Source organism: Lepus europaeus, chromosome 14 (assembly GCF_033115175.1).
Source record: "Lepus europaeus isolate LE1 chromosome 14, mLepTim1.pri, whole genome shotgun sequence".
Classification (NCBI taxonomy): Eukaryota; Metazoa; Chordata; class Mammalia; order Lagomorpha; family Leporidae; genus Lepus; species Lepus europaeus.
The window spans coordinates 22054471-22295451 of NC_084840.1; the positions used below are offsets into that span (position 1 = coordinate 22054471).

The window sequence follows — 240981 nt, forward strand, 5'->3', positions numbered from 1 at the left end:
TGTGGCGACTTAGCCACCGTTTACCTAGAAGTTCGAAATTAGCCTGTGTGTGAGAGGGGTCTAAGGAAAACAAAGCACCTGTGGAGCGGAATGCAGCGGCCTCCAGCAGCTTACCCCACAAGGCCTCCTCACACCCCAGCAGCTTCAGAGGTGGTCCCAGCCTCCCCCCAAGGGAGGGGAATCTTCTGTCTGGTAACACTGGGCAAGAAAACCTTGCAAGGAACTTTACCCATTTCACACTCAGCAAGCCCTTTGTCCAGAAGAAGGAGGAGGGGAAGGAGAAACAGTGGGAAGAAGCAGGCCTTAATAGACCCCAGTTTAAATGTCAAGTGGGCACCCCCTCATTCCTCCTGGGGAGGGGCCCGTCCACACTGCAGGAGGTCCCACCCCATCAAGCCCTGCCACCTTGCTTCGCACTCCTCCATCTCACAGCTGAATTCTGCCTTGCACAAGGACAAGGACATTCTGCTAACGACTGTGTGGTTCTTGGGACAAGGTTGACAACTGTGTTCTCTTGCTCTACCAAAACCACAGACCCATTTTTCCATTATCCTTGTTGTTTTGAATGTAACTCCATAAACGTATTGTTTTGAATCTGGAAAGCCCTGGAGAGGCTATTTTAGCCCCAAATTGTTTGATCAACATGGAACTGAGACCTTGGAGAATGCAGCGACACGGCTGAGAAAGCACACCCAGCTTTTGACAGATCAGGGCTCATACAGGCTCCGCACCGCCTCCCAGAAGAGCCCTGGGTTCCTGAATGACTTCCAACTCACTCTCCCCAACAAAGACTCTTTAGAAGCCAGCGTCGTGGTGTAGGGGTTTTGGGCGCTGGTCTGAGTCCTGGCTGTTCCAGTTCCAATCCAGCTCTCCGCTAACATGCTGGGTAAAGCAGCAGCAGATGGCCCAAGAAGCTCCTGGCTCTGGACCAGCCGACCTCCAGCCTTTGTGGCTATCTGGGGAGTGAACCAACAGATGGAAGGTCTCTGTCTCTCCCGCTCTGTAACTCTGCCTTTCAAATTAATCAATTAAAAAGAAATCTCTGCTGATTCCAATACGACAGTGTAAGAGCAGACAAGGTTTTGGAACCAAAGTAGGTTTGGATTCTGGCCTGGACCCTTATCGTCTACGCTGTTCTGGTAAGTCCGTCTGTCCGTCTGCTCCCTCACCTGTAAAACGCAGCTGTGTTGGTGAAATGGAACCTGCAGGAAGCAACTGGAACAAAACCCACAGAGGCTACCACACACGACAGGCTTTCTGAAGTCACAAATGTGCAGAGTGGACTTTTCTTAATAATGCTGATTTTCTTCCAGAGCCCTCTGCAAACTGCATAAATGCACCATTTCCGTCTGTTTCTCCCTCCCTGCTCTCAGAATGCTGTAATCCCTTGGGTGGCTGTTGAGTGCTACTTAAAAGTCCACCCAGTTATTTCTCATAAAAGTTTTGTTTGGAAAACAGAATACCGAAAACAAAGTATTTTGGAAGGTGAACGCTTACAGCACTGAGTGAAGCCAAGTTGGGTGACAGATCATTTTTTTCTGATGCTTTGCTGAGCTCATTGTTTTTCTCGGACAAAAAGCTGCAGCAGACACTGAACACGGAGCCAGGCCTGTGTTGAGGCCTCTGACAGCGCCATCACTGGCCTTGACCTTCAGCTCTGTACCCCCTTGCCTTTCACAGCCTTCCTCTGAGCCCAAGCGCCGTGGAGACCAGCTATCTAGAACCACATGGCCGAGGGGATGGTGGTGAAGGCCCTGGGAGGCGCTACTAAAGCAGTGCTGCCCTGACAACTTGTGTTTTTATATCAACTATGGTGGGGGGAGTAAGATGTTTTAATATTGAATACGAGGGTTACACCAGGTGGTCTGAAAAGTCTGCCCCCGGGCTTGCGCTGTGCTGCAGTGGGTAAAGGCTCCACCTGCCACACAGCATCCTATATGCACACCTGTCTTGAGTCCTGGCTGCTCCACTTCTGATCCAGCTGCCTGCTAATGGCCTGGGAAGGTAGCGGAAGATGGCCCAAGGGCTTAGACTGCTGTCACCCAGACGGGAGACCCAGAAGCTTCTGGCTCCTGATCCAGCTGCTGCAGTGTGGCCATTGGGGAGTGAATCAGCAGATGGAAGACCTTTCTCTCTCTCTCTCCCTGTAACTGTGTTTAAATAAAAATTTAAAAAGAAAAAAAAAAAAAAAAAAAGAAAAGCCTGCCCTTCACCATGACCTCTCATCTGGAACGTTCTAAGCCGGTGGAGGCTTTACTAAAAGCTCATGGAGTTCCTTTCCTGGAATCCGTGCGCCACTGCTTCCTGCATTGGGCAACCAGGGCTGGGCCCAGGCCACTGAGCCCGAGTCTAAGAAAACGCTGCTGCTGCAACTTACTTTTCCCCTGATACATCCTAGAGCAGCCACCGCAGGGCCCCAGGGCGCTCAGGAAAGCACACGAGGCAGGAGGGCCACAGATCCCAGCGGCACTCACAGCGCCTAAGGGCGCAGGAGACCTGCGCAGGCCGCGGCCGCCGGACCCTCAGCACCGAGGGGAGCCGCGGCCAAGGGGCTCTGTGCCCGCCCCCAGCCCCGGCGGCACCCCCGGGCCGGACCAGAACCACAGAACCACCCCAACGTGGAACCCCGGGGCCATCCTAGCGGAGGGGGAGCCGCCGGGCCGCTCGCTGCACCTGCTTTTCAGAAACCCACCCGGTGCGCGCGCGGCCTCCCCGCCGCGCCGGAGCCTCCCCGGCCCCCGGCCTCCCCGGCCCCCGGCCCCCGGCCCCCGGCCCCCGGCCCCCGGCCCCGGCCCCTGGTTTACTCGCAAAGCACATATTTACGTTTCCGGCCACGGCGGAAGGGAAGCGCCCCTCGGGCCGGCCCCAACCCAGCCGCGGGCTCCGCCCCTCCCCTCCCCGCCCCGCCCCGCGGTGACGCGGACCCCGGCCCCGCCCCGGCCCCGCCCCGCCGTGACGCGGCCCCGCCCCGCCCCGGGCGCTCCATGAACTCCCACGGCCGCGGTGCGGGGCGCTGTTGCGGCCGCGCTGCCTGTCCCGCCGGCTTGGCCTCGCTGTCCACTCGGCTGAGTCGCGGCCCCTGCGCGCCATGAGCCCCGCGCGACCGAGCGTCCCCGCGGTGCTGCGCGTCCTTGGCGGGCGGCCCCTGCTGCTGCTGCTGCTGCTGCTGAGCGCCCCGGCCGTGCAGGGTGAGTGGCGGCCTGGGCCGGGGCGGCGGGGCGGCGGCGGGACCGCGCGGAGCACCTGAGGCTCGGGGCTCCCCGGACACGGTCCCGGGCGCAGGCTGAGGGTCCCTGCTGCTGACCGGCGCTCGGGCGGCCCGCGGGGCCGGGTCCCAGCCCGCACACGGGCTGCTAGGGGGCAGGGGCGGCGTTTGAGGGCTCCAAGGGCTGGGTTTCGGGAGCAGCCAAACCTGGGGACGCCCGCCTCGAATTCTGGCCCCCTACTCGTCTCTCTGGGGACCTGGTATCCGCCCACTCCCCGCTCCGTGGGCTCTGAGCCCGGCGCGGAGCCCGCCGGCTGGGTGCACCTGCGGACGGCTTCTAAGACGCGCAAGGAGTTCCGAGCAACTTGGGGAGAGGTTTTTTTTTTTGGCTCCGGGTTTAGTGGTTGACAAGATGCGAGGCCTGGCGAGCTGGTGTTGCCGGTTCCGCCCTGGGTGGGAACGTTCGCGGCCCTGGGAGGGCGGCGGGGCCGTTTGGCTGCAGCCTGCGTTTCTCTCGCCAGGTGACTGCGGCCTGCCGCCGGAAGTGCCCAATGCCCAGCCGGTGCTGGAAGGGCTCTCGACCTTCCCCGTGCAGCACACGGTAAGGTACAAGTGTAATGAAGGTTTCGTGAAAGTTCCGGGCAAGCCAGACTCCTCCTTATGCCAGGAAAACAACCAGTGGTCAGAGGTGAAAGAATTCTGTAACCGTAAGTGCCTGCTTGCTTGTAGCGAGGTTGTGGGGAAGGCGTGCGTCTTGGCAAGGTTATTTTACACCTCTCGTTAGGCACTGCTGATTGATAGGTTTCCAGCCTTATTAAGTCCCGGGTACAGCCCCCTGGCCCTTCACGCTCCAGCTGATTGAAGGCAGCACTGCACCTGCCAGACTCCCAGAGAAGTTAAACAATGAGATCCGTTTAGGGAGTGCATTGTATATGAATATATTTGTCTATTACCTCAAGACACGTAGCCTAGGTGAGGTTTTCTTACATTTTGTTTTAAGTAAGACTTAACCAAATACAACTCTATGATGGCAATTTTTTTACTTAAAGATTTTTTTTTTTTGGACCGGCAGAGTCAGAGAGAGAGAGAAAGAGAGGGAGAGATCTTCTACCTGCTGGTTCACTCTTCAAATGGCTCCAGCGGCCAGGGCTTTTGCCAAGCCAAAACCAGGAGCCAAGAGTTTTATCGGGTCCCCCACGTGGGTGCAGGGGCCCAAGCATTTGGCTCATCTCTGCTGCCTTCCCAGGCACATTAGCAGGGAGCTGGATTGGAAGTGGAGCAGCCGGGACATGAACTGCCCATAGGGGATGCTGGCGCTGCAGGCGTTGGTCTAACCCAGGGCACCACAGCACTGGCCCCTGGCATGGCATGTTGAAAAGCTCTCTGTGTGTACTTCAGAATCTGTTAAGTGCAGAGACATGCATGCTGGGGCGATTTCATCACTGTGTGGACATCAGAGAGACAAAGCTACGTGGAGTGGGCTGTGTGCTGTGGCCCACGGCTGCCACTCTACACCAAGCCAGCATGCACCTGTTCTATGTACCCTGGGCAGTTCTAACACAGTGGGGTTTGTGTCAAACATACCTAACCCTATTTAAATACAGGAATGCAACATGAAGGATACGAAGTGCTGGCAGGGCAGGGCCCTCCCCCTGGGCCGAGGGAGGTGGTGCTGGGTGAGTCAGCTGGGGAGTGGTGACTGTGGATCTCTGTACGTCACTGACACTGCCTGTGCGCTATCAGTGCTGTCTACCCGGTGATGCTGGAGTTATTGACGGATTTTACTCAATCAGAAATGAACCTTGGCGTTTTACTTGACAAGCTTTCTAGTTATGGGCCGTTTTATTATGACACTTAGCTTAAAATGTGAACGCCTTATTGCGGCTGCCCCAACATTTCTTCTTTAGAACCTGAACTCTGGGAGCTGCTTTTCTGTTTACAAATTTTGTTATGTGTTTTCTTTTTGACTTTTATGATTGTAAAAAATGAAGACATGACTGCATATGTTAGTGTAGGCCTTCGTGGGGTCAGGAGGTCAGGGGTGCTCATGGAGCTGTCTTCTGCGGTGGACACTTCCCGAGGGACCTGCCTGAGGCCATTTCACCAATAAAGAACCAAACTCTATTCAGAACCAATAACACAGCCATCTAGCATTATCCTCAGTATTGCGCACCCGTCACGCTGGTTTCTGTGATGTGACTGGCCATATAGCTGGTTTGTTTCGACCGGCATACCGCAGACGTGTGGGTCATGGGTCATACTCCAGCCTCACAATGGCTGTGATGTCACCAGGAGACAGGAATTTCTTCTCTCCGTTATAGTCATCGGAGTCCTGGTTAGACAGCGCAGGATAAGTAAAGACAAAGATAAGAGTCAACGCTGCCTTGACACAGCTTGGATCAGTGGAAGGAACTACAGTATTCACAGGAAATGTCACACATGCTTGGTGAAATCACTTGTGAAATAGGATTTCTGTTTGTTTTATTTTTTAAGAAGGCAACAAGTGTATAGCCTATTACGTTGGCATCACGTTTCAGTTTATAATTCTTCCCCATGTGTTGTTAGCTAATCCCCCAGACAACCCTAGGAGGGGGGTAGGGGCTGTCACCCCCATTTTGCGGCTGGGCTCCCAGAAGCTAAAGGGCTTCCTGAAGATCAGAGCTGTCCTGCAGAAGTGGCAGCCTTCCGGGTACAAAGCCAGGGCCCCTGCAGTGGACCGGGGGTCCCCAGAGTCACAGCTGCCTGGCTGCTGACAGTTGGTACACACTTCGCACTCTTCGCCCAGCCCACCCTTGTCCTAATGCATTGTTACAGGGGTTGAATGAGCGGGTATGAGGAAAGTACGGAAGCATTGGGTAAATGTTAGCGATTGTTTCTGTCTTTGCCCGGGGACATTGCCCCCAGGAGTGAGCAAATATTTCTCCTCCTTTATCCCTGATCACATGGTACTGAGTAATTCCTTAGGGCAGATAAGGGAAGTATTTATGGAGTCCTGGAGCTGTGCCAGGCAGTTCCAGTGGGTTTCAGTTGTTGAATAGTGGGGATTGGAATTTCTGCCTATTAAACCTGCTTCGCAGGCCTCTGGTAACTAGGAAATGGAGGTTCATCTGGGAGTGTATTGATCACGGATCTCCATGTAGACGCTGGGTGGGTGTGAGGAGTCATGGGAAGGGAGTGACCTAAGGTCCAGATAATTAAGCACGATGCAAACGAGGTCATACTGCTCTCCTTGTTGGCTTCCTCACTGCTTCCAGGCAGCTGCAATGACCCCCCCAGACTGCTCTTTGCATCCCTTGAAAAGACTTACAGCAATCAGAACTACTTCCCAGTCAACTCCACGGTGGACTACCAGTGCCGAATGGGCTTCAGAAGGGAACGAGACCTGTCCGCAACACTCACTTGCCTTGACAATTTAGAATGGTCCAAACCTGCCGAGTTTTGTAAAAGTGAGTATGAGCCCAGCAAGCTTTCCCCTCTCTTCTGGTGTTTGGAGGAAACAGCATCTCTCCTTTCACTGGTGCAGGAACTCTGTGTTCTGTAATATTACTACTTAGTGATTCCTTGCTAAAAAAATATTTACCTATTTATATGAAAGGTGGGGTGTCAAAGAGAGGGAGGGGCTGAGAGAGATTTTCCATCTACTGGTTCACTCCCCAGATACCTGCAGCAGCTTGGGCTGGGCTAGGCAGAAGCCAGGAACCAGAAACTGCACCCTGGCCTCCCACATGGGTGGCAAGAACCCAAGCACTTGAGCTGTCCTCTGCTACCTCCCTGGATCGCATTAGCAGGAATCTGGAACAGAAGCAGAGGTGGGCCCCATCCCTGGCACTCCGATATGGGAGACAGATGGCCAAGCGTCAGCTTAGCCTGCTGTGCCACATCACTGCCCCTGGAATGATTCTTAGTAGAATCACTAGAGTCATTTTATCTGAAATCAGTCAAACCAAATATGTATGTGAGGGGAGTACTTACAAGTTTTACATTTAATTCATTTGAGGTTACCTCAAATGAAGCAAGCATGATTCTAAATATGTTGCTTTTTTGAAACATCATAAAATGAAGGTAGAATTAAAGACTTTGGGTAAGAAATGTTAACAGTTCATGAATTTACATAAACCTGATCAAAATATTTCCCAGCTTCACTGAAATATTAACAAATAAGAATTGTATATAGGAGTATTTGAAGTATGCAGCATCATGCTTTGATGTACATATACGTGGTGAAATGATTACCTTAGTCAAGCTCGGCTGCATATCTTCCACTTCACACAATGCCTTCTGTGGTGTGTGCCTGATAATTTAATGAAAAAAAAAGTAATTTGTTTTCTCTTTTAGAAAGAGCATGTCCTAATCCTGGAGAGCTGCAAAATGGCAATGTCAAGATAGAAACTGACCTGTTATTTGGTTCCTCCATCTCCTTCTCATGTAACACAGGGTAAGTGTTGTCCGGTTACAACTCCATACGATGAAGAAACAAATTAGTATTTGAGATGAGACTGTTCGATTCGTGACAGTGTTCACAAACTGGAAGCAAGCGAAACAAGCCTTATGCTCAAATTCTTAGATTTCAGCACATAAGTGACTTAAGATCATTTTTCTAAATGATTTATTTGAAGGGCAGAGTGACAGAGAGAGATTGACCACCTGCTGGTTCTCTTCCCAAATGGCCACATTAGCGGGGGGTAGGCCAAGCTGAAGCCAGGAGCCAGGAACTCCATCTGGGTCTTCCTCATGGGTAGTGGGGGCCAAGTACTTGGGCCATGATCCGCTGCCTTCCCAGATGTGTTAGCAGGAGGCTGAGCCAGAAGCAAAACAGCCAGGATTGAAGCCAGCAGTTCTCTGTGGGGTGCAGGTGTCAAAGACAGCAGCTCTGCCCGCTGCGCCACAACACCTTCCTGTCAATATGAAATTGTAAATGTGATTCGGAAAGAAAAGTTTGGACGCATTTAAAATTTTTTGCAGGAATAATAACCTTCAAAGTGTTCAATATGAAACCTGTCTTAAATTGACCTAAATAATGAATCTGCATGTGAGTTTTTCCATGTACAAACATGCTGTTAGGAAATATGGGCTAAAAACATTTATTCTTAATGTGAAAATATTCTTATCTAAGACCTTTTAAAGTTCCCTATAAAGGGAAAAGGAAGTCACTCATTGAAAACTTTGGAAAACTTTACATTTATTTTCTTATCTAATATTTGCAAGTTCAGTTATGCTTTCCTCTCATTCTCTCTCTCCCTCCCTCCCTCCTTCCCTCCCTTCCTTTCTCCTCTCTCACTTTCTCTCTCCCTCTATGTGTTACCTATTAGTTATAAAATAAAAATATCAGTATCAATTGTATCCTGTACTAAAAACAGATATTGATTGAGTCATTAATATGAAATCTGGGAAGTAGTTTGAATTCCTTATCAACATTCTATGAAGTTCATACAAACTCAGATACATAAAATACTCTGTCATCTATGTCATTTACGACTGTTTTACAACACATAACGTTTTCTAGCATCCATGCCATGCAAATGAAGCATGGGCCACACCTTACACAGTTTTACCCTTTGACTGTCACCTTTTTAAGCCTCATTGTTAAAACAAATAAATAAAAATAAAAATAAACTTCATTGTTTCTTTTCCCTCAAATTGTCACCCAGACTTTTATCACCTACTGATTGGCCTCTACCTACAGGTATAGTACATAGCTTAATGCTGCTCTGGAGAATTGGAGAAAGGTCAAAGATTTGTAAAGGTAGCTTAATTTTTTTTCTTTTCCCCTCTGGCTTTAGGTATAAATTGATTGGTGCATCTTCCATTTACTGTGTTGTTAAAGAAAATAGTGTTGGGTGGAGTGACCGGTTGCCAATGTGCCAAGGTAAGATTTCCAACAAAAAGGAAACTCTCAGGGTTGGTAGTGTCTTGGCTGACAGTAGCGATGTTACTTCAGGTATTAGCTGTGGAGACAGACCAGTAAGCTTTTCTGAGCCTCAGGATCTTTCACGACACAATGAGGATTTAAACAACGGCCAGCCCTGTGCTGTGCTTGGTCACTTATTACACCATTCCTTCTAACAGGCAGAGAAGCTGGATAGGGGTTCCCTACCCCCACCAGCACGTAAGTTTTACGGAAGGAAGTACTGGTGATCTGAGACTCCTTGTCCGGGAACAGTCGGCAGTGGAGGATGTAACCCAGGTCTCTTACTCCAAAGCCAGCATTTTCCCGAGAGCCAGGGTTGCTTACGTTTCCTCTCCTTAGGATAATAATTGTGAATGAGATAAAAATCTGAACCGTTAGCAAGTGTGATCTGTCATCATCAGAGAGCTAAGGTTATGCAATGAAGAAGAAACACAGTCTCTGGACTTAAGAGTCTTAACTTCCTCAAGGGGGACAGGGCACAGAAAAAATACCACAAATGGATGAATCCCCTCGAATGTTTGAAAGCACTTCCAGAAGTTCATGAAAAATGGAATTAAACGATCATTTTGGTGCAAAAAATTTCAAAATGCAGGGCTAGTTTCTTCGTAATGTGCCCCTCTTAAGGGTTGCCTTTATTCCTTTCATCCTTTTTCTACTTCAGCATCCTCGCGCCCCCCCCCCCTCCCCGCCCCCCGCGAGCGTCTATGACCGCACTTTCTCCCTAAGTTTTCATGGCTTCTGCCCAGGCCTCCTTTCCTACCCCTGGTATCCGCCGTGGGCTGTCGTAAATGACGCCAAAGGAAAGCTGGAAAGCAAAGGGTGGTGGAACCGTATCCGGCTCTGGCCCAGGAAATGTGCCTTTGGTTTGGAGAAGCAGCCCCCTGGTCTGAGGCCAGGGTTTGCCTAAGCAGCCAGCAGCATCCGTGTCGCACAACTGTGGACCCAGGCGTCTGTTCCAGCATAGACAAGCTTCCGCTCTGCAAACCCACTCTGGTTCATGCTCGCCCGGTCCAGGCCCTCGTCCCACTGTCGCTGTGGGGTCTCGCTCTTCCTCGTGAAGGCGCTGAGGCCCACTTTGTCCTTCTTGGCTCTTATGCTCCGCTCCAACTCAGCGGCCATCGGCTTCTGCGTCCTGCAACGAGAGCGGTCCCACTGGGAGGGGTCTCGACAAGGGGCACATGGGTGCCCAGGCCGTGCCCGCTGTGACCCTTGTCCCAGTTCCCTTGTCTTCTGGGTCAGAGGTGAGCGTTTCAGCAGTAGAGACCACCATCAAAAATATGGGCCCTGAAAGTGGTCTCGGTACAGGGAATGCTGGGTACTAGTTCTAGAGCATGTTCTAGAATGGACAGCTGCTTAGTGAGCATGTCTCTGAGCCCTGTAGATGCCCTACTGAGTAGGGAGGGGAGGGCCGGAGCACAGCCTTCAAAGGGTGCGCTTTGGGGCAGGCACCCCAGTGGACTGCGTTCAGGGTGGTAGTCCCGGCACTGGCCTCCTGCAGGCATTCCTGCACCCCCGGATGCTGCCCCTGTGTTCTACCCAGAGTGCTGGGTGTGCAACACGGATGTGTCTTGTCTCTCTGCTTCTGAAAGCTGTTGAGTATTTCCCATCCCTACCAAGGCCAAGCGCCTCAGCGTGTGTACCTGCGTCTCCACGTTGCTGTCTTGCCCTCATGCTTCGTGCTGTGTCTCTGCCAGCTGCCTTGAGTTTCCCACGTACCTCAGGCTTCCCTGTGCTCCGTGTCATTGCTGTCGTGGGCGCTGCAGCCCCTTCCCTTGACTGTTTTCTCTTCTAAGACTGGGTTCTTCTGGGCCTCGAGGCACTTCTCCCCGTCTGCTCGCCTGTCCTCCCCGCATGCCACTTGTACGCTCCGGCGATGGCCCTCCGGTTTTGTATTGAAATGAGCTCTTTGGGTCTCTTTCTCCACTGGGTTTTGAGACAGAGGACCTGGATCTTGTTTGGGGTCGCATTTCTGCCTGTAGAACAATGGTTAATGTGCTAGTTACTCAGAAAATGCCGAGACTGAACCCGGTGATGTGTGTAGACCCTAACTCAGTGCTGTCAGAATAGCCTGTTCTTGGGCCTTGCTTTGAAAGTGTCTATAAAGTTGCTGGTGTTCTGTGCAAACTTAAGTGCATTTGGTGTAATGCAATTCGATGCACAGGTGATCGCATTGCTTTCTTGCTTAAAAAAAAAAGAACAAAAAATGACAATGTCTCTAAAGGATGTAGAACCGTTGAATTTTTTTATCAGGGCAACTTCCAGAGAGAGAGAGGCCTCTGTATAACTAGAGCAACCCTGCTTGAATTTGTTTTACAAATTTAAAACCTGCTCCGGAAGGTTTATTTTGAAGCAAAGTCTCTGTGAGTCAATACGTGTGAAAAAGCTCTCGGGGTCAAAATGTGACCTTGACATCCAAGGCCTCCTGCTGCACCCCAAAAGACCCGTCCTTTCTTCTCACGCATCCCACCCGATTCCTGGCTCCTTTCATTTGGTGTCATCCTCCTGCTCCCACCCCATCCCTGGAGTGAAAGACCCTGCTTTTCTGCTCTTAGAAGGATTCGTCTGAGGTTTAAGCTCTCCATGTGCTTACTCCCTGACGTCTTCTCGTGCCGCTTCGACCTCTCAGCTCCTACAACGTGTCAGCATGTATGTTATTTTCCGGCACCAGCTTGACAAGTAACATGTGCAGGCTTTATTGTCATTTTTGTTTTACAAGCATGTTCTAAATCTTATTTCTGTAATTGGGTCTCAAGGTTAGCGTTCACATTCTACTGCCTTTGTATTCAGTGTGCCAAATATATTTTCTATTACTTATCGGACATTTGTGTTTCCTTTGTGGGTAATGCTGAGTTTAGAAAGAGGGCAGACTTTGATGTCTTTGAATAGAATCTTTAACATGTTTTAGTCGTACTTATTTGTGAAAATACTTTGCAAGTTTTATTTATTTAAAAGATGTTGCAATTTTTTTAAAGAAATTTTTTGTCCAGAACCTCCAAAGATTGAGAATGGAATGATTAAAGAAGAATTTAACGTTTATGTATATAGACAGACTGTAACATATGAATGCAACAGAGGCTTCACTCTGGTTGGACAGCATTCTATTTATTGCGACGTAGAGAATGAAGAAGGAGTGTGGAGCGGCCCAGCACCTGAGTGCAGAGGTAATCAGTTTGGATTCTCCCATTTTTGCTTGGTTCTTACCCTGTATAGGGACCGTGGACTCCCCGAGAAGTGAGTGTAAAATGCTGCATGGAGGCAGATCTGCATTTTCCCATGGGACAGTTTTTTTAGCAAATTTTCAAAGGAGTCTATGGTTTGCACATGCATATATGGGATACATATCTTACGTTTGTAGTGAATTAACTTAAATTTGCCATTCACATCATGTTCCTTTCAGTAAGTTAATACAGATATCGCTCTTTGCTTATTCAGAGAATATATAAAGTTATTTTGTCACACTGGAAGGAGACTCTTGGCTCTAAATAGTGGTCGTGCCTGGGACAGCTGGGAAGGCCTCGCCGAGCTGTTGGCTTCACAGGGTTTCTCTCATTTGTGTTCTGCATCCAGAACCTCCCTGTTACTGACTGCGCTTTCTCATCCTCCTGCACATTTCTCCTTAGTGTCTTTCGCGTCCGGACTATACGCTCACAATTCCTAGAAGACATTTTTCAAGAATTAAAAATGTGCCTTTATATTTACTGTTTTCATCTACTTGGAAGACAGAGTGACACAGAGGGAGATTCCATCCGATGTTTTATGCTGCAAATGCACACAATAACCAGGGCAGGACCACACCAAAACCGGAGGCCCAGAACTCCATCCAGGTCTCCCCCATAAGTGACAGAGGTCCAAGCACTTGGGCTATCATCCGCTGCCTCCCAAGATTTGTTAACAGCAAGCTAGATCAGAAATAGACTAGTGAGGGGCTGGTGTTTCGGTGTAGCGGGTAAAGCCACTGCCTGCCATGCCAGCATCCCATATGTGTGCTGGTTTGTGTCCCGGCTGCTTCAGTTCCAGTTCAGCTCCCTGCAAATGGTCTGGGAAAGCAACAGAAAACAACCCAAGTGTTTAGGCCCTTGCCACCCATGTGGGAGACCCGGACGAAACTCCTGGCTTTGGCCTGGCTCAGCTCTGGCTGTTGTAGCTGTCTGGGGAGTGAGCCAGAGGATGGAAGATATCTCTGTCTCTATCTCGCTTTGTGCCTCTGACTGTCAAACAAATAAATAAATATTTTTAAAAGATGAAGAGGTAGGCCGGCGCCGCGGCTCACTAGGCTAATCCTCCGCCTTGCGGAGGCCGGCACACCGGGTTCTAGTCCCGGTCGGGGTGCCGGATTCTGTCCCGGTTGCCCCTCTTCCAGGCCAGCTCTCTGCTGTGGCCAGGGAGGGCAGTGGAGGATGGCCCAAGTCCTTGGGCCCTGCACCCCATGGGAGACCAGGAGAAGCACCTGGCTCCTGCCATTGGATCAGCGCGGTGCGCCGGCCGCAGCGCGCCTACCGCGGCGGCCATTGGAGGGTGAACCAACGGCAAAAAGGAAGACCTTTCTCTCTGTCTCTCTCTCTCACTGTCCACTCTGCCTGTCAAAAATAAAAAAATTTTTAAAAATTAAAAAAAAAAAGATGAAGAGGTAGACCAGTGAGACTTTATGTATATAAGCACTACAATGTGGCGTGGCATCACCATACCTGCCCCTAAATATATTTTAAAAGAGATATTGAAGGGTGAGCATTTGACACGGCAGATAAGCGGCTGCGTAGGATGCCTGCACTCCATACTGGGGTGCCTGGGCTCAGGTCCTGCTCTGCTTCCCATTCCAGCTTCCCACTAGTATATACCCTGGGAAGCAGGGGACGGTGGATCAAGTGCTAAAGTCCCTAGCACCCCCTGAGAGATAGAGATTGAATTCTAGGCTCTTGGCTTTGGCCTGGCCCCAGCTGTTGTGTTGAGGGAGTGAGCTAGAATATGGGAGACCTCTCTGTCACTATGTGTCTCTCCCCCTGCCTTTCAAATGTAAATAAGTAAATACTTAGAGTTGTTCAAAGCCATCATAAAGCTGGGTCAAACGTTACACAGATGGCATTTGTTTAAGTTCTGATGGGTGCCAGCATGACTCCAGCACATGCTACCTTTATAGCAGTAACGGGATTCTGTGGGCACGAACTTTTACAAAGCATTGCTTATTAAAAGTAACTTTTATTACAAATATTATTCATAAGCAATGACATAATAGTGACTCCATGGAGATGAAGATGAAAAGGAAAAATCTCTCTATCCGTACTTCTTAAAGAAGTCACCATTCTTTTTTGTTGTTGTTGTTGTTAAATTCTTGTGTTTCATTCTAGATTATAAATAAACAACACATTTCTTTTATTTGTCAGATTGGTTGTATGGATGTCTCCTTTATTTATGTAACCAATCCCCTACGCAATCCCCTACTTTGTTTTCTGTAGATTGTTAAGATAAGTGATGCTACAATAAACGCTACACGTCTGTCGGTGTACCTGTGCAGGTGCGCCTGTGCCATAAATGCCTTGCAGAATAATTACTGGAGATCCACAGGCACATGCATTCACATTTTCACAGCTGTTAGCAACATTGCTTCCAAACAGTCCTCGCGAGTTTCCTCTCCCACAAGTGTTAATCTGTGTGCTGCTTCTCCACACTTCTAATGATAATGATGATTATAGGAGATGTGGCCGTTTAAATGGGGAAATTAAACTTTATTGTTTCAACTTTTTTTTTTTTTGAAAAGATTTATTTATTTGTTTGTAATTCAGAGTTACACACAGAGGAGAAACAGAGAGAGAGAGGGATAGAGAGAGAGGTCTTCCATCTGCTGGTTTATTGTCTAGTTGGCTGCAATGGCCAGAGCTGTACTGATCTGAAGCCAGGAGCCAGGAGCTTCTTCTGGGTCTCCCACGCAGGTGAAAGGGACTTGGGCCATCTTCTACTGCTTTCCCAGGCCATAGCAAAGAGCTGGATCGGATGTGGAGCAACCAGGGCTTGAACCGGCGCCCATATGGGATGCCGGCACTGCAGGCGACAGCTTTACCTGCTATGCCACAGCACCGGCCCCGTCAACTCTTTTCATTATGAGTGAAATTTGGTGGGGGCGTGATCTTCATATTTATTTTTCTATTTCAATTTCCTTTTCCTGTTTCCATTTTTCTGTTTCATTAAAGCATCAGTTATTTAGAGCTTAAAGCTATAGGGCAGTATCAAGTAGGTGATGGCAGGCCAGTCAATATTCCCGTCGCAACACCCGGGTAGATAACCAAAAAACAGCCATCGTTAAAGTCGTAGGTACAGCGAGGGAAGCAACAGGACTGGGTGAACTCAAGTTCTGTGGTTGGAGGGAAGGCAAACCCTTGGGGGTGAGCAGTTGTCTTTTTCCCTTGGGAGCATGTGCCAAGTCTGCCTGTGGGCCGAGGCCTTGTCTTGGGCCTGACGTGAGACCACCAGCAGCACAGACTCTGTGAGAGGAGCCAGGGGAGCAGATGGAGGCACAGCGCATGCGGTGGGGCTGGCAGTAGTGGTCCTGGACGCTGTCTCCTGTGGCTTCCGGGACAGACACTGAAATCCCTGACCGAAATGAGTTCCCTCAATCTTTAAGCAAGTTGCTCTGTTTTATCCTCATTTTGCAGAAAAGAAAAACCAAAGCTCAGAGGGATTAGAGAACCTGCCACAGGCCCCTCAGAATGTGGGTACTTCCTAAGGTTCATGGAAAATGGAATTAAGAGGTGTTTGTTTCGGTGTAACAATTTTGAAATCCATGTATACAGAGAGTCTTCAAAAAGCTCAAAGAAAATGTATGTGATGAAGAAATTGCATGGATTCCAGCATTTGTTTTGCACCACAATAAGCTCATCCTGTAATTCCATTGCTAGCACTCTTTCTGAAGCCCCCACGTATGTGGTGAAACCAGGCTACTGCTGAGCCCCGCCTGAGGAGGGCAGCAAACAGGCTCCCCAAACGGAAGGCATTGCTACGTGGTTAGATTCTCAGACTGCATCTGTAACAGGAGTTTCATATTGTTATCTGGCCTAAAGCCTGGAAAGGAGTGAAAATAGCATAGATAAAGCTGGTGTGCAGCACCCCAGGAGAAAGGGGACTTCTCTTTGGCCAGACTGACACATCGCTTTTAAAACAAAGTGAAACAAGACAAAGCTCCCAAGCCTCTGAAAGCTCCTGGAGAGACTGGGGAGAGCGGGTCTGCCCCGACATCTGTCGGTCCAGTGATCGCATCCCGTTGTTCTCTGGTGTTGGCATGAGCTAAGGACGGCACTTTTGGAATGAGAAGATAGGTGTGTGTCGCAGAATTAAATCACTACTGCCTTCAACACTGGTTTCCTTTTTTCACATAAAAAACATCTTAAGAACCTCCATACTATTTCAGTTGCCTGTAGATGTAATTTTTGTCAAAGCAGAAACATATAGCATTTCAGCTCCTTGGGAAATGCACATTAGGACTTGGTTTCCCAGAAGTCCTACATAGGTGTTTGTGGAGAGAAACAAGAAAATAGCCATAGAACAAGCCATGGCTAAAACATCTTAGACGGCAATATTTAGCTAATCTTTTCTTTTACATTTTTCTTCCACAGGAAGACATGTACCTCCCAAGCCTCCACCAGAAGTTCAGGAATCCACAACAGTTCCGTCGGCTCAGAAGCCTACCAAAGTAATTGTTCCAGGTACAGACGCTACACCTGCACCTCAGAAACCCACCACAGTAAATGTTCCAGCTGCAGACGCTACACCTGCCCCTCAGAAACCCACCATAGTAAATGTTCCAGCTGCAGACGCTACACCTGCACCTCAGAACTCCAGCACAGCACATGTTCCAGCTGTAGACGGTGCACCTGCCCCTCAGAACTCCACCCCAGTACCTGTTTCAGCTACAGACGCTACACCTGCACCTCAGAAACCTACCATAATAAATGTTCCAGCTCCAGACGCTACACCTGCACCTCAGAACTCCAGCACAGCACATGTTTCAGCTACAGATGCTACACCTGCACCTCAGAAACCCACCCCAGCACATGTTCCAGCTACAGACGCTACACCTGCCCCTCAGAAACCCAGCACAGTACCTGTTTCAGCTCCAGACGCTACACCTGCCCCTCAGAAACCCAGCACAGTACCTGCTTCAGCTCCAGACGCTATACCTGCCCCTCAGAAACCCAGCACAGTACCTGTTTCTGCTACACCTGCACCTCAGAACTCCAGCACAGCACATGTTCCAGCTCCAGACACTACACCTGCACCTCAGAAACCCAGCACAGTACCTGTTCCAGCTGCAGACGCTACACCTGCACCACAGAAAATCATTACAGAACCTGTTTCAGCTCCAGATGCTACACCTGCCCCTCAGAAACCCAGCACAGTACCTGTTTCTGCTACACCTGCACCTCAGAACTCCAGCACAGCACATGTTCCAGCTCCAGACACTACACTTGCACCTCAGAAACCCAGCACAGTACCTGTTCCAGCTGCAGACGCTACACCTGCACCACAGAAAATCATTACAGAACCTGTTTCAGCTCCAGACGCTACACCTGCCCCACAGAAACCCAGCTCAGTACCTGTCTCAGCTCCAAGACTCTTACCAACATCTCAGAAACCCACCATAACAAACGATTCCATCACAGAGGCCCCAGCAGCAGCTCAGACATCCCCCCGACCAGACGTTTCACCCACAAACATGCCCGCAGCTGCCCAGAGCCCCAGCATGGCTACGCCTCCTGCTTCGCGGGCCACACCAGCAGTCCAAAGGTTCACTGTCTCAAAGCCTACACAGAGTTTTTCGTCAACAAAAAAGTCCACTACTTTTCATGCCCCATTGACCAAGGGTCTCCACAGTACCCCAAGATTTACTTCTGCTCGTGTTACAGCCACACAGAGTGTACCTGTTCCCAGGGCAACCACGCGTATGTACACAACAGGCACAACTAAAGGCAAAGGAAGCTCGCCTTCAGGTCAGTTGACACCGTTCAGATTTCCTAAATGTGGGCCTTGTGTGCTGTCCACTTGGCCAAGTGTGGAAGGCTCAGCTGGTGGTTGGTAACTTATTGTAGCTAGGGCTTTGCATACAAATGCTTTGACCTTCCTCGGAGGCAGGCTTGCACTGTGCTAGGAAAAATCTGTAGAATACAAGCATGGTAATACAGAAAAAAGTGGTGTCCCCATAAAAGCAATGCTAGACTACGGCTGATGAAGAAATTCTGTTTTCTCTGCTTGTTTTTGGGAGTCATGGAGTTCTTCAAGACCCCATCAAAAAACCAGATTTGTACCGTCCTTGAGGTTGGTTCTAGGGTGTGGTTCACTGATGGAGACGCATCCCTCAACCATGCTGAAGTCTCTCCAGGCTCCCTAGAGTTGCAGATTTAGGAGAGCATTTCAGTGTCTTCTAAGTAATTGGAAATGTAGAGTTTTTTTTTTTTTTTAACAAATACTTGACTTTATTTTAAGGTTAATAAATTATGACTGTATGAAAATGGAAGACAATATCCTGTAGGCTTCAAAAATAACCGGTTGTGGCCAGCACCGCAGCTCAATAGGCTAATCCTCCACCTTGCGGTGCCGGCACACCGGGTTCTAGTCCCGGTCGGGGCACCGGATTCTGTCCCGGTTGCTCCTCTTCCAGGCCAGCTCTCTGCTGTGGCCTGGGAGTGCAGTGGAGGATGGCCCAAGTCCTTGGGCTCTGCACCCTCATGGGAGACCAGGAGAAGCACCTGGCTCCTGGCTTCGGATCAGCGTGGTGCGCCGGCCACGGTGCACCAGCCGCAGCGCCCATTGGAGGGTGAACCAACAGCAAAGGAAGACCTTTCTCTGTCTCTCTCTCTCTCTCTCTCACTGTCCACTCTGCCTGTCAAAAAAAAAAATAACCTGTTGCACAAATGAATGAAATCCTTGCTACTTAATGCTGCATCAGGCCACCAGGATGTCTCTGTGCCTCACAGCTTGCCCAGCCTATAATCATTTACATAGACACCCTTACTTTCCAATGGGGACGACGTATTTTTAAAAGTATTTTTTTGGAGGGGAAATGTCTAGGAGATAATTTTTTAAGTTTTCCCAGTTTTCCAGTTGAAGTCAACACTCACATAGAAAACTGCAGAAGAGATAGGTGTACATGGGGCAGGTGTTTAGCCCAGCAGTGGGGACGCTGATGAAGAGTTAATGTGCACCTCTTTAACTTTTCTAACGCACATATTTCTGTAACCACCACAAAAGCCAAGAAATGGATAACCAGCCTCCAGCCGCTCACTTTTCCGAGGCTCTGTGGGTCCTGGACACAGTCCTCCCACTCCTGGAGACCCAGAGACTGAGCTGGCTGCCCCCTATACCTTGTTGCTCAGGAGCGCCCCCTTGCTGCTTACCCGCGAATCTGCACCTGCTATGCAAACCTCTCCTTTAACAGGTTAAATGCAGTTACTGCTTGCTTTTGGCCACTCTCTAATGGCATCAAATAATTTTTTTAAATTACAACTTCACACATTATGATCTTATTTTCATACATTTTATAATTGTTATTTTGAGCCCTACGTATTTTACCATGACACAGGTATTTAATTTTTTTAAAGATTTGTTTATTTTGAAAGAGTGAACAGAGAGAGGGAGAGACAGAGAGAGAGAGGTCTTCCATCCACTGGTTCACTCACCAAATGGCTACTACAGCCAGGGCCGGGCCAGGCTGAAGCCAGGAGCCAGGAGTTTCTTCCAGGTCTCCCATTGTTGGTGACAGGGGCCCAAGGACTTGAGCCATCTTCCAGTGCTTTCCCAGGGCCATCAGCAGGGAGCTGGATTGGAAGTGGAACAGCTGGGACTCAAACCACAGCCCACATAAGATGCAGGTGCCGCCAAGAGGCAGCTTTAACTGCTGTGCCACAGTGCTGGCCCCAGGCCCAGATATTTTTTACAAGTTAAACGTTACAGATAATAGTGTTCTCTTGTACATTTCCTGCCCCTTTTTCTCCTTGAAGACAGTTAATTACTGCTCTTAGGGTGATGTTTCCATTCTTGTGGGACATGTATGGATCTGTAATACTGTTTTGAATGTTTTTGTAACTAACATAAACAATGTGTTGTGTATTTCATTATGCAACTTTTTCCGCTCAGCCTTGGTTTTGTGACTTAGCTTGGTTCATTTAAATTTAGTTTATTAATATTAACTCTGGTATGGGGCTTTTTACCTCCTATGATATATTTGAGTCTTGAATATTTAGATTGGATGCATCTAATTTTTAATAGGGTGAGGCAAAGAGAAATAAGTTTCTCTGTATATAAGTTGTAGAACTAGCTGTGTTGAAATATTTCTTTTAAAAATATAGTTAATTCAATGAATTTAAGCCTAATGATAATTATGATCAAATGTAAACAGTATTCAGCCTCAAACCTCTCTTTTGTGCGGTTGGCTTATCACTTCAAGGTATGATACAATATACTCACAATATACTATGCTAATGTAATGTGACATTTATAATAAGCTGTACTGTATTTAGTTCTTATTTAAAAAACCGTCTCTACCACTCACAGAAATGTGCTGCCGTGGCCTGTGCCTGCCTTGCTCCTCCTGTTGGCTGGCTCCAGTCCCTGCCACAACCTCCCAGAAGAGTTTTTAGGTTTATGTTGTAGATGAGGAATTCAAGGGTTAGAGATTCACTTGTGCATTCACATACACTGGGTAGCTCACAGGGAGGAAACTGGAATTTCAACACATTTGCTGGCTGCGCATCCTGCTTTTGCTGCCGTGTGCTGTTGCCTGTTCTAAGTGGCATTCCGAGCAGGTGTGTTCCCTTCACTTCAGAGCAGTATTTTTGCACGGAAAAAATAGGATGTTACAGTGAGGTGACTTGCCTGTGGGTGCAGTGTGCTGGAAGGACTCGGAGGTAAACTCTCAGACTGAGAGATCAGTGTTGACTCTGCTGATCAAGTATAGACACTGACATCTGTGTCTACTGATTAATAATATGTAATTGTTTTCATACATTTGTCATCCTTGTAGTTGGATCGCCTAGGAGCTCTCAGGTGTAGTTTATTGAGGTACCTACATATGTAAAATTGCTAGCAGATCAATGAACATTAAAATTGTTTAACGTCGTATTTTTTTTTTCTTCTTTTCTTTAGGTGCTGCCAATCTTATATCTGGTAAGTTTGGCTCTCAGGCAGTCAAAACCAGTTGTCATCAGTGTGGGATGTACAATCCGTATTCCTGGAAGAGAATATTGTCCTTTTACTGTCTTAGGAAAACTATCAAAATGCAGTGTGTGTGGCTGCCTGCGAGAAAGCGGGCGCGTGGGTTTTACCGGCAGGTTTTGTGGACCCCAGCAGGTGCTCGGTACACTCCCCTGTCTTCCCAGCCTTGTTCCTGCTCCAGGGTCATTTCAGGATGGCTGCAGATCCTTTGGCCAATGGCTCGAGTGTCACTGCGTGCCCACTGTCTCAGGGCTCCCCTCTAGGGCCTCAGTCATCACAGCCAGCCTCCAGTATTTCATGGGTGACCAGAAACCACTCCCTGACCATTCCAGATTTCTCTTCTAGCCCAAAGAAAACAGAGGGCTTCCATCAGCTCCACCTTGCTGTTCTCCCCTTCCTGTTAATGATTTGAAGCAAAGTTGTCTTAAAGTATTCTGTGGTGGGCAGGAGGCCCCAGACATACACACTCAGTCTGTACCTGTGCCACAGTGTCTCCCAGCGTTTGGTCCAGTCTTGATTTGTCCTAGACATCTTGTCTGATATGTGATGCCTTAACAAGATTAAGGAACTCCTTTGTTTGCCAAGGAGGACTGTGGTAGAGTTGGCTTACAGATAAGTCCAATAGAATATATACTTTTATTAAAAAGTGTTTAACATTTTGTACTTATACGTAAACTTCCTTATGCATGCTAAGGAGCACTACAACTGAAACAGATATTATATTTCTATTGTTACTACTATTATTATTTATTATGGTTTCTTTATATTTTGAATGAACCTCTCCTAAGCTAATCTTGAAAGATTCCAACAGTTGGAATCTACTTTGTTCATTCTATATTTTAAATAGAAATAAATGTATTCTAAATGAAGATCGCATGCTTTAATGGTTTAATGTGTACACAGGGGTGAGTTTCATCGATGAGCTTTCTCTCGCCCACCCGATGACTTTGAGTGGAAGTTTCGAGTGCTAGTTTTTTTCCTTAATCTCTCGAAGCATAGATTTCCCAGGAAACATTTTTTTCCCATGGTCAGTTGTAATTCCAGCGTGTACCCCAAAGGAGAGAGGAGCTCCTTCCTTCTTAAATCAGACATACAGCACACTTTGGGTAACCTTAAACTTTTAAGATATAAACCTGAAAATTATCTTTATTTCTTAAGTTTATTCTACGAATCCGGTCAGTTTGTTACTTCACAGCTAGGTAACCTCTGTTGCAATGAGATTGCTTTTGTTAATTTCACTGTAGTGCTAGTAGATGCGGCAGGTCATGCTAGAGTTTTCTAATCCTTTGACATTTTTCCTTTTGCATGCCACTGAAAAAGAGAGATTGGTTCATCCTCACGGAACTCCCAGTGTTACCTTAAAACAGTGCTGCTGTTGTGAATTTAAAGATGTTTTCCCACTGGTTCTGTATCCTTATTTCTCAATTTTCTTTTCATTCCTGCCCTCTTTCTACAGAGAACATTTTTAGGCATTTTAATCCTCACCCTTCCTCTGTGAGATTGAAATTGCACACATCCACTAGAAATCTGTTCATTTGAAGCGCGTATCTCCATCTGTGCTTTAGACATTAAAGGAGAGTGAATTTTTTCACCTTGAGGTGACATCAGCTCGGTTGGGAATACATCCTCTGAGTAATGCCTTTGTCTTTGTGTTCTAAAGGCAGCGTCATGTAGGAAGACCTGGTGCCTTGGAGTCTGTCCGAGCTCGGTTTGAATCCCAGGTTTCTCGTTGAGTAATTCTTCAACCCACGTGATCAATCTGAGCTCCGTGAGTCCCAGGGTCTCATTTGGGAGCTGGAGATCACGATCGCTGGTTCAGGTCTTGGATGCTCAGTGCGATAATGGGTCCACAAGCTCCAAGCTCAGTGCCAGAGGCTGAGTGACGAGCAGAGGTCATCACGTGCGGTCACTCTTATTTTCCCAAGAGAAGCTTCTGACCGGATGACCGTTCCCCTGGCCACCCCAGAGAGTAGGCTACAGGTGTTACTTGCATGGCTGTGTGGCAGTTGCTGTTTCCCTTTGCCTCTCACAGCGATCCTGCAGCGTAGGTTTTAGCTGTGACACCTGGAGTTCTGCCAGGTTGGTCAGTTGCCCAGGGTCCCCGAGACAGCAGTCGCTGGAGGCCGCTGCCCCGTTTCTCCAGTGTTAGATCCCTTAAAGAACAGGAGGATGCTCGTCCTAGTGACGAGGTGACAGCTGGCACAAGTGAGTTAGACTATTGAGCTGTGTGTGTGTAGACCTCAGACACCTTTTGCAACAGAATAGACTGACTTTTTGGTTGTATAATAACCAGGTTTTTATTAATTCAAAAATCCTGTAGTTAATGGCTTATTGGGCACACTCCAGATCATCTCGGATCACAATGCATCGGATGTGAGTCACACATTTGGAGAAATATTAGGCCTTGTTTTCCACAGGCTTTTTGAAATCTGCTCATAGCCCTGATTCTGTAAAAATTCTGCAGTTCTTTTCTCTCCGTTAGGGAGATCCTGTGTTGTGACAATCATAAACCCCCCACAAGGATAAAGAAGGAATAGTCAAGAAACAGAGAATTCTTAGTGTGAAGTATTTTTCCATCTACTTGAACGTGGCGCATGTGGCAGCTTCGCCCAGCTCTAAGTGTCCTTGAATCTGAAGTCAGTCTGTGAAGTGCAAAGGGGCTAGTAGAGTATTCTCTGTGTCTTAGCAAACGTGTCGCTACACGTGACAGCGATTACAGCTCCTTCCCTGATACTCAGGTAATCTAGTTCAGGATATGTTAGAGGGTCCTGTTGATCTGGAAGAGGACGTGTGTGAATCTCTTTTATTTAAAACATTTGCAAGAGTACAGAGACACAGAACATCTCAAGATAACCCCCGTCGATTAGGGGCCCCTGTGGATGTCGGGAGGAGGTGGTGTGGAATCTGCCTTTGTAAATCAGAGTGTAAAGTATACCCAAGTGCGTTCTCGTTCCATCTCCGGAAGTCTTCTTTCCAGCGTGCTGTCCCTGTGCACAGGCCTTGTCATCTGGTATGTTAAAACAGGGTTATAGGCAAGAACAGAAGCCACCCACAGCCTTCGCAGCTGTCCGTAACAGTAATCTGTAATCCTAGGCCAGTGAGACCTTTGGAAGCCTTGTCAGCCCCCATCTCCTCAGGAAGAGAGATGGGTATCACTGAATTCACGCCAGCGCTGGAAATAGGATTCTGCCTCAGTTTCTCTGGGAGTGGAGACGATACTTTTATCTGTGTATTGCCCATCTCATATAGATTTTCATATTTTTATTAAAAATCAAAGGAAGACCTTTCTCTCTGTCTCTCTCTCACTGTCCATTCTGCCTGTCCAAAAAAAAAAAAAAAAATCATGTTGTTCACATGATCTGGCTTGACGCTGGAGTTAGAAATCAGGTGTTCTCTGACAGTGACTTGTTTGACTTCCCCTTTTTGGTCTAACTTTTCTCACCTGCAGCCACAGGTATCCTTCAGTGTAATTTGCTAGTGTGTACTGCCTGCTTCCGTGGTCTGCCAGCCACCGTGCTGATGACTGAAGGTGACCAGTGAGGACAGGTCGCGATGGCTTCAGCGTTTCGTGTAGTCCTACGTGTACACAATGGGAATCTTACTAAATACTCCTTTTTGTTAAAGAAACATGCCTTCTAAACTTAACTTGATTTTCCTACCTAGAGCTCTTCAGTTGAATGACCAGGACATTTTAATCATAATTATAACTTCATCATTTCATACTTCATTGTTGCCAAGTTGTGCGAATCTTATGTTGACACTGATTCACCTTTGGATTTTTTGAGTTTTGAGCTCACAGAGTCCTGCCCATATGCCTGAAAGTCTTGTTGGTTTCTAATTTGGGAGATAATATGCACTTGTTAATTTTTATGTTGAATTTTATTTCTCATATTCCTGTGTTTTGCTTTGATTTTCTGTTAATTCATGCAGCCTCCGCAAACTTTTTCTAGAATTACAAATGTCTATTGACCGGTGTTCTTGGAATAGCCTTTTACTTGTGTCATCCGGGTTCCTGAATACTTTTGAGAGAATTGTCTGTTTCCATTTGTCATTTAAATTGAAAGTGAGATAAGTGATGAGACTAATAGGAACGAGTGAAGGGGAGAAGAGCTGTGAGTTATTTGTGGATAATCTTTCTAAGCCAATGACACAGTGCTAGGAGAGCAACTTAAAAAAATGGATTAGGTAAAATACTATAAAAATGTACCTGTTATGGAAGTAGGTTTTTTTTAAATCATGCATCCGTTTGGCATAGTCTGTAGTTTGTTGATATAATTAGCTCCAGTTGCTTCACTCATGTCAGCTGAATTTCCTTTGCAGTACAGCTCAGAAGAGTAAACTGGAATACACTGCACGTGGAGGTGGAAGTGGGGGACAGGGGCGGGAACCGAGTGGTTTAGAGAAATAAAACCATGTGGAAAACAAGTTGTAAACGTGATTGGCTGCTGGCCAGCTTACTTGGCTAATTAATTGCTGCTGTTCAGCTCAAAATAATGTTTTTAATCTTAAAAGTAAACACAGCAATGACATGTCATGAGTGATGGATTGAGCCCTGGAAGGCGCACTCTACAGGCGCGGAGAGTGTAGTTCACCCCGCAGTCTACCTCGATGGGGAAATGGCTGTGCTCTCTACTGTGAACTCAGTAGAAGGCCTTCTCACTAACCACACGGGCAGCCGGCACCTCTCTGAGACCCACTGACGCACCTACAACGTGACGTGACCTCCACAATACCTGCTAGGTCTCAGATTTCACCTGATCATCGTGTTCGAGTGATCAGGGATCAGAATGTTGAACATTGAGCATGGTTAGGCTGAGACTCTGAAATCCCCTCACATGTGTCAAAAGGTTGTGTTTGAACGTTGTGACACTTTAAACATGTTCTTTCTTTCAAAGAAAATAGGACAAGTAACATGCAGTGTTTATGGTCAAACTTGGGATGGAAGAAAGCCGTGGGCAAAATGCAGCTCACGTCTTCTCTTTCAGTTTGCTTTTCAACCAGCGTGTATCTTACTGTGAACCTGCAGTGTACATGTGTGTTATTGCTTGTATTTCTATTAACTGTGTTACCACGTTTTTCCCCTCTCAAGGACTTGTTGCTGGTACTGTAATAGTTGGTATCCTAATTCTAGTCAAAATTTTCTGGGACTATGGAAAATCAGGGTGAGCAGAAATTCTGGTGACTTTTAAAAGTTTATTCTTAGCTTTTTTCCAGTAAGACCTGATACTGGCTGTATTGCATTCTTTGATGTTCTTGCTCTTTGTTCCATCTATCTGTAATTTCCATCTTGGATGAAAAGACTTCTTCCCTCCCTCCCTCTCTCCCTCTCTCCCTCGCACAGTAGGAAGCCACTAACCACATTTCAAAGGAAAGTGATTTGAAAGCCAGAGTCTTTTGTAGTAAATCACCATTGCTCCGTAGCGTATGGTGGTATCTGTGTGTTACACAGAAGCAAAGAAATCGAGAGACAGTTTCTAACCTCATGTTAAATCGCCCGTGATTAGGCATTGTTCTGAGTTAGGTTCACCAGTAGATGCCAGTCCAGCCAGAAGCAGCCTAGGGGTGAAGAGGGCAGGCCCTGCCTGCTGGGCTGGAGTCCCGGCCTCCCATTTCCAAGCTTTGGCTCTTAGCAGCTGAACAGGTTTTCTCATCTGGAAAGTGGGGGGAATACAGCACCCACCTCATGGGAGTCTAGATCAGAAGCAAGCGAGTGGTCAGCTGACGGTAGAGCATGCTTGGCCCTAGTAAGCACTCGGACATTCAAGCAGCAGCATGAAAAAACTCATCAGTATTATTTGAAATATCTGCATGGAATCCACATATATTAAGTGCAGTGTCATGGTTGGCCCTGATGTAGACAGAGGGTGATTTGAATTGACCTGTTTTTGTAGAGTTAACTCTTCAGGAAACTGTGGAATTCATGGGAACTTTGGTTATTTCTAAGCTGCCCTAATGCCTGCCCACGTTTTCACTAATTAATATTTTTAATTTTGCTACTAAATTGCCTGTTTTACTTCTTTGCATGATCTTTGCTTTCTATTTTTCACCCACTATAACTCCTTTTCTCTTTAAAATAATAAAATCTTTAAGCCTGTTATAAATTAAACTATATTATAAGCATTCTGTAAATCACTAAGTGGTTCAATCTTTTGATAAAAGTTTTGGTAAAAAGATTTTTGATAGGTCTGGGCAGGGTGTGGAGTTAATAGTGTGGAGTTTACAGATAGTAAATTAGTTTAGATGCTATGTTAGCAACTGTAGTAAGATCCCATTTTCCGCCCAGATTTTTCAGAAAGTTTTTAAAAGATTTATTTTTTTTGAAAGAGTTACAGAGAGAGGAGAGAGAGAGACATCTATCTGCTGGCTCACTCTCCAGCTGTAATAGGGCTCAGCCAGGCCAAAGCTAGGAACCCAGAGCTGCTTCTGGCTCTCCCATGTGGCTGCAGGAGTCCAAGCACGTGGGCCATCTCTCCTTGCTTTCCCAGGCACATTATCAGGGAGCTGGATCGAAAGTGGAGCAGCCGGGACTCAGACCGGCAACCATATGGGATGCAGAGCCACAGGCAAAGGCTTAACCTGCTGCTCTGTGGCACCAGGCCCGTGTCAGTGCCCAGGCGATACAGTCAGAGTTCTGTGTCACATGGAGTGAGTGCAGTTGGATGATGCCTCAGCAAGACCGATCTGGGGGAAAAAATGATCCTGCAGTCTTGGGACCTCCCATGGCTGTTCCAGCTCTCCTACAGAGCGATACCAGGTCATCGCGTTGTAGACGATACATTTATAGCATTCTGTCCACTGGCCACAGCCAGTGCTTTGGGGTCTGTGGATCAGAAGGGAGCAGAGTGTAATGAGCTTAGCTACATGCTCTCTCGTGGTCATGGCTGAAGTAATGGATTCTGCTGTTTTAATAGGAAGAAACATGCTAGAACATAGAGGAAGTACTTGCTCTGCATGGCATTTGGGGATTTGTAGTAAATCTAACAGCTCCACTTCTGAATCAAAGGAAAATTCATGCAGATCCCTAAGAAAGAATTCGTGATTTTCATATGCACATCAAAAAAAAGTTGTTTTTTTTTCCCCCTTGCCTGATTTTGAAAGTGTGAGCCATCAAGGGAAGGAGCCAGCTCTACCCGTGCCTGGTTATTCTGACCTCACACTGACCGCACTGAAACTTGGACGTGAAATAGGACAGGGCACGTAGTGAGTGTGACCCTGGGGCCAGCTGCTTCTGACCATTCTGTTGGCTAGTCAAGGGATCTGTTCTGTTAGAAATGTGAGGTTTGTGTGAAAGTTCTTAGTGTAGGGATGGGAGTGTAGATGAATGCTTAATTTTGCTTTGTGATTGAAATTAAAATTAATATATTGAATTAGTTTTCCTTTTCTACCATCCAGCACTTATAACACAAATGAGAACAAGGCACTCAATGTTAAGTTTCATAATTTAAGTGTGACTGATGATGCCTCAGAAGTAAGACCTTCTGATAAATTATAAAAGGTATCTATAGTTTAATCACATTTCTGTATCTTACAAAGTATCCGTCAGCGCAGTCGGCTTAGGGCTTCTCTGTTATTCTAACATGATAATAGAGGCTTGGGGCTCTATTATTGCTGGAATAGCTTGCTTTCTTGAATGGGTGACTAACACATGGGGTCTCACGACCACGCCACAGGTGATCTGTTCTTGACTGCTTCGTACTATGCTCATCATCTCATCCTGTGCTTTGCACTTGGTTGATGGTAACGATTAGATGTTGAAATGCCACAGGTATTTGGAGATGGGGAAGGGATGATACATCAGGGCTTAAATAAAAATGTTTTCATTGCGACAGTTTGCATCATGAGATGATCAGCCTGTCTTGTATTTGTTTCTCCTTCTGCTTGGTAGCTTTTAGTTTCCAGTGTTTAGGAAATGTAATATGTGTTAAGATATTTTATGTCATGTTTATAGATCTTAAAAGTCATCTCTTATGTCTTTATACAAAGCCATCAGCTGAAACGACTGGATGTCAATGTATCTGTCACATTTTCCAAGTGCCGTGATCCCTGGATAACTCTTTCCTCTCTTCTACATGTGCTCAGGGGCTTTTCCATTGGTTTAATCGGAAATGATCCTCAATGATTGTAGCTTGGCTGCTGTTAATCTCAAGAAACTAAAAATCTCAACTGTGATATTTTAATTGTTGCTATCGCTACTAAACTCCCCCTGCCCGAGTTTACCCATACTTTGTCCCTTAACTAATTTTGCATTTGTTCCACACCCCAAATAACCCAGTCTTTTTTTAAAGTTGATCACATAGCAACCAAAAATTAATGGTTCTCACCAGTAAGTAAAACTATTTTGATTTTTTTTTTTTTAACTTTCAGGACACACATGGGTAACATTGACAGTTTTGCTTGTGCTGCTAATAACCGTTGGCTAGCTGCGTTAGCCAAAGAAGAGAAGGAAGAGAGTGAGCACAAGTGCACAGACTGTTTCCATTCTCTTAGAACTTTCTGGAGGAGTGAGTGTAATAAATGCAGTAGTGTGCTTCGGTCTACATGGTATCGTCTTTAAGATCTCTTAGGAGTGTGAGCAGAGCAAGGGGAAAGGACTTGGTCCCGGCAACACACCTAAAGCCTTTGAAAACATGGACAGCTGGAAGAGGTGTAGACATTTGTTCATGCCCCGAATGGAAGCATGAAGAAAAGGGAGTCTGTGACCTTTTTCGCTCGATGTGTGATGCTATTTTGACTTGCAAAGGAAACTTTAAGATTTAGAACATTCATTGGGTATCACAAAGAAAGAAAGAAAAACTGTCTCTTCCAAGCAAAGATTCCCAAGGACAGTGAGCCTCATTGTAAAATAATCCCTGGCTGTAGAGCACCTTCATCTTCCCGGATTCCACTAACATGGAGCTGGGTGGATTGGCCAAGGGTTGGGAAAGAACCAGCAGGAATGTCGAGTTTTCTTGGATTACTTGGTGGCAAGGGAGGCGTAGAGAATGAACAGCTCATTCTTCCTTTGTTGCACACACACCGATAAAGACCCAAGATTTAGCCCATTACTTGTAAGATGCGTTTGCTGAAATTCTGCCCTTAGGATAATCTGTTTTGTTTTGAGTTTTTGATGAAAGAGCCCATGAAAGGTGTCTTCTTTTGTTTAAGATCCTTAAAAGTGTCCAGAGAAATTACAGTATCAACATGAGGAAAGATTCTGTATTTCTGAAGTGAGATGTTCATAGCCAAATTGTAAATCCTAATTCTTTTGTAATATTTATTTATATTTATTTATCTCAGTGGACATACTGCTTTTACATGTGTAACAAGAAAAATCAAAAGAATATATGTAAAGAAAAAATTTATTTTCCCTAAAATAGAAATAAATAATTGATCATATTTGTTGGTCTCATGTAGTATTTGAAATTTATTTTCTTAAATGTGAATATTTCTAAGTAATAAACCCCCCTTCTACTTCCCATAAGGAGTTTAGAATCCTGTCTGTTGATTATCCTAGTATGACTCGGTTTTGGCACCTTTTAAATTATCCTGTATATTTCTTTCTCAGACTTATAATACGGTCTTCAGTGGAGCATTACTGTTATTTGTTACTGATTTACATAGAGCCAATCACAATAGGTTCTTAATATATTCTTGTCATCTTACCAATTACATTCTGAATGTCCAAAAAGATGAGAATATGCACATAACCGGAATGAAGTGACTGTCTGGTCACACTGCTGTTGAAGTATTTCAAATTCTATATGCTTCATGGCATTTTACAGTAAATACTCCGATATGCATATCTCACAAAAAGAGCACTTCTCTGTGTAAGCACAATTGTCACAACTAACAAGACTAACAATGTCTTAAGAGTTTGTAATAGTGGAAAATTCTTTGAACTCTCCTAAAAAGTCCGGGGATCATGTGTCTGCCGCCTTCATTCATTCATTCATTCATTCATTCCATGTGAGGGTCTGCCCTGTCTGGTAACAGCTGATGCTTCCTGTGGTAGCAAGGGTAAGGTCAAGTCAGTTGCTGAGAGATGATCAGAGCCTGGTATGTGCAGATTACCCAGTGCCAAGATGACTGCCGCGCCCTCAGGCTGCTGATAGCTCCCCCAGGATGGGCCGGACAGCACTCCTGAGAGATCATAGATGCCCAAGCGCTGCAGGGCACACCTCTGCAGAACACAGTGGGGGCTTTCGCTGGGTTGGCTAAGGGAATGGGTGCTGGGGAAGGAGGCATTGAAGACACGGTGCTGATGGGAGGACAGGGCAGGACAGACAGCAATCACAGAGAAGAGGCAAGCCTTGGGGTGGGGCCGGCACATCACATCACGACAGTGAGGAACTGCAGGTTTTTAGCCCACATTGTTCTAGTTAAAAGTTAGAGAATCGTAGGGGCAGGTGAGAAATACTGGACTTTGACAATAGAATCCATTGAGTTAGCCTTTCTTACCATTGAGAGGGGTGCACAGGAATTTAAACCTAGTTGCGCTTAGCCACCCAGAGGCCAGTCAGAAAGGCAGATGCCTGGGTTTAATCCAGATGGGGTGTTCCCAGGTGAGTATGATAAAGCCGCTGTGTTAAACAGAAGAACCTGGGGGCTGGCGCTGTGGCGTAGCAGGTAAAGCCGCTGTCTGGGATGCTGGCATCTCACATGGGCAGTGGTTCAAGGCCTAGCTGCTCCACCTCTGATCCAGCCCCCTGCTAATGCACCTGGGAAAGTGGCGGATGATGGCCCAAGGACCTGCACTCACATGGGAGACCTGGAGCCCAGACCTGGTTGGTGCAGTCATTTGGGGAGTGAACTAGTAGAAAGAGGACCTCCGTCCTCTCTGTCTCTAACTCTGCCTTTCAAATAAATAATATAAATCTTAATAAATAGAAGAAGAAAAGTGGAGATTTGTTCATGCCTAGAAAAAAAAAAAAAAGAGTTAACAGTTACATGGAAGAAAATAAACCCGGAGCATGTGGGGTTAATGGGGATTTCTTGGAGGATCTGTATTTACTTTGTATCCTGTTGTCCTGAGGTTGAGTTTTTGTTTTTGTTTTTGTTTTTCTCAAGGTGAGCAATGAACTTTTGCTTTCTTTGCAAATGTTGTCTTGCTATTTCTCTGGAGGCTAATGCTTACTTGTAGCTAATTATACTTGGCTGGCCGTGGAAACTTACAACATCTGGCATGCTATCACTACGGACTGAGCATCTCCAGTCTCAAAACCCAGACCCTGAAATGCTGTACAAGCCGAACCTTTTTGAACTCCAGCCGGAGAGCACAAGTGGAAAATTCCACATCTCACCCCGCGCAACGGGTCAAGTCAAAATGCAGGCACACACAAGCCCTGTACAAAGTGGCCCGTTTAGGCTATGTGAATAAGACACAAAACACAAATGAATTTCATGTTGAGACTTGGGTTCCATCCTCCAGAAACCTCATGATGTGCGTGCAAATATTTCAACATGTCAAGTCTGAAACACTTCTCTTCCAGCCATTTCGGGTGAGGGATACTCCACCTGTGTCAGAGTCCCTGGGACACTTGACCATGAATAGTTTTTGTCTTATCTCACCCTAGCTCTGCTCTCCTCGGTTAAAGGCCTGGTTTTCAGCCTCCTGCTTTGAGTGTCCCCTCTTTTTTTTTTTTTTTTTTTGCCTGATCTGGAAGCAGCCTTCCCCTGGGGCCCCTTCTTCCTGTGCACCTGGGTCAGCAGTGGCTGGCCACTTCTCCTTGTCCATCTAACTCATCGCGGGGAAGAGCTGGTGGCGAGTCTGCTTCCCATTGCCACTACTCCCATCTCAACTCCCCCACTCCACTGGTTAAAAGCAGTAGCTGGTTTTTGATTCTGGTAGAATCATGTTCCTAAAATGTCAAAGTTCTTCCTCATTCAGTTCCAAGCAGGTGGCCAGACTTTGGTCTTGCTAGCCACAGGGGAATGCCGTGACAGGGTGGAAGAACTGCTTGAAGAAACTGCCCTTGCTTTCTCTGAAATCCTACCTGGCCAAGGATCGAGCTGTGGGGGTGGGGGCGGGGTGGGGGTGGTGTCAGCAGCAGAAGCAGGAAGAGCGAAGCCTCCTTGGAGTAATCGGACAGGTGTCGGTGACAGCCGCCAAGCCTTGTGTGCGGACAGTGTCTGGGGTGAGCAGGGTCCCGGGGGAGTGGTGGGAGTGTAGCGTTTTAACTGTATTTTGAAGATGGTTGGGGCTGCAGGGTTAGGAGAGCGGTGTTAAGGAACCCAGCTGAAAAAGTAACATGAAGACTCGGATGCAACCCTAGTGTATGTATGGTGTGGAAGCCCCTGTGGCCTTGGCCAAGGCTCTGTCAGTAGAGCCGGGTGGGTCTAAGCCTCAATTGGAGAGGATTCGGCAGAGACGGGGAGGAGAGAGACGGGGGGGGGGGGGGGGGGGGGGACGACTGACCCGGGGAACATGGACAGTGTTTGAGAAATTTTGCAGGAAGGTTGGGGCAGAGAAATGGGCTGCTTAGCTGGAGACAATGTGGGGTCATGGTGTTTGAATTTAAAATACATGAGAAATTCTATCGTGTGATGTGCTGATGGACCGGACTGGGAGAGACAGGAGAGAACTGCTGGCACCCTCCAGGAGGAGGGAGGGCATTGGCTCCCTCCCGAGAAGCAGGGTTGCTGGCAAAGAGCACGGATTCTGGGATCAGCCCGCTCAAGCTCGTCGGAACTCTGCCAGTTCTCAGCCCCGTGAGTCCCAGGGCGTCCCCTGTCCGTGTGCGCGGTTGACCTTGTGATGGTAGGATGAATTTCATCCATGAAGTGGGGATCAGAGGCAGGCACTTGGCCTGGTGGTTAAGACAGCCACACCTGTGTCGAAGTGTCTGGGCTTGGTACCCACCTCTGGCACTTGACTGCAGCAGCCAGGCAGCGGGCAGACTCCAGTTCCTGTTGCCCATGTGGGAGACGTGGACTGGGTTCCCAGCTCCTGGCTCCAGCCTTGGCCCAACCCCTGCCCTCGCTCATGTTTGGAGGGGGGAACCAGTGGATTGAGAGCTCTCCCTCTTTTTGTCTCTCTGAGTCTCAAACAAACAAACCAACAAATTTTTGATGAGTGAATGAATCAATTAAAGATAAAAGGTTCATGGAAAAGTGGAATTAAAGGACAAGTTTTTTTTGATGCAAAGAAAATTTCAAAATCCATGCATATTATTTCTCATAATACATTTTTTAGAAGATTTATTTATTTTTAATATTGAGCATGTTTTCTTGTGCTTACTTGCTTTCTTTTAAAAGATTTATTTATTTATTTGAAAGTCAGAGTTTCACAGAGAGGAGAGGCAGAGAGAGAAAGAGAGAGAGGGCTTCCATCCGCTGGTTCACTCCCCAATTGGCTGTAACGGCCGGAGCTGCAGCAATCCGAAGCCAGGAGCCAGGAGCCAGGAGCCAGGAGCTTCTTCTGGGTCTCCCATGCGGGTGCAGGGGTCCAAGGACTTGGGCCATCTTCTATTGCTTTCCCAGGCCACAGCAGAGTGCTGGATCGGAAGTGGAGCAGCCAGGTCTCGAACCAGCACCCATATGGGATGCCGACACTTCAGGACAGGGCATTAACCTGCTGTGCCATAGCACCAGCCCCCATAATAGTTATTTTCATGAACTTTTTAAAATACCTGTCATATGCATAGATTTCAGACTTTTTTATGCTAAAATAACTTTTGTTAAAAAAAAAAGATTTATTTATTTATTTATTTATTTGAGAGGTAGAGTTACAGACAGAGGGTGGGAGAGCCAGAGAGAGAGGACTTCCATCCTCTGGTTCACTCCCCAAATGGCCACAACAGCCAGAGCTGGGCTGATCTGAAGCCAGAAGCCAGGAGCCTCCTCAGGGTCTCCCATATGAGTTCAGGAGCCCAAGGACTTGAGCCATCTTCATCTGCTTTCCCAGGCCATAGCAGAGAGCGGGATCGAAAGCGGAGCAGCCGGGATTTGAACTGGCACCTATATGGGATGCTGGCGTCGCAGGCAGCAGCTGTACCTGCTACACCACAGCGCTGGTGTCCTAAAATGGACCTTTAATTCCATGTTCTGCAACCCTTCTGAAGTCCCCCCGGGGCAGCGTCTCCCCTGTAGGGTTGCACTGAGGAATTAATAAGCAAATTGCCAAGAAGAGAGCCAGCCAGGCGGCGCACACGTGGAGACACGGGCCTCAGGAGCAGACGGAGCAGACGATTCATGGTGGACGGGGGAGAAGGCAGCGTGGAACGGCGCTGTGGCTGTGGTGGCCGCGCTGGGAAGTCTCCTCGGATTGCTTCAGTGACACAGAAAGCCCGGTGCTCAGGAGAATGAAGACATCGAAGCGCGTGTTTGAGGAGGGGAGGAGAGAGGCACTGCGGGAACGGTGGAAGTGGCAGATGGGCCAGGGCCCGGTGCTGGGCCACGGCTGCGCGTAGTTTAAACCACAGCCGTAACGCTTGGGTCTCAGTTTTCTGCTGTGAGGCTTAGCCGAGGTGGTCAGATGGTTGGATTTCTCAGGCCTGGCTGCCCTCCAGAGAATGTGATAAAGCGAGCGTGTCTGAGATGAGACCACAGAGCCCCGGCCGTGTGGAGAGGAAGGCAGGACATGGGCATGGCGAGGAACAGGGGAAAGAGGTGGGATCAGGTTTATAGGTCGTGGTGAGGTCAGATGGTCAAGTAGCTTCTAGTCTCGGGGTGCTGGCCAGAGCTGGTCGTCTCGGGGTGCCGGCCAGAGTGAACTCGAATGGTTGTATGTGGTGACAAGAAGTCAGGATGCCTAATGAGGGTAAAAGAGAGGACTGACTTTCTGCATTTCCTGTGTACAGTTTAAGAGCATAAAGATATCCCCACTCCCCTCCCTTCCCTTCCTCACCCCACCCTCCATGCTCCTTCCTTTCTTTTGACTTTCACAATGACATACTTCCAATTTACCTTACTATCACAAACTTAACCCTCCGCTAAATAAAGAATTCAACAAGTGGTAAATAGAAAAACACATTCCCTGGGGCCCGCACTGTGGCGTAGCGGGTAAAGCTGCCGCCTGCAGTCCGACATCCCATATGGGCGTTGGTTCGAGATCCAGCTGCTCCACTTCCAATCCAGCTCTCTGCTATGGCCTGGGAAAGCAGTAGAAGATGGTCCAAGTCCTTGGGCCCCTGCAACCACGTGGGAGACCCGGAAGAAGCTCCTGGCTCCTGGTTTCGGATCAGCACAGCTCTGGCCATTGCAGCCATTTGGGGAGTAAACCAGCGGATAGAAGACACACACACACACACTCTCTCTCTCTCTGCCTCTCCTTCTCTCTCTGTGTAACTGACTTTCAAATAAATAAATAAATAAATCTTTTTTTAAAAGAAAACATTCCCTTTATATACATTTAATAAGTGAAAAAAATTTAACAAAGTCAGCTGGAGACCTGATGCCCAGAAGGCAGAGCTGCCCACAAACCCATCTCCTCTCTTCCTCCGGGGACACAGCCAGGCCGATCTCCCAGCATGCTGGCAGCTAGGTGTGGGCGTGGGGCTGGGTTCTCAGCCGTGCAACGTGGGCCACTTGGAGGGTTGGCCGCGCTCCCGGGCCTTCTTGCCTCTTGCCCTCCACGGATTGGATGAAGTGCATCACCGCCTTAGGAGCTCACATGTTGAAGACAGAAGACCGGCAAATGGGGAAGAGTGTGGGTGAGGAAGGAATAAACCCCATCACCCCTGAGGGCTTCTGTTCCGGGCATTGCTTTGTCAGGTTATTGCAATCAACATCAGCTAAACTAATACAGAGGGCTCGTAGTGTAGGTGACGCTGGAGCTTAAGCAGAACCATGGCTGTGAGAGGCTGAAGTACAGTGATGGGCAAAGAACATACTGGGGAGAGAGGAGGCCCCAGAGCATCCCCATCCAGAGAAATCACCAAGAGTCGAGGATTTGTGCTGAAGAGATGAGGATGGAGGGCTTGGACTGCTGAAGATGATGGGGGGCCGGTGCTGTGGCACAGAGGGTAAAGCCACAGTCTGCAGTGCCAGCATCCCATATACACACTGCTTCGTGTCTTGGCTGCTCCTCTTCCAATCCAGCTCCTTGCTAATGGCCTGGTAAAGCAGTGGAGGATGGCCCAAGTGTTTGGGGCCCTGGACTCACGTGGGAGACCCAGAAGAAGCTCCTGGCTCATGGGCAGGCCTTTTTAGCCATCTGAGGAGTGAAGCAGCAGATGGAAGATCTCTCTCTCTCTTTCTGTCTCTCCCTCTGCCTCTCTGTAACTCTGCCTTTCAAATAAGTAAAAAATAAATCTTAAAAAAAAAAAGAAACTGATTCTAAAATTTATATAGAAAAGAAATTGCCTCTCTTAACCACCTCTTCACAATTTGGTAAGAGGTCAGGGAAAGTATAAATTGTATTTCTCAGACTCTGTTGAAGCTTCAAGGGTGGTGGGAAATCGAGTCTGACACATGAGCATACATGTAATATTTGGAGATCAGAATAAGGCATAGGCCACCTTCCTGCCCCCACTGCTGCTTCAGCAAGCCCAAACCAGACCCAGGTAAATGTGTGTGGTGGCTTTTCATGGCCTTTCTTTGTCTAGTCTTCAATTTCATAGGATTAACCAAAAATTATATGTGGAAGAGGTAGTAGTGGCTTAACAACTGCTACCTGAATTCAAGTCCAGGATTTCAAAAGTGTGATCTTAAGTCTGGAGTGCAGGGAGAATTCTGACTTCTGTCCTTACCGGCTCGCTCTTCCAAATAAACTGAGAGAGTCCTGCTTTCTTTCCTGAGCCGTGGCTAATCCAATTCCACAATCCCGCAAATCTTAACTATTTTTATGTTAATCAGTTTCTTTCCTCTGTGCCATGAAGTACTGCCTTGCAAAGCAGTCTCTGAAACTGTGTTTGCTACAAGAGTAATACTGAGATGGACATTTGAACCGGCTACACTGTTTATCTCCAAATGTTGAGGGTGTTGACTGTCTCTCACATTGTGATTTACAATTTTCTATAAGCACCTTTTTTTGTCTCTGTTTCACTGTTTTGTAGATTGTATTAATATTCCCCACCCTCAATCCCTTCCCTTTCATAGAATTATGCCTGGACAACTTTTTCCAGGTGGCTTTTCACTAACTTCCATTATAGTTGGTGAAATACACTTTGATGTTGAGGTAGCTTATGTGACTGGTTTTAGTCAATAGAACGTTAGCAAACAATGCAAGTAGAAGCGTCAGTTGTCTTATTTAATTTGGCTTGGACCCTTCTGATCCTATCAGTGGTCACAAGAGAAGCAGTATCAGGTTCCCGGTAGACCAACAATAAAGAATTATCAGCCCAGAACCAGAGGCCGGGAGCCAATCCCAGCCAAAGCCTAGCTAAACTCTTGTTGAACTGAGGCCTAAAAGTGCAGACAACGTTTGTCTTTGAAAGCCACGAATATTTTGGAGTTGTTAACATTATTACTGCAAAAAAAAAAAAAAGACTAAGAAATGTACACGTAGAAGCACTTCTGCTGTGAGACATCCTAAGGTGTGTGTATTTTACAGACAGCTGGAAAAAAATGGCAGCCCAGAGTGTGCAGCCTTGAGACACATGAGGCGTCACTCCCCTCTGAGATAACTTAGAAGGCCGAAGTGGATCCACTGGACTTTCGGCCCAAACACAGAGGATTCATTACCTAATGTACAAGTGGTTACTATTTCTATATGACATAAGCGCCAATTATTGCTGGCAGTGTGCACACAGAATTTAAATAGATAGCTGAAACTGCCAGGGTAGCAAAATGAAACTTCCTGGGAACTCTAAATAGCAGAAGACAAAAGGAATCCCTGGGATGACGGAGGGCTTCTAAAACACTGATGGAGGGTCGGAGCAAGGCAGCAAGTCACCTGCTCAAGAACTCAGGCAGCCAGGCAGGGAGACCCCACGTGCCTGGTTTTAGTATAACAATAAGGAAAGGGGCACTGAAAAATCAGAGAGGAAAGAGTGGCTGGATCACCCGTCTCCTGGCTCCAAGAAGCATAACAAGGACACACATACCTCCTGCTAGGGGGAGGGAGGGGCAATAAAGCCCACACCTGCTACAGTGCAATGTAGAGCTGGATGAGGCCCCCCCATGGCCTCTGCCCCAGGCCACTAACTACAGGATTGGCATTTGGACCTCCTTAGCCACACAGCCAAGGGACCTCCCCTGTGCCCCAACCTCCAGCAGACAGTGGTACAACACTCCAGCTGCTGGGGAGGAGGGTGGTGAACGGAGGCTTAGAGCTCTGTCTGGAAGCTTAGACACAGGCTTGCGGCAGTGAAATCCAATGCTGGATAAAGACCTCCGTCCTCGGGCGAACGCTGTCGGATGCAGCCTTGACCTGTGTCCCAGCATCAGGCGGAGCCCTGCATCCTCACACTCATTTTCGCCTTCATCACCATCAGCACGGCTTGGGCCCGGTCGGTGTGTACCCCGGAGGCTGCATAGGGCCCAGTAACTGTGCGATTCGGGTACAAGCCAGCTTACTGTCAGCCCAGGCAGCCAAGGAAGTGCCTCCACTACCCGCCTCCAACATTGGGCAGACAGTGAGCAGTCAAACTTCAACCACAGAGGAGTAGGGCAGGAAAGTGAGTTCTGGGCTTTGCCCTGAAGCTCAATGCCAGCTTTGCTGCAGTGAGACCCAGCGCCAGAGAGAGAACAGAAGCCCTTAACCCAGGCCAGTGCTCACAGATGGAGCCTCTGCCTGTCCTGGCATGAAGTGGAGACCCATGCCCTGGTGGGACAGGCTTGTGTTTTGGACAGCATCATTCACAGCCTTGTACATCAACAAGACAGTGCAAGGCCCAGCGACTGAGAGACTCAAGTACAACCCAGCTTAGCGTCAACCCAGGCAGCCAAGGGACTGCCTTCACCACCCCTCCCCGAGCCATGGGCACAGCAAGAAGGAAGACTCCAGCCGTCAGAGAGTTAGGGTGCCAAAGTGGGTGCAGGACTGTGTCTTGGCAACTGGTAAAACCATCACAGATAAGACTGTAATTGTCCCTGTCCCCACGCCAGAGTCTGATGACAGAGCCTTCAGTCCCAGGAGCAGACCTGTGGCCCCAGTCGGCTGGGCTTATCTCCATGCCAGCCTCGCTGTCGTTGGCTGTGGCAACCTTGGGCTGCAAGTCCACATCAGCAGCAGGCTGCCCGTAGCCAAGTGACCTTGACCCTACCCTGTACTTGATCTTGGTGGGCTATGGGCTCTACATGTGATCTAGAATTGTGGTGCAGGTGACCACATGACTGCTCACTCCATTCCTCCCTCACCTCTGGGCAACAGATCAGAGATTAATTGTCTACTTAGGGGAAGAAGGGTCTGAGGGTAACTCTGCCTTTGAAATAAATTTTTTTTAAAAAGTGATCTTTTTATGCATAACACAGGAGACAATCAACAGTGTAAAAAAACAGCCAACAGAATGGGAGAGACTATTTCAAATTATTCATCTAATAAAGGGACTACTATCCAGGATATATCAGTGGCTCAAAATAATGAGCCTGGAGACCATTGTAGTTAAGACATGGGCGGGGGGACTGTATAAACAATTCAACAGGCTGGCACCGCGGCTCACTAGGCTAATCCTCCACCTTGCGGCGCTGGCACACCGGGTTCTAGTCCCGGTCGGGGCACCGATCCTGTCCCGGTTGCCCCTCTTCCAGGCCAGCTCTCTGCTATGGCCCAGGAAGGCAGTGGAGGATGGCCCAAGTGCATGGCCCTGCACCCCATGGGAGACCAGGAGAAGCACCTGGCTCCTGCCATCGGATCAGTGCGGTGCACCGGCTGCAGCGCACCTACCGTGGCGGCCATTGGAGGGTGAACCAACGGCAAAAAAGGAAGACCTTTCTCTCTGTCTCTCTCTCACTGTCCACTCTGCCTGTCAAAAATTAAAAAAAAATAATAAAAATAAAAATAAAAATAAATAAAAAACAATTCAACAAAGAAGAAACATAAATGGCCAACAAATACTTGAAGAAATTCTCAATATCTCTAGCTACCACGGAAATGCAAACCAAAATCACAATGAATGGCTCTTATGAAAAAGACAAAGTACCACAAAGGCTCAGGAGAATCCAAAGAAAAGGAAATCCTTACACGCGGTTGGTGGGAATGCAAACCGGGGCAGCCATCGTGGACAGCAGATGGAGGCTCCTAGGAAGCTAAACGTACAGCCGCCCTATGACCCAGCTCTCCCGCCCCTGGGGATCGTGCCTTGAGTGGAATGGGGACCACAGAGGCCTGAGTCAGCTGCCACGCCAACTGCACAGGGAAGACGTCACACAGCCAGCTCCCCGGATTCAGCTCTCGGTAGCAAACTCCGTGGCCCAGGAAACATCCACAGAGGGAGTGCCTTCAGGAGAAAGCGCTACAACTTGGGGCGATCATAGAAAAAATGGTTCGCAAGCCCTTGTTTGCCTCCTTCTGCATATAGATAACATGGGAGTGCGGGGCTGTAGTGGACCCCTCTTAATCAATAACCAAGTCTGTGACGGTTGACAGCTCTGCCTTGAGTTTCAGTGTGATTGATAACCACAACATAAATCTGTCTTGTTTAACCTGACTCGGTCCACATACCCAAAGCAGAAAGCCTATAGCTAGGCATTTGCAAAGCAGCCAATTCCAACGGCTTCCAGTTTCAGCCCTCACTTTGACTTGCTGTGTGAACCCTAACTTCGGTTCTCCATCAACAGCACGCATCTGAAATTAAACCAGGCTATCAGAGAAACGCCGGCACTCCCATGTTCACTGCAGCACTGTTCCCAATAGCCAAGATAGGGAATCAACCTAGATGCCACTGATGTATGAATGGATAAAGAAGACGGGGTACTTATATACACAATGGATATTATTCAGGCATCAAAAGAATGAAATCCTGACACTCTTAGCAAATGGAGAGAACTACAAGTCACTATGTTGGGTGAAAGAAGCCAGACATGGAGAGACAAATAAGGCATGTTCTCTCTCATCTGTGGACATTAAAACAGCAACAACAAAACTTCCTAACCTTAGACCTAAAGACCAGGAAGGGCCAGGAAAAGAGGGACAGAGGGAGGTTGGGTGATGGATATCAAAACACAGTTAGTTGGAAGCAGTAGATGCTAGTGTTCCATGGCGCACTGGGACAAGTTGTATACCCTATAAACAGCTGGAAGAGAGCAGGGGCAGGCTCCAGATATGAGGAACAGATCGGGAAGTGGAAATGCTAATTGCCTGATTTGTTTATGCTGTGTACAAGTGTTGAAATGTTGCATGGTGGTCCATAAAAATGTACAAGCACTACATGAAAAAAAAACTCTAAAAGCGAAAAACGGGAAGCCATCTAAGAGAAAATTTTAAAATGTTTTGAGCTAAATACAAATGAAAACACAACCTTTCAAAAATGAGTAAAGACTGTAATAGACCCTTCACCAAAGAAGATACACAGATGGCAAGTGAGTATGTGAGAAGGTGCTCCACGCACAGTGCAACTCCAACACGAGAGCTCACCACACATCCATCAGAATGGCCCAGCGCAGAGCACTCACGACACCCCATGCTGCCAACCACGCGGAGCAACAGCAACGCCCATCCACTGCTGGCGAGACTGCAAAATTGCTCAGGCTCTTTGGAGGACACTTGGCAACTTCTTACACTGTCCTATTACGCGGCTCCGCATTCGTACTTGGGGGTTACTCAAAGGAGTTGGAAACTCATTTCCACACAGAGCTGCCCAGGGATAGTTATGACAGCTCTATTCATAATTGTCAAAGCTTGAAAGAAACTTCTTTCTCTAAGCGAATGGGTAGATAAACGTTGGAACACTTACTACACCATGGAATATTATTCAGTGCTAACAAAAAACAAACAGCATGAGGTAACAAATGAATCCAAGTATCCGAATCATAGGATTTTTGTCTCTGATAAGTAATGGACAAGAGTGCTCCTTTTCAATCATTTATATACCCATATTTATTTCTCAGTTTCGTGAAACTTGACACACAAGAAGAAGGGAGGAAGGGTAGGAGAGAGGGAGAGAGGGAAGAAGAAAGAGTTATTAAGCCATAAAGACACCGAGAAAACTTAAAGGAATATTACTAAGTGAACGAGGGGACTCTGAAAGGCTACTAAATGGTTCAAACTACATGGTAGTCTGGAAAAGGCAAACTAAAAAAAGATCAGTGGTTGCCAGGGTCTGAGCAGGGGTGGGGAACCTTTTTCTGCCAAGGGCCATTTGGATATTTACAACATCATTTGCAAACCATATAAAATCATCAACTTAGAAAGGAACCTGGGGCCAGCACTGTGGCATGGCGGGTAAAGCCGCCACCTGCAGTGCTGGCATCTCATATGGGCACCGGTTCAAGTCCTGGTTGCTCCACTTCTGATCCAGCTCTCTGCTATGGCCAGGGAAAGCAATAAAGGATGGCCCAAGTACTTGGGCCCTGCACTCATATGGGAGACCCAGAAGAAGCTATGGCTCCTGGCTTCGGATCGGTGCAGCTCCGGCCCTTGAGGCCAACTGGGAAGTGGACTAGCAGATGGAAGACCTCTCTCTCTCTCTGCCTCTCCTTCTTTCTGTGTGTAACTGTGACTTTCAAATAAATAAATCTTTTTTTTTTTTTTAAAAAAAAGAGCCTGCTATAGACTTATTGGAATTTTTAGCCCACCTGCAGTTGCCTTGGCAGGGCCAGTCGGTCCCTAACCCTGGTTCAGGAGGCAGGAAGGGACGAATAGGAGGGGAACGAGGACATTTTTAGGACAACTGAAACTATCTTATATGATGCTACGGTGGCGTGTACATTTCCTACACGTTTGCCCAAACCCATAGACTATGCAACACCAGGAATAAGCTGTAACACAGACCATGGACTTGGGGTGACAGTGAGCATCAGTGTAGGGCCATTTTGGTGGAGAATGTCGCTAGCGGGGCCATGCCTGTCAGAGGCAGGGCAGGGAGTGCATGGGAATCGTGGGCCTCTGCTCAGTCTCTGTGAACCAAAAACTGCTCTAGAAACAAAGCCAACCAAAAATGCAAATGGAAGAGCACATACACAAAACTCCACGGGTGAGAAAGCTGAAGTTTCTAATTTACAATTCTGAAAATATTCCATTTGGATATTTCACTTAAATTCAATATAGAATGCCATTCCTAATCCTTGTATTTTTCTTACAATAGCTATTCATTTTTAATATGGTGAGTTTTCCCCTCAAGCTATAAAAAGCCCCAAATACTTCCTATGTATTATAGGATGACATAGACACATCACTATTTTCTATTCGTACCCAGATGTGAAAACAATTGAAGTACTGGAAGAAAATTACATAAAGGACCCAAAGGGACATGTCAACTTATAAACTCAGAATAATTTTTAAATTTTAACATTGAGTAAAGCAAATATGATTTGGGTAGAAATGTACAGAGGCGATGAGCAAATGGTGACAAAGCAGAGGAGGATTTTCTGTACCCTTTCTTTCTTTCTTTCTTTCTTTTTTTTTCAGGCAGAGTTAGACAGTGAGAGAGAGAGAGAGACAGAGAGAAAGGTCTTCCTTCCGTTGGTTCTCCCCACAAGTGGCTGCTATGGCCGGCGCGCTGTGCCGATCCGAAGCCAGGAGCCAGGTGCTCCCTCCTGGTCTCCCATGCGGGTGCAGGTCCCAAGCACTTGGGCCATCCTCCACTGCCTTCCGGGGCCACAGCAGAGAGCTGGACTGGAAGAGGAGCACCAGGACAGAATCCGGCGCCCCAACTGGGACTAGAACCCGGGGTGTCGGCGCCACAGGTGGAGGATTAGCTTAGTGAGCTGCGGCGCCGGCCCTTGTACCATTTCTATACGATTGAAGCTCAGGTGTCCGTCATTGTGGTTCAAGTAAGTGTCTGCTTTACTAATGCTTTACATTAGTAGTTACATGGAGCTTACACTGACACCCAATTCTTTTGTGATGAAAACAATTATTCATTCATTTGCGAGGCAGAGAGAGAGAGAGAGAGAGAGAGAGAGAGAGAGAGAGCAAGCGAGCTGCCATCTACTGGTTCACTCCCTAAAGAGCCAGGCCTGGGCCAAGATGAGGGCAGGGGTGGGAACTCAGTCTAGGTCTGCTGCGAGGGTGGAAGGAACCCTGTGATTCGAGCCATCACTGCTGAATTGGCAGGAAGCTGGAGACAAGAGCCAGAGCTGGGAATTAAACCCAGTACCCCAGCGTGGGGTGCAGAAGTCTTACCTCCTATGCTAAAGGCCCAACCCTGTCCTTTTAAAATTCTTTATCCGGCTTGCTCTGATATTCTGTTCTTTGTAATTCTTTATCAAAATCCCCATGGTTTACCCTGACAATGCAGCCAGCATTTACGATCAGTCACGACCCACAGCAGGCCCCAGGGAGGCAGGCTAACTTCTGGTTCCACTTTTCCAGGTAGCTTCTCTAAGCCTATCCAAGGAACAGCTTTGTATAGAATGTGCCAGGATTTCCACCTGTGGCTTGGCGATTGCCATGAACATGGTAGCCCACCACACACCCAGAAACTGCCAGCTTTTATTAAATTTTGTGCAAGACAGAAGGGCATGGGAACTGAACAGAAATGATGCTGATTTGGGAGAGATCTGGCTTTGGATGTGTACAGAGCAGCGTCAGCACTGGAGGGCATTGGTCTTGGAGACCAGCGATGGGCCCAGGAAACAGAGCAGAGGGCAGGCCGGCCAGTGGAAGGACTCCGCCTGGGGCTTGGTGCTGCGCCGCCCTCCACCCCACCAAGCACCCGAGCCAGCAGCAGAGGCAGCACCTGCTCTCCTACACACAGGGCCAGCCTCGGGGCAGGTGAGGTCCCAGGCAAATCTTGACTTAAAAATGGATTGCAAAACCCACGGCCCCATGGGAGGCGAGGTCATTTACCAGTCAATACGTTTAAGCTGGTGGAAGCAAAGGTGCTGACATTGCACATGAAGATGCTTCATAGCGTCCAGGCACCGTATCTCCCCGGTCCTAGATTCCCCCGTGTTTTTATTGGTGAATGTGTTCAGGGTGCCTTTTCTGGGTAGTGATACATCACCTACCACCAGCGAAAGAAGATGACAATGCCATGTCTGAGAGAGAGACAGAGAGAAAGGTCTTCCTTCTATTGGTTCACCCCCCAAATGGCCGCTACAGCCGGCGCTGCGCCGATCCGAAGCCAGGAGCCAGGTGCTTCTTCCTGGTCTCTCACGCGGGTGCAGGCACCCAAGGACTTGGGCCATCCTCCACTGCCCTCCCAGGCCACAGCAGAGAGCTGGACTGGAAGAGGAGCAGCCGGGACTAGAACCATATGGGATGCCAGATGCCGGCGATTAGTCAAGTGAGCCACGGCGCCGGCCCCTGCCATGTCTCTTTAGAACCTGTTCGTAAAGCATGAAATCACATGGCTCTGTTTGCCCCTGGGGGTCCCTACTCTACTTAACCTGGTGGTCATTATTTCGTGGCTCACAAAGTTGCACCTCCACCTGCCACCCGTGGTCACTTCCAAAGACTCTCAAAGCTTGCATCTTCGATGAGAACCGCAGCTGCAAGGCCCAAATCATTGGGACTTCTAGCTGTGCGCACGGCCTCCCCGCCTTCCGCACCCGGCCAGCAGAGGGCAGGGAAGGCCATGCGAGGGATGCAAGAGCTGCCGGCCCACAGGGAAGGCCCATGACTGCCCCCGCGGCTCGAGACCCTCCAGGGCAAGCAGCCTGTGTCTCGGTGATGGAGATGAAACGGGCAGTGGGGGGTGGGGGCTCTCTGTGATGTGCAGCAACAGCCTGGAGCGCGCTGGGCACGGGCATAGGAGCGGCCACACCTGGAGAGCTGCCAGCCAGCCAGCGGGCGTGGCTGCCCAGGATGCTCCAGTGAGGTGGTCCAGCGGGGCTGGGGGTCTGTGGGCCCCTCAGATGTGGGTAGAATGTCTTCACAAGCAAGCTGTCCGCTGGGGCTGGGAAGCCTGTCTCCAGACGGGCCGGCTTCTCCCCCCACAACAGCTTCTTGTGCTGCCTGTGTGACCTTGCGGCTTTAATTCACACCTACAGGGTGGGGGCCATGTTTCACCCAGAGCTGGCAGAGGAGGGGCCTGAGCCCCTAGGGGGAGTCAGGCCGTCTCCAAGAGATCCCCCGCTATCTCCATGATCCCCACGCCAATCAACATACCGCATGTGAAACCCCCTGTCCAAGGGGCACCCCTAGAGAAGGCGTTAAAAACCTGGGCACGTCCTCAAAGCCACAGCCCTGCTCTCCTCTTGGGTTAGACGCTTTTTCTGTCGCTTGCCAATCAAGGAAAAGTGTCTACTTCTTTGCAAACTGCTTCCCGGCTTTTTATTTCTATACTGAGCTGAGGAAAAGAACCCACAAAATTCACTCTGGCAACCGCCCTCCCCTCCGCCACTGCTAACACGCCGTAGGGGCGCGTGGGAGCCAGGGCGACTGCTACAGGCCAGAGCCGTCACAGGGGCTCGCTCGGATTTGCAAGCCCCAGGGTTAGTGGTGGAAGTGGGCTGCCCAGTGCCTTGCCCTGGAAATATGTAAATAATCTCTAGTAATCTAACAAAAATGACACTCGGCTCGGTTGCCTTGGAACAGTAGAAGCAGAGTAGCTTCCTAGAAACTACACCAAAAATAATAGTGCCCCTAAAAGAAGAGATGCCAGAGAGCCCCCCACCCCACACACACACTCACATCCACCTGCCCGCCCCACCACGTGAGCCACAGAAGCAGGTGGCTGCAAGCCAGGCCATCTTGTCAGTATTTGTAGAGTGGTTAGAATATTGCCTGGCTCATAGCAAGTTCCGTGCTTATGAAATGAAATAGAAATAAAATAGAAGTCAATAGTAATAAAGCACTTTCTAAAGTCATTCCCATGTGTGTTAGGTGTCACTGCAAATAGAAGTTTAGGTCTAATACCTACCACGTTTGTTTTTCTTTTTTTGGCCTTTTTTTTTAAAATAAAGGTTTATTTTATTTATTTGAAAGTCAGAGTTACAGAGAGGCAGAGAGAGAGAGAGACAGAAAGATCTTCCATTCGCTGATTCACTCCCCAGATGGCTGCAATGGCCGGAGCTGTGCCAATCTGAAGCCAGGAGCCAGGAGCTTCCTCTGGGTCCCCCACGCGGGCGCAGGGGTCCAAGGACCTGGGCCATCTTCTACTGCTTTCCCAGGCCATAGCAGAGAGCTGGATTGGAAGTGGAGCAGCTGGGTCTCAAACCGGTGCCCATATGGGATGCTGGCACTGCAGGCGGCTTTACCCACTACTCCACAGCACCGGTCCCTGGCCTTTTCGTGACTATCAATTCCTAGATTTCTGTTCATTTGTATCTATTTTTTTTTAATCCCTCATGTAATCCAGCATGGATCCTGAGGCCTTAAGCTGTGGCTAGAGTTTCCTTTTTCTCTTCCAAATCTTCCTTGAGGATAGAAAGCATTGATACCAGGATTAAGATTTTCATTCATGGTTTGGGTTTCTTTTCCTCTACAGCTACATGTACTTATTTTCTTACTCCTTTTGTGAGAGCCTAATGTTATCTTTGGCCACTGATGCTATAACCCAGCTGCATAAATCCATATTTTTCTTCGGAAGGCAAAAATTGTGAAATGAACACTCCCAGACCTGGTCCTCTGAATATCTCCGGCAGATGTGTGTGACTGCCATTTGCCCATGGTTTCTGTTTTCATTCCCCAGCGAAGCCCTCTCGACGTCAGTAACGTTATCTTGATTTCTTAATTGTATTGGAGTCTTTGGAACTTTTCCCCCAGATCTGTGTGCGCCTTCGGTGGTCGTTTTATACTAAGACCCTGGACCCTGCGCTGCCCTGGAGGGCGCTCACTGCTTCTGTCTTTAGATGCACGCACAGGGTCGGTCAAGTTGAACTCGGTGGAAACGGGGCTTTATCCAGGTCGTCTTCACTAGCCCAACTCACTTCTCAGGAGGAAACCCAGCCGCTCCTGCGTCTTCCAGGCTGCAGCCCCCGAGGGGGCGCCAGGGGTCCTGGCAGATGCTTGGGCCAAGGGCTTGCCCGGTGGTTCTCTCCTGCGAGAGGGAGCAAGGAGCGGCAAGAGCTGGGAGCCTGGACCACGGCAGACAGGGGCCGGCCCTGGACCGGGGCTTCCTACCGGGGCCGCCAGGGGGCAACAGCGCCCTGCTCTGAGGACGGACGCCGGGGCGGGCGGGCGCGCATGCGCAGCGGCCAGGGCTCTCCCCACCACCACCCCAGGACACAACCCGCCGCTGGGGCTGGGGGCCTCGGCTCGCACGCGCCCCCGCACCCCGCCCGCTTTCAGTCAGACGAGGGTCCTCGCCCGGAAATGCAGCTGTTAGGAACGTAATCCCGCGCAGACTTCATCCAACGATAAAGGAATACAAATTCAGGAATTCGGGTCCTGAGGAGGGGTGGTCCAGCCTCAGTAACTGCCAGCTCCAGCCGTGTAGACGGGCGGTTCGGCGTGCACCTGCCGCGGCGGATTCTGCTCCCGGCACCCGGAGCGCACCAGCACAGCTGAGCCGTGCAACCCCAGCCAATCAGCAATCCAGGAGGGGAGGCCTTCTAAGCCCCGTGGGAACTTGGAATCCCACAAAGCTGCGGTCCCCTTTGTCCTTGCAACAGTGGGAAAGAAGAGAACCTCAAGACTCTCCCCTGGAGCGCAAGGTTCACAAGTGTGTGTGTGTGTTTAAAGATTCATTTATTTATTTGAAAGGCAGATTTACAGAGAGACACAGAGAGAGAAGGGGAGAGAGAGAGAGAGAGAGGTCTTCCATCTGCTGGTTCACTCCCCAAATGGCTGAAACAGCCAGAGCTGTGCCTGTCTGAAGCCAGGAGCTTCTTCCAGGTCTCCCACGTGGGTGCAAGGGCCCAAGGAGTTGGGCCATCCTCTACTACGTTCCCAGGCCACAGCAGGGAGCTGGATCGAAAGTGGAGCAGCCGGGATTCGAACATGCACCCATATGGGATGCCGGCACTGCAGGCGGTGGCTTTACCCGCTACACCACAGCACCTGCCCCCGACACAAGTATTGTTTTTCTCTTTGATGGAAACAGATAATATGAATTTAGGTATTCTATCCGGGGCAGAAGTTATTAAAACAATGAATCACAAGCCCATAGTTTCAGCAGACAGTTCAGAACGTTTGTGGAGGAAAAAAAGGAATTAAAGAAAAGTTTGTTTTGGTGCAGAAAATTTGAAATCCCTGCATCATTTTTCCTAATATGCATTTTCTGTGAACTTTTAGATGACCCCTGGTGTTAGGGACCATGGGGTGACGTTTAGGTCTTGGCAGCAGGGGTGGGTGTTCTGGGGATGGGGAGGGGGCAGACCATAACCTGGGGAGCATACAGCTCAGCAGGCGGCCCAGGCTTTCCCCTGCTAAAAGTCCCACTCGGAGAAAAATGGTCTTTTGGTCAGTTCTGATCATCTGCAATGAGACGATATGTCACACTGCTACCAAGAAAACAGAATTGTTTACTGCAGGGAAGAAAAAAAATCAAAGCCGGACAAGAGAACTATTCATTCTGGAGAGCCGATTCAAACAAAAGGCACTGTGTTGTGTTTAGGGCTCAGGAAGACTGCGAATCATCCCAGCATTGCAACTCCCAGGGCCTCCCCAAGAGCCGCACAAGAAGTCGCCCCTCCCCTGGGCCAGGTGATGCTGAGCCCCAGGGCTCTGCCGTTGCTCTCCACGTGTGTTGTTGTTTAATTTCCCTCCTGTTTGAAGTCAGGATCTATCAAACCATGAGACTCAAGTTAATCACAAAGGGTACAGGTCCGCATTTCACAACAGATAACTCCGTGCAGCACAGTATAAGGAAAAGCTAGGTGAGCCGAAACTTGAATACACATATGAAGGGCTCCAGAGAGTTCGTGGAAATACGTGTTACGAAAAAGCCACATAGATTTCACATTTTTCCATTGCAAAATAAACATCTTTTAATTACAGTTTCAGGAAATATTTAATGTACTCTCACATGTAATTTTATTCTCTCTCTCTGTGTGTATATATATATTTATATATATATATGATGAAAATTGAGAATAACAGCTGAAGAGACTTCAATAAGAGACCAAAAAAAAATCTGATTTTAAATGAAAAGATTTGATTCCATTAAAATTATGTGACAAAAGTCATTGTCAATATAAGCCAGAGAGAAAATATTTGTACCTGATGTAATAGATAAGTTAATAACTAATGTAAAATGAACTCTACACATTACAAAAAAAAAAAAGACAAGCAATTCAATTTAAAAATTGGACAAGGGACTGGTGTTGTGGCACACCATGTTAAACTGCTGCCTGCAGTGTCAGCACCCCATATCAGAGCACTGATTCTAGTCCCAGCCGTTCTGCTTCTGACCCAGCTCCCTGCTAATGCGCCTGGAAGATGGCTCAAGTGTTTGGGCCCCTGCACCCACATGGGAGGTCTGGATTGCGTTTCAGACTCCTGGCCTAACCCTGCCCATTGTGGCCATTTGGAGAGTAAACCACTGGATGGAAGATCTCTCTCTCTCTCTCTCTGTCACTCTGCCTTTCAAATAAATACATTTTTTAAAAAATTGGGCACTTAGAAACATATCTGTGAAATTCATAAGCTCTATTCTGTATACATTAATAAACAAATAAAACATGGGCAAACCATACAAATAGGCAACTACAGAGGGAACAGTTCATATTTCTAGGAAAGAAGCTCAACCTCACAGGCATTCAGAGACTTGCAAATAAAAAAATGCAGATTAATTTTCATTCACCGAATTGGCAAAATTTTACAAGCATTTAGTGTTGAAAAGAGTTGGATGAAACAAACATATACAAGAACACTGGTGATGGAGGTGTGAATTTCAATAGCAGGAAAGTACTTGGAAAATAATCTGGCAGTATCTATTAACTTTTAAGTAGATTTTAACCAAAAAATTTCACTTTTATGATATCTGTTCTATAAAAAGATGTATTATGTAAGTACATATAATATATATAAATATGTATATGCTTGAGGGCACAGTATCATAATAGAATATTTACATAATAAAGGAAATTGAAAATATTCTTTAATCTATAGTGAATAGGGTCACAGAATCTCAAACAAAATCAATTAGGCAAATACTTCATGCAGGCTTTGCTGGAAAAAAAAACCCTCAGAATTCTAAGACGGAAAGTAATGCTCCTGTATATATAAAATTTCTGTTGTTATATTTGTTAAGCTTTTTCATATTCCTTATTAGAGAGGAGACTACATCCTGACCACTCTTCTAAAAACCTTACCTATACTATTTTTATTTGGCTTTTACAACCTACCGTGTTCTGCGGCTCAGTTCCGGAGACTGGAGGTGTAAGCACTGCATCTACAGGATGCAGTATTGATCTGCATCCGGGATCTTCGTATTGACAGGATCACAGATTTCTGGAGCATTACAGCCAGCACACGAGGGGCCGGCATCCCCTATGGGCTCTGGTTTGAGTCCCGGCTACTCCACTTCTGATCCAGCTCTTTGCTATGGCCTGGGAAGGCAGTGGAAGATGACCCAAGTCCTTGGGCCCCTGCACCTGCATGGGAGACTGGAAGAAGCTCCTGGCATCTGGCTTTGGATTGGCCAGCTCTGGCCATTGTGGCCATTTGAGGCCTGAGCCAGTGGATGGAAGACTCCTCTTTCTCTCTCTCTCTCTGTTTCTCTGCCCCCTCCCTCTCTGTCTGCTTCTGCCTCTGTATAACTCTGACTTTCAAATAAACAAATAAATCTTAAAAAAATTAAAAGACAAATGACAACAACAACAAAAAAACAAAAACCAAGCACAGGACATCAAAAAATCAGACAGAAGCTGTCATTTTAGGGCAGTGGGTTAAGCCTCCAGTATCCCATACCAGAGTATTGGTTCCCATCCTGGCTGCTCCACTTCTTTTTTTTTTTTTTTTTTGACAGGCAGAGTGGACAGTGAGAGAGAGACAGAGGGAAAGGTCTTCCTTTTTTGCCGTTGGTTCACCCTCCAATGGCCGCTGTGGTAGCACGCTGCGGCCGGCGCACCGCGCTGTTCCGATGGCAGGAGCCAGGTGCTTATCCTGGTCTCCCATGGGGTGCAGAGCCCAAACACTTGGGCCATCCTCCACTGCACACCCTGGCCACAGCAGAGAGCTGGCCTGGAAGAGGGACAACCGGGACAGGATCGGTGCCCCGACCGGGACTAGAACCCGGTGTGCCGGCGCCGCAAGGCGGAGGATTAGCCTGTTGAGCCACTGCGCCGGCCTGCTCCACTTCTGATCTAGCTCCCTGCTAATGGGCCCAGGAAAGCAGTGGAAGATGGCATAAGTGTTTTGACCCCTGCTTCCCATGTGGGAGACCCTGATGGAGCTCCTGGCTCCTGGCTTCCGCCTGGTCCTGCCCTGGATTTTGTGGTCATTTGAAAAGTGAACCAGCAGGAGGAAGAGCTTCCTTTTTCTCCCTCTCTGTCACACTGCCTTTTAAATAATTAAATCTTTAAAAAATATAGCAAGGGAGGCTGGTGCTGTGGCTCACTAGGCTCACTTCGCCTGCAATGCTGGCACCCTGGGTTCTAGTCCCGGTTGGAGCGCCGGATTCTGTCCCAGTTGCTCCTCTTCCTGTCCAGCTCTCTGCTGTGGCCCGGGAATGCAGTGGAGGATGGCCCAAGCGCTTGGGTCCTGTACCCGCATGGGAGACCAGGAGAAGCACCTGGCTCCTGGCTTCGGATTGGTGCAGTGCGCCAGCCGTAGTGGCCATTTAGGGGGTGAACCAACGGAAAGGAAGACCTTTCTCTCTGTCTCTCTCTCTCTCTCACTGTCTAACTCTGCCTGTCAAATATATATATATATATATATATATATATATATATATATATATAGCAAGGGGGCCAGCACTGTGGCGTAGCAGGTAAATCTGCCTCCTGCAGTGCCAGCATCCCATGTGGGCGCCAGTTCAAGTCCTGGCTACTCCATTTCCAATCCAGGTCTCTGCTATGGCCTGGGAAAGTAGTAGAAAATGTCCCAAGTCCTTGGGCCCCTGCACCTGTGTGGCAGACCCGGATGAAGCTCCTGGTTCCTGGCTTCAGATCGGCTCAACTCTGGCCATTGCAGCCAACTGGGGAGTGAACCAGTGGCTGGAAGACCTCTCTGTCTCTCCCTCTCTCCCCCTCTCCCTCTCTCCCTCTCTCCCTCTCCTTCTCTCTCTGTGTAGCTCTGACTTTCAAGTAAATGGATAAATCTTTTAAAATATAAATATAGCAAGGATGGTTGAAATCAGGTTGTATTGTAATGACTGTATTCTTTTCCAAATATAATTATTGTAAGCCATGAATTTGCTTTCTGTTAACTAGGTCAGTGGACTTTGATCAGTTACGGTTGTGTCTCCACCTAGTGGCAGAAATGCAGTCTGCGTGTTTGTACAATTAGTAAAGCCATTACCACCCTGAAACTGTGGTTGTCACTGGGCACACAGGATCTGGGTCACCACAGCTTATCTTGTTACACAGGAAGGTGGTCACATTTCCTGCCAATGACGTTCATTTAAATTGTGTAGTCCTTCAGGCAAATTAGTCAGCATCACGTTTTTCAAGTACTCACAAGATTTTTCCTAGGTGTGGGTGCTATGATGTAGTGGGTAAAGCCCCTCAGTGCCTGTATCCCATATGGGCTCCAGTTCGAGTCCTGGCTACTCCACTCTGATCCAGCTCTCTGCTATGGCCTGGGTAAGCAGTGGAAGATGGCCCGAGTCCCTGGGCCCTGCACCCAAGTGGGAGACCCCAAAGAAGTTCCTCGCTCCTGATCACTGGCCATTTGGGGAGAGAACCAGCAGATGGAAGACTTCTCTCTCTCTCTCTTGCCTCTGCCTCTCAGTAACTCTGCCTTTCAAATAAATAAATCTTCAGAAAAAGATTCTTCCTATAAATTTAAATTCTAGTGTCTACTAAAGACACCGGTGGCCCCTGCTTGTGCACTCACTTTGGGCCTCTTCTCAGCCCCGCGGGAACTTCAGAGCTCCTCCCCTCAGCCAAGGCTATGTGCAGCATCCAGAACTCGGTAAAGAGTCCCAGCTCTGACATGTGCTCGTCCTTGGGATGACTCTCCATCTGCTCACTAAGTCAGCATCTTCGCTGCTTTCTCTGTGACAATGTCGACACACACGACAACGGACAACGCCCACTGCTCCTGCATTTACAGACATTTCTCTCCTTGCACCCTTCCCACAGGGCCATGAAGGGGAGGGGCAGGTGCTCACCACCTCTGTCTCAGGAGGGAAATGAGGGCCGAAGAGATCTTAGAACTGTTCAAACCCAAGAGACGGGTAAAGGAAGGGCTGGGATTTATTCTATATTTGTTGATTCCAAATTCAGTGCTCTTAGTATCAGATTTGCCTGTTTGTAATTATGATGAAGCCACCAATATGTGTTCAGATGCTTAAGTCCTACAGGAATGTAAGTGTAGAGCTATATAATACAAAGGAACTTCAAAACGTTCATGGAAAAGAATTAAAAGTTTATTCTGGTGCAAAAAAATGGTGAACGCCATCATAGTCTTTTCATAATATGTATTTCCATGAACTTTTTGAAGACGCCTCGTTCAGATAATAAGGTGATCTTCGAGTTGAGAATTATGTGGGAAGAAAAATGGAGAAATACTTCATGAAAAGGAAGTACATTGGGTTGAATGTAGCTGACCTTCAAGATTAAAAAACTTCAGAAGTCTGAAAGCCTTGACATGTGTACGCTCTATTCAAACGTGTGTTGTGCGGCCTTCCCTTCTCCTTTTGGTGGCTAAGTTCTTAAAAGACTACTGGGTGAATCTGTGCTAGGTCCAGGATTTCACCATGAACTAGACGAGCGTCTGTCCACAGGGGCAAGGTAAACTAAGTCCCTGCTCGTGTTGGCCGAGTACAGGAGGCAGGGTGAGCCGGGAGTGCGTGCGCTGGGGCTGGGGCTCCGCTGTGAAGAGCAAGGCCAGGGGCTTCCCGGTTTCACTCCGTTCCCTTCGAAGGGCTCCTGGCTTGTATGAGGCTGTGAGCTGAGAGGAATGGAGGAGCGCGACCAAAGCTGAGTCGCCTCCTCTTCTGCCTCTCAAGGTCCTGTGACAGCTGAACAAGCAGCCGCCCGGTCTAAGCGGAGTGGTACCCTGAGCACCATTACGTGAGAAAAGCAGATGCTGGGCATAAACCAAGCAGAGCAACTGCATCGCAACCTTTGTTTCTCTTGACTTTTGTCTCCTGACCCCCACCTAATCCACAAACTGCCTTTTGAAAAAAAATTATTTATTTATTTATTTGAATGTCAGAGAGAGAGAGGAGAGGAAAAGAGAGAGGTCTTCCATATGCTCGTTCACTCCCCAGATGGCCGCAATGGCCGGAGCTGTGCCGATCAGAAGCCAGAAGCCAGGAGCTTCTTCCGGAAGACCAAGGACTGGAGCCATCTTCTACTGCTTTCCCAAGCCATAATAGAGAGCTGGATTGGAAGTGGAGCAGTCGGGACTTGAACCAGCACTCATATGGGATGCCAGCACTGCAGGCAGTGGCTTTACCTGCTATGCCACAGCACCGGCCCTGCACGAACTGCGGTTAAAATGACGAGATGCAAAACCCCAAAGTTAATCTCATACTGTCTCCTTATCAGTCACTGCAGAAAACCGGAGGTCACGGGAATTGCCTGCGGCCTAATCCAATGAGGCATACTCAAACTAACCACAACTTTCTGTTTTAGACCAAACAGAGGGCCTGAACTTGACCTTGGAAGCTAGACTTTCCTCCCTCCCTATCCCCATACATCAGCATCGGCTGGTACACTGCTTTTCCTGTAGTGATTTCCTACCTGAGGTCAGAATTACCTCAATTGTATTCCACAGATCGGCCAATGTCAGCATATTCCCCAGCCCAGAAGAGCTTTTGGGTGGCAGCAGAAGTTACTAGGCTGACTGATCCCAGGCCCAGCTGTCACTGGCTTATGTGAGCCTGGGCTAGCTCCCCACTTCTCAGGACCCCAGTTCTCTCTTACCAACTTAATGGGGTGAAGTGGGGAGACTCAAAGGTAGAGAGCTGGGTCTATCATTTAATCAAGACCTGGAAGTGTTCGGCTGAGCTTTGCCGCTGAGTCCCTGGGACTGGAATGCAGCAGTTCTGTGAGCAGCCCTTGCAGGGGAGTCTCCCATAAGCTTGGTGCAAGCGCTTCCAAGAAAGGAGCCCTCCTCTCCTTGAGGGTTAGTCATTGTCAGCACAGTTGATTTTTTTTTTTTTTTTTTGACAGGCAGAGTGGACAGTGAGAGAGACAGAGAGACAGGTCTTCCTTTGCCTTTGGTTCACTCTCCAATGGCCGCCGTGGCCGGCGCACCGTGCTGATCCAAAGGCAGGAGCCAGGTGCTTCTCCTGGTCTCCCATGGGGTGCACAGGGCCCAAGCACTTGGGCCATCCTCCACTGCACTCCCGGGCCACAGCAGAGAGCTGGCCTGGAAGAGGGGCAACCAGGACAGAATCTGGCACCCTGACCGGGACTAGAACCCGGTGTGCCGGCATCGCAAGGCAGAGGATTAGCCTGTTGAGCCACAGCGCCGGCCCGCAGTTGATCTTTGGTTTTACAAGAGCAAAATGGCAGACACTCCACTGCGGGGTCCTGATCTGGAGAATTGCTGCTGCCATCACCAGCCTTCCTCTCTCGTTGACTTAGTAAACGCCAGGCTAGATGTCTTCATTTCATGGAAATGGCAGGTGTTTGGGCGATTTCAGCTTCTCTCCAGTGCACGGCTTGAGGTTTCCTATCAGGCGCCCTCTGGGCCCTGGGTGGGACATCGCCCTCTGTCCCCCGTGAGGCAACGACTTGCATGATGGCTTCGTGCTGAGGCCACCCAACCCCCAGAACCTACCCTCGCCCCCTACCTGCCCCGGCAGCATCCCTGGATCCTTCCGAGTGAGGCTCCCTAAGATCCCTCTAAGAGGAAATGGACCTTCAAACCAGTTCTTTGGCTGCCCCCTCTCAAGTTTCTCTAATCAGGGTCACGCTCCCCCTCCTGCAATCCTTTCTGTGCCTCCCTCCACTTACAAACATTTTCTGAAAGACTCTTCAGTCTCAGGTTTTCCAAGTGATTCATTCCTTTCCAGAAGGTCACCAGTGTCCTGGCTGCCTCAGGGAAATCGGGGGGTAACCCAGCTGCATCAATTCCCAGCTTAGTGTCCCGGGGCAGGGGGTTCTCAGATCGGGAGGGTGGGGCGTGCTTCCAGCTGCTCCTAAAGCCTCCACTCAGGACTGCGCAGCACACGCCCTCCTCCTGCCCCCCTCCGCCCCACCCCCTGCAAGCAGGTGTGAGAGGCTTCGCTCACCATGGCTCCCACCTCCTGCCCCTGCATCCCTGTTAGCGCTGACTGCAGATCCTGGCATTGCTGCCCAGCAGCCCAGCGACAGCTCCTGAGACCACCACGCACTCCTCATTGCCTCCCACCCCCATTTCTGAGACTTTAGGGCTGGATGTTTGTTGTATCATTCCCTCTACATCCTTAGGAACCTGAATTACATAACTGTAGCAAATGCAAAGGTTTGGGTCTAGTTGATCACTTTTAGCTCTGCTTAATGGAAGCATTGCTTCTTTGAGGAGATACCACTTATTGAGTTTTTTTTTTTTTTTCCTAATGCTACATTTTCTCATCTGGCTAATGGAGACAATAAAACGTCATTCCACATTAAGTGATCACTTACGTACTGAGATATTTAAAAATTACCTTGAATCAAACAAGAAAGGACAAGTGTGTCTTCAATTTCATTTTAAAGAGATTGAACTTGGTGAATACAAGTTCTTAATCAAATTTTAGAAAATATCTTTTGTTCATTTTGGCAGATACTTGTTCAACATTGTATTAGGTAGGCCATGTTCCATTAGGAGTCCTGGAGGGTACAAATTACAATGACAGGCTCTGGGAGAGGCGCTTGGTGCAGGGGTTAAGGCAACACCTGGCATGTCTGTATGCCCTGTCAGAACGCCTGAGTGTCAGTCCCACCCCGGCTTCCGTCCAGCTTACTGCTAATGCACACCCTGGAGGCAGCAGGGGCAGCTCAGATACCTGGGTCCTTGCCACCAAATGGGAGCTCTGGATCTAGTTCCTGGCTCCAGGCTTCCACCTCGCCCTGCTCTGACTGTAGTGGACATTTGGGAAGTGAACCAGTGGGTGCAAGATCTCGCTGTCTCTGTCTGCCTGCCTTTCAAATAGATAAATAGATAAAAAGATAGTCCCATGCCATTAAGAGGCTTAATAAGGAGATAATAAATATGAAATAAGGAGATAATAAAGATGCATATACTAGCAGGTAACATTTTTGGAGACCAAAGCATGAGATGAACAATCTATTCATCAAGAGTCTATCCACGACTCAGGCAGAATTAGAATTCTCAGAGGCAGAATGATGAATTTAACCGGACATATATCAGAGAAATAGGCGGACCAGGCCTACTTTTGAAGCTTGCTAATCTGCACAAAATAATTAGAAAAATCGGATACAACAACCTAAATTTTTACAGTGTGCATGGATTTCAAAAATACTTGCATTGAAGTAAACTTGTCTTTTAATTCCATAAAATTTTTATTTCTCTATTTCAAAGGCAGATAGACAGAAAGAGAGTTCCCATCCTCTGGTTCACTCTCCAAATGCCGACCACGGCCAGGCTGAGCCAAAGCTGGGAGCTGGGAATGCAATCCAGGTCTCCTTTGTAGGTGGCAGGAACCCATGTACTTGCGTCATCACCAGTGCCTCCTAGGGCCTGCAAGAGCAGGAAGCTGGAGTCAGGAGCCGGAGCCGGGAACTGAACCTGGGTGCTCCGATGTGGGATGCTAGGCTAACTGCCTGTTCCCACAAGCTTTTTGAGCTGATTGAAATTTAGAGAAGGAAATCCCCAGGAAGAAGACATTTATAGAATATTCAAAATCAATGTAATGAGCAAGAGCTAAACCCAGTGACCTATGAAGGAACCAGAATGTGGTAAATCCCCGATGGGATCCTTGGTCATGGCACGTACCAGGGTTCTGGGTTTGAATCTAAAGTCCCAGAAAAAGCTGGCATCCAGAGATCGGCCCTTTAATAAATCTGAAAGCAATTCTATGAAGAGGAAACTAGAATACTCTCTCCACCAAGGCAGTGAGGCCACGCAGGAGCAGGCCAGGGACTTGGCCGCAGGAGAAACCGAGGCAGGAAGCTCACCTGGGAACCTTGCTGTGGCTGCCGTATGAATTTGCATTAGCCTGACCGTGTGGAAAGCCCCATCTGCTACGTTCTTATATAATTTGAAACCCCTGGGGCCCTCGCAGAGCCAAACACCCTCCGGCCCCAGAGAGACATCTCCACCGCCCGCCTGCTTCATTCCGGGGGCAGCCACTCCCAGGAAAGATGAATCCCTGGTGAAAATCCACAAGAGGAGACAAAGAACTAGAAAAAAGTCAGCTGCGAGATGGGTGGACCAGAGGCACGGCAGCCAAAGACACACAGAGAACAGAAAAACACAGCAATGCCTGAAGTTAGGGGTCTTTACAATGTTCCAAGGCAAGGAAGGAGGAAACCCCAAATACAAGAAGAAAGGGATCAAACTTGTCCAGGAGAGGACCAATCAGAAATTCTAAAGCTTACAAAGTTAGTAATCACACTTCCTCCTCCAGGCAGACAGCAGAACGAGTACGAGGGTGCCCTGCTCTCTACAGTGAGTGAGCCAGATAAAATATGCAGAGCAGTGGTCTCCAGACGGCCAACCTGAGCCGGGGGGAGCACCAGGAGCCCCACACTGCTTTCTGCGCAGTGGAGAGAGGGACAGTCCGCGCAGAGTGCAGAGGGCTCCTGGACGTGAAGAGACAGAGACCAAGTGCCAGGGAGTCACAGGTGGCCAGCATTATCTAGACATAGTGCTTCGTAGAGAGAGCTACAGACAGAACGAGCTCCGGAGACCCGAGGGCCGCTGTGACGCAGGCATTGTGCAAGAGCCAGCGCAGGGCTGCGATCCTGGAGACAGGGGGAGCCTCACCATGCAACCTGCTTGCAACCTGGAGACGGTTACCAGGCAACAGCCCAGAGGCCACCGGTCTCCCTGAGCGCAGGAGACAGAGCAGGGTGGCTGGGATGTGCAGGGCCGGGTGTCAGAGAGGAAGGCTCTGCAGAGACCTACAGATAGGTGCTCTCAAATCTTTGGCTAGGTACTATCAACACACGCACAGGCAATTTCCTGAGGCCAGAGAAACGGTCACCAGAAAGACATAGGCAGAACGTTCTTGAAACTCAGCGAGGCTGGGGAGAATTTGTGTTCTCACTGGCTAGAATGAGAAGGCCTCATAATGCATGGGCAACAGGTAGAAACCCATAAGGCTATTGCCTTAGCATTGAAGTTAGCTCTAGGCTGTTCTGAATCTGCTTAACACAACTTAAGAACAGGAAAACATCTGACACAGTATTTTATGTCTTTTTTGCAGCAAAATAGGTATAACAAAAGTGTATTATTTTAATTCTCTTTAGGCATACAATTCCGTGGCATTAAGTACATTTGCTATGATGTACAACCATCATTATTATCCATTTCAAGAACTTTCTAATCTATCCATTAAGCAATAACTCCCCATTCTCCACCTTCTTCCAGCCCTTGGTCAGCTCTGTCCCACTTTTCACTCTCACTGATTTGCCTATTCAATGTCCCTCATACAAATGGAATCACACAGCATTTGCTTTTTGGTGTCTAACTTATTCCACTAAGCACGCTTCCAAAGTTCATTCACACTGTGGCGTGTAGCAGAACATCATTCATTTTCACAGCCGAATATTCCATTTTCCAGATACACCACCTTTTAAACATCCACTCTCTGTTGATGGACATTTGCTTTGTTTGGCTGTCGTGACCACTGCTGTGCTGAACGTGGGAGCACAGCTATCTGTTAAAGTTCCTACCATCAATCCTTTTGAGTCCTGTACCTAGAAGTGGAAACGCAGGGTTGTATAATAATTCTGTGTTTAACTTCAAGAAAATGCCAGACTGTCTCCCACTGTAGTCTCACCATTTTACATTACATTTACATTTTACATTTTACACCAGCAATACAGAAGGGTTCCAATTCCTCAGCACCATTTTTAATATATTAATCTTAAATGAATATATTAATTAGTGGTGGAAAATTCCACTTCCTTCCTCCTAATGTCCTCCACACTCGTGCCAAGGCTGAGGCAGAGTCTGAGGGACTTTGGTCACTAGGCCCTTTGATGTGTACAGGTCGTCAGTGAAATGTTCTTTGCCACTGTCTGACACCTTCAGGGCTGACGAGTCTCTGTGGCGTTCACACTGCACTTGAGACATGGGGCATTCTTGTAAGGCAGGGTCCCCAGAGTCTATCAGTTCTGCTCCCTAGATGTAGTGTGCGGCCATTGCCCTGTCACTCAAGTCATCACACTACCAACACGCCCACCCTGTACCCCTGTACCGCAGGCTTTCCTTACCTTTGGGTTCAGCACCCTTGGACTCAGCTAACTGTGGATCAAACAGATTCAGGAAAAAAAATTGTACAGACTTTTTTTTTTCTTTTCATTATTCCCCAACCAGTAGAGTATAACTACTATTTACATAGCATTGGCTTTGCATTAGGTATTATAAATAGCCTAGAAATGATTTAACCTGTACTGGAGCATGTGTAGGGGTTATTTCAAATACTATACATTTTATTTTATGTAAGGGACTTGAGCATCCTCTGTTTTGACAACATAAGGGTGTCCCAGAACGAATGCGTTGGGATATTGAGGATGACTGTGCTCTGAAACACACAGACTTCTCTTTTAAACACAGGGGATTGTTTTGTTCTCCAAAAGAAGTTTCACCGTCCCTCTTCTGTTTCTTCCAAACTCGTAACTTCTCTTAAACATTTCGCCAACTGTTGCATCCTCAAATAAAAGACGGGAGATCATCCAGCTTTCTGGCCAACCCTACATCTCCCATGAACAATGATGTAGGGTCAGCATCAGATCAGTTGCATAGGGGAGGAAATGGAGAAATTGCTGGAGTCAGGGAACAGGGAAGGCCGTAAATATTCAAAATATTATCCAGTCAAATCAGACTTAAAACAAATAGAAGAATAATGACTTTTAGGGGCCAGTTGTGGTGCGGCGGGTTAAGCTGTTGCTTGCGATGCCAGCATCCCATATTAGAGCTCCAGTTTGGGTCCCAGCTGCTCTGTTTCTATCTAGCTCCCTGCTAATGTGCCTGGGAAGGCAGTAGATGATCGCCCAAGTGCCTGCAACCCACGTGGGAAACCCGGATGGGATTCCTGGCTCCTGGCTTCAACCTGGCCCAACCCTGGCCATTGTGACCATTTGTGGGAGTGAAAATCTGTCTCTGTCTCCTCCTCATTTGCTGTTGTTCTGCCTTCCAAATAAATAAATAAATCTTTAAAAATAAAAATTGAAAAATGTATACACTTAGAAATTTTGAGAACTGCAGAAGGCATAAAGAAAAATAGAAATTATTTCTAATTACACCACCCAAAGTCAACATTTCAATATATAGGTATGTTCTTTCAGTCTTTTCTCTAAGACAGATATTTACAACTTGAAGTTCATACAAGCATTTCACAAAGATCATGGAAAAGTGGAATTAAAATATATATTTATTTTGGCAAAAATAACTGAAATCCATGAATAATTTTTCCATAATGGGCATTTTCTGCATGCTGTTTGAAGACCTCTCATACATGTGGGTTTCAGATTCCTTTGCAGAAAAATAAGCTTATAATTTAATTACACTTTTCATGAATTTTTATCATTACTTTCACTTAAGTCTCTTTCCTGTCAATGTTCCCATATCCCTTTCTTAGGTAACTAAATAAATTTCGTGTAATTTCCAGCATTTCAGTGCCTTCTCTGCTAGTTCTGAATTTTCTGAATGACATGGAACATGCCTATATACTTCTGATCTTTTGTTGTTTAAATTTTTCATTTATTTTATTTATCTGAGGGCAGGAGGATAGAAAGAGAGACATAAAAGAAGAAAAATCTTCCATTTTCTGGTTCACTCCCCAAATACCTGCAACAGCCCAGGCTGGGCCGAGCCAAAGACAGGAGCCAAGAGCTTAGTGTGGATTTCCCATGTGGGTGTCAGGGACCAAGTCACTTGAGCCATCACCACTGTCTCCCAGGATGCACATTAGCAGGTAATGAGAGTAAGTGGTGGAGTTGGGAATCAATCTCAGGCATTCTGATATGGGCTGTGGGCAGACCAGGTGGCATTGCCACTACTCGACCTGTCACCCACCCCATGATTATCTGTTTCTTTTTTTTTTTTTTTCCCCTGTGGATGCTCTGTGCTCTCCAATACTATAACTACTACATACATGTGGTTATTTAGATTTAAGCTGGTTAAATTTAAACAAAATTGAAAATCTAAGCCAAGTCACACTAGCCACAATTTAGATATTCAATAGGCACATGATGTTAGTGGCTGTCTTATTAGAGACTGAAGATCTGGAACATTCCATGATTGCAGAAAGTTCTACTGGCCGGTGTGCTCTACATTCCTAACACTGCACCTGCTATCATTTCTCTTATCATGTGGCTCCTACTCTTCTGTTTCCCCAAACATGAAAACCACATTGCTGTTGATTGTGGCTTCTTTTCTTCAGAAAAAGAAAATTATTTTATAAAGATCTGGCAATAGAAGAGGGATATTATTGCAAAAACAAACAAATAAACAAAAAAGTAAAGAAATTAAAAAAAGTAAAACTAAGTAAACTAGGTGAATCAATTGTATCAAAAATACAGAGCTCAAGAAATTTATGTAAGATGAGAATATCCAACATATAACAAGATAAAATTTACAATGGTTAGCACCATCAAAATTTACCAGTCATGGAAATAAGCAAGAAAATGATGTTCCTGGGGCCAGTGCTGTGGCACAGCAGTGCCGGCATCCCATATGGGCGCCGGTTTGAGTCCCGGCTGCTCCACTTCTGATCCAGTTCTCTGCTGTGCCCTGGGAAAGCAATAGAAGATGGCCCAAGTCCTTGGGCTCCTGCACCCATGTGGGAGACCCGGAAGAAGCTCCTGGCTCCTGGCTTCCGACTGGCGAGGCTCCGACCATTGCGGCCAATTAGGGAGTGAACCAGCAAATGGAAGACCTCTCTCTCTCTCTCTCTACGTGTAACTCTTTCAAATAAGTAAATAAATCTTTAAAAAAAAGAGAGAAAATGCTGTTCTTAATGAGGAGATAACATCAATCAATTGAAATCTGCCAGGAACTGACACAGATGTTGAAATGTGTAGACAAGAAGATCAAAACAAACATAGTTAGATTTCATATGTTACAAAATAAAATTATAGGCATGGGAGGAATTTTTAAAAGACCCAAGTTGAAGTTCTGGAGGTGAAAACCACAATGTCCCAAATTAAACAAATGCTAGAAAAGGCTAACAGTAGATGAGTCATTGTAGAAAAAAGATTAGTAAACATGAAGACATAGTATAGAAACTACCCAAAATTAAACAGAAAGAAAAAAAGTTGAACTATCTCTTTCCCCTCCCTTTTAAATTAATTAACAAAATAAAAATACTAATTAAAAAGAGAATCTTAAAAGCAATTAGAGGCCGATGCCGCGGCTCAATAGGCTAATCCTCCACCTGCGGCACCGGCACATCGCATTCTAGTCCCGGTTGGGGCACCGGATTCTGTCCCGGTTGCCCCTCTTCCTGTCCAGCTCTGCTGTGGCCCAGGAAGGCAGTGGAGGATGGCCCAAGTCCTTGGGCCCTGCACCCACATGGGAGACCAAGAGGAAGCACCTGGCTCCTGGCTACGGATCAGCGCGGTGCGCGCGCTGCGGCCATTGGAGGGTGAACCAACGGTAAAGGAAGACCTTTCTCTCTGTCTCTCTCTCACTGTCCACTCTGCCTGTCAAAAAAAAAAAAAAAAAAAAAGAAAGAAAAAGAAAAAGAAAAAGAAAAAAAAGCAATTAGAGATAGCCACTTATGTACAGGGGAAGAGAGATACAGATATAGTATACACACACACACACACATATGCTGTATATACCATATACGCTGCAGACTTATGTTAGAGATGATGCCAACAAGAATACAGTACAGCAACAATTAGAAAATACTAGAGGAAAAAACTGGTGATCTATAATTGCAGTGAAAATATCTTTTGTTTTGATAAACAAAAGCAAAATAAAGAATTTTTCAGGCATAGAAAAACTGCATTAATCACCAGCAGACTTACTTTATGGGAGAGTAGTAAAGGATAATTTTTAGGAGAAAGGAAAATACTAGATGGAAATAATGACCTATACAAGTGAATCGAGAGTACCATAAATGGTAACTGCATGGATAAATACATAAGTTTTTTCCTTATTATGAAAACACAAAGAGATATTGGAATTCTGAAATGGATTTTGTGCAAGCAATTCACTTGCCACTGAATTATGTCCCATGAAATCCTGAGGATACAACTTCTCCAAAACTTGAGAAATACTTTGTTTGGAAGACTTCCTGCATTCTTTAAGTCCTCTGCCTTGGGTTTTCTTTGCAAGCCAGAAGTGACACTGGGAAATTCTGCCATTGAAAAGGCCTCTTTTAATTCAGTGGGGCTGATTGGACCCTGAAGTGGTAAAGACCACGTAGTAGCATTCATTCAGCAGAGACCAGATGGATGTGGTTATTGTAATTAACACCTCAGTCAAAGCAGTAATAAGAATGGTTGGCCACAGATTTCCCTGGTATTGGCTAACTGATTGAGGTTGACTGATTCAGACGAATGATGAGTGGAGTTTGACTCAGGGCCACATCATGGTAGAAGATGTGGTCCCTGAACACATTTCACAGCTATTTTCCAATTCTGTAATGTACAGTTGGAATGTCCATATTCAACAGTTTGAAAGCTCTACATACTTTTTTCCAAGTCATTGAATTGAGGGCTGATGAACACACTAATTTTTCCCGCCTACTCAGTGTATTTCCTTGGTAGGAAAGGCCAAGTGGAAACTCTCAGCCCTGTTTCTACTTATGAAAAGAATAAATGAAAAGCAATACCACTTTCCTGGAGCAATTGCAGAGATTAGTGTAACCATCAAAAACACCTGAAACATTCAGAACTTCATTCAGCATCTTCATTCAATTACCTTACATGACCCAATCAGAAGATAAATGGTCAGAGAAATGATATTGGCTTATCATTAACTTGAAGTATAACTCCAATTGCTAGAGCCAGTCAGTACAGCTCCTCCTGCCTGCTACACAGCTAATGTTCCAAAAAAATATTTTTCTTTTTTCCTGTTCATGGAAACCACCCAAGTCAGTTGACCTTCACTTGGGAAGCCTGTCAATCCACTTTGCTTCTCTACTTAGAATCATGTCAACTCCTCAACCCTCTGTCTTAATCTAGTCTGTAAGAACCTTGATCACCTCTCTAGTTCAAAAAAGATTTAGGACAGAGAAAAACTAGGATGTTATTGATATAAAGTGAGCTAGAATGATAATCAAGGGCCAAACAATGCAAGAACTTCTTGTAATCAAGGATTTTAAAAATGTGGAGGATTTTGGTCTTTAGCTCAATAATGATAGAAAGCTTTAAGTATTTGTAAAGCTTTAGGGATTGGTGTATTATGGGGATGACATTTTCTCCATTATTTCAATAATAGGGAGAAACTTACTCTAGCCAAGAAGAACAAAGTGAGAACTGCGTTTTAAAGAGATCAGTCTTGGTGTAGTATCAAAAATGGGTTAGAATGGGGGACACAAAAATTGAAGGGGAATCTATTCAAAGACTAGTATATTATTTTAAGTTAGAGATGGCGATATCTTGGAATATGGACGTGGAAGATATGAAAAGTGTGAATGGGTAAAAAATGCATTAAAGATAAAAATAGATGGATCTTTAGAAGATGAATACAATATTAGAGTGTGAAAAGAATGATATCAAGGTTGAATCTGAAATTGGTACATTATGTAAATAGATGCATGGTAAGATCCTTTAATAAGATTAGAAATATCAGAGGGAGCAAACAAATTTTGATGGGAAGGCTAGAGTTTTGGTTATTGATGTAGTGAGATTGAAGAATCGCACTGAGATGGAAAATAATACATGAGGGGCCGACGTTGTGGTGTAGTGGATAAAGTCACCGCCTGCAGTGCTGGCATCCCATATGGGCCCTGGTTCGAGTCCTGGCTGTTCCACTTTTGATCCAGCTCTCTGCCATGGCCTGGGAAAGCAGTAGAAGATGGCCCAAGTCCTTGGGCCCCTGCATCCATGTGGGAGACCCGGATGAAGTTCCTGGCTCCTGGCTTTGGGTTGGCACAACTTTGGCCTATTGCTGCCATCTGGGGATTGAGCCAGTGGATGGAAGACCTCTCTCTCTCTCTCTCTGCCTCTCTCTAACTTTCAAGTAAACAAATAAAATCTTAAAAAAGGAAATAATACATGAAGAGTTTTAGACTTAGAAGAGAGGTGTGGATTGGATTAGAATTTTTCAAGTAACATAATTGATAACAGAAGTAATTGCCTGTAGATATATAACAGAATGTGAAGAAGAAGAAAAAAAAACAGCTCCCATGATTGAGTGTTAAGAAACTCTAACATTGAACCCATAGATTAAATGTAGAGAAGGGTAAGTCTGAAAGGGAGAGAGAGAAGAAAGAAAGGAAGGCAGGAAGGAAGGAAGGAAGAAATGGAGAGAGTGAGAATTACCTAAGGAAGAGTGGCCAGAGAGCTAGGTAGAAAACCAGTAGATGAAGCTATCCATGGAAGCCAGCAGATCAACTCTTTCAAAAAGAAATGAGTGGTTAGTGTCGAATTCTAACAAGAGCTGAAAAATGTCCATTGGGTTTGGCAATGTGGAATGATTATTATTAACCTTAGTGAGAAAAGCAGAGACCAAATCGGAGTAGGTTGAATGTTAGTAAAAGGTATATTAGTCAACTATTTGTTACTACAATGAAATGCACGAGGCAACTAGCTTTATCAAGACACAAGGTCTATTTAGCTCCCAGTTTTGGAAGTTCATGTCCAAAATTAGATGGTCCCATTGGTTCAGCGTCTAGTGAGGGCTTTCTTGCTGGTAGAGTCTTGTGGTGGTATAGGACACCTGAAAATGACAAAGGACAGAGAACACACAGTGTCTATGTGGTCTCTTACAAAGTATCCAGGATTTAGTCACGGGGGCTCTACCCTAAGGACCCAATCCAGTTTCCCAAAGGCCTCACCTCTAAAAACCATAGTTGGATTAAGTTTCTATCTTCTTAGTACCGTTAACACAAGGGACCAAGCTTTTAACTCACGGGCCTTAAGGGGACAGCTAGCCTCCAAATTCGTACCCAGATCATAGCAGTGCTGAAAAGGGAAGGCCATTTATGACTGTCTGGAGGTTAAGAAACTTGGCCCTAAAAGTAAAGAAAAAGGGTATCCGAGTAGAAAAAATTGGGCCAAAATCATTTTCAAACATTTTTAGCATTCTTAAATGTCACCAGGAACGACCCCGTGTTAGGAAGCAGTTGACTACACAGGTGAGGGAGAGGAATTTGTTTCATAATGAACTATTTCTGCAAAATCAGGAAAACAGAATCCAAGACTCTCATGTGAATGGATTAACCTTAAGTAGGAAAAGAGACGGGGCTGAAAGAGGAAAAGTAAGCGCAGATGGGGTTCACAGGATTGGCAGCAGAGACGTGGGGGGGTTATATCTCCCATGGCTTCTCAGCAAAAAATGAGGTGAGAAGGCCAGGAAAGGGGCAATAGAGTTGGAGGGGAGGGACATATAAAGAAAGTACAAAGGTATTGTTGAGAAGGGGAATTTACAAGAGGAAAGCAATAAGGTTGCCAAACAAGGTTGAGGACCTATTTGTTGTTTGTTACCCCGAACTTATATACTAGTATAACCTACTGTGTGCCTACCCATGGCAGTATTGGTCCAGGTTGAGGATTTTCTAAACACCTGTGATAAGGAAATGGAGAGGCAAGCAGCTGGTGGATTGGCAGGAGTGCTGCTGATCTTGTGGTTTAGTCTCTGGATGGAGGAAGGAGATCACTGAAGAAAGAGTGGGCAGGTGGGTTAGGAAAATGGGGACAGGGGACAGAATATCCTAATGAAGTCAAACAAGGTTGGAATCATTTGACCTTTGGATAAGTAAGCAGAATGTAGAGGAAGTTATATACAGAGAACAGGATGTTGACACTAGCGATTTTGGAAGTGGTTCAATATTACAGCCTAACAAATCTGGTGTGTTACCAAGGGAGTTTTTTGAAAGTATTTTCTTCTTTTAAAGATTTTACTTTTCTTAATGTTTATTTGTTTGAAAGGCAAAGTTACAGAGAGAGAGAGAGAGGGAGAGACAGAGGAGGATCTTCTATCTGCTGATTCACTCCCCAAATGGCTGCAACAACCAGAGCAGGGCCGATCTGAAGCCAGGAGCCAGGACCTTATTCTGGGTCTCCCACTTGGGTGCAGGGGCTGAAGCACTTGGGCCATCCTCCACTGCTTTTCCAGGCTCATTAGCAGGGAGCGGGGTTGGAAGTGGAGCAGCCAGGACTTGAATGGGTGTCCACATGGGATGCTGGTGTTGCAGGAGGCGGCCTACCCCACTACGTCACATCACTGGCCCCCAGCATCTTGAAACCATGCTAGATTTTGAACGTTATTCACTCTGCGAAGTTAATATAATTACAATTTTAACCTTCACATTGAGACTTCAACTATTTTTAAAATAAATCCAATAGGAAAATATGTGTTCCGGCTCTTAATCCATTTTCAAAGTCTTCATTTACATGGTTTTAACTGGTTGCAACTGTAAAAATTTATATTTAGGGTGGCATACTTCCTCTTGTTGGCATTCAAATTTCTCTCACCCATTTACCAGAATTTCCTGAGGCTGTGGTTCACAACCTTGGCTGATCATCAGAATCACCTGGGGGAGATTCTTAAATCCGAAATTCTCAGTCTTCCCACATCGACCCCAAGCAGTGGTTCTCACGTGGGGTGTGGGAATTTGTATAATAAAAACCAAAACCAAAAAGCTCCTCAAGTGGGTCTGACAACTGCTCGAGGATGTCACCCACTGCCCTGGGAGATGGGGAAGGCGTTCTCGGCGGTCTGCCGCTAGCCTTGCCAGTTCTGCGGCCTACATGTCCACAGTTAGACATCTCAAACCAGCCAGCTTGACTCCTGGGGGAATGGGTCAGGAACTACAAGCAAATGGAGCCCAGATTTACATTTCATGGGATGAATGTATGGATTTTGAATGATTTTAGAATTTTAGGACAATTATCTTACCTTCTTGTTATCTTTTAAAAAGGAGGCTACCTATTGGATGATTTCTCTATTATAAGAGCAATATTCAGATAATAATTTTATTGTGACATGATTATAATTGTGTAATGGACTTTACTGGAAAAGTGCTATGACTATTTGTGATATCCATTTCAACATTTTCTTAAATCCTTATATTCTCATATCTGAGTTTTAAAAATTTAGAAAAGAGGCTGGCGCCGCAGCTTAACAGGCTAATCCTCTGCCTTGCGGCACCAGCACACAGGGTTCTAGTCCCGGTTAGGGCGCCAGATTCTATCCCGGTTGCCCCTCTTCCAGGCCAGCTCTCTGCTATGGCCCGGGAGTGCAGTGGAGGATGGCCCAAGTCCTTGGGCCCTGTACCCGCATGGGAGACCAGGAGAAGCACCTGGCTCCTGGCTTCGGATCAGTGCGATGAGCCGGCCACAGCGGCCATTGGAGGGTGAACCAACGGCAAAAAGGAAGAAGACCTTTCTCTCTGTCTCTCTCTCTCACTATCCACTCTGCCTCTCAAAAAAAAAAAAAAATTTAGAAAAGAGAGCTAACATGGGGGCTATTGTAGAAGCTTGGATTAAGGATCATGGTAGCAAAAACTTCAAAAATAGAAAAAGGAATTCAAGAAGAGAAAAAATTGCAAGTGATTTATAAACTCGGATGGGAAAGAGTTGGGATTAGTTACAGTATCTTCACATTTCTACAGGAGTTCAACAACTAACTTTGTATTGTAGTAATCATCTTCACATGCCACAAAGAAGAAAGATTTTTGCATTTTGGTTTAAAGATAATATATTCATCTTATTTTAGATTGTATGTTTATTCCTAATATTAGGTTATTTTTCAACTAAAATAACAATCAGAGACTTAAAACTAAATTTTCAAAGTTGCTCTTCAACCAAGGAAGGATCGGAAAAAAGAAGAATTGAAAAGCAAGTGCAATGTACCTTGGTTCCTATTTCCTATATGATGAGAATTTAAAACAAAACCCATGGGGGAAGGGAGGAAGTGAATTTAATTATGTAACTCAGGGCAACCAGAGAATAACTAGATTAAAACAGCAAGAAGATTTTTACAGCTCCAGGTAGAAGACATTAAACCCCTTTAAAGCCCACAGGTTTAGAATACAGTTCAACTACAAAACACCACTGTGAAGCATATGATTGATTTAAGGGTTGTGCTGAAGTTCAACTCATTTTATTTTTATCTTAATCCTTAAGAAATAATTATTCCTAACAATCAATCATTCACTCCAAGTAGAGATTCTGTGACTTGTCGCAGTAACTCGGCAGACTTTTTAATGGCATGTGTATCAGATTTGTGACCGATATGGAGCAGGGATGAATCGCTGGAGGTGGTTGAAAGGACAAGGATCCAAAATGATATTGACTTTACGTCAAATCCAGCATGAAGAACTACTACAAATAACTAAAAATACTGATACGTGGCTAATTTAAAAAAATCTTCAAATGTTCAAATGCGTAAGTTCAGTATGGGAACTGACACATGTGAAAACAACTTCACCATGCAATTAGTGCAATATGAGCCAATGATGTGATGAAGCTGTCTAAGTCACTTCTGTTCTCTTGGACTGCATTAGTACACATGCAGAATTCAGGAAGTGGGAGGTGGTACTCTCGTCCCTCTTTTCACTGACGATGCTGCATGATTTGAGGTCAGCTTTGCCCTCCACATTTTAGAAGGTGCACGTGCAAGGTGGGTTGTATCCAACAGTGAATGAAGGAGATGGCACAAAAACCTGGATCATATATATATATATATATATATATATATATATATATATGTATATATATATAATATGGTTAAGGAAGTAAAATATTTGGCCTTTGTAAGAGAAAGACTTCAAAACTGGTGTCAATTATGGGAGGTAGCAGTAAATTAATTATGGTAGTTCCAACGGGCAGGACTGAGTGGTTGAAAAGAATTTGTGGGCCGGCACCGCAGCTCACTAGGCTAATCCTCCACCTGCAGCGCTGGCACCCTGGGTTCTAGTCCCAGTCGGGGTGCTGGAGTCTGTCCCAGTTGCTCCTCTTCCACTCCAGCTCTCTGCTGTGGCCCAGGAGTGCAGTGGAGGATGGCCCAAGTCCTTGGTCCCTGCACCCGCATGGAAGATCAGGTGGAAGCACCTAGCACCTGGCTCCTGGCTTCGGATCAGTGTAGTGCCGGCTGTAGTGGCCATTTGAGGGGTGAACCAACGGAAGGAAGTCCTTTCTCTCTGTCTCTCTCTCTCTCTCTCACTGTCTAACTCTGCCTGTCAAAAAAAAAAAAGAAAGAAAAGAAAAGAAAAGAATATGTGGACAGATTTTGTCTGCATGCCAAACAGGAAAGGAGAGAGTGCCTCAACAAACTTCAAGCCAAGAGAGAACTGGCAGTTATTTGCAGTACTGTTAAAAGCAAAGTGCCTTAAAGACAGAGGAATGAAATGTTAATGGCACCCCAAAATTTTTCAAATATTGATTCCAAGCTGACTACAGCAAAAGAATCACCTGGAAAATCATTAAAAACACAAATTCTAGGTATTTACCTGGAGCTTTTAAGTCATTGGGGATGGGTTCAAGGCATAGGGACCTTTATTTGAAAGGCAGAGTTACAGAGGCAGAAAGAGAGAGAAAGAGAGAGAGAGCTCTTTCACCTGCTGGTTCACTCCCAAAATGCAACTGCCAGAGCTGGGCCAATCCGAAGCCAGGAGCCTGGAGAGTCTTCCGGGTCTCCCATGTGGCAGGGGCCCAAGGACTTGGGCCATCTTCCACTGCTTTCCCAGGCCACAGTGGAGAGCTAGATTGGAAGGGGAGCAGCTGGAACTCAAATTGGTGCCCATATGGGATGCCAGCACTGCAAGCAGCAGCTTTACCCGCTACACCACAGCGTTGGCCCCGATCCTGTATTTTTTGAACATGCTCCTGGGCCATTGTGATGACTAACTACGTTCAGAAATCACAGAATCATTATTTATAAGATTCTGTTTCAAACAGAAGCCTATGGTTACAAATGCTTACAATTAGTGATGCTATTGGCCACACAGCCTTCCAAAGTATGCAGTGTGGTTAAGATTTAATTTATATTTATTAATTTAACATTGGTTAACTTATAAGAATATGCTAAAATATGATATGAAAGAAAATTGGAAGCATTTAGAAAAAGACAACTATTAGTTTGTTATTGTGTAGTTATCTCAGGAGATTAAGAACATTGATGTTTTTCAGATGTCACAGAAGTCCCAGGGTCAAATATTATATCCCTGTACTATCCTGCAGAAAGCACCGGTCTTTCTTGGTCTGATGGAGGGATTTTCCAAGAGAGAAAAGGATCTTTTGTCCAACCATCCAGCTGTACTGATAGGCACACATTTCAAAAACATATTAGAAATAAAATCACTTATTATTAAAATGTTCACAAGGCACAAATGTCCTTTAGTCGACAAGAACATACGTCAGGAGCGCTCAGGAATTGTTTCTGAGATATCTGTTATCTGCTTCTGGATTCCGGCTCCAGTGCGTGTGACTGAGCATGTGACACTGGGGCCTCAGAGGGCAGTTCGCGTTCTTAGAGCAAGAATTGCTGACCTGAGAAACAGGGACGAAGGTGGAGTTTCTGCAGGTGGGGCTGTAGACCTGTTTTCTGCAGACCCATCCTGAAAGTGCTAAGGGAGAGACTTAAAACCCATCCAACACAGGTGCTGAAATCACATTTAAGGACTTTGAGTGCAACTCCCCTCTTACAGGTGAGAAAATGAAGGTCCAGAGAAGGAATGGGAATTGATCGAAGTCCTTCCCTAGTGCGAGCCTGGGCTAGAAGCTGGGCCTGCTTTCTCAGCTGTAGAGGAAAAGGCAATCCACTCCCAGGAAGAGTAGCCCTGTTCAAGGGAGGTAGGCGGTGGTGAGGGCAGACGTGTCCAGCGGTTACGTGGCCTGTGCTGACAATGAGAACTAAGTGGTGATATGTTCCACGTGGAGAAAACAGGCATGGGGAGGAATCCAAGACTGTGGTCATTCAAGAGCAACTATAAGGAACAGGAGCCTAAATTCTGGCTATTGGGATGGAAATTGAATCTAGGACCCTTTGCGTGAGTATTTATTGAGATATCGTTTCCATCATAAATAGAACATAATAAATAGGACCAGAAACTTCATATGCAAAGAAGACAATACTGCCAAGGAAGAGATTTTAGATGCACAAAAGACATTGTAAGCTTTTGGGAGGCTGTGGGAGAAGGGCTGAAACCTAGACAAAACGCATTGCCTTCACCTCCTACCACAACTGTGCTATTCCAGTGTAGGCATTAGAATGATTTAAAGTTACAGAGATATTTTAGAATTAGGATAAAGGTTGCAGAGGCCTCAGATAACCTAATGTCAAGGAGGGACTATTATGGTACATTAATTATCTAAGAAGGAAATAGGATTTTGGTCCATCTATAAAACTGAAAAACAAAACAAACAAAAAATAAGACCATATAGAAATGCTATAAGAATATAAAATTTAACTAGTTGTCATTCAATCTTTTTGAATAAGAGTCTGAAGTTACCGGCACCGCAGCTCAACAAGCTAATCCTCCGCCTTGCGGCGCCGGCACACTGGGTTCTAGTCCCGGTCGGGGCACCGATTCTGTCCCGGTTGCCCCTCTTCCAGGCCAGTTCTCTGCTGTGGCCCAGGAAGGCAGTGGAAGATGGCCCAAGTCCTTGGGCCCTGCACCCCATGGGAGACCAGGAGAAGCACCTGGCTCCTGCCATCGGATCAGCGCGGTGCGCCGGCCGCAGCGCGCCAACCGCGGCGGCCATTGGAGGGTGAACCAATGGCAAAAGGAAGACTTTTCTCTCTGTTTCTCTCTCTCACTGTCCACTCTGCCTGTCAAAAAAAAAAAGAGTCTGAAGTTATAGTTAAGTTGGATAAATGGTTAAGTAAATTTTGGAATACGTTTAATAGGATATGATGTGAATACCAAAGTGCTACATATGGAGATTTTGGGTGTATATTAAAGAAAATTTAAAACTCAGAGTAAGTTTTCTTTTTTAAGGTATATATGGGGACTGGTATTGTGGCATAGTAGGTAAAGTCACCGCCTGCTATGCCAGCATCCTATAAGAGCAACAGTTTGAGTCCTGACTGCTCCACATCTGATCCAGCTCCCAGCTAATAGTCTGGGAAAAGCAGTAGAGGATGGCCCAAGTGATTGGGCCCCCGCTACCCACATGGGAGACACAAATGAAGCTCCTAGCTTTGGCCTGGCCCAGCCCTGGCCAAGCTCTGGCTGTGGCAGCCATCTGGGGAGTGAACCACTGGATGAAGATCTCTCTCTGTAACTCTGACTTCCAAAATAAATCAATCTTTAAAAAACAAAGATATATATGAGTTGTTGTGATATTGAAGTGTCACTTTGGCAGTAGGGACTCCATTTTAGAGCACCAGAGACTCCATCTTGAGAAAGCACCCCCTCCCCCCACCATGAGATTCTGGTCTGAAACTATGATCTAAAACTCAGACAACAACAATTCTCATACAACAACAGCACACTGCATCCCACTTGGCAGAGCATAGAAGCTCCCTAGCATGATCGCTCGAGCTTAAACCAGATAGGCTGCACCTGGATTAGTGTAAAGATTATAATTTGTGTATCATCAAGATTGTAATTGATATTAGTTTTGCATAAGTCTTAGGTCAGCTTGACCCTAGTAACCATGTATTCCCCCCAATCCTAGCAACCATATATTCCCCCTTCCGTTTTTGTGGATTTTGCCTTTGTAAACCTTGTTGCTTTGAGCTTCAGGGTCGGGGTCGAGAGTTCTTTAGGGCATGAGCCGGCGCTCCATCTCTCCACCACTGGCAATAAAGGACCGTCCAATTGTACCCATGTGAGGGGCTCCTCTATTTGCGCTCGCTCAGGCACCACATTTAGAAGCCCCAGAGAGACTCAGAGACCACCCCTGGGGGAAGATCTCGCACTGATGCTTCCCGGTCAGTGCTCTGGCCATAGGGGAGGCGCCTCCCAATGATGTCCCAGGGCCCCATGCTCTGATCCACCAACCTGGGAGGCTCGGCTCCACCTCTTCCCCGGCCAGTTGGCCTTAGGTCCTCTGGTAAGTCGACTCCTACTTCCTGGTGGCACCTTCTGGGTGTTTGGATGTCTGACACCAACACAAGTCCCCTTCCGATTGAGCATGACCGCGTTAGGAAGTGGGACTCTGGTCTGGTAAAAGAAAGGCCTTTCCTGGATATAATTTCTTTTCTGTCATTGTGCTATTTGTCGTTACTGTTATTCTTGTCTCTGTCTCCTGTTTGAAACATTAGGACAGGAGATTCTGGTCTAGTTACGAAAAGGCTTATTGCCAGCGCCGTGGCTCAACAGGCTAATCCTCTGCCTGCGGCGCCGGCACACCAGGTTCTAGTCCTGGTCAGGGTGCCGGATTCTGTCCCAGTTGCCCCTCTTCCAGGCCAGCTCTCTGCTATGGCCCGGGAGTGCAGTGGAGGATGGCCCCGGTCCTTGGGCCCTGCATCCACATGGGAGACCAGGAGAAGCACCTGGCTTCTGGCTTCAGATCAGCGTGATGCGCCAGCCGCAGCGCACCAGCCACGGCGGCCATTGGAGGGTGAACCAACGGCAAAAGGAAGACCTTTCTTTCTGTTTCTCTCTCTCTCACTGTCCACTCTGCCTGTAAGAAAAAAAAAAAAAAAAGGCTTATTAACCTTTGCTGGATATAACTGGTTTCTGTTCCTGTTTCGTGGTCACTTTCTGATGTTCTGTCTGCATCCGTAATCCCAGGAGGTGAATTCTTTTCCTTGTCCTGCCTGTCTCCTTTATCCCTTTGTCTCTGGAGTCTCTCGGTCTGTTCCATTGAACGTGGGCTCTGCTCAGTCTAAGTCAATACCTTTTCAGTGTACATTCAAGAATTTCTCTCTGTTAAATCTAGAAATCATTGCCTTTAAAAAATTGCCTTGTAACCTACCATACTTGCTTTGTGACTTGGTTTTTTATAGATTCAGATTAAAAAAAATAGCACTAGATAATCAGCTCTTGTTACAGTCCCTTAAGGTAGATTTTGCAATCTTGGGTTTATGTCACTGATTTCCAGCTAGAATTTTATAAAAAGAGTAAAATTTCATGTAAATGCAATTTTGACCTTAATGCAGATAAACGTACGGTATAATATCAGCATGTTAAGACATCCAGGTGTAAACAGTTTTTGTTTGATTGGTGACTCTGTCAGTTTTCTAGCCAGTTCCAGTAAGTTCTCTTCTCTTCCTTATTTGTAACTTCTTTAAATTGTTCCAGGTTATAAACACTCTTAAGTTCTGATTGTTTAAAAACAGCTAAGTTTTTATTAAAAGAGTTATGGTTTGTTTAAATATATACTCATTCAAAAACATTTGGTTCATCACTTTATAACAATGATCAAATCTGGCCTATATTATATTTTAAACCTTCTTGACATCTTTGACAGGCATTCAAAAATTCAAAGTTATAAACCCCAACTAATTAGGCTATTTAGATTATATATAAAAAATACTGTCAAGATGTGAAGTGGTACTAAATTTTAAGTCGTCATAATGTAAAATGCTACTGATACAAATGTCCAAAAGTTGAAAAAGCCTAATGGTTTTGTTGTGTTATCAGTCGTGATGGTTTTCTTAATAAAATAAAAAAAGCCCAGAGGACTAAAAAGGATAAAGGTTTTATACAATCTTAAGGTGTTTCTAAAATACTATGTAGAGTAAGCAAGTGCCTCTTCTCGTTGGTTAATAAGTTTTAACCATGGCTATTTAAAGTCTTTTGTCATTCAGTTTTGTATTTTGCTATAAACACTAAAAATCAGCTCATGAAAATTAAAACATTGTTGGTTCTGTCTTTAAATGTGTCCTCTTTTTCCTGACCTTTATTGTATTCAGTACCTTGGGACGGCTCTGCAACTAGATAAAGCCAAGTTTAACAGGTTCCAACTGAGAAAAAGTGTGGTTGATTCAGGTTACTAAAAGCAGGACATAATTCTAATTAATTAATTATTTTATTTAAAAAACAGTTAAAGAATTTTAAAAGCTACTACTAAAACTACTTTATTGTTCTATCCTATAATGTATGTTATATGTTATAAATGTGTACATATTTTATGTCTATATGGAAAAATTTATTAAGAACTCTGTCTTAATTGGCTTATAGGTAAGATTGGTCATAATTTTAAACTGCTAAGTTAACCCAAAATACATTTTAGGTTCACATGACCTAAGTAAATCTCTGTATCAGATATTTTAAACTTGTTGGTACAAAGAAACCAAAAATGTTTTTTTTTAAGTCATTGACATGTTTATACTTGAGTTTGCTGGTCAAACAAGTTATACTTGTGTTAAAAAATTTATGAACAACATTAGGCCTTTTGATAGATAGTTTCCTGAGTTGTTGACAGTTAAAATTGCTTTCCGTTTTCATTTAATATTAAGTTATTGACAGTAAGCAGTCTAAGAAGCCTTTATTCTCTTCAAGATGAGAAACTGATTCTATTCTAAATTCTCCATCAGGATCTACAGTTTGCTCTTTAGACCTTATAAAAAGGATGGCTAACATTTTCGGTACTAATGCTTGGCCACATATAAAAGGCCAAATAGCCTGGCCACATGCAGAAAAACAAATAACATAGCCTAAATAAAAGCATTATGATATGATTCTACAGCCAGATTTATTTTGTCATAAGCATAGTAAACACGCAAAACCTCCCTTTACAAACCAAACCAAAGTGGAGATACAAAAGTCTAATTACTTCAAAATTTATGGACACTTTGGATAATGGTCATCATGTTTGATCTTACCTAAAAAATATCATAACTTTCCTTCTCCTATCTCACAGGAAGAACAGTGTCAAAACATGCCTGTGACCACAGATTTCTAGCTCAGGTCACCAAAGTTTAGAGATGAGATTGAGCACTCCCTCGGCCGACATCCTAAAGGCCTCCTCTGTGGTCTACTTTACAAAGACCGGGAACGGAGAGCAAGCTAGACGGCAGGAGTAGTGGAAGGATAGGTGAGAGCCGATTAATAACAGCTTTAGATAGTTGTCTGCTATCACAGAGCCCCAACAAGGCCAGTCCACTCCGAATGGCATTGGTTTTTAATGTGGAAAGCCAGGGCTTCGGACAGACACAGTCATGATGGGAGGCAGCCTCTGAAGAGCCCTGACAGCTCTGCCCCCCACAGCTGTGTCAACTGCAAATGGAACTGCCCTGGAGCCAAAGGACTCCTTGGTCGGAGCTGCAGACTTTGTTGGCTCCAAGCTAAAAGTCCTTCACTCTGCCCAGCTTCCAAAGTAACCATCGCCATCAGGGGGACAGCCTAGGGTCAGTAGCATCGCAGGCAGAGCTGTAGGTCTGCTTTTGGAGATTCTGCCTAGTCTATACTGACCTCCTGTTCAGGCCAGCTCTGCCCCCAGGCCAGCTGGGAAATGGAGTCAACGGGGTGCCTGCCCTAAGGAGGGTCACACCTCCCTTATGGTGTCTCTTCCAGTACTCCATTGTAAAGAGCTAGATAGGTCTAGGCCTCACATACCTGGCCAGGCTTTAACATCAAATGATTACTATCAATCCCCTCCTGTCAGTTTCTGTTTGCCACTAAATGAAAAAACTGCTTCCTGGTTTAGACAGCACTTTTCATAGGTCCTCTAATAATAACTCTATGCTTTGTTTTAGATCCTGTACATTTAATCTGGTTGTTAGATTCATTTTTTTTTTCAGACTTATAATAAAATTCTAGATGGCAATGCACATAAAACCTTGGATGAGAGCAGTTTCTGCAAGCTGGCACTGCAGCCTCCTTGAGAGGCCACCTCCTGTTAGAGCCCTGTTCTGACTGCCATTCCCCACTTTGCACCCTATGGGGCCCCCAGGACAGTGACCCCTGTCAGCAGGAAGTAGCCAAGATGAAACCGACACCCCAGATCCCTACAGTAGTAGTCTTGTGGATTAAAGGCGGGGGAGAGCTGAGGCCATCCAGCTGGGCTAAGTGTCTGTGGGCCCCTCAGGGTTTAGCAAAATGTTTGGTGCATACAGGCTGTAAGCTGTGACAGAAAGCTTTGCTATGAGACCTGCTCCCACCTCTCCCCACTATGACATCCTGTTCAACCACATCGTCAAATCTTCCTTCCACAAGCTAGCAGCAGATGGGGCCGGGACCACCAGAGAGAAAACAAGCTCTTAGCACCTCCCATTCCAACTGACACCGAAAGCCTCCGGCCTTTATATCACTGTACAAGTCCTTCTTCAGCTCTATGCTTACAGTGGGCCTGGGGGACATCATGTAATCCCCCCTGGCCTTAACTATCACCAACATCGCACTGCCTTCCTGTTAGTTCTCATTCTAGTTGGGCTAGTGTGCAGCCACTGCTATTCTCAGCACAGCAGCCTTGGTTCAGGGTGAGCTAAGTACTTCCCATATGTAAACATCAGCCACCTCCAATCTTCTATTGGTCTGTTATATAACAAGGTAGAGTCTCTTGTAGAAGTTGTCCTACAAAATAGCCTCCTTCTCCTGGTTCACTCCTCAGATGGTCGCAACAGCTGGAGCTGCTCCGATCCGAAGCCAGGAGCCAAGAGCCCCTTCCAGATCGCCTACATGGGTGCAGGGGTCCAAGGACTTGGGCCATCTTCTACTGCTTTCCCAGGCCATAGCCAAGAGCTAGATTGAAAGTGGAGCAGCTGGGACTCAAACCGTGACTCGAACTGGCACTCATGGGATACCAGCACTTCAGGTGGCAGCTTTATGCTCTATGCTACGGCACCGGCCCCAAGAGACTCCATCTTGAGAAAGCACTCCCACCCCCATCCCATGAGATTCTGGTCTGAAACTATGATCTAAAACTTAGACAACAACAATTCTCATACAACAACAGCACACTGCATCCCACTTGGCAGAGCATAGAAGCTCCCCAGCATGATCGCTCAAGCTTAAAGCAGATAGGCTGCACCTGGATTAATGCAAAGATTGTAATTTGTCTCTTATCAAGATTGTAATTGATATTAGTTTTACATAGGTCTTTGGTTAGCTTGACCCTAGTAACCATGTATTCCCCCCAATCCTAGCAACCATATATCCCCCCCACCCCTGATCCTAGCAACCATGTATTCCCCCTCCCGTTTTTGTGGTTTTTCCTTTATAAACCCTGTTGCTTTGAGCTTCAGGGTTGGGAGTTCTTTAGGGCATGAGCCCACTCTCCACCATTGGCAATAAAGGACCATCAAATTGTACCAATGTGTGGGGCTCCTCCGTACTGGCTCAGGTACAACAATGTATAATTGGTGTGGAAGTAATTTTAAACAATAATCTGACAAAATATACAATATTACTATAACTGTAGAAAAAGTATTTTTTGCATTTTGATAAAATTAAGGCACAAAATAAATGCAGCTACTGTCCTAACGAGAATGACTTATGGGATAATTCTTTATAAAGTTGTTCAAATAATAAATATTTGTTTAAATAGTTAAATAGACTCCTTGATCAAAAGTGAGAACTGAGAAATAATGGAACTTTGGGAGAAGGGATTTAAACAATAGTTTTATAGTAGCTAGGAATCTTTAGAAGAATGACCTGATTCATGAATAGGAAACATATAAGGACACAATTGCACTGTATTATATAATGATCCTTCACTTCAAAAGTGAAGGAAATGTGGAATTTTTGTAGTGAAACATCTTTAATGTATAGAATTATAATGAGAACCAAAGAGCATTTGGCTGGGTTAATGAAGTTGACCCTCAAACTCCAAATTAGTTTGAGAAAGCTGCAAAACATGACATGCCATAGAATATGAGTTTTGTGTGAAATAAATGGCAACTTCCCAAAACAGGTGGTATTAGAAGTAGAAGGAAAACGTTTGTGAGCATTCTTGGGGCTGGCATTTGGCCTACTGATTAAGATACCAGTTCAGATGTCCATGTACCATATCAGAGTGCCTGGGTTCAAGACCAGCTCTGCCTTCTGACCCCAGCCTCCTGCTATTGCAGACCCTGGGAGGCAGTGGTGATGGCCCAAGTGACTGGGTTTTTGCTACCCACAGAGGCGATCTGGATTGTGTTCCTGAATTCTGGCTTTGACTTCAGCCTAGCCCTGGCCATTGTAGGCACTGGGAGAGTGAGGCAGTGGATGTCTGTCTCTGTGCCCTGTCTCTCAAATAAATACATTAAGTTAAATTAAGAAGTTTGCGCACATTCTCAATCTTGCCAAGCAAAGTCTTTCTTGTTTATCTTCCTGGGCTTCTCCCACAAATGCACTAAAGCAGAAGTTTTGAGTTGTCTTGATCCCACCCTGAGCGCTCTATGCAGTGCACACACGGCAAAAGACCTCCTTCCCTTTAAACCATTTCTCTAAGTCCCAGACATCCTGATGTCCCAAGTTTTTAAATTATTCTTTACATGCTTCTCTCATTAGCCCTATTTTGATTTGGGTTTCCCCTGAAGCAGATAGAAGCATAAGTAGTCTATAGAGGAGGTGATTCCAGGAAATACTTGTCAGGCATGGGGAAGTGAGACCAGAAAGGGAAGAGCGGCAATCAAGCGGGCATCATCACACAAGCACCGCTGAGGACGACTGGTACTCAACCCCACTGGGGCTCTGAGGAACAGGGGAGAACCTACCCCAAATTTATTCTTAGAGAAGGGTAGAGAAGGTGGGGTGTTTTCCACCAACTTCCTGCCTGAAATCAGTTGAGAACAGCTTATGGGAGCATGATTTTCCAGCACTGCTGACTTGCCCCGTTTGGCCCCAACACACCCCCAATGATGAGAAAAAGCCCAGAGACAGAGGGGCTCAGTGTGGGCTATCAAGAGCCTTACTTGAAATCTCAAGGTGGCACCGATAGCTACAGCATTTCTGCTACAATCTCTTTCATCTTGGACAGGGGCTTTCCACCCAAACACAGTCTCTGTGCTTCTGTTTTTCTTTTGTTTCTGTGCCGTTACCAAGAGAAGTCATCATGCTACTCACCACTTATCTTCCTGTGCTGAAAAAACTTCAGTCTATGTTTCACATTCTGTCTTCCCCACGTGCTGGTTCCACATCCCGGGCTGTTGATGGCATGAGTGCACTGGGGTATCTCATCATCAACCTTCAAAATTCCAAATTCCTGCTCATTGTTATAGAAAATGTTTATTCTTTCCACATATATTTGTTGAACTTCAACTATGATGCTAGGCATTGCCTAGGTAGTGGGGATATGCCAGTAAATAAAGCATATTTGTCTTCACAGATTTCAAAGTCTGAAGGCAAACAGAGGAATGCAGACACAGATGACTCCAGAGCGAGAAGCTCTGGGAACATGGGGGTAGTCCTGGGTGCTGTGGGAGATGAGGGAGGAGTTTACGACTTGGTTGTGAGGTGTGAGGGATGCCTCTTGGAAGAAGAAAGGCCCAGAGGGAGACCTACAAGGATCAGGAGGAATTGATTATCTTTGTCAAGGTTATTTTCTCAAGATCAGCACAGAGCCCAGAATAGAGCAAGTTCTCAATTAATGTTTGTCTACTACAAGAACGAGGGAAAAACATTGCAAACAGCAACAAAAATAGAGCAGAGACTCCAAGTTTTGAAAGGAAGTTCTTTGCATTTGGGCAAACGTAAGTGGCCTTGTATGGGTAAGTGAGAGATGGATCTCCTTTGTGGAGGAATATCGTGGATAGAGGAGAGCTGGTATAGACATAGAAATGTGACCGCAAGCTGTTAGCACCCACAGTGCACCCCCACCCCCTTCTAGCTCCAGCACCATTTAGAACAGGCCACTGGTAGAAGCACTAATCTAGACCTGGGGAGCAGAGAAAGGCCCCAAGCGAATGTTGAGTTTTTTTTTTAGACTCATTTCATTTCTTTGAAAGGCAGAAATAAATTGAGAGAGACAGAGAGAGAGAGATCTCTTCAACCTGCTGGTTCACTCCCCAGATGGCTGTAACAGCCAGGCATGGGTCAGGCCAAACCAGGAGCCAGGAGCTTCTTCCGGGTCTCCCACGTGGCTGCAGGGGCCCAAGCATTTGGGCCACCTTCTGCTGCTTTTCCAGGCTGTTAGCATTAGAGTCAGCTGGAGTCCAGGCTGTCTCCTTCCAATCCAGTGCCCATAGGAGATACCAGCACTGAAGGCAGCGTCACAGTGCCAGCCCCGAATGTGAGTTATAAGTTGACACCCGAGAGATGGAGTCGTTGTTTTAAAAGAGGGGTGGTGATAGCAGTGTGGAAAAGGAGGTGGGGAACGGCCCAGGCAAGGGAACAGGGGACAGGACAAAAGCCCAGACGTGGCCCGCTCAGTGTTTAGGAAGCAGTGCAGGCATCCAGAGGGGAGGACGAGAGCAAGAGGCTGAAGGATCCGTACTGGAAGTGTCACGGGCTGTGTCGAGATATTTGGGCTTTACTGGAGCGTACTGTGAACTCAAAGCATTTTATGTGGAACAACAGAATTAGGTAGCAGCAAAGCGTGAGGTGGTGAGAAAAGCAGGCTGGCTGGTCACTCAGTCAAGACTTCTTGGTGTCAGTGAGAGACCTCGGCTTTGACTTCACAGTTCCAGAGTCTGGCTCTCATCAGCGGAAGGACCACAGATGGTGTTCTAATAGTAGAACCCCCAAGAAACAGGATTTATAGAGGGTGTGAATTTTCCAGCGACCAGTGTGTTCCTGTCTCCTGCAGGAAGCCACTTGTTCCCGCCCTGGAGCAAGGTCTACATGGGAGAACATCAGAGGTCGCTTCTTAAAGCTGAACTTTGAGGAGAGAGCTATTTCACTCACGCCTACAGCTCTCAGCTCTGACTGCACAGAATCACGTAGGAAGCGTTATTAAAAATACTGGTACCCTTCAGAGAGCAGCTCCGGGAGTAAGCTTTAGGTGTCTGTAAATCTCTCATGCAGTTCTAATGTGCAGCCACTGATCTAGGCCCTGCCGTAACCTGATGACGGCTTCCCTGGTAAGTAGACGTCCTTGTCCCTCCAAATCCAGCATGTGCCGGCTTGGACAAGAATGGGCACACAATGGCAACTTTCTGGTTTCTGACCTCAAGATTTCTGGTTTTTGTTCTGTTGACATATACTTTCTTTTTCATTACAAGAGATTTCAAGCATACAAGAAAAATAGTGTGACTAATGAACAACAGGATGTGCCCCTAAAAGACCAAGCTTTGTCAAATCCTACTATTTTGTATATTCAGATATTTTCATAAAATTACAGGTATGCATTTAGGTCTCCTGTACAGCCCTGTCCAAATGCAATTTCTTTCTTTCTCTGCTTAGAGGTGATCTCTCTTCCTCAGGTGGAATTCACCCTTTCTATGTATGTTTTATCCTTCCACCAGAAATGGATACAGACTCTTAAGTTTTAGGGAACTGATACCAGCCTACACATATCCTATCGCTTGCCACCTTTGCTTGATTATGTTTTTGAGAATTCCCATGTTGATACATGTAGCTTTAATTCAATCACTGTCACCAGTATACACATTCCAGAAGTTCCTATAAAAGCAACTTCCACTTGTTTCTCTTGGGTGCACTATATACCTGAAAGTGGAATGGTTGGGTCAATTACACATACAATTTTAAAGTGAAAACTCTATCTTTAAAAGACTTTAACAGATATGGCCCACATTGCTTTCCAGAGTAGTTCCAAGTTACTCTCCCACCAGCCAGATGTGAAAATTCCCTGTGAGTGACAACTTCTTCAACACTTGGTACTGTCAGACTTTAACCTTTGGCCAGCACGTAGGCATGAAATAACGCTGGTTCTAAGTTGCAATTCCTCAGTTACTGGTGAGGTTGAGCATTTTCTCATACATTCATTGGCTATGCTATCTTCCTTTTCTGGGAAGCAGGGATCATGAAATTTTTTAGCCTGAGCACGATTATTTAGCATAGAATAAGTTTTAAAAATATTCTTCAGAAGCGAATATTTCAAAAATGTGCTTGTCAATGGAAATGTAGAATCAGATACCTACTTGATCATGAATTATTACAAATTACAAAGAATTCTCAGAGGACACTATTAAAGTATCTTGGTACATAAAAGCCGAAAGTGAAAAAATGTAGGCAATTTAATGCTTTGGGAAAGAAGAGGATTGGGATGAAACAATGGACAGCACTGAAAGAAAAGCACTCCTCTGTCTTAACCAACAGCAGAGGAGAAGGGTTTTCATCATTTTTATGGACCTCACATTTTACCTACCAGAAAATTCCATTCCATGATGGTCAGACAGAGAAGGGGACTCACAACATCACCTTCCACAACAAAAGATGCTTCCTGGAAAGAGGATGAGGCTTCACCGACACTGAAACCTTTTGGGAACTAGAACATGTGCACAATCATTTTGTTATTCACAGAAGTTTGTGACCTGCAGTTAACCTTTGGGATCACCTAATTACACTAGGATGAAGTGTTTGTCTGTTTTGTACAGCAATTAGAATAGTACCTGGCCCACCCCATGTGTTCAAGTAAGCATTTGTTGAATGCGTCAATAAATGAGAAAACTAATTAATACTAACACATAAAAATATCATTTTGTTTGCTTATGATTTTTTAAAAAACAAAACCTATTTCAGTGTTAGAACCCATGGGAGCAAGGCTCTTACATGGAACAGAAGTGAACAGCAGCTCATTTGCCAGTTCCCTTGGAGTCTCAGCTTTCAAAACCCGGAGGAGTCCCTTCAACTGTTAGGAAAACAAAGAGAAGCATAACACAAACCGAGTTACACTGATTTCAGTGTGGGATTTCCAGGTTGATTTTTCTCAAATTAGAAATCCCTCAGGAAGGCTTGTTACGGAGAAATGGTGATCACCATGAAAAGACTCCAAAAAGTTGATGGAAAATGGAATTAGAGATACATTTAAGACAATGTAAAACATTTTGAAATTCATACATATTCTATGATACCCATTTTCCTCTAACATTTTTTTCAAAAGTTCTTTTTTCTCAAAGAATCAGTCAGCCAGGACAGTGGACATTGTATTCTGTACCTTTGGGGGCACCCCTGGAGAGGCAAATCCTGTCCATATCATTGTTAGCTGTCCACTTCATCAATATGATAAGAAAAACATTCAGTTCCTTAGTGACTCCTCCAAATTCCACAAGACTTCCCCTCCAGGGGCCAGCTTTGTGGTACAGTGGGTTCGGCTACCATTCTGACACTAGTGTCCCATGTCAGAGTGCCAGTGTGTCCTGCTTGCTCTGTTTCCCATACAACTTCCTACTGATGCCCCCAGGAAGGCAGCAGACTATGGCCTAAGTGCTTGGGCCCTTATCACCTGTGGGAAACAACCAGCCTGGTCCAGACCTGGCCAATGTGGTCATTTGGTGAGTAAACCAAGATATCTCTCTGTCTCTGTCTCTGTCTCTCTCTGTCTCTCTGTCTCTGTCTCTTTCTCTTTCTCTCCATCACTCTACCTTTCAAATTAATTAATTAATTAATTAATTAAATCTTTAAGAAAAAGACTTGGGGCCAGCACTGTAGCATAGCAGTTAAAGCTGCTGACTGCAGTGCCGGCATCCCATATAGGCGCTGGTTTGAGTCCCGGCTGCTCCACTTCCTATCTAGTTCTCTGCTATGGCCTGGGAAAGCAGTAGAAGATGGCCCAAGTCCTTGGGCCCCTGCACACGCAAGGGAATCCCAGAAGAAGCTCCTGGCTCCTGGCTTTGGATAGGTGTAGCTCCAGCCATTGCAGCCAATTGGGGAGTGAACCAGCAGATGGAAGACCTCTCTCTCTCTCTCTCTCTCTCTGTCTTTCTCTCTACCTCTTCTTCTCTATATGTAACTCTGACTTCCAAGTAAAATAAGTAAAAAAGAAGACTTTCCCTTCAGTAATACGTTACTGCTGGCAGAAATAGTTAATAGAGCAGTAAGTACAGTAGATAGAATAATGAGAGGAGGAAAAGGACCGGCTGCAAGTCAGTCATGGAAAGAGAAGTTAGGCTCGGAGGAAGCTGTGTGATGCATTATTCTATGCACAGACTGGAAAGTGACTTCCCATCCAGGGGAATTGTCCTCATTTTTCCAAATAGACTTCGGTCCAGGGAAGTGGGAGAAGCACGACAACAATGCTCAGAGGAGAGAGTGATGCAATGAGAGAACAATTAAGAATGAATGCAGTGGAAGGCAGAAACAGCACGAAAGAGCCTGGTGGGAGGGCTGAAGCTTAGCCTCTTTGTGTGACTGCAGCTTTGCGCTGCTCTGGTCCTGGAGCAGAGACCAAAGTCTGGCCCAAGTCAGGCTTCCCAGCACACGGGTCTTCCTGCCTGGTGGGGGCCCTGTTCTACAACCTTTGCAAAGAGCCGCAGACTCCATCAGTACATCCTCCTGCCTGCTGTTGAGGTTCCAAGACCACTGTCAACCAAGTAGCAATGCTTGCAAGACAAAAGATCCCTGAAGGAAACCCTCATGTCTGGACACTTGGAGCAAGTCCACATTTTACTACTTATATGTTACTTCTTCTACCAAGTGTTTTGAAGAGGTAAAATTGTTAGATATATCATGGACAAAATACTGGGGAATTATGACCTGTAACTTACGATGGCTGAAGACCTCCATGATGTTAAAAGATAAGTGAGTACTAACAGGAATAGTGAATGTGTTTAAATAGTGGTTTATTAGTATTTTCGTTTAACTTTGACTCAAGAGCTCTTTCCTAAAAGGTCTGAAGGAAGAATTTTGTTTCCTTTGATTTGCTATAGATTGACAGTGGAACTTGAAATGGCCAACTGACTCTTTTTTTTTTTTTAATTTTTTTTTATTTCTTTGAAAGGTAGATTTACAGACAGAGAGAGGGAGAGACAGAGAGAAATCCGCTGCTTCACTACCCAAATGGTCACAATGGCCAGAGCTGAGCCGATCTGAAGCCAGGAAATTTTGGGTCTCTCATATGGGTGCAGGGGCTCAAGAACTTTGGCCATTTTCTACTGCTTTCCCAGGCTATTAGCAGAGAGCTGGATCGGAAGAGGAGCAGGTGCCCATATGGGTTGCCAGTGCCACAGATGGACGCTAAACATACTACGCCACAGTGCTGACCTGCCAGTTTGCCTCTTAAGATGATACATTAGCTGGCAAGAAGTCACAGACTTCCTGGGAGTTTTATAGTTTGGGGGATGATAGATTGTCTGACTTCCCTTTCTGCTATAACAGCTGATTTTACGTTTCTTTACTCCAATATTAACCAGAATTAAAAGTGAGATCGACTCTGTGTGAATGTGTTTCTGTTCGCTCACTGGGGCTCCCTCATTGTCTTGTACTATTTAACGTAGTGATTGTAAGTTATAGACCCTTTCCGAACCTTGACCTTCAGCTATTGGCTATCGTTGATCTACTTCTACTTGTCCTACTTAATGATTAGTACTCTCACACTGTTTGTGCTCATCAGTAATCTGGAAAGTTTAAAAAGGGATCTTGGGGGGCAGGGTGGGGTAGGCATTCGGAACACTGATCAAGATGCTGCTGGGGACACCTGTATCCCAGATCAGAACACCTGAGTTGAATTCCTGGCTCTGCTCCCAATTCCACCCCCCTGCTAGTGCACACTCTGGGAAGCAGCAGATGATAGATCACATACTTGGGTACCTGCCACCCATGTGGGAGATGCAGACAGAGTTCCCGGCTCCTGGCTTCTGTCTGACCCAGCCTTGGCTGTTGCAGGCATTTGGTGAATGAATCAGTAGATGGGAAACCTACTTGACTGTTTGTATGTCTTTGCGTTTCATATAAATAAAAATACATTTTCAAAAAAAGAACATAGAAAGGGAATTTTGGAACTATTTACAAAATAAAATAAAGGTTTTATTAGGTTTAGTTTGCTGGGATTTTTGTTATTTTTAAGTTTACAGAAATTGCTTTTATTTTAATCTTATCCTAACTCAAGTGAACATGCTGATTGTAGCTCTTACAGATAGATTATGATTGCTTTAATAGGCCTTATATAGGCTTATATACTTGCATGCATGTTATTTCTTATTTATTTATAAGTCATAATTACAAGGAGAGAGGAAGAGAGGGAGGGAGGAAGGGAGAGATCTTCTATCTGCTTGTTCATTCTCCAAATGGCCACAATGGCTGGAGCTAGGCCAGGCTGAAGCCAGGAGCCAGGAGCTTCTTTCAGGTCTCCCACTTGGGTGCAGGGGCCCAAGCACTTGGACCATCTTCCGCTGCTTTCCCAGGCACATTAGCAGGGAGCTGGATCAGAAGTGGAGCAGCTGGGACTTGAACCATTGCCAATATGGGATGTCACTGCTCCAGACAGCAGCTTCACCTGCTGTGCCACAGTGCTGGCCCTGTATTATTTCTGTAATGAACAAATTAAGTTTTCACAGTGTTACTTTATGTATATATTAATTACCAGTTTTACAGATTATTGATTTTTTAAAGTGATGTATTTATTTATTTGAAAGGCAGAATTACAGAGAGGAGGAGGAGAAGGAGGAGGAAGAGAGAGAGAGAGAGAGAGAGAGAGAGAGAGAGAGAGAGAGAAGCCTCCATCCGCTGGTTCACTCCCCAGATGGCCACAACAGCTGGAGCTATGCCAATCCAAAGCCAGGAGCCAGAAGCTTCCTCTGGGTCCCCGAAATGGGTGCAGGACCTGGGTCATCCTTCACTGCTTTCCCAGGCCACAGCAGATGGCTGGATCCTGAAGTGGAGCAGCCAGGACTTGAACCGGCACCCACATAGGATGTTGGCACTGCAGGTGGCAGCCTTACCCACTATGCCACAGTGCTGGCCCCAGATTATTGATTTTAATGAAATTCAAGCTTATTTCACTTGATTACTCCTTATTTTCAATATTGAGAATAATTCTAATTTCTCTTAATACACATTCTGAACTCCAATTTATTAAAATCACTGTGCTTCCCAGGAGAATACCAAATGCTCTTGGTCTTCAAAAATGCCTTTCTAGGGGTTGGTGTTGTGGTGCAGCCAGTTAGGCCACACCTATGATGCTCTATCCACTATGAGTGCCAGTTCAAATCCCAGCTGCTCCACTTCCATCCAGCTGCCTGCTAATGTACCTGGGAAATGTAGGGGAAGATGGCCCAAGTGCTTGGGTCCCTGCCATCCATGTGGGAGAACAGGATGAATTCCAGGTTCCTGGCTTTGGCCTGGCCTAGCCCTCACTGTTGTGGTCATCTGGGAGGAGTGAACCAATGGATGGAAGATCTTCTCTCTCTTTCTCTCTCTCTCTCTCTCTGCCATTCCCTCTCTCTCTGTAACTCTTCCTTTCAAATAAATAAAATATTTTTAAAAAATACCTTTTTAAAATCCCACTTTGACTTTCTTTATAACCTTGAATATATATCTCAATGAACTACCAATAAGCTGTAGAAATTTTCACTTTCTTTCCTCAATATTCACATTTTCAGCAAAGAACACTTGAAAAATACTTGGCTGCTGGGTAAATTAAAAGCAAGTTAAGTTCTTAATGCAATTTTGTAGAAAGTGTTTGGGACTTTCTTTAATGTCAGCAGTAATTTAGTTTATTTAAGTTATTTTTAAAGTGAACCATAGGTTAGGAAGATCAACTGAAGAATTTCTCCACATTTCAGAGTAAAATAGAAATAAAGAAGAGGGGTTATGATTAAGACTTTGTCTTCCTGAAGCCAAAGACCTTTGTTTAAATTAAAATCTGGATCAACTCCAGTTAGGGAAACAAAGGGGCTACTAGGAAATGGTGAGGAGGCTTGGGAGGAGTGGGGAAGGACAGCCCTTGCACTGCCCACGGCCCCTCGCTGCTCTGCTCAGCATGGCCAGCAGCCACCGCAGGGGCGGAGATGGGACCCGGGGATGACAGCGTCGTCTGATGGACTCAGGGTGACCTCATTCGGATGTTCTGCACCCCTGGGAACTCTGAATGGGCCAGTGTGTGCTTCAGCACGCCATAAACACAGGACCTGTAGCAGACTAAATACGGTAAATGTGGTCCTCAGAACAGGTCCAAAACAGCCCGATCCCAGTCTGCCACGGCTTGGAAGGAGTGCAAGCAAAGGTGATGAAATGCCTGCAGGGCGTGAGGCAGCCTGGAAAGCCCCGGGCGAGGTCCCCAGGCCCCGTCCTCCAGCCCACCCCGCACCACATCACGACCAGCAACACCGCCTGCTCTCAAGGCTCTGGGTTGTCAAGACGTTGACCATTTCCGGGGGAAGCTTGCTGATGACTTTATGGGACACAAGGATTGCAGGACAACTGACCATGGAGGGTACTGCTTTCCAACTAGCCACCCACTGAAACGACCCAGCGCCGGGAAGGGAAAGGAGGTCCCCTCGCTGGGATCTGGACCCTGCTGCTGCTTATCCAGATGCTGCAGAGAATATTCCTCTTTCGGTGACTTCTGAATGAACTTCTCTCACTGTGGAGACACCAACATTCTCCATCCTTCTCTCCAGCGTGGAAAGCCCCTAAAGGGAGCACTTCCTCTTCTGCACTTCAAGTTAACTGACCAGATATTTTTCCAAGAAATCTCTAGGAATATTTTTTTTTCAATTAATGACTTTTACATTATAGTCAAGATACCCATGTTTCAAGTAGCATTAGTTTAATTCATTATAAAACATTGAAATCAATTTTTAAGATATCTGACATGAGAAAAATTGTCATGGAAAATGATTTTCTTCTCTTGGAGTGACCCATGTGCACTGTGCCATGTATGTGTGTGTGTGTCCTTAGCAATATCCCCAATGAGTTCCAGGCCCCAGATCCCAGCAGCACCAAAGACCACAACCTGCAGATGTGTTAGCCACATCTGTACAATGGCATCTTCATTGTGCTGGAGTAAGAATCCATCCACAAGCTATGATCTAAGGGTCAGCTGGATGTGAAGATAATTTTGTTGTAAGGAAGGGGAACTGCAAAGTGCTGGTTGCACGTGGTTTGATATGAGTCTCTTTTACAATTCACCAGAACTTCGGAAGTTCCAAAACAGATCATAGTAATAGATAATATCTTTGGATAAATCACAAACTGCGAAGCATTTTGCTAAGGGCTTTTGGCTGGGCTTCATTAGGCAAACTTACCAAGTCTTCTGGATCCATCTGCAGCAATAACTCATTGTACACTTCTAATATTCTTTATTGCTTTTATTTTAATATTTATATTTACTCTTGTACTCTCTCACTAATCATTTCAAAATTAAATAGACTTTTAAAAGAACCCAATTTGATTCTTGTCTGTTTTGTATTTGGTGAATTTTCACCCTGTTTTTAGTATCTCCTTCCTTCTACTTTCTTTCTCTAACTTCCTGAGAATCTCCTTCTAGAACTTCCATTAGGTACATCTCACAAATTTTCATAAGCAACATTCCTCTCTGGTTCAGTCTAAAATACATGCTCATATATGTTATTTGTTATGATTTGTTTCCTCTGACCAAGATACATGATATATCTTTCTTTTCAAAATATATTTGTCTACTTATTGATTTCTAGCTTAATGGTATTGAGGTCAGAGAACATGTCCTGAATGATTTTGATCTAAGAAGCTTTATGAGACCTACCCATAATCTACTCACTTTTTGTGACTTTTCCCTGTGAACCTGGGAAAGAAAAAAGAAGTATGCCATGTTTGTCAGGTACAGTGTTCTGTAAGGTACTCACTTCTCCTATATAAATCACATGGTATGAATTTTCAATTTATTTATTTTCAATTTATCCTATATGGGTGCCGGTTTGAGTTCTAGCTGCTCCACTTCCTATCCAGCTCTCTGCTATGGCCTGGGAAATCAGTGGAAGATGGACGAAGTGCTTGGGCCCCTGTGTCCACATGGGAGAATCCGAAGAAGCTCCTGGCTCCAGGCTTCAGATCGGCCCAGCTCCAGCTGTTGTGGCCACTTGGGGAGTGAACCAGCGAATGGAAGACCTCTCTCTCTCTCTTTCTCTCTCTCTCTCTCTCTGCCTCAGCCTCTCTGTAACTCTGCCTTTCAAATAAATAAATAAATAAATAAATAAATCTTTAAAAAAATTTAAAAAGTTATTTATTTTTTCTCTTTTTTTCAATTCTATTTTCCATGGATTTTTTAAGTTAATTTTTATTTATCTGCTTTTTATTTATTTGAAAGGCAGAGAGATAGAGACAGAGGGAGACAGAGGCAGATAGACAGATAGACAGGCACACAGAGATCTTCCGTCCACCATTGCACTTCCCAAATTCCTGCAACACCCAGGGAATGGGCCAGGCCAAAGCCAGAATCCTAGAACTCAATCCTGGTCTCCCACGTGGGTAGCAGGAATCCAAATACTTAGGCCATTATATACACATCCCAGGGTGGACATTGGTAGGAAGCTGGAATTGGAAGCATAGTTGGGACTTGAAATCTGGCACTCTTAATATGGGACATGGGTGTCTCATATGGCATTTTAATTGCTGTACCAAATGCTGACCCCTGAACTTTTATTGAGCTATAATTCACATCCCATTCAATTCATCCATGTAAAAGATACAATTTAATGATTTTTAGTATACTCACAGACATGTGCAGCTGTCATCAGAGTCAGTTTCAAACACTTTCATCACCCCAAGAAGGAACCCATACCCTTCAGTATCATCCTCCTGTTGCTTCCTTTTATCCTGCCCTCCACTGGTAAGCAATGATTACGCGATTTCTTTCCTTGCTCTGCTGTGCACTGTCATATGCATGGGACCATGTAATGTCTGGTCTTCTGTGACGGGTGTCTTTCATGTAGCAGGTTTTCAAGGCTCACCTATGTTGGAGCATGTATCAGTCCTTCCTGCCTTTTTATGGCTGAGTGATATTCCATGGTATGGATGGATCCCACTTTCTGTATCACCATTCATTACTTTTTTGACATTTGGATTTTTGACACCTTTTGGCTATTGTGAATAATACAGCTACAAACTTTCATGTACAAGGTTTTTTTTTTTTTTGTATATGTGTGTACACGTGTGAACTATGTTTTCATCTCTCTTGGGTATACATTTAGGTGTAAAATTGCTGGGTTTAACTGTTTGAAGAGCTACCATACTGTTGAAGTACCTGCAGCATTTTACATTCCCACTAGCAGTGTATGAGGGATCCCATTCTCTCCATCCTCCCTAACAACTTTTTGCTGACTTTTTGTTCTAGCTATCCTAGTGAGCCTTGCTTTCTGTATCCAGTGGCTCCAAAGTCTGTAAAAAATCAAAGCCTGATTCTCCTGCACATCTAAAATGCACCACTGTTTTCTCCTTTAGCCTTGATAATTTCACTTACTTGTTCTGACTATGTATAAAGAGATCTCTAGATAGATAGATAGATAGAGATAGGTTCGTGCACACACATCCATGTATGCACACATACAGATTGCAACACTTAGAGTTCTTTTCATTGGAATGATTTATCCAGTTAACCTAGCTCATAATATTATTAAAAGTAGAATTCTGTTCTTTTGTTATTCATATAATCTGAATAATAACATTTTTAATTGTATGTATTGCAAATGTCTTAATTTATGCATATGATTTTTCTCTTTTAATAGTATCTCTTAATGAACAGAGTTCTTAGTTGTTGGGGCTAGCACTGTGGTGCACTGAGCTGAACCACCACTTGCAAGGCCAGCATCTCATATCACAATGTAGGTTCAATCCAGCCTTCTGCTAATGCACCTGGGAAGGCAATTGAAGACAGCATAACCTGGCCCAGCCCTAGCTGTTTTGGCCATAGGGGAAGGAACCAGTGGTTCGAAGGCCTTTCTCTCTCTGTCTCTCTGTATCTTTCAAATAAGTAAACAAATAAATAAATTTAAAAGAGAGAGAGAGAGAGAGAGAGAGAGAGAGAGAGAGACTGAAAAGGCAAGCTGCCAAGTGGGGAAAGATGTTTACAATATGTACATCCTACAGAGTCCTCAAATCAATAGCAACATAGAGGACCACCAGCTACAACTCCAGTGGAACAAAGTCATGGAAAAGATGCTTCAGAAGAAAAAGACATCTAAAGAGCAATTATAGAGATTTGTTTATCTATTTGAGAGGCAGGGTTACAGAGAGAGGGAGAGACAGAGAGTTCCTCCATCCTCTGGTTCACTCCCCAGTTGGCCACAACAGCCAGAGCTAAGCCGATCTGAAGTCAGGAGCCAGGAGCCTTCCCAGGTCCCCAATATGGGTGCAGGGACCCAAGCACTTGGGCCATCTTCTGCTGTTTTCCCAGGCCATAAACAGGGAGCTGGATCAGAAGAGGAGCAGCCAGGGCATGAACGGGCATCCGCAAGGGATGCTGGCGTCGCAAGTGGAGGCCTAACCCACTATGCCACAGTGCCAGCCCCCAATTACACGTATTTAACAGGGAATCAACAGAAAGAAAAAAGTTCTTAGATGTTATATAGTTAAGTTCATTGGTCTTTTCCTATGCCGTTTTCATTTCTCTATTGTGTGGATGCCATATCATTTGGTATTTGTAACTACAAATCGTGCCATACAGAATCATACCACCCAAATGACAATATACTCTTCTTTCTCCAGTTTAAAAAAATGGAGGGGACGGATAGTGAGGACTCTTGGGGCTGCTAGTAGTGTTTTGTTCTTAATTTGGGTGTCATTTATTAATATGCTTAGAATACCAAAAACTGGCCAGTGCTGCGGCTCAATAGGCCAATCCTCCGCCTGCGGCACCAGCACACTGGGTTCTAGTCCCGGTCGGGGCGCCGGATTCTGTCCCAGTTGCCCCTCTTCCAGTCCAGCTCTCTGCTGTGGCCCAGGAGTGCAGTGGAGGATGGCCCAAATGCTTGGACCCTGCACCCACATGGGAGACCAGGAGAAGCACCTGGCTCCTGGCTTCAGATCAGCGCGATGCGCCGGCCACAGTGCACCGGCCGTGGTGGCCACTGCAGGGTGAACCAACAGCAAAAGGAAGACCTTTCTCTCTGTCTCTCTCTCTCACTGTCCACTCTGCCTGTCAAAAATAAAAAAAAAAAAGGCAAAGAATACCAAAAACTCATTTGTCTGTACACCTATATGCATTTCTTGGTATCTATGCTGTATTTCAATGAAATATTTAAATAACAAAAAAAAAAAGGTTTTAAAAAATAAGTGATGAAATAAAGAGATACTGCCTTACCTCGAGATCATAAAAATACTTTCACATGTATTTTCTCCTGTATGTTTTGATATCTTGCCTTTCATATTTAAACCAGTATTGTGAATAGAATTAAAGTAAGATAGAGATCGAATTTCATGGCTCTGTTTGTGTAATTAATTGTCCCCAAAGCATTTGTTGAACAATTCCTTCTTCATCAGCGACTTTTTGTGCCATCCATGCTTTGTGTCTATTTCTACCCAGGAGGTTTTTCTCTTTTTCTCGTTAATCTATTTGTCCACGCACTTGCCAACACCGTATCATCCTAAAGAGTCTTTATAGCTTCATACCTAGAAAGGGAATATTACTAGATGTTACCTGGACTATTCCTGTTCTTTTCCTCTTTTTTTATGTATTTTAGACACTGTTAGGTCTCTTGTCAAATGTAGTTAGTGTAGTACATAGTGGTTAAAATTGCACTGAATGTGTAGACCAGTTGGTAGAGTTGACACTTTTTTTTTTTTTTACCAAGTTTCCCTATCTGTGAATATGCTTATTTTCCCATTTATTTAAGTCAGATTCAATTTTTCTGAACAACATTTTACAATTTCCTACATAAATATTCTTCACATATTTTGTTATACTCATTTCTGGTAAATATCTTATCTTTAAAATGAATCCATTTTAAAATAGCATGGTCCCATATGGGCGCCGGGTTCTAGTCCTGTTTGCTCTTCTTCCACTCCAGCTCTCTGCTGTGGCCTGGGAGGGCAGTGGAGGATGGCCCAAGTGCTTGGGCCCTGCACCCGCGTGGGAGACCAGGAGGAAGCACCTGGCTCCTGGCTTCGGATTAGCACAGCGCCGGCCGTGGCGGCCATTTGGGGAGTGAACCAGCGGAAGGAAGACCTTTCTCTCTGTCTGTCTCTCTCTCTCTTACACTGTCTATAACTCTGCCTGTCAAATAAAAAAAAAATATAGCATGGTTCTAATATGTCACCATAAAGAATAATTGTTGTGAGGGTTTTTGTAAAGACCATTATCAGGCTAATGGAATGTTTTATTATTTTTTATTTAATTAAAAATATTTTAAAATATCTGCTAAATGTATCAAATGCATTGATTATGGGCTTACCATTGAGGTTAATTTGAAAGTGTGAAACCCTGACAGCCTTCCCAGTAATACTTCCTCTGTGGAGGGAGGTGTTTCCTTCAGGCAAAAGCCAAGGACCAGGTTCCTCCAGGTTCCTCAGCTTAATTCAAGTTCAAGTACATCACCTTCTTTGTGAAAATCCCTACACCGAAAACTCAGTCTCATTATTGTCGAAAACACTGACATTTGCTCCAGGGCAAGCTACTTTTGCAAACACATACAAATCACTTCAATTTCAGTTCCATGTAGATCTTTCTTTTCTATTGTCCTCACTGGCACCGACCCCAGTGTATTCTGGATTTTGTTTAATATAAACAACTACAAAGTCCTTCCAATGCCTACTACTGTGGTTTGCACATCCCCCAAAAGTTCAATTTAAAAACTTGGTCCCCAGGGAGGCACTATGGGGAGGTGCTGGAATCTTTGAGACATGGGGCCTGGTTGGAGGTCCTGGGCCATTGGGAACATACCCTTGCCCGGCTTGGGGGGCCCAGTCTCCCTCTCTCTGACGTCTCGTTGGGTGATGTAAGTTCCCTCACACACACACTTCCAGCATGAAGTGCTGCCATCAGCTACCCTAGCAGAGATCAAACCACTGTGCCTGCTAGATCTTGGACTTTGAATCGTCGAATACTAGGAACTAAATAAACCTTGTCTCTGTAAAGTTAACTGTCATTTTAGTGACAAAAAGTTGGTTAGTACCTAAATGTACTAAGTGTAGTACATAGTGGTTAAACTGCAGAATCTCCATCCACCAATCCACTACCCTGATGGAATGTATTTCTTCAAAACCATTCTATTGAGTTTCTAGCATGTTCTAGGTAATATTATTAAAGCTAAGGGACTTGGACATAGTTAAAACCAGAGAGACAAAAACTCCTGTCTTTGCGGGTCCTGCATTGTATAGAGAGACAGACACAAACGATATCATTGTAAGATACGTAATGTATTCAATAGAGCCAAGTGCTACAACAGGAAGGAGAAGGTAGGTAAAAATGTAAGATCGAAGTCAGCGAACTCAAAAGGCTTCCATAGCCTTGGCAACTCATGACTAGAGCCTAGGGAAATTACTGACACCATAAACAAGAGTGTCAATTTGTTAAGTCAACAACAGGAGTCACTATGTACTTACTTCTCATGTAGGATCTGTCCTGAATGTGTTGTTCAATGTGAAGTAATGCTATAACTAGTACTGAAACAGTATTTTACACTTTGTGTTTCTGTGTGGATGAAAACTGATGAAATCTTTACTTAATATATACTAAATCGATCTTCTGTATATAAAGATAATTGAAAATGAATCTTAGGCCTGGGCCACGGCTCACTAGGCTAATCCTCCACCTAACGGTGCCGGCACACCGGGTTCTGTCCCGGTTGCCCCTCTTCCAGGCCAGCTCTCTGCTGTGGCCCAGGAGTGCAGTGGAGGATGGCCCAGGTCCTTGGGCCCTGCACCCCATGAGAGACCAGGATAAGCACCTGGCTCCTGCCTTCGGATCAGTGCGGTGCGCCAGCTGTGGTGGCCACTGGAGGGTCAACCAACGGCAAAAGGAAGACCTTTCTCTCTGTCTCTCTCTCACTGTCCACTCTGCCTGTCAAAAAGTAAAAAAAAAAAAAAAAAGAATGATACCAAGAAAAAAAAAAAAGAAAATGAATCTTGATGTGAATGGAATGGGAGAGGGAGCGGGAGACGGGAGGGGTGCGAGTGGGAGGGAAATTATGGGGGGGGGAGCCATTGGAATCCATAAACTGTACTTTGGAAATTTATATTTACTAAATAAATAATAATAAAAAAAGACCTTACCTAGGGACTGTCTCCCTGAGAAGACTGGAAAGAAATGAGGGCGCTGGCCTCTGGGACGTTCAGGAATACACTGTGGGCAAATACTCCTTAGAGCAGGAGAAGTGTTTTCTGGAACAGAAGAGCCACTGTGGCCAGACAAGGAAAGAAGGCAAAATCAGCAGAAGACAGACTCACCCTGGGAGGCAGCAGGGGATGACACTGGTAACTGAGTCCCTGCCACCCACATGACAGACCAGGATGGAAGCCCAGTTTCCTGGCTTTGGCATATGCAGGCATAGGGGGAGTGACACAAATGAAAGATTTTTTTTTCTCTCTCTCTCCCCATCAATCTTTCAAATAATAATAATAAAAAAAGAATATATATTGGAAATCCAGGCATGCCACAAGAATAATCACCAAACATTTCCTGAATCTAATAGCAAAATAAAGGAAGAAGAGACAAAGGACTTTAAACTGCTGCTTCTAATGCATACATAATAAAGAAAAGATGATCAAGTTGACTACTTAAAAGTAGAAAATGTTTATAAAGCAAAACAACACCAATGATGTCAAAAGACAACCAGCAAACAAGAAGAAAATAAATGCAAATAACCTCACAGATAAGACCAGTAATCCTGCAGATATGAAGAAATGTGGAAATCTGAGGGAGGGAAAGACAAAAATACATGACAGAAAAATGACAAAACCATGAGCACAGAATTCACAGAGTAAGAATGTCTATTGGACCTATGAAGACATGTCCATGCGCACTCATGAAAGGAATGCGAATCACATTACATGAGATGCAATTTCTCATTTTTAGAATAAAGTTTAAAATTGTGATGACAACGCATTAGATTAGTGAGAGTTTGGGGAAACAGGTGCTCTCATATGTTCCTGATAGGAACATAAATTGGCACAATTCACCGAGGGGATTTATGGCAGTATCTAACAAAACAACAGAGGTGTTTACCATGTAACCCAGCAATCTCACTGCTAGGAATCCGACCAAAACATCCTTACAACAACACAAAAATAAATATGCACAAGATTATTCCTTGTAACACTGAAAACTGCCCATAGGAAGCTATGGTGTAGTCACACAGTGAAGTAACACGTATCTACACAAAAGAAATGAGTGTCTCTGAAGTTACATGGAGCGAATGCCAGCAAATCTGTTTAACGCAGAAAGCCAAGAACAAGAGTACCTAGAGCATGCTTTCTTTTCTTTGATGGAGTTGCAATGTTTTGAATGTCCCCTCTAAGACTGTTCAACTGTAACTGCCAGTGATGGCGTGCAGGGAGGTTGAACCTTTAAGGGGTGATAAGGTCACGGAGACTCCGCCCTTCTGAATGGATCAACGCTGTTGCGGCAATGGGTCCCCCCTCCTGCGCTCTCCCATGATAGCACCCTCTATCACATGACCACACAGCAAAAATGACCTCACCGGATGCTAGCACCTTGGTGTTGGAATTCCCAGCCTCACACTGAGAAATAAACGTATTTTCTTTATAAATTACCTGGTCTGTGGTTTTCTGTTACAGTAGCAGAAAACGGATTGAGACAGTAATGAAGAAGACATTAAGGCAAATACTCATTCAAGCAAAAATAAAGACAGATAAACCATAAACTACTGAAATTAAGTGCAAATAGGGGGTGGGTGAGAAGAGAGGTGATGAGGAGAAGTGACATTTCTCTGATCATAACTCCTTATATGTCTCTGACCTTTAGAACTGTGTTAATGATTCATCTACACAAAAAATTAGAAATGGGGAGAACTAAAATGGAAAGTAAAGAGAAACAAATTAATGTGACTGTTTCAAATGAACAAGATGGTTGCACTGAGGGAGGGATAAGTAAGTAACTTTTGAACACAGTAGTGTTTTTGATACTTTCAGGCTATAAACAAAATAAAACTTTAAAAATGTGTAGGTTTGATTTCCACCGTGGCATGGAGTTAGCAGTTCTAAGCTTTCTGCATATTCTAGCATTGACAAAATGAGTGAACGATCTGTGGATTTGGGGTCTCACTGTTGGAGAGGGGGTTACAAAGAGAAAGGAGCAAGGATGGAAAGAAATCTACGGTCATTGACTGAAATTAGAAGAGTCTGTAACACAGGCAGAAACAGACTTTAGTAGACACAGGAGTGGATCTCCTTGCTCTGCCCAAAGGGTATAGAAGCAGCGATACATGCGCAACAATGAACACATCCAGATCTTGGTTCCCTAATACTGTTCTCTGCCAAGGAACAACCAGCAGTCCCTGGAGGAAGGACGAGTTTCAGTTGCACATGTGGAAAAGTGCAAGGTGAGTCTGGGGCCTCTTACAGGAAAGACGCTGGGAACAGGTCAAAGGGACACAGGAACTCTGCCGACCTCCACTGGCCACCTCAGGGGCCATTTGAGCACCAAAACAAGTAATGATTGTAATGAATATGACCCATTGAGGAAAGAAAGTTCACATGGTTATAGACACTGGATCCACACTGATATAGACAAATGAACGAATAAGCAAGCAGAGGGGAAGGGAAAGCTATTCTTTATGGGAGAATGCTGGCCGATGAATACAGTAATAATGACTGAATTAAAATACCACTTGTCAGCCATCAATAGGAATAATTGATTCAGGCAGGAATCATCGATAGATGCTAACACAAAGGGGTGAAAATATGATGAAAGAGGCAGAAGTGGCACAGTTTTAAATTACTTCCTTGCAAAAATATTTATTAATTACAAAAGAAAAGACAGTTACTTTACTGAGAAGACACCAATGTAACAGACCATCGGTGCCACCAGACCAGTAAGAGGCCCAACACTTCACATGCAGCTCCCATTGAGAACACAGTATTCTTTCTTTAGGATTCTCCTACCAAAAAAAAAAAAAAAGTGTAACCTGGGTCTAATCCTGAAATCCTGCAGAAATGCTAGACAAACACCTCCAGGACAGTCCCCAGTGACCCCTGCCTCTCAGTGTTCATATGGGCGTAGAGATGCCCTCCCACACCGGAAAGGGCCACTTTGTATAATCAATGGGGTATCCCGGAGAGGCTAGACCACAAGGACATGTGGCATCTGCCTTTCTTGTTCCATGATGGGAGGGAACCCATCATTCAAGCTCCAGGGGGCAAGTGTGCCACTTGGTGAAGTCGCCTGGTGGAGCTGGGCCCAATGAACTCCTCAGAGGCTGCAGCTCTGGGGAGGTCTTCACCTTGACCTCATGTCGGTTCCAAACCTCTCCAAGCTGCTGTCACGGTCCTGACGACAGAAACTGGGTGGCCGATAAAGGTAGTCCTGACTTGGTTTAAGGCAATTTGTTACTGTGCGATAAATACCCGATTTAAATGGCAGTCTACAAGAATGTCAAAGATTACAGAAGGAAACCAGGTACAATGAACAAATGCAGTGCATGATCCTGGAATGATTGTGGACCAGGAAAAAAAATATTGGTTTTCAGTTTTGATTTAGTGAGGAATATTGAGATGGATGCTGACATTTGCACAAGCCTCTAGTGCATAAAACAGCACCGTACTGATGCTAATTTCTTGTTTTTGACCACTGTGCTGAAGTGATGGGTGAGAATTCCCATGTTTCTAGAAAACACACTGAACACATGGAGCAGAGACAAATGTCCAAGCAATAGTTACATAATTATAAACAGAGGCCTGAATGTGTACACGTGCATATCTTTATGTCTAGAAAGAGCGGTAAGGAAAACATTGCAAAACATTAACATTCAGAGACCTGGAGTGTCAGCTTCTGGGAATTAGCTGTATTATATCTTGAAATGTTTTTGTGGCCACCATTTCAGCGTTCAATGAGCGATTTCTAAATTCCGCTCGAAGGAAAGAAACCTCAACTGTTTTCTCACGCCGGAGGCTGACTCCACGAAGGGATCTCGGAATGGGTTCAGAGGATGCAAACCAGGACTTGTGCAAACCAAAGCCTAGGACCGGACAGCATCGCACTGGGGCGAGCGAACATTCGGTGAAACTTGTGTTTCAGTTCTAGAAAGAAAAAAAAAAGTGGGCGTGCTGCGTGGCGCGCTCCCAGTTGGAAAGCCACCGCACCCAGGCTGAGCCGGAGCCAGGCGGGCCGAGGCTGCCGCCCGCCGCGGCGCAGGGGCGCCCCTCCTGCGGCTGCCACGCTCGCCGGCGCGGACGCCCGCCCCCCAGACCACAGGCAGGTGTGCGCGCAGACTGAGCACACGTGCCTGCCGCTATTTAAGAGCCCGCCTGCCCCGTCTCGCAGCTGTCTGTCGCTCCGCTCCGCGTGCCTGAACGCACCCCGCCGCCGGGGCTGCAGCCGGGGCATGGGCGCCGCGGGTCCGCTCTGGGTTTTCTTGGCCGTCCTCGCGCCTGGGGTCTTCGGTGACCCGGCGGGGGAGAACCGAGGTAGGGACGCGTCGGGGGGCAGGGAGGGGCTCTGTGCAGAGAACCCGAAGCGAGAAACCAGTGGGGCAGTGCCGGACACCTGGCGGTCTCCCGCTACTTTTGGGGAGCCGCTGCGGTCTCCTGGGGCCCCTGGAGTGGGACCGGTGTCAGAACTGGAGGCTGTGCAGAGCGGCGCTGTTCGGCTGGCCCCGCACGGTGCTGACGTCCCGCTCTCTCCTCCGGAGGAGGGAGGTGGTTCGCGGGTTGCAGCAGGTGCGCGAGTGGCGCGCGCGGAGGAACGGAAGCCCACGCAGCCCGAGCGTGGAGACTGCCCAGCTCCGTTTCCTAAAGAAGGTCACGCTCTGGTGTCCAAGCGAGGTTCTTAGAGTTTTTTATTCTTGTTATTATTTACTGTGATGGGATCATTGCTAAAGAGTTCCTAAACCTTAACCATCTGGAGTCAATTTTTAAAAGCCGGGACGTGAATTTAAACTAGTTTCCTTAGTGCGGTTTCCCTCGTGGAACGGTGCGGGACTCAGGACGTTCCACCAACATTCATCTTAGCTTTTTCCCTGGACCCCGGCCCCAGATCGCCTTAGTTTTACAGAAGTATTCTAACTTGTTCTGATTACATTTCTGTGGGCTGAAAGACGGGGCTGACTTTGCAGGGCACAGTGAATTCCGGGTTTACAAGGTGTTGGCCACGGGGACACCAGCAGCTGGGCGACACTGGGCAGGTCATTTAGCTCCTGGTCTTTGATTTCTTCAACAGTGAAATGAAACTGATGGGACCTGCCCTGCCCCCTCCCTGAGCTGCCAGTGGAACCTAGCGGGTACTTCCTACTAAGCTCAGTCCTAGGTCTGAGCCAGCGTTCAGGCGCCCATCTCGCAGCTGGCTAAGGTGTCTGGGATGTTGCATGTATCGGTTCTTCTATGACTTAACATTGTGTTTTCCCAGCATTTAACGGTCTCTCACCCTTACTGGAACACCTCCCCACATCTTTTTCTTCATCTCTCATTCCCTTTGCTACCCGTGGTCTCCCTTAGAATCAACACACATCCACAGCTTTGTGTAACACCTCCCACACCTGACTTCTCGCAGTGTTGCATTCCTGTTTCTAAATTTCAGAGAGGATGTTACCAACTGATTCACCAGCGCAGCCGATCATCGTCCTCTCCAAGTCCGCGTGCCGCACAGGAGCAGGGACACCATCCGGGTCCCTTAACTCCAGACTCTTGAGGACCAGCTGGTTGGGCTGCCGTGCCTCAGTTGGTCCTTCTCTCCTTCTTATGCCAATATTCTAACCCTAGGCATTTTTAAAAAGATTTATTTATTTGAAAGTCAGAGTTACACAGAGAGGAGAGACAGAGAGAGGGAGAGGTCTTCCAACTGATGGTTCACTCCCCAGTTGGCCACAACGGCCAGAGCTGCGCAGATCTGAAGCCGGGAGCCAGGAGCTTCTTCCGGGTCTCCCACGCGGGTGCAGGGACCCAAGCACTTGGGCCATCTTCTACTGCTTTCCCAGGCCATAGCAGAGAGCTAGATCGGAAGTGGAGCAGCCGGGACTCGAACCAGCGCCCATATGGGATGCCAGCGCTTCAGGCCAGGGCATTAACCAGCTGTGCCACAGTGTGGGCCCCAACCCTAAGCATTTTAATCGCCAGTGTAACAGCCTGGTCTCCCTGAGCTCCCTCTGCTACCACTCTCTAACCTTTCTAATCATGAAAAAATATTATATATTTGTAGACATATAAATTTTTTTATTCCATTCTCTTGTTCAAAAACCTAAACTGTCCCCCTTGTTGTAACGTTAGATTTAATTTCATCAGCTACTTCTACTTATAGACATTTAGTTGACGTAGGTATTGGTTTACGTAACACAGTACTCTCAGTGTGCTTCAGGACTGACTGACCTGTCCCTCAGCCAGCTAACCAGCAGACCCTCACCCTGCCAGAGTAATGAGCCTTCTGAAACATGCTCAGTGTTTGAATATCCAAACGACTTACAGAATGTCTGAAAATCGCAGGACACTAAGGACCAAGTCCATCTGTGGCAGAGATGTGTGCTGGTATTAGCTGGGAAGACCACTCTGACAGCACACAACAGTCAGCCTCCTCAGAGCTCAGTGCTTGGAAGCATGGCCCTCCTGAGCCACAGCGGAGGGGAGAGGCTGGTGTACAGTCCGAGTGACCCTGTGGAGTGTGCACTGAGTCTTAGGATGACTGCTTAACTTCCCAGTGGCTGTCCCACAGTGGCTTCGTCACACAGCTCAGCAATGCTGGGAGCTCTCAGCCATGCACGAGAGTTCCAGGAACTTTAAGAACAAATTCTGAAAGACCTATGAGCAACTGGTGCTGAATACTTTTTTTTTTTTAAAGCCACAGTTTCATTGTCTAAGTCAAAGCAGGATTATTAAGTGATTATTTTAAATTCATTTTTTATTAGCAACTTCAAGTATAACAACTTTGAAATTGGAATAAGTGTTTATTTTCTATTAATAAAAGTGAATTGTGACAAAAAAAAAAAAAAAAAAACAACCAAAACTGGACCCCTGCTGCCTGTGGGCAAAACCCTCAGCTCCTCAGCCTGCAAGCCCTTTGTGACTGGATCTCACCAAGCCTGCCCAGTACCCCACCTTGCTCCCTGTTGCGCATGCGTGCTCATCCTGTGGCCCTTCTGACTCCCTGTTACTGGTGCATCACCCAGCCCTCTCCACTCCGTTTGCCTTTACTGCTGCTCTGCAGCCTCCCCAGATCATCGCTCGGTTCTTGGTCAGTTCCTCCAGAGGTTTACAGGTTACCAGTGTGGCCCGGGATGTGCAGACTCAGCAAGCTCTCTGGAAGACTCTGAAGCCAGTGTCTTCACTGTGCATGGCTGTGAGCGAAGTCAGTAGGAGACAAAGGACCTTTGCAGTGTTTTCTTCTCCCACCTTGTCCTTTTGTCGGTTTGCATAAATGGATTCAACTCCCCCCCCCCCCGAACTCTTTGATTTCTCCGAGCCTTCGCTAACAACCTAGCTTCATCCCACACCAAGAAATGAAACCACGAAATAGGAATTCCCTCATTTTCTAATCAGATAGTCTACAAATCTACCACCATCTGGAATCATATCCCTCTCTCCCCTGCTTAAAACCTGCCAAGGTCTCCCCACCCTGCCAAAGTGAAATCCACGGCCCTATCCTCAATTGCCTGACTCTGGAATTCTCGGCGTCCCCTCACTCCCCAGCTTGCAGCTACCCTGGCCTTCTCTTTACTGCTGGAGCACAGCCTACACTTTGCACCATGTACCCTCCCTGATGAGGCATTCTTGCCCCTTCTTGCCTGGCCCCTTCTCGACACTTCTCAACATCCGCGTCTCAGCTCACTGTCGCTCTTCTCTGACTGCATCTCAAGTAGTCTGTATCACAAGCCACTGTATAACACGTACCCTGTTCTGTTTTTGTGAATCACCATCTGAAAGTCTCATGTATGTGTTTACCTTGTCCTCTCACTGCAATACACGTTCCAGTGACAGCATGGCCTTTGTGGGTCTGCTGTCTGATCTGAATCCCTAGCACTGGCCTGTAACTAGGAATTCAGTAACTCCTGGTTGAAAGAGTGTCTCCCTTTCTGTAGCAGTGGAAGCAGTATCCTTGCCCTTGACGAGCCCATGTCTCTGCTGTGTTCATGGTCACAGCCTGCCCCCTCTTGCTGTTGCAAGGACCTGACTTCTGCAGGTAGCCCCTGTGTCTCATTGTCTGTCTGCCCTCCGTTGGGTCATCCTCATCAGTGTTTAACTATGACCCAGCACCTCCTTTGTGGGGGACAGGGAGGGCTTCTCACACCCAGTGAGATGCTATTTTTTCTATCCCTCTTCTACTTGCTCATATTTTTTCTAATCTCCTTGGCCGACTTCAGATAAGCTTCATGCCCTCGAAGCTACTGTTGGCAAAGTCAGTACTGACCTTCACGCTGACAAATCCAATGCTCATTTCTGTCTTTCTCTGTCTCAATCTTTCAGCAAAAGTGATTACTTCCTCCATCTTGAAACAGTTTGATTTCATCTTCCAAAACAGGACTTTCATGGGGTTGGAGCTGTGGCGTAGCAGGTAAAGCCGCCAACAGCAGTGCCAGCATCCCATAGGGGCACTGGTTTGAGTCCTGGATGCTCCCTCCACCTTCCAATTCAGCTCTTTGCTATGGCCTGGGAAAGCAGTAGAAGATGGCCCAAGTCCTTGGGCCCCTGTGCCCAACTGGGAGACCCAGAAGAAGCTCCTGGCTCCTGGCTTCAAAACTGCACAACTCTGGCCGTTGGTGGCCATCTGGGGAGTTAAACAGTGGATAGAAGACCACCCCCTACTCTGCCTCTTCCTCTCTGTAACTGTGCCTTTAAAATAAATATTTTATACACACACACACACACACACACCAAGGTCCTAAAGTTTAGCCCTGGACCTCTGCCTTCTCCCTATCTCCTTCCTAAGGGATCTCATCCATTCTCATGCTTCATATACTATTATATGTTGTTGTAGTACTAACCTCTCTCATGAGCTGCAGATTTGTACCTGTAGCCATCTCCTTGGCATCTTCATCTGGATGCTCAGTAGGTGTGTGAAATACATCAAATCTGAAGTAGAAGCCGGTCGCGGCTCACTAGGCTAATCCTCCGCCTTGCGGCGCCGGCACACCGGGTTCTAGTCCTGGTTGGGGCACCGATCCTGTCCCGGTTGCGCCTCTTCCAGGCCAGCTCTCTGCTGTGGCCAGGGAGTGCAGTGGAGGATGGCCCAAGTCCTTGGGCCCTGCATCCACATGGGAGACCAGGAGAAGCACCTGGCTCCTGCCATCGGATCAGCGCGGTGCGCCGGCCGCAGTGCACCTACCGTGGCGGCCATTGGAGGGTGAATCAACGGCAAAGGAAGACCTTTCTCTCTGTCTCTCTCTCACTGTCCACTCTGCCTGTCTAAAAATAAAAAATTAAAAAAAAAATCTGAAATAGAACTGAGTCTCTACACATTCCTGCTGCCCACCATGTGTACCTGTATGTACAGCTTATTTCTTTTCCAGGCTTTCCCATCCCAGTCCATGCTATTCCCATCAATCAAGTAGCTCAAGTTAAACTCCTAGCAAATCTTCCCAAGCCCCACATCTAATTCAGCAGAACATCTTGCTAATTTGATTTCTGAAATGTTTTCCAAATATATTCATTTCTCTAATTGCCTCTCTTTGGTCTAAACCTCATTTTGTTTGCCTTGAACTTCATGCCAAGCCCTTCTCCATGCAGTTGCCAGAATAGTTTTAAAAAAGTGAATCAGGTCACGTGGCTCTCCTGTTTGGCCTCTCCAGTGTTATCCATTGAAGATAGCACCCAGCATCTTTCTGTGGTCCAGGGAACCCTACTTGATCCCCCTTGCTGAGCTTTCTAATTGGATCTTGAACCTCCCAGTCTTGCTCACTGTGTTCCAGCCATCCTTGCCCTCCATCTATCCACGCAGCATATCCGATCCATTCCTGCTGGGAGGACTCTGCCTAAAATGTTGTATCCAGCCTTTGCCTGGCTGGCTCCTCCTTATCTTTCAGTTACAACTTCAGTGTCACTTCTTATGCCTCCAGTGCATACGTCATAACTGTCATAACTGAAGTTGCCTGCTGACCTCTCTCCTCCTCCTTCAGGTACATTGCATTCTAACACATTATTCTGCTCATTTCGTTATCAGCACCATGTCATCTATTTCCTGGTATTTATATATGGCCTGTCTTCCTCTATGGAATTTAAATTTTTTAAGGGCAGGAAGCTGGGCTCTGATGGTCACTGATGCATCTCCTGTGCTAGGGACGATGCCTTGGTTAATATGAATAACTGTCATTCAAAATTTGTTTATCAGCTAGCCAGGAAACCCAGTATTACGGTGTTTGATTATTATCCTCAATCATAATTTCCCCTTCTATCTGCTTCCTGGCCAACTTTTTGGTTTTATTTTTATTACCATATATTCTTTATTTCAAATGAATCTCTAAGCCATTCCAGATAAAGCCCCTTGGGCCCAAATAAAGACTTAACATGCATCCTGCCTCTGCAGACACTGCTCTGCCTGGTTCGTTTATAACATGGTTTGAGGAGTGCATGTGACTGTCTTTCCCATCATCTTCTATTTTAAACCCAGTCGTGATCCACTCTGACTTTTACTCCAGGTTGTAGGAAGTTATGAAGAGCACACAGCGACCCACAGAAGATTCCTATCATTTAGTGGTTCATGGATTGACCTTCCCTTTGCTGATAGGAAGAGACACTGATCTCTGGAAATTCTGTCCTGTGAGTAGGGATTCCGACAACCTCATTGCCAGCAGGAACAGTGTCCCCAAGGGAGAGAATCCGCACCTCTTGTTACTGGGGATGACACTCTTCCATTATCGCTCATCCAGAAACTGTGACTCTTGTCTGCTTTCACCATGGAAGGTCACGTTATGATGCACTCTTTGCTTTTGCTGCTTCTACATCTTGGGTCCATCTCTGTCTGTCATTGCTACTGATTAAGTCTTGTGAATTTAAACAGTTTTTCCAAAATATGGAGGGTAATTTGGTATTGTCCTTATTTGCATTTTATAATTATAGGTTAAATCACCTTATTAAGAGACTGGTAGGAGTGGTGTCAGGTCATGAAATTTGTATTTGTTGAGGTCAATGCTTGAATTTCTTTATAGAAACTTGATTTTTTTTTCCTGAGTGTGCACTTGGAGACATTTGTGTGCACTCATGGAGGGAACAAAGGAGAAGAGGCACCAATACAAGGGGATCGATGTGGGACCTGGGTCCAACAGCAATGGCAATTCTTAGATCCAGTCTGTGTGGCTTCTCCCGTAGCAGGTGGGGCCATGGAAAGCTACGTCTGACTGTGACCTTAGAGGCTCTGTGCTTGCCTCTGTGTCTGTCCATGTTTATTCCTCGACTTTCACCTGTACCCATCTCAGACTTGTTTTGAAAATTTGTAAGTCTGATATTTGAATCTACTGATATTCTTGGAGGACTTCACAGCTAGATACTCTTTCTGCCTGGACAAGCATCTGAACCGCATATAAATTTAGGGAGTTGAAATGCGAACTCTCTCTCCTATCTAGAAAGATGACTTCTCCAGGGCCAACCTGAAGTATATGGTTTCTACAGTTTCTTTTCCATCTTCTAGAAAAACATTCATTATTATTGTGTTGTTATTATTATTAAGTCATAGAGAACAGTTTTTTTTTTTTTTGACAGATGGAGTTAGACAGTGAGAGAGAGACAGAGAGAAAGGTCTTCCTTCCGTTGGTTCACCCCCGCAAATGGCCACTACGGCCGGTGCTACACCAATCCGAAGCCAGGAGCCAGGTGCTTCCTCCCGGTCTCCCATGCAGGTGCAGGGCCCAAGCACTTGGGCCATCCTCCACTGCCTTCCCGGGCCACAGCAGAGAGCTGGACTGGAAGAGGAACAACCAGGACTAGAACCTGGTGCCCATATGGGATGCTGGCGCTGCAGGCAGAGGATTAACCAAGTGAGCCACCCGAAAACAGTCTTGAAATGATTACTTCCTTTTACCTTATGCTCACCAGAAAGTATTTACTACACTCTCTTTGGGGACATATTTACTAGGTTGATGGAAAAAATTATGAAAAATAATAAACTTTTTTTTTCTCTCTAGGCCCTGAAGGTATAGTGATCAAGATAGTTATGCAAGTTCATTAAAGCAGTTTTTTTTTTAAAGGATTTATTTATTTATTTGAAAGTCAAAGTTACGCAGAGAGAGAAGGAAAGGCAGAGAGAGAGAGAGGTCTTCCATCCACTGGTTCACTTCCCAGATGGCTGCATCGGCTGGAGCTGTGCTGATCCGAAGCCAGGAGCTGGGGCTTCTTCTGGGTCTCCCATGTGGGTGCAGGGGCCCAAGGATTTGGGCCATCCCCCACTGCTCTCCCAGGCCAAAGCAGAGAGCTAGCTCGGAAGTGGAGCAGCTGGGACTCGAACAGGCGTCCATATGGGATGCCGGCACTGCAGGTGGTGTTTTACCTGCTTCACCACATTGCTGGCCCCTCATTAAATCAGTTTTAAGGGGCCACACATGAACTGAGCTCTCTACAAAATCTATCATGTGCTTTAGTCTCTGTGCTATCCCAGAAAAAATTTTATTTATAATATTTTTATTTACAAGTTTTTAGTCTTATGACAAACTAATATTTTTGCTCCAAATTCACTAGAGAGTGTGTATTTCATGCAGTGTTTTGCACACCAATATACCTCAATAAAGCTGAGAAAACAATGTTTTTTCTTTAACCCCTCCCCCCAATAAAACCCAAAAAGCAAAAAACCAAATCAAAACTGATGCCCCTGCTGTTTCCTCCAGGCTCTGACCTAGCTGTGAAACAAACAAAAATCCTCCACTTGTTTCTGCTTCTCAGGTTCGAAGAAGATGGACCAACCTCAGGGTCTTTCTGGAATTTTATGACAAATGATTCTCTCCAGGTCTTCCTCTAGAGTCTATCCTAAAAATTATTTAAACTCTGAAGCTAACGTCCCTGCACATTCATCCATACTATGAAAATATGTATTCATTGTTCCAGAAAATGTTGCCCAGGGTATATTTACTTTCTAAAGCTGTCAGAATTGTTGGTGATAAAACAGAAACAGAGAAGTTTTAGCTTCTTATAGTTTTGGTGTTCTTTTTTTTTTTTTTTTTTTTTTGGCCTCTAAGTCGATTTATGTTCCTAATAAGGTACCCTTTTGCTAAGCCTAAAATTCAGAGTGATCAGCCTGCATTTTCTTGGGACATGTTAGAAATAAAGGTGTCTCTGTGTGCACTTGACGAGGTCATTCTTGATCACCTGCTTAGAGACCTGTATGTGGTCAGACAACCAACAGTTCTGTGGATGTGAGGAATCCTGTCAGCGTCTTTGGGCCCTCTGGGATTTCTGCATGGGGTAACCTGTTATTTTCCAGTTGAAAGGCCAGTGAATTAGTATGATGTCAAAGCTGAAGGAAGCGTGTGGGTTCTCCATGTTTTCTTTTACTCCTGAAGGCTTGGGTTTGGGATGTTAAGTTCCTACAACTGGCCGTCTCTATTTATTCTGTACCTCTGTGACTTGCTTGTATGTATCCTCTACTGATTTCGAATGACGATGTAAGTGAGTAAACAAGGAACGTTAGTTTTACCTCCTCTGTACTTTATTCAAGAGATATTTCTCAGTTAAGTAGTAGATACGAAGCATTAGACTACACAGTGAGTCTTGGGAGGGATGTAAAAAACACTCTTTTTCTGCCTTTGAAGAATGAATTTCCAAGCTAGAAATAAAGACTGAACCTTAAATGTGAACTATGTTATTTATTTTATGGATAGAGATAAAGGGGCAGCAGATCACAGAGAAGAAAATAATAAATGCTATTTAGGAGAATTACAGAAATCTAGGCCTTCTGGGCAGAGGATGCTTGTGCATATACAAAAGCATTGAGGTATAAACAAAATCATGTGTTCGGAAAATGGAAAAAAATCAGTGTGGTTGGAATGTGGTGCATATGGTGAGGAACAGTAATGGAGTAAGTGGACTGCAGCCTAATTGCCAAAGGCCATTCATTTTTTTCCCCTTATAAACGAAGGTAAGCTGTTGTGTGTTGTTAAACGCTGAGTGACATGACCACATTTGTGCCTCAGAAGCATAATCTCTACAGCAATACAGAGGCTGTACTAGGCCCAAGAAGGTCAGAGATAGAAAGTGATATCGCGTCACTCAATAATCCGATTAGAGGGGGCCAGCATCATGGTGCAGTGGGTTAATCCTCCACCTGCAGTGCCGGCGTCCCATATGGGTGCCGGTTCTAGTCCCGGCTGCTCCACTTCCAGTCCAGCTCTCTACTGTGGCCTGGGAAAGCAGTAGAAGATGGCCCAAGTTCTTGAGCTCCTGCACCCACGTAGGAAACCCCAAAGAAGCTCCTGGCTCCTGGCTTCAGATCGGCACAGCTCCAGCTGTTGCAGCCATTTGGGGAGTGAACCAACGGAAGGAAGACCTTTTTCTCTGTCTCACTCTCACTCTCACTGTCTGTAACTGTAACTCTCAAATACAATAAATAAAATCCTTTTTAAAAAAAATCCAATGAGAGATTACAGAAGTGACCAAAGGGTTGGTTTGTGATTTCCAGAGTCCAGTCTTAAGTTTGGTGACTAATTAAATGAAGGAGCTGGGTAGAGAATGAGTTACAGAAACAAAATAATGCCTATAGGCTTTTAAAATTTTTTTTTAAACCAAGAGACTTGGTAGATGATGCCATCAACTGACAGAACATAAAAGGGGAAATGGAAATGATCAATTATAATTGACCACATTGCATCCATTCTCAGAAATACAGATGGTGAACTTTAAGCAAATAGTGTTCTAGAGTTGACTGACCCTTTGGAAGGTACGCACTTTGTCAAAAGTCTCTTTGAGTAAATGTAAATGGGCTCATCAGCAAGTCCAATGATAGGATTTAATTTAAAAAAGCCCTCCACATTCGGTTTTCTTTGGTTTTGTTTTTCCTCATAGGTAAATCATATCTGGGTCCAAGAGAACTCCTTATGCTTCCATGCTTCCATCCCTGGGCATTGTGTTTGGGTCAACAGTTACATGTTTTTTTGTAATAGAGGGTGGGTTGTGTAGAGGCATCTGCAGGGGATGTGATACTAGAACAGTAGTTCCAACCCGAAGCCATCAGTTTTCCAAAGGCAATCTGAGTGATTGCCATCTACCCTTTAAAATGTATAAGCACGAAGGAATCATCTTGGTCTGTTCCAGAGACAACTCATTAGGCTTGCTCATGAGAGAGAACCCCTGGTAGAGAAAGAAGTTCCAGCTTTAAATCTCCAATCTGCTGACTAGGGGTCAGATTTCATTTGCCTTTAGACTGTCGAATCCTTTAAGACCTTAATCTTTCCCCATTCCTTGTCATACGTGATGTTCTGTCCCTTGCCATTCTTGATGGGGCTTTTCTAACATGCAGTAAGCTGGCAGAGGAGGAATCATCTCTCTGTCTTTAGATCGCAGCTCTTTGGTGACCCATGCACTACATGGATTATCTCAGATGACATTCTAACCTGGGATGAGGACATGTCTTTTCATGGCTATGAGTGACACAATCTGTTATTTGATCCTATTTAATTCTTGTGCCTCCTTCTAGAGGGAAAGCAGGTATCTATACATCAAAATAAGGACCATGCTGGGTTAATTGGGTTTGGGTAGTTCTGGCCCCCAGAGCTATGATTTATATATCTACCTCTGAGGCCCCAGTATCACCACTTTCCTTTCATTATTATGCTTTGATGCGAATTATTTCATGGTGAATAAGTGGTTAAATCCCAAATCTACTATGAGATTATATGCCCTGTCAATTTTATTCCATGCAAAAAGTAGGCCACTCTAGGTGCCTCTCATAACTGTTTATCTGTACTTTGGGGTGGGGACTAGCAACCAACTCATAAAGTTTTACGTTTTCATCAGTCAGTTCCATGTATCTTCCCACCTGACTATTCCCTTTTTGGAAACATTTTTGAGGTCAGGATGTAGAATTTCAATAATATGGTAAAATGTAGGCTGAGTGAAGAAAAATTCTCAGAACATATTGGGGTTCATGGAAAATGGAATTACAATATAAGTTTATTTTATTGCAAAAAATTAAAATCCATGCAAGTTTTTTCATAACATATTTATCATGAACTTTTTTTTAGAAGTATGTTTTTTTTTTTTTTTGACAGTCAGAGTTATAGACAGTAAGAGAGAGAGACAGAGAGAAAGGTCTTCCTCCATTGGTTCACTCCTGTAATGGCTGCCACGGCTGGCGCCGCACTGATCTGAAGCCAGGAGCTGGATGTTTCCTCCTGGTCTCCCATGCGGGTGCAGGGCCCAAGGACTTGGGCCATCCTCCACTGCCTTCCTGGGCCACTGCAGAGAGCTGGACTGGAAGAGGAGCAACCGGGACAGAATCCAGCGCCTCAACCGGGACTAGAACCCGGGGTGCCGGCACTGCAGGCGGAGGATTAGCCAAATGAGCCACGATGCCGGTCTATCATGAACTTTTTAAAGTACCCTCATACAGCATTTAAATGCCTTCTCTCTTTTCCCACCTACCCTCCCCACAACAACAACAAAAAACACTGCTTCTTGTGGGTGGCCCCTAGCCATCTCCGATGGAGACTTTAATAGCAGCAGCAGAGAGAGCTCTTACTGTAGAATGGCCATCACTCAACAGCGCCAGATTGTACAGAACAGGGAAGAGCTGTTTAATCTTGTGGTGAGAAGTCAACACGTCATACCAGCAAGAACAATCAAGTCGAATCTGGAGGATCCTTCCCCTTGGAGAATTATCTAGTCAGATTCCAGAATTTGGAAATGAAGTTACAAAATCTGGATTGGATGTTGGTCTTTCTTAAATGATACAATGTTGTTTTAATGTAAGCCTGGTTTTATTATGAAAGGCAACAAAGTGGTATGGCACCAAACAGCAAATGGAATTCTCAATTGTCAAGTGGCTTTGGAGGTGTGTGGGCCTGAAACTTTGGTTACCTAGATATGAAATTAGTGTTTTGGAGGAATAGATGATGGTGCCTATTGGAAGAGTTGAAGGAAGATAGTATATGTGGTTGGGTTTCCTTGTCAAAGAACTCAAAAATAAACTCTGAAGGTAATATCTAAATGTTAAAGATGTAGGAAATTTATTATAATATAGGGTGTTGCTATATCTCTGCTAATGTAGGGGGAGTTACAAGATGCTTTGTGTGAAAAAGACAAGGGGCAGGTATTTAGCCTAGCAGTTCAGACACTGATTAATTCACCTGTTTCCCACATCAGAGTATCTGAGTTCAACTCCTGGCTTCAGCACCTAACTCCAGCTTCCTACTAATGCAGACCTGGTCCAGGCCTGACTGGGAATTTGTAGGGGAGCTCATCCTATCTCCCCCCATCTGTCGCACTTGTGGGTTTGTGTGTGTGTGTGTGTGTGATTCAGTACCTCTTATGAAAACATAAAGATATTAATATACATATGTCTTAGATTTTATGTAAATGAGGATACAATGGATTATTACATTCTTTGGCCATGCTATTGGTAGAAATTTCTTAGGTTGGAATTTGATTCAAAATACCATATAGATATTATGCATTGTCATATTGAAAAACATTATCTTTGTGGAAGAAAGCTTGAAGTCAGGTTGGGCTTCTAACCTCCATCCCCTCTTCTCCCTTACTCTTATTGAGAAGTGTCTGACTTCCTACAAACCTAGCAATCTTGGGAGCGCCTTTCAAAAAACTCAGGTACCTCAGCAATCTTGTTTTGGGGACAGGAGAGAGGTAGATTTGAGTGGTGAAAACCTATAACAAAAGTTTCAGGGCCAGTGTTGTAGCATAGCGGGTAAATCCTCACCTGCAATATTAACATCCCATATAGGTGCAGGTTTGGCCCCAGCTGCTCCACTTCTGATCTAGCTCCCTACTGGTGGCCTGGAAAAGCAGTGGAAGATGGCCAGAGTGTTTGGGCCCCTGCCACCCATGGGGGATACTCAAAAGAAGCTCCTGGCTCTTGGCTCCTGGCTGTGGCCTGGCCCAGCCCTGGCCATTGCAGCCATATAGGGAGTGAATCAGCAAATGGAATATATCTCTATCTCTCCCTCTTTGTCTCTTGGTAACTCTAACTTTCAAATAAGCAAATAATTTTTTTTTAAGTTTCTATGGTTATGTTATTGGTGAGAGGATATCTCAGACTCTTTCCATTGAATGAAATGGAAAATAATGAGCAATGGGCCTGACACTGGCACTGTTTGTGGTGCTGCAGCCCATATGGGCACCCATTCAAGTACTAGCTGCTCCTCTTCCAATCCAGCTCCCTGCTAATGTGCCTGGGAAAGCAGTGGAAGATGGCCCAAATGCTTGGGCTCCTCCACCCACATAGGAGACCCAAAAGAAGCTCCAGGCTCCTGGCTTTGGATCGACCCAGCTGCAACTGCTGTGGCTAATTGGAGAGTGAACCAGCAGATGGAAGAGCTCTCTCTCTGTATCTCCCTCTCCCTATAACTCTGCCTCTCAAATAAATAAATCTTAACAGATAAGAAGAGAGGAGGGGAGGGGAGGGAAGGGGAAGGGAGGGGGAGGAAGGGGAGAGGAGAGGGGAGGGGAGGGAAGCGAAGAGGAGGGGAGGGGAGAGGGGAGGGAAGAGGAGAGGAGAGGAGGGGAGAGAGGAGAGGAGAGGACAGGAGAGGAGAGGAGGGGAGAGGAGGGGAGAGGAGAGGAAAATAACCAGCAAGAATAATGTGTCCTGGCAAAGATCAAGGCAGAAAAAGCAGTTGCATGGTTCATAGTTCCTGAAGAAATGCAATGCATGTTGTCCCATTCCACCACATCCAAAGGAGTCTCTGCTTTCCCTTAGAAGAGTTGACACAAGCTCCTTCATCCCACCTCTACCAACCCCAACCAGACTGGAAGTTTCTGAGAAGAAAGTTCTTGTTTTACACAAAAACTGGCCCTGTTCTTTCCTCAGGGTGTGTGTTACCTCCGTGTATCCACCCTGCTAATTATAACAAATGGATCAAGATCTCTTTCCAATTGCACAGGCAGTGTCCTGTGGCTTCAAGCCTGAGTGTGCTCTCAAGGAACTAACCTTCTGCAGTGTGCATCTTTGGGAACCTGGAATCTGGAGCCTACACCCTGTAGATGGGAAGCTTCCTAAAGCCCCATTCCTTCTAAAGGAAACCCAATGTTTCCTGACTCTGTACATGCCAGTCTCGCCTCTTCTAGTGAAATCTTGTGAGGCCATTCCAAACCAAGTTTTCACCGGCTGCATGGTTCCTCCTCCTAATCACCATCTTGGGGCAGAACTTTCCTTGGTTTGTGGTGCAGTGGTAAGTGTGAGGTAATGGGACTTGCACGGACACCTAGGATCCATGGCTAAGCACTGCAAAGCATGATCTCTAAAGATAACTCATTTTTTGCTTTCTGATATTTTTCTCTCCTTTTCCTTACCTGCTGTGACTAAGAACTCTGTCATTAACCAGATCCTCTTGATTTGCTCCAAGTACAGACATTGTGCATGACCAGCCACAGCTCCGAATTGTTGTTCTGTCACTGGAAAACAAAAGGTTTTGGTCCATAAGCTAAGGCTTCTATTATGGAGAGGAATGATTTAGGATTCGGGAAGAGGGACTTAGGGTGAACTTAGGGAATGAAGTCTTCTTCTATGGGAACTGAGGTTTATTTCCTAAAGAAGATCATGATAATCTTTGCATTTGGATGCTAAAGAGAAAGGGGAAATTCAAAAAAAGAATTCACTTGTTAAGGCTGAAGTCATCATGTGGATGAGCTGAGTCACAAACAACCTTTGGCTTTTTCCTTAAGCCAGAAATGCTTAAAAACACTGACCCCCTTAAAACTATGAATTTTAGAGAAGTGATTAATTCCGCACAACTGAGAATTGATTTGTTCCAGGGAACATTTTCTACTCTCTTGTTTAAGGTTCATGGTAAACAGGCAAACCTTTTAGTCAGCGTATCCCAGAAGGAAGGGCAGTCCTTGGGAATACTGTTTCCTGGCTGTGACTATGAATAAAAAACCAAAGCAATGTAATCCTCCGCCTTGCGGCACCGGCACACCGGGTTCTAGTCCCGGTTGTGGTGCCGGATTCTAACCCGGTTGCCCCTCTTCCAGGCCAGCTCTCTGCTATGGCCCGGGAGTGCAGTGGAGGATGGCCCAAGTCCTTGGGCCCTGCACCCGCATGGGAGACCAGGAGAAGCACCTGGCTCCTGGCTTCGGATCAGCGAGATGCGCTGGCCGTGGCGGCCATTGGAGGGTGAACCAACGGCAAAAAGGAAGACCTTTCTCTCTGTCTCTCTCTCTCACTATCCACTCTGCCTGTCAAAATAAAAAATAAAACCAAAGCAATGAAGTACAAATCTTGCCTCTTGATCTCTGGTGTGCTTCCATACATTTATACTATAGCATCTATCCATGTGTGTGCTTTCAGCAGATATGTGCCTCTCCTTTATGTTCTAGAATACAGACCAGAGGTATTAACATTTGTTTAGTTGACTATACATTATATTGTAAATTCTGTATGTATAAACATAAAGGCTTTTGAAAGTGTCCCTACTGAAACCAAATATAGCAGTGATGTGCTGAGAAGGTTTGGTTGGGTCTTCCCATGCCAATTCTTCTACCCAAGAAGTCTTCTTGGAGCAAAATGCAAACTAACTGAGATCTGGAGGATCGCAATTTTCCCTTTATCCTGAGCCTCACCCAGAAAACGTGTGCAAATGTATAAACTATGAATATTCTTCATGCCCACTAGCCCAAAGACAATACAAGATATGAGGTGATCGTTTCTGTTCATGTCCTGTGGCTTTTCAAAGGAGTCCAGCACCAAGGGATGCCAAATGGTCTGTAGTGAAGCTGTAGCATCTTTAGTAGCAGGATTGAATGTGTTCACACCACCTGTGGCTCCAGCTGTGTGTCTAAAACAGCTATGGAGGGGTGGGTGTCTGGCATAGTGGTTGAGGCACCACTTTGGACCCCTGCTTCCCATCTCAGAGTGCCTGCATTACAATCCCAGCTGTACTCCAGATCCCAGCTTCTTACTCATGCATACCCTGAGAGTCGGCAGATGGATCAAATAGCTGAGTCCTTGTCACCCATGTAGGGCACCTAGACTGAGCTCCAGGCTCCTGGCTTTGGTATGGCATTAGCTGTTGCAGACATGTGAAGGAAGCAGTGGATGGGAGATCTGTCATCTCTCCCTTTCTCTCTCTCTCTCTCTGTGCCTTTCAATTAAATAAATTTTAAAATACAGACTTGATTAATCATAGGCTCCTTTCATGTTTCTTTATCTCTCTGGATTTTCATATTATGAAGTAGCTTGATTTATACTGTGGACTTGGAAACCAAGGCTAATAGAGGTTAAAACTTGGCTAACATCACACAGATATTGGATGACAGTGGGAGCTGAAACCAGTTCTTCTGAGCCCAAATTTCATTAGTCCATGGTAATTGTTAGTCCACACATAATTGGCATGTCATTAATATGTCATTTTCATGTGCTATCTGTGCTTGTTTTTCATTGTTAAAATCAACTGGACTCAGAACAATTGAATAAATTCTGTTTTGTGGTTATTATATAATCAAGAATGTTCATATTGGTCTATTTACTGAGGCACAAGAGGTAAGAACTTAGGCTCTTGGGAATAGGGGATTTGGGACTAAGAATCAGAAATGTACAGATTTCTAGGCCTGGTTCTAAAGAAGTGATATGACCTATATTTGTACCTTTTATCTAAATTTGACTGTTTTTTAATGTCACGATCAGTTTGCCCACAAAGCTTCTTTTCTGCTTTACAGGGATTTTTTGTGACCCTCCTCCTCCTATTGTGGATGGCCGAGTCAGTTACCATCCTGGCCCTGTACATGTGGGCACTGTTGTGAGGTACACTTGTCCCCCCACTTACCGTCTCATTGGAGAAAAAACGCTTTTTTGCACAACTAAAGACCAAGTGAAGGGAGTCTGGGACAGAGATGCTCCTGTATGTGAATATTACAATAAAAACTCGATTTGCCCTGAGCCCATAGTGCCTGGGGGATACAAAGTGAAAGGGACCAAGTCACCGTACATACATGGTGATCTTCTGGTATTTGCCTGTAAAGCCAACTTCACCATGAAAGGAAACAAATCTGTCTGGTGTCGAGCAAACAAGACCTGGGGGCCATCGGAACTGCCAACCTGCGAGAGTAGTGAGTATGGCTTTGCTGTGCGTCGTGTTACACCCTCCTAAGCAAGAACAGTATGGCTGTGTGAGCAATGCAGGTGGAGGGAGGAAATAAAGGAAGAGGTGGAAATTGTGGTTTCTGGGTTTTTCTGAGTTGTGGAGGAATAAAACTTCACTCAAAGAGCATCAGTGGAGTATAAGGGGAAAATGGAATTGAACGTATTAATCACTGAGTGGAATGAGCTCTACAAGTTCAAGGCCAGCTGTGGGAACTGTGTGGTTTTACATTATATATGTGAGTTATGTAAAATGAGAAATGTGCTATCTAATAGCATACCTGCACCCAAGGAGCTGGAAAATTTGTTAATCAACAGCTGTTGGTGATGAGGGATGCTGTGCACCCTGGGGCCTCCGTCAGTGTGTTCTGAAGTGATCTGCTTCTTCCCCACACTGCCTCCTGAGCCATCATGTTCCAAATCAAATGACTGAAAGCCAGGACTCCTGCAAATTACTCATTTCCTCACTTGATTTGGTTTATGGTGTGGCTATTTCAAGCATATAAATATAAGGCTTGCTGATACTAGACAAAAGTTATACCATCAAAATTAGGCATATATTTTATTAATAAAGAATAATATTGATCAATTTTAAGTGGATTAAAGAGCTGAGAAACTTTTGTCTTTGAAATATAATTCTATTAAATATATATGATATATATTAATTGATATATAGTCTTGGAGGTAGGAGATACTAAGATAGTAACAAATGGAGTGGCTATGGAAAATAATTACACTTTTACAAAGATGTAGGTAGACCTATCTACATTGGCATGGAAAGACATTGTGGACATACACACTATATAAGGAAAGGAAGAAAGGCATAGAAGGATGTATCTCAGTTACCCACAATGTATGTGTGTGTGTTTATCACACATGGAGTCCCAAAACACTTGGTTAGTGGTGACTGGAAGGATAACCCTGTAAATGATAACAATCTAATTTTGGAGCAGAGAAAAGATTTAATAATAGAGTGTGAAAATGGACTTTTTTGGGGTAATGTAATTCATATGGTATAACTAAAAATGAGAAAAATGTGCTGGTCATGGCAGAGAATAGAGGTCACTAAACAACATCTGTTTGATCTCTAAAAGGCTGAGTTGACAGCTACTGGTGACTGGTGACCATTGATCAGCTGCATTGATCAGCTGTCATGTATCTGGAGCTCTGTCCTAAATCAGCACCCAGATTGTCAAGGATGTATCATCTGATGACATTTTTCCTGTATAAAGATTTCCCTCTAGAGTGCCCACCACCTCACCAGATCCCCAATGGACATCACACAGTGGGGGATTGCTCCCATTGCGCCATTGCCCCAGGATTGTCTGTGACTTACAGCTGTGACCCTGGCTACTTGCTTGTTGGAGAAGAGACTATTAAGTGTTTGTCTTCAGGAGACTGGAGTGCTGACACTCCCACATGTAAAGGTACCCTAAATTGTCCATCTATTGTAAGGATTTGAGCTGTCTTGTTTGCCATGCTTTGCTCATTAATGGTTGTTTATTTAGAGGCACAATGTGAACCTCCAAAACAGTTGCTCAACGGGAAGATCAAACAGCCTCCAAGTCTTTGGCCTGGTGCAACTGTGAACATTTCTTGCAATGAAGGGTGAGTATCCAGAGGGAATGAGAGTTAATTCACTTGGCTTGTATTTGCATGGTACGGACTATGAAACTGCCGAAGACTCTTCTGTACAGGTCTAAGGACAGCCTGGTGTGAGGTTGTGAGAGGTTGTGCTGATAGAAAGAGCAGGCACACACACATTAAATGCACTTGCCTTGGGTGTTTCAGTAGAGGCTGCTGCTCTTCAGTACAAGCTGCCAAGCAGTCCTGAATGGCAACCCTCTGTCTCTAGGTATCGATTAAAAGGCCAGCCGACCAGTCAGTGTGTGATTCTTGGACAGCGAGCTGTTTGGACCAAGATGCCTGTATGTGAGAGTAAGTAAGGCCTCCGTGGGTTGGTCAGAGGTTCAGCAGCACCCTGTGTTCTCAACTCTACTAAAAGCTTCCGGTGCCAATGCTATTGTTGCAACTCTTAGAGAACAAAGAACTGCTAGAGAGGGTCGACAGTCTTCACTGAAGCGCCCTTCAGTTACCCACTTATGCTCTGCTTCCTCAAGTCAAGCAGGTTTCTAGACTTTTCCTTCTCTGAAAGCAAAGCAGACTTTCTATTTTTTCTTCATTTTACAATTTTTCAACATTTTCCCCATTCACTTCAAATGTAGACATGACATACATACTCATATAAACCATTTTTCCTTGAAATCAGAGATATTAATATCACAGAGGGATTCAAGACAGTTATCATAGCATGGGGATAGAAGACTATATTGTCATTTAAATGGTATGTTCAGTGAAGCAAGATTTATAACTAAATTCCTATTGGTGCAACATCCACATAGTTTTTATACTTTATTTATTAGTTTCCCAACATTTACAGCAAAATGGATGGAACTGGAGATCATTACGCTTAGTGAAATAGGCCAATTCCAGGAGTGCAAAGCAAACTTTTTAAGTCATCTACCTCAGCCATATACATGAAGGAGGTTGTGGATTTGGTAAAAGAAACCAAGGATCAGCACAGTAGATTTACTCAGGAATGAAGTTTTTATGTCATACTTTTAGTTTAAATTGCATTAGCTGCCTCAATCGATTCATTACAGATTCAGATCTCTCTGATTTTGGAGTTGGGTGGGGAGAGTGGTGTTAAGCAAATCTAAGACTTCCTTTGTTTGCAGCACACCTGTGATCTTGTTATTTCTCTCTGTGATTTCTCTAGAAATTTTTTGCCCACGGCCGCCTCCTATTCACAATGGAAGACACATAGGCAGCTCTTCAGCCAGCGTTCCGTATGGAAGCATAGTCACTTATATTTGCGACCCAGGTCCAGAGAGAGGCGTGAACTTCATCCTTATTGGGGATCCCACTATCCGTTGCACAACTGACAGCCATGAGGCCGGGATCTGGAGTGGCCCTGCCCCACGCTGTGAACTTGATACTGCTGCCATTCAGTGTCCACATCCTCAGGTCCGAAGAGGCCGATTGTTAACTGGGCAGAAAGCCCGATATTCCTATAATGACACCGTGGTATTTGTTTGCATGTCTGACTTCACCTTGAAGGGCAGCCAGCGAATCCGATGCAGTGCCCAGGGCACGTGGGAGCCGCGGGTACCAGTCTGTGAAAAGGGTAGGTGTTGGGGCTGCTCTGTGGCATAGGAGGCTAGGCCTCACTCTGTGGTGCTGCCGCATCCCATATGGACACCGGTTCATGTTCTGGCTGCTCCACTTCTGATCCAGCTCTCTGCTGTGGCCTGGAAAAGCAGTAGAAGATGGCCCAAGCCCTTGGGCCCCTGCACCCGCATGGAAGATCTGGAAGAAGCTCCTGGCTCCTGGCTTCAGATCTACCATCTGGGGACTGAACCAGCAAATGAAAGACCTCTCTCTCTCTCTCTGTCTCTCCCTCTGTCTGTAACTCTGCCTCTTAATTAATAACTAAATAAAATCTTTTTTAAAAAAGAAAAGGGTAGGTGTCCCAGTACTCAAAATGGTGCTACTGATGCTCCTTCTTGACAAGGTAGAGGAAGAGGTTGTGGGCCTCAAGGAAGGCCTTTTCTAATTGCTGCTGCCCTCACATATACCAAATACTGTGAGCTCTGTGTAGGGGATCTATCAGCACGATCCCCTCCACCCCAGCCCTGCCCTCTCCCCCCCCCCCAGCACGTTTCATTTTGTGGGAATATGCTTGGGGAAAAATATTAGGGATCATTAAGTTGCCTGTTTCTTTGGAAGAAAAAAAAACTGGGAGAAAAATGCTTGTTGGTCTGAATGGTGAATCGTAGAAGCCCTCTTTCCAGGAGTACATCAGAATCTCCCATAAAAACACACATGATGATTCCTTAAGGTGGGGAGAGACAGGACAGGAGTCATAGCACCAAGTGGGAACAGAAGGGGACCTGCAGTGGCCCATGTGCAGGAAAGGACAAAAGACTGAGAGAAACTCATCTAAAGTTATTCAAAAACAGAGCTGTAAGATGCCCCCTGTATTATATAACTGCAACCAGAGTGGACTTGCAGTGTTGTTGGCAATTTCTGTGTCTGTTTCTTTCTGTTATTGCTTCCTTTACAAGTGTTTTGTTTTGTTTTGATTTTCCTTTCTCTTAGAATGCCAGGCCCCTCCTAAAATCCTCCATGGGCATAAGGAAGATACGCACTTGGCCCACTTTGACCCTGGAACATCTGTAAAGTATAGGTGTGACCCTGGCTATGTGCTTGTGGGAAAAGGATCCATACAGTGCACCTCTGAGGGGGAGTGGACACCCACTGCCCCACAATGCAAAGGTACCAAGCTTCAAATGTAGATGTTTTGCTGATTTTAAGCTGCCTTGAGTTGATTTCTTATCCTAGTCTCTCTCTTTTTTTTTTTTTTTAGTGGCGGAGTGTGATCCCATAGGAAATCAACTCTTTAAAAAACCCCAGGATGGATTTGTTAGACCAGATGTTAGCTCTTCTTGTGATGAAGGGTGAGTGAAGGCTGTGGCTGCCTGAACTGTGTGTGGCTTATCAGGCACACTGTGAGCTCCATGTAAGAGTTTATGCCAAAGGTCTTCCTTGTCACGTGATCTTTGAAGTGTCAGTCATTCTACACTTCTATGCATGGGAACTATGCCTGTGCAATAGATGGGTGGTGCTGAGGCTGGCTATACTTTTGTTGCTTTTGCTTTCTGTCCTGAAAGTGGTGAGTCTGCTCCGGGTTCTAGTCCCGGTCGGGGCACCGATCCTGTCCCGGTTGCCCCTCTTCCAGGCCAGCTCTCTGCTGTGGCCAGGGAGTGCAGTGGAGGATGGCCCAAGTGTTTGGGCTCTGCACCCCAGGGGAGACCAGGATAAGCACCTGGCTCCTGCCATCGGAACAGCGCGGTGCGCCGGCCGCAGCGCGCTACCGCGGCGGCCATTGGAGGGTGAACCAACGGCAAAAAAGGAAGACCTTTCTCTCTGTCTCTCTCTCTCACTGTCCACTCTGCCTGTCAAAAAAAAAAAAAAAGCTCTTGCTTGGTCTAGTGGTCACCAGATGGCCAAATGACTCTCTTGTCTCTAGGTACCAGCTAAGTGAGAGCGTCTATCAGCTATGTCAAGGTACAGTTCCTTGGTATATGGAGACTCGTCTTTGTAAAGGTGAGTAGCAAAAATGACAGAGGAGCTAAAATAATGTGAGATCTGTGTACATCCTGGGAGATTTCTTAGGTGATGCTATGGGAAGTAGAGTCTTAGATTCTATTAACTTTGTTGACAGAGGGGCATAGTTTTGCCACGTCTTCCTGTTGTCACCTTTTCCTACTTCAGTTTGTTAAGTTAAATGTATTTAAAGACTGATTCTCTTTTTTATTTACGGTTACAATAGTAATGACAGTAAAAAGTATATGAGACACTACCCTTCATTTGGGGGTTTATGGGAGTTTAGGGGATTGATGTCAGTTTGGAACTCAGATTCTGTTTCTGTTGCATAATAGCTGTATGACGTTGGGCAGTTGATATAACTTCTTTGAGCACTAGTCACTCATTTGTTAAGCTGGCACGGGACTACAGTCTAAATTTGCACAAGACAACATCCGTTTTGGTTGACAAAACTGCTTGGCACAAAGTAGGCCCAATCAACAGTAAATATTCTCAGTTAACCCTTACACTATCCTATCACTTGCACAGAGATGGCACCCAGAAAGTGGAATTCTATCCCCTATGCCTTTTATTCCCCTATTGAGTATTTAAAAACAATTATTTTTTTTAAATTAGCAACTGACTGCTGGGCCTTACTGCCTTATATGATATGGATTAGCATGTTAACGTGTTCACTTTTTAAAAATTCCTTTAAATATTTATTTATTTACTTGAAAGGGAGGGGGAGAGGAGAGAGAGAGTGAGAGATTTTTAAATATTTGTTTATTTATTTATTTGAAAGCCAGAGTTATAGAAAGAGAGGGAGAGACAAAGAGAGATATCTTCCATTCACTGGTTCACTCCCCAAATGGCCACAGTGGCCAGGGCTGGGCCAGGCTGAAGCCAAGAGCCAGGGGCTTCTTCTGGGCCTCTCACATAGGTGGCAAGGACCCAAACACTTGGGCCATCTCCTGCTGTTTTTTCTAGGCCATTAACAGGAAGCTGGCTGAGAAGTGGAGCAGCAGGGACACGAACTGATGTCCATCTGGGATAGGCAGCAGCTTTACCCTCTACACCACAATGCTGGCCCCAGCAGGTTCACTTTTAATAGATAGTTCATTCCTGTGACATCGGTTTAAATAGAATTCTACATACATCATGAGCTTTGATATAACTCACACCAAGTAAACTCACCCATACCCTCCAGAAAACAACAGGGGCATAGCCAGCTTTGTTTATCTTCTTTGGTGTCTAAAACTGCAGCAGAATTCTGTAGTATCTTTTCCTCTCTCCAGAGATCACCTGCTCTTCACCCCCTGCCATCTACAACGGGACACACACAGGGAGTCCCTCAGGAGATATTCCATATGGAACCACCATCACTTACACATGCAATCCTGGGCCTGAGACAGGAGTGCAATTCAGCCTCATTGGGGAGCCCACCATTCGCTGCACAAGTGATGATCAAAAGAGGGGCATCTGGAGTGGCCCTGCTCCTCTCTGCTCTCTCTCCACCCCTGATGTCCAGTGCTCACACGTCCACGTTGCAAATGCACACAGGATAGCTGGCAAGGAAGCCCCGTATTTCTACAATGATAGTGTGACATTCGAGTGTAACGCTGGATTTACTTTGAAGGGCAGTAGGCAGATTCGCTGCAAGGCCAATAACGTCTGGGATCCTGAAATACCAGTTTGTGAAAAAGGTAAAAACTCACTGGGGTGGGGAGTAGAAAGGTGCTACCTCTTCTTGTTTTGTATCTCCCACCCAAAGTCATGGAAAAAGACAAGGGGGCTTAGATTACTTTTGCATTTCTTCCACCCTGTAGTAGAATGCTCCAGATGTGTTGAGTGTGTTCTTTGTGTAAATGGTGGCTTGGATCTGGGACATATTCAGAGTAGATAATGAAAGGGTCTTTGTAAAGAGACCTACTTTCTTTAAAAGAACAGAAAAAAACTCAGTGATGAATTAGAGTTTCACAGCTGCAGAGGGTCTGTTGTTAAGTGTTGTATGCTTAGTGTGAGTAGAAATCTCTCTGCTAGTATTTATGTGGGGGGTCTTCAGGCTGCCAGCCACCTTCCGGGCTCCCACATGGTCAGCATTCGGGTGCAAGTATGGTCCTTTTTGTCTCTGGGATGAGTATAGACTATGCTTGTGACCCTGAGTACTTGCTTGTGTGAAACAAATCCATTCACTGTGTGTCTTTGGGAAGCTGGGAGTCCTTCTGTCCCATGCTGTGAAGGTACTTTCAGCCCTAGGGTTGTCTTTCCCTTGGGTATGAAGCATCTAGAACTAATTCCAACTTTGCCCCTCCAGAGGCATGCCGTCCTGTGACAGATCCTGAAGAATCTTTAGCTGATTTACGTGTGGAACTAGTTAATACGACCTGTCAAGATGGGTGAGTCTAAGCTGATCCATTCTGAGAAAGAAAGATCCTCTTGTTGGGTTGTGCATTAACTCCATCCTCAGCTTGCCTGAGTGACTCCCTTTGGAGGGTCTTCACTACTATACCCACAGAAAATGGGAAGTTCCAATGTCCCTAGACAGCATCCCTAACTTTTCAGTCTTTTTTTTTTTTTTTTTTTTGACATGGAAAGCACTGTCCTGCCAGTGACTCTAAGTCTAATGAGTTTTCTTATTTGGAGGACTGAGAATTTTCATATGTTTGTGGTTTGAAGAGGCTAGGTTGTAAAGACATGGTATTGGAAAGAAAATGTATCATAATCTTTCTGTCTAGGTACCATTTGGCTGAATATGTTTATCACAAGTGTCAGGATGTTGAGAAAGGAATCTGGCTCCAAAAGACTCCAGTTTGTGAAGGTAGGTTAGAAAAAACACTGACAGTGGCAGTAGGGGGTCAGACATCAGCCTCTGAATAGCTGACCACAACTATTTCAAATCCATGTGTCTCCCACCATGTAGGTAAGATGGGGAAATCTTTCAGTGTTGAGTCAGCACTGGCAAACAATGCTGTCAAGTAGGAACTGGGTATTGGCCACTTGTTTGCTAATTTTGCTAGAGATAAAAAGCAAACTCCAGATTTCTAAGTCATGGTAACATAGCTACATTTTTTTTCTTTTATTAATATTTTACTGTATTTTTGGATTTCTTTGGAATGAGTGTCTATTGTGCGTATAACTACAACATTTAATAGAACTATTTTTTTAAAAGCACAATCTAGGTTCCAGAATTCAAATAACTTTCTAGTTATGTGAAGTATATACATTAGTGTGGTGTCTTTGTACCTGAGTTAAGACTGTCCATTTGGATGTACTAGCCAAACTAGAATTCCCTGTATCTCTTTCACAGTTATTCACTGTCAACCTCCACCAGTGATTGAAAATGGGAGGCATACCAGCGGGATGACACAACAGTTTCGTTATGCCAGTGAAGTCTCTTATCAATGTGACCAAGGATTCTACCTTCTGGGCAAGAAAACTTTGCAGTGCAGAAGTGATTCCAAAGGACGTGGGTCTTGGAGCGGCCCTCCCCCACAGTGCTTGCACTCTCCTCCTGCAACTCAGTGTCCTGACCCAGATGTCAGAAATGGCCACAAGCTCAATAAAACTGCCTCTGAATATTCCCACGGTGACACAGTGTACATTGCCTGCAATCCTGGCTTCCTCCTGATTGGCAGTCCCTTGATTAGGTGTCATACTGATAACACATGGATTCCAGGTGTACCAACTTGCATTAAGAAGGGTAAGAGATTTTCAGGGATGAAAGGTGGGATGTTGTACAAAATAAAGAAAAAGGAGCTTTGAATACATCCTTGCCATTTTGCCTACATAAAAGCACCTAAAGTCTAAAGCAGCCATGTAGTTTTGTAGCACCTCTGTCTTTTGGAGGGCTGTGCTATCAGCCAGAAAGAGAGCTTTGGGTGTTCTGGTGGCTGAAGCCAGCCATCAAACCCACTGAATCATTTTCCCTGTCATTTTAGTTATCAGATGGCAGCCTTATTCCTGTCAGTGGCCATCTATAGCACAGGCTGCCAACGGGCGGCCTGAAAGCTGATCTTCACTCCCTAGAACAGATTTCTTTGGCCAGCACAGTATTCTTCATTTAAGTGAAAGTAAATAGCCCAGACTAATTAATAAACCTGCAAACAAGGAGAGCCCGCTTTGCTTCCCTGCAAGGCCCTGGCAATGTGAGTGAGCAGTGGCTGCCATGTTTAGGATAGGGGCTCTCTGAATTGTCTTATGTGGAAACTTCCCTTGCTAGCTCTGAGAGGCATTTGAATATGTGATCCTTAGACTGCAGCCTGTCTGCTCTTCAAAGGGAAAAGGAGAGTATGTTGTTGGCTGATAGATTCCAGTTGCGCACCATGGCCACCAATGTTTCAGTATCTTACTTTTGACACTTCAGATCATACATGAGCTAGGTGGGAGATGCACATCTCTTTTTAGCAGTGCCTGGTCTACATGGGATGAATGTATGTGTCTAGATGTCAATTAGTAGCCTTGTTTCCTGTCACCTGTCTGTATCACTATCAATAGTGTTGGCTACGCATTCCTCTGTGCTGAATTAAAGATCCTTTCTTATTGGTCTCTAAGCTTTATTAAGGTGCCAGCCTCCACCTGAAATCCTCAACGGAAGTCATAATGGTGGACATCTAACTCTATTTCCCCCTGGAAAATCGATCACGTATAGCTGTAACCAAGGCTACCTGCTGGTGGGAGAAGCACATCTTCTTTGCACTCATGAAGGAACCTGGAGCCAACCTGCCCCTTACTGTAAAGGTGCATTGTCTATTTTTCCATCTTCTTATTAAATAAAATTTGTCCTAAATGGATAGTTCAGATAGGTGATTTCAACTTAAAACAATCAAAGGAATGCAATAGTTGGATCTTTTAATTAAGTTCATTTAACTGAATTAATACAAGTATAATTCTATAAAACACTTTTCTGCATCTACATAACCAGATGGTTCTAAATTTCCCTTTGTTAATGCATTGAATGAGTCACTGATAGTCTAATGTTAAACCAATACATTATTAAATGTTTTAACTGTATTAAACATTAATTAATCTAAATATTTCAAAATAAGAATGACTCAGGCTGTAGTTTATCTGACGAATGGCTGTGTATGTAATCATTTACATACAGACTGTTGAAGTACTTTTATAAATTAAACTACTAAAGTACAGATTGTATATACACTGTGGTGACTGCTATGATTAGTATGCATTTGACAAAAATGCCAATAAAAAGCACAAAGGACTTTTGACTATATTTCCTATGAGTTGTGGTGTGGATGCTGTTATATATTTATAAAAAATTTCAGAGAGCCATTTTTGTTATCATAATGCATATGAACTAGAAGCAGTAAATTAGCACCCAATGTTTGTGGAGCACCGTTTAACATATACCAGCCATGGTACACAATATACCACATGCATTGTCTCCTTCACTCGAATGAGATCTGCAGGAGGTTGATGTCATTATCATCCTTGTTTTATAGATGAGGTTGCAGTAGCATAGAGAAACTTGTAACTTACATAATGTCATACAGCGAGGAAGCACTAGAGTCGCCACTCAAATGCAAGATCTTACCCTGTTGGCCCCTACACTGAAAATATGTAGAAGAAATAGCAATGCATGCATTGGTGTGAAGGATTAGAGAGTAAGACTAGCAGCAGTAATCCAGGATGATAGTTCAGAAAGTTCATTACATGTTCAGCCCTCTCCATTTCTCTAGGAAGCCGTATTATTCAGTACTGTTGGCCTAGACTCTGAAGCAAAAGGAAAGAGAATAATAATAGATTGCCTAGAGGTTAATGACAAAGGTGGCTGCCACTAAATATGTGCCTAGGATATCATTTTATGCCAATGAACCTTTGCTTATTGAGGGTGAAATCCACTGGTTTCCTAAACCTTTTCATTAAGGGCAGTCTGCTTTTTTGGTGAGAGGACAACATGTGATTCGACTTCAATTAGATCCTTTACTTCCAGAGGTAAACTGTAGCTACCCAGAAGCCATGACTGGAATGCAGAAGGCTGCGAAGCCTGGGAAAACATATCAGTATGGAAGCATTGTAACTCTGGAGTGTGAGGATGGGTATATCCTGGAAGGCAGCCCCCAGAGCCAGTGCCAAGACGACCACCAGTGGAACCCTCCCCTGGCTGTTTGCAGATCCCGTAAGTACAAAGGGCCTCATTGTCTCTGGAGAGGGGAAAATAAGGGAGCTTAACACAGCAACCCCCGAGTTTTCAGTGAAATAGATCGTCATGACCAGCGGTACGCTAACAGATGCACTTAAAGTTGGTGGCCGCGGCGGCCATTGGAGGGTGAACCAACGGCAAAAGGAAGACCTTTCTCTCTGTCTCTCTCTCACTGTCCACTCTGCCTGTCAAAAAAAAAAAAAAAAAAAAAAGTTGGTGGTCTAGTCTAGAAAAAGCACAACTTTCTAAGGGCAGGAGAAGTAAATAAAAAGAGATATGAGCAAGAACTGAAAGGGAGCAAAACTGAAAAATATCAACCATCTGTTTTGGAAGGACTTGTTACAGAGACTTCCCTGCCAGCTAGGTCCTGATTTGTAAGTGTGCGCCGGTTTGACAGGGAGCTCCCAAAACTCGCGAAGTATTTGTAAGAGAACCTGAGGAACCACTGACTTCAAAGCTGATTGTTACATGGAAGATTATTGTGTTGTTTTTTCTCATTGGAAAACCCCCCTAATCTGCCTAGTGAAAGTGAAGGGAAAAAAAAGCCCCAGTGAGCCCCTACATGAGAAAAGCGTGGAGACAGCTCAGGTTTCCAGTGTCTGTTACCTAGACTTAGATGACAAGTGAGTGTTGACTTCTGGGACAGGACCCAGGACTTTGAGCACCAGGGGATCTTGCTGCTAGACCAATGTTTTCAATGATTTCATGTTCTCTTTAGGCTCACCTGCTCCACTTGCTCCTCTTCTTTGTGGTGAGTTTTCTTGAATATTTGAAGCTCTTAGGATGTTTTGTAAAAATATTTGTTGAATATTATTGTTAGTGGTGCATTAAGCCTGTGATTATAGAGTCGACTGAAATGATGTTTTTGCAAAAATTAAAGAAAAAAGAAGGAAGGGGATTGAGGGAGGAAAAGAAGGAGAGAGGGGAATATGATTATCTTCTAAGAGTTGTATCTATGAAATATATGAAATCTGTTCTCTTTATATTAATAAAAATTTTAAAAAGACAGAAAACTAAAAAATAGCAAAAAAAAAAAAACACTTAAAGGTGCTATATTCTACCCATTGGTTTTCTCTTCACCTCCCAGGAAATTATATTTTTTGGTGTCTTATGGAAATTTTAATGTATACCTCCCGTTATAAAATATCACTTTTACTTAGAGTTAGATAAATGATTTAAACAACCAACTATTCCCAGTTTTTCGATTGAAATAGAGTTTTCACTAAGTCTTGGTCTTTTGCATACTTTGCTGTCAAAACAGGCTGGCTTATTCTGCTACAGGAAAATGTGTTTCACAAATGAGAGTTAGGTGTGTTTATGCAAAAGGATGGGATCCTGGGATCCTGTGTTCCTAATTTCATCACAGGGATAAGAATGTCACTAACAAAATTGGAGGACGTAGAAAGCTCTAACAGAAAGTCGGCTGGACCCCTGTGGTCACATGCTCAGGGCTTTAGGTTAAACAAAAAGCAGATCAAAACAGAATAGACTTAAGCCCAGATAGGATTACTCAAGACTTCAGTGTTTATGACCGAGAAAAGTTAAGTATAAAAGTCATGTAACATCTGTCCCAATTACTTCAAAATGATTTAGCCCAAATTTTTCTAGCCATTGATGTTTGCTCTTTTTTTTCCAATAGGTATTTTTGCAGGTTCTGTATTTCTTATCTTCTTGGTTAGCGTCACCTTATTCATGATATCAAAACACAGAGAACGGTAAGTTCAAATGCAAGTTTGACCAAAATGCACAAAAGATGTTGACTTCTTGCCTGGAAGAAGCATGAGTTGTATGAAATGAATAATGCGAGGTGATAAAAGGAACAAAGTAATGTGGGATTCATAAGAAAGATCATAAAGTGAGGAACTTAATAGCTTGTTATTCCATCACATGGATTTCTCTGTGCAGAAACTTTACGTTGCTTCCACATTTATTTTGTTGATAAAGATGAGGAAAACTTTTGATAGAATTTTTCCTGTATGTAATTATTTCCTTAGGATAATCACTTTCTAGAGTTACCAAGGATAAATGTATGAGTATTTAATGTTTAATAAGTATCACAAAATGACCTCTCAAAAAGTTTGTTCTTACTCGATCATATATAAAATTTTAATGTTTCTAAATACATTGTTTTTTTAAGTTTTTTTTTTCTGTTTCATTGGTCTGTTTATCTTTCCATCACAAATCAATTTCTATTTATTAGTATAGTTTTATCCTACTATAATATCAGGTAGGACAAGAACCCCCACTATAATTTTTAAGGAATTTCATCTCTCTTTTGTTCTTATGGGTGAGTTTTAGAATCATTTGTCATTTCCTAAAACAGACACACATTGATTACATTTAAAACTATAGATTAGTCTGTGCAAAACTGGCATCTTTCCTATAACATCTTCTCATTCAGAAAGATGGTACACCTTTTTATTTGTAACATCTTTCTCATTCAGAAAGATGTTCAAGTGAGCTAACATAGATATGGAATTAGATTGTGTTCCACTGCTCTGCTTGTCTCTATGAGCCAGAGATACTCTATTAATAATTGTAGTAGTACAGTATTTTTCTGAGATAGTTCAATTTTCTTTTCCTTTCTTCTATTTATTTTTGCAGGTAGGCTATAGAATTGTTCACACCACAACCTCTCTCTCACCCAGAGAAAGAATAAGTGTTAGCTTTTCTTCACATAAGGCTTTTAGTATCACATGGAAATAAGTGTCCATTTAACAGACATTGGAGAAATCTAGAAAGGTCATCAGATGCGAGATCATCCAAAGACTTTCGTGCCTGACAAGGAGCTGCAGTTTATCGTGTAGGGTCTTAGCAGGGAATAAAGTGTTCAGATTTTCATTCAAAAGCAGGGCCAGATTAGGCTCTCAACAAGGCAGCAGTGGCAGGGATCAGGATCAAGAGGACGGAACAGATACCAGAGGTATCTTTGCTCTAAGAGGAGAGAATTTCCAGGACTTAGCGACTTGCTGAGTACAGGAGAAGGGGGCACATGGAAGGACTCACATGGAGGTGCCTGGGTAGACCCAGTGATTCCCCCAGGGAGAAGGGCAGGTTCGTGCAGGGCGATGACGAGCTCGGCTCTGACCTGTCACATGGGTGACCTGACACCCACGATACAGGACTGGGACGGGGCCTGGGCTCAGGAAGGCGATGATTAGATCACTGCAGGTGCCTTGAGACCAAAAAGCACAGAAAAGGTAAAAATGGGGATGAAGAAGGAGGAGAAGGAACAGTCAGAACTAGGAGGAAAACTAGGAGAGAGTAACTTCACAGAATTCAAGGGAGCACAGTTCTCAGAAAAAAAAAAAAAAGAGGGGGGTGTCATTTGCATGGCCTTCCTCAAAGGAAGTTGGAAGATAATTTTAGCTAAGAGTAATTGGAAATTTAAATAAGTAGGAAATGTGGTATCTATCTCTTCCCTTCATGACACTAAGACTGCTATCACAGCACTGCATGTGCAGGAAAATTTGCAAATTTGAGAAATGCCTACAAGCTCAGAGAATTCAGATGTTTCAGTATGGCTACTGTTTGTTAATATGATTATATCCTGTCCTAATCAGGCATTTAAGAGCTTAAATTGACACAAACTAAAGGTATATTCTGGCCAGCGCCGCGGCTCACTTGACTAATCCTCTGCCTGCAGCACCAGCACCCTGGGTTCTAGTCCCGGTTGGGGAGCTGGATTCTGTTCTGGCTGCTCCTCTTCCAGTCCAGCTCTCTGCTGTGGCCCAGGAAGGCAGTGGAGGATGGCCCAAGTCCTTGGGCCCTGCACCCACCCACATGGGAGACCAGGAGGAAGCACCTGGCTCCTGGCTTTGGATCAGTGTAGCGTGCCAGCCGTAGCGGCCATTTGGGGGGTGAACCAATGGAAAAGGAAGACCTTTCTCTCTGTCTCTCTTACTGTCTAACTCTGCCTGTCAAAAAAAAAGTATATTCTAACTTAAATTTATAAGTTTCACTTGTTTTATTACCATCTTCCAGCTTATTTTCTGATTCATTGATATAGGTATTTGAGTTGCCTTAAATAATTTTTATGAATGACATGAGTAATGTCATGTCATTCATATATAATATCATATAATTCATATAATATAATTAATATATTTCATATATAATATCATATAATTCATATACTATATTCATATATCATCTAAAAATGAATGTCTAATGATAAAGTTAAATATTTTAAAAGTCATCAAAACATTTGAAAGAAACTGTGTTCTTTTCTGATCATCTAAAATATCTTAACAAAGTCTAAATCTCATATTGACCTAAAATTACCATTTTATAATGTTATTAATATATTTCTAATAAACTGATCTTTCAGATATGACAGTGAGTGGCTTACCTTTTGTCCCCTTAACAGTAATCTTTCCTCCCCAGTAATCTTAGAATACTTTAGAGTTCTACATGATAGTATAAATTGTTTTATTACTTTCACTAATTCTGACAATGTGGCATTACAAGCAGTCGTGGAGGCACACTGTCAAAGGGTAAAAGTGAAAACTTTCTCCTGAAACCATCTAAAATTTTTAGTGCTGTCTGACTGTAAGAATTTTGAATTAAATATATATAAAAATTTTCTTTTAAGTTAGTCTGGAAGTCTGTGTCCCAAAAGGGTAAAGTTATGATCACATCCTAAAATAAAAGCTTCTTTTCCATTTTTTTTCCTAAAATTTGTAGTTGTTAGCTATTAAGAGTCCAGGATCTGGGGTAAGGCCACTCAATGTCTGTTTCTGACTTGGACACTTCAAGCCTAGCCCATCATTGTTTTGTTATTTTCTGTGCCTTTTTAAAACAGACAGTGTCCTGATTTACTTCATGGGATTCTTAAAGAAATGAGATGAATTCATCCATGAAAATTACTCTATACTGGGGATTATGAGTGGCAAACAACTGTTACATCCTTATAGGAATTGTGGTCAATGAGTAAAGATTTTGTTTTTTTTTCCTCCTTTCTCCAATTCAGGAATTATTATACAAATACAAGCCCTAAAGGAGGAGCTGGTCATTTAGAAACACAAGAAGTATATCCTATTGATCCATACAACCCAGCAAGTTAATCAGAAGACCAACTGGTACCTATTGAAATTGAAATGTTTTAATTAATTTAATATGTCAAAACTGCCTTCAGTTTATCCTTGCCAATAAGCAAAGTACTGAATATATATGGTTCTGACTATTGTGTAAGTTTTTGGCAAACATGCATAGCAAATGTTAATTTATCTAGTATACATTGCCAAACAATGTTCCAGTTCTTTAAATCCATTCAACAAATATTTAAATAGCAAAACAACTAAGAGTAAAACAAGTAAGAAGATGCAAAATACTGTAAAAGAAATAAGGCAATAAAAGGGGATAAGGAGAACAAGGTGGCTGCCAGGAAGTCCTTACTAAGAAAATGGCATTTGAGCAAAGATCAGAGGGAAGTAGAGTGGCTGCAGGGGAAACAACATTCCAGGAAGAAAAAATAGGAGATGCAGAGGGCATAATGCGGTGTGTACCTGCTGTGTTGGAGACACAGCATGAGCCCGGGGTAACCTCCAGTAGGATGATGACAGGGGAATCGGGTAGAGAGGAAATCAAGAAACAAGGAAGGGATAGTGGGGAGAAGAAAATCATACAGTGTGTTGAGTTGAGCTTGGTTTTTATCTAAGATGGGAAACATTAGAAGGTTTTGATAGAGAAGCAACACACATTATGTTAACTGCTACTGATAAGAAGAGACTACAGGAAGCAAAGGATGGAAGATGGGGGATCAGTGAAGAGTACATTGAAATAATCTAGGCAAGAAAACATGAGTGGCTACCACCAAGTTGGAGAGAAGCGGTCAGATTCTGTATGTATTTTCAAAAGAGTGACAATAGGATTTACCAACGATATCTCAGTGTAAAAGAGAAAAGGAGTCATTGATAATGCAAGGGGTTTTGGTTTAAGCAAGTGGAAGGCTAGAAATATCATGATTGAGAATGTGTAGAGCAGGATTAGGGAGAAAAATTAGAAGTTCCATTTTGGAGATGTTAATTTGAGATGTTTAATAGACATCCAAGTAGAAGTGTCAATAAGGTAGCTGATATACAAGTCTGACTATCAGGAAATAGATCCAGGCTGGAAAATACGCAGTTTTGAGCCTCATCAGTGTATGGCTATACCTAATGACGACACTGAACAAGACCACTAAGAGGGTGGAAGAGGCTAGGGGAGAGACAGTCAGTACTGAGCCCTGGATCCTCCTACATTAGAAGTCAAGGATGGGGCTGGCACTGTGGCATAGCAGGAAAAGCTGGCATCCCAAATGGGTGTAATCTATAAAATAGAAAGTTACCACCTCTCCCCTCTTACTTAGTACCATAAATGAGGCTTCAGACAGCTCTGTGGCAGCTGAGGAAGAGCAGGTTACTTTCTGTGATGAGTTGTAGAAAAGGAAAGGGGAGAACAAGGGAGACCATGTCAGAATGAACGCCAATCAAGATTAGGGCGGGCCCAGAGGCAAGCCATTAGGTAAATAGTTATTGAATGAATGCATGACTATGAGAATGTTGCTTACATTTCCTTATTTGGTTTTATTAATATTCATTAATATAAATTGTAGTTCTTATTTGTTCCAGATCATACTATTTGAAGAAAGACCTCCTAGTAGAAGAATGTCTTCTAATAGACTCAAGGCTTCATTGGATTACAGCTATAATCAGTGTACAGAGAGAACATTAACTTCTGATTGCTTAAACTTGGAGCTGCACCGCTGCTGTTCATGCCACCTCCTGAACACAAGTGATCTATTTCAGTGTGTTCCGTGCTTAGAATCCAATTGAATACTGGTTGGAAAGAAACCACGCTAATATCAGCAACTCTCTTTGTGGTCTCAATGTCAATGAAATCATTCATAAGCTATATAACCTCCAAATGCACCTTTTCTCTAGCAGAACAGAGAACACTGGCTCGATGGTAAAGAAAGGAGCCCAGTCTCACTGCCATGTGCTCTTCAAGGAGTTTCTGAAGTCTCTGATGGGATATGTGCCTGAAGCCAACTATCAGCAACTATATGGATCTCAAAGTGTCACCTTTAAAAGGAAGGCACTAAAAAGAGATCTCATGTAAAGACCCATCTTCTTTTCATAAGACATACTTACTGCTACCATATGCTTTGAGTTATAATGTGGTTGTAATTATTTAAACCAAGTGGGAGGTATTTCCTGTGGTTACGATGGCCATACTCTTACTGGGAAGTGTGCTTGTATTTTAATAGCAGCTTCCTCCTCCAAAATCATTAAACATCTCACTTGTATCCCCACTTGGTTCGCGTTTTCTCACAATACATGCTTTCCATGCTCACTCAGTAATTCCAATTTTCACAAGTATTGTGAAATTATAGAAGTCAAGTTTTAATTCTAAATTTTTGGTATACAACTCAAGCTTTGGATATATCCTTAGCAGTTTTGTCATAAGCTCTAGTTGCTTGTAAAATGTCATTTAATAATGTATTAATAAATTATATCTATTAAATTGACTTATATAATTTTTTTCTGGAGGCAAATCTTGAATAACAGATATAGTCCTTTTTTTTAGAGTTCATAATTTAATAGTTATTTATTCTGTTTCCCACAACTCAGTCATTATAACCTTATTCTCAACCAAAAACTTAAATTCCCTTGCCCTCAAGACTTTCTCGGATTTTCCCACCCAACACCTTCCCTTGACCCTCTTGTCCTCCTCCATTTTATTGTACATCCATCTACTAACTTCCTCTGTTCTAGCATTTAAACTATTGGGAAAACAAAACCTGGCTTACTGGTAACTACAAATTCACCCTCTCCACCGTCTCCTAGACTAGGTATGCAGTCAGCATCTGCTTTTGTTTTTATGTGATAGAAAATACATAAAATTTATCATCTTACATTTTAAAGTATAAAGTGTTACAGTTCAGTAGGGTTAAGTATATATTCACGTGGTTGTGCAACAGATCTCCAGAACTATTTACTATTGTAGCAAGTTTAATATTGTCACATTGAAACTCTAGGAACACAAATAACAATTTCCTATCTCCTCAGCTTCTAGTAGCCACCATTCTTTCTGTTTCCAAGAATTTGACTATTTTAGATACCTGATGTAAGTGAGATAATGCAGTATTCATTTCTGACTGGTTTATTTCACTTAGTACAAAGTCGTCAAGATTCATCCATGTTGCGGACGTGACAGGATCTCCTTGCTCTTTGAGACTGAATATAGTCCATTGCTTGTAGCTACTACATCCTGTCTAGCCTTTCATCCATGGAAAGACCTTTGTGTTGCTTCCACCTCTTAGCTCTTGTGTGTAATGCTGCCACGAAGCTGTCTGTGCTGCAGATGTCTCTTCAGACACTACTTTTGATTCTTTGGGATATTTACCACAAAGGGGGCACTGTTCAGCACTGATTGCACTTCCTCACATTACCTGTTCACTCACTCCAACCCATCCACTCCACTCTACCTTCATTTCTCCTTCTCTGAGCAGATGTGAGAACATCTGAGGACAGCTCTCCAAGCCTCCTTTCCCTTGACCTCCATGCTTGCCTGCTCCATTCATGCCCTTCTTCCTTCCTCCCCCAATCTGTCTCTCCCTGGACACTGCTCCAACAGTGATATCCTGTCCCATCATTGCTCCTTCTACCCACCCACAAACCTCCCAAGCCAGGAGTGACAGAAATCTATCTCATTCTGGCTTAGACCCGATCCAAATGTTATGGTATAGGATGTAAAAGACCAAGGCTGTACTTGTCTTCTGTCAAACAGGAATTAAATATTCAAATTGTGTCCTCAATCTATTCTACCTCTAGTTCTCCTTTCCATTGATGGCTTCATTGTCTGACAGACACTTCCTAAAAAATGGGCAAAATATCTGCTCTCCATGTCAAATCCCTGGCTGTCTGCTCAGCATTTCATCACAAAGAGCTTGCTTGTCCAGTATCCCCTTCAAAAGTCCCCTCAATGGCTCATTTCTCCAAATAGGGTCATGCTCTCCCAAATGAACCAATTATTATGACAGTGACATAAAGACATATGACAAAGCCTGAGCGGCCTGCATTGCCTTGGAGCTGGGGTTGGTATTGGTCCATCTCATTCTACAGTGGGGCGGTTGTGTTCCCCAGAGTACATCTGGCATTGTCTGGAGACATATTTGGTTGTTATAACTGGCAGAGGAGAAGTGTCTGGGACCTCATGGGTAGAGGCCAGAGTTACCCCAACACATCTTACAGTTCACAGGACATTCCCACAACAAATGATTATCTGCTCCAAAACATGAAAAGTATTGAAACTGAGAAACCATAGTGTACTTGACCCCCACTGAACCGCAGTAAAGAGGGGACTTCCCAAGGGAAAAATCTGGGGGCAAATTTCAGAGAAAGGGACTCATTTAAAGTAAGAGATACCTACCCCATCCTCCACTCAGATCTTCACCAAGCCATCCATGATTCTCTTTTAAACTAAATCTCTGCACCACTGAAGTTTCTGAAAGAGTGGTTGACCTTAGCTGTCTCTATCATTGCACCCATTCATTCATTCATTCATTCAGTAAATGGTCAGGGAAATCCTGTGTATGCTAAGCACTGGTCAGATCATGGGAGGTGACAGTGACAGATCGATGCATCCTCATGCAGCTCTCAGCCCAGTGGGAAAAGACCAACAGGAGGCATGTTCTCAGATGGCAATAGAATGAAATACTAAGCATGATGGGAATAAAATGAAAAAATAAGCCTATACAGTGGGAAAAGAGGAAAGAAAGTTCTGAATGAATGTGTCATTCTAAACAGTGGCCAAAAAGGTTTCATTGAGAAGGTAACACTTGAGCAAAAGAACCCATGCAGGTGAGGAAAGAGCCATGTGGGCATTCACCCATGTAAACAGCAGTCCAGGTAAAAGGGCTATTAATCGTTGTTGGGGGAGTAGAGAACCAAGGAGAAAGTGCACCTGCTGTATTTGAAGAAATGGCTTGTTTCCATGGTGAATCCAGCAGAACAGGGGGAATCATTGATGCTGGAGAGGGAATTTCTGCAGCGATCTCCTTGAGCACGTAAGAGCATATCAAATCTAGTGCATGAGTTCAGGTTATTCTTGGATAAGGGTGCGAATGGCACTGCCATACTAAGAGGATAACCAGCCACATAGGCCAAATACAGGCATTTGGGTGATGACAGAAGATAGCAGAAGTTCTCTTTCATTGCTTCTGTTTTCTCAGTAGAAAAAAAAAAAACAAAGCTATAAACAGAAATTAAGAATAATGGAGGTGGTGTCAGGGTTCAATGTAAAAAAAAAAAAAGCAACAGTCTTTTAGGAGAATGGGAGTGTAAATGAACTAGACAAATAGTGGTGCACCAGGCAGAATGAGAATGGTACATCTGAACCAAGATGTCATTAAAGCAAGACTAGTCATCGTGGACACGTTTTTTCCTCCAGCCACATTCAATTTCAGAGGTCCAGAGGCAACATAACCGAGAACTGAGTGTAACTAGGGTTGTTGTTTTGTCTAACAAATATGATAAGGTTGAGGGGGGTTAGGGTGTGTGCAAAATAGTGATTATCATGAAAGAACATGGCATTTAACGTGGTGAGGATGAAAATGAAGCACAAAGCAGTAGGGGAAGGGGGAGTTTTAGACCTAGCAGTTAAGATGTCATTCACCTGTATCCCACATCAGAGTGTCCCCCCATGTTGTAGTGCCTGGATTCAGTTCCTGGCTCGAGGTCCTGATACAAGCTTTATGTCAATGCAGTCCCTGGGAGATGGCAGATGATGGCTCCAACAGTTGGATAACTGACCCATGAGGGGGAAACCTCGACTGAGTTCCTGGCTCCTGGCTCCAGCCCTGGATCTTATAGGCACTGGAGGAATGGACCACCAGGCAAGAATTTTATCTACCTATCTCTGTCTCTCTGCCTCCTGAATAATAATAAAAAATTAAATAAATGAAGGAGACGAGGCCTGAGAAATGGTGGCTGGATCAGCAGGTTTCAGGCACTGAGAGATACAAAGATTTTTGGATTCAATTTCAGGGTACAAGGGGCTGAATCACAAGTGTGGGGTTGTAGCTGGAGAGTGGGGTATTTGTGATTATACAGGGAATGCAGTTGTATTGACATGTTCCAGGGAACAGACATGGGCATAACTTGTAGGATACAGTGGAGGGCAAGATCAGATGTCAAGGCACCAAAGCCAAGTATGTGAAAATACTATTGCCGTGAATATACAAATCAGCAGAGACTGCCACAGGAGTAAGAGTGGAAAAGATGGCCCGGAGATGGAAGTGAAAGCTTCCAGGAATGAGGGGAGAAAGCATATGACAGGAGATGTGGGCTAAAGGAAGAGTTAAGGAGAGGCACATTCTGACAGCATGTGACTAAGGCTGGAGAATTGAACCTTCTTCTCACCCCTTTCCCATGGCCCTGAGAGCAACTTGAAAGGATGAGATCAGCTCCTTGAGGAAGGGTATTAGAGGGACTGAAGTGGAAATATCGTGGATGATATAATCAAAGCAGATATGTCTTGCAATTGAGTCTTGAGAGAGATGCTAATGGAAACTAATGAAAAATAGGAAGCATACTAGGCCTTTGGAAGATGGCCCTTTCCCAGTAAGTGAGGGGTGGAGCTGAGACTTCAATAAAGCAGTGTTCTAGAATGTTTGGGTGAAGTAAGGCTGGGCACACTAGTAGCACCCGTTTGCAGGACTATGTACTTGTGGGTCTCCATTCATGAAGATGCACTGTGCATAGAACTTTTCTGCCTTGAACATCTACCCTCCAGAAATAACTCTTCTGCATGGAGTACAAAGGAATGAGCACATTTACTAAAACACTTGCGACAACACTCATGTCTCTTCCACCCTCGTCTCTCCCCCTCTCTATAGCACTTGGCATTTGGAATTACTCCCCTCTCCACCAACTCATTCCAACTCCAGCCTTAGAAGCAACTGACTCTTGCTTCCACCAACTGGTGAATCTGGGATTCTTTCTTAGGGGCCATGGCCCTACAAAAGTCCATGACTAGAACTAGTGATAGATAGATAGATGCACTGGTAGATAACATCTTCACATTTCTGTGCACTCTATTTATGCGTTAAAAATAGTTCTGTGAAGGGATCCATAAGCTTGACCAGTGGGGGAGGGATGTATGTGACACACAAGGATCTGGTTCCTTACTTTCCATTCTGATCTTCATTTTGTTTATAGAGTCGCCGTCCACAGCCTCATCAGTGATTCTGACCATCTGCTCTCATGCCTCTTTCAGAAGTCCTCTGGTCAGGCCTTTTTGGAAGCTCAGCCTCACAATCAACAAAGTACCCATGTCCCCAACCTGTCCCTAAACATTCCCTGGTCTCCTGGCTTTGACTAGACCCCATGAGCGCATGCTCAGTCTGTTCCAGCCTTCTTTACTGGGCCGCTCTCCCCTGGTGGTCCTAATCCCTCTCCTCCTCCCATTAGCTTCCCACTGTTGCTGTAATGCGTTGTCCTGCGGTTTACAAGATCACAGATCTATTCTTTTGTGAAAATAAAAGGCGCAGGCAAGGCTGGTCCTCCTGAAAGCCCCAGGGAGTCTGTCTTCCAGCTGAAGGCACAGGCACTCCCAGGTAGCAGCAGCAACACTGAGATCTCTGCTTTCATCATTGCTCCTCCCATGCTGAGCTCCTGCCCTCCTCTTATAGGATCTCTAGGATCACTCTGGGTTAACCCAGGGCACTCTCCCAACTCCTGGATTTAGTCGCATTTGCAAAGCCCCTTTCGCCAGGGGAGGTAACACTCACAGCTTTCAGGGATTGGAACGTGGACATGGGGCGGGGGCGGGGGGGTGGCATTCAGTCTACTACACACTTCATTTCTCTCAACCCTGAATTTTTAACCGCTTGTCCCGAATTATTCCCTTTCCCCTATTTCTCACTTCAACAAATAGTGCCTCTGGCCATTGCTAATCTTGCTTTCTTTCTTTTTGCTGAATGGAAAATGGAAGTAATCAAAATCCAATGCATGAGCAAATCTGACCATTCCATCTCCAATGTCTTTGTTAAGTGTCCGTTTTATCAACCGAGGCAAGGCCACCATCGAATCTCACTGGGTTGATGGCAAAGTCTCCTTCCCAACTCCCCCACCCACCATTGCTCTCTTCTAACCTGGTCTGCGGACTCCACCGAGGGTTATGTTTTTACACCGTAAATCTGCTGGGTCACATCTTCTCCGGAAATCTTTTAACGGGCCGGATGTGTCAACGCACTGAGCAGAAGTCGGTCCTCCATGGGGGCACCCCCTGGACTCCGCACACCCGGTAGGCGGTTCAGCTGCACGGATTCCTGCCGGGGCGCAAGCCCAATTGCAACAGCACCGCCTTTGTTCCGACCCGCACGCCCCCAAGTGGAGCTCCTCTGGGAACTGAGGCACCGGCAGATTTTGCGCCTGCACCTGGGTCTCTAAGGCGCTCTCTGGGAGGGAGTCTCCTTAGAAACAATGCAAATGGGGAGTAAATAGGACCGCGCTCATTAGGGGAAGCTGTGGTCGGAAGCTTTTTGCCCCGGAACCTCCGCAACCCTTTCCAGACCTCAGGCGCGGAGCCCAGCCGCTGCCTCTCCGCTCCGCCGCGTGCTCTCCTTCCTCCCACCGCCGAGTTTCTAGAGGCGCTGGGGGAGCATGGGATCCGCTTCCGCGAGGAGCCCGGCGCCTCCACCTCGCCTGTCCCTCTGCGGGGGAGCTCTCCTGGCGGCTGCGGTGCTGCTGCTGGCGCTGCCGGCAACCTGGGGTGAGACGCGGGCGGGCAGGGGTTCCGGGCGGGCGGGGGGCACCGCACTGCTGTGGCTGGACTCCGCGTGCGGGAACCCGCAGGAGCGCAGCTCGCTCTGTGCGGCGGTGACCGCGGTCGTTGGGTGAGGGTCAAGTTCGCGTCTGCAGCGGCTCGGGGCGCAGAGGTTCAGCGGGTGCCGCGCGTGCATCCGTGGCTTTGCGGAGTCACAGCGGAGCGTGGCGGTGGCGAAGGCAAGGCGGGGTTGGAAATTCGACGAACCTGCGTTTAACCCTAGAAACTTAACTGGGAGGGAAGTTGCTACACCTGTCTGCTTCCTCAGCCGTAAAATGGAGAAGTATCTCCGCATCATGATCAGGGTGTCTACCTACATGGCATACAGCGGCGTGTCAGGTGCCTAACACAGCGCCGGTCACTTAATATCTACCCCGCCCGCGGTCATTGCCTTTGCACTTGGATCAAGGGTGTCCAGATAAACACTCCTAGGAGTACAGTTATCACCTGGAAACTGCCCCGCCTTCGCTGGACTCACTCCCCGCCCCAAAGTGCAGCCAACAACAACATGCGCTTAATTGAACTGTTTTCAGACAGTTCCCGTGCCAGGAATCTGGGGCTTGGAGAGCCGGCAGAAGGTGCGGTGGATCTGGCCGCAGGGGAGGGCACAGCAGAGTTATTTTAGGCAGGAGGTAAAACCCATCAGTAACTAGTAGGGGGATTTTGAGTCTACATCTTCGCTTCCTTCCTCTGAAGTTCAAGTATGTGAACACCTTCGATTCTGATGCTTTCCTTCATTCTGGCCTCCTCCCAAGTTCGCTTGCCCATTCACTGGCAGGTGTCCGTGGAAGTGTCCGGGCTTTTCCTAACAATGCAGTTTCTTCCCCACTACACGTGTTGCATGTATTGTTTCCTTGTTCCTTCTCAGGGAGTTAAGGAAAAACAAGTTTCCACAGAGGGGATGATGTATATCCGATCTCCTTAGACGTCAGAAAGTAACCTGTCAGGGAAGTGATGTGATGAAGGTACATTGCTCATTTTAGAAGGAACAAGGGCCCAGGCGGCGAAGCAATCTGTTGCCACTGCTTAGGAATATCTGTGGTCTTTGGGAGTACTGACTCCCTTCTTCCTGGCATTTTGTGACAGTTTGCCGGTGTTTATTAAGTTACGGCTGTAAACAATCCCAGACACCATTAACTTCTACTAGTAGTAACACTAATAATAATATTGAGATTATCATAATAACCTTCAAGTGCAAAACAGCCTACACTAAACTAGTAGTTTGGACAGGAAAGTAATTTAAGTAAAGAAATGCCGCTGGAATGTCTCCACCACAACACTTGGGAACTGGAAAGGCCTATCAGAGAAAGCAACACCCGCAAGACGTTAGAGTATAGGGAAGTAGGAGGTGGAGTTTCATGAAGTCTACTTGATTCGGAGGCCAGGATCCTGATTTTTCTAGCTCCTGATACTTATTAACAAGGGGAGTAGCTAAAGGGCTCCCACTCTGCAAGTCAATTAGCAGCCCTGACCTTCAGGGTCCATTTGCAGAAAATGCACATGACTGGCACCCTGTGTGGAGAGGGCGATTGTGAAAATCAGATGAATTGGCCTATGTGACAGTGTTTTGTAACCTGAAAAGCCCCAGGCAGATCTGAGAAGCTATGACTAAGAGGTCACGCAAGAGAGCCTGAAGGCTACAGGATAACTGAAAAGGAAGAAATCTTGGTTCCAGTGATGGGAAAAGCCAGTGGAGGAAGCCTGGCTTTAGCAGTGTTTAAAGAGTGAGCCCAGACACAGGTTGAACACAATGATCCATGGGTGTATTTATGTCTAATTAAAAAAGGAATTAAGGCCGGCGCCGCGGCTCACTAGGCTAATCCTCTGCCTTGCGGCGCCGGCACACTGGGTTCTAGTCCCGGTCGGGGCACCGGATTCTGTCCCGGTTGCCCCTCTTCCAGGCCAGCTCTCTGCTGTGGCCAGGGAGTGCAGTGGAGGATGGCCCAAGTGCTTGGGTCCTACACCCCATGGGAGACCAGGAGAAGCACCTGGCTCCTGCCATCAGATCAGCGCGGTGCGCTGGCTGCAGCGCGCCGGCCACGGCGGCCATTGGAGGGTGAACCAGCGGCAAAAGGAAGACCTTTCTCTCTGTCTCTCTCTCTCTCACTGTCCACTCTGCCTGTCCAAAAAAAAAAAAAAAAAAATTAAGATTCTCTCATTATAAGATAATTGCATCACCTGTGAAGTTGTAACGTGTTATTCTAAAATGGAGTTGGATTAGTTATAAATACTTGCAAACCCTCTGGCAATCACTAAAAAAAAAAAAAAAAGAAAAAAAGAAAAAGAAAAATGGAACTAGAACTGATATTCTAATAAAGAATAGAACCATATGGCATGTTCAATTAAAACTGCAAAAGGCAGAAAAAGAGTGGAAGACAAAGGTAGGAACAAAGAACAAGGCAACAAATAGAAAATCATAACATGGTAGATAGCAAACCAACTATGTCGGTAATCACTCTGAACACCTATGGTCTAAGAGCACCAATTAAAAGACAGAGATTGTCAGAATGCTTGGAGAAACAGGAACCCACTCTGTAGTCTATAGTAAACTACTTGAAATATAAACACCCATGTTTATTAAAGGTAAGTGGATAGATAAGAATATAGCATGCTAATATTAATTGGGAGAAAGCTAGAATAACTATTAATTTCAGACAGAGCAGACCTCAGAGCTAGGGAAGTAACCAGGGATAAAGAGAAGCATTATAATTTCTTTAGGAAGATGTAACAACGTGTATGCATCTAAGTCAGAATATCAAAATATGTGAGGCAAGACTGATAGAACAGCAAATAGAAAGAAATGAGCCCAGGATTACAGCAGGAGACTGCAGCACCCTTCTATCAGAAATGGGCTGATACAGCAGGCAATCAGTAAAGACACAGTTTAACTCAACAGTGCCAGCAGGGAGCTCTCATCGGCCTGTATGAACTACTTCATCCAACAACAGCAGAATACATTCTTCTCAGGCTTGCAGGGAACCTTCACCGATATTGAACACATCCTGGGCCGCCAAAGTAATAATTAAGAACCACCAGAACGTTGTTTTAAAAAGGGTGGACTCTGGCGCCCTCTTCTGGTCTCCATGACAGTCTTATTTTCTTACCCTTGCTGTGTAAAGCAAGGTAGAAGGGCAGTTGGGATATTTAGATACAAGTATCACAATATACTGGTGTACATCTATAATTTATAAGTTTACATTTTTTAAAGTACACATTCCCTCTCTCCCTCTCTCTTTTAACAGAGAGGGGTGCTTAAATAAGGTATTTGCAGCTCCCTTCATTCAAGAGTAGAAGATATCACATGGGGAGCAGAGCATAGCCCAGGTTGGCAGCTTATACTTACAGAGGCAATCGTGAGTTAGTTTTGCTTATAGCACAGAACAAATCAACCTGGCTTGAATGATAGTTTTGAGTCAGGGGTATTTACAAGTGGGCTGTGTCATCCAGAATAAAAGCCACAATGAGATATCAACATATACTAACTAGAAAGAATAAAAAAGATCGACCGTACCAGTCACTGGCCATGAATGGAATAACTGGAATTCCCAAACACAGCTCATCAGCAGATAAAATAATACAACCACTTTAGAAAACAGTTTGACAGTTTCTGAAAAAGTTAGACACACACTTATCATGTGCCTCAGTACTCTGCTCTCAGGTTTTTACCTGAGAGAAATGAAAGCATATGTCCCCATAAAGACTTGTATGTAGCAGATTTATTTGTAATAATAACTGGAAACAACGCAAATGTCCTTCAGCAGATGGCTAGATAAACTAATCTACGATGCATTCACTTATACAGTTGAATGTTACATAGCAATAAAAAGAAAAGGTTTCTTTATATGTACAACAATCTGGATGGATTTTGAAATAATTATTCTGTAGGAAAGCGAAAATAACAACAAAAAACCTCGGTGATTCTGTTGATGTGATGTTCTGGAGAGTCGAGGAAATCGTAGTAGGAGAGCGGGTGGGAGACTGCCTGGAGAAGGGGGCAGAGGGACGGATGGATTGTCAAAGGACATGAGGGAGCCTGAGCCATGCAGAATGTCATAGAAACATTTATGGTCCCAATTTCAGTGACAACTTCATGGTATGTGTCTGTGTTAAGTCATCAGGTTATGTACTTTAGATACTCATCAATTGTCTATGTAATAATCATATTTGTTTATAAGGCTATAAACACACTGGCGCCGCGGCTCAATAGGCTAATCCTCCGCCTAGCAGCGCCGGCACATGGGGTTCTAGTCCCGGTCGGGGCGCTGGATTCTGTCCCGGTTGCCCCTCTTCCAGGCCAGCTCTCTGCTATGGCCTGGGAAGGCAGTGGAGGATGGCCCAAGTGCTTGGGCCCTGCACCCCATGGGAGACCAGGAGAAGCACCTGGCTCCTGGCTTTGGATCAGCGTGGTGCGCCAGCCACAGCGCAGCGGCCATTGGAGGGTGAACCAACGGCAAAGGAAGACCTTTCTCTCTGTCTCTCTCTCTCTCACTGTCCACTCTGCCTGTAAAAAAAAAAGCTATAAACATTTTTTAAAAAGCTATGCAGTTTGAATTAATGTATTTATCACTGAACTCGCCATAATTTGAGGCAAGTAAAGCAAGAGAACAAAACAAGATCAAGTTTCCTGTATTGGAGGCTCGCATACTCCTTTTTTGTTTGGGCTGTAAGCACATCTAATTTTCGCTATTACACATACTATCTCTATGCTACAATTCAGGGAAGAACTTTAGGTAGTTAAGGAAAGGATGTTGGTACATGTTGTGGCTTAGAGCTCTGTCCAGCCTCTTCCCATTAAAACTCTGAGCACCAGAAGCCTCATCTGGAACCTCTTCCCTTACCCACATCCATGGATGAGACAAATACCAAGTCATATTCACCCCACAAATCACTAGAGACAAGGTGAAGGCATCACATCGGAACTCACGGCACCCGTGTTTTACCAATGGGGTTTCCTTCAGTGGCTCTCGGAGTGCTGGGATCTATCAAAAAATAACCTATGACTATAAAAAAAACCCAATTTCTAGGCCCACTGAATCATAGTTCCTGGACTCTTTGAGTTTAAGTTGTTTAGGGCAATTCATCATTTATTTGTTCATTGCAACAAATAAGCACTGAGTGCAAGTGTTAAACACCTCGGCTAGGTATAAATTTAGAGGGAAAAAGCATGTGATGCATGTCTAATATCTATTGAGGGAAACTGTGGAATCCTGTGTCGTGCAGCTAGCGCATGAGGTTCAGACCATACGCCCTAGGCTGCATCTGGGCCATACTCAGGGGAGCTCTGAGGTTACCCGTCACTGAGCTCCTCCAGTGCTTTCCTGACAAATGGGCTCATTTTCTGCCCTGTTGGGCAGAAAATTAACTCTGGGGGAAAAAAGTGAGCATGACCACTCTGGCAGAATGTTGAATCGGCTATCATGTTTCCTTTCCAATGAGACGTATGCTAAGAACAACCTACCAGTGTCTTCTGTGTAGGACATGCTACTAAGTGCTTTGCACATGCTACCTGCGATCCTTCCAGCAAGCCTGCTAGTAAATCCACCTTCCCTTTTGTGAAGATCAAATGAGGCTTGAGACATCAAGTAACTCATCTAAGACCTCCTCGCTGGAAGACATTGGGTTCAAAGGTCTGAATGAATCCAGAGTTTTTGCCACTATACACCATGATTGTTCCAGTGCTAATGATAAATGTTCTAATGTTAATGACAAACTTGATGACTTTTTTTTTTTTTTTGACAGGCAGAGTGGACAGTGAGAGAGAGAGACAGAGAGAAAGGTCTTCCTTTGCCGTTGGTTTATCCTCCAATGGCCGCCGCGGCCGAAGCCAGGAGCCAGGTGCTTCTGGTCTCCTGTGGAGTGCAGGGCCCAAGCACTTGGGCCATCCTCCACTGCACTCCCGAGCCATAGCAGAGAGCTGGCCTGGAAGAGGGGCAACCGGGACAGAATCCAGCGCCCCGACCGGGACTAGAACCCCATGTGCCGGCGCCGCAGGCAGAGGATTAGCCTATTGAGCTGTGGCGCCGGCCAAACTCTATGACTTAAAACTTGATGGCTTAAAAAAGATTTGTTCTCTTACACTGCTGGAGACCAAAGTCTAAAATCATGTGCAGGGCTCAGTTGCACATGGAGGCTGCAGGGGAAAACGAGTGTCCTTACTCTCTCTGCTTGCAGAGGCTGCCTACAGCCCTTGGCTCTTAGCTTCCTCCCTCTACCATCAAAGCCAGCAGTGTAGCACCTTCAAATAGTCGTCTTCTGCTTCCTTTGACCCTCTTGGCTCCCTCTAATAAGGACTCTTGCAATTACATCAGGGTCTACCAGATAATCCAGGACAACCTGCTCACCTCAAGATTCCTAATCACATCTGCAAAGTCCTTATACCTTAAAGGGAACATTCAAGGCTCCAGGGATTAAAGCATGTATATCTTTGGGAGGTCATTACTTAGCCCACTATACCTTTCTACACAGATTTTCAAAATTTTAACTGAGCTTGGTGTCAGAGTCTCTTACCATTAGGGTTAATGATGTTAGAAGCAAATAGGTAGAGTCCAACAAACAGCCTGCAGCATCTACATTGACTGGGAAAGTGCTGGTTTAAAATAGTTAGAACTGAAATAGCAATAATGATAGGACAAAAGACAGGAAGGAATAAAGGGAGTTATCATTTGCTATGGTTCTTGTCTTGTTGGTAAAATGACAACTGCTGATTAGCTGTTAATATGTTAAGAATTGGGGCTGGCATTGTGGCACAGCAAGTTAAGCTGCCACTTGTAGCATTGTAGTTCTGCTTCCCATCCAGCTACCTGTTAATATGGCTGAAGAAGTAGAAGATGGTGACCCAACCCACATGGGAAATCAGAAGGGAGTTCCTTGCTCCTAGCTTTGACCTGGCCTAGACATGGCTATAGCAGTCATTTGGGGGAATGAACCCATTGATGGAAGATCTCTCTCTCTCTCTCTCTCTCTTTCCACAACTCCTTCTCTGTCTCTGCCTCTCCCTGTCTCTCTGTCACTGTACCTTTCAAATAAATAAAATAAATCTTCTTTTACATTTAAGGATCATGGTATCACTAAAGGAAAAATAAAAGAATATATAATTAATAATCTAATAAAAGAAAATAACAGAATATAATAAATGTAATTGAAAAATAGAATAAACAACATGGAAAAGGCAAGCAAATAAATAATAATAAAATGCCAGATTTAAGCCCAAATAGTTGATTAAATATTGACACACAATTCCAATTGAAAGACAAAGATTGTCACAGGATGACATTTCCTAAACTGTGGACGTAGGGGCCTTGAGGGCCATGGAAGACCCACAGTGGCAAATCAAGATTTTAAATTTTCAGTGGAGATGACCATACTTGTCATTTCTCAGATACTGTGTAAATTACAAACTACTAGCTCAGAATAGCTCCTGGTTTTAACACTAGATCACACTAGGTTCCTCTTGATGATGTTGTATATTTATAAAGCTAGGTTTTCAGCAGTTGTGATAAAAAAAAAAAGAGCATTACATGAAAATGGATGTGGAGTAGGAAAGGAAGTGGCAGTTCCCAGTCTGATTCCAAAGTTGGAGAAGCTGGGCAATACTCAACATCCTATTATTATGTGATTGTGATAGACGGTCTTATTATAGTGTTTGAACTTATTTAATAAATGGTACTGTTATGTATTTCTTTTAGATTAGGAATAAATGACTGAAACTGTAAGGGTGCTATGGACTAAGTTTGAGAAACTCTCAGTAATTTAAAAACTATATGATTCATTAAAAGAGACAGTACACATGTTCACAGTGAGAATGGAGGAATATTAATAGATGGAAAACATATTATGCAAAAACAAACCAAAATGAAGCTGCTTTATAAAATGGGACAGTGTCACAATCTTTGCCTTTAAAGTAACTTTATGTGAAACTTTATCATTATTTTACATTTAAAATAATTGTTGATATATTATAAAATTAAAGGTGCCATCTGCCTTGTTTTTCATTGGTTTTCCAAATAAAGTAGACAGGTAAATTTTAGGTAAAAATATATTACTAAAGACTAATTTCTTATTATGATAGAGGGTCAATTTACAGCAAAACATAGTAATTAAAAATTTTGATCTAATAAAATAAACTCAAAATATATAATATAAAATGGATAGAATTAGAAGGAGAAATGGGCAAATGTAAGATAAAACAAAATGTTTTAACACAACTCTTATTATTTGGTAGAATAAGCAACTCCCCCCAAAAAACACTGTCTAGAGGATCTGAACAGATATGGCTAACTAATTAGAACTCTCTGATATTCTCAAATCACTGCACCACTACTGCTGCACTGTTTCCCACAAGTGCACATGCTACAGTTACTGCTAGTGACCATAAATGGGACCATAAAACAAGACTCAATTCAAAAATTGACAATGGGTATTTATCACCCTAAATTCCTCAAATGTTTGTAAATTATGCAAAACACTTCTAAGTGAACCAAAGGTCAATGAACAAATCACAACCGCAATTATTAAACAATTTGAATTGAAAAAAGAAATAGGACACATTGAAGTTTGTGGACTGCAGCCAAATCTATGCTTAGAATAGAAGTCATAGCTTCATGTTTGTATTTTGGAAAAGATGACAGGCTTAAAAGTTTTCAAATATTGGTAATCATCTCAGGAAAAAATATTTTAAACAAAGAACAATAAATAAACTCAGATAAAATAGCAGTAAAGATAAAACTAGAGCAGAATCAGCAAAGATGAAAGTTGGTTCCTTGAGAAATAATAAAAAGCAATCTGATCTCAATGTAGCCTTTATAATTTGAATTAATTAGCAGAGGTAGTGAGGAGGAATAGAAGCAAAAATAAAACAACAGGAAGAGATTTCCAAAACTAAAGTAAAATGATGATATTTTCCCAACAGATACCTCTTGATTATAAGATGTTTGACTAAAAATAACATTTCTTATTCCCTTAACCTACTAGATCTTAACAGGGAGGTAGCTGTCTATTATTTAATTCAAAATGTGCATCAGATAATGTATGCTTCCATAAAGTGAAGCATAGCATTAGTTGTTGAGTCTGGGCTGCTTTTTCCCTTGGCAACAGACCTCCACCAATGCTAATGCTACAAACAGCATGAGAAGCGGATGATAGACCCTCTGGAGGTAGGTGGGCCACCAGGAGTGAAGATGGATGGTGAAATGCATGAGTGGGTCTTGTTGCAGGATAGAAGGGTCCATGAGGATGGGAGAGAGGAAGCGCAAGCGCAGACACTTTCTGATTGACTAGAACTTGAAGCTGTGAACCGGAGTTTCCCCTTCAGTGGAAAATTGTATACGATTTACAAAAGTTTGTGGGAAAAATGGAATTCAATGATAAGTCTATTTTGGGGGGGAAATGTTTGAAATCTATGCAAGGCTTTTTCATAACATGCATTTTCCACAAACTTTTTGAAGTACCCTGTTATATACCTTAATTGCCTTCAAAATAGCAAAGACTTTATAACAAGTGGATACTGATTAAAGAATTTTAAAAAGCTCTTTTCTAAGGTGGCCACTAAAGGAATCAATCATTTTTACCATTATGAAAGTGTACCATTATGAAAGAGGAAATGCAGTAGAAGCTTCTCTGTTAACCTTGACATTGCTGCGGTCTTGATCCCAAGGTCAATGCAAGGCCCCACAGTTTCCTTTTGCTAAGCCTACAAATCCAACGGAGGAGTCTGAGTTTCCCATTGGGACAAGACTGAAGTATGAATGTCGTCCTGGTTACATCAAGAGGCGGTTCTATATCACCTGCCAAGAAAACGCGGTCTGGACAAAGGTAGAAGACCAGTGTAAACGTGAGTAGCTGAGTAGCTCTGGATTAGAAATTCCTTTCTGCAGGTCATGCATTGTAAGGTCTGATTCAATTTCTTCAGATTTTACGAGTAAGACACATATGACTTAATCACTTTGCCCAATATTGTGATGTTCGTTATTCTTATAAATCATGTCTCGCTTGTGCTTTGAGTTCCTGGAACCTTCCTATAGGTTAATTTCATGAGAGATGACTACCACAAGGCATGATGGAAGGAAAATCCCCATTTCCTAGGGGTAACCCATTTTCATAACTAGAACTAAGTACCAATTGATTCAGAAGGGAAAAAAAAGTGTGTTGAATAACTAGAAAATGAGTAACTAGACTCTGAGTTACAAAGCATAAAACTTCAGTGACAAATGAAATGTAGCATTTTTCGGAGAGGCACAATGTAAGGATGAGACAGGACAGGCGGGAAGATCTTTTGGAAAGGGATGCTAACTAGTACCTGGCCCTAAGACTGTTCAGTGAGTTCTTCAAGGTTGCAAAATCTGTGAAACCATCATAGCTTTCCAGTAAGCAACAGTCAGGTGTGGCCTTTATGTATCAAAATTAAAACAATAACAACAAAAAAGATCATATTATTCTACCTGGTTCCAACATTCTGTTTCTTCCCCATAGGCAAATCATGTGAAAATCCTCCAGACCCTATTAATGGCATGGTGCATATAGTCTCAAACATCCAGTTTGGGTCCAGAATTAATTATTCTTGCAATAAAGGGTGAGTTGGCAGCAATACCTCTTGGTTCAGAAACAATTGTAATACAGAAATATTTCCTTTTAGTTACACCTCAGGTCAGACCTATTTCCCGATGAGATCACATGGACAGGGACTGAGGGTTACATCTTAACATATACTTTTGTGGACCCAATTTGCCCCATAGCAGAGTGTTTGAAACTGCTAAGCACAAAGTGCTCAAAGGGTATGACTCTACCATCAGTGCTTGCCCGAAGGCAGCACAAAGTGGAGGCAGAGCCTCAGCCTTACTTGTAATGTGATCAGCTAAGCTTGTTGGAGAAGACTGCCTAAATTTGTTCTGCCACACAAGACATCAAAGGAGAAATCGGTAAATTGCCCTTCAAGACAGTAACAAAAATTTTGTTCTTCAAAGGACACGATCAAGAAGGTGGTAAGACAACCCATAAGACAGAAAGTATTTGCAAATAATAGATTTATAAAGCTCTCATATCCAGAATATAGAAGGAGCTCTTACAACTCCACAATATAAAGACAAACCAATTTAACAATAGGCAAAGGATTGAATAGACATTTCTCCAAAGAAAAACTACAAAGGACCAATAAGCAGTGAAAAATATTTATCCTTAGTCACCAAGGAAATACATATTAGAGCAAGATACCACCTCATACTGTGGAAATTTCTTTAAAACTAAATATAGTTACTAAAGAACCAGAAATTTCCTACAGAAATGAAAATTTGTTTGCCAAAATAACTGTGCAGAATCTCCATAGTAGCTTTATTCATAATAGTCAGTAACTGGAAGTTTCCCAGGTGTCCTTCAGTAGGTAATGGTTAAGTGAACTATGGTAGATGCATACCATGGAATACAAGTCAACATCAAGGATGAAGAATAACTTAAATGAATCTTCAGGGGATTGCACTGAATGAAAAAAAGCTAATCCATAAGGTTACATACTGTATGATTTTGTTTATACAAGATTTTCAAAATGACAAAATTTTAGAAATGGAGATCAGATTATGGCTGTCAGAGATAAAGAATGGGGGTGGAGCACTGGCAATGAAGAGGAGCAAGGTGTGATCACACAAGGACAACTCACAAATCCTTACAGTAAGTTACTCTGGTTCTTATGGTAGTGGTAGGTGCATGAACCTGTGTGTGTATAAAACAGCATAGCTGCTCTTTCCTGTATGCCAGCAATGAGCAAGTGGAATTGGAAAGTAAAAACAGTACCTTTTATATTACTGCCCCCTCCAAAAATGACAAGCTTGGGTCTCAATCTAATGAAATATGTACATGATCTCAGGTAAAATGAATATTACAAGTTTCTAAAATGTATGGCACACTTTGAAGAGTTCGTAGCATTCTAATTGAGAATTGTTGGCTTTAACATTTTAAGGATCAAATATAAACATTCAACTCTCTTTGGTCAACTTGGATTTCTTCTGGTTCCAGTTTGATGAGTGTCATTAATAAAACATTCACTCACTCATGAATTCACACATTAATTCTTAAAAGGCATAGGAAATACCTATAGTATGAATGTGTGCATGAATGTGTGTGTGTGGGTGTATGTGTGTGAGAGAGAGAGAGAAAGAGAGAGGGAGAGAGTTTGCACTCAAGAAACTTGAATAGCTTTTAAAAAGTGAGACTTGTAGGAAATAACTATAATTTCCCTTAGGTTATACAAAAATATGTCATATTATAATACAGAAGAGAAACCCCATCCAGATAAAAAAGCATGAAGAAAATCAAGAAGATCTGCAATTTATGAAAAGTGGAAAATCTCCTTCTGAAATCTCCAAGATTATAATCTCTGGGAAGCAGCAGTGTAAGCAGGTAGATTGCCTGGTATTTAGATGATAATGTGCCTTATTCTTTTCATCTAGGTATCGGCTCATTGGCCAGCCCTATGCTGAATGCCTCCTCTCAAGTGAAGGTGTTGCCTGGGACAATGAAACGCCAATCTGTGAGAGTGAGCGGAAATAAGTTTATGTTACTTTTCATTAGTAGAGTCTAATTTTCCTTAGGAACTATAGGAATATTTGTTGAATTCCTTTTGTAGAGTCTTTCCTCCAAGAAGCTGAAGACAGCAGTCATGCTGTCAAATTTTCCCGAGGTGCAACAATTTCCTTAAGTTCTTCCTTATCCTGGAATGCAGCTTTTCTAAATCTGGGCTCTTAACTGCATAAGATCCTTTAACCTTTATTTTTTATATCAGTTAACTTGGAATTATGTGGTTCTACCGTCCTCAGTATAATAATCTTTCTGCTAGGAAAACTAGTAAAGACCTTTAAAATTGATATGTGTCAAGTTTCATGAAGCTGTGGAGGACCCAGCACTGTGCTGTACTGAGGGCAGGCATTTGATCTAATACGAAATATTTGAAAGACTATTTCCTTCATACTGTAGTGCAATGTCACTATGGTCATAAGTTAGGTGATGCTGTATATTAGTCTAATATATGATATATTCCTCCTCTCAGAAATATTTGCTAACCTATCTTGTAGATGTCTTCTTTTTTTTTTCTTTTTTCTTTTTTTGACAGGAAGAGTGGACAGTGAGAGAGAGAGAGAGACAGAGAGAAAGGTCTTCCTTTTGCCGTTGGTTCACCCTCCAATGGCCGCTGTGGCTGGTGTGCTGTGGCCAGCGCACCGCGCTGAGCCGAAGGCAGGAGCCAGGTGCTTCTCCTGGTCTCCCATGGGGTGCAGGGCCCAAGGAGCTGGGCCACCCTCCACTGCACTCCCGGGCCATAGCAGAGAGCTGGCCTGGAAGAGGGGCAACCAGGACAGAATCTGGCGCCCTGACCGGGACTAGAACCCGGTGTGCCGACACCACTAGGCAGAGGATTAGCCTATTGAGCCGTGGCGCCAGCCTGGAATATCTCTTTTTCTCTATCTCTTCCTTCTCTCTGTAAGTCTGCCTTTCAAATAAATTAAATAAATAAATCTTTTTTAAAAAGATTGCTAAATGAGTTATTATGAACGTATATTCTAATTTATCACTGTACATATTGATATAATCACCTGTTTCTCCTTTTTTAGAAAGATTTATTTATTTGAAAGGCAATTAGAGAGAGGGAGAGAGAGAGATAGAAATCAAGATATTCTAGTTTATTCCCTAAATGACTGCAACTGCCAAGGCTGTGCCAGACTGAAGCCAGGAGCCATGAACTCCATGCAGGTCTCCCCCATGGGTGGCAGGAGCACAAACAGGCAATCTTTCGATGCTTTCCCAGGCACATGAGCAGGGAGCAGATGGAGCAGCAGGAACTCAAACTGCTGCCCCTGTTTCTCCTTTACTTCTAAGGTTATATATTGCTTGATTTTTTAGAGGCAAACTAAATCTGAATTCCTAGAAGAAACGCATCTTGATCATGATGTGTTATATATGATTATCCTGTGTGAGGGGTATGTGTGTGTTTGCCAATCTCTTTTGTTCTAGCACTGTAAGGTTTGTTTAATATTTTTAAGTGAGCCAACTCAAGCCCCACTTTGATCTTGGTATCATACTTTGAAAATAGTTGGATTGAATTTCCTAACATTTTGTCTGGAAAATTGTGTTGATATTGGATTATAATTTGCTTTTCTTTTAATCACCTTGTCCTATTTGGGCACTCAGATTATCTGGCCTCCTCAAATATGTTGGGCTGGGGAGGAGTCACCATTTAACTCACTACAAACTTGAATGGTGGCTATGAATTTGCCTGTCTTTTCAGTTATAGCAATTTTACTTCATGTATTTTAAACCTATGTTATTACATGCAATAAAATTTTGGTTTATTGTACCTTCCTGCTGAATTACCTCTTTTTTCACAATGAAATTCTCTCTTTACCTCTCACACTACTTGCCTTAAAATCTTCATTGTTATTAATATAGCTATACCAACGTTGTTGCTGTTCTTTGTTTTTTATTTAATTTTAGTTAACTCCTCTATCATTTTATTTTTCATTTTTTTAAAGATTTATTTATTTATTTGAAAGGCAGAGTCATGGTGAGGCTGAGGCAGAAGCAGAGAGAGAAGTCTTCCCCCCTGAAATGGCCACAATGGACAGAGCTGTGCCAATCTGAAGCCAGGAGCCAGGAGCTTCCTCTGGGTCCCAATGCGTGTTCAGGAGCCCAAGGACTAGGGCCATCCTCTATTGCTTTCCCAGGCCATAGCAGAGAGCTAGATTGGAAGTAGAGCAGCCGGGTCCCAAACTGGTGCCCATATAGAATGCTGGTACCACAGGCGACGGCCTTACATGCTTTGCCACAGTGCGGACCCCTGTTCTTTGTTTTTATATTATACACACACACACACACACACTATTGCTTTTGGCCATTTTATATTTAAAGCTTGTATCTTTCAAGTATCATCTAGTCAGATTCTGTTGTTTTATTTAGTCCAAAAATCTTTGTTTTCACCTGCGGCATTTAGAACATGTAAGTTTAATTTGATTACTGATGTAGTTGGTATAAGCCTAAAACCTGGTTACTTTTTTCTATTTTCTCATTTTTTGTTCTTTCAGTCCTCATTTCTCACATTTTAAATTAATCAAGTATTTTGCTATCACATATTTTCTTCCCAATAGTTTTAAAGTTATACTTTACTTTCTTATTCCTTAATGGTTAATCAAAGATGACAGTATATATCTTTGATTTATTATAATCTAATTTCAATTATACTTTCATGAACACAAGAACCCAGTGTAACTACATTTATTCCTTCACACCTTTTCTTTCTTATTGTCATACTTTTACACATACTTTGTATTTCACAAGGTATTATTTTTTTCATAAAAACATTTATTTATATTTCCCTCATAGGGAATTCTTGCCCCTCTCTATTACCTCGGCATCCCTCCTAAATACAGTAATGTCCCTCATAGCCTCAATGTTGCTGTCCATGGTATCAGTTGACCTGAAATCAACTGTGGCTCAGTGCTCTTTTTCTTCATACTATTTGTTGAGCTCTTTACTTAGTGTAGGGTTCATCTTATGAGTATAACATAGACTGAAAATAGACCTTTGTAAAAATTAAAAGTGGGAATGGGAGAGTGAGGAGGAAGAAGGGTGGGAACATGGGTGGGAGGGTAGGGTGGGAAGAACCACTATGTTCCTAAATCTGTGTATATGAAATACATGAAATTTTTACACCTTAAATAATATTTTAAAAAGAAGAAAAATACTAAATGAGAAAGTTCACACATAAATAATCCATAAGTTTTAAATTGCATGCCATCCTGAGTAGTACAATGAAATATTGCACCATCTTTTCTATACCACTCCTACCTGCAGAGAAAGCAGTTGATAAAATACAACACCCTTTCATGATGAAAACTATACGCAAATACGCAAATTGGGAATAGAAGGAACATTCCTCAACACAATCAAGGCAATTTATGAAAAACCCATGGCCAGCATCATATTGAATGGGGGAAAAGTTGGAAGAATTTCCACTGAGATCTGGTACCAGACAGGGATGCCCGCTCTCACCATTGCGATTCCATATAGTATTGGAAGTTTTAGCTGGAGCCATTACGCAAGGAAAAGAAATTAAATGGATACAAATTGGGAAGGAAGAACTCAAACTATCCATCTTAGCAGATGATATGATTCTTTATTTAGGGGATCCAAAGAACTCTACTAAGAGACTATTGGAGGCTGGCGCCGTGGCTCAAAAGGCTAATCCTCTGCCTTGAGGCACTGGCACACTGGGTTCTAGTCCCAGTCAGGGTGCTGGATTCTGTCGCGGTTGCCCCTCTTCCAGGCCAGCTCTCTGCTATGGCCCGGGAGTGCAGTGGAGGATGGCCCAAGTGCTTGGGCCCTGCACCCCATGGGAGACCAGGATAAGTACCTGGCTCCTGCCTTTGGATCAGCACCGTGCGCTGGCCGCAGCGAGCCAGCCGTGGCAGTCATTGGCAGCCAATGGCAAAGGAAGACCTTTCTCTCTGTCTCTCTCTCTCACTGTCCACTCTGCCTGTCAAAAATTAAAAAAAAAAATAAATAAATAAAAAGAGACTATTGGAACTCATAGAAGAGTTTGGCAAAGTAGCAGGATATAAAATCAATGCACAAAAATCAACAGCCTTTGTATACACAGGCAATGCCACACAGCTGAGGAAGAACTTCTAAAGTCAATCCCATTCACAATAGCTACAAAAACAATCAAATATCTTGGAATAAACTTAACCAAGGATGTCAAAGATCTCTACGATGAGAAATACAAAACCTTAAAGAAAAAAATAGAAGAAGATACCAAAAAAATGGAAAAATCTTCCATGCTCATGGATTGGAATAATCAGTATCATCAAAATGTCCATTCTCCCAAAAGCAATTTATAGATTCAATGTGATACCAATCAAAATACCAAAGACATTCTTCTCAGATCTGGAAAAAATGATGCTAAAATTCATATGGAGGCACAGGAGACCTCGAATAGCTAAAGCAATCTTGTACAACAAAAACAAAGCCAGAGGCATCACAATACCAGATTTTAAGACATACTACAGGGCAGTTACAATCAAAAACAGCATGGTACTGGTACAGAAACAGATGGATAGACCAATGGAACAGAATAGAAACACCAGAAATCAATCTAAACATCTACAGCCAACTTATATTTGATCAAGGATCTAAAATCAATTCCTGGAGCAAGTACAGTCTATTCAACAAGTGGTGCTAGGAAAACTGGATTTCCATATGCAGAAGCATGAAACAAGACCCCTACCTTAGACCTTACACAAAAATCCACTCAACATGGAATAAAGATCTAAATCAATAACCCAACACCATCAAATTATTAGAGAACATCAGAGAAACCCTGCAAGATGTAGGGGCACAGGCAAAGATTTCTTGGAAAAGACCCCAGAGGCATAGGCAGTCAAAACCAAAATTAACATTTGGGATTATATCCAATTGAGAAGTTTCCGTACTGCAAAAGAAACAATAGGAAAGTGAAGAGGCAACCAACAGAGTGGGAAAAATTATTTGCAAATTATGCAACTGATAAAGGATTATTAACCAGAATCTACAAAGAGATCAAGAAACTCCACAACAACAAAACAAACAGCCCACTTAAGAGATGAGCCAAGGATCTCAATAGACATTTTTCTTTTTTTTTTTTTTTCTTTTTGACAGGCAGAGTGGATAGAGAGAGAGAGACAGAGAGAAAGGTCTTCCTTTTTGCTGTTGGTTCATCCTCCAATGCCTGCTGCGGCCGGCGCATCGTGCTGATCCAAAGCCAAGAGCCAGGTGCTTCTCCTGGTCTCCCATGGGGTGCAGGGCCCAAGCACTTGGGCCATCCTCCACTGCCTTCCCACGCCATAGCAGAGAGCTGGCCTGGAAGAGGGGCAACTGGGATAGAATCCGGCGCCCCAACCAGGACTAGAACCCGGTATGCCAGCGACGCAAGGTGGAGGATTAGCCTGTTAAGCCACGGCGCCAGCCAATAGACATTTTTCAAAAGGAAATCCAAATGGCCAACAGACACATGAAAAAGTGTTCAGGATCACTAGCCATCAGGGAAATGCAAATCAAAACCACAATGAGGTTTCACTTCACCCCCATTAGAATGGCTTACATACAGAAATCAACTAACAACAGATGCTGGTGAGGATGTGGGGAAAAAGGTACACTAACCCACTGTTGGTGGGAATGCTAACTGGTAAAGCCACTATGGAAGACAGTTTGGAGATTCCTCAGAAACCTAATATAGCCCTACCACATGACCCAGCCATCCCACTCTTTGGAATTTACCCAAAGGAAATTGGCAAATAAAAGAGCTGTCTGCACCTCAATGTTTATTGCAGCTCAATTCACAATAGCTAAGACAAGGAATCAACCTAAATGCCCATCAACAGAAGACTAGATAAAGAAATTATGGGATATGTACTCTATAGAATACAGCAGTAAAAAAAAAATGAAATCGGTCATTTGCAACAAAATGGAGGAATCTGGAAAACATCATGCTAAGTGATATAAGATAGTCCCAAAGGAACAAATATCATATGTTCTCTCTGATCTGTGACAACTAACCAAGCACCTAAAAGGAAACCTGTAGAAGTGAAATGGACACTGTGAGAAAAAAATTACTTGATCTGCCCTTGTTCTGACTGTCGACGAACAACTTACTATTTTACTCCTTTTAGTATTTTTTGTTATATTTAATACCTTTGGTTGAACTCTTTAATTAACACACAATTATTCTTAGGCATTTAAATTTAACTGAAAAGTGATCCTTGTTAAATATGAGTGGGAATAAGAGAGGGAGGAGATGTACAGTTCGGCACATGTTCACTCGGGCTTACCCCTAATGGTAGAGTTAGAAACGTGCCAGGGGATTCCAATTCAATCCCATCAAGGTAGCATGTACCAATGCCATCTCACTAGTCAAAGTGATCAGTTTCATGATGGTAGGATTAAGTGTGAAAGGGATCACATAAACAAGACTAGTGACTGCTAATACTAACTGATAGAATTAAAAGGAGAGAACGATCCAACATAGGAAGCGGGATACACAGCAGATTCACACAATAGCAAATGTCCTAAACAACACTCTGGCCTCAGAATCAGCCTTTAAGGCATTCAGATCTGACTAAAAAGCCCATGAGGATTTCTCAGGCATGGAAAGCCAAGAAACTGTGGCAAAAAAAAAAAAAATGACCTAAATGAAAGATCTCTGCAAGTGAGATCACAGCGGAAAGAATGGGACCATCAGAGAAGGAGATACGTTTCTCTGAAGGGAGGAGAGAACTTCCACTTTGACTACGGCCTTGTCTAAATAAGATCAGAGTTTGTGAACTCAAGAGGCTTCCATAGCCTTGGCAGTTCATGACAAGAGCCTTGGGTGATTACTGATGTCATAAATAAGAGTGTCAATTGTTAAATCAACAACAGGAGTCACTCTGCACCTACTCCCCATGTAGGATCTCTGTCCTTAATGTGTTGTACTATGTGAATTAATGGTAAAACTACTACTCAAACAGTACTCTATACTTTGTGTATCTGTGTGGGTGTAAACTGTTGAAGTCTTTACTTAGTATATACTAAATTGATCTTCTGATTATAAAGATAATTGAAAACGAATCTTTATGAAGAATGGGATGGGAGAGGGAGTGGAAGATGGGATGGTTGCAGGTTGGAGGGAGGTTATGGGAGGAAAAGCCACTATAATCCAAAAGCTGTTCTTTGGGAATTTATATTTATTAAATAAAAGTTGAAAAAAAATTTACTTGATTTTACATCATAATGTATCAAGGGAGAGACTTATTTGTATTTGCATCGTACATAAATACTTCCATTTATATGGCTCTTGAATCTATGATTTGACGATGTGTTTTCTCAATTTTTTATTTCTTAAAAAGTTGTTTATGCCCCATTCTCTCTGTCTTCTCATTGTGGGACTTTACTTAAACAGATCCTTCTACCCCCTAAGTTTCTGTTTTAATATTTTGATCCTTTTGTTTCTTTGTGCATTTTTCTGCGTACTTTATCCAGTTCTAGCTTCCAGTTTATTGATTTTTCTTTTTTTATATATACTTTTTTTTTCTTTTTTGACAGGCAGAGTGGACAGAGAGAGAGAGACAGAGAGAAAGGTCTTCCTTTGCTGTTGGTTCACCCTCCAATGGCCGCCGCGGGCAGCGTGCTGTAGCCGGTGCACCGCGCTGATCCAAAGGCAGGAGCCAGGTGCTTATCCTGGTCTCCCATGGGGTGCAAGGCCCAAGCACTTGGGCCATCCTCCACTGCACTTCCGGGCCACAGCAGAGAGCTGGCCTGGAAGAGGGGCAACCAGGACAGAATCCAGCGCCCAGACCGGGACTAGAACCCAGTATGCCGGTGCTGCAAGGCAGAGGATTAGCCTATTGAGCCACAGCACTGGCCCTTGATTTTTCTTCAACTGTGTCTAACCTGATGTTAATCCTATCCAAATTCTTAATTTCAGTGATTATATTTTACAAATCTAGAATTTATATCTAGTTCCTTTCCAAATTTTCTTTGTTCTTTTTAATAGTCTCTAAGTTCCTACCAAATGTTTCAGTTTTGTGTATTACGTCCTTGAACAAGTAAATATGGTTATTTTAAGTCTCTGAGTGAAAATTCCAATATTTGTAGATTGTGCTGATTTTTATTCATGCTATCTCTTCGAGTCTCTGGTTACCTTTAATTGTATATCAGGCACTATCTTTGAATATTTTAAAAATAAGGAATGCTTCATGAATTTGCATGTCATCCTTGCACAGGGGTCATGCTAATTTTCTCTGTATCATTCTAATTTTACTATATGTGCTGAGGATGTGAGCACTATCTGAAAATTTTTCCAGAGAAATAATTTCGAGGTCTTGATACCTCCTTTCTTCCAGAGGGATTTTGTTTTGTTTCTGTCTGGCACTAGAGGACACTGGCAGTCTAGCATACTTTAATTCACTCTAAGGAGCTGTGATTTTTCTGAACCATCTGCAATAGTTGAAGAACAGCTCCACTTGTTGAGGTAGTCAGTTTACTTTCAATTAAACTTGACTCCCACGACCGAGCACCTTGTGGTCTCTGTAAACATCAGAAGATATTAACAGAGCTCCCATAATTGGCAGGCCTTGGGCTCCAATTTTTGTCCTTTGACTTTGTGAGACTTGAAAGTCTACACACATTGCATTTCCCCATTCCCAGTCAGCTTCCCATTCCCAAGGGGAAATCAGCCAACTCTTGCCTAAATTTTCATCTTCTCCCACACCTTGGCCCATATTGGCTTAACTATTTTATTAGCTCTCTGATATATATTTTTAAACTTTCCAGCATTTATAATCTTTCTGTGTGGAGAGAAAGTGTGGCAGCTGATCTCCTTAAGAATTTTAATTATTTAGTTTCAAGTATTATGAGATTTTGCTATTTTATAGCAATGTAGCAATATAATAACAATGATATAATATGCTACTTCTGCATTTTAAAATTATTTATAGGCTTTGTAGACTAATATATGATTGCTTTTACATAGCCATCAAGTTATGATATCAAATTTGAAATTATATTTGGAGATATATCTTATCTTAGTTTGATAGAACTTATCAATGAGTTCTTTTTCCATTCTTACAAGTTTGTCAATTCTAACTTTCAACATCGTCATAAGTGAATATTGCCAATTTTTGTTTTCATTTGTGTTATTTAGAGTTATCTTCAGTATCATAACTATTCTCATGTGTTCAAATATATTCAAATTCTGTTTCCCACTGCTATGTATTTGTAGTTTCTCTCCTTATCATTTACCTTTTGGTGAAGTTTCTTGTGTTTTTTTTAAATAAAGCTATACTCAGTTAATAACAGCAAAAGAAAATTAAGACAGCAAGTAGAAAAGAGTAGAGGAAAACCATGTGAACTCTAAAATAATCTAATCAAAGTGCTATTAAAAATCAAAAAATGGAGGCCGCCATTTCGGTGTAACAGGTTAAGTTGCTGCCTGCAATGCCAGCATCCCATATGGCTGCTCCATTTCCAATCCAGCTCCCTACTAATGGTCTAAGAAAAAAGCAGCAGAAGATGGTGCAAGTGCTAGGGCTCCTGTACCCACATGGGAGACCCAGATGAAGCTCCTGACTCTTAGCTTCAACCTGGCCCAGCCACAGTCATTATGGCAATCTGGGGAGTAAAACAACAGATGGAAGATCTATCTCTCTCTGTCTCCTTCTCTGTCCATAATTCTGTCTTTCAAATAAATAAAGAAATTAATTTTTTTAAAAATTCAGAGAATGTGGATTATGTTAATAAATGCATATGTTTGTGGGAAATAATATAAATAGGAAAGGCAGACACACATGCTAACATGACCACCTAAGTTACAACTTTGTGAAAACATACCTATGTGTTAGCAAAAATCAAATAATTACTGTTGTGGTTCAGTGGATTAAGCCACCACTTGGATGTCTGCATCCCATATCAGAATGCCTGGGATTGAGTCCCACCTCCATATCCCATGCAGTTTCCTGCTAATGCACACCTGGGAGGCAGTAGATGATGGTCCAGGTACTTGGGTGCTTGCCACCCACAGAATTCCTGGCTTCTGGTTTAGGCCTGGCCCAGTCCTGGGTATTGTGGGTATTTGGGGAGTGAACCGGCAGATAGAGGATCTCTCTCTCTCTTTCTCTCTCTCTCTGCCTTTTGAATAAATAAAAATAAATAAACTTTAAAATAGCAACAGTTTAGTGCCTTGTTAGATTTTTTCTTCCTTGTTATTTAAAATTCATTGGTATTTAATCTGCTTTTCCCTTTTCCCAGGTATTTCTTGTGCACCACCCCCAGCCATTGCCAATGGAAATTTCCACAGCTTTGATAAAGAAGATTTTCCATATGGAACAGTAGTGACCTATTCCTGCAATGTTGGAAAGAGCCGGAAAAAGCTGTTTGACCTCATCGGGGAGCCCTCCATATATTGTACCAGCCATGATGATCAGGTTGGCATATGGAGCAGCCCCCCTCCTCAGTGCATTGAACCCAATAAATGCACACCTCCAGACGTGGAAAATGCAGTCATTGTATCTGAGCTCAAGAACTTGTTTTCCTTAAATGAAATCGTGGAGTTGAAGTGTCAGCCTGGCTTCGTCATGCAAGGACCCAGCCAAGTGCTGTGCAAAGCCTTAAACAAATGGGAACCCGAGCTGCCACACTGCTCCAGGGGTGAGTCTCACTGGGGCCTTGGAGGGGCTACAAGTGGTGCGACTTGTTGCAGGGGAGATCAGTGTTTGTTCTATGGGAGAAGTGGGTGGTGAGAAGGTCAGATGAGTGAACTTTCTTGGGAGAGAACATGAAATCGAGAAGGGTTGGGTGTGTGTGAGTGTGTGTGTGTGTGTGCACATGTGTTCAAATGGAGAAGCAAAGCCGAAGGTGGGCAAGGAATATGATGTTTCCTCGAGATTCCAATAAACAGGTCTCTGCCCAAATCACTGTTTGCAGCCTCCAGTGTGTTACCTGTGAGCATGATAATTGTATACATTGCACATATGCAATGAATGAGTCCTCCAGCCAGGAACCATAATACAGACTACATGTTCATTTTACCCTTAAAACCAAACCACTAGGCGGTTATCATTCTTCCCATGTTTTACAGAGAAAGTGAGTCTTAGAGAGGTTAGATAAGTTGAATGAAACCAACACTAACTTGCAGACTGAAGACTGGAACCCAAATCTGCCTGACTTCAGAGCTTGGGCCCATCAGGAAACCTGAGCTACCCTCGATTCTTCAAGGAATGAGGGGTTTCATGCAGGTAATAGGCTGGAAAGACTTTGGAAGGACAGAAAGAGCAAATGCAGGAAGGCAGAGTTGCCATAACGGCTGTTGCTCCAGGTCTGGAGCACAGCACCCTGTGCTCACTGCTGAAAGGACCAGCCCTGGCCACCGCTGCTGCTGCCAGAACATAGCTGATGTTGCTGAAGCCAAAGTCATTGGTACTGCCAGAATTAAAGTTGCTGCAGCTGAGAGCTACGACTGCCCAAGCCACCCCTCATAACAGAATGGTTGCTGTCATCTGCCAACCTTTTAATGTGCTATATATGCCTTCAACTAGTAGAAGGAGCCACAGCCCAGCTGCCAAGAAAGGCAAGCACCTGTAGTTTCTGTACTTCTACCCCTAGCAGTTAAAGGAGCACATAGAAGTGTGAGGCAGGGGAGCCAGCCGTCAGTCAACTAGTACAGCACTTGACTATCACATCACAGTGCATTTTATTTGTCTAGGGAAATGCTGGGGTGTTGAGCCCTGAAAATGGATTCTACAGTTTCAGAATATTCTTAAATTCCTTAGGAACTCAGTTACTCCAGGCCAATCTCCATTTCACACTAGGCAGAAAACAGTCCAGAGATGGGAATTAACTAACCTGCCCAAGGCCGAAGTAAAATGACTTATTTTTATTTTACAATTATAATTTTCTTGAGACCCAAATGCATTCTGGTTCTCTGAGTCAAACCAATTGTACTAAAAGAGACTCAGGAACAACATTCCATATGCCATGCATTCTCCTGCTGGTGATGGTAGGGTTTCCAGAAGAGCTTGTTCAGTGGTTGCCCATCTTCTCACTGCAATGAGATGGGTAGCTGAGGAGTGCCTGGTTCTGTAGAGCATGGAAGGAAACAAATTCCCCACCAACCGGAGCCAGATGGCCACTAAGAGAGGACTTGAAAGGAGGTGTGAATAGAAACATGAACCTGTGTGTTCAGGGCGTGGCAGGTGATGGGGAATCCACTAATGACACAGGCATGGGCACTCCTCAGGTGTGGAACTGCACATTGGTGATACTTCCTGAAAAGGAAGTATGAAGACTTAATGCTCCATCAATCCTAACAATTTTTTTTTAACTAGGGGAACAGAAATTGGAAGTATTCTAGAAAGAACCATCTGCCTTGCACTCTTTTGTATACATGGGTTCTTCATATGGAAACCAGTGAACTAAGGATACCTTGGTTCTAGTCAGTTCTTCATGTACTACTGTTGTGGCTTTTAAAGAGACCGTGTGTGTGTGTGTGTGTGTGTTTTGTCATCAGTAAAATAAGGGTGGTAGTCTACCAAATTTTCTTTTACATGTAGATCTGTAATTATCCTCTTTGAAGAAAAGTTAATTTCACACAATTAATAGTCCTTTGGTTCTCTTTCCCCAGTGTGTCAGCCACCTCCAGAAATCCTGCATGGGGAACATACCCAGAGCAACAAGGACGTCTTCTCCCCTGGACAGGAAGTGACCTACAGCTGTGAGCCTGGCTATGACCTCAGAGGGGCTGCTTCCCTGCACTGCACACCACAGGGAACCTGGAGCCCCGCAGCCCCGACATGTGCAGGTGCCTGAACGCTCACCCGGCGTTGTCAGCTTGTGCCCTTATTCTCCACGTACCACTGTCACTTCTTGTTTTTCTTTTCCTCCTAGTGAAATCCTGTGATTACTTCCTGGACCAACTCCCTAATGGCCATGTGCTATTTCCACTTAATCTCCAGCTTGGAGCCAAAGTGTCCTTTGTTTGTAAGGAAGGGTGAGTGTGGGTTTGTCTGACTAGCAGGGCGTTGATATTAAGGTTAGAGGTTTGTCAAAAAGGGAAGGTCTGATGTGGCTTTAAAAAATACTTAGAGGCAAACAGCACACAGGATTAAGCGACTGCCTGGGATGCCTGAATCCCATATCCAAGTGCTTAGCTTTGAGTCCCATCTCTTCTTCCAATCCACCTTCCTGATAATGTGCACCCTGGGAAACAGCAGGTGACAGCTCAAGTATTTGGGTTCCTGCTACCCACATGGGAGACCCTGATGGAGTTACTGGCTCTTGGCTTTAGCCAGGCTATTGCAGCCTTCTGGGGAGTAAAATGAAAAGATCAAAGATGAAAGATCAATACTCACTCTCTCTCCCTCTCCCTCTCTCTCCTTCTTCCTCCCCTCCTCTCCCTCCCCCTCCTTCTTCCTCTTCCTCTGTGTGTGTGTGTTTATGTGCATGTGCACATGCCTGCCATTCAAATAAATAAAGATAAATAAATCTAAATGTTCAGGAAGATTAACTTTTTGAAGGGCTTATAGTAAGTAAGAGTAAGGGACAAATGAACTATTTTTTTAAAAGATTTATTTATTTATTTATTTCAAAGGCAGAGTTACAGATGGGGGTGGGGGGTCTTCCATCCTCTGGTTCACTCCCCAAATGGCTACAACAGCTGGAGTTGCACCAATCCAAAGCCAGGAGCCTGGAAATTCTTCCAGGTCTCCCATGCGGGTATAGGGGCCCAAGGACTTGGGCCATGTTCTACTGTTTTCCCAGGCCATAACAGAGAGCTGGATCAGAAGAGGAGCAGCCGGGACTTGAACCAGTGCCCATATGGAATGCTGGCACTTCAGGCAGCAGCTTTACCTGTTATGCCACAGTGTCAGCCCCAAGAATAAACTTCGAAACACCCCAATCATATATCACATGGTTGGTTAGTAATGGGCCTTGGACTCTGAAATGGGATCATGGTGGCTGGTGCTAATATTCTAGCAGAGGTTATTGCCTTGGTTTTTTGAATTTAGCACTTTTCACAGTGTGCATAATTCTGCCTGGGAACTATCAACCATGGGCAACAAAGCTCCTGCTCTCAGAATGTTCCAAGGAATCCTTGGCAGCCACCAACTACCAGCACCTAATAAGATTTAGGGCCCAATGTGCATTGCAAATTTTAGATGATTTCATAAAAAGTGGTTGTGTCATTTCTTTCCCTTTTCCCCTAGAATATTCACTTACTCTTCACCAGCCCACCTTGCTGTTGTGAGCCCTCTTCACAGCCAACGCAAACATAGAGACTAAAGAACAACCTCTGTCATCTTTCCAATTACTCTGCTTTTCCAGTCCAAGATGGGAGCTGTTTCCCTTGCTTGTCTAACATCGCATTAGGGGGATATTGCCCAGGTCTTCAGCGATGACAGTGAATGAGTTTACCAGATTCCTCACGGTATGAGCAGTGACACTGAGTCCAAGGTCAGAGAGATGGCAGCTGCACCGTGGCTGTCTTCCTCAGCCAAGCCAGGACAACCATGTGACCAAGTCACTGTGCTTTACCATTCTGTGTTGTTCCCTTCCCAGAGGCTGTGATTTTCCCAAAAGGACTCTGCCACCTGCTGGTTTCAGATTCTCAAAATCCTGAGTTTTTGGCTGAGTCTCAGACTGCAAATTGAATGGCACTTTGACCAAAACAACTTGCCTATTCATGGCCATTTTCTTTTTTAGGTTCCGATTAAAAGGCAGTTCTTCCAGTCACTGTGTCTTGGTTGGGATGGAAGGCCATTGGAATAGCAGTGTTCCTGTATGTGAGCGTGAGTAGAGGAATATCATTTCAGGCCCATCTCTCTCCTTGATTAGTTTAGTATTTTGATCCATGGCCTCTGTTGTTTTGCTTCTTCTATTTTCTAGTCTGAAAGGCTGATAGAAATTGCTTATTTTAATAGCACCTTGTTGTGATTCACTGTGTGCACCTCCTGGCTTGGGGACCGTCAGCTGAGTCTTTTGGAATTATGTGTTCTACATGACACAGCCTGTGTGGTTTCCACCAGGACAAGAGAGATTAGAAAATGCGAAGCTTTGACAAATTTTTTCTTTTCCTTTTCCCTTTCTCCTTTCCTTGAAGCAACATGACAGTGGCTGTTGGAGTGTCATGCGTGAGAGCTCAATTATTGATTGTACTACCCACGCTTTCTGTCTTTTCGCAATGCTTACTCACTTAAGCAGCTTCTTCCATATTCCAAGCCTAATTATAAATGTCAATCAGAAGTGAGGAAGGGACTGTTCTACACTGATACTCAGAAAACAGAAAGAACAACTTGAAATCTTGCAGAAAGTAAGAGAAAATAAATCATACACAGACCCAGAAATTTTGAAAAGCAAAGCAGTCTGAATCCATTTAGTTTTTTTTTACTACGACTGTGCATATTTCAATTCATTTTAATAGTCATCATTGAGATTTGGGGCTGGTGCCGTGGCTCACTTGGCTAATCCTCTGCCTCTGGCGCCTGCACCCCATACAGGTGCCAGGTTCTAGTCCTGGTTGCTCCTCTTCCTGTCCGGCTCTCTGCTGTGGCCCGGGGGGGCAGTGGAGGATGGCCCAAGTCCTTGAGCCCTGCACCTGCATGGGAGACCAGGAGGAAGCACCTGGCTCCTGGCTCCGGATTGGCTTAGCTCCGGCCGTAGAAGCCATTAGGGGAGTGAACCAACGGAAAGAAGACCTTTCTCTCTGTCTCTCTTCTATAACTCTACCTGTCAAAAAAAAATTAGTCATCATTGAGATCGATATTGATGATCAATATCAATAAGTTGTCGAGGAAAGGCTTCAACTATTTAAGATGATTGGTACAAGAATGTAAATTCTCTGAAGGACAAAGACCTTGTCTGTGCTCTTTTCTGCCTTGTCACCAGGGTCCTGTTTAATTGGTCACACAGATTAAGTGCTCAGTTAGTAGATGCTGAATGAATGAATGACTCCACAAAGTGGCTATTTCTTCTTTAAATGTTTTGATACTCAATTTAAAAAATGTAATGATCTGGAAGATTCAGGATAGGCACATTTCTTTTGTACTTTTGCAACAACTTTGATTGAGATCTTATTTAGTCCATCTCATTAAAGGCCTCATGTGTACTTTTATCTCCTTATCATTGTTTAAGTGGCACCAGTCGCAGCATTCTATGATTGCAGAACCCCCCGGTAAAGTCTCTTGATGAAACCCATCTACTTTCCAGAAATCTTTTGTCCGAGTCCTCCAGCCATCCTCAATGGGAGACACACAGGGAAACCTTTGGAAGTCTTTCCCTTTGGAAAAGCAGTAACTTACACATGTGACCCCCACCCCGACGGAGGACTGACCCTCAGCCTCATGGGGGAGAGTACCATCCATTGCATGAGTGATGGTCAAGGGAATGGGATTTGGAGTGGCCCTGCCCCTCGCTGTGGACGTCCAGGTTAGTGCACAATTTTGCACATCCCAAATGGACTCAGAATATCTAAACCAGACCCTCTGCATGCCTATAATTACAGTGTGGTATTTAGTTATGTGTTCCCTTGACACAAACACCAAGCCAGTAATAACTGGTTCTAGAAGAAGGCAACACAGAAGTTTCTGATATCCTTTGCTGCTGGGGAGAATGCTAGAAGGGTCAAGGTGGCAGATGGTGTGAAGGTCCTTAGTTAGAAAGAACATTGTTGCCAGTCATAGGAATTAAAAACAAGTCTCCATGAATCTCAGACAGCATAAGTCAAGCATCTTCACAGGTTTTGGAGTTGATGCACAGACCAGGCAAAATCTCTGTATTAACCTATTTGGCCAGAGACTGCTGTATATTCTCTTTGAAAACTGGACTGCATTGTCAACAAGCCACAAAGATTCCCTTGGCCTCCTTGAGCTAAATTCTGAATTAAAACGAAGGTTATTTGCTTTAGCCTTTGAAGACTTCCCATTTGGTGGAGAGAGAAAGCAAAGGGAAAATGCAAGATAAAGAAATTGGGTAGTTCTGGAGAAGGATGACTAAGACATCAACCCCCACTAAGACACCCACGTTCAGGCAGTAAAGAGAGGAAAGAGGAAGCAAATTGTAGGAGAGACCATAGGCCTGGTTTAACACACTGACCACTGCAGGAATCTGGGAGAGAAGAGCAATTCTAAAAGGAATAGTCACTGTGAACCCATTTTTGCTCTCACCATCCCTCTCCAACATTATGGCTTCTTTATGGGGTACGCATTTACAAACACATATAACCTGGTCCCGCTTTGTTGAATCAACAGAGTGAGGCAATCTTCAGGTTGTAGATACTTTTGGATCAGAACCCTATTCTCAGATTGCACCCCCAGTTTGATTAAGCTGTATTTCGGACTGGAGACCTGCCACACCAATGTCATGTGTGAGTTGCCCTGGGATGCCAGGTTTTATCATGAGATACACTCCATGCACTGGAAGCTAGTAGAGCTAACATTCCAGCTCTCAGATGTAAAGAATGAGTAATATAGATACATAAAGTTTCCCTGAAGAAAATAAGAAATAAGAAAAATTCAATTATGGTCAAGAAATGAGAAGTAAGTTCATAAATCTTCTCACAGAGAATGGTCCACACACAGCATTAGTTCTAGTATGTCATTTACTGCTTGACTAGATAATTAGAAGGAAGATGGAAGACACCGAAATAGAAGCCAAGAGAGATAGTTTTGCTAAAACCAGGTAGAAATTATTCCTATTTTCCAAGCTTGAATACCTTTCTGACCTCAGGTAATTTGAATCCAAAGTAAGCTTTTAATCCTTGGGCCTAGAGCTCTTGAGCCATGGGGATATGGATCTAAAGCCAGAATTTAATTCAAAATGTTCCCTTATAATGAGGATTCTAGTTTTTGTTGTTTGTCTTGTTTTAAGGAGTTGCTATTTGTTTCCTCTTTGTTTAAAGGGCTGGCTTGGGAATCAGACCTAGAAAATGGGTGGCAGCTTCCCTGTACCAAGAAACAATGAGTTTTGCATCTATGCACTGAGCCCTCTGTTAGAGTTTTGATGTGTTGAAGTTACAAGGGAAAAAGACAGGAATGGTGTAACTTGGCAAGGGGCATGCTTCATGGCTCCCTAAAAAGGTGAAAAACTGAACTGGAGCTACCTTTGCCCTAAATGATGTGAGCAGAAAGACCAGATAGCAGACTAGCCTTCCAGGCGGTATATTTCCTGAGGGCCATGTACTTATGGAACTTTCCCTCCAAAAACTACAAGGAAACTATTTGCCAATAGCTAAAAAATTTGTTTTCTTCTGGCCTCAAATCCAGCAAGAGTGAAAATCATTGGCCACTTTGGGATCACTCACATAGTCCTCATTTCTTCATCTCCAGGTCACTGTAAAGCCCCGGAACATTTTCAATTTGCCAAACTGAAAACCCAAACCAACGAATTTGAGTTTCCCATTGGGACATCTTTGAAGTACGAATGCCGTGCTGGGTACTTGGGAAGGCCCTTCTCTATTAAGTGTCTAGAAGATCTGGTCTGGTCAAGGCCCAAAGACGTCTGTGCCCGTGAGTAGCCTGTGCTGGACCTCTCCTATGTCTGTCAGGGAGGTGTTTGGGGTACTTAAGAGTGGTTGATCCTAAAGCTGTCTGGGAAGTTTCCTCAAAGTGGCAAAACCTGTGAAACTGTCAAAACTGCACTGGCTCATTAGTAAGCAAGAGTCAGGTGGAGACATTTTATACTAAACAAACAAATAAAACCCTCATATTACTCTACCTGGTTCCAACATTCTGCTTCTTTCTCGTAGGCAAATCATGTGAAAACCCTCCAGATCCTAAGAATGGAATGGTACATGTCATCACAGATATCAAGTTTGGAGCTAGAATTAATTATTCTTGCAATCAAGGGTGAGTTGGCAGCAACAGCTCTAGGTATAAGAACAGCCCTAATACAGAAATATTACCTTCCAGTCACATCTCAGAGAGGACAAGTAGGCTATTACCATCTGGTCTTAAAAGGCTTAGGTGTTTAACTCCTGATTGAAGTGAATAAAGGTATCACAAGGATACCTTCAGGAGAAACGTCTACATCCTTGCTGAAAGTCAGGGAAGGCAGTGCATACCAGACACGTCAGGTGTTCACTGGGAGGGAGAGGAGGAAGTGAGGGGAGGGTGAGTGCAAGCCCACTAAGGGCCTAACGCAGAGTAGGCACTGCTGGGAGAAAGGAAGCTCACGGGGCAGCCATTTAGGAGACAAATATTCCTGACTATAGTGCTGTGAGTTTGCCAGGTCTGCTGTGTCCAAGCACCGCAGAATTGATAACTTATAATAGCATATTTTTTAGAGCTTTATTCTGGAGACTAGAAGTCCACAATCAAGGTATTGGCAGAATTATACTTCTTTTGAGCTCTCTAGGGAGGATGCTCCCTGCCTTTTTCAGCTCCTGGTGGCTCCAGGCCATCCTTGGCAGGTGGCAGCATCACTCCAATCTCTGTCGTCACATAGCCATTTTCCTTGTGCGTCTCTGTTTTCACACAGTATTCTCTGTGTGCAAGTTCATGTTCAAAGTTCTCTCTTCTCTCTTCTTAGTCATATTGGATTAGGGCCCACCCTAATAACCTCAACTTCATTACATCTGCAAAGACTATTTCCAGACAAAGGTCACATTGAGAGACCAGGATACAAAAGTTCAATGTATCTTTTTGTGGACACACACACACATATGACACATATATGTATGAAAAGAACGTCCTGATGGAAAAAGATAGGGCATTAACTCCAAATTATTAAAACAACAAGAGGAGTTGAACATATCTTGTCCATATAGCAAATGAGAGAAGGAAAAGGAATAGCAAGGAGTGTATCTGTCTCTTCTAAGAAATAGGCCCCCTTGTGTTTGGGGAGATTGGTCTTAGTCATTGTTTCATCCTCATCTTTGGACATTGTGAAATAAATGTGGGAGGTAGTGAACAGGATGGTGATGAGGCAAGATCAAGTGTATCATTTGTTTCAGTAAATTTACTGTAATCTTCCTGCTGAAAGACAAAGTCATTAAATAGAATCATGACCCATCGAATCTTGTGGTCTTTACAAGAAACATGCCTCAAATGAAATGACACAGCAGTGTTACTCATTCGTTGCGTGTATGTGTGTGTGCACATACAAAAAAATGGCAACAATAATTTGAGAGAAAAACAGTTTAAGAAGAAAATTACTTGGGGCCAGCATTGTGGTGCAGTGGGTTCAGTAGCTGCCTGAGACACCAGCATCCCGTATCAGAGTGCCAGTTCAAGTCCTGTCTGGTCTACTTCTAGTCCAGCTCCCTGCTAATGAGCCTGGGAAGGCAGCAGAAGATAGCCAAAGTACACCCATGTTGGAGACCCAGATGGAATTCTGGGCTCCTGGTCTCAGCCTGACCCAGGCCTGGCTCTTGCAGCCATTTGGGAAGTGAGCCAGCAAATGGAAGATCTCTTTCTCTCTGATTTTCTCCTTCTCTCTGTGTCACTCTGCCTTCCAAATAAATTTTTTAAAAATATCTTAACATAGGCACAAACAATATGCCATGCTGAAAAGCTAAAAGAAACTAAAACTAAAATTGCTTATTAAATTTCACATGTTCCATATAGCAACTGATTAAATATCTTGGAAACTATTTTCTGTATTGATCTTTATGTGGATCAATGTGAATATATTCACAAATAAATGTATCTAATTTTATTTTGTTTCTTCTGTATTTAATACTTATTCAAATAAGTCCTACCTACTTTTGTATTTATTATAACCACCTTTATTATTTTTAATGGCTGTATAATATTCTCTTGAGGATATGCATCATAATTTATTTGACTAATTCTCCATTGATGTATTTTAGATTGCTCTCATTTTTGTTGTTATAAAACTCCTTGCATATACCTCATGTTCCATGCATGCCTTTGCATTCTCATTGTAAATTCAGGATATGATTGCTGAATAAAATGTTCACATCTTAAAAAGAAATCTTATTCTAGTGCCTAGTATAACCCACAATGTAGTCAAGGAACTAAGAAGCAAATGTGACCATGAGGAGCTAGGGAAAAAATATCTCATCTATGGCCATACTACCCTGAACACATCTGATTTCTTCTGATCTTGGAAGCTACCCAGGGTCAGGCCTGGTTAGCATTTGGAGTGGAGAAGCAGCATCACTTTCAATGGTGAGAGAGAAATGAGAAAAGCTGGATACAACATGTGAAGTTTAGGCTAGGCCTTATACCTTCTCCCACTTTCTAATGTTTCAGATTTGCCACATGTATATGCTGTAGGAAAGTTGGTAGAATGTGTACAGAATAATTATTTTCCATTTTTTGCTTTTAGGTACCGAATCCTTGGCCAAACATCTGCCGAATGTGTCCTCTCAGGCAATACTGTCAAATGGGGGGCGGAGCCACCAATTTGTGAACGTTAGTTGAAATCTCTTTCACCATTTATCCCACCTGGAATTACAAAGACTAAATCTCATTCCTCTTGGGAATGGTCTCCTTCCAATATTTGCAGAGTATAATTATATTCTTATAACTGATCAGAGTGTTCCAACCTTCTAGATCCATCTGGTGTTTCCTTCACTTCGTATAATTGCATTTAAAATATAGTCTTCAGCTTGGGTTTTTTTAAAGATTTTTTTATTTATTTTATTTGAGAGGTAGAGTTACAGTCAGTTAAAGGGAGAGACAGAGAGAAAGGTCTTCCTTCCGTTGGTTCACTCCCCAAATGGCCACAACGGCCAGAGCTGTGCTGATCTGAAGCCAGGAGCCAGGAGCTTCTTCTGGGTCTCCTATGTGGGTGCAGGGGCCCAAGGACTTGGGCTCATCTTCCCAGGCCATAGCACAGAGCTGGACTGGAAGAGGGGAAGCTGGGATTAGAACTGGCGCCCATATGGGATGCTGGCACCGCAGGCAGAGAATTAACCTACTGCACCATGGTGCCGGCCCTCAGCTTGTTTTAAATAGCCCCAAACTTCTCCTTTTGCTGGCTGGACATTTCCCAGTTTGAAGATTATTCTCTTCAATGAAATAAACAAATTTGGCCGGTGCCGTGGCTTAACAGGCTAATCCTTCGCCTTGTGGCACCGGCACACCGGGTTCTAGTCCCGGTCAGGGTGCCGGATTCTGTCCTGGTTGCCCCCTTCCAGGCCAGCTCTCTGCTATGGCCCGGGAAGGCAGTGGAGGATGGCCCCAGTCCTTGGGCCCTGCACCCGCATGGGAGACCAGGAGAAGCACCTGGCTCCTGCCTTCGGATCAGCACGATGCGCCGGCCGCAGCGGGCATTGGAGGGTGAACCAGCAGCAAAAAGGAAGACCTTTCGCTCTGTCTCTCTCTCTCTCACTATCCACTCTGCCTGTCAAAAAATAAATAAATAAATAAATAAATAAACAAACAAATTTAGAGAAAGGAACCTCATTTCCTCCCTGACAGCTCTATCAGATAGCATAATACGTGTGTGCAGGCTGCTCTTCCTATCAGATCTCATCATACACGTGTGCGAGCATCTCTCTCTTCTTCTGGTTCATTGTCTGAACAGTGGTGCCATGTCCCCTGTGAGCTGTGTGGAAACTTCCTAAACTTTGAGGAGCATAGAGGAATGAGCAATGGAAAATGGACAAAGCATGTAAAAAGATATAAGCCAGGATTTGGAGATGGTGTAGGAAAATCAACAACTTTGAAACACATTGGGGGGAGGGTGAAAAGGCCAGCATACAATCTTTATCAATACCCTAAACTGAATACATGCCTTTAATCCAGGAATTCAGATCTTTTTAGTATTTCTGGATCTATAATTATTATGCTTATTACATTTAATATTGCATATTTGTGATTAGTCTTCTGTATTAGTTCTGCCACAGTTTTTGTTTTCACTTATTTGATAAAGATGCTATACCACATGCTTTACCATATTCATAACAGAGAATAAAACTGAATGCCTTCTATATAGAAAGAATTCAATCAACAATGGTGAAATAACACAATTAGATTTGCATTTAAAATGAGAAGTAAATATGTGGACTATAGAAGGACATAGTTATTGAAATAATATTAACCAAAAAGAGCAATACATAGAATATTGTGGTAACCTAATTAATTTGCAATTATATAAAATCATGTGTGCATATTAGCAAAGATCAGATAACAGCTATACTATAAATATTGACTTTTTGGTAAATGGAGTTCATTTTTTTTTAAAAAAATAAACAAGTTACCAAATTTCATAATTAAATATAGCTTTAAGGAATCAAAATTTATTTAACTTGCTGTTCTTTTCCCAGGTATTCCTTGTGCACCACCCCCAGCCATTGCCAATGGAGATTTCTACAGTACCAACAGAGAAGAATTTCTATATGGAATGGTGGTGACCTATTTTTGCAAAGCTGGAGTAGGAAGCAGAAAGCTGTTTGACCTCATAGGGGAGCCCTCCATATATTGTACCAGCCATGATGATCAGGTTGGCGTCTGGAGCGGCCCCCCTCCTCAGTGCATTGAACCTAATAAATGCACACCTCCAGACGTGGAAAACGCAATCATGGTAACTGATCACAAGAACTTGTATTCCTTAAATGAAATCGTGGAGTTGAAGTGTCAGCCTGGCTTTGTCATGCAAGGACCCAGCCAAGTGCTGTGCAAAGCTCTAAACAAATGGGAACCTGAGCTGCCATACTGCTCCAGGGGTGAGTCTCCTGGGGCATAGGAGGGGTTACAGGTCTCCCATGTGGGTGGCAGGGAGAAGAGTTTGAGCCACCCACTGCTGCCTCTCAGGGTGAGCATTAGTAGGAAACTGGATTGGAAGCCAAGGGACCGATACTCAAACCAGGCGCTCTGATATGAGATGTGGGTGTCATGAAATGGTGACTTTTAACTGCTGTGCCAAATACCTGCCTCTCACCTCCCACATTTTATCATTAAGAATCTGAAGTAAAGAGTGAAAGCAACTTAAAGTCCAACAGATTTTCCATTCATCTCTAATTAAGTATAGATTTGATTGTTGTTAAATGGGTTCTGGTGCCATAAGCACCTACCACAGTGATTAGAAATGAAGGCAGATCTTGAGTCAGATTCTAAGCACTACGCCCTCTGAGTACAGGGCTGACTGACTCAGTGGCTTTTGTCCTTGTTAGCTTGCTGAAATTGCTTGCTTAGCAGTGGACTGGTAGGCATTGTAGCTGGAACGTAGGGACAGAGCCTATAACTACCAACTCATGTCAGCCTTGTGCAAGTACTGAGACAGCAGCTGGGAGAACAAAAAGATACAGAGATAAAAGAGGAATATATCGCTGTACCTTCATGACGGGAGTACAATGACAGATAAGGGGAAATCCATTCAATAGATTTAGGCTCAGGCAACTTTGTCATTACCTGAACAATGAAACCAAAAATTGCGATTGTTTTCCAATGAGATATGTAGGTGAAGAATGCACCAATACTCATAACTCTACTGGATAGCCAGAGCTAGGAGAAGGAATCTCAGTGCTTGGGGACTGATAAGTAAGTTGGAACTTAGTTTTGGGGAAAGCTAGGTTCTCTTTCTCTACCTTGGGCTACATGTCCTCTTTATTAATTTTTAAATCAGTGAAGTGAGAGAGTGAAGTATCATTTGACTCCCACTGTTATGCCTGAACCCCTAAGTAGGATCCTCAGGCAACCTAGGAAGCATAGAGATTAGGAAGATATTTGCCCTTGATTTACCAGAACTCTGGATCTGTCCCTTTCCCAGTGTGTCAGCCGCCTCCAGAAATCCTGCATGGTGAGCGCACCCCAAGCCACCAGGATGCCTTCTCTCCCGGGCAGGAAGTAATCTACAGCTGTGAGCCCGGCTACGACCTCACAGGGGCTGCTTCTGTACGCTGTACACCCCAGGGAGACTGGAACCCTCAGGCCCCAACGTGTGCAGGTGCTCAGACCGTTGTTTGGTTTCCAGATCGATCTCTGTGCACTCCACACCACAGTCTTACTCCTGTTTTTCTTTTCCCTCCTAGTGAAATCATGTGATCAGTTCCTGGACCAACTCCCGAATGGCCACATATTAGTTCCACTTAATCTCCAGCTTGGAGCAAAAGTGTCCTTTGTCTGTGATGAAGGGTGAGTGTGACCCAACACAGAACCAGGGACTTAGTGCTGGATGTTGAGACCCTGGATAATGGGAGTTTATCCACAAAGGGGGACTGAACTAGTGGAAAAGAATAGAAAAGACTACTATCTAAAACAATGATTGGAAAGTACGGTAAGAATCACATGGAACATGAATAGATGTTTAAATATAATGAACAGCAAAAATACAACAGATCTTGACTCCATAGTGAAACATTAAGTATATGGATAAGCAGTATTCTAGGCATAAAGAGACAAATATTCTAGGGGGTTGTTAAAAAAAACTTTGATGTAAAAGAGAAAGTTACATATAAGATAAATACCGTACAAAGATTATTTCACAAAACTTTTAAATGGATTAATAGTGGAGTTTGGGATAGGAATGAAATAGTAAGTAGAAGTTGTAAACATCGAAGTATTTATCATTTAATGAGTGTTAGTCTGTGTTGGAGGGAGCATGAAGACTGATGTCCACGTCTCAGGGGATATCATCAGTCTATAGAGCAGCAAATGCTCTTGGGTTTTTTTTTTTTATGTCCCAGGACCACTGGCAGATAAAAAACACCTTGACCACAGAGCAGTTGTTCTCAGTTTATTTTAAGGACTCCTTGACATAAAACTCCAGTCACTCAATGAACACCCGGCGACAACTCAGGAGCCATTGATCTGACAATAAACCCGTCCTTTGGGGATGATTTCTTTCCAAGAGCCCTCCCTTCTCAACTTTTTCTCTTTTTCCTAGGGTAATTTGGCTTTGCCTTTCAATAATTAAAGGATACAGTGGCAAAAATCATAGCCTCTGATATCTTTCCTAGTAATTTGCCACCCCAAAACAGTGGCTGTTTTCCTGATCTGCTGTCTTCAAAAGGGGGAAAGCTACATTTTGCATTAGAAGATAAAGTTCTGGGGTGGATATTTGGTGCAGTGGTTAAGACTCCCTTTGGGAGGCCCCCATCCCTTACAGAATGTGCCTGAGTTTGAGTCCTGGCTCTGCTTTTGATCACATTCCTGCTAATGTGCATGCTGGTAGGCGGCAGGTGATGATTTACGTACTTGGGTCCCTCCTACCCATATGGGAAACCCAAACTGAGTTCCTGGCTCCAGTCTGTCTGTTGCAGATATTTGGGGAGTGAATCAGCAGATGGAAGATATTCATTCTATCTCTCTCTCTCTCTCTCATCAAATACAATGAAAATAAATGATAAATTTTAAAAGAAATGTGTCTCCTCTGAGGGGGCTTTCAGAGGGCAGTCAGGGAAAAGGTGACCTCCCAAAGCCCAGGCCAGTCCAAGGAAACGCTTGTAGTGTTTTCTGTTCTTTCTTCTGTTCTGGCTGGGGGTTGGGGGGGGGGGGGGTGATGGTGTCTGTCTGGTTACTCAGCTTTACCAGTTGTTGATTTCTCCCTCACTGGAAGCTGTACTTTCTCCTAAATGATTTGGTTTCCCATCTTGTGCCAGTGAGGAACCAAACGAGCTGCTTAGGAGTCCAATTGCTAATGAGTTTAGGACTTCTTGGGGAGGAAGCTGAGATTATTCAGTAAAGAGAAGAGAGAAATGATGGCTCCTCTGGCCTCAGAATCAGCTGCTAAGGCATTCGGATCTGGCTGAAAAATCCCATGAGAACATTTCAGGCATGGGAAGCAAAGATATAGTGGCAAAAACTGTTCTGCATGAAGGATCTCTGTGAGTGAGACCCCAGTGGAAAGAAGGGGCTGTCAAAGAAGGATGTACTTTTCTCTGAAGAGAGGAGAGAACTTCCACTTTGCATATGGCCCTGTCTAAATACTGACAGAGTTTGTGGACTCAGGAGGCTTCCATAGCCTTGGCAGCTCACGTTAAGAGCCTCAGGTAGTCACTGATGTCAAAAGTAAGAGTGTTAATTGTTAAATCAACAACAGGAGTCACTGTGCACTTACTGCTCGTGTTGGACCTCTGTCCTTAATGAGGTGTACTATGAGAATTAACGGTAAAACTTGTTTTCAAACTGTATTTTCTACTTTGTGTGTCTGTGTGGGTGCAAACTGTTGAAATCTCTACTGAGTATAGAGTTGGTCTTCTGTATATAAAGTCAATTAAAAACAAACCTTAATGAAGAATCAAATGGGAGAGGGAGCAGGAGGTGGGATGGGAGTAGGGATGGGAGGGTGAGAATGGGGAAAGAACCACTATATTCCTAAAAGCTGTACATATGAAATTTGTATTCATTAAACAAAAATCTTCTAAAAAAAAAAAGAAATGATGTGCTCACTGCTGCTGCTGGTTTTGTTCTTCAGGTTCCATTTAAAGGGAAGCTCTGATAGTCATTGTGTCTTGGTGGGAACAAGAAGCCTTTGGAACAGCAGCGTGCCTGTGTGTGAACGTGAGTAGGCGAGCACCTGCTCAGACCTGGAGCTCACTCTTGCTTCTTTCTTCCTCCTCCTCCTTCTCCTGCTTCTTTCTCTCTCTCTCTCTCTCTCTCTCTCTCTCTCTCTCTCTCGTTTTCACCCATGAAATTATATTTCTGCCCCCCTGTTTATGTCTATTTTTGATAGAAATAGTTCTCTGTTGGAATAGTTATGAGGAATGTTTCTGAGGAAAATAAACCCGAGCATCAAATGTTTTGGGTGTCATCCTATAAAATATTTATGAGCATAAAATATTTATATGTGCTATAAATGAGGAGGACTGTGTTTAGAAATAAATTTATGGCATTTGCCTTGCCACATTTCTCCTTTTTCTTTCCTGTCAAAAGTAAAATCATGTTCAACTTTTATATCCTTTCGTTAATTGTCATTTCAGTCATATATTCACTCTTTCTAAAAAAGGTTTTTGAGCACCTATTGTGTGAGGCGGTCTGTAGGCAGTAGGAATACATCTGTAAATAAGACAGACAACATCCCTGCTCCCATGTTGTCTAGATTTTTGTGCACAGATAAAGGCAAGCAAGCCAACAAAAAAATTCCAAATAATACCAAGTATTATTAAGAAAAAAATGCAAGGAAATTCAATAAAATAGTTATGTGAATGGGGATAAGGAATTCCAGGAAAAGAATAAAGTTTCAATTTTAAATAAGGAAGTCCTTTCTGAGAAAGAACTGTGTGGACATTAATAAAAATTAGTTGACTATCAGTGTGCATAGATAGGGGATGAACTTTAATTGTACATGGGACTCTGATACAAGGCCACACGGCAAAAATGTTCCTGGCATTTTCTTTTTTTTTTTTTTAATCATTGTTCTCAATTAAGAAATCAACAAAGGACACAAAAGGCATGTGGAGCCAAATAAATCTGTGGATATGTCTGAGAGTTCAGATCGGGAGACTATTACAACTATCTCATGAGCTATCTTGGCCCAGGAAAACAGTTGGGGAGGCAAAAAGTTGTCAAATTCTGAATATATCTTGGAGGTAGAGATGATAGATAGGATTTGCTGATTATTTAGACCGAGAGTGTGAGAAAAAGAGAAGAGTTACAGATAATTTCATGGTTTTTGGCCCAAGCAATTGCAAGAGTAGAATTTTCCTGAACTGAATTGGAGGAGAAAACTGTGAAGAGCAAGTTTTGCAATGGGAGGAAATAAAAGATTGAACTTGGGATGTAAGCTTACCATTCCTATTAGATGTTCAAATAGGCATCTTGGAGAGACCTACACTGGACTTGTGGACATTTAGAAGCCAATGTTGTACCTATTATAATTAAAGTTGATATTAAGCAAGATCTTGTACGAGTGAGCATGGCTAGAAAACAGACACATGGGTGGATCCCAGGGATCCAGCATTAAGAAGCTGATAAGATAAGGAATCCTCTAAGGGGATTAAGTTGAAGCAGCACTATTGTGAGAGAAAACAAGAGAAAGAGGTGTCCTGGAAGCCAAGAGGAGACATTCTTCTCAACAGAGGAGGATAATTAACTATTCAGATTCTACAGGGAGGTCAGATAAGATGAGAGCAGAAAACTGATCATTAGATTTTGTGACTTGGAGGAATAAGTGTCCTAACAAGAGCAGGTGCAGTAGAGTGACAGAGCAAACACCTGATTGAAATGAGTTCAAGGGAGAATGCAAGGGAAGAACTCTCACATCACAGACCACATCTTAGAGTTTTCCTGTAGAGGGAGTAGATAAATAGGACTATAGCTGGAGAGGGAAATGGGATCAAGTGGATTATTTTTTACTTATAAGATGACAGCAAAATAGTACCTTAAATATAGAACACTAATATATCCAATCTATTTCTTCACTAAATCAAACAGGATGTTGTTTTGTCCTCTGATCACAGTTATTGAAAAAAAAATGTTTATAATAGAATTTTGCTCTCAGAAATACTTTGCTTTAAAATTTTAAAGTTTAAATGTAAAATTATTTGCATTTTATACTGATTTATAAAATGAAACTTTATAATTTCAACCTTCATAATTAGAAGTCAGTTATGTGACAATCCTAACTTTCCTGTAACACTTATTAAGAGGTACTGTTATAAACCCAAAGATATACCTAACATGACTTACTAGAGTGTGAACATTGGTTAAGCCTTTGTTCTGCTTATCCATAACTCTTTTGAGTGTATTTTCTTAGTATCTCCTTCCCAAATCCAAATAAAGTTAGCATGGGGAAGGAGTGTCTCCAAATGAAAACACTCAAAGGAATAAATTTGTGTTTCTTCAATGAGAACATTCTTCTCTCAAAGCTTGACATTCTTGGGGCTTTTGAAACACGAACAAGAGCACAGAGCACTTTTCATTTCATTGTGACAGCATTACTTAATCATTCATTTTGATTTTGAGAATTATAGGCTGGCATCATCAAGAAAAATTAAATCACAGATATATAAATGTCAAAGATGTCAAGGATAATATTCATTTTGTGCTTAAAATATTACTTGACAGTCAATAGTGCTCCAAAAATGTTTATGGAATTAATGAGTGACTTGACTTTAGTATAACCAAGAATATTTTTGTTTATTTTAAAGGAATACACTCTAAATTTTTATTCAGAAATCCCATCTGAATAATTCTAGATACTTAAGGTTCTTTTAGACTTTTGAAATAAACTTTAATTTAATTCATTTCAGCACAGGCCTAGTACATTTATTTTCCAGTTTCAATTGTCCTTAAGCAAAAAGGAATTGTTTAATTGGCAACCCAATCACAGAATCCCATAATTATAAAATCATTTCAGTTAAAATTTTGAAGAACTTACATCTTTTGTCCTCTTTCTAGAAATCTTTTGTCCAAATCCTCCAGCTATCCTTAATGGGAGACACACAGGACCTCCTCTGGGAGATATTCCCTATGGAAAAGAAGTATCTTACACATGTGACCCGCATTCTGAAGAAGGGACGACCTTCAGCCTCATTGGGAAGAGCACTATCCACTGCACGAGTGACAGTCAAGGGAAAGGGGTTTGGAGTGGTCCCGCCCCTCGTTGTGAACTTCTTGTTCCTGTTGGTCAGTACCCACTTCTGTATATTAAATGGGTTCAGACTATTTGGTCCCAATTCCTCACGTTTCTATAGTTAGAGTTGGATGTGTGCTTATGAACTTAACTTTCTCATAAATGAAAATGTCATTATACACTAGTTAAAATAGATGGGCCCCAGAAGCCAATGTTGTGGCATACAGGGTTAAGCCACCACTTGATTCTGGCATCCCAGATCAGAGCACCAGTTTGAGTCCTGGCTGACCCAATTCCGATCTAGCTTCATGTTAATGCTCCAGAGAAGGCAGCAGAAGACAATCCAAGTGTTTGGGTCCCTGCCACCCATGAGGGAAACCAGGATGGAGCTCCTGGCTCCTGGCGTTGGCCTGTTAGGATTATTTGGGGAGTAAACCAGCAGATGAAAGATCTCTCTCTGCATCCCTCTCTTACTGTCTGCTCTTCCTCTCTCTCTGTCACTCTGCCTTTCAAATAAATAAATCCTAGAAAAAATAAAAATGAGGGGGCCAGCATTGTGGTATAAACCGGGTAAGCCACCACCTACAATGCCAGCATTCCATATGGATGCCAGTTTGAGTCCCAGCTACTCCACTTCAGATCTAGCTCTCTGCTAATGTGGATGGAAAAGCCACAGAGAATGGCCCAAGTGCTTGGGCCCCTGCAACCAGCAGAGAGACCCAGAGAAAGCATCTGGCTTCTGGCTCTAGCCTGGCCCAGCCCTGGCTCTTGTGGACATCTGGGGAGTGAAGCTGCAGATGGAAGATCGATCTCTCTCTCTTCCTTCAAATAATTACACACACACACACACAAACACACACACGTGTATGTTTATATAGCACACATAAAATATCACCTCATAAAGAAGACACAGGTCTTGGAGGAGGCTGCCTGATGGTCTTGTCTTTCTTGTTCTTTTCCTAAAATGACTGATTTAGCCTCAGAAGAGTGGTGCATTAGTTTTTTGTGGCTGCTGTAACAAATACCACGCACCAGGTGGCTGAAAACCATGGAAACTCATTCTCTCACAGTTCTGTTTGCTTGAAGTCTGAAATCAAGATGTTGGCAGAGTTCCGTCCCTCCTAAGGGCCTTCAGGACGCCCTGATCCTTGTCTCTTCCAGCCTGTGGGACCTCCTGCCATTCCTTGGCTTGGAGATGCATCATTGCAGTCCCTGCCTCCATCTTTACATGGCCTTCTCTGTGTCACAATATCTCAACCCTCCTCTTTTTTTTTCTTTATAAGGATAGAAGGATGATTTTATCTTGAGATCCTTAATTGTATCTTAATTGGCCACCATTCCAAATAAGTCCCCATTCTGAGATTCTGGATGGATGCAACATTCAGCCCATGGCAAGTGGTAACTTCTGTTCAGTGCCTGAGAGGCAGCCTGTGGTGGGCATCCTGAGGGAGGAGTAGATGGAGAAAGATGGAAAACTATTTTTGGTGCACAAAAGTACATCAACACTAACATATGAGGGTATGAAGGATTAATTCTGATCTAATAACTCAGATAGAAGTCCTGACATATGAAACTAGAGCAGAAAGAACAGGAAACTGATCTTCTAAACAGAAAAAATTTCCTAATGCATAGATGTCATTGGAATGTACCATCGTAAGGGAACTTGTAGAGGAAGAAAATATTTTGGCATTATGTTAAGTCTCTTTGTTTCTGTGGTCCTATTTATCAGCTTGACTAGAGAAGAGGAGAAAGAAGGCTGGGAGTGTCTCTGCTAACTGATACCCCTGTGGGTTTGTTCTCCAGGTCGCTGTAGCATCCCAGAGCAGTTTCCATTTGCCAGTCCTACAATTCCAGTTGATATGTCTGAATTCCCAGTTGGGACATCCTTGAATTATGAATGTGGCCCGGGGTACTTGGGGAGTGCCTTCTCCATCACCTGCCTTGAAAACTTGGTGTGGTCAAGTGCAGAGCACACCTGTAGACGTGAGTAATTCTGCTCTGGGAGTTGTTTCGTGTAGGAAAAGCATCTGTGGGATTTGATTGATTTGTTCTAACTTTAGAGGCAAGGCAGCTATATTTTTCAAAGAGTTTTGATGGAGGATGGTCTTGGGGGTCACCCCTTCTTACTGCTTGAAGTTTTAAAATCTCAACTAGATATTCATTTCATGGAAAAGGCTCTTATAAAAGTATTTGAAAAGAAAAGCTGCGTTCACTGGAGATAAAGCTTGATGACTTAAACTATGAAATGAATTAAACAGGGGAACAAAGGAAACTTATGTAGGTCACAGTGAACTGTGCTTGTTTAAAGATAAAGGAAAATTTCACATTCTGAGGCCTTTGATTTAGGCTGGTGGAATGAGAGCACAGCTCTATTATTTACTCTGATTGGGAGATGCATGGTAGTCCTCTGTATGTAGTGCTCTGTAGCTGCTGGATTCCAAAGTCAGATTGTAGATTTCCTTGGGATGGTCAATTATTTGGAACAGTCAGAATAATACAGACTTTTCAGTATGGTAAAGTCTAGTTTGAACCTTGTAATCCAAGGTAAATTGAACTCTACACTGAGTCCCCAATTCTGCTTATTTCCCCTAGGAAAATCATGTGGAACTCCTCCAGAACCCTTTAATGGAATGGTACATATAAATACAGATACCCAGCTTGGATCAATAATCAACTATTCTTGTAATGAAGGGTGAGTTGGGAGCACTATTGGTTGAATATGATTCCCAGATCAGAATGCCAACCTCTAAACCATACATGAAATGCAGGGAGTCAGATATTCAAACACGGGTATTAACAGCCTAAAGGCAGAAACAAAAGTCTAACAGATGAATGCCTAAACAAAACATGTGTGTATGTGTGTGTGTGTGTGTACAGAGCAGAATATTACTCAGTTATGCAAAGAAATAAAGTTTTGATACATGCTACAAGATAGATAATTTTTGAAAACATCATACTAAGTAGAATAAGCCAGACACAAAAGGAAAAATATACAATTCCACTTGTATGAAGTCCCTAGCATGGGCAAACTAATTGGATCAGAAACTGGATTAGAGAGGTGACCAGAGTCCAGAGGGGCACGGAAAGCAGGGAGTTATTGTTCAGTGCAGACAGTTTCTGTTTGGGGTGGTGAAATTTTTGGAAATAGTGATGATGATTGCACAACATTGTGAATGCAGTTGATGCCACCAAACTGTCCACTTCAAAGTGGTTTAACAGGTATTTGGCCTGGTGATTAACACTTGGATTAGGATCCCCGCATCCCATATTGGGGTACCTGGGTTCAAGTCCAGGCTCTGCTCTCGATTCCAGCTTCCTCCTAATGCAGACCCTAGCAGGAAGTAGATGACAGTTAAAGTAACTGGATCCCTGCCACTCATTTGGGAAACCTGAATTGAATTCCCAGTTCCTGGTATTTTGTCCCATCCCTGTGGCTGCTGGCATTTGTAGAGTGAGTCAGAAGATGGTAGCAGTAGTTTGCTCGCTTGCTCTCTCTCTCTCTCTGCCTCCCAAAGAATTTTTTAAAAATCTATAAATGGGCCAGCACTGCAACTCACTAAGCTAATCCTCCGCCTGTGACGCCGGCACTCCAGGTTCTAGTCCCGGTTGGGGCGCCGGATTCTGTCCTGGCTGCTCCTCTTCTGGTCCAGCTCTCTGCTGTGGCCCGGGAAGGCAGTGGAGGATGGCCCAGGTCCTTGGGTCGTGCACCCTCATGGGAGACCGGGAGGAAGCACCTGGCTCCTGGCTTTGGATCGGTGCAGTGCGCCGGCCGCAACACACCAGCCGAAACGGCCACTTGGGGGTGAACCAACGGAAGGAAGACTTTTCTCTCTGTCTCTCTCTCACTGTCTAACTCTGCCTGTCAAAAAAAAAATCTATATGTGGCTTAAATGACAAAATTAATGTTATTTCTCTTTTGCTACAACAGAAAGATAAAACTTTAAAAATACATGATGCAAATATCAGGTAAGAAAAAGAAACAGGACCCTCAATATGAGAAAAATAAGTACTTAAGTCAAAAAGTATCATATAGGTTAAAATAATTTATTAAGATATTGATACCTGTTCTAGTATATAATAAATGTAAAAAGTTTTGAACAATAGAGCACCAAACAGTATATGGAAACATATCAAATAAATGTGTTTGGATAGGAGAGCTCATAAAGACATAGCTGTACAGTACACATACCCTTACTAAGTCTTCTACCACCTGAAAAGGAAATTTCCTTTTACCAAACACACAGTTTACCAGGGTAAACTTGGGTCTCTGATTGGCCAGGAAAGGAATGCTGAGGGAGGAAGAAGGTGGCTGCCTTGCCAACAAGATCAGTCATTAGATCTGAGTGTCAATACACTAATAGATGGGAAAACAACAATTCTAGTGTGGAGAAAATATAACATATGTAAAGGCAAACAATATATTGCAGGGAAACTGTATCAGGTAAGACAGAGAAAAAGTTAAGGGTGCATAACCTTTGATAAGCGATGGACAACCCAATATTAAAATGAGCAAAGAATATGCACAGGCAATTCACAAAAGGAAAAATAAAAATAGCTGCTAAATATTTAAGCAAAAATGCCCAACCTCTCTATGATTTAGGGAAATGAAAATTAAAGGAACAATATCTCAGGTTTTCATGTTCATCTCTGTATTTTTTAAAAAGAATGACGTGACATAAATAGGAATTCAGAGCCTTGTCACAGTGGCTCAGTGGAATGTGAATTGCTAGAGTCCACTCACAAAAAGTGAAAGCACAAATGTCTCCTGACTGAGTAATACCACACCTACGAAAGTGTTACAGAAGTTTCTTTATTGAATACTGTTTATATAAGAAAAGGAGCAAACAGTCCTGATATTCTTTTATTAGCAGTCGATCGAATACATTTTATGAGATATTTATACCAAATATTTTGCAGCAATTTGAAAGACTTAATTAGATCTCTGTTTAGTGACCTGAATGGGCGACTGTGATGTGATGTTAATTGGGAAAAATAATTTTCAGCAGAGCATATGGAGTGTCTTCTCAATTCTGAAAAACAATAACAAATTTGGAGGAGACATCCCATATTTGTGTGTTTAAATGTGCTTGGAAAACATTGAGGTTGCCTGAGATTGGAGTAAGAGTGACCAAATATATGAAGAGTGGATATATTGATTTATAAAATCATGTTGTTAAATTTCTGAAAACAAGTACAACTTAAATAACCAGACAGTTAATGAATAGAGGCTTACCTGGACGGATGAAACAGATCATTTTGGCCAAGTGAAGGTAAATTATTTTGTTAAGAGGCAGAGAGTAAATATTTCTGGCTTAGTGGACGTGCAATGTCTAGTGCAACTACTCAGCACTGCTGTTGTAGCGGATGCAGGATGTGACTGGCCCTGGGCCCTACTCTGCCCATTGCTGATTAGATGAAGGGATTAAATTATTTTTCTTCAATTCCTGTTACAATTCAGTCAGAGAAGTATTTAAGTAAAGTAAAAAAGATGAATTGGTAAAATAATCATAGTTGAAAACTTCAGTTTGGGCAAATGTGTATGAATAAAAATGAAGTCAAGCTGCTTTGATATATGTGTGTTCAACTCTATATCCTTGACAAAAGTTACAAAAAACATTTATAAAATTGATCTATCACAGCACAGCATATACCTCAATAAATTTGATCATAGGAGAGATCAAAATAATTATATTCTCTCCATAAAATATAATAAAACTAGGAATTAGTAAAAGAATAAGAAATCACAGCTTCAGGAAAAGAGAGTACACTGGATTTTGATCAGGAACAAAATTAACAAAATCATTGCTGATTACCTGTAGAATAACAATAGCTAATGACTAGTGTATGTACCTTAAAAACTCTTCTAAGTGTTTTATGTTAATTAACTACTAATCTTCAAAATGATCCTTTGAAGTAGATGTTATTCATAGCCCTCATCTTACAGAAGATAAAACAGATGAACTAATTTGCCCAGACTCAGTTGCCAGAGGTTGAGGTTAGAATTTGAACATTGAAGTCTGCCTCCAGCTGCTAGGAATACGCCTTGTATTACTCGGCTCCTGCATTATGAATGCTGATGGAAATGGAACTCAGAAAAGCTGCTGGGGCACTGATGCCACAACTGTCCTTCGAGAAATTTTTGATGCTTTTTTTTACTGGACAAGAAAAAATTGCAGACCACTGAACAAAACATCTTACCTAAGAATGTTTAAGAAATTAAAAACATAAGAGTACATGGGTCTTAAAAACTTCATGGAAAATGCTTCTTATGGCCAGCGCCGCGGCTCAATAGGCTAATCCTCCGCCTTGTGGCGCTGGCACACCGGGTTCTAGTCCCAGTAGGGCACCGGATTCTGTCCCGGTTGCCCCTCTTCCAGGCCAGCTCTCTGCTGTGGCCAGGGAGTGCAGTGGAGGATGGCCCAAGTGCTTGGGCCCTGCACCCCATGGGAGACCAGGAGAAGCACCTGGCTCCTGCTTTTGGATCAGCGTGGTGCGCCGGCTGCAGCACGCTGGCCATGGCAGCCATTGGAGGGTGAACCAATGGCAAAGGAAGACCTTTCTCTCTGTCTCTCTCTCTGTCCACTCTGCCTGTCAAAAAAAAAAAAAAAAAAAAACAACCAACCAAACAAAAAACAAACAAAAAAAGAAAATGCTTCTTATGAAAAAAGCCATGCATGGATTTCAAAATTTGTTTTTGCACCTAAATAAACATGTTTTATTTCAGTTTTTCATGAATTTTTTTGAAGTACCTGTGTGCATATAAAGGCTGTTGGACTAGGGAATTAATAAAGAAGATAAATTTATAAATAAAGAAATAGAAAATAATAGAAATGACAAATCTAAGAACTGTTTCTTTAGGGGACTAATTAAAATAAACAGAACTGGGACAATGGTAATTTCATAAAGTAACATCTACAAAGACACATGAATAAGAAAGACATAACCATAGATATTGAAGAAATTCACTACTTTATAAAAATATTTTCTCTATCCTAATAAAATTGAAAATATCTGTGAATGCATCATTTCATTGGGAAAATACAAGCTACTGAGACATTCTAAAAATAGGCAGAATACCTGATAAACTCCCTAATTGTAGTTCTTTGGGGGTATACATTTAGGGATTTAATTACTGAGTCACATAATAGTTTTTTAAAAGAATTACTTATTTTCAAAGGCAGAATTACAAAGAGGCAGAGGCAGAGATCTTCCATCCACTGGTTCACTCCCTTGATGGCTGCAATGGCTGGAGCTAGGGCCATCCAAAGCCAGGAGACAAAAGCTTTTGGGTCTCCCAGGCAAGTACAGGGCCCAAGGTCTTTGGCCATTTTCCGCTGCTTTCCCCGGGCCATAGCAGAGAGCTGGATCGGAAGTGAAGTAGGTCTCGAACTGCACCCTATGGGATGCCAGCACTGCAGGTGGCAGCTTTACCCGCTACACCACAGCACCAGCCCCATCACATGATAATTTTATTTTTAACTTTTTGAGCAACTGACAAACTGTTATTCCACAAGATCGGCACCATGTGTGTTCCTTTCAGCAATGCATACAAGTGTTTCTCCACATCCTCACCAACAATTTTTGTTTTTTTATTAAAATAAAAAACATAATAGCCATCCCAATAGATATGAAGTTAGTTTTATTTGCATTTCACCAATTTTGAGGATCTTTTCATGTGGTCTTGCCCATTTATATATCTTCTTTGGAGAAATTTCTATTCAAGTACTTTGCCTAACCACATGGAACAAAATGGGGAAAAATACAATTCACAATAACAATAAAATCACCTAGATAGAAATTTAATAATAAATATGTAAGACTTAAAAGTAGGAGATTTAAAGCTTTTGGGGGGGCATAAAATGCTTGAATAAATACAGAATATAAAATTGTATTTAATGTGGTGGAGATGTTAGCTATCCATTAATAACCAAATTTAATGGAATTTCAATCAGATTTCCAATACTATTCTTTTTTAATTTGACAGATGATTATAAATGTTGTGAGACTCATTAGTAGAATTTCCTGAAATAATAACAAGAGGGAGGGCATGTTGGTACCAGAATATATTACATAATGGAAGTGCTGTAAATGTATGAAGTTCTTAAAAATTTATGGAAATGTATATTATGAAATGATTATGCATGGATTTCAAATTTATTTTGTACCCAAATGAACTTATCTTTTAATTCCAGAACTTTATGAAGTACTCTTATATTTTATTTTTCTTCTTTTTTGTAAAGAATAAATGTATTTAAGAGGCAGAGAGAGAGTGTGCACTCCCATCTGCCGGGTTAATTCCCGAATGCTCATGATGTCTGGGGAAAGGCCAGGGCAGAACCAAGAGCTGAGAATGCAGTCCAGGTCTCCCACATGGGTGGCAGGAATTCAATTATCTGACCCATTACTGTTACCTAGTAGGGACTGCACTGGCAGGAAGCTGGAGTCAGGAACCAGAGCCAGGAACTGAACCCAGGTACTCTGGTAAGAAAGGCAGGCATGTTACCTACTAAGCTAAATACCACTCTCACCGCTATGTTTTAAAAAATAAAATAATTGACACAATGAATGAACAGGGATACAGATTAATAGAGCAAAATGTGAAACCCAGGAAATACATGTAAGTTTTTTAATTAAATTAAAAATGATAAAATTGGGCCAGCACTGTGTGGCATAGCGGGTAAAGCTGCCACCTGCAGTGCTGGCATCCTATATGGGTGCCCGTTTGAGTACTGGCTTTCTCTGCCTCTGCCTCTCTGTAACTCTGTCTTTCAAATAAATAATTAATCTTTTTAAAATTATAAAATTATATTTCAAGACATAGAAAACTGGAATTATTTATTCACAAGGCAAATATCCAAAAAGATAAAGTTAGATACCTGCCTCATCTCAGACCAAAGCAAAGTCTGTGTATGTTAAAGATTAAATGCTAAAAAAAATAAATAAAAGTGCTAGATGAATATTTAGTCAGATGTCTTTCTTTCTCTCTCTCTCTCTCTCTCTCTCTCTCTCTCTCTCTCTCTCTCTTTCTTTTGACAGGTAGAGTTACAGACAGTGAGAGAGAGAGAGAGAAAGGTCTTCCTTCCGTTGGTTCACTCCCCAAATGGCCGCCATGGCTGGTGCTGCACCGATCCGAAGCCAGGAGCCAGGTGCTTCCTCCTGGTCTCCCATGAGGGTGCAGGGCCCAAGCAGTTGGGCCATCCTCCACTGCCTTCCCGGGCCACAGCAGAGAGCTAGACTGGAAGAGGAGCAACCAGGACTAGAACCTAGCGCCCATATGGGATGCCGGCGCCGCAGGTAGAGGATTAACCAAGTGAGCCACGGTGCCGGCCTCCGTCAGATGTGTTTCTGATGTGAGACCCCTACAGGAAAATTTCTATGGACAAGATTGGTAAAGCTAAATAATTAAAAGCAAACTTTTCTACATGTAAAAATATAGAAATAGTTTTTTACACATCAATAATAACAAGACAAATACTTAAATAGAAAATTAGCAAAAAATTACAAATAATTTACAAGAGAAAATGGAAATAGTCAAATGAGCATATGAGTTTAGCTTCACTTGTAACATGAGAAACATACTTTAAGAATGGAATGCCATTTTTGCCTCTTAGTTTGGCATCAGAGAAGGGTCACTGCCATGCCTTACATAGGTCATGGTCAGTTTTGTGGAAGGCAATTTGGCAATAATACCGTGCATAGCCCTTCACCCAAATCCACAAATCTTTTCTCTTGTGTAGATATGAAATCTGAATTCTCAAATTTTCTTTGTAGTCAGTGAAGCTTTCATCTCACTTTTTTTTTTTTAAAAAAAAGATTTATTTGTTTGTTTGAAAGGCAGAGTTACAGAGAAGCAGAGAGAGAGAGAGAAAGGGCTTCTATCCACTGGTTCACTTCCCAATTGGCTGCAACAGCTGGAGCTGCACCAATCTGAAGTCAGGAGCCAGGAGCTTCCTCCAGGTCTCCTACATGGGTACAGGGACCCAAGGACTTAGGCCATCTTCTGCTGATTTCTCAGGCCATAGCAGAGAGCTGGATCGGAAGTGGAGCAACCAGGACTCGAACTGGCACCCATATGGGATGCTGGCACTGCAGGCGGCAGCTTTCCCTCTATAGCACAGCGCTGGCCCTTCACTTCTTTTTTTATGTACAAGAACATGCACTGTAGTTTTGTTTTTTTCTAACCATCTAAATGAAAAACCACTTTAATTTCTAAGAATAAGGAATTTGTTATATGAGTTATAGTCCATCCAGGTAATAACCAACAAGCAACTGCTAAAACTGATGTTACAGAGTAATATATAATTAGCAAAGTTTCACAATATAATTTGTAATTATTTAAAAAGGATTTAAAACCATGTCTGATATGAGTCATCTGACTTACAAAATATCTGAAGATGCTAAAATTTTATTCTTTTAGGAAAAGAAGTGCATTTGTTTGGGAAACTACTTGGAGAATTAGTGGGGATTGAATGTAGATAAGACAACTCTGTCATGTATGGAAACATTTATTTTATTTTATTTATTTATTTTTTTTGACAGAGTGGATAGTGAGAGAGAGAGAGACAGAAAGAAAGGTCTTCCTTTGCCGTTGGTTCACCCTCCAGTGGCCGCTGCGGCCAGCGCATCTCGCTGATCCGAAGCCAGGAGCCAGGTGCTTCTCCTGGTCTCCTATGCGGGTGCAGGGCCCAAGCACTTGGGCCATCCTCCACTGCCTTCCCGGGCCATAGCAGAGAGCTGGCCTGGAAGAGGGGCAACCGGGATAGAATCCGGCGCCCCGACCGGGACTAAAACCTGGTGTGCCGGCGCTGCAAGGCGGAGGATTAGCCTGTTAGGCCATGGCGCCAGCCGGAAAACATTTATTTTTAGAGTAGGGGCCTTCAGGAAGGAGCCTAACCTCTTTATTGAAGCCTTCTATAGACGTCAGTGAAAGAATGGACGTCACCTCAGAAAGTGTAAGACAATCACTGCCGGAGCATGTTCATGTCTTATAGTATCTTCAAAAATAGTCCCTGTGAAATAATGCAGGCACAAATTTCAACAAAGAATTTAGATCTCAGTCATAGGTGGAATCTAAAAAGACCCAAACTCATAATAGTAGAGAGTAGAATGGCAGTTAGCAGGATCAAGGAGTGGGAGCAGGGGATGGGGAGAAGTGGGCTAAGGACACAAAGGCCCAGTTAGACAGGCAGAGCACGTTAGATTTGTTGCACAGCCCGGTGACTATAGTGAGGAGTAATGCATTGCTGTATTTCAAAATTGCTAAAAGAGTAGATTTTAAGTGTTCTCACCGTGAAAAAAATGAGTATGGGAGATGATGAATGTGTTAATTCACTTAATTTAATCATTCCATGATGCAAACTGTTATGTTGTACTCCATAAATGTATAAAATTAATACTTGTAAATTAAAAACAGGATTACTTTTTTCAACTTTTATTTAATAAATATAAATTCCCAAAGTACAACTTTTGGATTATAGCAGCTTTTCCCCCCATAACCGCCCTCCCATCCATAACCATCCCATCTCCCACTCCCTCTCCCATCCCATTCACATCAAGATTCATTTTCAATTATCTTTATATACAGAAGATCAACTTACTATATACTAAGTAAAGATTTCAACATACTGTACCCACACAGATACACAAAGTATAGAGCACTGTTTGAGTAGTAGTTTTACCGTTAATTCACATAGTACAACACATTAAGGACAGAGATCCTACATGGGGAGTAGGTGCAGAGTGACTCCCGTTGTTGATTTAACAATTGACACTCTTATTTATGACATCAGTAATCACCCAAGGCTCTTGTCATGAACTGCCAAGGCTATGGAAGCCTCTTGAGTTCACAAACTCTGATCTTATTTAGACAGGCCATAGTCAAAGTGGAAGTTCTCTCCTCCCTTCAGAGAAATGTATCTCCTTCTCTGACGGCCTGTTCTTTCCACTGGGATCTCACAGAGATGTTTCATTTAGGTCATTTTTTTTTTTTTTTGGCCACAGTTTCTTGGCTTTGCATGCCTGAGAAACTCTCATGGGCTTTTTAGCCAGATCCGAATGCCTTAAGGACTGATTCTGAGGCCAGAGTGTTGTTTAGGACATCTGCCGTTCTTTGAGTCTGCTGTGTATCCCACTTCCCATGTTTGATCTTCTCTCCTTTTTAATTCTATCAGTTAGTATCAGCAGACACTAGTCTTGTTTATGTGATCCCTTTGACACTTAATCCTATCATCATGATCAATTATGAACTTAAACTGATCACTTTGACTAGTAAGATGGCATTGGTACATGCCACCTTGATGGGATTGAATTGGAATCCCCTGGCACGTTTCTAACTCTACCATTAGGGGTAAGTCTGAGTGAGCATGTGCCGAACTGTACATCTCCTCCCTCTCTTATTCCCACCCTTATATTTAACAGGGATCACTTTTCAGTTAAACACCTAAGAATAATTGTAAAAAAAAAATGAAATCTGGTCATTTGCAACAAAATGGAGGAATCTGAAAAACATTATGCTGAGTGAAATAAGCCAGTCCCAAAGGGACAAATATCGTCCCTGATCAGTGACAATTGTTCTGAATAGTTTGAGAAAAAATGGAGTTAGTTCTTTAAATGTCTGGTAGAATTCAGCAGTGAATCCATCCGGTTCTGGGCTTTTCTTTGTTGGGAGGGCCTTTATTACTGATTCAATTTCTAACTCGGTTATGTGTCTGTTTAGGTTTTCTATGTCTTCATGGTTCAATTTAGGTAGGTTGTATGTGTCCAGGAATCTATCCATTTCTGACAGATTTCCCTGATTGCTGGCATACAACTCTTTGTAGTAATTTCTGATGACTATTTTTATTTCTGTGGTATCTGTTGTTACATTTCCTTTTTCATCTCTGATGTCACCGCGTTTTTGCCACCATACATAGTCTGGAACCTTCTTCAGCATATAAGAACAACCTCTATAAGGTCAAAACTTAGGGGTACCCATGGGCCTGTGTTCCTAGGGCAGTTTTTGAAGGGTGAGAGGCAGAGAGATCCACACATGCTGGAGGGATTGTCATCTTTTATTCAGTGGTCCTCAGCCTGTTTGAACCGATTTTTAAGGCTTTTTTGGCGCACTTGAAAAGATCTTTTCACATAGCCAATACTGAATAAGTTAGCCATAAGTAAAATTCAGCTGCTGCCTGACCACAAAAGTGATTCACTGTGCCTGGAGAAACATCCACTGCCCCTGGTGGACTCAGACAGCTCCTTCAGATTTATGTCACTGTTTCAGGAAGGGCTGGTATAATCCAGCTAAGATAGAGTCAGCTGTGAAAGACCAAAAAAAGTCAAATAATAGGATGTTGGGACAGTGGCTTCTTTATGCCTCAGTTAAAAACCATGAAAGTAACAAAAAAGAAAAAATCAAAAGGAAAAAATTAAAAAATGAAAGAAAAAAAAACAAAAACAAACAACCATAATGGCAAGGAATCCAGTGCTCATACGGCAACCCATAGAAACCTGGGTTCCTTCCGTGTTGTTACTCTGATTCCATGAAAATGAGAGTCTGTTTCATCTCAGGGCCCAGATTCCAGCTGGAAAAGAGGAAGAAAGGGGCAACAGTCCCTTTAAAGACACTTTCCAGGAGATGCACAGGAACACTCCACTTCCACCTGCTGGAAGTATCCATAGCTTGCTGTAAGGGAAGGTGAGAAATGAAGTCTTCATTGCAGGTGGCTAACGGGCTGGTGCAAAATAGAGGCCTCCATTACTAATGAAAGAGAGGAAAGGTGACTCTGTGGATGACGTCAGCAGTCTGCTACTAATGGTCACTGCTCTGATCACATGTCTTAAATGAGCTAGGGCAAGAGTGTTTCGCTGTTCCAGTAACTGCCTCGTTGTTACAAGGCATTGCACTGTGGCTGCTCGGTTTTCTTCAGATTTCTCCCTCCTGTGCGCCAGAACACATGAATAGCTTAGCTTAGCATTTTTAGTGATGTTTCTCATAGTAACATTGTAGATATCCTAAAAAAAATAAATAAGGAAATATTCCAAATGTTGTGGCCTACTCTTCATGGTTTTACAGCAGTGTGGGCGACTATCCCCATCTTTTACCTTTAAAATGTGAAGATGTTTAGCTATTGTCTCTGGCTCTCATTTTCTGACTCTTCAGGATAAAACATCATTCCTTTTGTCCCCCAAAAGGGGCTGCTTATGCGCTCCATGTGTGAGGATCTCTGGGCTACAAGCTATTGAGTGTAATGTATTTCCATGAGACAGGTTCCTTGCTAATCAAGGAACTTGTCATTTCCTGGATGGAAGTACACCTGGGAAAAATAAGTACCAAAATGCCTACTGATGAATAAGGGAAATGCCTCATTCAGCTGCGAGGGACTATGAATAAAAATGGATTGGAGGTAAAGAGTGAAGCTTGTCTTTAGAAATGCGGGACTCCTTTGTACATGGAGTTGGAATTCCTTCCTTCTGAGGCCTGGCATGCTGTAATCTGTCCTGCAATTTGTGATATCTACTCATTATTTTCCAAATGGTGACTTGAGTGCCTAATAGGTGTGGAGTATAATCATTGTTCGTGCTTTGTTTTAGGTATCGCCTCGTCGGTTCCCCAACTGCTGCTTGTCTCCTCTTGGGCAGTAACGTGACATGGGATAAGCAGGCACCTATCTGTGAGAGTGAGTTGAAATATTCACCCCTACCCCCATATATTTCCATTTAATCCTGCTTATTCCTGGAGTTAAAAAGTCTTGTACAAAGCATCTTCTCAGATACTTGAAAATAGAATTTATACTCTTCAGATCTTGGCTTTTCCTTATCTTAGAGGGTGAATTATCTGAAAGTGGACTTGAACTCAGACAAAATGGCTCTACTTTCCTATGCTGATAGTCAGCTCTCTCCAGTATAATGGCCACTCTCCTTTGTGAGTAAATTTTAAAGATGATATACCAAATTACATCTGTCTTTCCCAACTCTTACATGTCACAATTCCAAAAATTGAGCTACTCCCTTCCTTAATATTCTGATTCCAAATAAGAAGAGATCTTAAAATTCTTAGCAGTGTCCCCACACTCTAGCCATTTTGAGGTCCAATCTTCCTTTGTGTTCATTCTTGGTTGATCTCTCTCTTTCCCACGTGAAACTTTAAAATGAACCTCCAAAACTTTGAGGAACAGGGAAGAATGATTGCAAATTGGCAGAGTGCTAAGGCCATGAAGAAATTACCAGCACACTCAGAGTTGATGGGAACCAACTTCTGGAAGGCTAATGACCAATAGATACAAAAACCCGAGGGCAGATATCCTTCTACCTGGCAATTCCAATTCCAGGAATTTATTGAAAGAAAATAATAATGAGATTTTTCTGTAACTTTGTTCCAAAGATACTCAAGGCAACAATATTTATGATAGTGGAAAATGTTAACAGCCTAAATGTGCAGCACAGTTTGAAAATAGGTAATAAGAGAAATAAGGCTTATATAAAATGACTATCATAAGTTTTTTCAAAAGGTTAAAAATGGAATTAAATATTGAGATGCTGCACCTAAGGGGAAATAGACAGTATGTCTATATGTCTTCATGCCTGAAATATCATTGTCACCAAATATGATACAGAAAATATATCCATATGTACACATGCATGTGTCCACATATGTATCAGAAAAGGCATACATTAAATTGTTAAGAATTGTTTCTTTGGATCATTATCATTTGCTTTTTGTTTGTACTTATTTTATAAATATATTTCCTACAAAGAATATGTTCATTGTGTTTACAAAAATGAAATAACAGACTTTTAAAGATTCCAAAACATGAATGAGAAACTATATAAGGTGCTTACTTTATTTAAATCCTCTGAAGAAATTCAAGTGGCAAAGGAATTATCAGTTTACTATAAAATTTTTTCTTGGCTTGGGGGTTTTCTCCTGTGAAAAATTATCCCATTAATATATCTATAGGTCAATAATCACTCATTGAGTCAACATTGATGATATGTCTGCATATGTACAGTCACTTTTACCCATGTTTTCAACATTATCTTATTATTGAACATAGTAGATTAGTTAGGTTCTCATTACTACAATGAGTTGTAAAAAAAAGAGGTTTATCTAGCTTACACTTTTGGAGGCTGAAAGTCCAGATAGCATGGCTCAGGCTCTCATAAGGGCCTCCCTTGGTTGTGTCACTTTATAGCAATGGGTTGGCAGAGACAGGGAACATGCCTGTGGGTCTGTGAGTGTGTGTCACTCTCTCCCAGGACTCAGTCATGGGAGTTCCACCTTAAACACCTTACTCAGATAACATTTCCACCTTCTAAACACCGTTAACATATGACATTGGGGATTAAACTACCACACTGGAGAGGAGACAGGACTACATTCAAATCCTAACACATGGTGTTCATCTCATTATCCCTGATTTTGTGATTATTTCACTTCTCATGTCTTATCTTTTATATTTTCTTCTCTCTTTTTCTTGATAAGCAATGCCAGAGGCAGTGTATTTAACCTGCAAAGATATTATTTAATAACCAGTTAAAAGGAGTGGACATTGTGACACAGCCTGTTAAGCTGCCACTTGGGATTCCTGCATCCCATATCAGAGTACCTAGTTTGAGTCTCAGCTACTCTGTTTCCATCCAGCTTCCTGCTAATGGCATCCTGGGAAGTAGTAGGTGATCCTCAAGTACTTGAGTCCCTGCCACCACTGGGAGACCAGGATGGAGTTCCAGGCTTCTATCTACAGCCTTGCCCAGCCTCAGTTGTTGCATTTGGGGAGTGAACCAGCAGCTGAAAGATCCCTCTCTCTGTTGTACTTTTCAAATAATTAAAGATAAGTAGATAAATACATACATATATATACTTAAACATTACAAAAAATAAATGATAAAAAATAATACAGCAGCAGGTAAATACCTTAAAAATCTATGACAAAAATCACATAGTTTATCCACTTAAAATCACAAATATGTAAACTGTAATAATACAGGGGATGGGATTTTCACATGAATTATTTATTATAAACAAAATTCACATCACACACATGTACATCTCAGCTATGTAAAAAACATGTCTGATTATTAGCAAACATTAGAAGAAAATGACAGTATTATAATTAGCCATAGTTTAGGAAGTCATTTGGTTCTTTGTTATTTGTTATTTAAATCCATAGTAAAATAATTCATACTGAAAAATAAATAAATAAGCTTCTGTTTACTATACTCTCCCTTTCCCCAGCTATATCTTGTGAGCCACCTCCAGTCATACCCAACGGAACCTTCTACAGCCACAATGAAACATTTTTTCCCTATGGAATGGTGGTGACTTACCAGTGCCACACTGGGCCAGGTGGAGAAAAGGTGTTTGACCTTGTGGGAGAACAATCAATATATTGTACCAGCAAAGACAGTCATCTCGGTGTTTGGAGCAGCCCTCCTCCTCAGTGTTTTTCTGCTAATAAATGCACAGCTCCAGAAGTTGAAAATGGAGTAAGAGTCACAGGAAATAGGAGTTTATTTTTGATCAATGAGATCGTGAGATTTAAATGTCAGCCTGGCTTTGTCATGAAAGGATCCAACACTGTGCAGTGCTACGCCAACAACAGATGGGGACCTGAGCTGCCACGCTGCTCCAGGGGTGAGTCTGATCCTCTGAGACTGTTGCCAGGGGCTACAAGGGAGTATAAATGGTAGGCATTGAAATTATAGAAGCGATAAGCATATGTGTGTGTGTGTGTGTGTATAAAAGAGCTATGAAATTGGAATAAACAATAATACACATAATAATAGCTCTATGTTTTATATCTGGTAATAATAAAACAATGGTTTATTCTATGTCTATATTCTATGTATATATTCTATGTCTATATTACACATTTTATATGCCTTAATACAGCAAATATATGAGGTAGCAACTATTCTGATCTTCATTTTACCTTTAGAAAACTGAGTCTTACCAATGTGAAATAAATTTTTCAAGGTCAAAGGGCTAGTGAAAGAGAGAGCAAGATCTATTAATTCAAGAGCCTTCTGGCTCCAGACCCAATGATAATGTGTACTGAAATACGTGACAAACAACAAAGCATAATAAAATGATCCTATTTCCATCATTGCATGGAGGTCAGTAGGCAGATGAAGAGCCATGGCAACCAAAATGCTAGCATTGGATTAAAAAGGCCTTGGATGCCAATCACACTGTTCCAGCTCCTTCCATTTTATTGCTAAAACAAGCAAACAAATTAAAAAAAAAAAAAAAACAGGCTCAGAAAGAAGAAATGCTTTGCTCAAATCCAAATAAATGTCTTTGTGTTCTGTTTCTTTTTTTTTTTTTTTCAATTATCCATGGTTCTGATCAAGGCTCAATGGCATGCTGGTGCCCTGAGCACACACCAATTGGGCAATGTATGTATGGATACAGCCAAAATCTGAATCAAAGGATTCTCTAAGCAATATGTTCTGTCACTACAAAGACTGTAGTTTGCTCATTTTCCTTTAAGGGATTTTGTTCTCATTGGCTTCTCTGGTCTTGTGCTGACACGGCTGGCATGGCAGTGGAGTGGGAGGAATCAGAACTGGGGAGGGACAGAAAGGAAGTTTCCAGCTGAGCCATGTGGTAGTGGAAAGACTAACTGGGGAAATGAAGGGACTTTGTGACTGACTGCACAGCAGGCTAGGAGAGGTCTCTTAGATGAGGCTTGTACAAAGGCTTCCCTTGTTGTTGTCCTAAATGAAGACTGAAAGGCTAGATGAGCCACCAGCACTGACAGCTGTGTACTAACCAGCCAGAACCCGAAAGCCCTGAGGTCTTAGGAGCACATTTCAGCAGAAAAAAACACAGACAAGGTGTTGGTGAGCTCTGCTCTGCATCCTTAGCTTCCTTGTCAATAAACCCTGACTACTGAACTACCAGAACTTTTGCTCTAACATCTACAGGTTAACTCTGTAATTATAATTTTTAAGCCAAGAGCATTGTCAGCTTTGGGCACAGATGATAATTAAAAAGCACTTCGGATCTGTCCTTTATGGAATGTGTCAGACACCTTCAGAAATTCTGCATGGTGAGTGCACGCTAAGCAAAAGGATGCTTTTCCACTAGGTGAGAAGTGATCTACATCTGTGAGCCCAGCTACCACCTTGGAGGGGATGCTTCTCCACGCTGTACACTCCAAGGAGACTGGAGCCCTGTGGCCCCGACATGTACAAATGCCTCGACTCTGGTCTCGTTACCAGATCAATCTCTTTGCCCTTCACATTGCAGTCTTACTCCTGTTATCCTTTCCTCCTAGTGAGATCATGCGATGACTTCCTGGACCAACTCCCCAATGGCCGTGTGGTACGTCCACTTAATCTCCAGCTTGGGGCAAAAGTGACCTTCATTTGTGATGAAGGGTGAGTAAGACCTGTAGTAGAGAGCAGAGACTGAGTGTTGGATAGTGACTGTTGAATTCAGGGATTAACGCAAAAAGGAGACTGATGCCCTAATGGAAAAGAAGTTTCCATGAAGATCAACGTTTTGAAATAAAGGTGGGGACTTCATGACACACATAACTAAGTGTCAAGTACAAACACAGGTAAAGTCTCTGCTCTTGAATTTGTGTTAAAATCTGAAATGAATTGTTAAATAGTTATTTAGAGACCTAAAATGTATATTAAAGTTTTGCCAGGAAAGATTTTTGATGAAGAAAACAAAATTTGTCTGCACTATGGTAAGTCAGTAACGCCAATCTGTTGATTGTTGGGGTGGGTGTTGTGGCATAGCAGTTAAGCTGTCTCTTGGGATACTTGCAGCCCATATCAGAGTGCCTGGTTCTAGTCCCAGCTACTCTGTACTTCCAATACATCTTCCTACTAGAGTGTCTGGAGGCAGCAGTTGATGGCCCAAGTACCTGGGTTTCTGCCACCCACATGGAAGACCTAGATGGATCTCTTGGTTTTGTGCTGGCCTACCCTACACCATTATGGGAATTTGGGGAGTGAACTAGCAGATGGAAGATAGATTGATCTCTCTTTCTCTGTCATTCTGCCTTTCAAATGAATAAATAAATCTTTTAAAAACTCCCAGCCAACAGCAGAATTATAATAGTGCATGGATAGCATGTTTCATCCAATCATACTTCATTTCAGTGAAGGCTCTAACATTGGGATCATAATCTTTGATATTACTTTTTTTTGACAGGCAGAGTTAGTAGGAGAGAGAGACAGAGAGAAAAGTCTTCCTTCCATTGGTTCACCCCTCAAGTGGCTGCTACGGCTGGCGCACTGCACTGATCCGAAGCAAGGAACCAGGTGCTTTCTCCTGGTTTCTCATGTGGGTGCAGGGCCCAAGGACTTGGGCCATCCTCCACTGCACTCCCGGGCCACAGCAGAGAGCTGGACTGGAAGAAGAGCAACCGGGAGTAGTATCTGGCACCCCAACCGGGACTAGAACCTGGGGTGCCAGCGCCACAGGCGGAGGATTACCCAAGTGAACCGCAGTGCCGGTGATATTAATGTTTTATATTATTAGTCCTCTATGTCAGTTGGCTATTCTGGAAGGTATGTACTATCTGTCTGTGGGAGGCAACATGACTGGTCACTCAAGCATCTATTTTTAATAATTTCCAAGAGATCTTTGGTCTACTGCCCAATGATTTCTTAATTCAGAACAATTTCAGAAGGACAATGTGACCCAATAATATCTAGGCATTTCAGGGAGGCAAAGACTCTGCCTCTCCCCACTGCACCCCACCCCCTGCATGTTTTTCCTAGAACATTTGGCTCAATATTTTTCTGTGAGCCTTCTTCTGGCCTGATACAAATGTACCAGCAATAGAACATTGCCTGTTGTCTTTCCAGATGCTCTCTGCTTTGCTCACCAAAATCAAGAGCTGTGCTTCCTCATGACCCATTCCTGGGAGTAAGAGGATGTCAGGGGCCATCAGTGAGAGATGACCTTGGAAGGGAATGGTTGTGTGCACAAAGACAAGCCTGGTTCAGTGTTCAGTGTCTTCCATAGATGACAGTGGATGATGAAGTCTGTGTGACAATTAAGCACATGAGCTATAATTGCTTTACCATTCATAGAATGCTGTGCTTCTTCAGAATAACTTGGCAGTTGAGTTTCTACCAGCTACTGAGCTGGCACTTTCAGCTGGGCCTAAACCTGAGAAGCAAAGGTAGCTAGGCAGATGTGAGGAAGCTGAGCATCTAACATTCAAGAGCTGAAGGGGGATGTGAGAGCTGCTCACCCATTTGCCAATGCTCCTCTTCCTTTAGGTTCCGATTAAGGGGCAGCTCTGCCAGTCATTGTGTCTTGGCTGGAATGGAAAGCCTTTGGAACAGCAGTGTTCCCATATGTGAACGTGAGTAGCAAGAATGCCTGTGAAGCCTGGCTCTCATTTTTGTTTTGTGTGTGTGTGTGTGTGTGTGTGTTTTCCAGTGTGTTATGCCTCGTGGAATTCCCTGTTGTCTGCATCTTTAACTGAATTGCTAATAAAAAAATTTTTCCTTGCTCTAAGAATTTCAAGGAAGGTCTTATAGGTCTTCTAAATCATGGTTTTATGTTTCTGATCTGTAAATCACTAGTTTAATGACAGTGTTGAATTTTCTGGGTGGGGGGAAGAAGATGACATAAAGGTATACCAAATTTTCGGGCTGGCGCCGTGGCTTAACAGGCTAATCCTCTGCCTTGCGGCGCTGGCACACCGGGTTCTAGTCCTGGTTGGGGCACCGATCCTGTCCCGGTTGCCCCTCTTCCAGGCCAGCTCTCTGCTGTGGCCAGGGAGTGCAGTGGAGGATGGCCCAAGTTCTTGGGCCCTGCACCCCATGGGAGACCAGGATAAGCACCTGGCTCCTGCCATCGGAACAGCACGGTGCGCCGGCCGCAGTGCACATACCGCGGCGGCCATTGGAGGGTGAACCAATGGCAAAAAGGAAGACCTTTCTCTCTGTCTCCCTCTACTGTCCACTCTGCCTGTCAAAAAAAAAAAAAAAAGGTATACCAAATTTTCTTTATTCATTTTTTTTAGTTTTGTCACCACAGAGCAATCTCTTAAATTTTTATGTCCTCTTACCCTGTCAGATGTCTACATTATTTGTTCTATCTGTTGCTTAGCCTGTGATATTTACTGATGAACAGCTTCCCATGTGCCAGGGCTTTCCAGGGGTGGAAAGAGTCAGAAAGAGGAGAGGTTTGGCCCTGGTCTCATGAAATTTATTTTTCCAGTTGGGAAGCAGACAAAAGAGAAGAAAACAAACAAATTTTGAGAAAGTAGGCCATATAAAATAGTCTGCTAAAGAATGATGTGTCATAGATAAAACAATTCTCTGACAAATTATCCTGTGCAGGAAGTTGGGGTGGTGAGTCAGCATCTGAAATGATAAGGACCCTACATTTCCAAACCACTGCTGAAATAAAGCATGCCAATAATTTGGAATTTGATAAAGAACACATTTTATATGCCAAGACATTTGATTTTCCTATTCTGTTTACTAATGCAAGCAAGTAAGCCACACCTTTTTTATTTTTTTTTTAAACTTGACTTATTTATTTATTTATTTAAGGGAAGGAGAGTGTGAGAGTGTGGTCCCATCCTCTGGTTCACTTCCCAAATGCCCATAATGGCTGGGGCTGAGCCAGGGCGAAGCCAGAAGCTGTGAACTGAAGTCAGGTCTTCCATATGGGTGACAGGGAGCCAATGACTTCAGCTATCATTTGCTGCCTTCCAGAGTCAGCATTAGCAGGAAACTGGAGTCAGGAATAAAGTAGGGTCTTGAACTCAGGCACTCCAATATGGAAGGCAAGTATCCCAACTAACAGCTTAACCAGTAGGCCAAACACGGTTCCAACACGACATTTCAAAAAATTCCATCTTCTGGATGATTGAAAGGTGGTCATTTTAACTTGGTTTTTGTTAAAATACCTTGATAGAATCTATTTGGATGTTGAGTATTATGGTATAATTTTTTGTGAACATTCAATACAAAGGAAATTCAGGTATCAAACAAACTCAACTTTCCAGAAACACATAACGCTGAATATAAATGTATAAGTAAACTTTGGACAACGTAGATAGACATAATTCAGATAGGAAAAGTCAATCATTATTTGATGTAGTTAAGGCCCTTGTTTTGTTTAAATACACAATTCTGATAAACTTGGGTATCTAGTCTTACATCCACATCAGATTAGAAGCACTTAATTAGTTTAAGGAGAAGAATTGCTCCAAACATATACTAAAAGCAGTAAGAAATGACAGCAGAGGGGGCTGGCGCTGTGGCGCAGCAGGTTAACGTCCTGGCCTGAAGCGCTGGCATCCCATATAGGCGCCGGTTCAAGTCCCGGCTGGTCCACTTCCGATCCAGCTCTCTGCTATGGCCTGGGAAAGCAGTAGAGGATGGCCCAAGTCCTTGGGCCCCTCACCTGTGTGGGAGACCTGCAAGGAGCTCCTGGCTCCTGGCTTCGGATCGGCGCAATTCCGGCCATTGCGGCCATCTGGGGAGTGAGCCAGAGGATGGAAGACCTCTCTCTCTCTCTCTGCCTCTCCTCTCTCTGTGAAACTCTGACTTTCAAATAAATAAATAAACAAATCTTTAAAAAAAAAAAAAACCAACGGCAAAAGGAAGACCTTTCTCTCTGTCTCTTTCTCTCACTGTCCACTCTGCCTGTCAAAAAAAATTAAAAAATAAAAATAAAAAAAGAAATAAAAAAAGAAATGACAGCACAGTTTTCTTCTTTTTGAAAGAAAGAAAAAAACAAACAAAAAGCTATCTGAATCTATTTAATCTGGGAATAAGGAGTCTAATAGGTATCTTTGTATTTTGATGACATTATTGAATGTTAATATTATTACTGGTGATAATTGTTTAAAGTCACCAAGGAACATTTTTATCTTCTGAAGATGACAGTGCATGTTTAACAAATTTCATAGAGATTTCCCTGGAATTTATAATCTCTGAGAGCCAAAAATCTTGTTTGTCTTGTATCCCATTATTTACCTAGGACTCTTACTATTTGTGATGTAAAGCGGGCAAAAAAAAAGATAGTTAAAAAGATAAGTTACTTTCCAATTCATTAAAAACTTAGCTATCTGAATGATCCAACTAATTTAGGTCTCACCTCTGTTCCTGCTCAGCAAAAACCTGGCAGATTTAAATTACATTCATATTCATTATGTTCTTTCTAAGAGAAACACTGTCACAGAATACCATTATTGTAGTCATCTTGATTGACATGCTTTTGTCTTCTTTCTAGAAATCTTTTGTCCAAATCCTCCAGCTATCCTTAATGGGAGACACACAGGACCTCCTCTGGGAGATATTCCCTATGGAAAAGAAGTATCTTACACATGTGACCCCCATCCTGAAGGAGGGATGACCCTCATTGGGAAGAGCACCATCCACTGCATGAGTGACAGTCAAGGGAATGGGATCTGGAGTGACCCTGCCCCTAGCTGTGAACTTCCTGTTCCTGTTGGTCAGTATCACTTCCACATATCCTAAATGTCCAGGAAAGAATGTCCAGATTTCTACTGTATAATCATCTTTGCTGATGAACACAGCTTTGTTACATCACAGACAGAATTATCTCCCAGATGAGTGACAGAGAGGTCTTGGTGTGCTGTGCTGGGTGCCAGTTGGTAAACAACCAAGTATTCTAATGGCTTTTCCTGTGAGGAGTATGGGATGGTAAGGAGGTGGTGGATGGAGAAAATTGGAGAAGTCTGGATTGTACAGAAAATATTTTCAAACACTGAAAACAAGTGCCAAAGAAAATACTCTTATTAGATTGGGTATACTGAGAAAAATTACATATTGATGGCATACTTTACTTCAGAATTGATAAGTAATTCAAGAAACTCAGATGTAGGTATTTATACTAGTTTTGTTACTTCCAAGTTTTTTTTGTTTTGTTTTGTTTTTGTTTTTTTTTTGTCAAGCCACTGACTATTTTTGGTTGGCCCTTCACCTCTTCAGTAACAATACCGGATGTCCCTGAGAAATGGAGGTTAATGTTATGCTCTGGGCATCTGTAGCCCGTTCCTTTAATAAATCAGCATGTCCTCAAATGACAGCACCTGATATCGCAGGCTCATTTGTGGCTGTGCTTGCCCACACGAGCTCCATCCTCTAGGAAAGACAGAACAGCACTGAGTTGGTAGCTTGTAGATCAGTGCAGTGCCCCTGTCTGAAAGAGTTTACAGGTAGAGATTACAAAGGACTGCGTTTAAGTGCTGAGAGATCTTGGTTTAAAGAATCAGTCTTCCACTGACTGATCAGCTAACAGTGGGTGGCTTGTGACCTGCCTACCTCAGGTTATCATGTACTCCTGACAGCCAGATATGAATATGATTGGATGTGTTGGCATATTTATTCATACTTCTGTTTAACTGAATGTCTTTTCTTGTGTTTGTGTGGGAACTTGATCCTAGCATGCCCACCTCCACCCAAGATCCAGGGAGGGCACCACACTGGAGGACATGATGTTCCTTTTCTCCCTGGAATGATTGTCAACTACACCTGTGACCCTGGCTACCTGTTGGTGGGAAAGGCCTTCATTTTCTGTTCAGACCAAGGAACCTGGAGCCAACTGGATCATTACTGCAAAGGTGTCTTGCTTCTTTTTCATGTTGGGTTGTTATGAAAAATTGATGCATGAAGCTGAGAGGACATTTAAGTGGTGGTAATTTAATAAGGTTGAGAGGAGAGTGAAATGAATATTAAGGAAAAGAAAAGCAGAACAAAACATAGAAAGGAAGGCTGCCCGAGTATCACCAACTCTACCAAATAAGTAGGAATATAAGAAGGAATTTCCAGTAATCCAACAAACAACAAACACCAAGTTCAAATGCTTTACTGGCTTTTAACTGATAGTTCTAAGGACCTCACGGGGTTATGAGCAGTCCTAACAAGTGTTCTTAGAAGGTAATTAAGGAACTAGAAGTATACCTTATTGTGAAGTCTTGTCCACTACACTGCAGCAAAGAGGTCAAGAGCAATTGATTCCTAGAATTACCAAGAAAGGAGCCTCATTATAGTCCTCAAGACCAAAAAGCAAGTATTTCATATGTTCTGTGCAAAAAGTTACCAAGAAATATTTCCTTTTTTCCTGTCTATGTTTGCAAAAATGACACCTCAATTTAAAATCTTCCTTGACAATGTTCTAAAAAGCTAAAAATAATAGTCTATGATTGTCAGGATACTAAGGTCTTTGAAAAATTCATTTGTGTTACACTCAAAGAATTTGATGAAGTTGGATTATTATTCTTGTAATCCTTCAGAGAAGAAAATTAAGGTCAGAGAGATCCAGCAACTAGTCCCTGTTAAACAGCTTGTGAGTAGAGGCACAGGATTGGTTCCCAGCTCTGCCCCTGCTTTTGAACACTGTGCTGTGTACTGTCTTCTTTTATTTTACTTTATTTTTGTATATTTTTAGAGATAGACAAAGAGAGAAACAGTGAGTGAGTGAAATAGAGAGAGAGAGAGAAAGAGAGTGAGTGATCTCCCATCTGCTATTCTATTCCTGAATTGCCTACAATAGCCAGGGCTGGGTTGGGGCCAGGGCCAAAGCCAGAAGTGGGGAACTCAATCTATGTCTCCCAAATGGGGGGCAGGAAGCCAACTATTTGAGCCATCACTGCTGCCTCCCAGTGTTGATACTGGCAGGCATCTGGAGTCAGGAATCAAACCCAAGGATTCCAACATAAGACATGGATATCTTAATTGCTAGGCCAAATGCCTGCCCCACTGTCTCCTTTGAAGTAGAGTTGTTTTAACTTTATAAAACTGTAATTTAGGTGATTTTGCATTTTGTTTCTCGACTTATCTATTCTTTCTTTCTAAAAAAATGCTGGGTGAAGGGTAGAGATGAGGGAGGAGGGACTTCAAACATGCCTGTGCTTCAAACATTAAGGAAAAACCAGTCCTATGCCTACCCTGGTTGCAGGAATATAGGGTCCTTCCTATCCTCAAAGTCTCGGGAATCCTTGTGCTCATAGCCCTCTCACTTTAGAGAAAAAGAAAATTGGGCCCACCACAAAGATGGTGAGAGACTATTACATGCTATGTACAGGAAGAAACTGCATAAGACACATGGTTTCAGAGACACTTGGAAGTTCCCCCAACCTGCTTTAGTTGTATACAAAAGTGTGAGGAGTCAGAAAACATTTCAAAGATACAAGCCCACACTCTGGGAAGGCTCTTTTCCTGGAAATCAAAGAAGAGCATTTTATTAATTTGGAAACTGCTTTGTTTTTACTTGTGTCAAATTAATTTTGTCTTAGTAACTGTCCAGTTCAGGCTTGCTTTAGAGAGCTTCTCCATCTTCAGCATTAGCTGAGAAAATTAAAGATTTATTTATTTATTATATGAAAGGCAGAGTTATACAGAGAGACAGAGAGATTTTCAATCCATTGGTTCACTGTCTAAATGGCCATAATGACCAAGGCTGGGCCAGGCTGAAGCCAGGAGTCAAGAACTCCATCTGTGTCTCCTATGTGGGTAGCAGGAACCCAAGGACTTGGACCATCTTTCACAGCTTTTCCAGGCACGTTAGCAGGAAGCTGGATCAGAAGTGGAGAAGCTGGGATTTGAACTTACACTCATGTGGGATGCTGGCGTCCCAGATGGTTACTTAACCCACTGCATAACTTAACCCACTGCACCACAACACCAACCCCTAAAGAGATAGATTCTTATAGAATCTAACTCAGTTTTTTTTTTTTTTTTTTTTTTGACAGGCAGAGTGGACAGTGAGAGAGAGACAGAGAGAAAGGTCTTCCTTTTTGCCATTGGTTCACCCTCCAATGGCCGCTGTGGCTGGCGCATCTCGCTGATCTGAAGCCAGGAGCCAGGTGCTTCTCCTGGTCTCCCATGCGGGTGCAGGGCCCAAGGACTTGGGCCATCCTCCACTGCCTTCCTGGGCCATAGCAGAGAGCTGGCCTGGAAGAGGGGCAACTGGGATAGAATCCAGCGCCCCGACCGGGACTAGAACCCGGCCCGGTGTGCCGGCGCTGCAAGGCAGAGGATTAGCCTGTTAAGCCACAGCGCCGGCTCTAACTCAGTTTTGAGATAGGGTCAGCAGTCTATTTTAACCAACCTACCAATCAGAATATTCTGAAGAAGACCACAGATTATACTTCAAGAAATACCATTTTATCTTTTTGGACCTTATAAGGGGAAAAATATTTTAGACTAATTTTGATACTATTTCAACTGAAGAGCAAGTTTCACTTGAAGTTGAAGGAGGTATTAGATGGCTGGGCAGAGGAAGCCAAGGATGAGTTAAGTGAGATAAAGAAAATTGAGTGGAAAATGGTACTTTAAATTCAGAATTTTGATTTACTAACCTCTTTCTTCTATGTATAGAAATGGGCCAGAAACATGAATTTAATCAAAAGCAAAAATGCCAGTTTCTGCTGTATATGTGAAGAGAATGAATATGATATTTCTTTTCCTGCTTAGACCTGGGCCCACGGCTAGCACATGGTTATCTTAACTTCTACTAATCTTTCTACAACTTTCTAGTTAGAGTTGTTAATAATCAAAAGTGGATACACAGTATACTCCATACCCCTTTACTTTACCTAAGAAATAAAAGACAAATAATTTTACTTCACAAGGTGGTGGGGGAGGAAGGTCAACAGTTCTTGATGGAAAACATGCCCCATCTTAGCCAGGAGCAAAGCAGGTCTGGGGTCTCAGGTCATTCTATTATGTGAGTTTCATCTAATGATAAAACATCAATTTCTTTCTGATTTTTTTCTAATTTCAGAGGTAAAATGTGGCCTCCCACAGCTTATGGATGGGCTCCAAAAGGGGTTGAAAATGAGAAAAATCTATCACTATGGAGAGAATGTAACTTTGGAGTGTGAAGATGGATATGTTCTGGAAGGCAGTCCCCGGAGTCAGTGCCAGGTGGATGACAGATGGGACCCTCCTCTGGCCATATGTACATCTCGTAAGTGCAAGTGCAGGGAATACAGGCCCTTCCCAGTCATGGTTACTGTTCGTTCATTCATCTCTACTGACGTCTAGTGTAGTGTGATGTTTATAGCATATGCAAGGAGCTACAGAGTACAATAGGAGCCCTTTCCTCTTCCCAAAGAGCCAATTGCTCCCACACTTCTCACCAGTCCACCTCGCCTCAGAGCCCCTCTAACTTTTCCATCTACATCAGTCTGTGGTTGCAAGCCTCACACAGTAATACAGCCTGTGAACCTTAAAATCCAGAAGCACATTGGTGGTAGAATAGGAAGAAATGTTTTCAGCATGGGTCAGGGAGCATCTTCCAAGATTCAGAGAGCATTGGCCTGTCTCCCTCACTATTGTAGACTACAGGGTTTTAAGCTAGCACAGCTGGTGTAGCATGTTTGGAAATCCAGTACCACTGAGCTTCACAGGAGAGTATCCCTCTACTGGCAACTGGGAGGTACTGCAAACTAGGAAATCCTAAAACTTGTTCACACTGAGCCGCAGATGAGCCAAATTAACAAGGCATAACCTTTCTTTTAATTTTTTTCTTTTTTTCGTATTTGAAAGGCAGTGAGAAAGGCAGACAGAGAGATCTCCCATAAACTGGTTCAGTCTCCAAATGCCTACAACAGTTGGGGTTGGGCCAGGTCACAGCCAAGGGCCCAGATCTCAGTCTGGGTCTCCCATGTGGATGGCAAGAATCCAACTACTTGAGCCATCACCTGCTGCCTTCCAGGGTGTGCATTAACAGGAAGCTGAAATCAGGAACAGAGCTGGGACTCGACCCCAGATACACTTATATGGGATGCGGGTGTCCCAAGCAGCATCTTTACCGTTTTACCAAATGTCCATTCTTAATCCAAGTTAGTGAGAGGCTTTTCCCTCTCCCAACTCTTATGACTTCCATTTGTAATATTTGGTTCTTAAATCTGTTAACTAAGCTGATCTTAAAAATATTTCTAAATTATAAATTTGGCACTTCCTTAAAATTAAACTGTATTCATTTATTTGAGAAAATCTTGGTCACTAACTGACTTTCTACCTTTGGAATATCCTGAAAATCTAGCTGGAACTGATAGAAAATTTTTAAAAATTGGGAAATTAACTCTGCCAAATATAAAAATAAAATATAAAGCTATCCTACATAAATTACTTCATACTACAGTGTAAGAATAGACATAATTGATATATTTTTAAATTTTTTGCCAGGCAGAGTTAGACAGTGAGAGAGAGACAGAGAGAGAGCCATAGACAGTGAGAGAGAGACAGAGAGAAAGGTTTCCTCCCGTTGGTTCACTCCCCTAATGGCTGCTATGGCCGGCACTGCACTGATCCGAAGCTAGGAGCCGGGTACTTCTGCCTGGTCTCCCATGTGGGTGCAGGGACCCAAGCACTTGGACCATCCTCCGCTACCCTCCTGGGCCACAGCAGAGAGCTGGACTGGAAGAGGAGCAACCGGAACTAGTACTTGGCGCCCCAACCGGGACTAGAACCCAGGGTGCGGGTGCCGCAGGCAGAGGATTAGCCAAGTAAGCCATGGCACCAGTCCATAATTGATATTAATAAAACAAAAGTTATTATAAATAAAAATAAAATTGTCTCATAATAAAGGGATACCATAAATCCATAGGAAAAGGAAAGTAAGATTTCAAAAAATTTAGAGCCTTTCTTTTTATGTTACAATAAATAGAGATAAGATAAAGAGTTAAAACTTCTAAAAGTCAAATCATGGGGGGCCGGCGCTGCAGCATAATGGGTAAATCCACTGCCTGCAGCGCTGGCATCCCATATGGATGCCAGTTCGAGTCCCCACTGCTCCACTTCCAATCCAGCTCTCTGCTATGGCCTGGGAAAGCAATAAAGGATGGCCCAAGTCCTTGGGCCCCTGTACCCATGTGGGGCCTAGCTCCTGGCTTCCCTCCAGCTATTGCAGCTAATTGACGAGTGAACCAGCAGATAGAAGACCTCTCTCTCTCTCTTTACCTCTCCTTCTCTCTCTGTGTAACTCTGACTTTCAAATAAATAAGTTTTTAAAAAATCAAACCATAGAAAAGCTAAACAAAAATAAATAATAAATAAATAAAAGAATATTGGTCAAATAGCTAAAAGGAGACCAACTTTTTGAACTGAATTATAATAGGAAAAATTGTCTTTTTTGTCCTACCAACTAATTTGTCCTTGCATTTATGTTCTTTGAAAAAGAAGAAGTCAATAAAGTGGAAATACATGGAGAATATAACAAATAGTGTTTAATAGTGTTATCATAAAAGTAGTAGTTGTTATGATAGCCAAGTTGTAAAAGTTAACAAATATTAAATACTTAGAACTACTGCTAAGTATTAGATAAATGCTAATTTAATGTACATAACAACCTCTGATGGCTGGCGCCGCAGCTCAATAGGCTAATCTTCCGCCTTGGCGCTGGCACACCGGGTTCTAGTCCCGGTCAGGGTGCCAGATTCTGTCCCGGTTGCTCCTCTTCCAGTCCATCTCTCTGCTATGGCCCGGGAAGGCAGTGGAGGATGGCCCAAGTGCTTGGGCCCTGCACCCACATGGGAGACCAGGAGGAAGCACCTGGCTCCTAGCTTCGGATCAGCATGGTGCACTGGCCGCAGTGGCCATTGGAGGGTGAAACCAACAGTAAAGGAAGACCTTTCTCTCTGTCCATCTCTCTCTCTCACTGTCCACTCTGCCTGTCAAAAAAAAAAAAAAAAACACCTATGAAGAAGGTAGTCTTTTTACCTTCTTCAGATATAGAAACTGAGACACAGAAGACTTAAGTAACATGCCCACGTCTACAAAATTAGGGTGGCCTGGGTTCAACCAGGCAATCCATGTTATCTACTGAGACTGTGTACTGGAACAATAAAGAAATCGACAAAGTTCCTAAATATATAATCAGCTAAGAGAGACTATCTCAGTAGTAGTCAAAGTGAAATGAAAAGCTATAGAGGCCAAGGTCCCAAATGCCAGACGATAATCATTTCTTCAGGTAAACTAAGGAAATGTCTATAAAGAGCAAGAAAGGGCCAACTATTAACCAATAGGCTCTTGGAACTTGTATAGACCCCTCATGAGATGGGCTGGATCCTATATGGACTATTCTTTAGTCCCTCTGGGCTTTATAAAGACTCAGACTAAAAGCAGGCCCCTTAGCAGCCTTGTTCTAGTCTCTTTACCCCATCTCGTCTTTGAAATTTTTCTGCTTTGTAAGTAGAGCAGGCAAAGAAAGATGAGACCATGGCAAATAGAGGTGGGGAGACAATATCTTTCCTAAGGCTTAGGACATATTGTACAAGATACTTGTCCTAGGCCTTCCTCGGAAGGAAATTGTGGAGGTGCTTCAGGCTGCGAGTAACACGCCACAGGGAATTTCTGAGAATAGCAATTCAAAATAGGACAAGGAACCTGTGCCTACTGGCATCAGAGAATGAAGAATTTCCTGGAATTCTCAGGTAGTCATCCCCATTTCAATGGTCTGACTGGTCTTCAGCTTCCCCTAAGGCCAGACTTAAACACATAACCCATATTTTAACTGTGTGACCCCCCCAGACAATTAAGTTCAACTCCAGAAAAGATGTAAAAACTAAGAGAAGTCTTCACTGGAACTGCTCAGGGAGGCGTGAAGTACAACTACCCACTTTACCCATTTCTGTTCCCTTGTGCCCACTCGTGAACCCAGCCCCTCTCTCTCCTGCCTGGACTGTCTCTCAAAGCCACCAGCCCATGGTGGCTACTTCCCCTGCACCCCACGCCATTTCTAAGGAAGTGGAGTTTTTCCAGTTCTGCTTGGTTCAACACCACACAGCCCTGGAAGAGAGCAGGGATAGGCAGAAAATGTCTTAGAATGCACAAGTTGGAGAGAGGTATAAATATCTTTTTCCCTGTGAAATAAATATATGGAAACTAACCTCACTAGAACCAAAGAAATACAAAAGAAAAGAACAAGGTATCTTATTTTTGTGTGTGTTCCCGTTAAACTAACAGGCCGGCGCTGTGGCTCACTTGGTTAATCCTCTGCCTGCGGCGCCAGAATCCCATATGGGCACCGGGTTCTAGTCCCGGTTGCTCCTCTTTCAGTCCAACTCTCTGCTGCGGCCTGGGAGGGTAGCGGAGGATGGCCCAAGTGTTTGGGCCCCTGCACCCACATGGGAGACCAGGAAGAAGCACCTGGCACCTGGCTTCGGATCAGTGCAGCGCCGGCCGCAGCAGCCATTTGGGGAGGGAACCAATGGAAGGAAGACCTTTCTCTCTGTCTCACTGTCTGTAACTCTACCTGTCAAATAAATAAAATAAATAAATAAACTAATAACAAAAAGGTTTCTGGGTGAATACCCAGCATAAAGCAAGAATATGATGAAACTGGTGTCTTCAAATGTTGACGGTACCATTGAAAATTTGCAAAAACTCTTATGAAAAATAATTGTGCACTGCTGATAGAGGATAATACAAATATCTTTGGCAGTGAGTTCTTCTAGAAATCCAATCAAATGATTTAAATTAAAATATTTTATATGATTTATTAAGATTTTCATGCCAAAGGAAACTAGAAACAAATATATCATAAAAATTATTAAATATACAATGCCACATTCACTAGAATAGATTATATTAGTTTTCCTCTGTTGTAACTTGCATTCCTACTATATAAATATGTAGAAATTCAGATGCAAAGAAGCAGAAGAAAAGATACCAAAACATTTTGGGGGATGAGCATAATAGGTGATAGTCTTGTTCTTTTTTTATAAATTGCTAGTTACACCACTTTTATGATAAAAGTACTAATTTAAAAAGAAAAAAGTTTTCATTGAGTGCACAAGATAAAACGAGCTTGTGCCAGTGAAACCAATGGTTCTTTATGTTAGAAAAAAATATTGGACTGTGTACTGAAGGGAACCCAGGATGGACTGTCCTGGTGAGTTCCTGTTCAGTGTGCTGGGTGCCAGATGATGCTCTGTCTTCCTTTTAGGCCAGCATGATGCTCTCATACTTGGTAAGTTGTTTGAAGAGCTTGCTGAGGAATTCTAGCATCCTGAACAGTAAGTGTCCACTTACAAAGAATGAAATGTAAAAAGGAAGATCAAAATATCTTGTAAATGGTTGAAATTGAAATTGAAAATGATGGTAAGTTCGGGCCAGGATGTAGGAAAACTGGCTTCCTCATGAGCACTGACTGCATCCTTCGCTGTCTTTGAAGCACTGTGAATGAATAATTGTCCTTTGCTGTCAAAAACTCTTTATCTTAATGTGTCTGGAGAGTATAGCTTCATCTTTGGCATATGGCCTGGGAATATGCTTCTGGGTGGTGGACATGGCCATTTGTACAAACTGAAAGCCACAATACCAGTTTGCTCAGTCCATTCTATGATCTGCTTATATAAGAAGCTCTTGTAATAGAGTTTGCTTCCAAGAGAATTTCTACGGCATAGACTAGCCCATGTCTTACATCTTACATAGAGAATTGGGCAGGGTGGTGGAGAGCTGGAGCCCAGCAGCCCCATTGCTGGTTCTCCTTGGCCAACTTGTTGAAAGGCTGCTGTTGGACTAAAGGTGACAAAACTGCCCTGCTCATCCTTCAACTATAACACTGTAGTAGTAAAATTAACGCTTTAGGTTAAACCTGGCATAAAGCACAACTTAGAGTCACTTCTAAAAAAGTCACTGGCAGCCTATAGTGGGAGCAGATATTAAGATAGAGTTTGAAGACCTCTGTGTTATGTTTCCTGGGGGTTTAATTACCTTGTCTTACTGCCTAGGCATTTCCTTTGGTATGGTCTTCTTTCTTTTAACCATCATCGTTTCCTGTTGGATGATTCTAAAGCACAAAAAAGGGTAAGTATAGCCACATTGCCCTAGGAGCTGTAGAATATACTTACCTCTTGTTGGAAGCCAAAAGCAAGGAAAAGAGAACCTAAAAAGAAAACAACCACAACTAGATAATGGATGTGGCAATGTTTTTTTATACAGAAGGCCCTTGACACATTTTACACAGAGAAGTATTTACACTAAAGGAAATATATATGATATGCAGAACACTTAGGATGTAGCATTTTAGGAAGAAATTGAGTTGTTTTTTTTTTTTTTTTTTTGACAGGCAGAGTGGACAATGAGAGAGAGAGAGACAGAGAGAAAGGTCTTCCTTTGCCGTTGGTTCACCCTCCAATGGCCGCCGCGGTTGGCGTGCTGCGGCCGGCGCACCGCGCTGATCCGATGGCAGGAGCCAGGTGCTTCTCCTGGTCTCCCATGGGGTACAGGGCCCAAGGACTTGGGCCATCCTCCACTGCACTCCCAGGCCACAGCAGAGAGCTGGCCTGGAAGAGGGGCAACCGGGACAGGACCGGTGCCCCGACCGGGACTAGAACCCGGTGTGCCGGCGCCGCAAAACGGAGGATTAGCCTAGTGAGCCGCGGTGCCGGCTAGAAATTGAGTTTTATAGAGAGAGGAAATAGATGAGTTTGGGGGAAAGGTAAATGGTATTGATGAGGTGGAAATACTGTTTTTGCTGACATATTACAGACCCTAACTTTGAACACAGCTTCCATGATGGCAATAGATATTAGACAGTGTATCCTACTGGCACCCATATTTCAGTCTGCCAGTGTGGAAGAATTGAGACTTTGCATTGGGTATTTCTTTAAAAAAAAAAAAACTTAGTTTATTTGAAAGGTAGAGTGACACATAGAAAAGAAGAGACAGGAAGAGATCTTCCATCCACTGGTTCACTTCCCAAATGGCCACAATAGCTAGAGCTGGGCCAAGCCAGAGCCAGGAGCCCACAATCCCCTCCAAGTCTCCCATGTTTGTGGCGGGGGTCCAGGTAGTTGGGTCATCTGCCGCTGCTTTCCCAAGCACATTAGCAGCAGCTCTCTGGAAGCAGAGCAGCTAGGACTCAAACCAGCCCCTTCACTGGGCATTTTTTAAAAAGAAATCTTGAGTATTGTTGCACAGTAGGTTGAGTTGCCACTTGGGATGCTTGCATACCATATCAGAGTACCTGTCTGTGTCCCAGCTGCTCTGTTTCCAATCCAACCTCCTACTAACGAATCCTGGGAGGCAGCAAATGATGACCATGTGCTTGGGTCCCTGCAACCCACATGGGAGACCCAGATGGAGTTATGGGTTTCAGGTGTTGGTCTCCCATAGCCCTGGCTATTGCAGGCTTTTCAGGAGTGATTCAGTGGATGGAAGATATTAGGCTCTCAGTCACTTGCTCTCTCTCATTCTGCCTTTTGAGTAGATGAAAATAAACATTTAAAATTTTTAATAAATAGATCTTTTGTAAACACCATTTACTTTTTTTTTTAAACAGGCAGAGTGGACAGTAGAGGGAGACAGAGAGAAAGGTCTTCCTTTTGCCGTTGGTTCACCCTCCAATGGCCGCTGCGGCTGGCGTGCTGCGGCCAGCGCACCACGCTGATCCGAAGCCAGGATCCAGGTGCTTCTCCTGGTCTCCCATGAGGGTGCAGGGCCCAAGGACTTGGGCCATCCTCCACTGCACTCCCGGGCCACAGCAAAGAACTGGACAGGAAGAGGGGCAACTGGGACAGAATCCAGCACCCGACCAGGACTAGAACCCGGTGTGCCAGCACCACAGGCAGAGGATTAACCTATTGAGCCACGGCGCTGGCCTCTATTTACTTTTTAAACTTGCAGAAACCTTGCAAAAATTACAATCTAACAAACATCTTTTGACATGGAGGAGAACATGCCCATTTTTTGTAACAGATGATTTTTTTTAAAGTTCTTATTTATTTATTTGAAAGTCAGAGTTGCACAAAGACAGAAGGAAAGGCAGAGAGAGAGAGAGAGGTCTTCCATCCACTGGTTCACTCCCCAGGTGGCTGCAATGGCCAGAGCTGGGCCCATCTGAAGCCAGGATCCAGGAGCTTCTTATGGGTCTTCCACATGGGTACAGGGGTCCAAGGACTTGGGCCATCTTCTACTGCTTTCCCAGGCCATAGCAGAGAGCTGGATCAGAAGTAGAACATCCAGGACTCGAACCAGTGTCCATATGGGATGCTGTTGCTGCAGGTGGTGGCTTTACCCGCTACACCATAGTGCTGGCCCCGTGGATGATTAAATTATAACAAAATCAGTGAGGGGCTGACACTGTGGTGTAGTGGGTAAAGCCACCACCTGTAGTGCCGGCATCCCATATGGGTGCTGGTTCAAGACCTGGCTGCTCCACTTCCTGCTCTCTGCTTTGGCCTGGGAAAGCAGTGGAAGATGGCCCAAGTCCTTGGGCCCCTGCACCCATGTGGAAGATCTGGAGGAAACTCTTGGCTCCTGGTTTCATATTGGCACAGCTCCAACTGTTGCAGCCAATTGGGGAGTGAACCAGCAGATGGAAGACCTCTCTCTCTCTCTGCCTCTCCTCTCTCTGTGTAACTCTGCCTTTCAAATAAATAAATAAATAAATCTTAAAAAAAAAGTGAGGTCAGAGTCAATGACATCAATGATATAAAGGTAACAAGCATAATCTATACCCGTGAGAAAAAGAGTTTATGGCTTTTAGTGAACAGTTTCCTATAGCAAACATCCCAAACAAATGCTATTTTCACTAGAACAGATTACATTAGTTTGCCTAATGCAAACGAATGTGGTTTCTTATAACAACTTTTAAAGATGCTGAAGTTGTGATATTTCACAGGGTTGTCAATAAACTTTTTCTAAGAATTATTCATTTACCTGAAAGGCAGAGTCTCAGAGAGGGATGGAGGAATGGAAGAAGGGAAGGAGGGAGGGAGGGAGGGAGGGAGAGAAAAAGAGAGAATGAATCTTCCATCTGCTGGTTCACTCCCTAAATGGCTCCAACAGCTGGAGCTGGACCAATCTAAAGCCAAGAGCCAGGAACTTCCTCCGGGTTTTCCACGTGGATGCAGGGGCCCAAGAACCCAGGCCATCCTCCACTGCCCTCTCAGGAACCCCAGCCGGCGCCGCAGCTCACTAGGCTAATCCTCTGCCTGCGGCGCCAGCACACTGGGTTCTAGTCCCAATCGGGGCACCGGATTCTGTCCCGGTTGCCCCTCTTCCAGGCCAGCTCTCTGCTGTGGCCCGGGAGTGCAGTGGAGGATGGCCCAAGTCCTTGGGCCCTGCACCCCATGGGAGACCAGGATAAACACTTGGCTCCTGCCATCGGATCAGTGCGGTGCGCCGGCTGCAGCGCGCCAGCCGCGGTGGCCATTGGATGGTGAACCAATGGCAAAAGGAAGACCTTTCTCTCTCTCTCTCTCTCTCTCTCTCTCTCATTGTCCACTCTGCCTGTCAAAAAGAATAAAAAAAAAAAAAAAAAAAAAAAAGAAGTGGAGAAGCCGGGTCTCAAGTGGCACTCAGGCACTCATAAGGGATGCTGGGGCTGCAGATGGAGCTTTACCGGCTATGCCACAGTGCCTGGCCCTGTCAATAAACTTTTTTTTAAAAAAGATTTATTTATTTACTTTAAAGTCAGAGTTACACTGAGAGAGAAGCAGAATCAGAGGGAGAGTGAGAGAGAGAGGTCTTCCATCTGCTGGCTCACTCCCCAGATGGCCACAACAGCTGGAGCTGAGCCAATCCGAAGCCAGAAGCCAGGAGCCAGGAGCCTCCTCCAGGTCTCCCATGTGGGTGCAGGGGCCCAAGGATTTGGGGCATCTTTTATTGCTTTCCCAGGCCACAGCAAAGAGCTGGATTGGAAGAGGAGCAGCCAGGACTAGAACCAGCACCCATATAGGATGCCGGCACTGCAGGTGGTGGCCCTACCCGCTATGCCACAGTGCCGGCCCCCGAGTCAATAAACTTTTTAAAAAGTAAATGTTCACCGTGAAACCACCTGGTCCAGAACTAAAGTGCATGATAAAATAAGGAATTAATAGAGATTTACATTTAAGTTAAACCTTTATTGTTCCTAACTACGGTTCTCTATATTTTGTAAGTTGACATGACAATACTCTTTCCCATGTTCATCAATACATGCTTCCCCCTAACATATCTCACTCAGAATCACTATGATTTGTGAGTTAATTTTTTAAAACTTTAATTATGGCTGAATTAAAGTAGTTGGGGCTTCTAATTCACTATATTTAAACCAATCTCTAGTTAAAACCACCCAGGGAATATAATCTCTCTTCCTCATGGAAATATTTAATGTGATCTCCTACCTCCTCTCTTTAGCAACAGTCAAGTATAGCTTAACAGTGGGAATAGGTTCTGAGAAAGGTGTCATTAAAAGACCGTTGTGCAAACATCATGGAGTGCACTTGCACAAACTGAGATGGCTATGAGGTTACCAAGGGACACAGTCTATGCATCACTCTTGGTTATTTGTTCTATCATTGATCAGAGTTCATTATGCAGCATTTTATTTCTCTTCCCTATGGCTTATTTTTTGTTAATTAACTGGAGGCTCAAATTCCCAAGTCTAACTATCTATTTGTTTATACCTATTTAATTTCAGATTGTTTTCTCATATTTAATCATGCTTAGGCAAAAACAAGACTAATCATTTCTGAAAATTATTGTACAAATGATTGTCTTGTCTAATACAAACAGCAGCAGAACATATATCTTTTTTCATATGATGTTTTCCATTTCTTAAAACTTGTCTCCTGTTTTTTCCACATTCTTAAAAGTATAATGTTTTTGGCAAACTATTCTCTCTCTGACTTGTGTCCACCATGGAAATGGTAGGAGAAAAGATTGTAGCCCTCCTTAGCCTCAAAAGTCAGGGAGTAACTTACAACAAAAGCTATTACATGCATATAATCCATTACTTTTTTCTTTTCTTTTTTTTAAGATTTATTTATTTATTTGAAAGTCAGAGTTACATAGAGAGAGGAGAGGCAGAGAGAGAGAAAGGTCTTCCATGCACTGGTTCACTCCCAGATGGACACAGCAGCTGGAGCTGTGCTGATCCAAAGCCAGGATCCAGGAACTTCTTCCGGGGCTCCCATGCAGGTGCAGGGACCCAAGAACTTGGGCCATCTCCCACTGCTTTCCCAGGCCATAGCAGAGAGCTGGATCAGAAGTGGAACAGCCAGGTCTCAAACCAGCACCCACTCATATGGGATGCCAGCACTGCAGGCAGCGGCTTTACCCACTATGCCACAGCGCCGGCCCTAATCCATTACTTTTTCAAAACATTTTCTAATTTTCTTTTTTATTTTATTTTTTTAAATTTTTATTTTATTTTATTTTTATTTTTTTTTTGACAGGTAGAGTGGACAGTAGAGGGAGACAGAGAGAAAGGTCTTCCTTTTTGCCATTGGTTCACCCTCCAATGGCCGCCGCGGTTGGCGCGCTGCGGCCGGCGCACCGCGCTGATCCGATGGCAGGAGCCAGGTGCTTCTCCTGGTCTCCCATGGGGTGCAGGGCCCAAGAACTTGGGCCATCCTCCACTGCACTCCCTGGCCACAGCAGAGAGCTGGCCTGGAAGAGGGGCAACCGGGACAGGATCGGTGCCCCGACCAGGACTAGAACCCGGTGTGCCGGCACCGCAAGGCGGAGGATTAGCCTAGTGAGCCACGGCGCCGGCCTAAATTTTCATTTTTGGTCTCTTCGCTTCTTGGGATAATGAGTGCATTAATGCAACAAAATGTCATTATTTTCTTTTTTTTTTTCAAATTATTTATTTATTTGAAAGGCAGAGTTAGAGAGAGAGAGAGAGAGAGACAGAGAGACGAGAGAGAGAAAGAGAAAGAGAAAGGAGATCTTCCATCTTATGGTTTAGTCCCCAAATGGCTACAACAGCCAGAGCTGGGCCAAGCTAAAGCCAGGAGCCAGGAGCTTCCTACAGGTCTCCCACATGGGTGGCAGAGACTCAAGCGCTTAGGCCACCTTCCAGTTCTTTCCCAGGCACCTTAGCAAGGAGCTTGATTGGAAGTACAGCAGCCAGAACATGAACTGGCATGCTGGTGTCACTGGCAGCAGATTAACCTGCTAGGCTATGACGCTGCCCCTTTAATGCCATTTATTTTCATGTTAGAAATAACCTATAACGGGGCCGGCACCATGGCTCACTTGGTTAATCCTCCACCTGCGGCGCCGGCATCCCATATGGGTGCCGGGTGATAGTCCCGGTTGCTCTTCTTCCAGTCCAGCTCTCTCCTGTGGCCCAGGAGGGCAATGGAGGATGGCCCAAATGCTTGGGCCCCTGCACCCGCATGGGAGACCAGGAGAAGCACCTGGCTCCTGGCTTCGGATCAGCGCAGAGACGGCTGTAGTGGCCATTTGGGGAGTGAACCAACGGAAGGAAGACCTTTCTCTCTGTCTCTCTGTCTCACTGTCTGTAACTCTACCTGTCAAATAAAAAATAAAAGTAACTTAAATTAAAGAGACAAGGTTTTAAATTGAAATAATCAGAATGAAGAAGTCCCTTCTCATGGGAAGCAGTGGGCTGATCAATCATTCAGTTACACCTCCCTGAGTGGCTGGAGCCATAGCTATGTGGGTGTGGCTAAGCTGGGAAGATTATTGATTATTCTTTATCTAGAGGTTAAGCTTTCCTCACAGGATGACTAGAACCGAATGGTCATCACAGTGAAGAGGAAGTAAGTCATATGAGAAGGACAGAAGTGTGTAGAGAGCTTCATGGCTGACTAGCCAGAAGAGTAGTCTATCCCTGAACTAAAAAAGACTGACAGAGACAGAGGAACATCGAACTGGCCTACTCTATAGGAGATGTCAGAGCAAAGTAGACCTGGAAGGGTGCAAGCAGAAATCTTCCTTGGATAGAGAAGGCAGTTCAGAAACTGTACAAGCAGTCTGAAGATTTACCAAAAAACTAAAATGAGACAAAACCCGAAAGAATACACATGGAAACGCCTTCTCAAAAACACTCCCCAGTAAGGCCTACTTTAATGACTAAAGACTGCATCCCCCCACCCCATCCCATATTCCCAATCTCACTTACCCTGCTCTATATCTAATAGCATATCCCCTTTTATTTTAATTAAGTTCTTACATTCCTTGGTTTATTTTCTGTCCTTCCAATAGAATGTAAACTCCATGAAGAGGAATTTTTGTCTCACCACAAGTATGTAACAAACCTGAAATGTCTCTGGCACAAAGACATACTTACTAAATGAGTAAGTGTGCAAAATACCACTAAGAGCACTACCACAAAAGGAACATTCTCTAGTATAACTCTCTATCAAGTTCCATAGTACATCCTGTCCTAAGCTTACCCCTGTTTTCAAGGCTGCTCATTGTTCTAATATACTTTCATAGTCCATGTGGGTAGCTACAACAACAATACCACAGAGTTACACAGCAAAGCATTTGTTTCCCACAGTTCTGGAGGCTGGGGATCAAGGCACCTGCAAATGTGGTATCTGGTGAGAGCTGGCTTCTTAGTTAACAAGTCACATGTCCACTTGTGGTCTTCTTACCATGTTCTCACACAGCAGAAATGGGGTGAGGGAGACACTAATCCTATTCATGAGAACCCCATAATCATAAGCTAATTAATTAACCAAAGGCCAGACTTTCTAATATTACCACACTGAGGGTGAGAATTTCAGCATATAAATTTGGGGGACAGACTACCAACATTTAATCCATTATACCAATACCAAATTTGGAAAGCAAACCTGTCTTAATTTAGAGCACATTATTGATCATTTCACACATCTTCTAAATCCTCAGTTTTCCCAGATTTGTTATATCTAATTATTTTGTGTACCTCCCTCTACCAATTTGGCCTTCCCCTCACAATTAACATTATCTCTTGTCTTTCTTAATCTCCACTCAGGCCTAAACATGCACCATCCCCAGACTACGAGTTGAGACCACCTACATCCATACAAAATAATTATTTAGTGATTTTTAAATCTCTACTTATATAGTAGTCAAGTAATAATAAAAAACTATTAACTTGTTTTCTATAAAATTCTTTCCCATTTACTATCATCTTTGTGAAGTACGTAAGTCCATTAATAATGATATCTCAAAGTAGAGAAGGCTCAGGTACAGATATATTTAGTGGCTTGCTTAAAGTCATACTAACAGAAAACTTTTAGGATTGAGGGTTTTAGTCTTGAGTATCTGATTCAAAATACTGAGCCCCAAAAGCTAGCTGATGTTAGTTCATTTCTGAATCTGAATGTGTATCACAGATATAATGTCCAGAACTATATATAATACAAAGCTTGGGTTTTTTTTTTCTTTCAATATTTTTGCCCTATATTTTTCTGGATTTATTTTAACTACTCTGGTATCTTGAACCAGTATCTTTCTAGAGAATAGTAGGTAATCTCTCCTTTTTGACTCCTTCTGAGTTACTAGCCTAAAAGAAAATAAATTTATTTCTTCAAGAGCATGTCTCCACATTGAGATTTAATGAAAGCATTCCTGTTCATTCACACAGATTTGCAAGTTACTCCTATAATTCCACCTCACTAGCTTAACACTGCATTAGCAAAAAAAAAAAAAAAAAAAAAAAAAAAAAAAAAAAAAAAAAAAAGCTGTAACCTGCACATGTTGATATTTCACCATGCATTTGCTATGACAATAATTTGTAATGAACATTACCCAGAATAAGTCATGACGAATCACTAAGGAAGAATACCATGAGACTTCGCCATCAGAGCCCATTTATCCGGGACTCTTGTTGCTGCCTCAAACCCATTCCCATTTTACACAACAGTCCTCTTCTCCATAGTCAGAAAAAGCCTTCAGCGGTATGATGCCTGGAGGGATCAAACTACTAAGGCCATCCACTGTAAAGGCTCCTGCACTTTCCTATATTCACGTTAACCACCAATAACCAACCAACAGCCATTCATTCAACCTATACTCCCTCAGGCCATCTGGACCACACCCCAGGTATCAGTCCTCACCCAAGACCATTCATATGTTACTCGTTTAACCACTTACCTATGCCTTCTTGGAAACCCATGCCACCTGACCACATAACGCCACCCTTCCTCCTCCATGGCTTTCAAGTTTGACTCTGCAATCCATGCAAACTCTGGCCTCTGGCTCAGTCTTATTCTCTGTCTTAAGTGCTGCCCTCAGTCTTAGATCCATGAGAATGTAGAGTTACTGAGTGATGAGGAAGTGGTGGTAAGTGGTGAATCTCTTTGTGCTTCCATTCTTAAATCCCTAATACCAACTCATGTGTAAAAAAGGTACTGGTATTATAGTGTTTATCATTTCATTTACATAAAATGAGGTGTTTTATTAAATAAGGCACAAAGGGGCAGTGTGGCATGCCATGTGAGAGCATGGACTTTGCTGTTAGTAAATCTGTGTTCACAATCACTTATTGGCTATGAGAACTGGAGCAAGACACTGATTCTCTCTAAACTTCATTTTTCTTGCCTGCAAAATGGAGATAATAGTTCCTACTTAACACAGTACCTCACTTAAGATGAATGTCAGACCATATTAGCTATTCTATCACTGTTAGTAATGCTTTAAAAATTATTAAATACTTCTTTCTACTGTCAGTTCTGACATACAGTTGTTCCTTGATATCCACAGGGGATTGATTTCAGGACACCCTGTAGGTCTGTGGCTGTTCAACAAGTTCCTAGTAGTGCAGCATTTATATTTCACTTGCACACATCCTCCTGTAGACTTTAAACCATCTCTGGATTACTTATTATACCTAATCCAGTGTAAATTCTAGGTAAATAGTTGTTGGCTGTATTGTTTAGGGAATAACAAGGAAAAAAAAGTTTGTGTTCAGTACAGATGCAAGGGATTTTTTTCCCGATTATTTTGAATATCTGCTTGGTTGAATGTGTGGATGCAGAACACGTGGATGTAGAAAGCTGACTGTAACTTTATGACATCATCTGTTGCTCAACTGTTGGTACTGCATGGACAGAAAACAAAACATGCTTCTGCACTGCAGGAAACAAAGTTAGTTGTGTCTTAGGCTGCCATATGGTCATGTCTAGTATGAGCCTGAAGTGTCAAACTCTTGTGGCAGGCCATATTTACTAATCAAGATTATTTTAGAAATAGTGAAATGTATTGTTCTACAGCATAGATATCTGGCTATAAACAATTTAGAGTCTTCTGGAACAACCCATAGGATGGTTTAGCATGATTCTCTAAAGTTTTTACCTGGTATTGAAAGATGAAATTTGGTTATGTTTGTCTTTTTTAGATATCTTGCAAAGATATTAGGAACTTGGTGCAAATTATCCTTTAAATCTCAAAATGAAAGTCACTGATTTCTTTCAAAACCAAAACTTATATGATTAAAGCAAATTCAATTTTTCCCTCTACCAATTAGCAATAATATGGATGAAAAATGTAAAGAAGTGAGAATCCACTTACATCCTCAAGAAGACATCTGTGTTCATCCTCAAACTCTTCTATCGGATCAAGAACATAGCAGGTACCTCTACAAACACTAAATTCAAAATGTGTTCAATAACCAATGCTAAAAGTGGAAACAGAACTTGAATATGATATTGTACTATGTAGGTTCCTGATACCAAAGAATTGAGAGAATACTTTAGGAGCTGAAAACTCTGCATTATTTTTCTGGATTGTTGTTTTCTTCCAATGATTTGGGATGATGACTCTGTTAGTGCTGTGCACAGGAACTATGTTTTCAAAGCAACCCTGTATTCTTATGTGTTTATGAGGTGAGTTTTTGGGAAATAGCATGCTTTTCCTTTTCTTGAGGAATGCAAGCATTTGCTGTGATTACTCTGATTTCCTGTAAATGTGCAGCAGCTCTTTTTTTTTTAATTATATTTTTATTTCTTTGAAAGGCAGACAGAGAGAGATAGAGACACAGAGAGACAGACAGAGATCTCCTGCCTTCCTGTTCACCTCCAGATGCTGTTTGTAACTGCTGGCCCTCCAGCGAGAGGCTGTTGCCCCCTGCATAAAAGCATATGATCAGTCTCTTTCAGTCTCATCTTCCCACCCTTTCCTCAGGCCTCTCTCTCATTAGATGCACCTTTCATTTGTTCAAATCTTGACTGCCTTCTCAGGGTACCTCATTCCGACTCTTGGGCCTCTTGCAAATTTAAAACTGCATTTTTTTTGTCATCACACAGGGCAATTCATTTGGCCCTTGCTTACTCTGGCTAGGCCCAGGAATCCTAAAATATCCTCTCCATAGATCCTCAGGACATATTCAGAAACCACAGGGCTATATATACTAAAATGGAATTAGGCTGCTCCTAATACAGACACAGTGTCACATTGGTCAGCAAATGTACTTTCTTTATATCCTACTTCTTTCTCATATCCATGTGCATTCAACTGAACCTGGCATTTTATTTCTACACAGATGTCAAACATACTAAATTCAGCAGCAGAACATGGAAGAGGTCCCAGGGAAAGGTAAAGTGATAGAAAAGACATGTTATAGTCAACCAAGATAGAAGCAAAGGCAACTCAAATTTCACTAAATAACAAAAATACTGGTTGCATCGTATTTTCTGCCATAACAGAAATGAACTTTCAGTGCCCTCTGTTTATTTTCTGGCTTCCTGGTCACTTTGCTTCTATTATATAATTTGTTTTTCATTACTATTTACAAAAACAAATGAAATATGCACTCTTTTCTTTAAAAATTCAGAATTGATCTGGACTTTTTAAGGCCTTTAATGGTCATCTAATCTGACTCCTCTCTAATAGGTATTAGCATATGCCTTGGGGTGCCTGTTGGTAATACCAAGGAGATTTAAAAAGTCACGAGATAACAATAGCATGGCTTCCTATGAGAATATCTTTTCCTAATGCTATTCCAATAGTTTGAAAGGAAAATAGCATTATTTCTATATTAGCACAAATATACTTGTAAGGGAGTGAAAGGAAAATAATGCAGGAGGTTTTAAGATAAAAGAAGACCAAAGGTATCGCACTTTTAGGGATGCTTTAAGTTAAGCATCCAAGTTCTTAGATGAGGCCCTCACTTTCCTTTGCTCTTGGAGAGCTGTGATAGAAAAGCTGTGCAGAGCTGATTCAAGGTCAGCCACACTACCATGAATTACAAACAGATAAAATAACAGTAGACTGTGAGGGCAATGATCATTCTCGTAAGAGTTCATTTTTAAAATATTCCACAAAGGTGCTTAAAATATTGTTTGATCTAGACACATTCCTGCCAGGTTACCTGCCTAAAACTCTCTTCCACCTTTCTTCCTATTCAAGTTTCATTGACCCAGCTCAGAATTCACTCATCCAAGAAGCTCTGCTGAACAACACCAGTCCAAAATGATGCCTCTTTTTGAATCTCGCAGCATTTCCTGACTGTACTGCCTTTAAAATAAACAATTTTAAGAGTAATATGTGCACATTATTAAAAAAGAAAATACAGAGAAAATTAAAAATATAAAAATTACCTGCAATACAGTCTACTGATAACCTTGTATTTTTAAACTTATTTGCATGTTAGTTTACGTTTGTAGGATTATGCTTTAAGATTACATTTATTGTATCTTATTGACTCCTCTTTGTTTTTCACCAAATGACAACCATTTCTCCAGTCATTGGAACTGCATGTAATCACTTTCCATAGTATTCAACATGCTATGTGTTTTTTGCCTATTAACTCAGTTGCATTCACTTGTTTGCTCATTCTGCAAATATTCATTAGCCACATATAATGTACCATGCATTGTACCTATGTGTGTTTTCTTTCCCATGCCAAATTATTGACTTTGAGTAAAGACCATTTGTTAACATTTCTCAAAACATCTGGGTACAGAATTAATCAAATAACTGGTATTCAGTAAATGCTTTCAAATGAATTTATCAAAATTTCATTTTGATAAGTGTTTTTGAAATCACTCTTTTACATCAGAGTATACCTCAAATTGTGTACATTGAATGTTGATCACCTGTCAATACAAAGATAGGAAGTCCTGAACAGTTTTGTCTTTCCTTGTTAACATAGGAATTTTAACCACGTTTCACAGGAATGAGGTTAATGATTTGTGACAAAATATGGCAGACAAGGAATGAGTTAAAAGTTTACACAAAGTATACCATCTGTGCACCCTAGTCAGGTGCTGGAGCACAGTGGGTCATGCAGGCAGAGAGTCAGACTCTAAAGACACAGCTGTGTTACATGACAAGAACATGTTGGGAGGCAATGCAGATAGCAGGTGTGACATAGAAAGTGAATGATGGGGGCCAGCACTATGGCGCAGGGGGTGAAGACACAACCTGTGGTGCCAGCATCCCATTTGGGCATTGGTTGGAGTCCCAGTTGCTCTACTTCCCATCCAGCTCTCTGCTATGGCCTGGGAAAGCAGTAGAAAATGGCCCAAGTGTTTGGGCCCATGCACCAGTGTGGGAGACCCAGAAGAAGCTCCTGGCTCCTGGCTTTGGATCGGCCCACCTCTGGCTGTTGCAGCCATTTAGGGAGTGAACCAGTAGATGGAAGACATCTCTCCCTCTCTGCCTCTGCCTCTCTGTAACTCTGCCTTTCAAATAAGTAAATAAATCTTTAAAAAAAAAATGAATGATGATAGGATCAGGTGAGCCAGTGGGCCTCATCAGGAGGCCTATCTGTTGGTACAAGGACAGCATTCCTGGTCTTGGGAAGAAAGGTTCCAGCAAGGCCAGCGAAGAATATGGATACACTGGACCAACTATACTTCCCTGGCTCATGCTTCATTGTAAGTAGGGGAAGAAGACTTGCTTTCTGAAGCAGACTCTCCTCATGGTTCAGAAGAACATTCAAGGAAATGTTTTATGCCTTGGGAACAACTTGCATGTGTTCTGGAAGAAGGCTTTTTTTTTTTTTTAATTTATTCATTTGAAAGGCAGAGTGCTCTTTTTTTAGTTGCTCAACTCTGAAGATATTTTTTCTTTTACCAAGAAGAAAAAAAAAAAAAGGAAAAGGTCAAGTTACTGTTAGTCTCTCTTATCTACTCAGTGTCTCAACTTACACCATACTTTCATGTGCCCACACATAGCAACCACAACAGAGGGCAATAAACACTTCTAATAAACTTGAAATTTACATGTAATATTAACATCATGATGTAAAATAAGCACGTAAATTCAGCCTATAAATTTTCAGCAGTTCAGTTGTTGATAATGCTGTCATCAAAATAAAAATATCCTATTATCTCAGTGTCCTTCCTTGACACAGTACTTGTTGAACTGGAAAAGACCTTGAATTAAATGTTGGCTGGAAAAGAGCCAAGTCTTTTTAACCACGTGATGTCTGAGATTCACAGTCTTTGAAGTGACTTCACAGAGGCAAACATATGCACTAGAAGATTCTGGAGCTATCCCATATCCAGCAGAGCTTCCTTCCCCTTAGTTTGCATTTCTGTCACTCCCTCCCTGGTGCTAATACACACATTATCTTCTCAGAAAGAGAGAGGACACTTAGGGTATAGAAAATAATTTCCATTACTAAAGGAAGAAGGGATGCAGAGGAGCTTTCCATTTTTCTTATTTTAAAATGTTTACAATATAGAATAGGCTCATTAAGGATAATTTGGGAAATGCAGAGAGATATAAACAATAATAAGTCATATGTAATTATATGACCAGTGATAACCATTG

At 43.6% G+C, this 240981-nt stretch overlaps 2 protein-coding genes and 1 non-coding gene across 7 annotated transcripts; 2 read left to right on the forward strand and 1 right to left on the reverse strand.

The window, feature by feature from the left end:
- The first annotated feature begins 3016 nt into the window (after positions 1–3016).
- CD55 (CD55 molecule (Cromer blood group)) lies at positions 3017–29845 on the forward strand. 5 transcript variants are annotated; one of them, XM_062210266.1, is made up of 12 exons: positions 3018–3188; positions 3727–3912; positions 6460–6651; positions 7541–7640; positions 8986–9071; positions 12086–12274; positions 16715–16804; positions 18005–18088; positions 21240–21260; positions 26398–26470; positions 28701–28803; positions 29673–29845. In XM_062210266.1, exons 1-11 carry the CDS (start codon positions 3089–3091, stop codon positions 28798–28800), a joined length of 1221 nt encoding a protein of 406 aa, XP_062066250.1. In that variant the 5' UTR covers positions 3018–3088; the 3' UTR covers positions 28801–28803; positions 29673–29845. The 5 variants fall into 5 exon arrangements, with proteins under 5 accessions (XP_062066254.1, XP_062066250.1, XP_062066251.1 ...); XM_062210270.1 differs by lacking the exon at positions 18005–18088 and having other exon boundaries at positions 3017–3188; XM_062210267.1 differs by lacking the exons at positions 26398–26470; positions 28701–28803; positions 29673–29845 and adding an exon at positions 24757–26391 and having other exon boundaries at positions 3019–3188.
- Positions 29846–103570: 73725 nt separating this feature from the next.
- On the forward strand, positions 103571–226342 carry CR1 (complement C3b/C4b receptor 1 (Knops blood group)). Its single transcript, XM_062210757.1, is given in 51 exon segments — positions 103571–103677; positions 105372–106117; positions 108448–108630; positions 123083–123472; positions 124736–124930; positions 125012–125111; positions 125359–125441; positions 126283–126690; positions 127665–127841; positions 127933–128023; positions 128596–128672; positions 129947–130354; positions 130966–131047; positions 131387–131469; positions 131959–132351; positions 133203–133388; positions 134602–134787; positions 135530–135562; positions 136451–136526; positions 139784–139868; positions 148370–148569; positions 151520–151638; positions 158276–158452; positions 159091–159190; positions 161058–161143; positions 171415–171813; positions 173786–173962; positions 174049–174151; positions 175864–175949; positions 177367–177585; positions 179484–179663; positions 179903–180002; positions 182449–182534; positions 184394–184792; positions 185836–186012; positions 186098–186200; positions 188482–188567; positions 191406–191633; positions 193384–193563; positions 194173–194272; positions 206152–206237; positions 208796–209194; positions 210585–210630; positions 210632–210778; positions 210847–210945; positions 212812–212897; positions 215789–216010; positions 216966–217142; positions 220307–220492; positions 225476–225499; positions 226263–226342. Coding segments are annotated over 51 exon segments (8946 nt in total).
- Positions 169347–169453, reverse strand: LOC133774027 (U6 spliceosomal RNA). The gene has a single exon (XR_009868008.1). It is a non-coding gene; the product is annotated as a U6 spliceosomal RNA (small nuclear RNA).
- Positions 226343–240981: the final 14639 nt, after the last annotated feature.

Bases quoted from the DNA above. Each gene is read 5' to 3' on its own strand.
- CD55 (XM_062210266.1), top strand. From the start codon at position 3,089: ATGAGCCCCGCGCGACCGAGCGTCCCCGCGGTGCTGCGCGTCCTTGGC. The intron at 9,072-12,085 runs GTAAGATTTCCA...ATTTTTTTAAAG, and splicing joins CCGGTTGCCAATGTGCCAAG to AAATTTTTTGTCCAGAACCT. The intron at 16,805-18,004 runs GTACAGACGCTA...CTCGTGTTACAG, and splicing joins TACCAAAGTAATTGTTCCAG to CCACACAGAGTGTACCTGTT.